This window comes from Balaenoptera ricei, chromosome 10 (assembly GCF_028023285.1).
Source record: "Balaenoptera ricei isolate mBalRic1 chromosome 10, mBalRic1.hap2, whole genome shotgun sequence".
NCBI classification, from domain to species: Eukaryota; Metazoa; Chordata; class Mammalia; order Artiodactyla; family Balaenopteridae; genus Balaenoptera; species Balaenoptera ricei.
Genome location: NC_082648.1, coordinates 20,605,494 through 20,861,637, shown reverse-complemented (window position 1 = coordinate 20,861,637; position 256,144 = coordinate 20,605,494). Strand labels below are relative to the sequence as shown.

Below are 256,144 nucleotides of genomic sequence, written 5' to 3'. Positions count from 1 at the left end.
TGGCCTTCTGACCAAACTTGCTTCACTCTCCCCACTAGAATTAACCATAAGAGGAGCAGGACAGCAGAGCAGTTAAAGCATGGACTCAAGATCTAGACTGCCGAGGTTTCCTCCAAACTCTGCCTCTTGCACTTAACCTCTCTGTGGCAGTGTTTTTGTCTGTAAAATGGTGATAATAACAGGATCAAAGTGAGGACTAAATGAACTGCTATATGTAAAGTACACAGAACACACTGCCTAGCACCATGCAGGCACTCCGAGTGTTAGCTACATAATTGCCAAAAATATATCGGACACCCAAGTAGTTTCTTTCAGCTTCTCCAGGTCTTACCCATCTGTCTTTATTAATTATGTATTGCTGGGAAGCAAATCACTCCGAGATCTAGAGGCCCAGATCAATAAACATGTATTACCTCACAGTTTCTGTGGGTGAGGAATCTGGGACTGTGTAGCTTGGTGGTTCTACTTCCAAAATCACTCCCGTGATTATTGGCAGGCCTCCATCCCTCACCACATGGGTCTCTCAGCACGGCTGCCTCACAACTTGGCTGTTGGCTTCCCCCAGGGTGAGCAATCCAAGAGAAAGTGGGAGAGAAAATGAAGAATTTACACAAACACACACACAGACCAAGAATAGCAAAGTCTTTTTAAACCTAATTTTGGAAGTGATATCCCATCATTTCTGCCATATTCTATTCATTATAATCAAGCCAGTAAATCTAGCCCACACTTAGATTCAGGGATTCTAAGATGCTTAGATTCAAAGGCAGGGCTCACTGGGGAGAGCCTATCGTACTTTTGATTGTGAGTTGAGTTAGAGGGGGTCGCTAAATTATTTTGCCTATACATAGATCGAGAGAGAGTATTCTTTCCCCAGTGAGAACCACCTTCTAACATCTACACTCTTACTAAAGAGACATGAGTTTTGGCAATAAAAACCCATATTTAACATCCAATATACTAATTTGCCAAGGTTGATGGAGGAGCTCGGATAGCAGAGAGGTGGCTTTTTCTGTGCTGAGCTAGATAACGACCCTGGAACACATGCTGGAGAGCAGGGCAGCTGGTCACCCCTGGAAATGCAGCTTCAACTAATTGGCACATAAGTAATATTACGCCAACTACACTGAAGTTTTTAAAAGTAAATTACACACTTTATAACACCTTCCTTGAAGATATTCTGTATGTCCAAGCAAAGTCCTATGTCTATGAATACCTCTTATTTTAGAAAATATGGCTATCAATAAAAGCATAAATAAAGGAAATAAGAACAAGAAAATGGTAGAACTTACATATTTTTCTAACGTACATGAGTCTCAAAATGGAAAATCCAGACTAGTGGAATGTCTGTGTTGAATCCCACTACACAGCAGCTCAAAGCTGAGAAAGTGTTTTGTTGACTTAATAAAGCTCTTTGGCAGCTCAAAAAGCTGTGGTGGCATTTCTGCAGCACACAGTTCTGAGGAGTTGATCTGTTAACTCTCAAATACAACTAAAAAGGCAGGGGGACGCCCAAAGCTGATAAAACGAGAACAGTACAAAAATAATGTTTAAATTTTTAAAGCAAATAAAAGCAAATTATATATACTATGATCTCAAATATATAAAGAGAAAAGGGAAAAAGCCTGAAAAGTAAACCCAAATTGTTAACAATGGAAGTTCTGAGTAGTCAAATTTTACTTTTCTTTAACTTCCAATATTTCGAAAATAAAGCCATGTGCTTGTGTGTGTATGTGTGTGTGCACACGCACATACACACACACAAACATGCATGTTTTAAATAGAGCTTTTCCATATTGGACTTGCAATGTCAATGGGCAGTCGAAATCCATTATAGAAAACTAAGAAATTGAAATTCAGCTATCCTTCAATAATCGATTACATCCAAACCTAGAAACTTCCTTCACAACATTTTATATGCAGCCTGTTCTGTTCCAGAACAGACACTCTAGCAGTTTAATCTCTCTCAGAATCCACAGTGCTGGGCTTCGCTGGTGGCACAGTGGTTAAGAATCCACCGGCCAATGCAGGGGACACGGGTTCGAGCCCTGGTCTGGGAAGATCCCACATGCCGCAGATCAACCAGGCCCGTGCACCACAACTACTGAGCCTGTGCTCTAGAGCCCGCGAGCCACAACTACTGAGCCCGCGTGCCACAACTACTGAAGCCCACGGGCCTCGAGCCCATGCTCCGCAACAAGAGAAGCCACTGCAATGAGAAGCCTGTGCACTGCAATGGAAAGTAGCCCACGCTTACCGCAACTAGAGAAAGCCCGTGCACAGCAACGAAGACCCAATGCAGCCAAAAATAAATAAATAAATTTATTTATTTATTAAAAAAAAAAATCCACAGTGCAACTGAGATCCCTGAGAATCTGTATCTCTTCCAGGTTTGGGAGTGATTTCTAAGTCTCCTGTGGACCCATAATATCTGAAATGCTGTCTATTTTTAAGAATATTTTCCCAAGTGGTAAAAATTAATTAAATATGACCACAAGTATATCATTCCAACTTTATATTTCCTAAACTTGAGGAAAGTGCTATGGCAAGCCACTTCCAGCTTGAAAGCAGATCCTGCCTGTTATACATTAGTCCACAAAGCTGTGAATATTAGGACACCAACTGACCAATCTACATTCCACCCATTGCCTGGAACCACACCGGAGGTTTTGGAAAAAATTGAACTCCTATGATTATCTATGCTGCCCATATGTGGCTATTTAAATTTAAATTAATTAAAATAAGACTTTTAAAAATTCCGTTCCTCAGTCACATGAGCCACATTTCAAGTGCTCCATGGCCACACATGGCTGGTGGAGACTGTATTGAACAGAGCAGAATATAGAACATTTTCGCCATCACAGTAAGTTCCATCTGACAGCGCTGCATTTGATTATTGAAAAGTTACTGTGGATGGATCTAGAGATGAACATAGTAAGTGAAGTAAGCCAAATAGAGAAAGGCAAATATCATATGATAACACTTATACGTGGAATCTAAAAAAAAAAAGATACAAATGAATTTATACACAAAACAGAAATAGATCCACAGACATAAGAAACAAATTTGTGGTTACCAAAGGAGAAGTGGGGGGAGGGACAAATTAGGAGTTTGGGATGAATATATTCACACTATTATACATAAAATAGATAACCAAAAAGAACCTACTGTATAGCACAGGGAATTATACTCAATACTCTGTAATAACCTTTAAGGGAAAAGAAGCTGAAAAAATGTATATATATATATATATATATATATATATATATATATATATAACTGAATCACTTTGCTGTACACCTGAAACTAACACAACATTGTAAATCAACTATACTTCAATAAAAAAAAAAAAATTAGACAAAAAAAAAAAAAGAAAGAAAAGAAAAGTTGCCTGATATCAGAAAATTCTGGTTACTTACTTTGTGACACAGATGTGTACATAATACAAAATTTTTTCTTATCTCCTGGAACTGAGAGTACAAAAATGAATAGAACCTAAGTTAAATCAAGATATTAGAGAAAAAAATGAACAGAACCTTAGGACTGCCTTTCAGGAGATTACCATCTAGACCTGTGATGGTGAATTGCTGTAATCTGTTTCTTCACTCTTCACTGACTTTCCAAATTTCCCATAAACCCTCTCAGTGGGAGTTGTGACACTAGTGACAAACACTAATGATATGGGACATTCGATGTTGCAGACATATTCCTGCCATTTTTGAAAAAAAAATTACTCTCTTACACAGGATTTTGTTCTTACAGAAAGACTTAGTTTAAAGGCCACCTTTTTCATGCAGAGTTCCCTGATTCCACTTCCTTCTGTAACTCCCTTCCTTCCTTGGCAGCAGAGCATGGTGGTTAAAAGTCCTGACTGGAGGAGATTGCCCGGTTTCAAATCCCAGCTATGCTACTTATTAGCTGTGTGACCTTGGGCAAGTTGCTTAACCTCTCTGTGCTTCAGCAGCACCATCAGGAAGACAGCAATAATACTACCAATATGAAGAGGTTTTGTAAACATTCCACAACTTCAAACATATAAAGTGCTTAAAGTGGTACCTGCCACAGAGACAATACTCAGTGAATGTCAGCCAGAATTAAGTTATTCAAATATTTTTTCAACAAGTAAAATATTGTCTGTCTACTGTGAACTGTCCTATACTAAAAGAACTACTAGCTCTATTTTCTAACCTTCCAGAACACTTTGTTTCTTTATTAGGCAGGTTATAAAATCTATCATCTATTAGAGAGGTCTCTGCAGTACCTCTCTCCACTACCTGATAAACTCTTGGAAGGCAATTAGTCTCTTCCATCCTCGTGGTCCTAGTGCAGTACATTCATTAGCTGTTAAATCAAGTGTCACACAATCTCTAACACACTCCTTCTTGAATAATAACAAGGATCTTCAAAGGCCCCAAGTCAGAACAGTCAGCTCTACCCACCACCAGAGCCTCCCATCAAGCCTCTTAGATAGCCTCAACCACCAGAGGGCAGACAACAGAAGCAAGAAAAACTATAATCCTGCAGCCTGTGGACCAAAAACCACAGTTACAGAAAGATAGAGAAGATGAAAAGGCAGAGGGCTATGTACCAGATGAAAGAACAAGAAAAATCCCCAGAAAAACAACTAAATGAAGTGGAGATAGGCAACCTTCCAGAAAAAGAATTCAGAATAATGATAGTGAAGATGATCCAGGACCTCGGAATAAGAATGGAGGCAAAGATTGAGAAGATGCAAGAAATGATTAACAAAGACCTAGAAGAATTAAAGAACAAACAAACAGAGATGACCAATACAATAACTGAAATGAAAACTACACTAGAAGGAATCAATAGCAGAAAAACTGAGGCAGAAGAATGGATAAGTGACCTGGAAGACAGAATGATGGAATTCACTGCTGCGGAACAGACTAAAGAAAAAAGAATGAAAAGAAATGAAGACAGCCTAAGAGACCTCTGGGACAACATTAAACGCAACAACATTCGCATTATAGGGGTCCCAGAAGGAGAAGAGAGAGAGAAAGGACCAGAGAAAATATTTGAAGAGATTATAGTCGAAAACTTCCCTAACATGGGAAAGGAAATAGCCACCCAAGTCCAGGAAGCGCAGAGAGTCCCATACAGGATAAACCCAAGGAGAAACACGCCGAGACACATAGTAATCAAAGTGGCAAAAATTAAAGACAAAGAAAAATTATTGAAAGCAGCAAGGGAAAAACGACAAATAACATACAAGGGAACTCCCATAAGGTTAACAGCTGATTTCTCAGCAGAAACTCTGCAAGCCAGAAGGGAGTGGCATGATATACTTAAAGTGATGAAAGGGAAGAACCTACAACCAAGATTACTCTACCTGGCAAGGATCTCATTTAGATTTGATGGAGAAATCAAAAGCTTTACAGACAAGCAAAAGCTAAGAGAATTCAGCACCACCAAACCAGCTCTACAACAAATGCTAAAGGAACTTCTCTAAGTGGGAAACACAAGAGAAGAAAAGGACCTACAAAAACAAACCCAAAACAATTAAGAAAATGGTCATAGGAACATACATATCGATTATTACCTTAAACATGAATGGATTAAATGCCCCAACCAAAAGACATAGACTGGCTGAATGGATACAAAAACAAGACCCATATATATGCTGTCTACAAGAGACCCACTTTAGACCTAGGGACACATACAGACTGAAAGTGAGGGGATGGAAAAAGATATTCCATGCAAATGGAAACCAAAAGAAAGCTGGAGTAGCTATACTCATATCAGATAAAATAGACTTTAAAATAAAGAATGTTACAAGAGACAAGGAAGGACACTACATAATGATCCAGGGATCAATCCAAGAAGAAGATATAACAATTATAAATATATATGCACCCAACATAGGAGCACCTCAATACATAAGGCAACTGCTAACAGCTATAAAAGAGGAAATCGACAGTAACACAATAATAGTGGGGGACTTTAACACCTCACTTACACCAATGGACAGATCATCCAAAATGAAAATAAATAAGGAAACAGAAGCTTTAAATGACACAATAGATCAGATAGATTTAATTGATATATATCGGACATTCCATCCAAAAACAGCAGATTACACTTTCTTCTCAAGTGCGCACGGAACATTCTCCAAGATAGATCACATCTTGGGTCACAAATCAAGCCTCAGTAAATTTAAGAAAATTGAAATCATATCAAGCATCTTTTCTGACCACAACGCTATGAGATTAGAAATGAATTACAGGGAAAAAAACGTAAAAAGGACAAACACATGGAGGCTAAACAATACGTTACTAAATAACCAAGAGATCACTGAAGAAATCAAAGAGGAAATCAAAAAATACCTAGAGACAAATGACAATGAAAACACGACGACCCAAAACCTATGGGATGCAGCAAAAGCAGTTCTAAGAGGGAAGTTTATAGCTATACAAGCCTACCTAAAGAAACAAGAAAAAGCTCAAGTAAACAATCTAACTTTACACTTAAAGAAACTAGAGAAAGAAGAACAAACAAAACCCAAAGTTAGCAGAAGGAAAGAAATCATAAAGATCAGAGCAGAAATAAATGAAATAGAAACAAAGAAAACAATAGCAAAGATCAATAAAACTAAAAGTTGGTTCTTTGAGAAGATAAACAAAATTGATAAGCCATTAGCCAGACTCATCAAGAAAAAGAGGGAGAGGACTCAAATCAATAAAATCAGAAATGAAAAAGGAGAAGTTACAACAGACACTGCAGAAATACAAAGCATCCTAAGAGACTACTACAAGCAACTTTATGCCAATAAAATGGACAACCTGGAAGAAATGGACAAATTCTTAGAAAGGTATAACCTTCCAAGACTGAACCAGGAAGAAATAGAAAATATGAACAGACCAATCACAAGTAATGAAATTGAAACTGTGATTAAAAATCTTCCAACAAACAAAAGTCCAGGACCAGATGGCTTCACAGGTGAATTCTATCAAACATTTAGAGAAGAGCTAACACCCATCCTTCTCAAACTCTTCCAAAAAATTGCAGAGGAAGGAACACTCCCAAACTCATTCTATGAGGCCACCATCACCCTGATACCAAAACCAGACAAAGACACTACAAAAAAAGAAAATTACAGACCAATATCACTGATGAATATAGATGCAAAAATCCTCAACAAAATACTAGCAAACAGAATCCAACAACACATTAAAAGGATCATACACCACGATCAAGTGGGATTTATCCCAGGGATGCAAGGATTCTTCAATATACGCAAATCAATCAATGTGATACACCATATTAACAAATTGAAGAATAAAAACCATATGATCATCTCAATAGATGCAGAAAAAGCTTTTGACAAAATTCAACACCCATTTCTGATAAAAACTCTCCAGAAAGTGGGCATAGAGGGAACCTACCTCAACATAATAAAGGCCATATATGACAAACCCACAGCAAACATCATTCTCAATGGTGAAAAACTGAAAGCATTTCCTCTAAGATCAGGAACGAGACAAGGATGTCCACTCTCACCACTATTATTCAACATAGTTTTGGAAGTCCTAGCCACGGCAATCAGAGAAGAAAAAGAAATAAAAGGAATACAAATTGGAAAAGAAGAAGTAAAACTGTCACTGTTTGCGGATGACATGATACTATACATAGAGAATCCTAAAACTGCCACCAGAAAACTGCTAGAGCTAATTAATGAATATGGTAAAGTTGCAGGATACAAAATTAATGCACAGAAATCTCTTGCATTCCTATACACTAATGATGAAAAATCTGAAAGAGAAATTATGGAAACACTCCCATTTACCATTGCAACAAAAAGAATAAAATACCTAGGAATAAACCTACCTAGGGAGACAAAAGACCTGTATGCAGAAAACTATAAGACACTGATGAAAGAAATTAAAGATGATACCAACAGATGGAGAGATATACCATGTTCTTGGATTGGAAGAATCAACATTGTGAAAATGAGTATACTACCCAAAGCAATCTACAGATTCAATGCAATCCCTATCAAATTACCAATGGCATTTTTTACAGAGCTAGAACAAATCATCTTAAAATTTGTATGGAGACACAAAAGACCCCGAATAGGCAAAGCAGTCTTGAGGCAAAAAAATGGAGCTGGAGGAATCAGACTCCCTGACTTCAGACTATACTACAAAGCTACAGTAATCAAGACAATATGGTACTGGCACAAAAACAGAAACATAGATCAATGGAACAAGATAGAAAGCCCAGACATTAACCCACGCACCTATGGTCAACTAATCTATGACAAAGGAGGCAAAGATATACAATGGAGAAAAGACAGTCTCTTCAATAAGTGGTGCTGGGAAAACTGGACAGTTACATGTAAAAGAATGAAATTAGAATACTCCCTAACACCATACACAAAAATAAACTCAAAATGGATTAGAGACCTAAATATAAGACTGGACACTATAAAACTCTTAGAGGAAAACATAGGAAGAACACTCTTTGACATAAATCACAGCAAGATCTTTTTTGATCCACCTCCTAGAGTAATGGAAATAAAAACAAAAATAAACAAGTGGGACCTAATGAAACTTCAAAGCTTTTGCACAGCAAAGGAAACCATAAACAAGACGAAAAGACAACCCTCAGAATGGGAGAAAATATTTGCAAATGAATCAACGGACAAAGGATTAATCTCCAAAATATATAAACAGCTCATTCAGCTCAATATCAAAGAAACAAACACCCCAATCCAAAAATGGGCAGAAGACCTAAATAGACATTTCTCCAAAGAAGACATACAGATGGCCACAAAGCACATGAAAAGCTGCTCAACATCACTAATTATTAGAGAAATGCAAATCAAAACTACAATGAGGTATCACCTCACTCCTGTTAGAATGGGCATCATCAGAAAATCTACAAACAACAAATGCTGGAGAGGGTGTGGTGAAAAGGGAACCCTCTTGCACTGTTGGTGGGAATGTAAATTGATACAGCCACTATGGAGAACAATATGGAGGTTCCTTAAAAAACTAAAAATAGAATTACCATATGACCCAGCAATCCCACTACTGGGCATATACCCAGAGAAAACCGTAATTCAAAAAGACACATGCACCCGAATGTTCATTGCAGCACTATTTACAATAGCCAGGTCATGGAAGCAACCTAAATGCCCATCAACAGACGAATGGATAAAGAAGATGTGGTACATATATACAATGGAATATTACTCAGCCATAAAAAGGAACGAAATTGAGTCATTTGTTGAGACGTGGATGGATCTAGAGACTGTCATACAGAGTGAAGTAAGTCAGAAAGAGAAAAACAAATATCGTATATTAATGCATGTATGCGGAACCTAGAAAAATGGTACAGATGAGCCAGTTTGCAGGGCAGAAGTTGAGACACAGATGTAGAGAATGGACATATGGACACCAAGGGGGGAAAACTGCGGTGGGGTGGGGATGGTGGGGTGCTGAATTGGGCGATTGGGATTGACATGTATACACTGATGTGTATAAAACTGATGCCTAATAAGAACCTGCAGTATAAAAAAACAAACAAAACAACTAATACTAAACTTTCATTGGGTTATTTGTATGGAAATATGTTAATATAAATGTTTCAGACATTAAAAAAAAAAAAAAAAAAAAAAAAGGCCCCAAGTCAAAATGGTCTTTCTATTTGAGAAATACGCCAATTTAAACTTTAGTTTAAATAATTATACTTGGGTGGCATAAATCGTGGAAAAAGAATCTTCCTGAAAGAGTTTCAGGAGCTTCAATCTGCCATGAGTCTTCTTTTGGGGGGAGTTATTTCCCCAGCCCATTTGGTCTAATTACGACATGAGTGTATAAAAGGCACCGATAAGTTGGACATGGTAACAGCAGGTCTCTTTACAAAATTGAACTCATAGTCTACCTTTGTTTTTTTTTTCTTTCTCAATTAAAAACAGCAGATTTTAAGCTGTCACAAAAGAGAGAAATATAGGGTTTTGCAATTTGTATAGCTATTTTCATGTACTTTTTTTCTAGTTTTATAATGCTTCTGATATTCATTCATTCATTCCACAAAAAATGTATTGGTTAGATCTATGTGCCAGGCACTGTACTAGCTACTAGTAATACAAGGAATATGGGACAGTCTTCTCCCTCCTGCTGCCTTCAGTTTTGTAGAGGGGACAGGCTTTAAATAAAACAATTACACAGTGATTATTTACATTACAATTGTGAAATTTGCCATAAATGAATGTTGACTGTTCACATAGAACCAGGATTGACTTTCTTGAAGAATTGGCTCATCGGGACATGAAAGGTGAATAATTAAAAAAAAATTTCCCCTGGGCCATCATTGTCTCATTAAATAGAAACATCTACCCCCTTCTCCAAAACACCCTCACCACCGCACCTCTACAGCCATTAGGCTTTGCCAAAAGCCCTAGACCACTTCTATGTCGTCAGGGCTAAGATAGTTAATTACAAGGAGCCCTCATGCCCACCTGTGTCTTCAGAAAGTGTGTGCTTGTCCTGCTATCGAGATTCTTAGATTCTTAAGTACCTGATAAATAGTCCTTCCTCTTGCACAGTGGTTCTTAACAAGGTGATACCCCCAACCCCAGGAAGCGTTTTGGAAGTATGTGCAGACATTTTGTGTTGTCACAAGGATGCGAGAGGGATGCCATTGGCCTTTAGTATGGACCCCAGTGCCCCAGATGCCTGCACAGGAGAGGCAGCTCTATCCCCCCTGGTGTTCAAATGTCCCCCCAGAAAGTCATGTAGGTAGAAAAAGTTTAAAAATATCTGAGTCCAAAATCAATTCCATTTTATACCTAAACTCAAAATACGTTGTGCAGAATTTAATAAACAATTTTCCAGAAATGCAAAAGCCATGTCAATAAAGGGCAAATTTTGCTTTAATTTCAAACATCAGAATTTGGAAACAGTGTTCACTCTTCAGAAAAACACATCAGTTAAAGGCAACATACTTGGAGTTCTGGGTGATCAGTCCACACAGCAAGATCGGTCTGCATTTGAAGCTGTCCAGTTCATACTGATTCCACATATGGGTGTAAGCGTTAGCCTCCACTGTGCCTTTCTGAAGAGTTATGTCTGTGCATTTACATATTGAAACACATTCTTTTATTTTAAATTACTTTCCCTTTGGCTTTCCTTTATAATGTGTATGTGTTTAAATTATATGTGTAGGTAGGTCATCTTATCTATGAATTTCATTTTAGGATAGTAAAGGGAGCTTTGTCAAATATTTGCAATAAACAGGATACGTTGGGATTAAAAATCTTGAGGGCCCCTGTTCTGGCACAGGCTGGCCTTCTGCAGGCTTAGCTGGTTCTCATCTCAACCATTCCAGCACGTTGTCATCTTTAGAAACCCTCACTTGCTTCCAAGCGGGCACCCATTGCTTGTGTGTTTTCATCCTCACAGAGCTGTTGTTTAGTTTAGTCCCTCTGTTTCTGCCTAGGGTACAGCCTCATGGGGTCCGTGGGCATTTTCTAATGATGCCATAATTTTGTGAAGAAAATTTAAAATTTTGAGCTTTCAGTTAGAAAAATATATATGCATATATTTCTCACTAACCCCTAAATTTTCTGTGACCTGAAGCTATCACGAGTTTCAGTGCCCACATTTGAGTATATATTTATAATCACATTAGTCAAGAATTCATCTGAGGTGACAATGTTTTAAGGTTTAACAAAGTTGTCCTAAAGCTCATGCATTCTTTCTATGAGTTCAAAGTTTGATAAACACTAGTCTATTCCGTATTTTATTGTAACCCTGGTCACTGTTAATAAGAGAGGCCCGAATAACAGAGACCAGATAAATCTATGAGGAAAAATAACTATGACTTGATCTTTGTTCATTACATTCCAATCAATATTAACATTAGTTTAAACTATTTTCATTTTCTTTTTCTTCTTTTTTGGTCTATGTCACAATGAATATTTTCATCCTTTCCTTTCCCGGAGTTCAGTCTGTATCTAACTTTGCTATCTTGTTTCTGCATTCCCTCTTTCGCTGACTACAAATACTTCTGTCTCTCCTATAATTTCTGGAATCAGCTTTATTCTCATGTTGACTCCCTCATTAATGAATGAAATAAATTTTTGACACATGTTCATTCTATATTTGTACAGAGTCATGTTACTAGCTTTTGCAGTTTATCCTTTGGAAGTTTGGGAGGTCTTACTGAGATGTCCAAGAGGACTCATCTGCCAGGATCAATTAACCTGCCTTAGAGGTACACCTCATGGGCTGCTTAAGCCCAGTCACGGGTCAATAGAATTTGCCCTCTGCTGACTCTCTCCCTCAGTTCCCTTTTCTTTTAATTCTGTGTATTTGTTTTTATTTCTTTTCTTGGCCAAATCTATTAATCTGTCCACATTCTGTTTAACTTGTGATTTGGGCCATTTGTCTTTTCATTACTAGGTCCAGAAACTAGTGGATAAGAAAGAGTGGTATGCTGGTAAATGTTTAACAACTGGTTCTTTGAAGTGGCACAGGGGCTGATTTTCAGCATCTGCTGACTTCTGTGGTATAAATACTTCCAATATAGCCAATGACGAGCTACCAGTATGGAGTCCCTGGCTGCAAAGCTAGGAAGGGCTCTTGTGAGCCAGCGGAGCTGCCGCAACACACAGCTGGTCCTGGACCACTAGGCGGGTCTTTGTTTTATAATTGAGAGAGCACCCTGTATATTCCTGAGTCCTTAGGAAATAGTGGTTGGACCACATTTTTTCTACAGTATGGTGCAGGAAGTCGTGGGTAATGGACTTTCAGGCGTCACTTCCATGTGACGCACATGGTAGAAATCTCCTCATTGGTGGCAGCAATGATTGCAATAACTGAGGATCTGATTCCATCATCTGCCCCCTTGGTGATCTCTCTGAGAATGATGAGGATCAATCTTCCATTGGGTGAAACATGACAGACAAAGAATATGGTCTATTAGTCATTTTTTGTTCCTGTATTTGTCTATTCGTGAGCACAAGTCAATTCAGAAAATATTTTGTGCCCACTGGGAAGGAGACTAGCTCTTTGAGATATGACCAGAGAGTTTTTGTGTTTCTGTATTGACTTTTGACCTGTGATTGAGAACAGAAGGTATAAATTCTCTGAGGCCTGTGTGTCTGTCACTGAGAACAGAAGGTGAAATATTAATAAATTAGATTGTAAATCATTAATACATTAACTTATAATGTCTCTAAAAAGCAGTATGGACAAACTCCTTGAAAGATTCAATCTGCCAAAACTCACACTAGAAAAAATAACAATATGAACAGGCCTATATCTATTAAAGAAACAGAATAAATAATAAATAACCTTCCAAAATAGAAAGCAACATGCCCAGATGGATTCCTTGGTTAATTCTACCAAACATTTAAGGAAAAAAATTATTCCAACTCTCTACAAGCTCTTTCAGAGGATACAAACAGAGAGAATACTTCCTAACTCATTCTATGAGGCCAGTATTACCCTAATACCAAAACCAGACAAAGACATTACAAGAAAAGAAAATTTCAGGCCAATATCTCTCATGAAATAGATGCAAAAACCCTCAACAAAATGTTAGCAAATCACATCCAAGAAAGTATAAAAAGAATTGTATACCACAGCCAAGTGGTATTTGTTCCAGCTATGCCAGACTGGTGCAACATTTGAAAATCAATTAATGTGATCCATTACATCAACAAACTAAAAAAGAAAAACCACATGATCATATGAATAGATGCAGAAAACGTATTTGACAAAATTCAATACCCATTCATGATAAAAACTCTCAGTAAACTAGGAAGAGAGGTGAACTTTCTCAACTTGATAAAGACTATCCACAAAATATCTCAAGATAACATTGTACTTAATGGTGAGAAATGTGAAGCTGATGAAATAAAATTTGTATTTTAAGGCAGAACAAGAAAAAAATTAAACATAAAATTCTCTCTGTGTGTTTGTTTGAGCCTCTTCCCTCCCTAATGTGCAGTGTGCAACTGCATTACACATTAACCAGAGCTCCTCAAAGTTGAGAGGGACCACTCAACCATAAAGATCAATTTTTCTTTTCTTTCTTCTTACCCTAGCTAAGTAACTTCTTAAAAGAATAGTATTCTTTCCCAGCTCTGTAAGAGGTCATGGTGACTTGCTGCTTGCTTTGTATGTGCTTATCTGGACTATGTATCCTTGGTAAACTATCAGTATGTCATTTTGATGTATGATCCGTTGTCTTAAAAATGTACATGACTAATGCCTTCGACTTCTAACAGGCAGAACAGTTCTCAGAGCTTTGAGAATCTGCTTCCCGGGTTATAATCCTCAGTTTGGCGCAAATAAAAAATCCCTTTTTTTCTTCTTAACTTGATGGTTAATTTAATTTTCGTTGACAAAGATTTCCCACCAAGATCAGATACAAAGCAAGGATCCCCTCTCACCACTCCTTTTCAACATTTGATTGGAAGCCCTTGATAATGCAATGAGTCAAGAAAAGGAAAGAGAAGACATACAGATAGGGAAGGAAGACATAAAACTGTCTTCATTTGCAGATGACATGATCATCTATGTACAAAATCCGAAAGAATCTACCAAAAAAAAAAAAAAAAAATCCTGGAACTAATAAGTGATTCTAGCAAGGTTTCAGGACATAAGGTTAACATAAGAAAGTCAATTGCGTTCCTATATACAAACAATAAACTAATGGAATTTGAAATTTAAAATATAATACTATTTATATTAGCACCCCCCCAAATGAAGTACTTAGGTATAAATCTAACAAGATATATACAAAATCTATATAAGAAAGACATAAAACTCTGATGAATAAAATCAAACTAAATGAATGGGGAGGACTTCCCTGGTGGTGCAGTGGTTAAGAATCCGCCTGCCAATGCAGGGGACATGGGTTCGAGCCCTGGTCTGGGAAGATCCCACATGCCATGGAGCAACTAAGCCCATACGCCACAACTACTGAGCTTGCGCTCTAGAGCCCGTGAGCCACAACTACTGAGCCGACGTGCCACAACTACTGAAGCCTGCGGGCTTAGAGCCCACGCTCTGCAACAAGAGAAGCCACCGCAGTGAGAAGCCCATGCACCACAACAAAGAGTAACCCCCACTCGACACAACTAGAGAAAGCCTGTGTGCAGCAAGGAAGACCCAACGCAGCCAAAATAAATAAATAAATTTAATGAAAATAAAGAATAAAATAAATAAATGGGGAGATATTCTATGTTCATGGATCAAAAGATTCAACACTGTCAAGACATCAGTACTTCCCAACCTGATCTATAGATTCAATGCAATCCTAATCAAAATTGCAGCAAGTTATTTTATGGGTATTGACAATCTGATTATAAAGATTATATGGAGATGCAAAAGACCCAGAATAGCCAACTCAATATTGAAGAAGAATAAAGTTGGAGGACCAACACTACCAGGCTTGAAGACTTACTGTAAAGCTATAAGAGTCTAGAGAGTATGATATTGGTAAAAGAATAGACCAGTGGAGCAGAATAGAGAACCCAGAAATAGACCCCCATAAATATAGTCAGCTGATCTTTGATAAAGGAGCAAAGGCAATACAATGCAGCAGAGATAGTCTCTTCAACAAATGATGCTGGAACAACTGGACATACACATGCAAAAAAAAAAAGAATCTATACACAGATCTTATGCCTCTCACAAAAATTAACTCAAAATGGATCATAGACTTGAATGCAAAACACAAAACTACAAAAGCTCCTAGAAGATAATGTAGGAGAAAACTTAGACGATCATTTTAATTTGGGAATGGGAATGACTTTTTCAATACAATACCAAAGGCACAATCCATGAGAGAAATAACTGATAAGCTGGACTTCATTAAAATTAGAAATTTGTGCTCTGTGAAAGACACTGTCAAGAAAATGAGAAGACAAATGACAGACTGGGAAAAAATACTTGCAAAAGGCATAATTTGATAAAGGACTTATCCAAAATATACAAAGAACCCTTAAAATTCAACAATAAGAAAATCAACAACCCAATTAAAAAATGGTCAAAGACCTTAACAGACACCTCATCTAAAAAGATGCTCCACATTATATGCCATCAGGGAAATGTGAATTAAAATAACAATGAGATATAACTACACACCTATGAGGATGGCCAAAACCCAGAACACAGACAACACCAAATGCTGGTGAGAATGTGGAGCAAGAGGAACTTTCGTTCATTGCTGATGGGAAAGCAAAATGGCACAGCCACTTTGGAAGACAGTTTGGGGGTTTCTTAGAAAACTAAATATAACTCAAACCACATGATCCAGCAATTGCTCTCCTTGGTATTTATCCAAAGGAGTTGAAAACTTATGTCTACACAGAAACGTGCACACGGATGTTTATTAGCCTCTTTATTCATAATTGCCAAAACTTGGAAGAAACCAAGATGTCCTTCAGTAGGTGAATGGATAAATAAACTGTGGTACATCCAGAAGATGGAATATTATTCAGTGCAAAAACAAATGAGCTATCAAATCATGAAAAGAAATCCTAATCCTAAATGCGTATTACTAAGTAAAAGAAGTCAACCTGAAAAGGCTACACATCTATGACATTTGGGAAAAGGCAAGATGATGGAGACAATAAGAAGATCAGAGGTTTGGTGAGGGGAATGGGGAAGGAGGGTGGAGGTGTCAGGGAGAGATGAATAAGCAGAGCACAGATGATTTTTAGGGCAGTGAAAATATTCTGTATGATATGATAATGATGGATATATGTCATTACTCACTCGTCCAAACCAATAGAATGAACAACACCAAGAGTGAACCCTTAGTAAACTACAGACTTATGGATGCTGGGTGATTATTACATGTCAATGTAGGCTTATCATTTGTTAAAAATTAAAAAAAGCACCATTCCAATGAGTGATGTCTATAACGGTGGGGGGTATGTATATGTAGGGGAAGAGGATATGTGGGAAATCTCTGTACTTTCTCAGTTTTATTGTAAACCAAAAACTTCTCTGAAGAAATAAAGTCTTTCAAAAATCTGAGACCTGTTTTTGTTGGTTTATGGAGAATAGCAAGTGCTTGTATATATTTAATATACCCAAACTTCCTTGAAATTAAAGAAAGGGAACTTTTAATGCAGTGCTCTGTGAGTGCCAATGTTTTAGGAAAAAAAAAAAAAAAAGCCCTCACAGAAAGTTCTGCTCAGAAGCATTTTGATATAAGAAGCCAAATTCAAAACATCATGTGAAGCCTTGGACAAATCTAGTTTTATAATTTTGGTTTAAAAATTATAGAGATTGTGACCAAAATAGCACAATAGGAAGACCCTAAGCTCACCTCCTCCCACAGGTAAACCAGAATTACAACTATTTACAGAGCAACTATTGACAAGAAAGACTGGAAGACTAGCAGAAAAGATCTACAACTAAAGATATAAAGAAGGAGGGACTTCCCTGGTGGTCCAGTGGTTAAGCCTCTGCCTTCCAATGAAGGAGGCACGGGTTTGATCTCTGGTCGGGAAACTAAGATCCCACATGCCGTGAGGCAACTAAGCCCATGCACTGCAACTACTGAGCATGTGCACCTCAACTAGAGAACCTGCATGCCACAACTACAGAGCCCACGTGCCACAACGAAGGGCACATGTGCTGCAACTAAAGATCCCTCATGCCACAACGAAGATCCCGCATGCAACAACAAAGACCTGACACAGCCAAAAATAAAAATAAATAAGTAAATAAAATAAATAAATATAAAATAAAATACTTATTTGTGACAAGCAATTCTAAATTACTTACCTTTTCCCTTCTACCAGTTCTTTCTATAAAGGAAGAAGATGGAGAAGTAAGACCAGATTAACTCTCCTGCCTTAAATAACTAAAACACTGGGGAAATATGTATGGAACCATGGTTTTCAGACGTTTAATGATAGAGGGTGCTCTGTGGATCTGCAGTGGGTCCCTCCCCTCTTTGAGTTCTGCTCAGCACAAGTGTTTAATGAGACTACCCAAGGCTGGGGAAGAATCATCTGAAAGAGTAGGCAGGACAAACAGGGAACCTCACACAGAGCCTAGAATTGTCATTCCCACCAGCCAGAGTGGAAAACCTTGTAATATATGGGACATTGGGTATAGTACTCTGAAGAGTATTGCCTCAGTAGTGGGACAAAATCACCCTTCACTAAAGACTTCTCGGGTCCCATCTAACAAAATTTAAAAGCAAGATCTAGAAATATAAAACTGGTTCCAATGGACTTAACTGTGTCCCAGAACAAAGCATAAGAATATTGAAAAATAAAAATGAAAGACTATTTGTCATTCAACAAGATAAAACTCACAATGTCTGGCATCCAAAAAATAGCATGCAAATATGCAAGAAAAGATAATCCATAATGAGGAGAATATCAATTAACTGAAATGCACTCAGAAATGACACAGTAGGAATTGCCTGGCAGTCCAGTGGTTAGGATTCCACGCTTTCACTCATGGGGCCCTAGGTTCGATCCCTGCTCAGGGAACTAAGGTCTTGCAAGCCACATGGCATGGCCAAAAAAACAAAAAAAGACAGAAATGACACAGAGGATAGAATTCATAAGTAAGTATATTTTAAAAGTTATTATAAAATACAGTTATATTATATTTTAAATTGTATTTCATATGTTCATAAAGGTAGGGGAAAACATAACCATGTTAAAATATGGAAGATGTAAAAAAGACCCAAATGAAACCATAAGAAATACAAAATATAATATCTGAGAAGAAATATAGACTAGATTAACAGCAGAGAGACACTATGAAAAAATAAAGATTAGTAAACTTAAAATATAGAAGTTATTGAAAGTAAGACAAAGAGAGGAAAAGATTAGAAAACAAATGAACTATCAATCAGCTGATCAGTGGGACACTTGATCTAATAGAGACCTAATATATATAAAATTAGAGTCTCTGAAGGATTCAAGAGAGAAGGATCAGGGGAAAAAATGAAGAAAAAATTGCTGAAAATGTTCCAAATTTGATGAAAACTACAAACCAATAGATCCAAGCTCAACAAATCCAAACAAAAGAAACAGGAAGAAAACTACACCAAGGCACATCATAATCAAATTGCTTAAAATTAGTGATAAAGAGAAAAATGTTAAAGGCAGCAAGAGAAAAAAATACACTACAAACAGAGGGCCCCAAATAAGAATGACAGCAGATTCTCAATGGAAGTAATGCAAGCCAGAAAACAGTAGGGTAATGTTTGCAAAGTACTAAAACAAAAAAACCAAAAACCTGTCAACCAGTAATCTATACCCAGTGACAATATCTTTCAAAAACAAAGACAAAATAAAGACTTTTTCAAACATGCAGAACCTAAAATAATTCATCATCAGCAGACCTGCCTTATAAGAAATGTTAAAAGAAATTCTTCAGGCAGAAGGAAGGGGATACTTGATGGAAAGTTGGATTTATACAGGCACAAATGCCACCAGAAATAGATTAGTTAATAAATTTTTTCTCACTTTTGAAATTACATTAAAAGCTAATGGGGGGGGGGGCTTCCCTGGTGGCGCAGTGGTTAAGAATCTGCCTGCCAATGCAGGGGACACGGGTTCAAGCTCTGGTCCGGGAAGATCCCACATGCCACGGAGCAACTAAGCCCGTGTGCCACAACTACTGAAGCCCCCACACCTAGAGCCCGTGCTCTGCAACAAGAGAAGCCACCGGGATGAGAAGCCCATGCACTGCAAGAAGAGTAGCCCCCGCCTGCCGCAACTAGAGAAAGCCAGCGCGCAGCAATCAAGAACCAATGCAGCCAAAAATAAAAATAAATTTAAAAAAAAAAGAAAAAAACTAATGGGGGACTTCCCTGGTGGTCAAGAATCCGTCCTGCATTGCAGGGGACGCCAGTTCAATCCCTGTCTGGGGAACTAAGATCCCACATGCTGAGGGGCAACTAAGCCCACGCGCCACAACTAGAGAGAAGCCTACGCACTACAACGAAAAGCCCACGTGCAGCAACTGAGACCCAATGCAACCAATAAATAAAGAAATAAATATTTTTTTTAAAGAGCTAGTGGGATGCAAACTATTATATATAGAATGGATAAACAACAAAGTCCTAGTGTATAGCACAGGGAACTATATTCAATATCTTGTGATAAACCATAGTGGAAAAGAATATAAAAAAGTGTGTATATATGTATAACTGAATCACTTTGCTGTACAGCAGAAATGAACACAACATTGTAAATCAACTATAGTTCAATGAAAAAAAAAGCTAATTGGTTGTTCAACGTCAAAATAACTATATATGCAGAAGAAAAATATATGTTCACAACAGCACAAAAGCCCAGAAACTCAAAGTAGAAGCCTGATTTTTGAAATGGTATAATACAACTTAAAAATAGACAGTGATTAATTAAAGATGTATACTATAAGCCCTAAAATAATCAATAAAAACAAAATAAAACAGAATAGAACAGCAAGAAAAAAAGGTAAAACTAATAAGCAACATAGGATATAAGATGGAATCACGATAAATATTCACTTAACCCCCAAAAAATCAGAAAAATAGGAGACAAAGAACACAGAAAAGATGGGACAAATAGAAAATTAACAGGAAGATGGTAGATTTAAACACAACCATATTCAGAATCGCAATATGTAAATGATCTCATCACTCCAATTAAAGGGCAGAGATTATCAGATGGATAAAAAGGGAGATCCAAATGATGTGCCATAATAACCTGGATATGGAAAACATGAAGACAAAGGAGAATTCATAGATAGAAATAAGGTTTTCATTAAGCTTTATTTAACAAATATTTAGTGAGGGCTAACTATATGTCAGACACTCTTTTAATACAGGAGTCAAGACGTTAAGGGATTGATAAGGTTGAAGAACAGGTTTACTGTGTGGAACTGAGAAAAGTAGAAGGATGGTAAGTTTTGTTTGGAGGATAATATTTTAATCAAAATTTTAGAGGCTCTGGGAGGTGGCAAAGTCTAGTTCAGTTGCGTCAAGCTTCAGTATGTATAATAATGGCTCAGATGGTGTTCCGGCCTTACACCTACTCCCCCTCCCAGGAGTTGGGATTCAGTAGATCTGGGATCGGGTCTGGAGTGAATATCTTTAAACGAAGTCAATGTTATAGCTATGTACACGGGTGGCTTATTTAGAGTATAGATAAAGATTATCCAGATCCTAGGGTGTCAGTCCCATTAGATGACCTAAGATAATGACAAGGTTTTGAATGGAGAGGAAACTTGTGAACCATGCAAGGAAATCTTCAGGCTTTTTGAAATGAATAGTCTAAGCAGGCGTAAATGATATTGTTGAGAAGACATACAAGAGTGGCTTGAACCTAAGTTGATGTACTCTAAGCAAGACCTTCAGAACTGCCAATAAATTGGTTTGCCTAAAGTAGAGGGTATTTGGGGAATTCCCTGGAGGTCCAGTGGTTAGGACTCCACTCTTTGACTGCAGGGGACCCAGGTTAGATCCCTGGTCGGGGAACTAGGATCCCACAAGCCACGCAGCATGGCAAAGATAATAATAAAATAAAGTAGAGAGTATTTGGGCAGTGGTGATTTAGTGAAAGGTGCTTTATGTTGTAGAAAAACATCCCACAGAATATAAAAAACAAAACGAAACAAATTAGAAGAGAGAAATTAAAGGTAATAATGATCGTTAATATTTACTGAGCATTTACTATGTGGTAGGCACTATTCTAATTACGTGTATTAGCACTTTTGATCCTCATGAAAACCATAGAATTTTTAATTCCCATTTTATAGGTAAGAGAGATGACATCAAGACAGGTTAATATGTTCAAATGTCACCCAGATACCAGTTAAGAAGCTAATGTCCAGCTAAGAGATGATGAGGGATTGAACTAAGGCATTCTAATGAGTATGAAGAGCAAAAGACAAATTTGAGAAATAATAAAGAAAAACGTTTGTAGAAATTATAAATGATGAAACTGGCAGAGAGTGAAGGAAAAGGAGGATCTAAAGTTGACTTGGCTATCGTTTGGGTTACTAGTTAAACAGTACTATTATTAAGAAAGATAGGAAATACAAGAGGAACCCACCAAGCATGCAGCATATGGTAGGCAAGTGTGTGTGTGTGTGTGTGTGTGTGTGTGTGTGTGTGTGTGTGTTTACTGAGAAAAGGATTTGGGAGTAAATATATTGAAAAAGTTCATTATACATAAGATAAAAATTTCCTACTGAGTTGGAGATATCTTTGGTTCCAATATGTGGGAATGTACATCCGAAATATGAGTAAAGAGTTCTTGAAGCAGGTGGCACCGGAGTATAGGTGTTATTGAAGCCAAGGAATGTTTTCAACAGTAGTAATAAAATAGAGGCAATAGAGGCAAAGCAATAAAGACATTTAATTATCTCATATAACACAAATTTTGAAGGTAGGTGATTCCACCTTTGGCAAGCTAGCTCAGTGACGTTATGGACAGCCCAGGCACTCTCTCTCTCTCTCTCTCTCTCTACTTTGCCGTCCTCAATATATTGGTTTTGGACCTTGGGCTTGTCATTCATGGTTGCAGGATGGCTATTGGCAGCTCCCTGAAACATGATCTATAAACAGTATTTAAAATAAGAAGGCACCAGCAAGGACTCCTTGCCCGACTTTTTTTTTTCCAATCAGAAGGTGAAATCCCTAGAAGCCCCTCTGATGACTTCCCCTTAAGTCTCACTGGTTAGAACTTGATTCCTTGAGCCTCTCTAGCTCAAGAGTGTGGGAAAATAGGTATATTGCAAAATAAAATGAGATTGTCATTACTCCCTTAGATTATCATTCTCCCCCCAAGACTAGTCATATTCTGTGCCACCACCCTAAAAAAAAATCAGGGTTTTGTTAGGAGAAGAAAGGGAAGAAAAATGCCCTTTTGGGAGATTAGTAGCAGCATCAGCCGAAGAGTAGATGAACTCACCCATGGAGCACATTTAAAATGAATGAGAAAAAATTTGAGGATAGAGGATAAAACCCAGAGGGAGAACAGTATCTAAAAAGAGGTAGAAGAACAGTATCTTTTAAGAGGTAGAAGAGGACAGAAAGGGACTGAGAAGGCATAGACTGAAAGGCAGTCACTGGGCTAACACCATAGTTATTACAGAGATGACGGTTCCCTGTCTTCACAGAGTGTGCCCTACAGAAAGGCAGCTAAGACTCAGACACCGAAATGGCACAAAAGTTGATATGGGTCTATAACTAGGATTTCTCAACTTTGGCCTCATTGACACTTTGGGCCAGATAATTCTTTGTTGTAGAATTTCTCAACTTTGGCCTCATTGACACTTTGGGCCAGATAATTCTTTGTTGCCAAATAATTCTTGGGGGGAGGGTGAAGGTTGTCTTGTGTTTTGTAAAATGTTAGGCAGCATCTCTGGTCTCTACCCACTAGATACCAGTAGCAATTCTCCCCACTTCCCTTATTCCCCATCTCTGCTCTCAGCTGAGAACCACTAGTCTACATAGCAAGGACACACCTCAGGAAAGACTCCAGAGGGACAATAGTTGTTGAAATGGATCTTGAAGATTGGATGTCATTTAGGCAAAGTTGGGGGGGAAAGAAATTTCAAGGAACATTGTGCAGAAACAATGATGGAAGATTTCAAGTGTGCTTGCCTAGTACTCTGGCCTGGCTCATATGAGAGCGTGTGAGTGCAAGTTATATTCTTTAGAGTAGGGAAAAGTCTAATCAGAACCAAGGGTTAGGAAGATTACTTGCCATCTGTGTATTTGGTGAATTGTGGCAAGGAGAGATTAAAGGCAGAAATAACAGTAATCCAAGGGGAAGATATAATAAATGACTAAATCAGGGCAGTGAGAGTGGGAACAGGAAGGGCTCCACTATGAGAGATCTTGTGAAAATAGAACTGGGAAGACTTGGTGATACTTGGCTGTGAAAGGCTCATGTCTTTCCTTCCTACTTTAAGTGCTATTTATGAAGACATGAACTATATTAAAATTTGGAGCCTGGATGACTGGGAGAATGTCGATGGCATCAGCAGAGAGAAGGAAGACAGCAGGACAAGCAGGATTAAGAAGGAAGATTATGTGCTTGGATTTGGACTAATTGGCCTTGAAATAATAGTGATGAACCAGATATGGACCTTTGGAAATAAAGTCTGGAAATCAGAAGAGAGATTAGAACTAGAGGCATAGCTTTGGAGATGATCAGACTAGAAGTGACAATTGAGATACCTAGGAACAGAGTATCAGGGTCACGTAGAAGTGGGATGACTACCTTGCCTACATCTGGAAGGCATGAGAAGAAAGAAGTATGATCATAATTAGGGGGAAAGGACCTGGCAGAGAGACTAGAGAGGGCCCAGAATAGCATAGTATCATGGAAGGGAAGAGTTTCAAGGAAAAAGTAGCCAACTTTGTGAGTCAGGGTGGGAAGTGTCCTGAGAGTTTATAGCAGAAAGATTTACAACATCCTTTCAAGACAAATGGGTATTAACTTATTTTCAAAGAATTCAGAAGAAAGATTCCATAAATCCCCCCTTGGAATTCTTTTCTTGGTTAAGATGTGTTTTTAATATTCTAACATTTCTTTTCTTGCACCTTCAGTCTATATCCTTCACTTATTCCTTACGGAAAATGAATGGCTGTTACTTATTCTAAGGTGATCGGGATTGCAGGATTCATAGGAGATCTGTGTGGAGCACACAGAGTGGGTCTCCAGTGATGGGGACCGTACATGTAGTAACTCGCTTCTCTCTTAAAACATACCTCCAAGGTAGGTGCTCTTTTCCTTATATTAGTGATTTTAAAAAATTAAACTGAGTTTCCAAGAGATTAAATAATTTGTGAAAGGTTGTACATTATAAATTTAGTGAAACTGGGGATACAAATTCAGGTCTGCTTCTAAAGCCAGTGCTTTCCCCTAATTTGTGCCACCCTTTTGTTTGATGATCGTTTATTAAATAGGGTCTTAGTCTTCTCTTAACTTAGAGATTATTATAGGGTTGGGCTTGAGTCTGTTTGCTCCATGAGGGGCATGAATAAAGAATCATATCAAAAGAAAGTACGAAGGAGTTGTAAAACTCTTATCTCTTTTTTTTTTTTTTCCTTGTCCTGGGATAGTTGACCCAAAGATTACTGATTTATTTAGGAACGGTTGAATGTGGGAGTTACAACATCCTCCATGTTCCATAAGAAATCCATGTTGAGCCCTTTCTGTCTTTGGATATCAGTACCTGTGGGCACACAAGATCATCCAACTTGGTACGCACCCCCACTTTTTTTTTTAATTTTTATTTATTTATTTATGGCTGTGTTGGGTCTTCGTTACTGTGTGAGGGCTTTCTCTAGCTGCGGCAAGTGGGGGCCACTCTTCATCGCGGTGTGCGGGCCTCTCACTATCGTGGCTTCTCTTGTTGCGGAGCACAGGCTCCAGACACGCAGGCTCAGTAGTTGTGGCTCACGGGCCCAGTTGCTCTGCGGCATGTGGGATCATCCCAGACCAGGGCTGGAACCCGTGTCCCCTGCATTAGCAGGCAGATTCTCAACCACTGCGCCACCAGCGAAGCCCCGCACCCCCACTTTTGATGGGGGTGGCCAACCCTCTCTGATACAGTGAGTCTAATTTTGCATGGGAATTAGATTCTACTATGTATAGAATCTAATTGTTTTTCTATACTTATTATTCTTCTAGTATAACAAGGCTAAAAGTAAATCCATTGAGTTCAATTTTTCCTGGAAAATTTCTTAAATTTCCCATAAAGTATAGTATAAATGAATTTTGAGTATTGAACTTGGTGTGTGTGTGTGTGTGTGTGTGTGTGTGTGTGTGTATACATATATAATGGTTGCAAGTATTATAGGAAATATAAAAAAGATAAAACCTTGCAGTAACATTCATTCTGGGATATAGAGAAAGAGAAGAATAGAATTTTTTTCTGAGTTTGTAGAGTAGAATTTTAGAGTAGATGTCCCTTTACTCTTTATGACAGAAAGGATCATTGCCTTCTGCTAATTCTCTTAAACCACATCCCAGGAATTGAGAAAATGTGACTTTCCCTTCCTCTAGAGAAGAATTAATAAGATACAGGAGAGAAATTCTGCAGGTACATAGTTGGCATATAATTTTCATAATGAATACAACAATAGATAACAGACTTTTTTTGTTTGTTTTTTTGGCCACGAGGCACGTGAGATCTTAGTTCCCTGACCAGGAATTGAACCTGCGCCCCCTGCAGTGGAAGCATGAAACCTTAACCACTGGACCGCCAGGGAAGTCCCAATAAGAGACTTTTTAAAAAATAAATTTATTAATTTAATTTATTTATTATTTTGGGCTGCATTGGGTCTTCGTTGCTGCACGTGGGCTTTCTCTAGTTGCAGCGAGAGGGCTCCTACTGCGATGGCTTCTCTTGTTTCGGAGCACGGGCTCTAGGCGCACGGGCTTCAGTAGTTGTGACCCACGGGCTCAGTAGTTGTGGTGCGCAGGCTCTAGAGCGCAGGCTCAGTAGTTGTGGTGCACGAGCTTAATTGCTCTGAGGCATGTGGGATCTTTCGGACCAGGGATCGAACCCGTGTCCCCTGCATTGGCAGGTGGATTCTTTTTTTTTTTTTTTTTTTAGTAAAATGAAATTTATTTAAAAAATATCTTAGGAAGCTGCAGAATTGCTAATGAATGCTTCTTGATAAGCTTGCAGTGTTAATTCTATATATGCTCCCTTCTGTGCTTCTGTTTCTGCAAAGACCTTAACTAAATGTAATCCCTCAGCAGCCTGCTCTTTGGCCTCTTGAGCTGACTGGCCATCTGGATGGAGGATGTGATAGAGCTGGACCAAGCTGGTGGCATCATCGACTAAATCTCTCTGAATCTGGTCAATCAGTAAACCATCAATCTTTTTCTTATTTACAAAATACCAAGCCATTCCACCGAAGTGTCTTGTTGAACGTAAAAGGTCATACTTTCCATATTTATCTATATCTTTGTAGGTCTGATGATGAATTTTGATATACTCAGCAGAATCTGGCTCAAACTGGGCAACGCAGAGATTGAGGACATCAACATGCCGGTCCTGGCTGTACATGGTCTGAAGATTTTCTTCCTTGAAAATTACTGGTGTTAAAATTCTACCACCTTCTTTTGGGAAATAAATTTGAATCATCCGGTCCCTTTCTTCCCAAGAGGCTTTGCGTAGTGTGCCACTTGGTTCTCTGACGACAATAAAACGCTCCCGGTGTGGTATGCTATATGATATATCAGTAAACACGTATTTGGCTGTTTCTGTTCCTTCCAAAATCTTATCTTCAGCTAACACGTCATTTATTGGCGCTCGCTCTTCCAGAACTGGTGGCATTTTTAATCGGACTTTAGCCGCCACCTGCCTGCAAGGTGAACAGCGACACAGACGATCTGGCAGGTGGATTCTTAATCACTGCACCACCAGGGAAGTCCTCCAGTAACAGACTTTTCAATGACAGTGATGACAAAATGGAGCTGGGCTGTCTGGGGCTTTGAAATCAATCTCAAAGTTAGTGTCTCTGGGAACTGTTAGAAATTCTGTCTCTTCTTCGAGTTCAGAAAAACACAGACACACAAAAACAAAACAAACAAAAAGCCCACTGCCTATGGATAAAGATGTGGAATACATCAAATTTGAAGAATGCAATTTCCTTTAATATCTTTTTTTTTTTTATAAATTTATTTATTTATTTATGGCTGTGTTGGGTCTTCGTTTCTGTGCAAGGGCTTTCTCCAGTTGTGGCAAGTGGGGGCCACTCTTCATCGCGGTGCACGGGCCTCTCACTATCGCGGCCTCTCTTGTCGTGGAGCACAGGCTCCAGACGCGCAGGCTCAGTAATTGTGGCTCACGGGCCCAGTTGCTCTGCGGCATGTGGGATCTTCCCAGACCAGGGCTCGAACCCGTGTCCCGTGCATTGGCAGGCAGATTCTCAACCACTGCACCACCAGGGAAGCCCCCTTTAATATCTTTTAACTGTGACTTTCTTGAAGTGTAGCGCCACTGACAGCATAACAATCTTGGCTGATGATGACCCTCTTCATTTGGGAAACAGCATTTTTGGTGTCCAGGAGGGAAGTTTGGGGACTGTTTGCATGTTGCAATGAGGGACCTCTGTGGGACACTCCTCTCAACACCAGAGGGAAATGGGAGAACAGACAGAGCCATAGAGAGATTGTTCTCATGTTCTTCTGTAGATGTTAATTCCCACAAGTCCTCTTTCGCTTTACTTCTAGCTTCCCTTCAAGCTCTTTGCCTTTATACCACCTTCCCTCTTCCTTTGTTGCTTACATAGGAAAGTCATTGGATCTAGAAGTCATTGCCAGGCATGGTTCAGAATTTACTCATTAATTCATTCAGGTCTATCACCCCATCAGTCTCTATCCCTTTACCATGGTTTATTTATCCCCATAAAATTTTCTACTTGCCACCTGATTTTTAAAAAATAACACCTTTATTGAGATGTAATTCACTTCGTACAATTGACCTATTTAAAGAGTCTAATTCTATTTTATTGTATTCACAGAGTTGTGCAACCATCACCACAAATGAATTTTAGAACATTTTAATCATCCCCCAAAAAACCCTGTACACATTAGCAGCGACTCTCTACTCCCTCCTCTCCCTAGATTGGCAACAACGATCTATTTTCTGTCCCTATGGATCTTCCTATTCTGGGTATTTCAGATAAATGGAACTATGATTTGTGATCATCTGTGACTGACTTTGTTCACTTTGTGTAATGTTTGCAAGGTTAATTCATTTTATAGCATGTATCAGTAGTTCATTTCTTTTTATTACCAAATAATATTCTTTTGTGTGAACATACCACATTTTATTTATCCATTCATCAGTTGATGGACATTTTGCTACCTAACTCATGTTCATTTTCTGTTTCCCACTCTAAAATATAAGCTCCATGTGTGTCACTTTTTTTTTACCACTCTACTCCTAGAATCTTGCCCAGTGCCTGGCACTTTATAAGAGTTCAGGGAATTCCCTGGTGGTCCAGTGGTTAAGGCTCTGCCCTTTCATCACCCAGGGTTCAGGTTCAATCCCTGGTCTGAGAACTAAGATCTCACAAACCCCGCAGAGCCACCAAAAAAAAAAAGCTCAATAAATTTATCAAATGAAAGGCCCTATCATTCATTCACCTAACCAAATTTAGTTAAGCTTCCACACACACATTTGTGTTGAACACTCCCTCTCCAAGGCAGTCCACTGGCTGTAGGAGATGAATACCACAAAGGATCCACCCTCAAGAATCTCGTAATCTAATGATGTAACATCCGTGCAAATAATTAAAATAAAGGATACGGACGAAGCGCAGTGCATAGACAAGAGCTCAGTTCTGCTTGAGGGACTCAACTATGACTTCATAGCACAGACTCTAGCTGAGGTTTACAAAAACCGGAAGTTGCTGGATTGACAGAGAGTGAGTCAGAGAGTGGTCAACCAGAAGGGCATTTAAGCAAAATCGTGGAGCCTGACCAGACAGCTGGAACAGTAGAAATGCTGGCGCTTTTGTGTAGAAGTGGGGAGAGGACCCAGAGAGCATGAACTGGGCTAGCAGGAAATATTCAAATCAGAAAAAATTTTACATGCTCAGTCAAAGGATTAGAATAATTCCCCCAAGTATATGAGAAATTGACAAAAAATGTTGACTGAGCAGGGGACTGCGGGGCTAGAGGAAGGGGTGTGAGAAACAGAGACTGGCAAACTCTTAAAAACCAGGCACGTGTTCTTTAAATGTATATTCAAGATATACATTTAAAATTTTTCTGTTTTAGATGACCAGGACCCACTGTATAATTTTGAGCAGGGGCGTGCAGGAAAGTTACTTTGGGGAGAGTGGAAAGTGAGGTGGGCAGGCAGCCAGCTAAGGAGGGAATGGCAATCACGATCTGTGATCTGTTTTTTTCCTCTTCTTTGACATCCCCACATCAATGATACACGCACACCCAGGCACTAATTCAGGGGTTACGCGTTTGAAAAGCTGGCATCCTCCACCCCCAGGAGTGAGCGGTGGGTAAGGGTCTGGACTGGGCGCCGGGTCGGAATTTTCGTGCGGAAGAGGCTCTACCCTCTGGGGCCCGTCTGGGGGAAACACAGCCTCAAGACTCTTCCTGCTGATGCAATCTGCAGGAGAGCCAGCGATCGCCGCTGCCAGGGCCAGTCTGCTAGGCGCCCGCCACGTGTGCCCGCCGCCCCTCCAGCCCCTTCCCCAGACTCGCGCCGCCCGGAACGCCCGGGACGCAGCGCCTTTGCCTCCGCTCACCTCGAGCTGCTCTCACGGCCGACCGAACAATGAAGGTAACTGCTTATGATTCTGACTGTATTTTTACAAAAATGTGTGTGTGGATTGAGCCTGCGATTCCTCAGACGCACAGTTGGTAGAAAGGGGTCGGAGGAAGGACCACACGGTTCCTTGCCACGCAAACGTTTGCAATTTTTCCTTTATCAGTCATCGCCGGGCAGGACCTTGCATTCTTCTTCTCTTCAGACTTCTGCTCATCCCCCGCTCACAGGATGTACCGCCCGCCTCAAGCTCTTTCACAGCTGCATTCGTGAACCGAGATAAAAGGCTGCTCGCAGCTCCTTCCCCTGCCTGTTTTGAAGCGCGGAAAGGAAGAGGAAGCTCTTCTCAATTTTCTAAGATGCACAGGAGGTGGGGAATTTCGGAGGAAAGGTCTGGGGGATGTCACTGGCTGTAAACGGGTTTTCTGCTCGGCGTAAGTTATAAAGGAGGGAGGTGCAGAACTAGTTAAGGGCGGCTGCCTCATCGCTATTAAAACAGAAGGCTTGTCTTACTTTGTTTCTTGTGAATAGTCAAGCTTCTAAGAGTTATAAATCAAAGAAGCCTAAGGACATTCTTTTATTCAAGAACACCCTAGCGTCTTTTATTCTTATGCTAATCAAGGATAATTAGCCCAGCTGCCTATTCCTTGGGAAGGTTTCTGTGTAGAAATGAACAGATTTAAAGGTTCTGTTTTCCTGGTCCTACACGCTGGAAAACTGCAATGATATGAAAAACTGAAGCGCAGCTTTTTTAAAGGAAAGTGAAGGATGGGCAAGTAGTCCTGCCTTCTAACATCTTGGAAGTAGGAGATTCCTATATGCAGTCTGAACTTTGAGGAGGAAAAAAAAGCTGAGTTTCAGAGTTTCCAAGGAGGGAGATAAGTACGGTTTTCAACTGGGCTTATCCACAACCCATTCCAGTCTACAATTTCACTTACGAGAAACAATATGTCAATGGTGCCTTTTCACCAAACAAAAATTTCCACCATGATTAAGCAGGAAATGAGTGGAAACGTAGTTCTGTATTAAGGAGAGGTATGCAAATGCGCCGCGGTGAAAAATTCAGCAGCCTTCCTCTTCTAGAGTTAAGAGATTCTATTTCTGGCTTGCTCGTGCCTGTCTACTTTCAGCTGAAAAATACACTTTGATTGAGTATTGAATTAGTGAGTAAAAGGAGAAAATTATGAGAATAAACAGTCTTGCTTTTCCAACTTTCCCCTGTACCATGTGGAACTGTAGTTGATTATCTGTAAGTTCATGGGTGCTTTAACATGAATCCAAAACCCCCTTCCCTTTTACAAGGTACTTTTTATAACACAGGAACTGAAGATATCTTCAAGTAGTCTCATTTCTGTTTTCTGATATTTTACTAAGATTAAGAAAGAAATGCTTATGTATTTTAGGCATGATCTAAGGAGTATTTAAGGTTCCTTTAAGTGTTTTTATTATTTCAAAAAACCTTTCTGCTAATCTTTTACCTAAGTATTGCTCATACTTAGGTCATCATTTAAAAAAAAAAATGTTATTTGCACAAGGCACCATGATAGGCTCTGTCCTCAGCAAATTTTCCAGACATGGTCTTGCCCTGGAGATGTTATTTTAAGATGGACACATACAGAATGGGCAACCGAGTGAGAAAAATAGCATATACATTGAATAGGATGTGTATAAAAATGGTAATTACATACTATAACTTACTGAATTAAGGTGGAGATTTACAAGAGACACATATCTGAAAGGACAGAGATAAGAAGTCATTGGCAGGGATGCGTGGTTAAATGAAGGGAGAGGGCTGTTTGTGTGTGTGCGCAGGGGGCCCAACAGGACGCCTGGCAGGGAGAGGGGATTCACATTCCAGACACAGGATGTGGCCCCTCAGGCCAGGCTCCGAGATGCATAGCTAGGTAAGCAGGCCTAACAAAAGGGCGTTGGTAGAACCTGCAATGGTGAGGAAGAAAAAAAAGAAAAAGGAAGAACAAAAAATGAGAGTTTAATTTTGGCCAACATTTCATTTAGTGAGTCTCCGTAATAAATAACTTCATTTGATTTTAGAACTACAGAGAGAAAGGAAGATGAGTTAAGAAAATTTTCCATTTGTATGCAAGAATTTCTCTTGCCTGTCAGCTCATTGAACCTGAGAAGGTCTGAACATTTGAAATGGGCTTAAAACCTTGTGAAAGAAAGTTGAGAACAGTCCTCTGATTATTACAGAGGTTTATGCTAAGAATTAAAATCAAGTTATGGTTTCCTTCAGTAGTTGTGTATCTCCCAATTATTTTCATAATTTTAGATGTTATCCCTTACATCAGGTCAGGACTTTTAGTTCTGTAGGGGAGGAAAAATAATTTTCCCTCTACCCTTCTAGATTCTTGGCTAAGATATCCCTGTAATAAAACACAGATTAACAGGAAAAAAAACCCCAGAAATTTAATAACATGTATACCTCCTGTATACATGGAAGATACCCAGGAAAACTGAGTCACTGCAATGGCCCAAGCTATCGCCTTAAATATCATCTTCAGCTAAAGACAAAAGAAAGATACTGGAGCAGTGGAGCAAACCAGTTATGGGAGGTTATCAGACAATGCACAGAAAATTGCAGATTTAAGTCGGTATCTTCTCCATTGGTAAGAGTTTCTAGAGATTTAGTTATCCTTCCTTTCTTGGTACAGAGAGGGAGACACCCTTACAAATGGGGATTTCCGTTGTAAATGCAACTTCTACTCTGTTTTCAGATATTCTTTTGTGTCTGCAGCCTTTCAGAGATAATCAGTTCAAAATAATCCTTCTGCCAAAGAGGCATATTTTGGGGGTGATCTATTCTGCTCCCCTTCAGTGCATTATTTCTAATATTAAGAGATAGACCAGGGAAGGGTTGACCTAAAACAAATAGACTGCGGCAAATATTTCTCCAGCAAAGATGGGTTTGTTTGGGATCAGCAGAGAATTGCAATTCGGGGTCCGCGACCAAGGCCAGCCACAAGCAAGTCTCTGCACAGCAAGGAAAGAAGTCTTTATAGAGGGGAGAAGGACATTGGGACGGCTCTAGTAAACAGAGTCCATGGCTTTTCACTGACCGAGTAGTTGCTGGAGTCTTTCTTCTTCTTGTTGGGCTCTGTTATCACTGCGGGCCCGGAGAATTCTCTCTTCTGGGCTCCTGACTCTATTAAATTGAAGTTTCTGTAATTTTTTAAAGAAGTGCACAGCTGGATAGTATAACCTGAGAGGTCTAGGCTTATGAGTAAACTTTTTCTGTGCATAAATGAAGAATTGTTTCTAAACTGTGGGCACCGTGAGTGTTTGGGTTAGTTATATCTTTGGGGGTTTCAGGTTGTTTGCTTCTCTGAATGGCCTCTCCTCAATGGGTGTAGAAAGATGAAAATGAAGAGTTTTCTCTGTCTTATTTTAGGCTTGGCAACTGTAATTCCTCTAACTAACAGATGCCACACTACGGAAACCCAGGGGAATGTTCAGCCTTATAATGCCCGAGGGGATTTAGTTACCATATTAGAGTGAGAATCTGGTACCTTCCATGATAGACATCATTATCCCAGGCATTCTCCACTTCCTATATGGTACATCATTCTTTCTGAGCACAGGAGGATACCGTGGCTGGTCTGCTCACTTTACAGTTGTAAATGTGGGCAACCTTTGTGTTGTAACTTTATCCCCTTAACAGCTGTCCAAATGCTCTAAACATTTAAAGTGACATATGGTAAACATTCCTACTGATGGGCATTACTGAGTCTCTGTAGCCCATTTGATAATACATGTCAGTGGCCATTCAACTAAGGCTACTGAAATTGGAATCCACGTACATCAAACTTGGGTGCAACTCAAATGTTTAAAATGTTTCAAAATGAAGCATTTGGGATGCTCTGATTCCTAAACATAACTTTGTAAATATTTGCACACATTTTTATCATAAGATCTAGTCTATGATTCACAATGTCAATTGTGAATACGAAGCCACAGCAGAATCAGTCTTTTCTATCACACAAGGATTCGTGATGTGCCAGTTGCGCCTGTGCTTCTAATTAGTCTTCTCAAATCTACAAGATGAATAATATTACCCTAGAAATTGAGTCTTACATCCTTAAAATAACTTAGAAACTGGATCACCTTATTAATACAGTATAGCATATAAATATTTTCCTATTGTCATACAGGCCATGCCCCTTTTGTGGGAAAAGCCATTTTGCAAAATATTTCTCTCATGTTCAGTGATTAATGGGAGAAAGAAAATCTTAAAAAAAGAGATAATCATGCTCCAGAAATTTAGGGAAACGGTCAAGAAGAGAAGAAAAAGGAAGACAAGTGAAAAAAAAAAAATAGAGGAAATTACATTACAACAAGCAATAATCAGGAAAAGTCATACTGAAAAACATGTGATTCTTTGTGATTGAAAAATTTGTAAAATTCAGCTAGTTCCATTAATAGTCTTATATTTCATCTAAAATGAACCAATTCATTAGTTTTTTAAAATTTTGATATGTAGATCTGAATATTTGATCAATTGCATGTACAGTCTCTCCCCTAGTCTGAGAAATGTTTTTGCTATTTTGACTGGAGATGGTTAAGAATCCTAGGACATAATTAGAGTTCAAATTCTACCTGACTCCTTATAAATCTAGACAGAAGGGGCACCTGTTGGGATGTTCTAAGCCAAACAAGCTACAAATATCTCTTACGTGACCAGCAAAGACCTCAATGGATTTCCGGCATAAGGCCAAGGGTGGATTTGCACACAATGATCACTCAGCAGTTGTTAACATTCCGTCACTATTAAAGGGCAATTTTGCCTAGTACATTTCATTTCATTTTAGCTGATTCAGATTCAAAGTTATATTGTTTTGATTTTAGTACTAGATATTAGTGCAAGAATCTGAAATCACAGTAAATGTTTCTTTGAACTTTGAAGATAAAAGGTAGAGTTAAAATGGAGCTGTAAGATCACTTGGGGAAGCATAATAATGCATTGCTCAGGGATTCCATGGTTTTCAAGGTTAGTGAATGGTTTGTACTTGCAAGGTTAGTGTTGGTGTTTATAGTAGAAACACATCCAGGTTTTGGGAAGGACTTCTTTGCTTAGCAAAAGTGAGATGCTTTATATTTTTAAATGCTATATAAGTTACGTAACATTGAATTGTAACCTCAAAACATTCATATGAGGAAAGCATGGCGACTATTACTAACTCCTATTTTACAGGGAAGGAAAATGAAGATCAGAAAACTCACTTAAATTGTTTAAGATCACAAACTGCCCAACATTATGAGAAACTAGATATATTTGACTCCTAGTCCAGTGTGCTGTCTCCCTCACTGGTGGTTCTAGCTCTTTTTGGGTCTGATGTCACTTTGCAAATCTTAGAAGAATGGATAATCACCTCAGCAAAATGCACAAATACACATAGGCACAAAATTTTATATCTAAATTATTTATTGTTAAAAACAAGACAATGCAGTCCATATAGCATGAAACACTAGTGGAAAATACTGAAATGAACTAGTTATTTAGAACAGTGGAGTGCTATTGGCTCTTGCACCTGAAATCAGTTGAGATATGTAAATATATAAGCAAGAGAGCCACACTGCCCTTTGAATATTGAAAATACCTGCCTTTAGTCCAAAAAGGCAAGCAATTATTTTCTTTGCCTTTTAGCAACACATGTGATATCAGTTTCTTCTTTTTATCTCATAAAGTACATAGTGTAGTGGAGGGAGAAAAAATTTTCCTCTTTCCTTTTAGGTTCATTTCCTGGCATCTTGCATATTAGGCTGACAAAAGACAGATTAACAAGAGAAAACCAGAGTTTATTAGCTCTTGCAGCTTGCATACATACAGGAGAAACTCAGTGATGAGTAACTCAAGGGGTGGTTAGAACTTGGGTTTATATAGCATCTTAACCAAGAGAAACAAGTTTGTAAAGGCAAACGTTTTAAGTTTCCAAGAGCAGCAAACTGTGGGAAGGTAAATATATGGGGGATACTAGTGGGGGAGTATTTGTACAGGTCCATCTCAGTACTGACTTTCTGTCTTCTTCATGGCTGTAAAACTTCTTCAGGAGAGGAGATTTTTGGCAGTCCTCTTTTCTCAGAGGTTTCCACTTTTAGTCAAAGAAGGGAGGTTCCAGGAAGGCTTCCTCTTGCATCTGTTGGATCTCTCGTGCCTTCAGTTTAAAATAATCCTCATCCCAAAGTGGCATATTTTAGGATGTCATATTTTGATCTTCTACGATAGTCACAGAATAGAACTTGATGCCACAGAAGCTGCACCCTAATTTCTTTGATCTTCATCTCATTTTGAAGTGTATTCATGGCTGCTTTTATTAAACAGGGTTAGTACACAGTTTCTTAGCAGAGTTTAGTAGTTTGGGGTGCCTACCCTTCCCATTTCATTGGTAACTTCCCTACCCAAATAGGTCTACATGGCTATGTTGCTACCAGATGACCACTGCCTCAGCCACAGCTAATTACAGCAAGGGTGGATATTTGGCCCAAGTCCAACCATCCTTCACTTCTTTCTTACTCTCTTATCCCCTACATTCAATCAGATACCATATCCTACGGATTCTGTTTTATCTGTTTCTATATGTTCTCTCTTTCTCATTGCTGGTGTACTGATTTATGCTCTCATTATTTCCTGCTTGCATTATTTCAAAAGTCTCTCAACTGATCTCAAGTTTATTTTTTCTTAATTTTCCTAAAGCATTATTTTGATTATGTCATTCACCCACTCAAAATACCTCTATGACTTCACCATTGTCTACTGAACTTAACTTAGTGCATGAGGTCTTTTTCTAATCTATCCTCTCTTCTTTGTGGATGTGCTCCTCCAATCATTATGGAGGATTTGCTATTCCTCAAAATGAGCTTTTGCATTTCCATATATTCATTTCTAACTCCTTCTTCCTCATACCTCCTCCCCATCTGTGCCCTCCATCATGCCACTCACCATGTGGCTCAGCCCCCAGGCACCTTTTGAGAAAGTGACTTGTTTTACAGTAGAATGAGTATGGGTGGAAGATGGTAAGGTAAGAGTAGGGTTACCTTTTGAAGTCAGGAAATAAGATGTTGATCATATCCTGCAATTTCTGCACTCACATTTCCTCTCTTCCGTGAACCTTGTACCATCACTGGGGCTCGTACAGATATTGGTTGAGGTAAATCAATGACCTCTTTCTAGACTTCCTAGATCCAGATTAATTGATTCTGTTTTATTCTTCTTTGTTTTCAAACAGCAGATACATTCTTTTCCACATCTGGATTTATTTGGAGTCAAAGTTTTAATTGACTCCCAAAAGACAGAGGGTTATAAAACCAGACAATAGTTAGTACTTACATGTTTTAATGCTTATTGCCAAATTCATTTTATACAGCTAGTTTTTCCTGATTGATTTTTTAGGGAGTGTCAGTGGTGAAACTGTACATAGATTGTAAGCATTCATTGCACACATTTCTGGGAAAGTTCATTCAAAAAGATGCTACATAACAATTTGAACTGGACCCATGAAAATCATAAGGATCAAACTCAACAATGCCAGCCCACTAAATCGCTACCATCTTCAGATTTAGGCAGTATGTAAAGAGAAAGGGTCCCTGCCGCATCCCAAGGAACTGACTTAGAATATAGAACAAAGTCATGTGTCTAGGAATGTTAACAAATTCCAATACTGTTTAACATGGGGATTTTTTTGTTGTTGTTTTCAAACAAAGCAGTTTTTAAGCAAACTAATTAATGCATACACAGACAAACAAATCCAACAGAAGAGGCACTTAGAAGCAGTGTTCATTGAATACTGGAATTTTGAAAGAAAAAATCTATTAGGTCATTTGAGGCATTTACTTCTGCTAAAGAAGGATTGTTCTTTTGAGTTTATTTTTCTAGTTTTCAATTCTATTCCACTTAAAAACCTAAAGAACCAAGACTTCTCAAATCTTCTGTGGACAATTTTGCCACTTACTATATTCACTATTTAAAAGTTTCCTGATAATTATTTTCCTTTCCTTTTGGTTCTGTATTCTATTTGCTCTAATTAGTAATGCCAGTAATTCAGTGAATATGTAGATAGAGAATGTCAATAAGTTTTGTGCTCCTTTAATTATTTCATGCATGCCTCTTACATTAACATTGTGTCTGCTGGTCTACCAGCACCTTTCCTCCTCTTGACCAATGTTCTTAGAACATTTATTCACAGTAGTACATCAGTCTACCATTTGATGTTAAAAGACAACTTTTTTTTTTTTTTTTGGCTGCGTTGGGTCTTTGCTGCTGTGAGCGGACTTTCTCTAGCTGTGGTGAGCAGGGGCTACTCTTTGTTGCGGTACGCGGCCTTCTTATTGTAGTGGCTTCTCTTGTTGCGGAGCATGGGCTCCAGGAACGTGGGCTTCAGTAGTTGTGGATCAAGGGCTCTAGAGCACAGGCTCAGTAGTTGTGGCCACAGGGTTAGTTGCTCTGCGGCATGTGGGATCTTCCCAGACCAGGGCTTGAACCCGTGTTCCCTGTATCAGCAGGTGGATTCTTAATCACTGTGCCAGGGAAGCCCGGATCTCATTCTTTTTTACACCTGATGAATATGTGGTTGACTTCCAATCTTTTGTTATTACAAACAATGCTGCAGTCAATACTCTCATTCGTATGTCATTTCACACATGTACACGTAAATACAGGCACTTTTAATTAAACTAAGTATTAACAATGATGTTGAACTATTAAATCTATCTCAGACTATGTAGTTAAGATAATGTGGTTGCAAATGACCCCTCATTCCTAGCATCATAATGTTGTCTTTTGGGGCTTCCCTGGTGGCGCAGTGGTTAAGAATCCGCCTGACAATGCAGGGGACACAGGTTCAAGCTCTGGTCCGGGAAGATCCCTCATGCCGCAGAGCAACTAAGCCCGTGCACCACAACTACTGAGCCCGTGCTCTAGAGCCCGTGAGCCACAACTACTGAACCCACATGCCGCAACTACTGAAGCCCACGCGCCTGGAGCCCTTGCTCGGCAGCAAGAGAAGCCACCGCAATGAGAAGCCCGTGCACTGCAATGAATACCCAATGCAGCCAAAAAAAAAAAGAATGAGGTTTAAAAAAAAAAACAACTAGTGGAGGAAAGAATGAGTAATCTCTCTCTATACAGATTAAAGGAAAATCTCCATGAGCCTTTTCACTGTATACGTTTGCACATTTGCTTTTTGACCATGTGAGTTTATTACATTCAAAATTGAAATTAAAACAAAAAAAATGGAAATCCCTTGTAGTGGAGTTAATTTGACTCTAGATCCATTATCAAGGAAATCTGAAATTCTGGGTAATTCAGCACAATCAGTTAAGACCAAGGATACATTTCTTGACAAAATCTCCAAACTATTATATTTAATTATAACTAAAAATTATCCTTTGCTGTACACCTGAAACTAACAACACTGTAAATCAACTATACTCCAATATAAAATTAAAAATTTTTTTAAATTATCTATTGAGAAAGCAGGTAAACATAATATGTACAACAAACTTTACAGTAACTATTATAATAAGAATATACACAAGAGAAGATGGCCTTCTATGAGCCATGAAGTGGGCCCTCACCATACACCAAATCTGCCTTGGTCTTGAACTTCCCAGCCTCCAGGTCTATAAGAAATAAATTTCTGTTGTTTACAAGCCAAAAAAAAAAGTATACAAACTCTTCTTGAAACTTAACATTTATAATAATGACTAGCAAACAATGATTGACTTGAGTTTCATTTAATTAAACACGTAGCTCTTACTAAGACTACCAGGCTTTATACCAGGTAATAGGCGAATGGAAATAATTCAAGCATTGTTCATACTCTTGAGAAATTGCTCTATTCAGAAAGAGAGATATATAAAAAGTAACAAAATAAAGTATAATGCGGGTTACAATAGAAGTCTGCACAAAGTACATGAAAAAGATTAGTCAGAGAAATCAGGGAGGGCTTGAAATCAGTGGAGGTGATGTTCAAGCAGAAGCATGAGAGAAGGTCAGGTGAACAAGGAAGTAAGAGTGTTTTAGGCACATACATGGTCCACTTTCACCCAACCCCAGATTTCTGGACCTAGATTCAATCACTCATTCCTTTACTGTAAAAGACCATGAGGAAAAGCGTGCCTGGCCTCCCTTCCAGACCACTGGTAAATACAGAGGCCTGAGTACCCAACATCCTTGAGGAATGAACTATTAGAACTCACACCACTGGCAACCTTGCAATCAGTTAAATTCACCAAATCACATTTTGTTCACAATGTCTCCATCCTTCACTCTCTCTTGATGCTCTGGGTTTTCTCTCTTGACTCAACCCTCACTAGAACCTCCCACCCAAATTCGTCCACAGTACCCTTTGCAACTCAGTATTAGCACACCCCCCGCTTCTTTCCTAAGTGTTTCCCCCTCCTTCTGCCCTCAGGTGAGGTCACTTCCCTCTACATGGGAGGTGACTCACAATCTCTACTATCTCCCCTCTCCGAATTAGAGGGGGCTGGTCTCCTTCACCCTCCCATGCTGTCTCCACATCAGACAGCTCCTATAAAACCCCTTGCCACTGCTCATACTAGTAGTCTGTGCCACCCTCTCTCTGCCTCATAGCTGTCATTGAGAGACACGCTGTCCCTCTGCCTCATTCATCACTGAAGATTTTTAGCACTTGGTTCCTGATTCTGTCTTCCATCTCAAGTCCTCTCTTCTTGTATTATTACATGGTGCATGGCTGGCCCATTCCCCTTTCTTGCATCTCATCTCCATTGATACACTACGTTCCTCATAATCCACCCACACCTATGGTCATACCCAGACTTTTGAATGACACTAAATTATACCAAGTCCCATCAGTTATTTTTGGTCCAAGATATAGCTTACATGAGTTTGGTTCTCTCCACTTTATCTACCATGTGCCCAGGTCAAGCTACTGTCTTCTCTTCAGGGGGTATATATGTTTCTATTTTTGCTGACCTCTTGCTTATCCCCACCTCCCACCCCTAATCTGTTCTTCACAAAGCAGAGTGATCACATCTGTCATCTGCTTCAAAAATTCCTCGACCCCTTCCTCTTATGCTTTGAATAAAGCCCAAAGTCCCTCCCGTGCTCTAGAAGCCCCCAAAAATCTGGTCCTTCTTACCTTTGCAGCCTCACCTTGTTACCACTGTTTCCATCTCCCTTCATCCTCCAAACTTTTCCTTCCGGGCCTTTGCACTTGCTGATCCCTCTACCTTAAAGGCCTTCTTCCTACTCCCCATCAAGCTGGCTCCTTTTTTTTTTTTTTTTTAAATATTTATTTATTTATTTAGGCTGCGCTGGGTCTTAGTTGCGGCACGTGGGATCTTCATTGTGGCATGCGAACTCTTAGTTGCGGCATGCATGCACAATCTAATTCCCTGACCAGGGATCGAACCCGGGCATCCTGCACTGGGAGGGCAGAGTCTTACCCACTGGACCACCAGGGAAGTCTCCAGCTGGCTCCTTATCACCCTGCCAGCCTCACACTGAATGTCGCTACCTCAGATGTAACCTCACAACCCCACAGTGATTCCCAGTCCTTTAGAGCACTAATTGCAATTTACAGTTATTAACTGGTGTAATTATCTGTACGGTTTTGGGATTGAAATCTGACTCTCCCACTAGATCATACATTTCTTGAGGGCAAGGAGCATATCCAGTTTTTTGCCACTGTGCAAATGCATGTAATCCAATACCTGGCCTAGCATAAGTGGTTGGTGAGTGTGGTAAGCTGAGTAATGAACCCCCAGTGATGTCCATGGCTCAATCCTCTGAAGCTTTTATGGTAAAGGAGATTTTGCAGGTATGACTAAATTATAGCTCTTGAGATGGGGAGATTATCCTTGATTTTCTGGTTGGGGCCAGTGTAATCACAGGGGTCTACAAGAGGAAGGCAGGAGGGTCACAGGAAGAGAAGGAGATGTGACAATGGAAGCAGAGGTTGGGGGGAAAGAGAGAGGGAGTAAGAGTTGAAGATGCTACGCTGCTTGCTTTGAAGATGGAGAAGGGACCATGAGCCAAGGAATGCAGGTGGCTTCTACAAGCTGGAAAAGGCAAGGAAACAGATTCTCACACTACAGCCTCCCGAAGGAATGTAGCTCTGCTGATACCTTGACTTGGGACTTCTGACCTCCAAAACTGTAAGATAATGCCACAAAATGTATGGTAATTGGTTACAGCAGCAATAGAAAACGAATATAGATTTTGGCACCTAGAAATGGGGTGCTACTGTAACAAATACCTGAAAATGTGGAAGTGGCTTTGAATTGGGCATTGGGCAGAGGATGGAAGAAATTTGAGGCGTACAAAAGGAAAAGCCTACATTGTCTTGAACAGATTGTTAGAAATATGGATGTTAAAAGCACCGCTGATGAGGGCTCTGAAAGTACTGGAGAATATATTTATGGAAACCAGAGGAAAGGGGATCCTTATTATATAGTAGAAGAAAGCTTAGTGAGTTTGTGTATTACAGTTATGTGAAAAGCAGAATTTGTAAGTGATGAACTGAGATATTTAGCTGAGATTTCCAAGCAAAGTATTTTTTTTTTTTTTTTTTTTTTTTAACAGATACACAGTACTTCATATTTATTTATTTATTTATTTTTGGCTGTGTTGGGTCTTAGTTTCTGTGCGAGGGCTTTCTCTAGTTGTGGCAAGCGGGGGCCACTCTTCATCGCGGTGCGCGGGCCTCTCACTATTGCGGCCTCTCTTGTTGCAGGGCACAGGCTCCAGACGCGCAGGCTCAGTAGTTGTGGCTCACGGGCCCAGCTGCTCCGCGGCATGTGGGATCTTCCCAGACCAGGGCTCGAACCCGTGTCCCCTGCATTGGCAGGCAGATTCTCAACCACTGTGCCACCAGGGAAGCCCCCCAAGCAAAGTATTGAAGTAGCAGCCTGGTTTCTTCTTTCGGATTATAGTAAAATGCAAAAGGAAAGAGATAAGTTGAGGGGAGAACTGTTAAGCCCGAAGGAACCAGGTCTTGATGGGTTGGGAAATTCTCAGACTCTTCAGATTATGAAAGATGCTCACATGAGGAGATTCAGCATTAGGAAAGCACGCTCTGGCTGAGGCTGAGTTAGGAGACTGTGGTGACATGCCAGGAAGAGGTGATGGTGCTTGGACTAGTGGGGTGGTGGTGGTGTGGAAAAGACAGAGGAATGAGTTGGTTTTATTGGGACTTTGTTTAGGGTCTTTTGGGCCTATAAATGGAAACACATGTTGCACTCTTATAGAGCTCCCTTTCCTGGCCATCTGAGCTCTCTGGCTGTCTAAACCCTCTCTGGAACGTTTTGTCTTAGTGTCCCTTGGGACCAGATCATCTTTTTCTGCTTGTATGCACTCTGGATTTCTCGATGGACTAAAGGTCCAGTGAGGAGTGGTCTCTAGCTTCCTGCTCTTCCTCCACCACTCCATCAATGAGTCTTCCAGATGCCCTTTAGGCAACTCACTGGATCCACTTGGTCCAAGAAGCAATCACCATCACATCCATTTCACCCTGGGCACAGACCAGAGGGCGGGGCCATCTTGTCCTTCAGTCCTTGGGTAGCAGACAAGTTAATACAGTGTTAACAGGATTAGAGAGAAAAGGAGAGATAATAGTAATATGATGGAGCCACCAAAGGACCCAAAGCCTGTAAGGAAGGTAGAAATCTCTTGATTAAGAGATCCAAAAACTAGAAGAACCAGAGCAGCTGGTGCCAAAAGGTAAACAAAACTGAGATGTGGTGATATAACTAATAGCAAAGAAGGAAAAATATCCACCCCCTTCTTTTCATTTCCCTCAGGATGATGACTTCAGATTACTATAATGCATTTATTGAACAAACATTTGAGGAGTACTTACTGTGTAAGCATCTGGCACTGCTCAAGGTCTTGAGGCTATGAGAATGAAGACTAGGCAGAGTCAACACTCTCATGGCATTCATAGGGAAAGGCCACGTAACATGATGGTTATGAGCAAAATCTGGGACCAGACTGCTGGTGTGTTTTCTTATCTATAAAGTGGTGGTAATAATAGTACCTACCCCACAGGATGCTGTGAGGATTGAATAAAATAACAAATGTCGAGCCCTTCTATCGGTGGTTTGAAATAAGTACTACATAAATATTAACTAAAGTTATTCTAATTTACTCTCATATGCTAACAAATAAAATATTTCAATTAGTGATGCAGTAGCAAGAAAATAAAATGGAGTGATGTTATAGTGAGAGAGCTGAGGGGAAGCCAATACTAATTTATACTGGCTGGTCAGGGAAAGCCTCACAGAGAAGGTGAATTTTGTGCTAAGACCTGAGTACCATGAAAAACCATGGGGTGATCTGGAGGTAGCGTCCCATGCATAGTGAGCAGCAGAGTTAGCTTACTAAACTTCCTGGAGTTTAGTGAGAGAGGAGAAAAGTTTCATGATAGGGCCACATCATGAATATTCCTTTAAGCCATGGTAAGGAGTGTGGATTTTATTCAAAGTGCAGTGGATCATTTGAGCAACAGATGGAACTGCATTTTAAAAAGTCACTGGTGAGTCAAATAGTATATTATGGTTACTTTTTTTTCTTACACAACCTTTTGTTTTTCCTGTAGTTAATTATTGCATTCTTTTCTTCCATTTGCTCACTTTACTATGTATTTATTACAAATTATTCCCAACCCTCAAATAGCCTCTGTAATTTTGCGTAGGTCAAGTGTATCCATTTATCTGTCAGTCCTTTTTTATTTTTCCTGGACTATTTTTATTTCTGCTACCCTTCTTGTTCTTGTTCCAATCTGTCCTGGTTTCTCTCCAGGACAGCTGCACAGCTGTCTTTCTAAGACTTCTCCTTGGCATCCTGTATCCTCTGTGTTAGGCCCCCAGATTTCTGAATCTCATGGCTTCCTCTTTCTTAGTTCACTTCCTCATTTGTGTGGAGCATATCCTTCAGTACTTTCCAATTAAAGAGTATATAAGAGGTAAATATTTTGATTCCTTGCATGCCTGAAAATGCTTTTGTTCTATCACACTAGGTTGATATTTGATTATGAACAGCTTTCTGAGTTAGAAATGATTTTGCATCCAAATTTTAAAGGAATTACTGTATTGTTTTCTAGTTTCCTGTGTCATTAATGAGAAGTCAAAGGGCACTCTTATTTCAGATCCTTTTTACATGCAACCTATTTTTGTTCTTTCCAGAAGCATTCAGGATCTCTTTTTATTGCTTGTGTTTGGAAACTTTACGATGACATGAGTCCTTTCATCCTAGGAAATTTTCTGGTCATATATCTTTTGATAATTTCTTCCCCTCCTCTTTCTTCTTTTCTTTTTCTTAATCTCCTATTTGTTTATTGTTAGACTGCCTTGACTGATCCTCTAATTAAAAAAATTTCTCCCCGAATGTCCAATTTGGGAAGGGGGGAGATTTCATCAATGTTATCTTCCAACCTTTTCCTTGACTTTAAAAATTTTAGTCTTCATATTTCTAAGACCATTAAAAATTCTCTAATTATTTAAATAATAACATCATGTTCTTGTTTCATGGATGAAATATCTTCTCTATATTTCTGAGGAAATTAATTATAATTAACACATTTTCTTCATACTCTCTGTATTGCTCCTCCCCTATACCTCTTATTTGTTTCTGTTTTTTTGGGAGGAGGGGGTTACCTTTCACGTAGGAAGCTTTCTTCAAATATCTGGTGATCTGTGGCAACCCATTTATATTTAAGAATGAGGCAGCAAGAAGCCTCTGGGAAGCTCTGTACACATGCTTGGTGCCTTCTCTGGTCCATTTCACAGTTTTATGACCACAGGGAAGTGACTAGACCATTTCACTGGAGGATTCCCAACTATCCTTAACTCTAGGTCTTTTCTCAGGGCGTTATATAGTTTTCTCAGGAAGAATCATCCAATCTGCATAGGACTTTCTGCCTATGTTTTGTGGACCACTGTAGGGAACTAGTGGTTTCATCATTTACTGTGTGGATTTTCATTATTTTCCCTGGAAAGTGTTTAGATTCCCTCAAGCCTGGATCTCTTGTGGCTCATTTCTCCAGTGAATAAATCTCTCATTTCCTGCTGGAATTAGGAAGAAGTAGTTACCTGGCTGGGCTAGGTGGGTGTGGACCCCCAGTGGTAGGTGTATATGAACCTTATATGGGTAAGACAGGATGTTAAATGGGACCATGATCTCCACTGAGGCTCTAGTAGAGTCAACCCTCCATATCCATGACTCTACTACGTGGTTTTATATAAGGGACTTGAGCATCCTCGGATTTTGGTACCTGAGGGGGCGTCCTGGAACCAATCCCCAGCAGATACTGCAGGGAACACAGAGAGACAAGTACCTATACATTCCAAGCAGACATTTTTGATGTATCCAAAGAACGTCCTAAAGGACAGCAACATTAGTTCTATAAACTTTTAACTCATTACTTATCTCCAATTTATATTTAACAGAAGGCTGGAGATTGAGCAGGCAGGGAAGAAAAGCATTATTTGGAAAAAAAATTGTTGGCCAAGCAAGGTGTGCTTGGTATTTCCCCTCCTTTACCCTGGAGGAGGGAAGGAGGGATACTCCCATCTCTCCTACAGGATCCTCACCAAAAACTATGTGAGGAGATCAGTGGGTCCCTTTGCTGAAAGGGCCTGGAGTAGAGCCTGGAGATTTCTTGAGCGCACTTGATTTGTGTTCCCTGGCATTTGGGGTGCGGGGTATATACCAGTGTCTGACTCCCCCCTGGGTCAGTCAAGGCTGGCTGGTGCTGCCTGTGATGGAAGAGTCAAGAGAGGGGTCTTCAGAGGATGCAGTTTACAATTCCAGAGTTTTGTGGGGCAAAGATGCCATGAGCCATGAGGACTCTTAGGAAAGGAGCCGTATCAGAAGCACCCAGAAAGGATCCTGTCCAAGAAGGCTGCTTTCTGGGGCAAGGAGAGGCCAGCTGTCAGAGGCTGCTTAGGGGGTATAATGCCAGCACCAGAGCTGAAGGGGCCCCATCAGAGGTGAGGCAGGGTGTGTACTACTGCAGTGGGGAACTGCAGGGCAGAGGTCTCCTTTGGTGGGGCGGTAAGAGAAGACAGGTATGTGAAGCATCCGTAGATGCCCTATGATGCTATAAAAAGCCAGCATTTGACCATTTGCCATGGGGCTGGGGGGAGGGCAATGCCAGCATATAATGATCCTAGACAAGTGTGTTCCCGTTTCCTCTTGTTGCTGGTGCACATGACCCTGGGGGATCCAGAAATTGCAGCTGGGGAGTGGAGAGAAGATGGAACAAGGAGAGTGGTAAAAAAATAGGAGGCCACATTCCAGCTGCTGGGTTTGGGGTGAGGGCTGATCAGGGAGAAACAGCCGTCAATGTGACGTGAAAGTTTCATTTCAGTTCATACTGGGTCTTTTAAATACTTGAAAACGAGATTGGACTCACACTTAAAAGTGACTGGGAACACAACAGGATCAGCCTGGTCATCTCCACATGGGGAGCTAGGTTTTAAAAAGTGGGGTTGAGGGTGGTGGTGAGAGAAAAATAAAACTCTTACTGATTGTACTCATCCCAAGTTAATGCCATTCAGTAATGGTTATGCAGATTTTTATCAAAACTCCCTACTTCAGCTTTACCTTTTAAAATCCCTGGTGCCTCTCTTCTGAGTCTTTCTGAGCTTCTGTGAAGGAAATCAGATTTTCTTCAGTGTCTCCTTTGCAATGTGGTTTCAGTTCCTTCTAGGCTACAGAGTTGGTGATTTCTCACTTTCCGCTTTCTGCCTTCCAGAATGGTTGACGTCACTCGGTACTATTGTCTCCTATTCTCTTTCTCTTATGGATTGCACTTTAAAAAATACTATTGTTTCAGTGAGTTTCTGGAAGGATTGTGGAGAAATGGTCTTGTATTCCACCACGTTTAATTGGAATCTCAGACAAATATTTTAAGGATAAATAATAATATTCTCAGTTTTCCCAGTACTGTTACATAGAGCTTGTCTATATAAGTCACCTTGAGTTCTCCTTTTTTTCCCCCATAATTGGATTTTTGGTCATTTTGTCATCACCAAAGAGCTGAAATTTTTTCTTTTCTTTTTCTTTTTTTTTTTTTTTTGGCCACACCACGCAACTTGTGGGATCTCAGTTTCTCGACCAGGGATTGAACCCGGGCCCTGGGAAGTGAGAGCACAGAGTCCTAACCACTGGACAACCAGGGAATTCCATGAAATTTTTTTCAATTTAATTTTTTATTTTTACACAATCCTTAAAGATTGCTTTCCATTTACAGTTATTACAGAATACTGGCTCTATTCCCCATGTTGCACAACACATCCTCCAGCCTGTCTTACACCCAGTAGTTTGTACCTCCCCCTCTCCACCCCTGTATTGTCCGCCCACCCACTGGTAACCATAGTTTGTTCTCTTATCTGTGAGTCTGCTTTTTTAATTTTATATTCACTAGTTTGTTATATTTTTTAGATTCCACATATAAGCGATATCATATAGTATTTATCTTTCTTGAAGAGCTGAAATTTAACTCAAAACAAATAACTATTGTTTTATGCAAAATTTTTAATAAGGGGATGAAGACTGTAACTCAGAGTTGAAATGGGGTTTAAAGGTTGTATGTGTTTTTTAATTATTCTGTCCCACATTTTACAGACAAGTGAAAAATTTATATATATGTATGAATTTTTATAATTTCTCCACAACTTTTTTTTTAGAGGACTTCCAAACCTACTGCATTAGGCAGGGCTCTCCAGAGAAATAGAACCAATAGAACATACATGGAGAGAGAGGTTTAGGCTAAGGAATTGGCTCATGCGATTGTGCGAGCTTGCAAGTTCAAAATCTAGAGGGCAAGTTGGCAGGTTGGTAATTCTGGTAAGAGTTGAAGCTGTAGTCCCAAGTCTGAAATTTGCAGGACAGACCAGGTAGGCTAGAAACTCAAGCAGGGTTTCTGTGTTGCAGTCTTGAGACCAAATTCCTTCTTCTGGAAAACATATTCTTTTTTTTCCTCTTAAGGCCTTCAACTGATTCGTTGTGGCTCACCCACACTACGGAGGGTGATCTGGTTTACTCAAAGTCTGCTGATTTAACTGTTAATCACATCTAAAAACTACCTTCACAGTAACATCTAGACTTATATTGGACCAAACAAATGGGCACCATAGCCTAGCCAAGTTGACACATAAAATTAGCCACCATCACACTTACTGTAGAGATGAAAGGATATGCAAAAAACAACCTGTATGCCCTTTATCTAGATTCATCAGTGGTTAAGCTTTTCATGTGCTTTATCTTTCTCTCAAGTGATGAATCATATGAAAATAAATTCCAGCTGTGATGATACTTCTCACCCAAAATACTTCATGTCCCAGGAATAGGGACATTCTCCAAACAGCACACTTAAGAAAATTAAAATTACTGCAGTGAGATCATTTCCAGCCCATGTGCTGTTTGTTCCAGCTGGCCTCAGAATATCTTTCATAGCTTTGTGCTTATTGGTTTTGTTGTTTACACATTGCATTTGTCTCTTTCCAGCCTAGAACTATCCCTTTTTTGCTGCTGTTCTTTTTCATGACACTGTCTGTTTTGAAGATTTCAGCCAGTTGTCTTGTAGGATGTCCCCACATTCTGGATTTGTCTAGTTTTTTCTTTTGGGTCCAGGTTAAACCCCTCGGTAAGAATACCACTGAGGTGAGATTGTGTCCTCATTGCCTCCCATCAGGAGACACATAATGTTTGCTGGTACCTCTATGAACATGTTAAGTTTGATCACTTGGTGAAGGTGATGGCCAGGACTTCTCTCCTTGTAAAGGGATATTTCCCCCTTTTTATTTTTAAAATTTTTTAATTTTTAAAACTATTATTATTTTTGGCTGCATCACATGGCTTGCAGGATCTTACTTCCCCAAGCAGGGACTGAACCGAGGCCATGGCAGTGAAAGCACCAAGTCCTAACCACTGGACCACCAGGGAATTCCCTCCCCTTTTTTAATTAGTATGTAATCTGTGGCATGATACTTTGAGACTGTGAATATCTCATTCTCCAACCACCTTTCATCTGATGATTTTAGGATCCCTTGACTGATCTAATTATATCATTCTCAGCATTGGTCCGTTGGCATTCTCATGTAAAGAAGAGGTTTCCCTTTCTCTCTCTCCTCTTTCGTAATTTGTTATTTTATTATAAGCTATTAAAAATTATAGTATTTTTCAATAAATTCTCAGTCTAGAAAAGGGAGGAAATGAGAGAGTAAGTTACAAACATACCTGATTGAAAATACCTGGTGCTCTAATCATGCCATCATTTAGACCAAAAAGCTACCTATTCAAAATCAACTTGTATTTTTTTGTTCATTTTGTAATAAAATCTAACAGCGAATTAGTAAAAATTAAACAAATTGATCAAGATCCCCAGTAATTGCAGAGATGGGCATGGACTACACAGACTGCTTTCTACTTTCACATCTGTTAAGTGCTCTGTGTGGTCTGAAGACTTGGGTTCTAGTACCAGCACTGCCTCATTTTATTTTATTTTATTATTTATTTATTTTTTTCTTTTGTCCGTGCCCTGCGGCATGTGGGATCTTAGTTCCCCCACAAGGGATCGAACCCGTGTCCCCTGCATTGGAAGTGCAGAGTCTTAACCATGGACGGCCAGCCAAAAAGCTGTCTCTTTTTAGATGTGACTTTGGTCAAGGCAATCTGCCTTTCTGATATACAGTTTGGTTATCTCCAAAGTGAACATGAGAACTTCACTCGGATACTTCATGGCCTTTGCCCTCAATGACAACCTCTCCACAGTTGATCAGGTCTACTCCTGTGCATAAAAGCATTAATGAAGTAGATCTGAGATTGCTAGTCTTGGAAACATCTACTGGCAAGGCTGGCCCTTGGTGTCTGGGAACTTGAATTTCCAGAGGGTTCCCACAGTTCCCTGATAAGAGTGGCTTACTGTACCTAAACTATTTATACAATGTGCTTTCTGCCATACATCTGTTTCCTTCTGGGAGTCTGAAATTTGTATGTGCTGGTAGAGGGTGCCTACATGGCCAGCCCCCGATAAAAACCTCGGGCACTGAGTCTCTACTGCGCTTCCCTGGTAGATGGCATTTCACACGTGTTGTTGCAATGTGTTGCTGAAGGAACAAAGCGCATCCTTTGTGACTCTGCTGGGAGAGGACCCTTGGAAGCTTGCACCTGGTTTCCTCTGGGCTTTGTCCCACGTGACTTTTCCCTTTGCTCATCTGCCTTTGGTCCTTTTTTCATCCTGTAATAAATCACAGCTGTGAGCACTAAGTCCTGCACATCATCCTAGCAAATCATCACACTTTTTCCAATTTTCTCATCTGCAAAATGGAATTTATAATGATAATAATACCTACCTTGTAGTGCTGTTGTATGAAACATGTGTGGGATTAAGGGCCTGATATAAATGTGTCTGATGGAGGGTGGTTGTTATTATGCAGTATGTTCATTGTTTATATGAGGAACACCTTGTGTTTTGTGTGCATGCTCATGTCTTTTGGTCAAAGTAACACTGACACATCCGCTCACATAAATTAACTCTCAAATCTTTGATGACTCATTTGGTGAGAACAACAGGTTCACACACCAGCTTATAAGGACACCTGCATCTTTCACTAAAATGTGTGTGTGGGGGTGTGTATGGGTGCGTGTTTCATCACTTAACAAATATGAAATAACTTGGGAGTTTTTTTATGGTCTGAATGTGTGCCCCCAGCATTCACGTGTTGAATCCTAACCCCCAAAGATGATAATAGTAGTAGGTGGGTTCTTTGCAAGGGGACTAAGCTCTCATAACTGGGATTAGTACTTTATAAAAGAGGCTCAAGAGAGATCCCTTGTCCCTCTACCACCCGGGACACAACAAAAAGTCTGCATCCCCAAAGAAGGCCCTCACCGGTCATGTTGGTACCACGATCCTGGGCTTCCTGCCTCAAGAACTGTGAGAAATAAATGTTTGTTGTTTATTAGCTGCCCACTATTTATGCACCCCTATGTTCACTGCAGCACTATTTATAATACCAAGATATGAAAGCAATCCAAGTGTCCATCAACGGATGAATGGATAAAGAAATTGCAATACACACACACACACACACACACACACACACTGGAATATTATTCAGCCACAAGAAAGAAAGAAATCTTTCCATTTGCAACAACATGGATGGACCTTGAGGGCATTATTCTATCTGAAATTAAATGGACCTTGAGGGAATTATTCTATCTGAAATTAAGTCAGACAGAGAAAGAAAAATACTGTATAATCTCACTCATATGTGGAATCTAAAAACAAGCAAACAAACAAATAAACAAACAAGCAAAACCAAGTTTATAGATACAGAAACAGATTGGTGGTTGCCAGAGGTGGGGTTGGGGGCTGGGCAAAATGGGTGAAGGGGGTCAAAAGGTACAAAGTTCCAGTTATAAAATAAATAACTCAGTCCTGGGGATGTAATGTGCAGCATGATAACTATAGTTAACAATGCTGTATTGGCTATTTGCAAGTTGCTAAGAGAGCAGATCTTAAAAGTTCTCAGCACAAGAAAAAAAATTTCTGTTAACTATGTATGGTGACAGATGTTAACTAGACTTATTCTGGTGATCATTTCACAATACACACAAATATAGAATCATGTTGTACACTTGAAACTAATATAATGTTATATGTCAACTATATCTCAATTTTAAAAAACATGTAAGTTTTTTTACATGCTCACACTTTTAAAAACATCTTTTTCTATGGCAGAAGGTAGAGTGTATGAGAAATGCAATTCTTTACTGCTGAGCCTATTTTTACACAGTAGATGGCTGCATTATTGTAAAGTCATAATATCTACTTATATCTTGTAAACTAACCATACTCAAATGCACAGAGTAAATTGCTTTTTAAAATCTGTACTCAGCCATAAAAAAGAACGAAACAATGCCATTTGCAGCAACATGGATGCAACTACAGATTATCATACTAAGTGAAGTAAGTCAGAAAGAGAAAGACAAATATCATATATTATCACTTATATGTGAAATCTAAAATATGGCACAAATGAACCTATCTACAGAAACAGACTCACAGACATAGAGAACAGACTTGTGGTTGCCAAGGGGGAGGCGGGAGGGAGAGGGATGGATTGGGAGGTTGGGGTTGGTAGATGCAAACTATTACATTTAGAATGGATAAACAACAGGGTCCTACTGTGTAGCACAGGGAACTATATCCAATATCCTGTGGTAAACCATAAAGAATATAAAAAAAATGTCTATATGTGTATAACTGAGTCACTTTGCTGTACAGCAGTAATTAACACAGCATTGTAAATCAACTCTACTTCAATTAAAAAAAATTTTTTTTAATAAATAAAAGCCATTTGTGGCAAAACTTTTGCACTGTAGAAACTCTATGACAGTGGTCCCCAACCTTTTTGGCACCAGGGACCGGTTTCATGGAAGACAATTTTTCCACAGACCTGGGGTGGGGGGATGGTTTCAGGATGATTCAAGTGCATTACATTTATTGTGCACTTTATTTCTATTATTATTACACTGTAATATATAATGAAATAATTATGCAACTCACCATAATGCAGAATCAGTGGGAGCCCTGAGCTTGTTTTCACTTGCCACTCACTGATAGTGCTTTGATATGAGTCTGCAAGCAGTTGATTTATTATGGTCTCTGTGCGGGCAGACCTCTCTGCTAATGATAATCTGTATTTGCAGCTGCTCCCCAGCGCTAGCGTCACCGCCTCAGCTCCATCTCCGATCATCAGGCATTAGATTCTCACAAGGAGCACGCAACCTAGATCCCTCACATGCGCAGTTCACCGTAGGGTTCACGCTCCTATGAGAATCCAATGCCACCGCTGATCTGACAGGAGGCGGAGTTCAGGCGGTAATGCGAGCGATGGGGAGCGGCTGTAAATACAGATGAAGCTTTGCTCGCTCACCCGCCGCTCACCTCCTGCTGTGCGGCCCGGTTCCTAACAGGCCACGGGCTGGTACCGGTCCGTGGCCTGGTGGTTGGGGTCCCCTGTCCTATGATATATCTGTTTGGTAAATTGAGACTGCCATATATTGGGCTTACTTTAGTGGGGAAAATGTATGCTGTCATCATTAGTGAGAAAGAGCTTCCATACCAATTTTTAAAAGCAGAGAAATAAATTAACCAGGCTTTTTGAAGAAACGAGTTTTAATTCACTTGAGGACTGCACCAAATCCAAACACTGAAGGAACCCTATTGGAAAACTGGTTTTTCTGTATGTTGCTCCAGTAATCTGAGGAAAGGCTAAAAAGCCAGTGGACCTCTTAGTACAACAGTAGAAGTGCTAGCCACATGGGAGTGGTCAGTTTGCCAGGTGGATTTATGGGCATCTAAGGTCAAACCACCCCTTCTCAGCCAGGCAGCAGGGTTGAGAGGAAGCCATGCCACAAAGTCTGTGTGTAGCGAGGTGAAAGTCCTGTGGATCCTTTCATCTCTATAAAATTAGAAATAATTCCACTTTCACAGATGCCAAATTTTCTCAAATATTTCTCAGATGTGAAGATTCAATATGAATCTTCACTGCAATAATTATAACTAACGGAGTGAGAGCTTACTATGTGCCAGCACAGGCTTTATGTGAATTACCTCATTTAGTCCTCATGAATACTCTATTATTAGCATTTCACAAGTGGAAACACTGAGACACAGAAAGGTTAAGCAACTAGACCAAGCTTGCGGAGCCACTGAATCCAGCAATGTCACTCCAGAGTCTGTGTGCTTTACCGCTGTGTTATAGGGTCTCCCTACAAACTCGATAACCTGATATTAGAAAAAAGAAACAACTATAACATATTCTGTTCATGCTTGCAAAATGCTCTAACTTACATATTTCCGTTTTACCTCTGTAGGGAAGGTAGCTGAGGTTCAGAAATTAATGTGAGGTTCAGAGACACAAGGAGATTTGCCCAAGGTTATAGATCTCCTAGATAACAGAGCTAGAGCTTGAAACAAAATCTTGCAATGAACTCGGAACGCATGACTTAGTGAGATTCAGAAAAAGTTCCGAGGGGCATTTCTATTCAGAAATGTGTGGAAGTTAGGGGAGGTAGGCAAAATATCTTGTAAATAGGTAAAGGCAGTTTTAGTAAGTAAGGTTCAATATATCTATGACACAGAGCCTGAACAAATGGCCACTTTAAAATCTATCTTTGATTCTTTTATGCCTAACACAATTGAGTTTACTTAGGTATCTGTTTTCTACTCTTTCTCCTTCTCTCCCTATATGTATGTGTGTGTAAAACAAATCAGCTTATCTGTCCTTTTTTTTTTTATTGTCACAATAAGTTTAGTTAACATCCATTATATCTTTTTTTAATTTAAACAAAAACATGGTGGATTTATACATTCAATCAATCTATTCAGAAAATATTTTTTGAGGTTCACACAGTTGCCTGGCCGTGTACTAAGCACTGGAAATCCAAAAAAGGATGAAGTCCCTGCCCGGACAGTTAAAGACCGTAAAGAAGCGTCATAGGGCTTCCCTGGTGGCGCAGTGATTGAGAATCTGCCTGCCAATGCAGAGGACACGGGTTCGAGCCCTGGTCTGGGAAGATACCACATGCCGCGGAGCAACCGGGCCCGTGAGCCACAATTACTGAGCCTGCACTCCGCAACAAGAGAGGCCGCGATAGTGAGAGGCCCACGCACCGCGATGAAGAGTGGCCCCCGCTTGCCACAACTAGAGAAAGCCCTCGCACAGAAACGAAGACCCAACACAGCCATAAATAAATAAATAAAAGAAGTGTCATAACTGCTCTAGTAAATGTAAGGTTAAACTAGTATCTCCAACCTGCAGAATTCACACCCCTGGGGATACAGGAAGACTTTCCAAAACAGTACACAGGACGGACAAGTGTTAGGAAGCCAATCATCTCCCAGGTTCTTAACCTTTATTTAACTCTTTCCCAAGCTCTGCCGGCAGGAAAACATCCGTGGGGCAAGCATCTTGTCAGTTCTCCTTTCCCATCTCCCTTTTCTCAACAGGCTTCTCCCATGCTACAGGAGAAAAGCTTTTCTTTCATTCACTCCAAATTGCCCAGCAAACCACCAGAGCACAAAGAAATGGACAGTTCAGAGGATGTGTCAATAAAACCTTTTAAAATTAAGTCCTCATAAACCCACTGTCGGGCTTCACTTCTTTGTCTTATTGCTGTTTCTCCTCTGGGGTGGAGAATGGCATTAGAAACAGGAAGTTTTGCCGTGTGTTGTGATAGTCTGAGTTTGGACTATGTTTAAGATCGAGGCAGCAGGAGCAATGACAACTTTTGTTGAAAAGCCTTGCCTCTTCCATCCCCTGACTCTGATTGATGAATCGTCCCGCTTGGCGAGGAACATTGAAGAAGGCAGCCGTTATTCATCCAGGTGACAGACACATGGCACTGTTCTTTCTGTGCCTTATCTTTCCACATTAAAATTAGAGTATCTGAGGTTTACAGAAAGCATGCTGGAAATGACAGCTATACAAGGCGTGCCCTTGGCCTTTTCACCTCGAGAAAGCTTGATGGCCTCTCCTCCTGTTTGTTTGCATTTCTCTTGCATACTTGGAATGATCTCAGAGAGCAGGTGGTGGTAAGTGCCCTGTTTACAGTTCTGATAGGGAATGGCACATCTTACAGCCAAAGGGACATATCTGAGAGAAGTTAGTATTTTATATTTTCTTGAACGTATATTACATTCACAGGAAAGGCATTTTCATTAACTTTTTCCAAAAGTTCACTGTATTCCAAAATACCTAATTTTCCTTTGCTGTGTATCTTTTGCTCATGTCAATCATCAACCACTCCTCATTTTTCCTACTTATCATGTACTTACTAAAATTAGTTTATCTTAATGGGAGTATGTTGTGGATTCTACTGTAAATAGTATACTTAACAAACATGAATAAAACTTAATACATCTACCTTGGTCGTGGCCCAAGGCCTTCTCTTTCTGCTGTTAATTTCCTCAAAGTAGATTAACTTGTACTCTTAAAAGCGGAGCAGCTGCTTTCGGTGGAAAACAAAATGTTCTCTAAAGCAATCCAGGATCTAATACTCTGGATTTTAAAAAACAAGCCTCATTTAGTTAGGATTAATTTCTCCCTCTCAGAAGTTGATATGTGGTTCTATTTCTATAAAATGCAATATTATAAGCATAATTGTTTCCAAACATGAAATGAAATTTCTTATCTTTCTACCTAGAATCTTCAGGTGTCTGCTTCTCTGTCCTTCTGTCACTCCTTTTTAGGGTACGTCAAGATGACCCTAGTGTAGAGACTTGCCATGCTAAGGATTTCTTCTGTGTATGAAGGAAAATGAGAAGTGCCAATGAGGGCGAGAGGAAGGGCAGGAAGGGAGAGAAAGCAAGAGCTTCAGAATTTGCAGAATCCGCCAAGCTCAGGAGTCTGCACTTTGTCTGCGAGCCCAGTGGTTTCAAGGTGGGTGTGTACCCCCAGGATGTGCAACAGAGACCACTGGGGTGTCAGAAGCATTGATTATATTTATGTTTTTTCTAACATGTAGGAAAAAATGAAATTGTACGTATATTTAACTCACATGGGGCACCATCTACTCAGTCCATCAGAGGGTCACACTGTCACTGACTTTGAGCACTGAGTGTCCCGAGGCAGGGCAGGGGAAGGGTCTCCTGTGCAGCCTTGAGCATTCGTCCTCTTTCAGCAGAAGGGGTTGTGACTGTGACAATTTATATGAGCCTGGTTAAGGGGCTTTGTAGATTACATAAGCCAGTGTTAATTGATAATCCTTGAAAAAGGGACAACTAGCTTTAACAGATTTCTGCAAACAGAATAAAACAAACACAAACAAAATTCAAAGCATATATCATCAAAGAGTCTACAAATAATAAATTCTGGAGAGAGTGTGGAGAAAAGGGAACCCTCCTACACTATTGGTGGGAATGTAAATTGGTACAGCCACTATGGAGAACAGTATGGAGCTTCCTTAAAGAACTGAGGATAGAGTTACCATATGATCCAGCAATCTCACTCCTGGGCATATATCCAGAAGAGATGAAAAATCTAATTTGAAAAGATACATGCACCCCAATGTTCATAGCAGCACTATTTACAATAGCTAAGACACAGAAACAACCCAAGTGCCCATCAACAGAAGATGTGGAGATACACACACACACACACACACACACACACAATGGAATATTACTCAGCCATAAAAAAGAATGAAATATTTCCATTTGCATCAACACGGATGGACCTAGAGATTAGTAACTCAGACAAAGAAAAATATTATATGATATCTCTTGTATATGGAATCTAAAAAATAACACAAATCAACTTATTTACAAAACAGAAAAAGACTCACAGACATAGAAATCAAACTTACGGTTACCAAAGGGGAAAAGGGAGGGGGAGGGATAAATTAGGAGTATGGGATTAACAGATACACACCACTATATATAAAATAGATAAACAATAAGGATTTACTGTATGGCACAGGAACTATATTCAATATCTTGTAATAACCTATAATGGAAAAGAATCTGAAGCTGTATACCTGAAACTAAACAGTATTTTAAATCAACTACAGTTAAATTAAAAAAAATAAAGTATTAGTGATATAAAAATAAAGTATTAGTGATATAAAAATAAGGAAATAACAAAAACAAAACAGCTAATATTTTTCCAATTCCATTTATTTGTTTACTTGTTTATTTATTTATTTATGGCTGCATTGGGTCTTCGTTGCTGCATGCAGGCTTTCTCTAGCTGCTGCGAGCGGGGGCTACTCTTCCTTGTGGTGCGCGGGCTTCTCTTCGTTGCAGAGGATGGGCTCTAGGCGCATGGGCTTCAGTAGTTGTGGCTCGTGGGCTCTAGAGCACGGGCTCAGGAGTTGTGGCTCATGGGCTCTAGAGAGCAGACTCAGTAGTTGCGGTGTATGGGCTTAGTTGCTCCGCGGCATGTGGGATCTTCCCGGACCAGGGCTTGAACCTGTGTCCCCTGCATTGGCAGGTGGATTCTTAACCACTGCGCCACAAAGGAAGTCCCTATTTCTCCAGTTCTTATTACAGCTTCTCCATTATCCATATCCCGAGATAGAAATACCAAGGATTTAATCAGAACTGACAAGCAGTGGGGCACAAAATTGTGGTATCATCAAGACTATTTAAAAGGGAATTCTATCTACTGTCATTAATGATTACTTAGCCCTTCTGTATATTTGGCCTGTAGCCAAGGATGGTAGACGAAAACCACCATAATTAGGAAGATATTTTATAATGCTAATTATTTCATGTTTATCTCATGTTTATCTCATCTTTTTTTATTCCTATTTTTGTGTAAGACTTATGTATTAGGTTATTTTCATAAATGACTATATAAATATATGTTAGGCTTGCATGCTGTTTTGGTTAACATTGCTATATAACCAACTAACCCAAAATTCTGTGGCTTAAAACGATGTTTTACTGTCTCTCATGGTCTATAGATTATCTGGGCTCAGCAGAGTAGGTTTTTTCTTTTTTTTAACTTTTTATTTTATATTGGAGTATAGTTGATTAACAGTGTTGTGTGGGACTACCCTGGCGGTCCAGTGGTTAAGATTCCATGCTTCCAATGCAGGGGGCATGGGTTAGATCCCTGGTCAGGGAACTAAGATCCCACATTCCGCATGGCGTGGCCAAAAAACAAACAACAAAAAAACAATGTTGTGATAGTTTCAGGTGTACAGCAAAGTGATTCAGTGATACATATACACGTATCTATTCTTTTTCAAATTCTTTTCCCATTTTGGTTGCTACATAATGGTGAGCAGAGTTCCCTGTGCTATACGGTAGGTCCTTGTTGGTTAGCCATCTTAAATACGTACATGTCAATCCCAAACTCCCTAACTATCCCTCCCCCCCACCCTTCCCCTCTAGTAACTATAAGTTCATTCTCTTAGTATGTGAGTCTCAGCAGAGTACTTTTAACCTAGGATTTGTCATGTGATTTCAATCAGTCATCTGAACGCTCAACAGGGCTGGATGCTCAAGATGACAGCTCACACAGCTGGCAGCTGGTGCTGCATGTTGGCTGGGAGCTCATCTGGGACTGCTGACTAGTGACCCTGTACATGGCCTCTCCCTCATTTGCGCTTCTTACAGCATGGCGGCTGGGTTCCAAGTGAGGGAGTCCCAAGCACCTTCCAAGAGGAAGGATGCAGAAGCTGCCAGGCCATTTAAAGTGTACGCCGAGAATTGGAGCAGCATCGCTTTTACATTTCTGCTCTATTCTATTGGTCAAAACCGTCACAGGGCCCACCCAGATTCAAAAGGGTAGGGGAAAACTCCACCTCATGATGGAGTTGCACAGAAGAGCAGATGCAATGGGAGAAAATGTTGTGGCCAATCTTTGGAAAATACGATCTACCACGCATGCTACGATTTTTAGTGATGGGTTTACAGTTGTAAAATATGGAGCCACTGAAACAAGTCAGGGTTGTAGGTAAGATCACAATCTTGAGGGCACACTGATTTAAATAACAACTATTTGATCTCGGGAAATTTAAGTAATGTGTCTGAGTCTCTGAAAATCAAGAAAGTAGAAGTTATGGTGTGTGTGTCGGGGAGGGACTCTTTGGAGTATTAGGTGAGAAAATGTGTACCCAAAGTGTTACAGAACCAAACTTGGGTCCACTGGCCCGTGCGTTGTAAAGCCAATCTACTGACACCAGGTTGTGGTGAAGGAAAGTGCAGCGTTTATGATAGAGCACCAAGCAAGAAGTCCAGGGCAGCTAGTGCTCAAAACCCCTGAACTCCCCGAAGGGTTTTTCAGCAAAGCATTTTTAAAGGCCACGTGAGGGAGGGGCGTCGCAGGGTGCACAATTCTCTAACTGGTTGACGGTGAGGTAACAGGGCAGTGTCACAAGGGTTCACATTATCAATCCTTAGGCACCAGTAGGTCTGGGGGCTACATACTCATGATCTTCAAGTAGTTTTCTTCCACTTGGTCGTGGTTTTTAGCATCTGTAAAACAACTCAGGAAATGTGCATCAGATACTGTTATCTATGTACTTCGGATAGGAGCTAAAGCAGAAGATATGGGGGAGGGGTCTGTCCTGGGAAGGCCCCATAGGGTCCTGCTTGGTTACAAAAGTGCCCAGGATGTCATAACTGGCTGGACCAGTAGCAGATATCATTATGGTTTTGAACTGGGGAGTGACTAGTTTAGAAAAAGATTTTCAGAGCAAGCACTCTGAGGACAGCACGGAGGATGTAGGAGGGAGGGGAGGAGATGGGAGATCAAGAATGGAGGGGGTGGAGGGACCACCTGGGAGGCTGTGGCCAAAAGAAAGGAGCAGCGATGAAGGAGAGAAGCAGGCGGAGAAGAGAAATGTGCAGGCAGCGTCTCAGTGTGACTTGGGGACTTACTGAACGGGCTAAGAAAGGGAAGGGAAAAATCTAGAGCCACGCTTTTGTGATTGATCTTTTGTAGACTCTAAGTAAATTTTATTAAAGATCTGTTCCCATGAAATCATAAAGTCCTGATGAAAAGTTGTGTGAAAGTCACATGTTTTGTAAATCAATTCATTTTACTGGTAAAAGTTATTATTCAAAGTGGAAAACAGGACACTAAAGGTGTCGTGATTATTAAATTTAAAGTTAGTTAACTGTTATGGGTTGAATTGTGTCCCTTCAAAAAGATATATTGAAGTCCTAAAACCCCAGTAACCTGTGGATGTGATCTTACTTGGAAGTAGGGTCTTTGCAGATGTAATCAAGTTTAAATGAGGTCAAATTGAATTAGGATGGGTCCTTAATTCAATATGACTTATGAGAAGAGAAATAGAGGCACAGGAAAGGAGACACCTGTGATCTCCCATCAGAGGGTGAAGGCTAGAGCTGCAAGCCAAGGAACAACTAAGGTTACCAGAAGCTGGATGAGGCAAGGAAGGATTCTCCCCTACAGGTACCAAAGGAAGCATGGCCCTGCCCACCCCTCTTAAGACAGTAAGTTTCTGTGGTTTTAAGTCACTCAGTTAATGGTACTTTGTTACAACAGCCTGAGGAAACTGACACAATAACTACAGTTGACCCTTAACACAGGGGTTGGGGCAGGGACCTTCCATGCAGTTGAAAATCTGCACATAACTTAGAGTTGGCCCTCTTATCTGAAGTTCTCATCCGAGGATTCAACCAACAGGGGATCAGGTAGTACTGTGGTATTTACTATTGAAAAAAATCCACGTATAAGTGGATCCGTGCAGTTCAGACCTGTGTTGTTTGAGGGGTTAGTTGTATATACACACTGCAAAGAACTGCTAATTTTACTTGGATAAAGGAGGCATGGCATAAAAAAGGCCAACTCAGAACTCTTTCATCAAGATTTCTTTATGGTCATAGAAAGAAATCATTATTGACATGGAAAGGTCAAGTCAACCTTTCCAACGCTGGGGTGTTCTCAGGGCAGGAAGGAGCTGTTTCTCATCCATCTGTGTCCTCCCAATGCCAAGCAGAAGGCATGCAAATAATAGGTGTGCAGTTTGCTTTATGAGCCAAACTGAGCCTCTTTTTTTTTTTTTTTTTTAACAAACTTTACATTAAAAACAAGAAACACTTGAAGTGCTAGATGTAGATTTTTAAGATTTCTCCTCATATGATATAGTTCCGATTATTAATATACCTAATCTAAGGGTTACACATAAGTGAAAAGCAATCATGATTTTTAATTTAAAAAAACAGAAGAATAATAACAGCTGACATTTATTGAGCAATTATGAGATGCTAACTAAGACTGCTGAGTCCCTTATACAATATCTTCATGTTGAATCTCATCATTGCCTTGTCACTTACTCGAATTTAAAATGTGAGACTCAAAAGAGGTTAGTCATTTGCCAAAGATCATAGAGCTGATAAGTGACAGAGCCAGGACACCAACTCTCAGCTATGGCCAAACTTATAACAATGCCCCCAAACGGCACTAAGACCAGAGCCACATATGGCAATTTAAATGTAAATGCAAATGAATGAAAATTAAGCAAAATTAAAAATTTAGTTCCTTAAGCACACTAACCACATTTCAACCGCTCAATAGCCACTTGGCTTGGTGCAGAGACAGAACATTCTCATAATTGCAGGAAGTTCTGCTGGAAAGCATTGATCAAATCCCTTAACAGTCATAATACGTTGAAAGCCCCTATGATGGGTGGTTAAGGGAAGAGATGGAATAGTGGAAGGATGAGAACAGAGGAAAAGGAAGGAGAAAGATTTAGAGAGAGCAGTTCATGGAGAAAGGAGCCTAGATCTACCGGTAGAGTGGCCCCTGAGGACATTTTTAGTCTGTTATATTTGTAAACTTTGGCAGTTAAAATTCCAAAATATGTTAAATACACACTTTTTAAAAATTAGAGTTGCAATTCAACAGATAGTTAAGTCTCAGTTGTGTGCCTGGCATTGGGTGAGGGGGGATTCCTAGGTGAACAAAGTGGACACAATTTCCCATCATCAAAATTAGAGCAACATTAATCAAATAATTAGAATAAAGTATGAGAGTTATTTTGTAGTGGAAAGACTTCTATAGAAATAAATAGCAGAAGGACCCATGTAGCCTAGACAGGGCTTAGAAATGTCTCCCCAAGGAAGTGCTGTTAAATAATCTGAGAAAGGAAGGATGAGAGAGGCAGTGGGCAGTAGCAGGGGGGTGCTGCAGGCAGATGGCCACCTGTGAGAAGGCCTGATGTCAAAAAGAAGGACTGAACTAAGTTACATGGGTGGCTGGAGAGAGTAAGAACAGCAAAAGGTGAGCCAGAGAGCCAGGGACAGGTGGGGGAGCTTGCTAAAATATTCTGTCATAAGGATGATGTAAAGTTTGAAGATTTTTCAGCCAACAAGAGTTATGTTCAGATTTGCATTTTGAGACAATTTCTCTGGTTGACACTCTAAGAATGGCTTAATGGGAAGCAAGGCTGTAGGCAGAGGTTACTTGGAAGCTATTTTGTACTAGGATGGCGGTAATATGGCTGGAGAAATGGTGATTGTCATGATATTTGGAGCTAGAATGTAGACGGTGGTGATCACTTGGTTGTGTCTGAAGGATGACATATTTCTAGCTGGGGAAACTTCATAGAGTAGGGGTCAGTAACCTACAAGCCAAATCCATTCTGTCCTATTTTTGTAAATACAATTTTATGGGAACACAGACATGCCTGCTCTTTTATGTATTGTCTATGGCTGCTTTTGTGATACAGTGACAGATTTGAGTAGTTGCAGTAGAGATCACATGACCCTTGAAACCTGGAATATTTACTATCTGGCCCTTTAAGAAAATGTTTGCCAACTGGGATAAATGATCATTACCTACAAGGGATTAAGATTTACCAGGGAAGGCTTTAAGTAATTTATATCTGTTACATATGTTATGATAATCTATCTCAATCGGCAAACGTGAAGTGTTTGCTATTGTCCCGTTTTACAGATGAGAAAACCAAGGCAGAGATATGACATTCTCATTCACACCCATAGCTTCAGTGATCACCACCAGTGACTTATCAAATGTTTACTTCTAATCCAGACCTCTCATTTGAGCTTCAGACAGGCTCAATATCTCTAGCAGGCTTGTATCTCTAACAGCCAGTCTCAGAGGCACCTCAAAACTCAATAGGCCACAAACCAGACTCCTGCTCACCCCCTCAAACCACATCATCTGGGCTTCCCTGGTAGCGCAGTGGTTAAGAATCGGCCTGCCAATGCAGGAGACACGGGTTCGAGCCCTGGTCTGGGAAGATCCCACATGCCGCGGAGCAACTAATCCTGTGAGCCACAACTACTGAGCCCGTGTGCCACAACTACTGAAGCCCGCACATCTAGAGCCCGTGCTCCCAACAAGAGAAGCCACCACAATGAGAAGCCTGTGTACCACAACGAAGAGTAGCCCCCCGCTCACCACAACCAGAGAAAAGCCCACATGCAGCAACAAAGACCCAATGCAGCCAAAAAAAAAAACAAAACCACCTCATCTTTCAGTGTTCCATTTTTCTTGGTGAATATCACTAACCAGAGGAGCAAGCCAGAATCCAGGGAGCCCTCCTAGGCCCCTCACCCTCCCTTGTTTCTTCTCATATCCAATCTATCTAAAGATTGCTGAAATCTTACTGCTTCTCTCTATCTGCATCACCTACCACCTGCCAAGTCCCGCTTTTTAATAGGATCATCTCACGTGTGGGTTCTGTTAATAGCTTCCTTATAAACCACTCCACCCAGGCCCTCCTCTAATCTCCAAACTGCAGCCAGAGGGCTGTCAACTCCCATCCCCATTCCCTACCAGATCCTAATCTTTTGAACGTTTTTTCTCCTTCTGAGGATTCCTTGGGCCCTTTCATTGTGGTTTTACATTGTTTTATTGTTTTCTGAGTTATTGTACAGCTGATAGAAATGCAAAATAATTCTTGTCAGTAGACATGCAAATCAATTCTGAAGGTCAGGGTTCAACTAACATCTCTCCTCCACTTGGAAGAAGCCAGTTTCATGTCCATTAGCAACTTCCTTTAACAATTCACTAACCCAGTAATGTGTCTGTTCTTTGAACCAGTTTTTACCTGTGCCTGGTAACTTCATTAAATGAGTTAGATAAACTCTACAAGTTCATTTTATATCTATATGACAGCCATACTTTTACCTTTTGGGGAAACTTAACCTTTAACTCTCTCTCTAAGGCACTAGCTGGTTGGCTCTTTGCCTTCCCTCCCAGGATCACCTTTGATGGAGCACCCCTCCACATGTCTCTCCTCCAGCCCTGGCTCTCTCTCTTTAATAAATACCACGTTCCTTCCCTTCTCAAAGATGTCCTTTCTGCCTGGAACTCACTTGCATCCCGGACATTCTTCATCCTTTCTTCCTATAGTAAATTTGTTTATCCTCCAGATCTTTGCTCAAGGATTTCTTGCTGGAAAGCCTTTCCAGAGCTTTCTGAGTCAGTTACATTCCATCATTCCATTATCAGAGGCTCTTAAAGCACAGGTAACACTGGCTACATTTGCAATTTCACATTTGTGGGATTAGTGAACACTTTTTTAACACGAGTAACATTTTTCTATTTGGCTGGAGGCAGTGCATGGTAATAGGATGGAGGTGTGCTCACATTGCATCTCCAGCACTTAGCCCACTGCCTGCACAAATGTTACATACTTAATGAATATTTTAGACAGATTTTTGACTGTAAGCACATTACTGCTCAGGAGAGAGGTGGGCTGAAAAAATATGTATTAAGAAGTCATCAGCATCTAGATGCAGCCATGAAAATGCACATGAAGGAAAACCATTGGGTTGAGCAAAATGAAGGCTACTAGGAACCTTGTGTAGGTGGAATAATTGGACAGAAGTCAAATTATAGTCACTTGAAAGGGAAGGAAATAGAAGCAGTTAATACAGATGGCACTTTCTCAGAGTTTGGCTCTGGAGGGGAGGAAAGGTCAGGGTGGCCCTGTAGTAAATCTTTAATAACACCATTCTTGTATTACACATGCTTTCTTGGCTGAAAAGGGAAGATTTACAGGTCACATTTAAAATGGCAAGAAAATTGGGAGTTGTATAGGATCTACCTTTAAAACAATAATAGGCTTTGAACGAATAGTACAGTGTAGACATTTATTTTTTAAATTTGTATTTATTTATTCATTTATTATTTATTTATTTATTTTTTGGCTGTGTTGGGTCTTCGTTGCTGCGCGCAGGCTTTTCTCTAGTTGCGGCGAGCGGGGGCTACTCCTTGCGATGCACAGGCTTCTCACTGCCGTGGCTTCTCTTGTTGCGAAGCACAGGCAGGCTCTAGGCTCGCGGGCTCTAGAACGCAGGCTCAGTAGTTGTGGTGCACGGGCTTAGTTGCTCTGTGGCATGTGGAATCTTCCCTGACCAGGGATCAAACCCATGTCCGATTCTTAACTACTGCACCACCAGGGACGTCCCAGTGTAGACATTTAAACCAACATTTTGAATGCAAATAAGTTGTCTGTAGCTCTTCAACTAAGGGTTTCTTATTTTTAGGCTTGGGGAAGGAGTCAAAAACTGGCAGCCCTAGAGTATACTTAATCTGTATATCTTCTTTACTTGTTCAATTCAATTTTACATTTCTTTAAAAAGGACTCTGGTTTTCAGTGACATGTGACCTGTCAGGGCTCCACCCCAGCATAAGAGGCTTTTCTATGCCTAGTATGAAGGGGAGAGAGGAAGGGAGAAGTGAATGCAGTTTTCTGAGCAATAAGATTAGAGCTGTATTGTCTTTAGGGCTGTATGAGATCAATTCTAAAAGCAGACTGGATTTAACCGCTTTTACCCAAAATAAACTGCTCTCTCCCCTTCCTAAGATCAAATCAGCACAAGTCACCACTTCCTATTAATTTAAAAGCCCAGAAAGGCTCCTAATTTAGGTTGACATTGCTTCAGGAGCCCACAGCAGACAATAGCCATTACAGTCTTCCTTTTCCCTCTTTCTAAATGTTACCATCACAGGCCTACCTCAAAAAATTGTCAAAGCTGCTTGGTTGGGAACTCGTGGTCTACTTTGCCTGAAAGCGATGAATGGGTTGGGTGGGTAGGTGGGTCTAAGTGGCATCAAGGTCTTTGGACAGAAACATCTCTTCGGGGATGTGAACCTAGTAGCCCCGTAACACCCCAAGTTACAAATCCGACTTGGGTAGGCGGTGGAAAGAAATCTAAAACCCGGATTCACGTTCCTCTCCTTCAGTTTGCGCGTGGAGGTTGGTGGCAGACAAGAACCCAGGCACCACTGCGAGTCCCGGCTGCAAACTCTCTCGGGGCAGGAAGGCGGAGAGAATCAGAAACTGCCTCGTGTGGGTTGGTCGAAGGAAAATCTGCCCTAATGTAAATTAATTTCCCCGAGGTTGCCTTCCCCTGGGCGGAGAGGCGTTTCCAGGCCCACCCAGGCGTTGTTTGGTAAATAAGGATGCTTGCTGAGTGCCTGCAGCCGGAAAGGCGCTCCTGCACTCTCGTGCCCTGGGGGCTGGGACTACGGCTTGGGGTTTCCCGACCGAAGGACCACAGTGCCCAGGCAGTTGAAGGTTTCTCCCCCACGGATGCTGGAGGCGCTGCGCTGTTCCCTGCGCCTGGCCCTGGCCTGGGGCTCCGGGTGTTGGCGGCCGGCTCCGCGCGGTCCGTGCGCTGGAGCCTGGCCGCGCCGCCCGCTTTCGCGTCCAGCCGGGCGCTGCGTGCCGCCGCAGCTCTCCGCAGCCGCGCGCTCCCGGAGCCGCCCCATGGCCAGCCCGGCCCCCGCCGCCGCAGCCCTCGCCCGCCAGGTACGCCGACCCCGGGCGTTCGCGGGCGTAGGGGTGGGGCGGATTGAGCCCCGGGTCCCGGAAGCCCACGGGCCCGGCAGGGCGCGCTGCTGCTGTTTCCCGCACCGTCCTGCTTCGCCTTGCACCACCGTGCTGTCTCCATCCGGGCGTCTCCTCTTACCCCAGCCCTGCCCGAAATCTCGAGTCCCAGCCTGCGAACTCCTCGGAGAAGCCCCCGCCAGACAGGTCTAAAGTCCCGCCGGGGACCCGCTCCGGAGCGCGGCGCGGACAGCCACGGGGAGCGTGAGGGTCGCCATGGAAGCCGCTTTGGTGGAGGAGGGGTTGGTGGGGGGGAAGAGGAATTTCTAGGCTGCCAGAACTGACAGCCGCATCCTGCGTGCCTTCGCCACCCCAAAATATTTTGACCGCAGCCTTCTGCCTCCTTGGATTCCCTTTCTTCCTCTCCCGTTCTTCCTTTCCCCTAGTGATGTACCAGATTAGGCTTTTTTTTTTTTTTTTAAGGCCTTCACCGTTTCCAGTTCGACCTGTTTCCATTGTGTCCTTAAGTATGTTTAAAATTTACCCCCTAATTCCATGCGGTTTTGTCTTTCACGTGTGGGGTTTAGTGTCCTTGCGCCTGCATCGGAGGACCCTACCCGTAGAGAAAATGGTTCACTCTGGTCCCCATCCTTTTTCTAGGCTTGCTATTGTGCGCCCGTGATCGACAAGACCACGAGGCTGAGCGCGCCCAGGAGGTGTTTTCTATAAATGGCTTAAAGCCCTAGTCTAGACTATTTTCTCGGATAAAAGGGGGAGACAATTACCTTCTTGTTCTTTGCTGGTGAACCCTGGCTCTGTAGGGCGAACCTGGAATTTAACCAGTCTGCCCGAAGCCGGCGGTGGAGGACAAAAACAGCCGCGACCTCCGGCAGGGCAGAAAGAGAAGGGGAGCCCTCGCAGGACGCTCTCCTTTGGGGCCCGTGCCTGGGTGTTTGATCCTCCTTTTCCTGTTTGCTTGGGGACCGGACCGGAGCGGAGCAAAGGGTGTGATGGTGAGTGATGTTGCTTACCCCAGACCCCAGTTACCCACCTAGTTTTACTTAATGGATTTAATTCTTCGTTTAAGGACTGCAGTAATGGATGCTCCGCGGAATGTCCCGGAGAAGCAGGATCAAAAGAGGTGGTGGAGACTTTTAAGGTAAGTTATTTGCCAGAGGCTAAGAGAAACAGCAATTCAGTTGAATACAGCCATTTCTTGTTGAGATTGGGGCGGTTTTCACTGTATGGGTTTATACAGTAATTTAGATAAGCTGCCATGCATTTTAAATTCCACTCTTCCAGGGAAAAAGTGGAGAGCAGTGCAGTACAGATGTGTCTAAAATTACCTGGCAGTTAATTGCTTATTTTATTTCATGAATTATAAACGTTTTCTTGGAAAGTAACCAGTTCATGAATTTCACCTAGAGGTTTATATGATTATATAATACTTTTAACCCTTCACCCTATTTGTGGAAAAAGGTAAACTCATGTATTTCGTCTTTAAGCAGCAGCTAACATTTTACAGTAAAAGGGAAAAAATGGTTGTATTTCCTTCTTTTCTCTCTGAATTATGGAATTTATATATTAAATAATCTCATACATCACAGAGGAATAGTGAGGAGCAAAAGAGAAAGAATCTTGTAAAGTACTTTAAAAATCATAAAATCATAAATGTAAGGTGTATTATCATTTTCTCTATAATTCATTATCTCCACCTACTCCTGACCCCCCAGACCATGGAGATTTTTGCTTTTCTTTTTTTGCCTCCTTCTGGTCTTCTGCTGCCTGTTTCAGTCACTGTCAATTGTCATCCATAGCACAGAGCGTCCTAATGATCTCACATCCTGGCAGGGTTCAGAGAGGGAGTGAACCTTGACTCATCAATTTCACACATACCCTGCTCTCACTGTGTGCCAGGGACTGTGCGAGGCATTGGAAATCCAAAGATAAATTTAATATAAGATCTCTGCTCTCAGGACTTTTTAAAAACCAAAATATAATAGGACATAGTAATAAGTTTGTGAATTTGTTCCTTGTCCTTTAATGTCCTCTATAACCCAACAGTCAATCTACTCTGCTAGTCTATGAAGACTAAGCTCCTAATACATTTGAGGGACTTAGATGTTGAGATGTGGGTCCTTGAAAGAATGAGATAAAAAGGAATTCTACTTCATAATCTCTGAGGGTCATCTTATATAGTAAATTCCTCAAAGGTTATAGGTAAATTAAAAATTTCCCCAAAGACCTTTATACTTTTATACATAGAAGAATTGTTTGCAAAGTAAAGAGTTAATTCATCATGTAAGTAATCTTCTCTTTGTTAATTTAGATTTCTATACTTTAGGTTTTAGTTAAGAGGGGTGTATTGGTAGTCTATACTCATGTATTTGCATATCAAAACGTGTGTGGTAATGGTGGTTGTATTCACAGTGCAAATGTGATGAGGCAAATGAAAAATGAAATTGATACTTTGGGGAGAAAAATGGTGGCTTTTACAGGACCGTGTTGGCTTTGGACATATTCTATCTCCTTTTGGATCAACTCCATTTATAACTTTTAAATTGCCTTTTGGGTCTCTCATGGGTAGTTTTCACATTGCATCTCTTCCCCCATTTTGATACAGTCATTTTAACGTGAGGAAACCGTTTTCCAAGAGTCCAGTAATGAGATGCCTTATTACTGGGAAATCCTACAGAATCTTTCTGTGGACTCCAGGGTTTCCTTTGTTTCAAGGAGGTCAGCTGTCTGTTTCTTCCCATCCCCCCTGCTTCCACAGAATGTGCCACTCCAAAAGCCCTAATTTACTCCTATTCGTACCTCCTTATTAGATTTTTAGAAAGTGTCTCTAAATGATAATGAACGTAGCACCCATGGCTTTCCAAATAGAGCAAGACAAACGCACTTGTTTTAGAACAAAGTTATGCAACATCTGATACAGTTGTAATGCAGAGATAGCCTTTGAAAGTTTAAGTGCCAATTCAGAGAAGTACTGATGCCATGTTGGATGTTGTCTGAATGCCGGCTAATACAGCCCTCAGGTGCTCTCAATCCAGTTGCACTCGCCTGCTGTGGCTTCCCCATCTCAGACCAAATGGTTCCCCAACCACACATTGTGAGTCAAGAAATTGTTGTTTTTAGTATGCCCTGTTTTTGTCAATATTTCTTGCCATTTCACAATCCAGTCTTTGTGGCCTTCCAAATTCTTCCACAAGCATATGGTATCCTGACTTTGAAGGCATCAGAGACCATTGGAGGATCGGAAAGAGACAGATTAATGATGCAGGAGAAAGTATCATTTTACAAGTACTGTTATTTTTATCCATCTTTAGAAAGGGAATATAGAAAAAGAAAATGGTTTTTAAAGAACACTGATGAAAATTGTTTATGAAATTTGTTTCTTTTACACCAGTACTCTTTCCCCTTGGAACTGCACTTCATATCTACTAAAGCCAGTCACACACCTTCAATGCATATTGTTTGTTTACTTTTGAATTTCATTCAACTGTATCACCTAATTGTTTAGATTTAGTATTCTTAGGTCATTTCTTTTTGCACTCAGGTTAAAAGCTGTTAATTTTAGTTTCCAGAATTGCAGGAATTTTTGTCAAATGAAGGAAAATGGGAGGGGTTTTTTTTTCATTTTTTTAATACTTTTTTAAAAAAATTATTTATTTATTTATTTATTTAGGCTGCGGTGGGTCTTCACTGCTGCACACGGGCTTTCTCTAGTTGCGGCGAGCGGAAGCTACTCTTCGTTGCAGTGCGCGGGCTTCTCATTGCGGTGGCTTCTCTTTTTGTGAAGCATGGGCTCTAGGCACGTGGGCTTCAGTAGTTGTGGATCGCGGGCTCTAGAGCGCAGACTCAGTAGTTGTGGCTCATGGGCTTAGTTGCTCCATGGCATGTGGGATCTTCCCAAACCAGGGCCGAACCCATGTCCCCTGCATTGACAGGCGGATTCTTAACCACTGCACCACCAGGGAAGTCCCGAAAATTGGAGTTCTTAATGAAATTCTGAAGCCACCTAATAGTGCGTTACTTTGAAAAGCTGCATGTAGGGGCAATCCTCATGTGGAAATCAGAAAATTAGAGGGTCGCAAGTCACATCATTAAGAAATTACATGTCTTACAAGAGGATGTTGTAGTTTACTGAAATGGAACTAATACCTAGTAATATAATCACTTATATTCGATTTCTAGAAACTTAACTAGTATTAACAAGTTATTATTACAATAGCACTAAGTTGAGCATAAAAACATAAAAAAGGCTTTGCCATTAACTAACCTGATCTCAGGGCAAGAGGGTCCTACCCACTATGGGTGGTCTTAGAGGTATTTTAAAGAGAGGATTCAGAAAAGTAAAAAATATATACTAGGCCTTGATCATTCTTCAAGTTGGCTGTCTAAGGGTTTGGAATAACAACAACAACAAAAAGGTCTTTTATGAATTATAGTAGTAGAAGTTTTTGTTTTCGGTTTTGTTTTTACAGCAGTCTGTTATGTTGAGATATCCAAACCGTGAAGATAAATCCAGGTTTAGTGAAGTTTAGAACAGGATTAATCGGACATATTTGCTATGATACTGTGCTAAATGAGAGGCCAAAATGATAAAGACAAATGACTCCCATTCCCAATTGTTTCAATCAATCTGAAGGATTTTATAGGGGAAACCAAGCATTTTGGAGAGTGAGCTGTCTATCTGGAGGGGTTGCATGAGCAATAGGTAAGGCAAGTGTTAGGCAGTTGGAAAGCTGAGGATACCCCAGACTGCTGGGCTGGGTGAGGGTGCTAGTTTCCACATTTATTGCTGGAGGAAGAAAGGAGGGAGTTTGGATAAACTGGAGGCACCTCATGTTCTGCTTTCCAAGTGGAAGAAATAATGGAGAAAAAGAGGTGAGGGTGGGAAGACATCTGTAGCCAAGTTTTAGTCCTTCTGTCTCTTCCCATGTTAGACAAGAATACGTAAGTGTTCAGGCACTAGGCTAATGTGTACCGCAAATACAGCCCCAGACACGTTCCTTGTTAACAGAACTCTGATTTTGTTTGCAGTTCTCCAACCGGCCCTGGATGATAAACCTGCTTTCCCAGCCTCCCTTGCAGCTAGAGAGATCACTATGACACATTTCTAACCAATAAGGCATAAGGGAATATCTGGGAAATTTTTGCTTTTGCGATCAAAGGGAACAGATTTGTCTGGTATTGTCCTTTTCCTCCCCTTTCTTTGGACTTTGATTAGATCATTAACACTGAAGCTACAGCTATAGCTGTAGCAGCCTTCTTTTGACCCAGAGGAGACGGCCAAGAAAATCACAGAGCCTTGACATTAAGGGGTGCTGGCAGGCCTGGCTCCTCCAGACTTGTTATGAGAAAACCAGCTCCTGTTTGGTTTTTATTTACTTGCAGCTGAATGCATTGATTGGTAAATGATAAAAGGTTTATGCATAACATTAGTGAGAGGTAGAATTGTAAAAGGAAGTTAGTGCCTTGCTTGGGATCCTTGATTTTGGGGTTAAAATATTTGGACTTGTGTCTGTAGCCATTTAGCTGTTCATGGACTTTTGAAGGTCATGATTACACATGTGATACTTGAAAGTACAAGTGTCTTAATTCAGTGATCGATATGGGAAGCAGGGTTGGGAGAATGTTGTGAGAATGATAAGCTCAAAACTAATGAACATGCAAAGAAAACAGGAAAAATACACAATGAATGTGCTAGCAGAGGTCATCTCTGGGAAGTGGATATGTAGTTGCCAGGTAAAAGATGGAGATTTTTACTTTTCATTTTTCTTTCCTTCTTTCAGTAGAATTTTTTGAATAAATTAAGGATTAAGAAGTCAAGAAGTAGAAAGTAATATGAATATCAGAAATAGGGACCCAATTTTGAAGGAAATATTATGTGTTCCATTTTAGACATATTCAGTTTGAGATTACCAAGTTCATATGATTGCAAGAGAGTAAGTGGCTTTTGTAAGTATTCACAGGTCTGTGAGATTTGGATCTCTGTCACTGGTTCTCAGCCTTTCTTGTGCATTGGCATCTCCTGGAGAGCTTGAAACCAAAACTGATGTGGAGCCCCACTTCTGAGTTTCTTTTCACTGATCTTAGGTAGGGCATGGGCATTGATATTTTTCTTAAAAAAAAAAAAAAAAAATCCTCCCAGGTAAATCAACTCAGCAGCCAATGTTGGGAACCATTGCTGTTCAAGTTGATGAAATCTTCAGGGGAGATGGTGTGGTGTGGTTCTCAGCCCTGACTGCACAGTTGGAATCCACTTGGGTAAACTTAAACAAACAAGCACCCCCCTGCTCCATCCTTCTGGGATTCTGGAATGGGGTCCAGTTTAATGTTTTTTAAAACCTCTATGGTTGAATCCAATGTTTGGCCAGGGTCGAGAATCACAGATGCCAAGGGGGGAGGTGTAGAGGCTCAAGGAAAAAGCTCAACATTACCCAGATTCTCTTATTTTTCCACCATTTAAACTCTCCTCCTTCCTCCAACTTTGCTCTTCCATACTTAATAAAAACAGCAAGAAATTAAAGCATGTTAGCCTGGCTCTAGTATTATCCTTCAAATTACCTGGAATGGAGAGATAAACTGGGTTTACCTTAACTGCCAGCAGTGTCTATGGTTAAAGGTCCCGGGGAAAGAAAGAAGATGGTGTACAATCTTGGTTACACAGAGCCAGAGCTCATGGAGAATTGGAATGTCGGTCAGTATACAATGGAGTAACTGGTTCTCTCAGCCCCTCCCTTTCCTGCATCCCCACCATACTGGCTCTTTGCTGTTTCCTGTACATGCCAAGTGTGTTCCCACCTCAGGGCCTTTGCACTTGCTCCCTCTGCCTGAAAGACTTTGCCCTAGATATCTAAATGACCTACCCTCTTCATTCAAGTTTCTGCTCAAATGTCACCTCATCAGGGAGGCCTTCCCTAACCCTTCTATCTAAAATAATCCTTCTCTTTCCCACTCTGTCCTTTCAAGCTGCTTTCATTTTCTTCATAGCACTAATTACCTCCTGACATCTATTTATCCATTTATTTCTTTATACTGTTTTTCCCCCTCGCTAAGAGAAGAGGACTCACCTGAGTTTCTTTGTGACTATAGCAATACAGGTACATAGTAGCTCAAAAATTGTTAGGTTAAAAAAAAAAAATTTTTTTTTAGGTTAATATGTTACTGAATTGATCAACTGGATCTGTGCCGGGGTCCTAGCCTGGGCCAAGACCCCAGTTTCCCCCAGGGAGGTTCTTTTTCCAATCAGATTGTGCAGCCAATAACAAAACCAACGCTGAGACTGGAACAGCACAAGCTTTATTCGGTGGTTAAAGAATGGAGAAGTGGGAACTTAGTTCATTAATCAAGTTCTCAACCCAAGTTGGGCGGGTTGTATAGGAGGGTCAAGGTAAAAGGGAGGGAATTGGAAAGAGTGGGAGGAATATTCATGAGTTATATGAGAACAGGGACGTGATTTGAACCCAGAACTGATGCAGCTCTCCTTTTCAGTCCTTGTACGTGCTTTTCCGGTTGTTGTCATGGCAATCGTCAACTGTCATGGTGCTGGTGAGGGTGGCATCTAGCTAACGTATTACAATGAGCGTATAATGAGGCCCAAGGTCTAGTGGAAGTCACATCTTCCTCCATCTTGGGCCTACTTGGTTCTAACCAGTTCTTGTTTTTTCTTTTAGCTTCGTCCTGAAATGAGTTTCTATTGGTTTCTATTCAAGGGAGGGGAAGGGGTATGATACTGGGGCGACAACCGTGGTAACAGAATGAATGAATAACACTTGTTCACAGAGGCTACCACCTGTCTTTGGCCCGCAGCAAGTGTGCCTGAGAAGGAAGGCTGAGCCCTTGCATCTTGGTATCTGCTGTGCTTATTTAGTGCAGTGCCTGAGCCACTGTGCTGGTGCAGTGTTCACTGAGTGAATAAAAAGGCAAAATACTAAGAATAATAAAGCAGGTGAGGAAGGAAGAAGAGTGAGGGAAGGAAAAAATAAAAAGAATCACCCTACAGTTTGATATGAGGCAAAGCCATAGTCTTGTTTTTAAAATATTCTATGCAGATTGTTGTTGGAATAAAGTTGTATATATTCCATTGCCTATTGGTTTCATGGCAGGTAGGGTTACTGGAAAGCCTAGAAATCCTGAAAGGTAGATGGATCCTGTGTAGTTTGCTTCTTGTTGATTAGCTAATGATAGAATTGTTTGGTTTTTTTTTTTTCACATCTTTATTGGAGTATAAATGCTTTACAATCTTGTGTTAGTTTCTGCCGTACAACAAAGTGAATCAGCTATTTGTCTACATATATCCCCATATCCCCTCCCTTTTTCATCTCCCTCCCACCCTCCCTATCCCACCCCTCTAGGTCGTCACAAAGCATCGAGTTGATCTCCTTGTGCTGTGCAGCTGCTTCCCACTAGCTATCTATTTTACATTTGGTAGTGTATATATGTCAGTGCTACTCTCTCACTTCATTCCAGCTTCCCCTTCCCCACCCCCTGTGCCCTCAAGTCCATTCTCTATGTCTGCGTCTTTATTCCTGCCCTGCCACTAGGTTCATCAGTACCGCTTTTTTAAATTCCATATATATGCGTTAGCATACGATATTTGTTTTTCTCTTTCTGACTTCACTCTCTGACAGATTCTAGGTCCATCCACCTCACTACAAATAACTCAATTTCGTTTCTTTTTATGGCTGAGTAATATTCCATTGTATATATGTGCCACATCTTCTTTATCCATTCATCTGTTGATGGACACTTAGGTTGCTTCCATGTCCTGGCTATTGTAAATAGAGCTGCAATGAACATTGTGGTACATGACTTTTTTTGAATTATGGTTTTCTCAGGGTATATGCCCAGTAGTGGGATTGCTGGGTCGTATGGTAGTTCTATTTTTAGTTTTTTAAGGAACCTCCATACTGTTCTCCATAGTGGTGGTATCAATTTACATTCCCACCAACAGTGCAAGAGGGTTCCCTTTCCTCCACACCCTCTCCAGCATTTATTGTTTGTAGATTTTTTGATGATGGCCATTCTGACTGGTGTGAGGTGATAACTCATTGTAGTTTTGATTTGCATTTTTTTGGTTTTGATTTGCGTCATTGTGGTTTTGATTTGCATTTCTCTAATGATTAGTGATGTTGAGCATCATTTCATGTATTTGTTGGCCATCTGTGTGTCTTCTTTGGTAATGATAGAATTGTTTAGCTAATGTTAGAAATAGCAGGTGGAGGAATTCCCTGGTGGTCCAGTGGTTAGGACTCCGCACTTTCATTCCCGGGGCCCGGGTTTGAACCCTGGTTGGGGAAACAAGATCCCACAAGCTGTGGGGTATGGCCAAAAAAAAAAAAAAAGAAAGAAATAGCAGATGGGAGGTTGAACTTTATCTTACTTTTGAAGAACCATGCAAATTATTGGTTTTGTCATTGGAAAAAAAAAAAAAAAAGCTAAGGTCTGCTGCCTTTGCAATATTTCAGATGTATCCAGAATTCAGGGATAAAAAACTCACCCCTTCTACTCACACTCTTTCTGCTACATTTTCACCTACTTTCTTTTTTTTTTTTTTTTTAATTTTATTTATTTATTTATGACTATGTTGGGTTTTCATTTCTGTGCAAGGGCTTTCTGTAGTTGCGGCAAGTGGGGGCCACTCTTCATCGTGGTGCGCGGGCCTCTCACTATCACGGCCTCTCTTGTTGTGGAGCACAGGCTCCAGACACGCAGGCTCAGTAGTTGTGGCTCACGGGCCTAGTCGCTCCGCGGCATGTGGGATCTTCCCAGACCAGGGCTCGAACCCATGTCCCCTGCCTTGGCAGGCAGATTCTCAACCACTGCACCAAGGGAAGCCCCTCACCTACTTTCATCTTTCTGCTTTTGTTTTGTATCTTAACTACTCTCCCGTTATTAAGAAACTTTTATTAATAGTGTTAATAGGTGAAATTTTGCATTAAGTTTGTCTTACTGTATTGATATAGTTCCAGATTTTTCTTAGCCCAGGATCCCCCCAGCCACTTTTTCAAAACAGCTAACTAAAGCAAAAGCACAAGTACTTCCTTGTGCAAGAATACTGTGAAACCATTCATGTAATAAAAGTTTATATTAGAATTTCACTCACTTTAAATCCCGGCCATCTTCTGTGAATGAGTCTGTCATGCATTACGGAGTGCAACCAAAGTTATTTTCAGCGTTTAAGAAAACTACTGCTGTGTGTGCTGGGTACTGTGCTAGGGCTGGAGATTTAACTGCAAACGCTCTAGCCAGAGTTCTTATCTAAACAGTCTAGAAGGATTGGCAAGCTTTTTGAATGGGCCAGATAATAAATATTTTTGGCTTGAGGGTCATCAGGTTTCTGTCACAGCTGATGGACCATGCCATCAGGTGAAATTTGCCCAACATCCTACCTAGTCTAGAGGATAAGGGGGGAGAAATGGAATTCAAAGATCAAAACAATTTAGCTGGAATAAATTTATTTTCTTGAACTTAGTAAAGGGTTTTAGGTTAACTTACTTACTTGGATTACATACTGAGAGAAGGAATTTTTTCCCCTAAATTTTGCATTTTACTGGCATATTCCAAAGTAGCGTTACTAGACTGGCCTGAAAATTACAGTAATATGTTGTCCTTAATGCCTTATTATACTTCATTGTAATGTGAGCTTTCTGGTTGTTTTGAAATAAATAACATTTTTATGTTATGTGGCAGCCTGAATGGGAGGGGAGTTTGGAGGAGAACGGATACATGCATATGTATGGCTGAGTCCCTCTACTGTGCACCTGAAACTATCACAACATTGTTAATCGGCTACACTCCAAGATAAAATTAAAAGTTAAACAAAAAATAAATAACATTTTTAGCCTAAATGTTTTTCTAAAAATAACTGAGTATCATTCATAATATATCAAATGACTAAAGCAGCTATAAAGCAGTGAATTAATCAGAAGTAATTAGATTATTTGAAAAAATAATGATCAGAGCTGGTGATACGAAGTGAAATTCTGTATTTGATTTTGGGGGGAAATGACTATTTTTGTGTATAGAAAGAAGTGGAGTCTGATCTTCCTTAGAACCTATGAACAGCTTGAACTTGTCCTTGGTTAATTTTGTTTTTAAGTGGTCTCACAGCTCCTTCCCCTGTGGTTTTGGTCAGCATTCTACCGCTATTGTAAAGTTACTGATGCTATTGTCTGTGATCCGGATGCTTACGTGTTGGCCATTTGTAATAGGCAAGCCGGCTGTGGAGAGCTGGTGAAATGGGGCTGTGTGAAGTTGTTTCCTATTACTCTTATTTATCTTTCTTTGAATAAGGGGTCCTTTGTTCACTGTTTCCTCAATACAGAATAGAGGATTTATATCTTAGTGTTCAATCTCTACTTCTGTTTTCAACGAGGAAAACATTTGCTTCACTTTGCTTGCTGCCTCTCCCCTACGATGCACCCAGAGGGTTTTGGAAGCCTTCTGCCAAGAATTCTTTGGGGGAGCTGGAGTATAACCGTCCCAAGAGCTTCAGTTCTTAATGACATGCTTTTTAGTTTAACAAGTCATTGTGAGTGTTGCTGTTTTCATTCTGAGACCCCTCTTTCTTCTTTCTAGATTGATCCACATGGGTCCTATGGTGGGAGTGAAGAAGAGATATGTTCTTCTTTTAGCGTCATTTAACTCCATCTACTCTTTTGTCCCTGTTTCTAAATGTCACTGAATTTTGATTCTGATATTTGTTTGGCAGTATACATTGCAGAGATTTTTATTTATTTATTTATTTTTTTGCTGTGCCCTGCGGCTTCTGGATCTTAGCTCCCTGACCTAACCACTGGACCGCCAGGGAATTCCCTACATTGCAGAGATTTTAAACAACAGTCCAAATTCTGAATGCAGGCATGATTTGCTTCTCTCACACAGTGTTGTTAAGTTTCTGCGTTAGTTGCCAACATTTACAAGTCAAATGATTTCACTTTCTAAGGGCCAGTGACTTAAATTGTATCTGTCTTTTTACCCTCTGTCTCATCTAGCAGGTGGATGTTCAGTTACTTTTCTTTAATGGTGCTGATTTTCTTCCCCAGGCTAAAGATCTAATAATCACACCAACCACCGTTTTAAAGGAAAAACCAGACCCCAATACTCTGGTTTTTGGAACGGTTTTTACGGATCACATGTTAACAGTGGAGTGGTCCTCGGAGTTTGGATGGGAGAAACCACACATCAAGCCTCTTCAAAACCTGTCGTTGCATCCAGGTTCGTCGGCTTTCCACTATGCAGTGGAAGTAAGTACTTGGGAATTAATGATGGCGACATACTTGGTCTTCACTGGGGTTACTAAGTAGCTCCCCCGCTCAAATAGCTTTAGGGCAGCAGGGCTTTACCATATTAACTAGAGGCAATCATAAATGGCCTGTAAACAGTTGTATTGAGGGTAAGTCTTAAGAACTAAATTTTCAGATAATCTTGAATTTTTTTAAATCTCAATTAAAAAATCATGTAGGTGGTAAGCACGCTGTAGGGTATACAGAAATAAAAATATAATGTGCATATAATGTGCACCTGAACTTGTAACATTGGCTTATAATATTATTTAAAAACTTATTTAGAGCAAACAGGAAGGACAGTTGGCAAGAAAATTAGCAATCAAAAAGCCTGTACTGTTAATATTTCACTAAATCACCTCTCTTAGATCTTCTAATGATTGAGAAGGGGTCATTGAGTACAATATTATATTTAGATTTTAATGCTAGCTGCATGGCTTTATGACAGCAATAACTTGTAGTTATGCATGTTAAGGGACCTGTAATTAAATGTCATCCTTCAGGCACGAGTGGGATAATTATAAGCATAAAATATTAAATAGTTAGAGGGTGCTTCTCTGGTCCTTTTCAGGATACACACTTAGCCAAATACACAATACACTCCCCATTCCCTTGACCCCCAATATATTTTACTCTTTTTTAATGTGTTGAATATCTTTCCTAGAATATTGGGGTATAGAAATGAAGCAATGGCCTACTTACTAGGGGACTAAAAGGTGGTAATAGTAAATATTCAGAATGATAATGATAAAATAACTACATTTGTTTATTGAAATCCTGAAATATGCCCTGTACTAGGTATCTTATACGGGTCATCTCATTTAATTGTTTTAAGTGAAAAAGCATATGGTTAATTATTCAGGTTCTGGAGTCAAACTTCCTGGGCTCAAAGCCTGTCTGTGGTCATATTATTTTAATCCAAAAGTGAACAAACATATAATCTCCTTGGACATCTTTCTCCTCCACTCATCAGCCCTATTGATTTTAGAATCCTATTGATTTTATTTTTAGAGCTACAATTACCTGTGGTTTTGTTGATTTCAAAAGTATTTCTTGATAAATATGTGAAGATTTCAAAGAGTGAAGGAGAGACATGTGAAGTGTGAGTAGGGAACCTGGATGAAAGAAAATGCAATTTTATAACAGTTACTTCGTTTTTCAGGTTGAGATAAATATTTAGTGAGATAAAACGTAATTTGAAAAAAAGGACAATATGTACTATTTAATGAATACTTATAAATGAGTGCCCACGTAGGTACCACCCAAGTAAGGAAATAGACCTAGACCCTTTGAGCGCCCCAGAAGCCTTCTCGTGTCCCTTCCTCATCATAAACCCCGTATCTTCTGGCACTCGTTATTCTTACTTTTGTGGTAACTTTTCTTTGCTTTTCTTTTTGGATTGTATGTATCTCTAACACTACGGTTTTGCTTCTTTCTGAACTTTGCATAAGTGGAATTATAGTGTGTGTGTGTGTGTGTGTGTGTGTGTGCACGCACGTGTGCGTGCGCCCGTGAGCCTATTTGAACTCAGTGTTATGTGAGCTCTAAGCATCCAGGACCAACCCTAATATCTGTGGGTCCTGGGACAAGTGTACAAGCAGAGGCACCCCAAAGTCCACCCTCTGTCTCTTTCTATCCTGGCTCCATCCTGTACCACAGGGGGCCTCGCACACACACGTAGATGCCCACACCACCTGCAAACAGATGACCCTTGGCCATCCCTTGGACTTAGATGTGGATGTCCTAGTAGTCCTGTCTGTTCTTAAGAGGATGAAACCAAGGAGGCCCACTGAGGCCCTGAAAATAGGGTCAGGGCCATTTGGGTAGGGAATTCTAGGGAACTGAGTACTTGGAGTCTGTCTAGAAAAAGGATTCAGCCAACTGCTTGCTCCAAGGGGGTCACAGCTGGAGAAAGACAGGGGTGAGAGGCCCTCTAAAGTGTGAGGCTCAGGGCAGAGGCCCAGGTTATCTGGGTCAAAGAGTGATAGGTACCACATCATATGCTCCTTGTAGCAATAGTATTCCATTATGTGAATATATTCAGTCTGTTGTTGACATGCACTTGTGTGGTTTCTTTCTGTGAACATTCTTGTACATAGTATGCTGCTGTGCTTGTATACATGTTTCTTTAAGTCAGCAGTTCTCAAAGTGTGGTCCACAGACCCCTGGGCTCCCCTTTCAAGAGATCGCCAAGGTTAAAACTCTTCACAATAATACCAAGGTATTATTTTTCTTGTGTTGACATTTGTACTAGGTAACACTCTGCCACCCAACCTCTGTTAGTCATTATATTGTTTACTGGCATGCATTACAGTATAAAAAGAATGTCAGTTTTACCTAGGAATGTTCTTGATGAAGCATAATAGCAGTTAATTTTATTAAATCTTGAGTAAACATTTTAATATTCTGTGTGAGAAAACAGCAATTTCGCATAAAGCTCTAATATCATACTGAAGTGCTAAGGTTGTCTCAAGGGAAATGAATTGTATGATTGTTTTTGCGTTGTGAGCTGAACTGGTTGCTTTTTCCATCTAGCACCATCTTTATTTGAAAGAACAAAGAAAAGTTACTCAAACTCAGGTGCGTGGCAGATTTTTTTTTTTTTTTTAATAGAGCTTTTTTTCTCTTTTTATTTATTTATTTATTTATTGGCTGTGTTGGGTCTTCGCTGCTGCACTTGGGCTTTTTTGTCTATTTTGCAGTGAGCGGGGGCTACTTTTCATTGCGGTGCCCGGGCTTCTCATTGCGGTGGCTTCTCTTGTTGCAGAACACTGGCTCTAGGCGTGCGGGCTTCAGTAGTTGTGGCACGTGGGCTTCAGTAGTTATGGCTCGCGGGCTCTAGAGTGCAGGCTCAATAGTTGTGGCACACGGGCTTAGTTGCTCCGCTGCATGTGGGATCTTCCCGGAGCAGGGATCGAACCCGTGTCCCCTGCATTGGCAGGCGGATTCTTAACCACTGCACCACCAGGGAAGCCGGCAGATGTTTTTTTTGAAAATGAACGAAATGAGTCTGTCACTTCAAGCAAAACAGTGGACTCTGTTGCCTGTGATAAAATTCTAGCTCTCAAGTGAAAAATTGGAATTTTGGAAAACTTGCTTCCACCACTGTGAGCTTGACCCTTTCTGCTATAAAAGAGGTTTTATTTTTTATGATATTGGTGGTGATATTAAAAGGAGTTACCCTTTGGAAGATCTGTGTAACTCAGGGAACCCAACATTTTTCCAAATGAGTGTTACATGATATTACAAATTTATGTATGAGTAAAGATTTATTCAAAGTGTGGGGCTTCCCTGTCGGTCCAGTGGTTAAGACTCCGTGCTTCCACTGCAGGGGCTGTAGGTTCGATTCGATTCCTGGTCGGAGAACTGAGATCCGCATGCCTCACAGCGCGGCCAAAAAATTAAAAGATTCAAAAAACAAAAACAAAACTGAAGCACATTTTAAAATGAAAAAAAAAAGTAAAGATTTATTCAAAGTGCAAGATAGATTATGATGACTTTTTGATGTGTTAATTTGCTTATTCTGAACCACAGTCCCCAGAATAACATTTTTCATCTCCTGCCGGGGATGGACTGCAAGGACATTCTCTTGTGAGCGCTGGAGGACATAGGAAGGCAGTGGCAGTTTTGTTGCGTACACACGCCTTCTTCTAGTTATTGAGTCACACACTAATTTAGGTGCTGTTTGAAGGGATTCTGCAGATGGGGTTAAAGTCCCTAATTGGTTGCTTTGAAGTTGATCAAAAGGGAGATTATTCTGGGTGAGCCTGACCTCAGGACTTCCATGCAGCAGCTAGGCCTACACATGCACTCACTCTCTTCCGCTCTCCCTCCTTCCTGACTCACTTGCAGATGGGCTGCAGCCCACACCTCCTGGGTCCAACCTGCTTGTGATCTTCTCCTTCTCACAGCCTGTCCTACAGATTTTGGACTTTGCTTAGCCAGCCTCCACAAATGCGTTGGGCAATTTCTTCTAATAAATCTGTAAATGTTATACGTATTTCTTTTCTTTTTTCTTTTTTTTAAAAAAAATTTATTTACTTATTTTTGGCTGTGTTGGGTCTTTGTTGCTGCGTGTGGGCTTTCTCTAGTTGTGGCGAGCGGGGGCTACTCTTTGTTGCGATGCGCAGGCTTCTCATTGCGGAGCATGGGCTCTGGGCGCACAGGCTTCAGTAGTTGTGACACACGGGCTCAGTAGTTGTGGCTCGTGGGCTCTAGAGCGCAGGCTCAGTAGTTGTGGTGCATGGGCTTAGTTGCTCCGCGGCATGTGGGATCTTCCCAGACCAGGGATCGAACCCGTGTCACCTGCATTGACAGGCGGATTCTTAACCCTTGCGCCACCAGGGAAGTCTCTACTGGTTCTCTTTCTTCTCAGTTGAACTCTGACTGACCATTGAATTTTAAGAAATTAACAGAGTATGAAAACCTCATTGATGGGGTTTCAGATTCCACAGTGTAACTAACCTTTAAGGGACCGCTACTTGTCAAGTTTTGGAGGAGTATCAGAGAAGAATATCCACAATTATCTGAAAAGGTTATCAAAAATACTTCCTTTCTCAACCACATATCTATATGAGACTGGGTTTTCTTTGTGTACTTCAACCAAAACAACATTGCAAGGGATTGAATGCAAAAGCAGATATGAGAATCCAGTTGTCTTTTGTTAAGCCAAATATTAAAGATTTGCAATAATTTAAAACAATGCCACACTTAACATTAATTCTCTTGGAAAATATAGATAATTTTAATGAAAATATTTTAACATGTCATAGTTTGTTGTTAATAAATAAATTTAAAATTTCTCACTACTGATAATGGTAAATATTGATAGAATTACCTTATAAATAAAAGCTCTTTGGGACCTTTATAATTTTTAAGAGTGTAAAGGCATCCTGACACCAAAAAATTTGAGAAATGCTGCTTAAGGGTCTAGGAATATGCTGCTGGTATTGGATATTAACTTCATTTTTACAAAAAAAGGGAAACTATTTTCCATAGTGATTTTACCCGTTTTTATACCCACCAGCCATGAATTAGCAGCCATGTTCAACCATGACTTATGAACCTTGCCAACTCTTAGTATAACCTGATTTTAAATTTTTAGCCAGTTTAATGCAATGGCGTATTATTGTGATGTTTATTTCAATGGATATCTCTTTATTTGAAGTCCCTGCTTGTTTCCATCTTTTGCTCATTATTGTGTTCCCTTTCTTTTTGATCTGTAGAAGTACTTTATATATTTTAGATATGGGTCCTTTGTCAGTTATATGTGTTTTAAGTATCTTTTTCAACACTCTTTTTATTCTCTCCAGAATTTTTTGATGACAAGAAATACATTTAAATTTTAAAAAGTTGAATTTATCAATCTTTGCTTTATGTTTGGTCCTTTTGTGTCTTGCTTAAAGACTCTTTTTCTATTCCTAGATTATGAAGACATCTTCCTATATTATTGATTTTGTCCTTCACGTTAGGGCTTTAATTTCAGAAGTTGATTTTTGTATGAAGTAGGGGTCCAATTTTTTTTTTCCCCTACAGGTACCCAATTGTCCCAGCACCATTAAAAAGACTGTTCTTTTCCTCCTGATACATTATGTCACATCTTAACATATACGCATGGGTCTGCTTCTCGATCTCCATTTGCATTCCATTGTCTTGTCTATCTGGATCTCTATTCTGTTTCATCATTTTGCTTGTCTATCTGGACAAATGCCACACTGTCTTTATCTCCAAATCATTATAATGGGTCTGGATGTCTGCTAGGACAAATCCTTCTATTTCTTCAAGAGTGCCTTGGATATTTCTTGGTCATTTGCTTTTCCATATTACTTTTAGATTCAGTTTATCATGTCAGTCAACTTTTGTCATTCAGTTTGTTACAAGAAAAATAAATGCCCTGACATGATTTTCATTTGGATTGCATTAAATATATAAATCAATTTGGAGAGAGTCTTTATAATATTGAATCTTTCAATCTATGAGTGGCGGATTGCTTTCTACATTTAGTTATGCCTTTAATGACTTGGTAAAGTTTTATAGTTTCCTTATGGGTCTTTCACTTATGTTAGATTTTCCCCACTTAAGTATTCCTTTTAATTCTACCATAAATAGTGTTTTTATTTTCTAACTGCTGCTGTTACATGGGAATATAATTTTGTATCTGGTTACCTTGCCTAAACAGATAATTTCAAAAGATTATATCAGTTTTTGTGGATTTTCTACGTTTTAATCTTGTCTGTGTTGCTTGATCTATGACAGTTTTATTTTTTCTTCTCCTAACTTTATGCTTTTTATTTTATTATTATTATATTGGTAGTACAATATTAAATTAAAGTAGTTGCAGCAGGCAATGTGTGATGTTCTCAATCTGAAAGGATAGCTTTAAATTTTACCATTTTAATAGATAAACAACAAGGGCCTACTATATAGCACAGGGAACTATATTCAATATCTTGTAATAATCTATAATGGAAAAGAATCTGAGAAAGAATATATAATGTGTGTGTGTGTATATATATATATATATATATATGTGTATATATATATATATATATATATATATATATATATAACTGAATCACTTTGCTGTACACTTGAAACTAACACAACATTGTAAATCAACTGTAGTTCAATTAAAAAAAATTTTACCATTTTGAGTATAACATTTGCTACAAGTTTATTTCTCACATAAGGAAGATTCCTTTTTTTTCTTAGTTATCCAGGAAACTTTTTTAAAAATCATAAACGAATGTTCAATTTTATCAGATTCATTTATTACAATGAGATGATCATATAGTTTTTTCCACATAAACTCTTAATATAATGAATCTCATTACTGTATTTTCTAATGTTAAACGCAACTTCTATTACTGGGATAAATCCAGCTTAGTTAGGCTGTGTTATCCTTTGTGTATTTTGCATCTGTATTTTTCAAGTGAGATTATCATACAATCTTTGCATAAATTTGAACCTATATCATATGTGTATAATTTTTAAACCGGGAAGTAAATTGAACTCTACGAAGTTACCTTCTTTATCTCCAGTAAAGCTTCTTGCCTGAAAGTCTATTTTGTTTTATATTTAGCAATATAGCCTCACCAGCTTTATTTTAAAAACTATTTGTATGATATATTGCTCTCTGTGCTTTTTTGTGTTTCAGATGTTATCAGCTGAGTTAATCTGACAACCATATCTTTTAACTAAAGCTTTAGTCCTATTACATTTAAAAAATTACCCATGTATTTGCACTTCAACAAAACATCTCATTTTTTGCTTTTGAATTGTGCTCCAGGATTTATATTTCTTTTCTCATGTAAGCTTTAAGGCTGTAAGCATCTAAAGGCCCTCCTTTTCATTCTCATTCAGTTTAACATATTTTCTAATTTCCATCATTTTTCTTCTTTGACTCACACTTAATATTAAGTAATGGGTTTCTTCTTCTGCAAAATGTGGATATCTTGGGGTTATATTTTTGGTTTTGATACTAGCTTATCTTAAGGTCAGAAAACATGTGAAAAGAACATGCCTTCTATAGGTGATGTGTGCAGGGCTCTGTGTGTCCATTAGGTTAGTTTGTTGTTCTTGTTCAAATTGTCCATATCTTTACCATGTTTTAGCCTATTTGTTCTATCAATTCCTTAGAGAACCTGTGGTAAAAATTTCCCTTTTTTTCTTTAAACTTTAATTTTTTTGGAGTGTAGTTGATTTACAGTGTTGTGTTAGTTTCAGATGTACAACAAAGTGATTCAGTTACACATATACATACATTCATCCTGTTTTAGATGCTTTTCTTATATAGGTTATCACAGAAAAAAAAAATTCCCTTTAAAATGATTGATTTTCCTCTTTTCTCTGTATTTGTCAATATGCACTAAATTCAAAGTCTTTTCACGTCCCTGCCCATGTTTGTCTGCGGCGGCTCCCTGAGAAGGTGGCATGGCCTTAACATAGTATAGTCTTGAGCTGCTTGGTTTCTGTGATTTGGGAGACTGAACCAGCTCTGGTCACATCTAGATTATCCACTCTCCAGAGTTCATACGAGCCAGATAAGATGAAAAGATACATGGGTGTTTGGGGGTGGATTGGGGGCAGGGTCCTGCGGGGCCTTTGATTCCATTTCTGTTTTCTAGGCAGTTAGTCAGTCCATGTTGTGTGGAGATGTTTTCTTCCAGGCCCCACTGATGTGTTATTTAACCATCTGGCTCCTGTTAAGCAAAGGATAGCTCTGAATTCCCACCAGATCTTGGTAATAAAGGGACTTCTCATTATCCCAGTGACTATAACAAATCTGTCTGGCTTTTCTAGATTGAGGGTCTGTGTCAGTAGCTTTACATGGTAAAGGAGATGAAGGCCCATAGAAAAGTCAGTCTTTTGAACACAGGGATTGTTTTCATTTAGTTACCTTGTAACATTTATTTCTCTTTTATCTTCAGTTATTTGAAGGATTGAAGGCATTTCGGGGAGTAGATAATAAAATTCGTCTGTTTCGACCAAACCTCAACATGGATAGAATGTACCGGTCTGCTATGAGGGCAACTTTGCCGGTATGTATATTTAGGAGTTTTTCTCTTGTTGTAATGGGTCACTGAATTCCACCAAACAAACCATTTCTGAATACTTAGATCAGTATTTGGTATAAACCATATGAGCACTGAATTTCTTTCTGATCTGTTTTTTAATCAGTGAGTTAAAAATACAAGGAAATAACCATTTGGCAACTCCACAGTCTGTTTCTTTATGAGTGTCTGTGGGCATTTAATGTGTATGTGGGAGATAATGGGATAAGGAAGAAAAATATACCTCAAACTGAAATAATAAAATTTAAAGACCATATGAAATTATGATATGAAAATACGGTGTACTGCACAGATATATGTGGGATGTTTTGCCTAACTACTTAAGACACTAGCACGTATGCAGTGATTTAAGTAGTTGTTTTGATATTTTACCCCAAGTTTTATTTTTAAAAAAGGATATATAAAACGGTTTCTCATGGCCACTGGGTCCTGGCTATGACATTGTTTTTTATGGAGCAGAATTCATTCTAAGGTGGGTTGGATTTAGACCCTAAGGTTCATGTCTAGGTAGGAGGTGACTTAGATTACTTTCATTCCCTGAGACTTGACCAGACTGTCTTTCTGAACTGAAAGAAGTCTTTTCCCCCTTTGACATATTTTGTTTGTCCCTAACCTTCAGCTGTGCATTGAAGAAGCCCAGGTGATAACTCCTTTTTAGCCAGGCTCTTCCTTCTCCTTCCTTTTATAACACATGCTTCACCGACCTTCTTCATAGGCCATAATATAGTAGCAGAAGGGAAATTCAGGTAATTTCTTTGGACTCCGTCCTAGTTCCACTCTTTACCCATTACAGACAAATCATTGGGAAATCCTTTAAAATGAGGACAGAAGGAAAGGGAAGTAACATTTATTGGACATCAGCTGCCACAAACTGTGTTATGTGGTTTTACATTCCTTGCCATTTTAATCATAACAGTAAGCTGTCGTCAAGAAGATGTGTATTGTAAATTTTAGCAGCACCTGTGTACAGAGAAGAAAACTCAAGCCCACAGAGGTTCAATGACTTGCCTAAGATGACACAGAATAATGGGACAGGGCAAGAGCTTCCCTAGGGATGTAAGTTTTTAAATCCCTAGTGAAGTTCTTTCCACTAAATCTTACATCTAGACAGCAGTATCAGAGACCCTGTGCTTGATACAGGGAGATGGTGTGTCCTATATGATTGGCAATCCCGATTTCTATAACATTACCACACTGTGATTACTGTTGTAAGTTAGTATTTAAATAGCCAAATCCTGATGTCATGAGCTCTATTCATGTGTGTTTCTGACTCATTTCTACCTTGGATAACCCATAGCATCTCTGAAAGTATGTTTCTTTGCCCTGCCAAATGAATAGAAACTACTTATTTTACAAACTGTCACCCATCTAGTATATAAAAACCTTTTTCACCTTAGAAGTAAACTACTCTTTGCTTTTGCCCATTTTCCTGTTGGATCACCTGTCTCTTTCTTACTGATTTTCAGGTTATCTTAACATTTTCCTGTTACGATCCTTTGTTGGTTATGTTACAAATAACTTCACCCAGTGTGTCACTTATGTCGTTTGAAGAACAGAAGTTCTTAAGTTTTAAATAGTCAAATTTTGTCCATTTTTTTCCTTTATGATTTATGCTTTGTATCTTTTATTTAAGAATTCTACTTTAAGGTGACAGAGATATTTTGTATTTTTTTTATAAAAGTCTTAATGTTTTCTTACATTTAAGTGTATAATCCAACTACAGTTGGCATTTGGGGTATGGTAAGAGGTAGGGAACCACTTTTTTATCTTCCTCATGTGGAGAATCTCTCATTCCATCATAATTTGGGGGGGGGGAAGTCACAGGAAAAAAAATTCTTGTTTGGGTTTATTATTATTACTTTAAAATATTTATTTATTTATTTACTTTTTATTTTTTAATTAAAAAAAATTTTTTTTGGCTGCACTGCGCGGCCTTGTGGGATCTTAGTTCCCCGACCAGCATTGAACACGGGCCACTGCAGTGAAAACACTGAGTCCTAACCACTGGACCACCAGGGAATTCCCTATTACTACTTTTTTAATAGTCAAAGCTTTCATGAGGATCATTTCTTACTGCTACAGTGGAAGAACATTGCATTATTCATTATGTTTTTCATTCCTTCAGGCATTTGACAAGGAAGAGCTTTTAGAGTGTATTCAGCAGCTTGTGAAATTGGATCAAGAATGGGTCCCCTACTCAACATCTGCAAGTCTGTATATTCGTCCTACATTCATTGGAACTGAGGTGCAGACTGACTTCCTGTTTTGGGGTACTTTGGTGGGGGAGTTATCATTGTTTATGCTTGAAACTTCTAGAATGTAGTTTGAAATAGCCCCCCCCAGTAGCATCATTAATGCTCCTTTCCCTTGATTATTAAGACTGTAAACATTTTCTTTAAAGGGCCAGATAGTCAGTATTTTAAGCTTTTGTGAGCCATATGGTTTCTGTCACTAATCAGCTCTGCCACTGTGGTACAGACACAGCCACAGACACCAACGTAAATAAGTAAAGAAATGAGTGAGGCTGTTTGCCTTCTCCTAATCAAGACTAACCATGATCTCCTCAGCTTAGCGGTGTAATGCCAGGTAAGTGCTCCTCCAAGGTAAGAGTGGTAATGGTTTTGAAATTTGGAGGAGAGAGAGCTGCTACTTTTTTATCTTCATTTTCCTCATGTCTTGGGATTACTTGGTGAGGAGAGGGAGTGGAGGGCCCTCTTCCCCTATAGAAAATGTTGGAAATAAAGTTCACAGTGGATATTAGGGGAGGCACTTGAGAGCTAGGGGAACAGGTTTAAACAGCATGGCTGTGAGATCTCCCAGTAGGTCACAGTCTATTGGTTGGTGCCCTTGCAAAGGAAGGACATGCCTGGAGTGGCCAAGGCCATCTGTGCGGGTGAATATGTGATATAAAATATAAAGACCCTGTCCCTATCTCCTTCCTCTACGGGGTAGGGGTGGCCTTATGGAGAATGGGTGATATGAGAGATAACTGATGGGGGAAGTTGAATGTGGGTGGGGGGGTGAGGGGGTGTGTGGCATATGGAGATCTTCAAGGATAGGGACAAGGAGACAGCTTTTGCTATAGTCTAACCATTCTTCTCTCTACGAGGTAATTGTATGGTTACCAGATTTTCCACTAGGTCATATGAATGCAAGCAGTAAGGCCAGAGGATAAGTACCTAAGTGGTCCTTTGGTATCCTTTTGATGCCTTTTGAAATACTATGAAGAGCCTGCATAATGAATTTCATGAATTGCAGTCTCCCTAATAAGCTTTAAAGAATTGGGACAATTTAAAAAGTCATCTTCTCCTTAAGTTTCTGACATTTTAATATTACTGAGTTTTTAAATATTATTATTTAACTTTAGACTAGGAAGAAGTAATTTTTTAATTTGTTGAAACGTTTCTAATCTCAAAGCACTACCTTCTAGGTATCCTGAGGTGCTTTCCCACTCTGAGATCTGATTCTTCTATTCCTAGTTTGTTGAGAGTTTTTATCATGCCTGGAGGTTGGATTTTGTTGAATGCTTTTTCTAAATGTCTTGACATGATTATGTGGTTTTGTCCTTTATTATAATGTATTATATTAACTCATTTTTAGATGTTAAAACAACCTTGTATTCATCAGCTAAATCATACTTGCTCATGGTGAATAATTCACATTATATCTTGCTGTATTCACTTTGCAAATATTTTGCTACGAATTTTTTTTCTTTTTTAAATATTTTATTTATTTATTTATTTATTTATGGCTGTGTTGGGTCTTCGTTTCTGTGTGAGGGCTTTCTCCAGTTGCGGCAAGTGGGGGCCATTCTTCATCGCGGTGCACGGGCCTCTCACTATCGCGGCCTCTCTTGTTGCGGAGCACAGGCTCCAGACGCGCAGGCTCAGTAATTGTGGCTCATGGGCCCAGTTGCTCCGCGGCATGTGGGATCTTCCCAGACCAGGGCTCGAACCCGTGTCCCCTGCATTGGCAGGCAGATTCTCAACCACTGCGCCACCAGGGAAGCCCTGCTACGAATTTTTGAGTCAACGCTCATGAAAGGTATTGGTCTGTAGTTTTCTAACATACCTAGTTCTGTGATTTAGTCAATTCTTCAGAGTCCTGGAATTCTATAATCTAGAGTTAGACAAGCTTTTAAATCTGATTTTATAGTCTGGCTGGTTGTCCCAATAATCCTATCTATTGGTAGTCCTCAAATTTTTGCATATAGATCACCCAGGTGTTATTTAAAATACACATATTTATCCCAATCCCCAGAAATTCTGGTCGAGTAGGTCTGGATGGTGATTCTGAGGCCTGTTCAAATTTAAGAACCTCAGTGATAAAAATCCTGCCAAGCAGTCCTCTCCCACTGCACTCTATCAACTTACATGTTTGATCATGCTTTGGACCTAAGAATCAAGAATTTTTAAAAATCTGCTTTCCAAGAATTGAAAGCAATAACTGATACCATTTGATGAGTCAACATTATTTATATTTGGTTGGTATGTTTATATCAACTAGAATCTTCTAATTCATGGTATAGGCAGAAAAAACAGTAACCTGTAATTCAGAAATGAGCACGATACAAATAGCATTCAGTGAAGTATATGGATTTTAAACATTTGTGCACCACATGAATGTTTATACAGTCCAGTCTGGTAATTATCACTTGTTGCCTTTTCATGGTGGCTACATTTGATATGTGAGCTACTGGCTGGAGGATTGGAGCCAGTGGGTTCTAGGTCACTGGGATTCTTTCATCAGGGATGACTAACTTTTGCTTGCCTTTTTATGTTACTCGGTTTTCTGATGGCTCTGTCATGTCTCTGCCTTCATAGAAGAATTGCAGGCTCACCTCTGTATCAGTTATCTGATGCTTTGGTCTTGTGTGCTGCTAGCTAACACCTACTTTTTAAAAAATTAATTAATTAATTAATTTTGGGCTGCATTGGGTCTTTGTTGCTGCGCGCAGGCTTTTTCTAGTTCAGGCGAGTGGGGACTACTCTTTGTTGCAGTGAGCGCCTTCTCACTGCAGCGGCTTCTCTCGTTGCGGAACATGAGCTCTAGGCGCACGGGCTTCAGTAGTTGTGGTGCGCGGGCTCAGTAGTTGTGGGTCGCGGTCTCTAGAGCACATACTCGGTAGTTGTGACGCACAGGCTTAGTTGCTCCGCAGCATGTGAGATCTTCCCAGACCAGGGCTCGAACCTGTGTCCCCTGAATTGGCAGGCAGATTCTTAACCACTGCGCCACCAGGGAAGTCCAACATCCACGTTTTTCTTTCATGGTATTTTCATCATTATCTTAACTGATTAAGTGGGTCTTTTATCCAAGAGGTATTTTGATTTCTTTGAACGAATATATGTTGGGGAAATTTTTTAAGTGATGTGACCACCTACTTGCTCACATGTGCCCGGTCTCTAGTCCCTGGCATGGCACTCACTTGTGTATAGAGAATATTCAGTATTCTTCAATAGACATATTTGTACTGGGCTCCAGCTTCGTCCCAAATAATCTAAATCCATGGAGCCAGGATCAGACACTGCATTTAAACAAACTCTCCAGAGATTTTTAAACTACTTACAAGAGAATCACCATCCCAAGTCTTGTGAAAGAATTAACACGTCTAGCAGTCTTTAATGCTTTATTTACTCCAGGGATTGCAAACTTGCACCAAGGTGGAAATATTTTTATCTTTGAGAGCTGCCCTTCAGCCTATGGGCAGGGTGCTGTTTTCACTTTCATGAGCTGTGATATGACAGTCTGATGTTAATTACTGCTTCTCACACTCAGATTTTGTAGCTGCCATATAATTTGAGAGCAGCTCTGACACCAACTTACGAATTTCATTACCTTTGCAAAGGTGCTCTGCCTCTCTACATGTTTTATAATCAACAGATTCTTCATTATTTTTATTATTTTACATAGGTAATACCTATGTACCAATGTTTTTTGTTTGTTTGTTTGTTTGTTTTTAATTTATTTATTTTTGGCTGTGTTGGGTCCTCGCCTCTGTGCGAAGGCTTTCTCCAGTTGCGGCGAGCGGGGACCACTCTCATCGCGGTGTGCGGGCCTCTCTCCATCGTGGCCTCTCCCGTTGCGGAGCACAGGCTCCAGACGCGCAGGCTCAGTAGCTATGGCTCACGGGCCCAGTCGCTCCGCGGCATGTGGGATCCTCCCAGACCAGGGCTCGAACCCGTGTCCCCTGCACCGGCAGGCAGACCCTCAACCACTGCGCCACCAGGGAAGCCCTATACCAATGTTTTTGTGTAGTTCTTCATGTCTTCCAGCCTTCTCTGATAATAATTGGATCCATTACTAAAATCCTTTTAGATTTAGGATTGTAATAAACAGAAGAGTATTTACTGGAACATGTATTAATAGCTAATTAATTAGCTAATTAAATAGCCAGTGAATAGAGATTGCCAATAAAAAGATACCAGGTAGAAATTTGAAAAAAAAAAAAATGTCTATAAAGTTTACATTATTAAGCAAAATACTAAACAGGATTACATAAACCTCTTGTAAAACATTTAAATTAGAGGATAAAATCATTCGTGATCCCAAACAATTTCTCATATTAAAAAAGAATTTCAGCATCATTTTAATGAATATCTTCTGAAATATTTATTTACAGGGAGTTAAAAACTTAAAGAGGAACTAAAAGCTGTAGTGTTTCAAACTGCTGCTGATTGTTAATTGGAAATTAGATAAAATCTGAAATTATAATGTTTAAATAAAAAACATTTACATAAACAGTTTCTAAATTTTCACTTTACCAGCTAAGAAGCTAAACTTATGTGCTTATCAGGTTCAGTACTGAATACCTGAGAAAGCTCCATCTAAAGAAGCTGGCTTGGGCTTCCCTGGTGGCGCAGTGGTTGAGAATCTGCCTGCCAATGCAAGGGACACGGGTTCGAGCCCTGGTCTGGGAAGATCCCACATGCCACGGAGCAACTGGGCCCGTGAGCCACAACTACTGAGCCTGCGCGTCTGGAGCCTGTGCTCCGCAACAAGAGAGGCCGCGATGGTGAGAGGCCCGCGCACCGCGATGAGGAGTGGTCCCCACTTGCCGCAACTAGAGAAAGCCCTCGCACAGAAACGAAGACTCAACACAGTCATAAATAAATAAATAAATAAATAAAAAAGAACGTGAATTTCTTTAAAAAAAAAAAATTAAAAAAAAAAAAATAAATAAAGAAGCTGGCTTGTGCTGGTTTTAACATCTGTTTTATCCAACTTCACCCTGTTTGGTAACTCTGGGAAGGTATAGCTACACGTGTGCAGATGGGCTTTTATTTCCTCAACAATCCTGATGAGTGTACACAGGTGCTTTGACCATGGTCCACAGCAAAATATGCACAACCACAAACCGAGATTCCCTCTGATTGTTGCTCCAAGCCTCCCACTTTTCCAGTTTATCTCAGCATCACCTCACCTCTCTCCACTGGGGAGGTGGTGCTAAATAATATCAGGGCTGAGAATAAGTGTCGTAAGGAGGGTCGAGTCTGATGGTAGGGACAACCCTCTGGGCTGCAGGGGTCAGCCTGCCCAGCCCCTCTGACCAGGTGCCACGCTGTCTACCACACACATATCTGCAAGCTACCAGCGGATTTGACTTTTTCAGCTGCACTCCAAGACAAGACTGGCCTTGGATCTAACACATCCTTCTACTTTGGAGTGCCCCAAATATATTTCTGGAGTTGAGCTCAACTAGAGAAGCTGTCTGCTTCAGGTTAATACCACCTCCAGTGCACAGAATACAATTTGGACAATGCAGAATAACATGTAAAATCATTTCACATAAAGTTTCCCCATCCACAACTTCATTGTAAAACTTTCAGTATGATGTTTTCATGAGAGCTCGAATTTTATTTTATTTTATTTATTTATTTATTTATTTATTTATTTTTGGCTGTGTTGGGTCTTTGTTTCTGTACAAGGGCCTTCTCCAGCTGTGGCAAGCGGGGGCCACTCTTCATCGCGGTGCACGGGCCTCTCACTATCGCGGCCTCTCTCGCTGCGGAGCGCAGGCTCCAGACGCGCAGGCTCAGTAGTTGTGGCTCACGGGCCCAGTCGCTCCACGGCATGTGGGATCTTCCCAGACCAGGGCTCGAACCCGTGTCCCCCGCATTGGCAGGCAGACTCTCAACCACTGCGCCACCAGAGAAGCCCAAGAGAGCTCGAATATTAAAATCCTGCTGCCAAATGGTCCACTCTGATTTTTGGTTCACTCCACAGGGAGCTTAAGGCCATGTAAATATCATAGACATGTCTTTCTTTTCCTTTTATCACCTTGTAAAATCTTTATATTACATATGTAATTTTACCTATAATCATAACAATTTCCATGTAAAGAATTCTCTATTCACAACCTTTGTTTATTTATGCTTATACACCTTTTCATCTTTTCCCTTTATGATTAGGCTCTATAAATGAAAGAATCTGAACAGATTTGAAAACTAGTTATTACAGCAGCAATTTGTAACCGTTAACTTGGGTTTTGTCCACACTTTTAATGTATTCTTTTGCAGTCCTATTTGAGAGTTTATGTGTATCTCGTTACACTATTTATAAACAGTTAAAAATCTTACTTGCATAACTATTAACATGTTTTATATTAACAGCCCCCTTTTTAGTATCTTCAAACCTCGATTATCTGTTTTTAGAGATACAGCTTGTCTCTATTGATTTTAGTCTTTGATGATCAGCTTGCTATTATCAGGCCACTCTTAACAATGGACATCCTCTTGAGGCTCTTCTTGCCCACTTCAACATTATTACGGGGGAAAATTGTTTTTATTCTCTTTGTTTTTATTTTTTTGGAGTGTTGGTGCACATGGTTAATAATGATACCCCTCGGGGCTTCCCTGGTGGCACAGTGGTTAAGAATCCACCTGCCAATGCAGGGCACACGGGTTCGATCCCTGGTCTAGGAAGATCCCACATGTCTCGGAGCCACTAAGCCCATGCGCCACAACCACTGAGCCTGTGCTCTAGAGCCCATGAGCCACGACTACTGAAGCCCGCACGCCTAGAGCCCGTGCTCTGCAACAAGAGAAGCCACTGCAATGAGAAGCCCGCTCACCGCAATGAAGAGTAGCCCCCCGCACGCAGCAACAAAGACCCAATGCAGCCAAAAATAAATAAATAAAATAAATAAATTTATTATAAAATAAAATAATGATACCCCTCAGTTCATGGCACTTACCATCATGGGGCAGAAGGGGGGCCCTCTCTTTGTTTTTTAATTCCCTTTTATCTTCCCTACTCTCATCTCCTCTTCCGCCATTGGAAATCATTCTTATGTATTGAATGAATATTCTTTTGGTTTATATGGGTTTTAAATATCTCTTATTACCTTGGATGCCTGTAATTTTAATTTATATAAATGATTTTGTCTTACACATCTCATGGTGTCTCTACGTTTTCCCTCTGTGCTGTGTTTCTCATTTCTATCCACGTTACTATGTGTAGATCCAGTCCATCCCTTCTAACTGCTGCAGAGTTCCCCACGCTGGGCACTAACCACACTTTGTCCTAGTTCCTTTACTGGGATTCCATTTCCCTGTTTCCTTATATGATACTGCAATGAGCAGTTTGAAAATATGCAACCTAGGGAATTGCTGAAAGAGTTACTATTTCCCTGAAAGATGCCGTAGGCCAATCCCAAGAAAGTCCTGCTGCCTTTCAGGGAGGTCCTGGTTCTCTCTGATGAAACACAGTGGTCCAGTCTGTCATCACCCCCATCACCTGCATTGTGAAGTTCTCCTAAGTGCCAGGCACTATGCTTGGTGCTATCCCTGCACTGACTGACAGCAGCCCTGTGAGTAGGTGCCGCTGGCATCACTTTAGAGATGAGGAAACTGAGGCCCACAGAGGTGAAGTCAGAACCCCTGTGTTCTTGCCTCTGTACTGTAGCATCTCTTATGCGCTGGTTACTGTGCTGTTCTAGGGATGCTACCTCCCTGCCTTCATGGAACTCAGTGTCTCATGGAGCTTGTGGGAGTGCCAGGCCCATGGAATGAATGTGTTGATAGATGTAGGTCAGTGTGGTGAAGAAATGGGGCCTGGTTGAATAAGAGTGCTTGTTGTGGTAACTCGGACGGGAGCTAGTAAGTCCTCTCCCGTCTTGTTTCTGTTTTTGTTTTTGTTTTTTATGGTAATTTAGTTCAACAAGGATGTCAATACAATTCATTGGGGGCAAGTATAATCTTTTTTTTTTTAATTTTATTTATTTATTTTTGGCTGCGTTGGGTCTTCCTTGCTGCGTGGGTGCTTTCTCTAGTTGCGGAAAGTGGGGGCTGCTCTTCGTTGCGTGGGCTTTGCATTGCGCTTCTCTTGTTGTGGAGCAGGGGCTCTAGGCACACGGGCTTCCGTAGTTGTGGCTTGCGGGCTCTAGAGTGCAGGCTCAGTAGTTGTGGCGCATGGGTTTTGTTGCTCCACGGCATGTGGCATCTTCCCGGACCAGGGCTCGAACCTGTGTCCCCTGCACTGGCAGGCGGATTCTTAACCACTGCGCCACCAGGGAAGTCCAGAGAGGGGATGTCTTAGTCGGCTTGGGCTGCCATGACAGAATACAAAGATTAGGTGTCTTAAACACCAGAATTTATTTCCTCACAGTTCTGGAGGCTGGAAGTCCAATATCAAAGTGCCAACAGGGTGGATTTCTGGTGAAGCCTTGCTTCGTGGCTTGTATATGTCCACTTTGTCACTGCGCCCCACAGGGTGTTTCCTCTGTGTGGGGGGAGGAAGGGGGGTGCAGGAGGGAGCAGGGGGCACTTACTCTGGGGTCTCCAGGCTGACAGGATTAGGGGCCCATCCTTTTGACCTCATTTAACCTCAGTTACCTCCTTAAAAGCCTTATCTCCAAATGCATTCACAATGGGGGTCAGGGCTTCAATGTATACATTTTGAGTAGGAAATTGAGGAATCTGAAGGATTCTGTATGGTTTGAGCATGGGTTGCCTAGAGTATGAGGGCTGTGGTGAAGGCTGAGGGTAGAAGGAAGGTCTGGTTTGAACTCTCTTCACATTAGGAAATCCTGGGAATTTCACTGGTTTTTGTTTTTTTTGTTTTATCAAACTCATATCGAAAAAGAGCTCTGGACTAAGAGTAGAAGACGTAGAGCTTAATAACTGAAACTTTGGGTGAATCATTTGAGCCTCAGTTTCTTCAACTTAAAAATAGGAATTATAACCCTTAACTTCCTGGATTGTTGGATTTTCTGAGATAATGGCTATGGAATGTCTTGGAAACCAAAAAGTACTGTGTAATTATTGAGGATCGTTGATTATTTTTTTAATCTTAAACCAAACCAACTAGTTTTTCCTACAAACACATTCACACTCAAGGCCCCACATGGACCTGTTAGTCTGATGTTCTTTATCATTTTCCCCTCTTAACTAATCTTCTTTCTTAAGAACTGGTAGAATTTTTTTTTCTTTTAATTAGGCTATTCTTTGGATCAAAAAAAAAAAAAAAAAAAAGTGATTTGGATGCCCCAGAAAGTTCTGTTCTCTTTGAAAAATGTTCCCCTGTTATTTCTAATTATCTTTTTTCTTCTGTCTCTTACTTGCCTTGCCTGGCAGAATTGTTCTCAAGCCTCCTCATGGCTGCTGTGCTTCTCTGCCTTATAGGCCAAAACACAAACTAGTAAATAGTACCTTTCACAAACTAGTAAATAGTACCTTTCTCAGCTCGCTGAGTGGCCGCTGCTGTCAGACCACCTCTGGAATCCTGCCTTTCTATAAAGTCACTTTCTGACTGACACAGACAGAAGTGGTAATTTCCACTATGAAATGTATCTTTATTTTGCATCACACCCAATTGTCCTGTTATTCTGTGAAAAATATACACATATTTAATACCCTTATGTATACATACATATATTTATTTGTCATTTGTGAGGTATAACTTATAAAGTAAAAAGTATTTTTTTGAACACATCAGAATTTCAACTTCATGTGGTCCCTTGAGACATTATAAACTTTGCATCTGAGATTTTATATACCTCATTTTCCCTGGGGTTTCTTTTTGTTTGTTTGTTTTTAAATAAATATCTTTTTTTTTTTTTTTGGCTGTGTTGGGTCTTTGTTGCTGTGCGTGGGCTTTCTCTAGTTGTGGTGAGCAGGGGCTATTCTTCCTTGCGGTGCGCAGGCTTCTCATTGAGGTGGCTTCTCTTGTTGTGGAGCATGGGCCCTAGTTGCAGGGGCTTCAGTAGTTGCAGCACACGGGCTCAGTAGTTATGGCTTGCGGGCTTAGTTGGTCCACGGCATGTGGGATCTTCCTGGACCAGGGATTGAACCCGTGTCCCTTGTGTTGGCAGGCGGATTCTTAAGCACTGTGCCACCAGGGAAGTCCTCCCTGGGGATTCTTAAAAGCCCCTTTTAATTCCTTATTTATTGAAATAATCCAAGAAACTAGTAGAGAAGAATTTTTAAAAATCAATCAAAATAAGACATTGAAACTAGTCTACATAACTGAACAGCTGTTATTATCTGTATTTTTATTTATGTGGCTTTTGTTTTATTTCATCAGAAGCCTGACCTTGTCATCATAGAATTTTGTTCATTGCCATTTGATTAATTTTTTTAAATATATTTATTTATTTATTTATTTTTGGCTGTGTTGGGTCTTTGTTGCTGCACGCGGGCTTTCTCTAGTTGCGGCGAACGGGGGCTACTCTTCGCTGTGGTGCGCAGGCTTCTGGTTGTGGTGGCTTCTCTTGTTGCGGAGCTTGGGCTCTAGGCCCGCGGGCTTTAGTAATTGTGGCTTGCGAGCTCTAGAGCACAGGCTCAGTAGTTGTGGCGCATGGGCTTAGTTGCTCCGTGGCATGTGGGATCTTCCCGGACCTGGGCTCAAACCCGTGTCCCCTGCATTGGCAGGCGGATTCTTAACCACTGCGTCACCAGGGAAGTCCTGTTTGATTAATATTTTACTATCATAAACTACTCTTAATTGTAGGAGTAGTGCAGAATTTAAATTGCTTTCCATGAAAGAAGGGAGAATTAAGAAAAAGGAACAAATAATGGTTCCTTGAGGGCAGAAGCAGACCTAATCACCAAGTTCCCTTCCGGACTTATTCTCGCTCATGAAGCAGTGTGACCATTTGCAGTAGTCACAGTTCTTTTCATGAAAAGACATTTGACATAAATAATCATTTAAGGATGAAGGTGACTGAGCTATGATCAACACCAGTACTTGAAGTGCTTGTAAAACATGAGTTGACCTTGCTTAAATTTCAGAAAATAAAATGTTAGTACACATGAACACATTTTTTTCTCAGCATTGAAAAACTCTAGTCTATTATTTACCTGCTTGCTAAGAGTAAAAGTATTGTTTAAAGGTTTATCAAGATACTCTTTTCTAGAAATAGATTTAATGCATGTTATTCTGTTTTCCATCTGTGCTCTCTCTACTACCACCTAGTGGAATAAATGCAAGTTTACCTGTCAATTAAATCAGGGGAAGGAAATGAATAAGATGAAATTTATCTCTGAAAAATATTTCCATGATAATGAGTTACTGTTACTTTTTTTAAAATATTTATTTATTTATTTATTTGGCTGTGCTGGGTCTTAGTTGTGGCCTGTGGCATCTTTGTTGCGGCATGCAGGATCTAGTTCCCTGACCAGGGATCGAACCCGGGTCTCCTGCATTGGGAGCGTGGAGTGTTAACCACTGGACCACCAGGGAAGTCCCTGTTACTTTTTTTAATAGTGTGTAGGTTGCAAAAAATACGTGAGTGAGAAAAGTCCAGGCATTCGTGTGGTATCTAATAAAATGCTTATCAGCTTGTCCAGAAATAAGCTATTTTATTTAGAACATTAGAAGCTAGGTAAATTACTGAGATGTGTCCTGCATATTGTATTTCTAAACTATGTTGAGAAACTTAATTCCTCCTTACAGTGGTCAATAAAAAAAATTTTTTTAAATATTAAGCTTCAAAGCATCCCTGATATGAAGTGTACTTACTTAACTGATAGGTAAATAAAAGTGCAGAGATAAGATAGTCAATTTTTATCAAAGTTGGGAAGAAAGGCAGATGTGTGTGTTATTCTGAGGATTTCTTTTCCAAATAACGAAACCAAAAAAGGCAAATGGAGTTTAAGGCTCCTCATTCTTCCCATGTAGGGGTGTCCTCTTTAACCCCCATTAAAGAACAGACACAAATGAGCAAAAAACCAAAACCTGTGGTCGCTTGCTGACTCATTTCTTTAACTCAGTTATCCGTCACCTATAATCCGTTTGCTCTGGGGCCAGCCAAGCCCTGCGTGGTCCTCACATTCACATGAGTGTGAATGGACTCAGCTTCCCATTTCCTACGCCTTTCCGATGGCATCAGTGTGCACATATACAATCACATTTTATTCTGCTCACGGATATTTTACCTACCTGATTCTTGATGATCTGGGCACAAGTAGTGGGTGAGGGGCCTTGAGCTAATAGGTAGTGGAGGAGGAGATTTAATTGAAATTCAGAAAAAAGTATATCCCTAGGTCCACCTTCAGTCAGTTTCATCGAATATTACAAAAGCCACGAAATCAGGGGCACTGAGTCTCCTCTCATTATTTCCACGCCAGACTACTACCCCATCCAGGCAGACCAGGTTCCTTTTGAAGACTAGACACAAGTATTTTATATCCCAATACTTAATGTAATAGCCCTGACTTGTTTTCTTACTTGTGTGGTCTTGAATTGCACAGGATAGCCCAGCGGCCTTTTTTGCCTTTATAATACATAGCCCTCAAAACTTTTCAGTCTCTCAGTTTTCCTCCTTAAAAAACAACTGGCAGTAATTACTTATAACTGCTTCTGTGCTGGAGGAATTTGTATGATTTCGCATCATTGGCTTGTGATTTTCCAGTATTGGTGGGAAAGGCCATTTTCTATCTTTGTCATTCCTGACACGAATTCCTGAGTCCGTCATCCTCTGGTCTTTTTTGGGGGGATTTATCTTGTCTGGTGTCTTTGCTTCTACTGCAGCTACACTCTTGCTGTCTGCTGTCTCTCACAGTCAGCTGTGCTAATGGCACACTCCCCCAAGCCCACTGCCTGCTGGAGGCACTGGCGTGAAGCAGTCAGCAGTCAGAAGCAGAAGAGCAAGTTAGAGAAGCAAATATTAGGTTTCACCCCCAAAGACTGAAATCATGTCTAGGTTCTTCCCTTTTTCAGTTCCCAATCAATGCAACACTGAAAGGTGTTATATGGCTAGTTGTTAAAAATATAATCCTCTGAAAAAGCCTACCATTTAAAAAGTTGATAAATTTGCTTTTCCTTTAAAATCTTAACTCAGAAAGCAAAACGCAAAATGGAACCGAAGTACCCCCATTCTCAGTGTTTTCTTCTTGAAAGAGAAGATCATCGGGTTTTGTGTGACTCAACTTTAGAAGTAACAGCTGTCCGTAGTCCCTTCTGGGAGATTGTTACAGATCTGTTCTAGGCTTTGAGACTGGTGTCTGCATTTTAAGTTAACAGTTGTGTGTACTTTTGCTTTATTGCAGCCTTCTCTGGGAGTCAAGAAGCCTACTAAAGCCCTGCTGTTTGTAATCTTGAGCCCAGTGGGACCTTATTTTTCAAGTGGAAGCTTTAATCCAGTGTCCCTGTGGGCCAATCCGAAGTACGTAAGAGCCTGGAAAGGTGGGACCGGGGACTGCAAGATGGGAGGGTAAGTCAGTCTGTGTTTCTGTCTAAAGGAAAGAGTCCCTCATGCCCATTTAGTTATTGCCATTTCACTTCGATACAAGTACATATATTAGTATTTACATTGTAATGCTCATTTTTATTCTGTGTTTAGTTTTCAGTGTTTTGAATGTGCTAGTTGTTTAAAGGATGACTTCTGTGGCCCCCTCGTAAGGGAGAAACATTGACTGTTATATATAGGCAAGAGCTAAAGTAACTAAACCAGGAATAAAAGCAGTGCTTTGCATGAACTACCCCTGGATGCTGGTCCCTGGCCTCAGGCTGAAAGTTGGCATTCAAGAGCATCTGGTGCTGGGGCCCAAGCTCCCAGTTGGCTCTAAGGAGTCCTGTCTAGGGAAGATGCCTGCTTCACTGAAGTGCTGTCTTCATTGCCACAGATTGTAGACATACCTGCTGCCAACTGGCTGAGGGATAGCCCTGCTTTGGCTTGGTCAGGCCAGTCACATAGGCCATATGTAGCTGGCTGGAAATAAAAGAGCATTTGCAAGTGTTAGACAAATTCAGGGGTGGACTTGGCCGTGAATCGGGCATGCCCTGATGGGTGAACAAGAATTGCTGGATTAACCAGCACGGCTCTTCCTTTGTGTATATCACACACCCAGGGCAGCAGCAGGCCCGCAAGGTGACTCAGTGACCGTCTCCTGGGCCCTGTTACAAAATGTAGATTCGTGGAGCCCTGGCAGAATTGAAGGATGTGCCGCTGGGATGCCAGAGAGGCACTGACAGCTGGCTTTGACCCCTCCATAGACTTTATTTCCTTCTTTTCTACCAAAAAAATAAGCATGTTGACAAAATTCTGTGTCCTGTCATCCCTGTTGGTATTCCCTCCTAACTGCATTCCCTCAAGGGGTTAGAGAAACCCTGTTGGAGCCCATTAAACTAGAGAAGTCACTTTTTTCCTTCTGCGCTAGAGCACTGCTTCCTGACTCTGTCCTAGGCTAGCCAGGTCCAAAACTACTGTTGTTTGCTCTCTTGATGTCTTTTTTACTTGTTCAGACTTCTTCACAGAGTGTATGCATATGCACCACTGCATACCATCTGTATTACTCTATGAAAACTTCTCTTAGAGTGCAGTAAAGCAACAGTCTTGATGAAGAGATAATAACTTAAAAGTTTCTCTTCTTTAAACCTTGCTCTGTAGCTCCCCCTACCTGCTTAGGGAAAAGTTAACATGGGAACACTGAGAAATTGGAGGGAAATCTTTAGTTTGGTGTCTAGGCAGATTGTTATTTGTTATAAAGAAGATATAATGCAGTCTCACAATATATGATCACTATAGGGCAATTAAAAATTAATACATTCTGGGACTTCCTTGGCAGTCCAGTGGTTGAGACTCCGTGCTTCCAGTGCTGGGGGCGTGGGTTCAATCCTTGGTCGGGGAACTGGGATCCCACATAACATGAAGCTCGGCCAAAAAAACAAATAAACAAACAAACTTTCTGTACAACACAAGGAGTGAGCCCCAGTGTTACTATGTACACCTAGTGTATCAATATTGGCTCATCAATTATAACAAGTATACAGCACTAGTGCAAGATGTTAATAGCGGGGAAACTGAAGTTGGGGAGTAAGGGTATATAGGAGCTCTATTTTTTGCTCAGTTTTTCTGTAAACCTGAAACTGCTCTAACAAATAAAGTCAATTATAAAATAAATTAATAGTTAAGCTCAGTTGGACCAGGGTCTGTGGAAGTTGACTTGAAATCTCTTAGAGGAGAGAGTACTAGATCTCATAAGTAAAAGGAAAAATGGCAAGAGGGCAGGCAGGAACCAAAGAATGGACTTGTCCCACACACGCCTGTTGTTTCCAAGAAGTTCCAAAGCTCTCTACACCTGTCCTTCCCACCTGCAGGAGTCCAAGGGAAACAAAGGATTTTGCATTTACCATCATCCGGTTTAGTTGACAAAGACTTTTGTCAGGAACCTTAGATTTGTGTATTATTGCTCTTTTCTAAACATAATTAATTTAATAGTTACCTTCTAAGCTTTTTTTTTTAAATCAATTAGTATTTATTAAATAGCTATTGATTTTCATAAGCTCAAGAACTTTCTGCTTTCTATCTCTGAATCGGAGGAAGGGAGAAGAGAGTATATATATATATATATATATATATATATATATATATATATATATATATATATATACATATATATATTTAATTCTAAGATTATTTCACTGTTTTGAAGCCATCAGAGATAATATTATCCTTTTATTTCTAAGTGTACGTTAGTGAGAAAAGTAACAGTGGCACACGGTTGAAGGAGAGTTCTAGCACAGTGGTTCTCACCTGTGGGTGCAAATTGAAGTCACCTGGAGGAGCTTTGCCACTGAGTGATGTCTGGGTCCCCCTGTTAGAGATTCTGGTTTAGTTGGTCTGGCAGATAGCCTGAGCATCAGGGTTATTTTTATTGTGCAGCTAATCTTGAGAAGCACTGAGCTAGAAGTCAGTCTTTCATCAGAGGAACATCTTGATTCCCAGGCAATTTCTTAGTTAATTTGGACTGATTCAGGCCTCTCCCTCTCTCCATCTTAGTTTTCCTTCTTTTTTCCTTATATTCTCATTCTGCATTTGAGTGCAAGCTTTGAAGTCAGAAGGACCTGGCTCAAAAACCTAACTCCCTTGGGCATGTTACTTGTCTAAGCCTCAGTTTCCTCATTTATAAAGTCAGGGTAATAATGCCCACTTTACCTGTGAGGATGAAGCAAGATAATATAAAGTGCGTAGGACCCTGGATGGCATATAGGGAGCTCTCAGCAAGTGTGGTGTTAGAACCTAGCAGTTACCAGAGTGGACTTGGGAATCAGATATCTGAGAGTCATACACATACATAGTCATGCACGTCACACATCTGCGTAATCTTGTACAATTAAGTCCTCTCTTCCTTCAGGTCCTCAAAAGTATAATAAAGTCTAGGGTTGTGTTGAGACAATTCATTGAAATAATGGGGTTAAGTACTTAGTACCCTGCCTGGTAGGTGGTACCCTCTCAACAGACAGTAGTTTCTATTGTAAGGCTCTCTTTCTTGTTTCATCTCCAGGACTCTCTATCTTAGGAGAAATCAGTTGGATTTCGCACAGTAGAATTTACTCTTTGGGAAGGATGTATTTAATATTTCCATCTCCCAGATTCTATTTAAAATTATATTAAAATTTTTTCCATGTAGACAGTTTTCCCACTTTTTCATTTTTCTCTTTCCTCCAAGAACATGTGTTTCTCTTCTGAATATTGGCAGCACATAGGAGGAAACCCAAATATATTACCAAGGTATCAATTACCCTGTGGCCATTAATAATACAGTTTGCACCTGAGAGAGAATTTTTTTTTTTTTTGGTTGCCTGGGTCTTCATTGCTGCGCGCGGGCTTTCTCTAGTTGCGGCGAGCGGGGGCTACTCCTCATTGCGGTGCGTGGGCTTCTCATTGCGGTGGCTTCTCTTATTGCAGAGCACGGGCTCTAGGTGCACGGGCTCTAGGTGCACGGACTTCAGTAGTTGCAGCAGGCGGGCCCAGTAGTTGCAGCAGGCGGGCCCAGTAGTTGCAGCACGCGGGCCCCAGAGCGCGCGGGCTTCAGTAGTTGTGGCTCAGGCTCAGTAGTTGTGGTGCACGGGTTTAGTTGCCCCATAACATGTGGGATCTTCCCAGACCAGGGATCAAATCTGTGTCCCCTGCACTGGCAGACGGATTCTTAACCACTGCGCCATCAGCGAAGTCCTGAGAGAGAATTTTGATACACACTTGTGTTTGGGGAAAAACACCACCTATAAGTAAATACTCCGTTTCCTTTCAATGCACTGAAGAAGTTGGGGTCTTTAATTCTTTTTCCTGCCCAAGTAGCTTTATGATGCTGGGAAGCCATGGTTTTGATTCAGCCATACTCTCAGAAGTGTATGTTTGTTTTTAGAAGTTTCTTTGAAAGGCTAGATATTCACACTGAAAATTCTCCATGTGCTTTTGAACAAACCAAAGGGCATTATACTTAGGAGAGAGAAATTGTTTCTTTATTTTCAGATGTTTGTCTCAACAATTTTATTTTATGAACTAGAGAAAAGTCAATTAAAATAGTCATTAAAAAACAACCTTAATTCCATTAGGATATAACAGGCTTATATAGCCTGTTTCTTAACTTTTATTATTTTATTTTTGCCAAACAATCTATGCAGTATATCAAGCAAGTATTTTTACTTGCCAAATGAATTCAGTGTTGCAAAATATGAACTGACTTGCTTTAGTTCATTTATAACCCAATAGTAGAAGTAAAAGAGCTGCATCTGGGCCTGCTGGCTCCAAACCCATGCTCTCTCTACCAGACTCCCCCTGCAGCCTGGTTTATACTCATTAAAAAGTACTCATGGGCTTCCCTGGTGGCGCAGTGGTTGGGAGTCTGCCTGCCGATGCAGGGGACACGGGTTCGAGCCCTGGTCTGGGAGGATCCCACATGCCGCGGAGCAGCTGGCCCCGTGGGCCACAATTACTGAGCCTGCTCATCTGGAGCCTATGCTCCGCAACAGGAGAGGCCGCGATGGTGAGAGGCCCGCGCACCGCGATGAAGAGTGGCTCCCGCTCGCCGCAGCTGGAGAAAGCCCTCGCACAGAAACGAAGACTCAACACAGTCATAAATAAATAAAATAAATAAATAAAAGAACATGAATTTCTTTTAAAAAAAAAAAAAAAGTACTCATGATTTAACTCAGTTATGGCCTATTTGCCATTAAAAATGAAAGCCTCCTGCTTATCAAAATTGTGTCATCTCCAGATTGACCGATAATTTACATTTTATTACCTGTGTTTTGAAGTATACATATTGAGGGTCTTTTAAAGGAATCTTAACACCTTGGATTGAGTAAACCCCTTCATGCCCCAGATTGCAATAGCCCTATAGTATGATGCCTATTTCCCATAGCTTTCTAGAATAGTTTAGTTATTAGTCAATAGTCTTTGAGTTACAAGTCAGAAAACCAGCTCAAACCATCTTAAGCAGAGAAGGGATTGATTGGCTCATGTAAGTAGGACGGTAGCTGTGGACTAATAGGAGCTCAAATCATTGTTGCCAGGTTTCTTCTGCCCTTGCCTGTGTCCTGCCCATGCTGCTTCCTCCCCAATCTCTCTTCCCTCCCTTTCCCTCTGCTTCCATCCTACCTCCGTCTCTTGTCATAGCTTCTGGCTATGTGTTAACCTAGGGCTCTCCTACTTCAGATGCCTTCTCCTTTGAAGGCTGGTGATTATGGACACAGTAGACCCAGGCTTACGTCATAGCACACAAGCTGCCACTACTCTCAAAGGGAGAAAATACCTCTTTCAGGTTTCATACATTAAAATGAATGAGTGAATGAACTCAAAGAAGAACTTATGAGCAGCTTAGTTACTTGCCCACCCTTTTGTTCAGTTGTGGCAGGACAAGATGCTATGATTGTCAACCCAAGCAGAATGACTTGGCTCTGTGGGAAGAGCCAAAGAGAATATAGTGGGAAGAGTACGTGTGCAGATGAGAATGGCACGTAGCCACTATGATATATGGCTTTTGTGCTTACCTTACACTTTGACTTAGACAATACTATAGTTTTTAATCTTGCCCAGATGTAAAAGAGATCATTAAAAGGCCTAGGTGGGTATTTTGTAGAAGGTAACATTAATGCTTTCTTTGTAGCAGTTATTGTTATAGGTTTGATTATTTCTGTGTACTTCTGGGGGCTTCATAGTCCGAGGTGGGTCTAGGGTTTATTTCCTAGGCCTGATTGTCATATGGCAGTGCTTCTCAAACTTGTTTGCTAATATCCTCTGAAAGCCAAGGAAAGTGAATTATATAACCAGGGGCATAGAAAGGCAAGCAAGCATCACATTTATTTGAGGACTCTCATGTTTTATCTAAAACATTGATTCATATTTTGTATTATACACCATAATTTTCCCATTTAAGTTTAATAAAAGATAAATTTAAAATATTACTTCCTTTTCTCCTAAAGCAACATAAAATTGGAGAACTCATTAATGCGGACAGTGAGAGAGCTAGGCATCGTTATGAATGAATCTACCCATGCCAAATGAAATTTATTTTTTTTAACATCTTTATTGGAGTATAATTGCTTTACAATGGTGTGTTAGTTTCTGCTTTATAACAAAGTGAATCAGTTATACATATACGTATGTCCCCCATATCTCTTCCCTCTTGCATCTCCCTCCCACCCTCCAAATGAAATTTTAAGGTATAAAGCATGTTAATATTTCTGTTTAGTTTAGAATTCAGTTCTCCTTCCAAATGATAGACCATTTGTGAAAATATATTTTCTTAAAAAATGTCAATTCCAAGATATTTAAATTTCTTATCTCTGTAGTTTGAGTTTATTCTCCACGGGCCATGTGTGTGTGTGTGTTAAATGTCAATTGTATCTTACACTCTGATTCACAGAGGAAAGTGTTCCCCTGACAGGTTTACTTAAACTTCTCCTAGGAGTCAGGTAACAATTGAATGAATGAATGAATAAACTACTAAACTACATTGTCATTCCAGGAAGATATGTCATGTTCCTTTGATTTTGAGTAATCCAAGGTGTGAATAGTGCTGGTTGAGAAAAACAGGCTTTTGGAATACTTTTGGTTAAAATCAGGATTTTTAACATCTTGTCTCACCTTTTAGGGAATTTAGACATTGGACATTAGGCGTTTCTTGGTTATCTGAAAGGTCTCAGAGCACAGGGTTGGTGTTCTGCTAATTAATAGCTGTAACTTGATAGTAGTTACTTTTCTAAGCCTCAGTTTCTCATCTGAACCATGGAAATAATGATCGTGGCTAACTCACAGTGTTGGTGTGGGGTTTAAATGAAATAATTCATGTAAAATTGATTGGTATGTGAAAAAAATACTCAATAAGTTTTAACTGTTGTTAACTTGTCTATTTCCCTGTGTTCTAACTTTTCAAGTTAGAATTCCATGATTTTTCTTTGCTCTCTCTTTCTCAAATGAGTGCAATTAGACCATTTAGGTTCTCTAATGGGTTTCCTTTAATATTGTGCAGTTAACTAGAGAGTATATATTATTAAAAACATAGTACATTGACTACATCCACATGTGAATTAAAGACTTACTGGGAGGTAGGGGCTGAAGTATCATCATAATCAGTATGTTTCCTCTTTCTTAAAAGGAATTATGGCTCATCTCTCTTTGCCCAATGTGAAGCAATGGATAACGCGTGCCAGCAGGTTCTGTGGCTCTATGGAGAGGATAATCAGATAACTGAAGTTGGAACAATGAATCTTTTTCTTTACTGGATAAATGAAGATGGAGGTAATCCACTCAGATTTCAGCTCTTGGCTCTTTTTCAGTCATTTTCAGTGGGACTGGAAAGAAAAGAACTAGAACCTTAAAACAAGAGAATAAGTAGCACGCTTGCAAAATCTAAGAAATTCTGTGCTTTTGCTGTCGAAGTAAACATGAGTTTAAGTTTATAGCATTTATAAAGATTTTGAATTTTGTTTTTGATTTTTGGCTTTAGATGTACTTACTACGGAGACGTCAACTGAAGGAATTTATTTATTTACTTGTTTGTTTCTTTATTTATTGCTGCATTGGGTCTTCGTTGCTGCGCTCGGGCTTTCTCTAGTTGTGGCGAGCGGGAGCTACTCTTCGTTGTGGTGCGCAGGCCTCTCATTGCAGTGGCTTCTCCTGCTGCAGAGCACAGGCTCTAGGCACGCGGGCCTCAGCAGTTGTGGCATGAGGGGTCAGTAGCTGTGGCTCGCGGGCTCTAGAGCACAGGCTCAGTAGTTGTGGCACACGAGCTTAGTTGCTCCGCGGCATATGGGATCTTCCCAGACCAGGGCTCGAACCCGTGTCCCCTGCATTGGCAGGTGGATTCTTAACCACTGCGCCACCAGGGAAGTCCCAACTGAAGGAATTTAAATCTCCACAGTTTGAAGATATGCTGCCTTATTCCCTTTACCATCTTATCATTTTTCCTATCTGAAATCCCTTGCATTTGGAGATGGTTCTCAGATCAATTCAGTGGTTATTTACCATATACTATGTATAAAATGCTGTAGTAATAAACACAGTCTACTGTTTCTACTGATACGAAATTGAGTGTACTCTCTTGTCGTAATTCATTTAACAGTCATTGCTCTTTCTGCATACTTTGACAATACATTAGAAGCCTTCCAGATTTACTCTGGAGCTCAATTTGAATGAAGAACACTATTTTTAAGGATAGATCGATCTATTTGGGTATTGTATTTAGATTCTGGTTCATTCGAGACTATTAATATATGTCTACTATAAAAATCAGTACATCTTTGTTACCTTTAATATCCTGAATGCTCACTTTATCCCTCTTTGTGATTATTTTTTTTAATTAGTTGGCAGAGACCACAGCAGTTCGGTGATGTTTTGGCAAAGTCTATGGTATTAGATTAAATGGTATTTTTCCCAATAATGGAGGGAAAAATACATATATTTGCATTTATTTTCATTAGAATTTTAATAATCAAAAAATTTAAGAACATTTTTAGGCCTGTTTACATTCTTAGGCTGTTCATTTCACAGTACTGAGTGTTGCGACTAGAAATGTAAAATGATAAGTTTCTAAATACTTGTGAAGTCTCGGGATTGGTTTTAATTAAAGTTTTAAATGAAATTTTAATTTTAAAGCAGCTATAGTAGCCTCTATTGCTCTTTTGTTATTTGGCTACAAAGAGAGGAAAATGGTGATTCAAATGTGGCTGACTTCAGAGCTAATTTGAGCATTACTTGCAGAGAGTTATAAGATGAGCCTTATATTTCAGTCAGAGTTAGAATAAACAGAAGGTGTAGTGAGTACACCATGTCCTGGGGTTGACCATTGGTAATCCTTAGCATATGAAAAGCCAGGTATAGATCATGCTCATTCTTCCACACCTGCTGTTTGTACTTGACACTCTTGAAAAACAAAATATGTACTGGAATATTTGTGATTTCTAAATTTGAGTTATTTCCTATGACCTGTATCAAAAGCCGTGCTTGAAAGTTGACAGCCAGTGTTGGACAGGCAGTATTACTTAGGAGATAATAAATTGATTGAACTCATTCTTTCCACTTGCCCACTGGCATCCCCACCCCCCAGAAAACCCACACAACCCCAGACAAAACCAGTTACATCATACAGAAGTGGCACCATCCTTATTTATGGATGGGAGACGTCAGGATTTAAGCACAGTCTGAATCAGAGCTACATGATTTCACCAGAAACACCAGAAACTGTCCTGGTGAAAAATGACCCCTTATGCAAACAGTAATCATGAACCACTTCCACCATGGCTTTTAAAAGTCAGAAGACGAATGAATTTGTCTCTGGCTCTTATAAAATATACAAGACCTTAAGAGTTACTCTTCAGGTTATGGTTGCCTGAGATAACTTTAGTTTTAATGTGACGATCCTCCTTCAATTTGAGGCTGTTCACTTGCCAGATCAGATAAAATTTGAAGGAAGGAGAAAGGAAATGGAATAAATGTTTGAACAGTACTCTGAGAGAAGTAAGTAGAATGTCAGGAATAACCTTTGGGCTTAAAAAAAAAAAAAGACATTGAAGCAACTCCCCGTAACTTTGATGTATACCGCGTGGCTTTAGGAAAATACAAAGAATAGTATTGAGTTGAAAATCAGAAAAATATTGATTTTCTTCCCCCCTTCCCCAAATTTACCAAAAGCGGAGCTCTTCCCATGAGCACCCACTCTCACTGCTCCTTTGGGACAAAGTGGCTGCCACAGGGCTGTGCACTGTTTTGTGGCACTTGGCCTGAAACTCATGTGGTTTTTTGTTTTGTTTGTTTTTGTTTTTGTTTTTGAAGCAGAGAGAGATTTATTGCAAGGCCATGCAAGGAGAGAGGTGGCTCATGCCCTGAAAAGCCTCGAGCTCTTATTTTTGTTTTTAAGTTGAAGTATAGCTGATTTACAATGTTGTGTTAGTTTCAGGTGTACCACACAGTGATTCAGTTATATATACATATATATGTGTGTGTGTATATATATATGTTCTTTTTCAGATTCTTTCCCCTTATAGGTTATTACAGAATACTGAGTATAGTTCCTCGTGCTGTACAGTAGTAGGTCCTTGTTGGTTATCTATTCATGTGGGTTCTGATTCCAGTAACAGCAGCCCTGGTTGTAAGGTTGCACGGCCCCGAATTCTCCTTTTTTATTCCGTTGATGAGTAATTTAACACACACACTTGCTAGTCACTGTTGAGAAAACAGTTTTATCTTGTACCAGACACTGGAGCTACCTTGAGAGTAAGACTCAGTTGTTGTGGTTGAGTTCACAGTTGGTTTGGGAGGCATTTACGCCGCCTCTGCTTGGCGTACTCTTCCCGCATGACTGCTCGCTCCCCTCCTTCAAGGCTTTGCCGCATACCCCACTCTCAGTAAGGCTTTCCCTGGATACCTTAATACAAATCTTAAACTCTCTCCCCCAGCACTCCCTATCGCCTTCCCCCTTTTTTGCCTCCATCATCTGACATACAATTTAATATAATTGTTAGAAAGTAAGCAAGGAGTTACGTCGGTTTGGTTCACTGCTGTATCCCTGGTGCTTAGAATAGCCAACGGCACTGATACTGTTAGACACTCAGTATATATTGTTGAACGAATGAAGAATTGTGCTGATGGTGTTTGGGGTATTCCTGGTTCCCATTAGTGCTTGAATTTGGGAAGTCACAGATGAATCCCGCTGTTATTGCTTCTAAATCCTTCATCTCCCCAAAATGATTTCTCTGTCAAGAACAAGCTTCATTTGTAGGCTCTCTTTTCCTCCTGTTGAGCAATCTGGAGCCCGTTTTGGCTCTTGTAAGCATGTTTGTGGTTGCAGGAGGAAAATGAATATTTCTCACCCAAATGTTGTCATGTCATCATCTCTGTCTGGCAACCAGAGAAGCAGATGTTCTGTTCCTTGACCTCAGGCTAGTGGTTACAGTTTTGGGTGTTAAATATATTTCACAAAACTGCATTTGCACATGAGGGGCCGCTGTTTTCATTTAACTTTATGCCGTCTTAGAGCTCAGCAAGTATTAGGAAAGGTCCCATTTGGGAACAGTAGAAGTGTTTGTCTATATGTGTGCAGTGTGTATGCATACGTGTACACACATATAGATCTATACATTTATATATCCAGCTAGCTTGCTATTGCAAAACACATGTTTATTTTGAGACAGACACTTCTAAACAAGACAAAAAGTAGCCCTAAGAACATTGCCAAGAACAAATTTTCTTCGAGAAGTGATTTTCGGCAGATGATTTTTAGAAATAAAATTCAAAGAAATCATACTGCTGTATCCTAGCAAAAAGGATTATTCATTTATTTTCTTATTCAAAAACATTTATTACATACCACTCAGGGCCAGGCACATTGCTGAGTTTTGGGAACACAGGAATGAACATAAGAGTTTCGGTCTTCCAGAGAGCCGGGTTGTTGAGGATGTCTGATGTGGCCACAGTGGAGCGGGTGAGCTCAGACCACAGTTTACGAAAGAAAGGGCGGTGGCCACAGTGTTGGGAGACTTAGGCTCTGGTCCTGACTGTCCCCCAGTGTCACCAACCTTGGCAAGTCACTTATGTTTTTAGGGCCTCAGTTTCTGCATCTATAAAATAAGGATTGCACCAGGTGATTTCTAAAGTCTTTTTTGCCTGCATCAAATGGCTTTAGAGCTCAAAGACTGATTTCTACACTGCTTTAGCTACCCGGTGGTCCTTTCCAGCATCCCTTGTGAATTCCTCTGCAGACATGTGACGGGCAACCCATCATCCGTTACAAGGCTCAACATGTATATAAAGTGATGGTGGAAGGTTTGAATTTCTCACTGGATTCAGCTTCCTGGGTGCCAGAGGTGAGGAGGAGGGCGGATGTTGAGTACCAGAGGCATCCTTCTGTAAGGAGGCTTTGTGGCCGGCAGACCACACTGACTTCTGCAGACTGGTCATAATGCCAGCCCTCGCCACGGTTGGGAGTGTCTGCGGTCATTCTCAGAGTAGACCAGTGTCTGGGCCTTGGGTCTGTGAGTCACCCGTGAAGTGTTATTTTGGGTTTTTTGGATTTCTTTTTTTCCTTCTTTTTTTTTTTTTTTAACTTATTTATTTTATTTATTTATTTTTGGCTGCATTGGGTCTTCGTTGCTGTGTGCAGGCTTTCTCTAGTTGCGGCAAGCGGGGGCTACTCTTTGTTGCGGTGCGCAGCTTTCTCATTGCCGTGGCTTCTCTTATTGCAGAGCACGGGCTCTAGGCTTGCGGGCTCAGTAGTTGTGACTTGCAGGCTCTAGAGCGCAGGCTCAGTCGTTGTGGCGCACGGGCTTAGTTGCTCTGCGGCATGTGGGATCTTCCCGGACCAGGGCTCGAACCCGTGTCCCCTACATTGGCAGGCGGATTCTTAACCACTGCACCACCAAGGAAGCGCCTTCTTTCTTTATTATTTCTTTGTTAGCCATATACATGCCTGAGCCCATTACGTCTGAACCTCAGAGGGTGAAGTCAACATCTCCATATTTGATGTGGATAGTTCACCAGGCTTGAAAATCACTCTGGGTAGACTTGTTGAAGGCCAGTGTGGGAGCAGTGATGGCCTGAGTGGGCACGCACACCTCTTAGGGCTGGATTTCTCCACAGTATTCATAGAAGGTTCGGTAATGCCCAGTGTTTCTGAGTAAGGGTCTATCTACATTATCCTAATTACTAACCAGCTTTAATCCACTAAGGTAAATTTTGACTTTGGAATGTTCCTCTTAAGAGTATTTTATAACTCTTACTGTTTGTTAGTGGGAAGCCATCTCATTTTTCACAGGTGAAGGGTAAATTGAAGATGGTAGGATGACTGATTTCCTTTCTTGTTCCTTTTTTTTTTTTTAAACATGAGGATCCACCTGAAGTATGAGTTGATTTGGAAAATTTGACAATGCAGAACGGTGACCTCCTTTTCATGTTTATTACCAGCAAAATTGCAAGAAACTTTTTTTTTTTTAATGGCTGTTGATAAAAGGCATGGCTAATAAAGTTTGAAACTATTCCAATTTCTAATTGACAGAGGAAGAACTGGCAACTCCTCCGCTAGATGGCATCATTCTTCCAGGAGTGACGAGGCAGAGCATCCTGGACCTGGCACACAATTGGGTGGGTGCCTTTGACATGAACCACTTTTATAAGCATGGAACAAAAAGTAATCAAAATAAGTCCAGCTTAGTGTTGAAATAATATCCTGTAGTTCCAACCAGTGCTGTCTAATCTTTAAATCTTAACTTGAGTGAAAAGAACTCTTCTAGAAGGACTGTCTTGGCGAGACTATCAAGTAAGTATTGTTTGTAGGGAGGGCAGGCAGAAACTAGTTTAGCAGGTCATCCTAGTGAAGAAGTATTCTAGTATTAGTCTCAAGCTTTATACCAGGTGTCTCCTACCGACTCATCTGGCTTATCCTACGAGCGCTTCCTTTTCGCCAGCCTTTAACTTTTCAAGTTGGAGTGTGTTGTTTCCAAATGGCAGTGGTACGTAGTCCTTCCCTTCCTCTATTTATTCCTGTGTAACCATGCTAGAAGTTAAAGAATTTTACTGACATATAAATGCTTACTAACATGACATTATTAGTTTTGCTGCCTTCTTTCTCCCTCCTTCCTGCCCCCTGTCCTCCCAATTTCACATACATGCTTATTTTAAAATCTAAACATTCAAGCAAATGTAAAGTTGTTTTCGGTAGCCTTTCTGATTCAAGTGACACAGCCATGTGTGTTAAACCATTTGGTATTGGAAATGACTTAGCATATTCAAGATGAATGTTGAATGAGTTGATTAATCTGGCAAAGGTTCCTGGATGGGACTTTTGACCCATGTATTGAAATGGTCTCCAAGGGACAAAAAAAGGCTTTGAGCAGACTGTGGTCAAACAGTGCTAATAGGACAAATGTTTAGAAACACACACATCTACGAGAGTACAGTTTCTCTGGAAAAGGCTTTGGAAATAGAGAAAATGTGCTATAAATAATTCTACAAAACCCTGAAGTAGACAAGACCCAACTGCCACATGCTGGCTGGCACATTGGGCATGACATTTACAAACTGTTGGTATAATTTCAAACAGCTTGCCCTGTCCTAATTGTGTTTTCAATTGGAAAGATGTATTTTCCAAGCTCAGTAATTTTTGTTTTATTAAAGAGAAAAATCAACCAAGTACAGAAGGTTTGATGAGAAGTTCCAAGTGGAAATTCCCCCACGCTAATGATTTGCTAGCATGAAAAATAGGTTATTATGAAGGAAGTTTCTTCCTGACTCCTTAGCTATAATTTATTTTTAAAACTGTGAGACATAAATGCCAAGAGGCATGCGGGGGGTTACCACTATTTGCCAGATAGGGGAAATTGTCCAAAAATAAGTGAGGGTAAGCAGAGTAAAAAGAATTCTGTTTATGTACAAGAGATTTTTTTTCTTTTCTTTTCTTTTCCACAACGCAGAACTCAGCTTGTTCTCACCTGGCTGATTTTCTGGAATTTATTTATTTATTTATTTACCTTTGTACAACTTAATTGCAATTGCAGACTGAGATAGGTTGAAACTTACAAAAAGCCATATTTCTGTTGCAGGCATATTTCCCTACCCTTCCAAATATACTTACAGCATGATGCATTCTTCTTCTAATGTTTTGAACCTTGCCAAGGTCTGTGATTTCCATTTTTATCTGTTGTGGATTTGTAGATTTTAAAAAATACTCTCATCTTATTAAAAAAAATGTATTCATTCTTTGTTGCCCTTAATTCAAATAGCCTCCTGACAAGCTTTGAACTTTAACCACTAACACAGGAGAATGAGAGTTAAACAGATTGAGTATTAAACAGATAGTTTAAACATAGCTTAAAAGCATCAGATTTTTTTTTCCCACTTCCTATCCTTGAGCAAATAAATAGTTCAGCTTTCTATGATGAAACTCAACCTAATACAGCATCAGAGAGAAGGAAGAGGATTGCTGCTATAAAGTTGACTGAATTTTCTTTAGGAAGAAAAAATATACAATGTAATTTCTCAAATAAAGTCCAAATACACTATCTATGTTTTAAAGTAATGAAATGTTTCAGATATTTAAATTCAGTCTCTGTTTCTACTCCATGAAAGAAACAGTAGAAAGAGGACCAAATTTGGAGCCAGTCATTATCAGACCTGAGTTCAAATCCAGTTTCTGCCATTTACTAGCTGTCCGGCCTTCGGGGTGTCACTCAGCCTCCTTGAACTTTAATTTCCTCATCTGTAAAATGGGGATGATAATACCCACCTTAAAAATTAGAGAACGTGGCGTGTGGTGGATGCTCGGTAAATGGTAGCTATAATTATTAATATTGGATAATATATTTTCTCTTATGATAAATAGGGTTTAGAATACATATTAAGTAGCACTTGGGGTGCATCAGCTTGTGAGACTTAGGCCATGATAACAAATAAAAGGCAGAAAAGCAGGCATGTATTAAAACATACCATGTACTCTATCATGCTGATCTTATATTTTATATTCTGCTCATCTCATTTAAAGATGCTGTGACCTTGGAGTAGGTTGCTTAGCACCTCAGTGTGTTTCTCAATAAGATGGTGTCGATCTCTCCAGCTTTCCCTCTAAGGACAATTATGACATTATCTGAGTTCAGTCAGAATGTAAAGTAGAATGGTCCATACCACAGGGCATTTTTTGTATGCCTTTTCCTTAAAAATAGATTTATTTTTATTTCTATTCCAAACAGGGAGAATTTAAGGTGTCAGAGAGGTACCTCACCATGGACGACCTGACCACAGCCGTGGAGGAGAACCGCGTGAGGGAGATGTTTGGTTCTGGTACCGCCTGTGTTGTTTGCCCAGTTTCGAATATACTGTACAAGGGTGAGGTAAGACACTGTTTCTTCACTTCCTATCATTTTCAAACATTTGCCTATAATTTATTTCTTTAAATATGTGGACAAAGTGCTAGTTGGACCCAGGATGCAAAGGATTTTTTAAATAACTTGGTGTTCTGTTAACTGTGGCAGTTTGTCCCGATGAACTTGTGTTAGCAAATGACTTACTCATCTTTCCAGTGGTTCGTTATCATACCTGCCTTACATCAGTTTAGGGATTGGAGATGTACCAATAGACTTACACTCATTTCTTTCTATCATCTCACTAAGGAAGGTTTTACAAGTAGGTGAAATTTCAGTCTCTGGTTTCCAAAAGTACTTCTAAACTACTGGAGTAGGAATAGCAAATTATTAAAGAAAACTCATTTGAATGATCAACTCCTACATTTTTCATCTTCATCATCATCATCATCATCATCATTAATTAGACCACTTCATAAAAAATTTTCATTTGGCAAACCTGATGCATTTACTAAAATCTTTCAGAAGGAATTCAAGCATTTAGTTTGAAGAAATTTCCTCCTAGTAAATTAATCTTGTTTATATGTGCTGTACATCCATTTTCTTGTTAGTTTTTTTACTTTCCTCTTTACAACAGAGCTCCAATACTTATGGTTAACATCATCATCTAACTTCATAATTCAGAGGCATGTGGGCATTATTTTTATAATGTGAATTGGCTTAAATTGCTCATAATAAATACAAATTCTGTTGGTTTTTTTGGTTTTTGTTTGTTTGTTTTGTTTTTGTTTTTGGCTGCATTGGGTCTTCATTGCTGCACGTGGGCTTTCTCTTGTTGCGGCGAGTGGGTTCTCATTGCAGTGGCTTCTCTTGTTGCAGAGCTCAGGCTCTAGGCCCATGGGCTTCAGTAGTTGTGGCACGCGGGCTCAGTAGTTGTGGCTCATGGGCTCTAGAGCACAGGCTCAGTAGTTGTGGCGTATGGGCTTAGTTGCTCCGAGGCATGTGGGATCTTCCCGGACCAGGGCTTGAACCCGTGTCCCCTGCATTGGCAGGCAGATTCTCAACCACTGCGCCACCAGGGAAGTCCCTTCTATTGGTTTTTTTTGGGGGGGTTTTTTTGACATTTTTATTGGAGTATAATTGCTTTACAGTGGTGTGTTAGTTTCTGCTTTAGAACAAAGTGAATCAGCTATACATATACATATATCCCCATATCTCTTCCCTCTTGTGTCTCCCTGCCTCCCACCCTCCCTATCCCACCCTTCTAGCTGGTCACAAAGCACCGAGCTGATCTCCCTGTGCTAGGCGACTGCTTCCCACTAGCTATCTATTTTACATTTGGTAGTGTATATATGTCCGTATATACACTACCACTCTCTCACTTTGTCCCAGCTTACGCTTCCCCCCTCCCCGTGTCCTCAGGTCCATTCTCTAGTAGGTCTGCGTCTTTATTCCCGTCTTGCCCCTAGGTTCTTCATGACCTTTTTTTTTTTTTTTTTTTTAGATTCCATATATATGTGTTAGCATACAGTATTTGTTTTTCTCTTTCTGACTTACTTCACTCTGTAGAACAGACTCTAGGTCCATCCACCTAACTACAAATAACTCAATTTCGTTTCTTTTTATGGCTGAGTAATATTCCATTGTATATATGTGCCACATCTTCTTTATCCATTCATCTGTCAGTGGACACTTAGGTTGCATCCATGTCCTGGCTATTGTAAATAGTGTCTCGGTGAATATTGGGGTGCATGTGTCTTTTTGAATTATGGTTTTCTCAGGGTATATGCCCAGTAGTGGGATTGCTGTATCATAACGTAGCTCTATTCTTAGTTTTTTAAGGAACCTCCATACTGTTCTCCATAGTGGCGGTATCAGTTTACATTCCCACAAACAGTGCAAGAGGGTTCCCTTTTCTCCGCATCCTCTCCAGCATTTATTGTTTGTAGATTTTTTGATGATGGCCATTCTGACCGGTGTGAGGTGATATCTCATTGTAGTTTTGATTTGCTTTTCTCTAGTGATTAGTGATGTTGCGCATCCTTTCATGTGTTTGTTGGCCATCTTTATATCTTCTTTGGAGAAATGTCTATTTAGGTCTTCTGCCCATTTTTGGATTGGGTTGTTTGTCTTTTTGATGTGGAGCTGCATGAGCTACTTGTATATTTTGGAGATTAATCCTTTGTCAATTGCTTCGTTTGCAAATATTTTCTCCCATTCTGAGGTTCTCTTTTCATCTTGTTTATGGTTTCCTTTGCTGTGCAAAAGCTTTTAAGTTTCATTAGGTCCCATTTGTTTATTTTTGTTTTTATTTCCATTTCTCTAGGAGGTGGGTCAAAAAGGATCTTGCTGTGATTTATGTCATAGAGTGTTCTGCCTATGTTTTCCTCTAAGAGTTTGATAGTGTCTGGCCTTACATTTATTTCTTTAATCCATTTTGAGTTTATTTTTGTGTATGGTGTCAGGGAGTGTTCTAATTTCATTCTTTTACATGTAGCTGTCCAGTTATCCCAGCACCACTTATTGAAGAGGCTGTCTTTTCTCTATTGTATATTCTTGCCTCCTTTATCAAAGATAAGGTGACCATATGTGTATAGGTTTATCTCTATTCTATTGGCTTTTAAATTCAACATTATAATTATTTTTTCCTCAGCTGGGTGGATTGATTTTTTCTTTTTCCTGCTAATTTTAATGGTGGTTGCTTCATTGCTTGAGATTTTCAAACTTGGCTCCTGACATAATTCCATCTACAGATTGATTTTTCAAGGGAGATGAATTATTCTATTATATGTGAATGCTTACACTGATTATAAAGCTACTGTTTCACATTTTACTATGGTAATATCTAGGTAATATATTATCAGTCCACTTTTTAAATGAACTAAAATTGTCATTAGGTCAGATTTTTAAAGTCCAATTATTACTTCTCCTCTAGAAGTAAGTTAATCAAGTTTAACACGTTTTTATGGTTTTGTTTTAGGGGGCCATTCAGAGCCAAAAGGTACATCGAATTATCCTATTATCCTAAAGGGCATAATAAGAAAAGTAAGAGTACGGACTCTCTACTAAAATCCAACTATCAAAAGCCTGCAAGCCAGCGAGGCATGAATGGGCATGACTCAAAGTATAAATTAGGGCACATAAAATCTGTGTGCCCTGAATTTAACCATGCTGTCCAACTTTGTGGAATTTGTGGCCCCTGGAAGGTTGGCTTAGAACAGACAGATTTGGCAGCCCCTTTTGTGAAGACATGGACTTGCTTCAATTTATGTCCCTGAAATGACTTGCTTTAATTTGCCGCACACTATCTTTTGAGGTCTCATTCCCTGCCAAGAGGGTTAGATGTGGAGGCTAATCATTCATCCTCGTAGATTCTCAGGATGCTGGAAGAGGTAGGGTTCTTTAAGTTTAGCCCCTATTCTAGGTACCCCTGCTTCTCATTGGTTCCTCAAATCAGCCTGAAGGCTGACATATAAACCAGTTGTGCCCTGACATCAGTTGGTAGGAAACGAACAACCTATCACTGGCTAGTTCATTTTTATTCAAATTCAGAATAGAAATGAGTCTTTGGCATAAGGAGCTAGCATCCATGAGGTTACCATAGTGCCATTCCTTATTTCAGTAAAATTGCTGAGTTTCTTACTTGTTGTTACTGTGTACATGAATATCCTCAAATGATTTCGTGTCTGGTTTTCTTTCATAGACTATACACATCCCAACTATGGAGAATGGGCCTAAGCTTGCAAGCCGCATCTTGGACAAATTGACTGATATTCAGGTAAGGGCTTCTATTTTTAAAATGCTGTCTTTTTTTCATTCAAAGACTAGAACCAAATCATACTTCAGTGGAGAGAAGAGAGTAATTGCTACCATCTGAGGTCAACAAATTAAATTTAAGGAAGATGTTCCCAATAGTATGTGTGGGCATGAGCAAAGCAGAAATGAGAAAAAAGATACACAGTTTAAAAAAAACAAAAAAAAACGGAAGGAAAGAAGGGGGTAAAATATATATATATATATAGTCAGGGACTCAATTACTTAACATTTTTAAAAAGTATATAAATTTTGATAACACTTAAAAATCTCATGAAAAGTGTAACAGACTTCTTATAAAAGAAAAGACTTTAAAGTAGAAGAAAGCACAGAAAAAAACTAATATTACCTGTGATTACATCACAGATAAAATCAGTTAACTTTTGATATCTCAACTTTCAGTATTTTGTAAGCACTCATGTATTTTTTTTTTTTTTTTTAATTTTTTATAGCTACTTTTATTTTTATTTATTTATTTATTTTTGGCTGTGCTGGGTCTTCGGTTCGTGCGAGGGCTTTCTCTAGTTGCGGCAAGTGGGGGCCACTCTTCATCGCGGTGCGGGGACCGCTCTTCATCGCGGTGCGCGGGCCTTTCACTATCGCGGCCCCTCCCGTTGCGGGGCACAGGCTCCAGACGCGCAGGCTCAGTAGTTGTGGCTCACGGGCCCAGTTGCTCCGTGGCATGTGGGATCTTCCCAGACCAGGGCTCGAACCCGTGTCCCCTGCACTAGCAGGCAGATCCTCAACCACTGCGCCACCAGGGAAGCCCAACACTCATGTATTTTTAGATAGATATTTTTCTGACAGTGGGATCATACATAATTTTGTTAACCTGCTTTTTTTCAATTAATAAATCATTTGCTTTTTCATATCAGTAAATTTTAAAATTCTACGTATAAAGTTTAATTAAATTCCACTATGTTGATATACCATAATTTTTAAAGAAATCTTATTATTGAACATTTAAGTTGTTGGAAATTCTTTCACTATTATAAACAGTGCATCCTTGATTTTTTCCTTAGGATAAATTCCTGGGATTGTAATTATCAGGTCAAAGAGTGCGCACACCTATTTTTTAATACTGCTAACTTTGTTTTGCCTATTTTTTCTGAGCAACAATCTACGGTAATGTCATCAGGCAGTTAAGCGTCTTTCTAGGTAGACATATCATATACCAGGTAAACCTGGGTCACCTATAAAAGATATTGTTCTAAAGTTTGCTGAGCCCAGATGCCATTGTTGCCAGTCAGTGAAAATACCCACGGGAGCTGAGATTCATATTGAAATGTGAAATAAAGTTTGATAGATTGGGTGACATCAAATGGTATGGGGTCTTAAAAAGTAAGCAAAAATGTAAAGTTGGTTGGGAAAGCAGTAGGTCCCTACAGAGGACTTTGGATGAAAATGCTGTTTTTTGAAGACTTAGCAACTTTTATGCAAAATGTATAGCATTAAAAGAAAATTATTGTGCTTTTAGAACCAATGAGTTGTCTTATACTCTTCAATAGAAGTGTTCTATAGGAATTTTCTGTAAGCTAAATAAAGGAGTATCTTAACATTGAAGACTTAAAATTTATTCAGAGTTGGTTTCTACATAGAAACAATCCAAAGTAATTCGAAGAAATTTAATAAAAATTTCTGCATGGATGGTTCATGTATTTTTATTTTTAGAGTTGTCTGGGTAAATCTGATGAAAGTAGATAAGTTATTAGTGTTTTGCTCAATAAAAAACATAAACAGAACAAAAAATTATATAATTGGCTAGATTGTGAAAGCCTTTATCCAAAACAGAAGTTGAAAGATTTTTTAAGAGGGGAAGAAGTGTGGCTATAGTGATAAGGAAAGATTACTTTGGAGAATTTTCTTGAACATATTGTACAGAAAAGCATGTTTCAGTCTATAGTCTATAGTTTTTGTTAATACACAAAACAGGAGATTTCAGGATTACTTCTTAGAAATTATATGAAATAAGAAAATTTAAACTTACTGGATTTGGTTGTAATGTATTAAAAGAAAAGGAAAAGTAGTCAAAGAGGCTGAGGGAAAAATTAAACTCTATTAAATAGGAATTAGAAGAAAAAGCTAAGTAGAGGTGTTGAGCTGATATAATCATGAAGCTTTGGAAGGCAAAAGCAGAAATGTGTGTCATCCCCATTGAGATGGTGACAACATATATGCCCCAGAACCCTAAAGTATGAGTAAAGGAAGCCCAAAGACAATTTTGTGGCGAGATGCAAAGTCATTACAAGAGGTCTCAGAAAGAGCATTTTTAAAAGTAAGATTACAGAAGCCAGGAATGTAGGTGACGGAAGTGAATGTTTTTGATTCATTCATTCAACAGATACATAGTATTGAGCACAAACTGTGTGCCAGAGGCAGTTCCAGGTGCTGGTGGTAGAGTAGTGGAAAAAGTGACCGAAAAACTGGAGAGGTCAAAGCACACTGATATAGATGAAAGACAAATTTATTCAATTTAAATGTGAGACCATATCAAAAGGTTTAAAAATAAAAGTTATATATGAAGCAGAAAATGAGAAGAAATAGACCATTTTTCTCTTACCTGTGTATATGCTCTATATAACTTGGTGCTTGTAGCCAAGAAGTTAATAGTCTAGGCAGTAAAGTATAAATGGTAGTAACACTAAAAACTAATGATACGTTCAGAGCTCCATACTGAACAAAGAAACAAGGGGATACATGAGATAATACAAGGATTCTGAATTAAACTACAAACCAGAAGCACCAAATCTGCTCCAAATTGTTAAGTAACAAAGGACCATCCATTTGGAATCTAAGACCACCTCTTTCTTCTTCAATTATTTTGTGCCTGTGGGCATGGAACCTACAGTTTCGAAATTACTCTTACAAGCTGGCAAATTGGTGCTGTCAGCCAAGCTACTAAATTGTCTGTTTCTCTCCAAGAAAAATAATTGAAGTATAATTATTGAGGAAAAAGCGTAGAATTGCATCATGTTTTACATTTGATCTCTTTGACATTGCATGGAAACGTGATGTTTCCTCCAAAGTGCTCTGGTGAATTGAAGAAGACAGCAACAACAACCAAAAAACCTCAAGGTTCCTACAATGTGACCTAGGGGGAAAATACCTTCTTAACCACAGATCAGATTTTTATTTAACTTGTGTACTTCTGTATACAAGTAAGAATCTCTGAGGTTGAGTGTTCATCCCATTTGGCTAATTATCCACATAGTTCCCTGGGTCTTAGGTTGCCCTACAAATTCCTCTTAGAACGGGGACATTTCAGATGACAGGATTTTTTTGTTTTTGTTTTTGTTTTAAATAAGTTTGATGGTTTATTTTTGGTTGTTTTGGGTCTTCGTTGCTGCGCATGAGCTTTCTCTAGTTGCAGCGAGTGGGGGGCTACTCTTCGTTGTGGTGCACAGGCTTCTCATTGCGGTGGCTTCTCATGGAGCACGGGCTCTAGGCGCGGGGGTTTCAGTAGTTGTGGCACGTGGGCTCAGTAGTTGTGGCGCGCGGGCTCTAGAGCGCAGGCTCAGTAGTTGTGGCACACGGGCCTAGTTGCTCCACGGCATGTGGGATCTTCCCGGACCAGGGCTCGAACCTGTGTCCCCTGCATTGGCAGGCAGATTCTTAACCACTGCGCCACCAGGGAAGACTTGTTTTTCTTTTTATTTCTTCTTTTTTTTTTAACGCAACAAAGAAAAACACTTCTGTGTTCATACTTAACCAAACTTGAACTTGGAGAACATCGCCACGTTGCCCATGTTTCCTCTCTCTCCCATTGCTCTTTGCTATTCCAGTTACCATCATATTCACCTTTGCCGCTGCCATTTGGGGTCTTCTCTGTCGTCCAATATGCTCTGCTCTCTGCTGCTTCCTTTCTGCCTTTCTGTATCTTCTACAGTTTTCCCACTTGATAAGGTGTTGGTTATCCTTCGAGTCACATCTCCTTTAGGAATCTTTTCAGTCTCTTGAACAGCGTCCCTTTCCCCCAGTACAAACACATATTCACCCACTTAAATGCTACTTCATCCTCCAGCTTCCACGGCCCCTGGGATGATCACATGTGACCTTTTTTTTTTTTTTAATGGGATGACATTTATTCCTTTTCCAAATGTTACAGTAAAACCAGGTGGAAGAGAATGGTTTTAGCAGTTAGAGAAAAAACAATTACAAATCTGGGGTTTGGCCATTAAGTTATTTACAACAATGTGAGGGGGAAAAAAAAAAGACAACAAGAAGTTGTTTCACATTACATACCTCCCCTCGACCTCAAAGCTTAATACTTGCTTACCAAGTCAAAAAAGAGACACAGTTGATTCACAAGCTGGAGGTTTGAACTTGAGTAAGACATTTATTAAAAACCTAGACGGGCAGTGTCCTTCCCAGCCCAGGGGCCACTAGGCACAGCACGAGACTAAAAACTCAACAGGGGAAGGCTGGACACTCAGGGTTTGGGAGTGTAGCCACCCCTACATGGGGCTCAGGGATTTGGGGAGTAAACAACACCTACTTGGAAAAGAATTGGGGAAGAAAACCAGCAATTGCCTTTTGCACAGGTGGGGACAGGGAAGGAGGTAGGGACGGGGCGGGAGCATTTCACATCACTAACCTAACTTGGGAAACTGCAAGGGACCATCTTCAACCGGCCTTAGGGGGAAGACCAGATGGATGATGGGAGAATCCACAGGAGGGAGAAGAGGACAGGGAACGTGGCGAGGGGGCAACAGCCCCTTCCTTTCTGGGCACCGGAAGGCAGCCAGGGCACCAGGTCCAGGCAGTGACCACAAGGACAGTGCAGTTTTCTGCAGCTTAGAGATCACCCACGTGCCCTCACCCAGCTACCCATTCTGCCCACCCGCTGGTGTAGGGCCCCCAGCGGTGGCTGGCTGTACGCCCGGGCCCTGCCTCTTCTGTGTCTCCTCCCTTGGAGGCAGCACCAGCCTCTCCCCTGTGGCCTGGGGCTCCTGGCTCTCGGGTGGCAGGTGGCGGCAGCCTTCCCTCCCTGGGCAGTGCCTTCCCCTCCGCAGGCACCGACCCCCCTGCTCCTGCCCTTCCTCTGTGGGTGACTAGGCAGACGGATCCCCTGCCCCCTCCCTCCGATTTCTCTTGAAGGCCAGGCCGCTCAATTTGAAAGGCTTCTTGAAAGAGAATTTCTTCTTCTTGGGGGTCTCCTTGGGCGGGACCTCCCGCTTGGCCTCAGCGCCCTGGCTAGGGGGTGCCGGCTCGATGGCATCGCCAGTGGCCCCCTCTGCCTCCTCTGTTCCGTTCACGGGGGGCGACTCCCCTTCACCTTTGGGGGATGAGTCTGCATGGCTTTTCGCGTGGCCGTCCTCCTGTCCGCTGACCTGAGCGGGGGAAGCGCCGGCTGCCTCCTTGGCGGTCACGTCGCCGCGAGGAGCCTAGGAGCTCTGGCTGCCTGTGAGCTGCCCCGGGCTCGCGCCGCAGTGGATCGTATCGATCGGTCGCGGGGGCCTGGCCGGCGAGGGATGGCGCCTGAGGGGGAGGGTTGGCGGGGGAGACCGAGCTGCAGCCCCGCTCCGCGCCAGGATGCCCCACGTATGACCTTTAAATTATGTTCTAATTAGTCACACACTTATCGTTGTTCTGTGGTTGTCTGAGGGTGGGCATTGTTTTATTCTCTTTTGGTAAACCTAGTATTAGGTACAGGGCCTGGGCCATAGTACATACTCACTAATGTTTCTTAAATAAAGGAATGAATGGGTGATTGACACACCAAGCAAGTACTAAAGAGTAAAAATGTGTTGCCTTTTGCATATTAACACATTCTGAGAAGAGATGGGAGGAAGGTCTTGAATAATGTCAAATTAGTTTTCAAAAAAACCTTCAGAGAATCTGATTTAGGTCTTTTCAAAGTGAGATACGCATCCAGACTGCTGTCAAGATCAGATAAAAGCTGGAACCCGGGTCTTAAATATCAGGGTAGCATGTTAGACTAACTAGCAGTGCTGCTATTACCATTTCTGAAAGTGGGAGGAGTGATTGCCAAGACCCAGAGGTGGACATCTTCAGTAGTTTAAAATAAGTGAAGCCGAATGGGGTAGAAGCAGGAGCTGTGTTGATTGCACGTCACCAGATAGAATTTCAAAAATCTGTTTTCCCACCAGTGGCTACAACTTTGTAAGAATAAATGACCATTAGTTGTTACTGTATTTTTCTTGTTTTCAGTGGAACAGCTTGATGACTTTCGTTCTGGAAGTTAAAGAGCCCCACCCCTTTTGTGTGCAGACTTGGTAAACATTCCAGATTGCCTTGATGGCTCAGTCCCTTGACCAGCTTCCCAGCCCCTCCTTGTTCCCTAATCCACACTTCTACCCTTGTTATGGGATCACAGAGCTTTGCATGGCCATCAAGGCGATTTAGAACCAGGATGGCAAAGTGCTACCTGGTGAGCAGCGCTGGTTATATTTTTATTGGCCTTGTGGAGAGTAAGTACCTGATGGGAAGATTCACCTTTTATGTTGCTAAGAATTTTCTGCTGAATGTAAAAAGTATTTTAGCAAAGGCCTTGTAAAATTTGCCGTACATGCATTGAATGCAAGTAATAAGCTTGTCATTAGTCATGTTTTAGTTCAGTGTTCTAATTGGAATTGATGAAAAGATAAAAATTCTGCGTATCACACTGAGCCTTCCACATGGGCTCAAAGGACCATCCATCCTACAGGCTCGATTTGATTTGCTGCGTTGCAAACATTAAAGGTGTGGGACTGCCACTATGGTTGTGTTAACGAAACTGCCAGTGGTATAAGGACAGCCTGGCTCATGCAGATGAGTGCTTTCTTGCCCCTGCTTCTCTGGACACCTCTTGAGGAAAAATTTCTATCCCTGCTAAAATCTGTCATCTCTACTCTGAGTTATTTTGCCTTGGAAAATTAAATGACATTATCCATCATTGAAATGAAAGGTGATTGTTAGCCACCTATGTCTAGATATTATGAATTACCTGTATTATCACATTTCTTGGATACATCTCAGAATGCTATGATTTTACATAAAAGCATAAATTATAGGATGAGAGAGATAAACCTTAACACATATTCTGCAGGTTCATAGAATTACACAGCCTATGACTGTCGTATTGAAAATTGATCTTGACTGTTTTTAAAACTAAAACAACTAATTGAAAGCAAATTCACTTTTAACTGGTGAGATTCAAGATGAAATTATAGTAGTCATGAATCATAAGTTTTGTAACAAGATCTGCTAAAATGTCAATATGCTGACACCCAATTATTATTAATGACTAAAGTGTCTGATGTATTAATAGGAATCCGCATAAGAAAAATAAAACATATATATTTTGCTCTTACCCCCAAGTTGTGTTGCCACCATCTTATAAATCAGGCAGAATTTGGGAATGTTTTATCCAGCGTTCATCATTAATCAACAGAGTCAACAGTGGGGGGCCACTGTCTTTAGGCAACCCTTTCTGATGTGGATTAAGCAAGTCACTTATAGTCATTGGGCTTCCTTCATTCTCCTTTTCATGTAAACCAGAAGGTTGTAGGTGGACCCATTCCTGGCTTCCAGTTTTTTTACCAATTTGATAGATTCTGTTCTCCGAGGTCTTTTTTTATTATTATTATTAATTAATTAATTAATTTGGTTGTGCTGGATCTTTAGTTGTTTTTATTATTTTTAAAAATTATTATTATTATTTTAATAATAATTATAATTAATTATTTTAATAACAATTATTAATAATGTTCAATTTCCAATTCAATTTTCAATTTCTTATTGAAAGTTCTTAATTATTTTATTAATTATTTAAATATTTAAAATATTTAATAATAAAAATTATTAATTATTTTAATAATTATTTTAATAATAATTTATTGTTATTAATTAATTAATTAATTTGGTTGTGCTGGATCTTTAGTTGCGGCAGGCAGCTCCTTAGTTGCAGCTCTTGGGCTCCTTAGCTGTGGCATATGAAATGTTAGTCGCGACATACACGTGGGATCTAGTTCCCTGACCAGGGATCGAACCCAGGCCCCCTGCATTGGGTGCACGGAGTCTTAACCACTGCACCACCAGGGAAGTCCCCTCTGAGGTCTTCAAAGTTCTTTAAGAGGCACCCAGCACAAGGACATTGTGATGTAGAAGGAATAGCATTGCACAGAGGCAGAACTGGGCTGTGATTAAGAGCTTCCTAGAAGAGAACAGACTTGTGGTTGCCAAGGTGGGCAGTGGGGTGGGGGAGGGATGGATTGGGAGTTTGGGGTTAGCAAATGCAAACTATTATATATAGAATGGATAAGCAACAAGGTCCTACTGTATAGCACAGGGAACTATATTCAATATCCTGTGATATACTGCTATATTTTAAATGGGTAATCAACAAGGACCTACTGTATAGCACAGGGAACTCTGCTCAATGTTATGGGGCAGCCTGGATGGGAGGAGAGTTTGGGGGAGAATGGATACATGCATATGTGGCCGAGTCCCTTTGCTGGGCACCTGAAACTATCACAACATTGTTAATCGGCTAAACTCCAATATAAAATAAAAAGTTAAAAAAAAAAATCCCGTGATAAACCATAATGGAAAAGAAATATGAAAAAGAATATATATATGTATAATTGAATCATTTTGCTGTACCGCAGAAATTAACACAATATTGTAAATCAACTATACTTCAATAAAAATTTTTTTTAAAGAGTTTCCTTGAGCCTCAGTGTCCTTAAATGAGAAGCTGGGCTTAAAAGTTCATTGCTCTTCACACTTGATTTTTAAGCCATAGAAATTTTCTGCAAATGAAACCTTTCCTGGAATCCCACTATATAAAACCAGTAGAAGTGGAATTGCTCTGAAGTGAAATCCAGAGCCCCACTTATGTGGCTCATCCCCTGCGTGCTAGATGGTCATTAATGTTCTTTCCAGTTCAGGAATTCTGATGTTTGTGTTCATTTCAACTCAAGTTATATTAGTACTAACGAGGCAATTCATGTGGAAAGGGGACATGATCTGAGAAGCTAAATACAGAATGGCAATGAAAAGGCATATGTAAGGGACCTATACCGGCTATAAACCTGAGCTCCACAATAATTATAAAATTTGTGATTCTTTCCAGGTATTTGTTTACACATAGTCTTATTTTCAATGTGAATATGCTTTTAATGTTCAAAACAGAAGTGAACCTTTTGTACAACGTTGGTTATGTCATGAAGTTTATTTATAAGCTATTCCTGCGCTGTGAGCTTTTACACTGAAACATGTTTTCTTGCTTTTGTTGTAGTACGGAAGAGAAGAGAGTGACTGGACAATCACAGTATCCTGAATGGAAAAGAACAGGCTATCATTTGTGTGCTCTTGGGACAGACTGTTGCATTTGAATTATGAGAAATTTCTTTGGCTATCTGTTTTTAGTTGTGCATAATGTAGTTTGTATTATCCGTGTTACCAGGGCGATTGTTTCCTCATGCCAGAGAAGATGAATTGCAATCATCCAGTGGTAGTTTATAAACTTGCTCCTAGAAGCTTACCTTACCTTCTCTAGAAAGATGAGAATGGAAGCCATCTAAGCGCAGAATTTTCCTCCATAACCTGAGTGCTTCCCTTGGTACTTCAATCAGATAAAAAAGTGTTTATTCTTTAGCATAAGTTACGTTCTGCTCCTCAACCAAGCGAGTGTTTTTTGTGTTTGAAAGCTGATCTGAGTAACTTTCATAGGTACCATTTCCTGCGACACATCTTCATCCTCAGAAGGTTTTTTTTTTTTTTTTTAAATCAAGACTTTGAGAAACTGGATTTCCTCCCCTCATATTTCTTTCCAGGTCCCCTAAGTCCATCTTAGGGAAAATCTCTCCCTCCTTCCTGATGTCACGGTCTGCGCCAGGCTCTCCTGGTGCATCAGCAAGGCCCACCCCTGCCCTTTCCATATTGTGTTGTAATCAGCGGTCAGGCTTCACTACAAGACTGAGGGTCTTGTGCCTTATAGATCTTTGTATCCCCCTCCTGGCACATAACAAGGAATGAATGAACGAACATGTACCTTCTATAGAAGTGTACCTTCTTTGTTTCTATATTGTGAAATCTCTTTATTAGAATTTGTGATTGATTCTGACTTTGTATTTACCTCATATTGTCTTTATTTTCCATGGACTGCTAAGTCATTAGAGATGCTCAGAGTCATAGTTTGTTGGAGGAATGATTTCTTATTTGAAGACTGTCTTGGAATTAAAGTAATAGCTCTAGAGAGATCGTGATACCATATCAACGAAATGGAAATGATATATGTTACGTGTTAAACACATAAATGTTATGTTAAATACAGAATAAATCATATTTAGTTTTTTGATAGAAAGCAAAGAGGTATATACTCTGGTTTTTATACTCTGGTTTTATAGGTGCTCATTTCTGTTGGATGGGGATTGGATAAGCACATGGTTAGGGTACAGGGAGAGTGATTATAGATGATATTTTCCTTGTTTAGGAGCCATGAGTTAAATTGTATCCTGGTTTATTTAGGGGAAAGTCAAATCTTGATAGAAAACATTTACCCTTGGAAGGTCAACTCTCAGACATTATATTTTGGTTTCCTTTAGTCCTAATAACTTTCATCTTGCTGATCATATTTCATCCTCTTTTCAGAGCAAGGAAAAAAATTCTAAAAGTTTTGACGTGCTGGAAAATTTTCCTTAAGGCATTTAGCAACACATAGCAAATGGGGCTTTGATTCTTTTCCAAGACTTTTGGCCATAGAGTCTTTTTAGATAGGAACGGTAAAATGAAAATGAGGGAAGTATAAGATGAAAAGGAATGGTAAAAATATCTTTTAGGGGGCTTTTAATTGGCGATCTGAAGTCTTGGGAGAGTCTGTTCTTTTTAGGTAGGGCTGAAGTGCTTTAACTATCCTCTGCACAACTTTGTTCACCAAGTAGCATTCTAAGAGTATACATTTGCCTTGGCTAAATCCTGGGACCTCATTTTCAATATTGTAGTCTAGAAATGACTTAAGGTAATTCTAACCTGTCAAGTAGCCCATAATAGCCAGACTCAACATTCCTATGAGAAATGGAAATCATCTATTTGCCACAAATACATTTTATACTTTGCATCTCTGAATTTAGTATGGCGAGACATGTGCGTTGTAAGAGTTGGAGAGCAATATGTCTTGACATTATGTCTGTGTGATTTATTTCATCAAACCTTAAGAGCATTTTAAGCCCTTTCTACCAGACTCTGAAGATGAAGGATGTACATTTAAGGAAACAAGGTCTCCTAAAACAGAGAACACAATCTGCCATTCTCGTTTAAGTAATAAGACAGGAAATTGACTTTGACACTAACTTGTTAAATAGATTTAAAGGGAACAACTGCACATCTTTTTTCCTTGTGCACTATTTGTTTAATTGCAGTGGATTAATACAGCAAGAGTGGCACATTATAACTAGGCAATTATCCATTCTTCAAGACTTAGTTATCGTAACACTAATTGATCATTTAAGGCATAAGATAGGCTAGCATTAGGAACATGTGAGACTAATCTGCTCAAAAAGATCAACAAATTAATATTGTTGCTGATATTTGCATAATTGGCTGCAATTAGTTAATGTTTAATTGGGTCGATCAAATGGGATTCAGCAATTCACATGTGCATGAATATAAACAGAACTGGTGGCACTTAAAATGACAATGATTAACTTATTTTGCGTGTTCTCTTCCTTCCACTTTTTTTTCAGTTTTTACATTTCAGACCAAGTTCATCAGCCTTTTTCAAAACACATCAGTAGAAACCAAGATTTTAAAATGAAGCTTTCAGGCATTAGACAAAACCTGAGCATTTCCTAAAGCTATTCGCTATTAGGAATTTTCTTTGTTACAGTCATTTATCAAGGATTCAACTCATGATACGCCAAAAGAAGAGTCCATTTCAGGGATGTGTATCGTGCTCCCCAGAACCTGCAGGACTGAATAAACTAGTAATACCTGATAAAACCTTTACTTTCAAAAGGACAGAGGAAAAGTAAAAGGGAAAGAGGAATAAATGACTGAGAAAACTTGTTAGGGAATCACTTTTTTTTCTACCTGGTAAACACCGTTTATTCTTTTCTCAAAAGATTGTCACGAGATTAAAAAAAAAAAGATCAGAGGTAGCAAGAAAGCGCAATGTCACATCGATTATGTAACTTGGCAATGTCAGCCCTCCTGAAGATCTGGGAAGCCTACATTATACACCCTGGGTGAAAACTCTTCATCATATCTAGCTTTCTTGAAATCAGAGTACTCTGGGGCACTTAAAGGCAATTAATGAGTATATCTTGGTCAAAAGAATTGTAGGAACTTCTTATTAAAGCTTCGGTTTCAGCTCTGCTTTAGGGAGTTTGTGCTATAAAATTAGCTGCCAACATAAGCTTATTTATTTTCCCCATTCCCACTTAGTGCTCAATCACTGTATTTTTCCTTTTAAAGTTCCTTTTTAAAATTATATGTTCACTTTACCCTTATGATTGGGAAAAATCTATTTTAAGCAGGGAACGACAACATTCATTCGCTTTCAATGAGTGATATTTTCTAAAATATTTAGAGCAATAAACATTCATGAGCTGCACTAAAGCTTAGACAGGGGTTAGAGAAACATTGTAAGAGGGATCTTTGATTTCATGTCCTGATTCTAAATAGGATCAAAGAATTATTCCTTTAATGTGGATTTAGGATATGCAAAAACTTGTTATGAATAGTAATCCTGGTACATAATTTTAGTAGATGTTTATAACACCTATCACTTTGTTTTGCCACAAGTAGAATTTGTTCAGCTGTCTGTTTTCCAGATATCTCCTCACAAGAGGAGGCAGAGAGTACCACTCTTGCAATAAGCATTACTTATTAATTGACAAAGATCACAGAGATTATAATTAATTGGATCAGTTAACTTGATAAATGTTGATCGAGTACCCACAAATATGTGTCTAACACAACTCACAGTAGGGATTAGAAAGTTAGTTTTAGAAAATAAGTAGTATACAGACATTACCCTCATGGAGTTTATACTCTCCTACTTGAAGTTTTAGATATAAAAGTAATATTTAATACAGTTAGATGATAAGGAGACAAAGGTCAGAGCACATCTGTTATCGATGTGCTATCACGAAATCACAATAAACATTTTCATCTCATTTTTAAAAGAAATAATGTCCTTTTTTCCATTCCTTTCTTTCCTCTCGTGGGAAACTACTCAGTAGATTAGTATTTAAGGGTTCTTGGTGTGAATTACCTCCCGGTTTACTGTTTACTGCCAACCTGGTACATTTGTTAACTGCATTCCTTTGGAGCGATGTTAAGTTGTCATGGTACGTCTAACAAAAGAACACCTCAAATTACAGCATCCTTGCTGATCTTAAACTCAAAGTCAGGTATTATTGAAATAAACAAAATGTTCCTAGAGTGACTTTTTCTGGAAAATGTCAATTATGAATCAAACTGTTGAGACTGTTGACTTGAAAATGATGGATTACAGCTACTCAGAAAATAGCAGGTGGAAGACTAACTTTAATACTAAACAGGTTTTCACAGTTTGAGGTTTTAAAAGAAAGGCCATTTAAAGTATTGCAAAGAGATTCTTTTTTATCATTGCCAGAAAGTTCTTTTAAAAGTACAAAGGTAGAAGAAAGTGATTTATTTTCCATCTTCAGTATACATACCATAGTAAAAAATTTCTCAGATATTAATTTGAGGAAGTGATAAAGAAACATATCAATAGAATAGAAACATATCAAGTGTTTGGAGGTAAATAATTCCCTGGGATCAGATATATGTAAACATATTTGCTTTAGTGAATGATAAAGGCATGAAATTCAGTCTAAGCAAATGAGGTGGTCTTTAAAATCTGCTGGATACAAGTATTGAAGTTTTAAGTAATCTTTGTATACTTTCTGTCTGAAAGTATGTTTTGCATACCACATACCGATTAATAAGGTCTAAAACATGAGTTACATAATGTTCTACCTATGGAACCCACTGTTGGGATGGTAAAAATTGTGAGCTGTGATACGGGAATGAATTGAAATGTATTATCATTGACATGTATTTTCTCTACATGTCCACTGTCACAATGGCTAGGTTCCTTGTTACCCATCATTGAATGGAGACAATTGTAACTACAGAAGATGTCAGAGGAAGAACAAATGGTAGTAGAGAAAGAAAGGCAAAAAGTCGAACTTGCTTCTGTGCTGTCCAAGAGAACTCTTTCCTCATTCTGCCAGCCATCGGGATCTTCGGCTTTCAACATAGGTGCCAAGTACAAATAGTGCCAATTAGAAAGTGACTAAATATAGTGGCCAGCTTATCAGATAACCTTGAGATAATGATCTAACGGTCATGTTACATGGGAACTACTTTAGATTACTACCAATATGGTTAAGACTTTATAATTGCATAGTCTATAAGATCTATTATGTCATTTCTTCAACCATTTTATTTTAAGATCTGTGAAGCTTCTTGAGACTGAATAAAAGAATAAGTGGCAAGGAGTAGATTGTGACTTCTTTTTCCCCTTGGGAATACTATTTGCCACCATCCCCCTTTCCTTGGTGAAGGTTAACTGATTTGGAAATTAGTTGAATTATTATCATTTTGTTTTTAACTAAAATGTACAACACACTGCTATTTCCTCAAGTTAATTTCACAATGGTCATTAAAGTCATTCTCAAGGTCGAGAAAGGAATACAAATAACCTGCCTCAATTTCTACTTCACTGATAAGTGTTTGAAGAGTGTTGGTATTCAAGAATATGGCAGTAAGTAGATTTTGAATGAAATTTTAAAGATAAGCTGGCTAATATGTATGCACCTATAAATTCTGCAGATGGTCCCCTGTTGACGTAAAAGAATGCATGATCCCATAGTTAGCCAATAAATGGAGCCTAACCCCCTATGCTGAAGAATCTGTGCTTACTTGATATGGTGGCTGAGAGAAAAGTAGTGTGAGGAGGTAGTTTTTAAATCAGTTTATAGTTAGAAATGGGAGAATACCAGCTTAACTATGGAATTTTTAGAATGTGTTCTCTTGCATCTAAGTCTGATTGTAATGAAAAAGCCCCAGCCATTGCTTGTCTCAAATTTCTCTGGTTGTGTCGTGATTCTTGAGATTATCTTTAAGAATAATCAAGTAGAAAGAAATAAACATTTTATAAATAAGCCTTGGCTCTCATGAGCAATTGTTTAAAGATTATGTTAAAAGGATTTAAGCTCACTGAAAGCGTAATAATGGAAATGTGGAAAATATGGTGGGTAAAGGAAACTACCTCATTCTTCGAAGGCTTTGTAGAAGCACAATTAAGCATTCTAAAATGGCTTTGTTACATATGAACCATCTGGTGTGAAAGAACTGTATTTGTAATGTCTAAAGGACCTGGAATCATTGTATTTTGCTGGCAATAGACATATTCTTTATTGTTCGCAGGTTCCTCATCAAATTATACACTGATTCTGTCATCAATAAAACAATTTCAAGGATTCCTGTTTGTGTAGTCTCTTGAAATCAGCATTGTTGAATGCATAAAATAATAATGCTTAATTACCGTTTGTTGTTCCAAGGTTTTTGGTCATGGGATGTAAATGTAGTGTGGTGTTTTTAAACCAAAATGACTTTGAGAGAGAGAAGGAATTAAGCACACCAGAAAGACCTGAAACCATACCCCTGGCTAGAGTCTAAATATGTCTCATATTTTCAAACATGTGGATAAGAAATTCAATGGGCATTTAAGAGTTGTCCTTTCCCCTGGTATGGATCCGTCTTTAGGAAAATTTAACTTTGTCTTTTGCATTTTGAGCAGAATAAGGGGAATGGATTACTTCTTCCCATTCACTGTCATGAATCTCACTGATGATACAACACACACCCATATGTGGCTTTAGAATAAAGTGAAAGGCATTCGATTTAAACTTAGTGAACATCAATGATGTGTCCTTTTCATCAAACAGCGATGTGTATAAATTGCTCTCATAAGCACGTATCTTTGAGAGAATAAAGCCAGATGCAGTATCTCCGATGGTCACATATTTCATTCATTTTCTTGTGATTTGTCCCAACAATTGCAAGTGCAGCAAAACCTAAGGCTTCTCAAGGAGTTACTGTAAACTGAACTTAAAAGTGTCAAAGTGCTCAGTGACCCTCTTCTCCCAACCCTGTCAACCTGTGAAAATATTGGCCTTTATCAAGATCTTTATCAAGAAGTTACGTGCAGAGTTTGGAAGGTCCAGGTGAAGGTTATTAGTCAAGTTCTCTGACAGTGTCAATCCTCAAATCCCACAAGAGCGACAAAGATAGACCTGTCATTCCTGAGGGTGATGACATACATTCACTGGAGCTTATATGATTTATCAGATGAGACAGCAGTCTCCTTCAGGGTAGAAAGTGTCTCTTCTACATGGGTTTACTAACAGAAGCCCAAAAAAAACAAAAAACAAAAACGGGGAAGGGGGCAATTTTCAGCCTTTGTAATTATTTTTCTGTTACATTGATTCGATTTGATCTTAAGCATATTTTTTGAATCAAGAATTGATTCCACATACATGGCCTTTCATAGGTGCTTGACACCATCATATCTTTAGATGAAATGTTCTATGGTAGCCTGACACTATTTAAAATTGTGATGACTTGTAGAGTCACACTCCTGTAACCAACAAACCCACAGCCAACATGTAGACTCTTCTTCTGTGTGTGTAGAATCATCACTGGGCTTGTTCTCCAGCTATGTCTTTAGGCAGCAAGGATAGTTTTGATTGAAACCCATGGTTCATTCTCTCCAAAGGTCGTCATCAGGAAGTCAATAGGATTTTTGAAAAATTACAACCCTAAAGAGGTGGGTAGAGTGTAACACAAGAGCTTCACTTATGAAAACATTTTAGAGTTGCAAGATTCAGGCTGATTGTATCCTAAATGCAATATACCTATTTTTAAACTGAACTGATTGAATTAAAAGAGATTAAATTGCATTTGTTTTCAAGATAGTTACGATAATCTAGTAAACATTTCTCATCGATATCCATGATAATGATACGCAGAGGTGGTGCATGCTTTAATCTCTGGCATCCTCCAAGCCACAGCTGGATGTAACAAAACCTCTTGCTGTGCAGGTTGCCTAACAAGTAATGGTTAAGAGCCACCAACTGATCCTTTGATCTTCAACTAGCTACTTAAATTGGTGAAAAAATGGAGATCCTTGTAGTACCAACCTCATGCGTTACAAAGATTAATGAGTTAATATTGTAAGGTGCTTACAACAGTTCATGTGTAAAGCTGATGAGATTTGATTAAAAATAAGAGAATGAACACAAAGACAGAGGGGCTAATAGATACTTCACCATATGCTGGTGAAGAAGCTGAGATCAGCCCCTCCCTCTCGGCCTGGTGGGGGTGGTGAAACGTCCTAGATCCAGGGTGCAAATACTTGCCACAGGACAAGTGGCATCATCTAGCTCCCCTTACTGCATAAGGTGAGTTAGAAACGTGTAATCTGCTCAAGCCTGGAGATAAAAGCCATTAAGCAGTGGCTGGTAAAATTATTGAGAAGTAATCAGGTGTTTTCAGTTTTTAGAAATACAAATTGTTTCATGTTCCACATGAATATAACCATGATGGCTAATTTCATATGCCCATTTGACTAGGCTACGGCGTCCAGTTGTTTGGTGAAACACTAGCCTAGATGTTGCTGTGCAAACGATATTTTTTTAATGCGATTAACACTTTTTTTTTTTTTTTTTTTTGGCCGTGTCGTGTGGTATGTGGGATCTTAGTTCCCCAACCAGGGATTGAACCCACACCCCCTGCATTGGAAGTGCCGAATCTTAACCACTGGACCGCCAGGGAAGTCCGTGATTAACGTTTAAATCAGTGGAATTTGAGTAAAGCAGATTATTCTCCCTGATGTGGGTGGGCCACATCCAATCATTTGAAGGCCTTAAGTCATGTTATATATTATACATAAATATTATATAGGTTCTATATACATTGGTTCTGTTTCTCTATAGAACCCTGACTAGTACAACAGTAAACAACATTCTTAACACTCTTACTTATGGTTCCCTCTTCTTTTTTTTTTTTTTTTTAAATTTTAGCTGTTACATTCTGTGCAAATGGATTGCAATTTGAAGTCCACAGTTCCTATGGTAAGAATTTTGGTAGGAACTTTATAAATTTATTTATTTATTTATTTATGGCTGTGTTGGGTCTTCGTTTCTGTGCGAGGGCTTTCTCTAGTTGTGGCGAGCGGGGGCCACTCTTCATAGCGGTGCGCGGGCCTCTCACTATCGCGGCCTCTGTTGTTGCGGAGCACAGGCTCCAGACGCGCAGGCTCAGTAGTTGTGGCTCACGGGCCTAGTTGCTCCGCAGCATGTGGGATCTTCCCAGCCAGGTCTTGAACCCGTGCCCCCTGCATTGGCAGGCAGATTCTCAACCACTGCGCCACCAGGGAAGCCCATGGTTCCCTCTTCTAAGGAAGAAAATCATGTGCTATATTATTTCCTTTTGACTCTGTTGTCTTACCTAAGGCATGCCTAGCTTTCAGAAAATTGTTCATCGCATAATGCACCGGTGATAGTTTGTTCAGAATTCCAGGACTAGCTACGTTATACAACCCAAACTGACTAAATAAAGGCAGACCTCACCAGTGAAATTTCAGGCATCAGTGAGGAAAATATTTTTTAGTGTTGGGTCATGAAATACCCGATAAAATACTGTTAGTTTCGTGTTTCTTGCCTGAATCAATGTCCTTAGAATGCAGTGTGGCCGAAAGTAGATGGTAAGAACTCCCTTTTTGGTATAATTAAGGGATGGGGTTATTTTGTCAGGTGAGCAGTCATCTTGGTGGCAGAAATCAGTTTCACAGACCCACTAGGCTACAAGGGTCATCATGGAGTCATCTGGACCCTGCTGACCTCACACAGCACGGCCACCAGGTCCAACCCCGTACTTACTGATGCTCTCACTACCACACTCAATTTAGGAATCATCTTTGTAGTTGTCTGGACTTTTATTTACCTACCTTCCCCATATATTAAAGTTATATTTTGCAAGACAGTCTTTGTAAACTCCTAAGAGAACCAATCAGTCTGCTTCTCCAGTGATATTTGACAAGGCAATTTAAAGGCAATAAGAAGCCAAATGAGGTTAAGTGATGGGGACAGAGAACATCCAAAATAGCTCCTCATCAGTTTGGTTTTTGTCACATGGGAAAGTGATTTCATATTTCCTATGAGAAGAAATGGTATTTTTCTTGGGCTGGCTTTTGTCATAAGCACGAGGTTAATGTTTGCATTTTCTGCAAGAGTATTCCTCCACCCCAGTTTAACGCAAACTCTCTCTCTCTTTTTTTTGTTTTTTGGCTGTGCTGCACAGCATGCAGGATCTTAGTTCCCCAACCAGTGATCGAACCTGTGCTTCCAGCGGTGGAAGCTTGGAGTCTTAACCACTGGACTGTCAGGGAAGTCCCTGTAAACTCTCTTTAATGTCAATAATTCTGACACACTTCAACAGTTATTCTCCTGACGAATCACTGATTTGAACGGCTAGTATTCAGCTGAGCATATGAAGGCCACAGATGGTTCCGCTCTCATCCTTCCCCTCTCATCTAGATGACTATGAGAACTTATAATTTTTTATGTCAACGGTTGCCTCTCCCACTTGACCAATAACTCTTCAAAGGATTACATCTTTCTCATTCTCCTATCTTCTTAGAGCAAAATTCTTTAATCCTATTATATAATCAATCATATTATATAATTGTAAACAGTGGCAAATAACAATGACAATCATATAAGCAGAAACAAAACCTCACATGAAAAAGAAAACTTGGCACCAAAACTCAAGATGTGAAATAAGAGAAGAAAAAGAAACTCCATCAACATACTCACGTGTGGTGCTAGAAAATGTGCTATGGTGCACAGCAGCTGACATGTGTTATCTTACAGATGCAGCCTACATTGACAAGTATGTATTAACTATGATTATGTAGTATGTATTAAACACCCTGTGGAGTGCTCAGCATCTAGGAGGTACACAATATTTGTCAGCTCCACACTTTTCCTTGAAGCACCACTTAGCTCCAAGTATTGAAGACATCTCATCTGCAGACTTAATCTCACCTCATTCATGAGTTAATTGGAAACAGGTCTGATAGTACATTAACAGCAGAAATTCAGAAGCATAAAATTAGCTTTGCTGTCCTAATCCTAGCATCTGGTGTCTCTTGGATGAGCCCCTGGATCCCACTGCACTTTCTCCCTAACCCTCAACCTCCATGTCCATCCATCCTGATTGACTGGATGTCTGTGCTGTTACAGGTCTTTATAGGAATCACCCTGCTCACAGCCTCAGCCCATCTGACCGGGGCCCAGCCACTGCCTCAAGCCTGGACATCGTCTCTTCCTACCTAGACATAGACTAATCCAGTTTCCATCTAGATTGACTCCTTTGGAACAAAATCACTGCCTATTGCTCGATTATGATTATTGCTGAACCCCATCAACCAGACTGTAACCATTTATTATTGGAAATGACCTTGATTAGACCTGAGTTTGCCAAAACCCATGGACATGGTAATTCAGGCTGAGCCCTATCTCCCCCATCAGGTGGCATCTTGCCTGGCACTGTTTTTGTCTGCCAGCTTGCTCTTGATCTCAACTCGCAAGAGCTCCTTCCTGGCCCAAAGAGACATAAGCATTTAGCTTTGAAAATCATCTTAGCTTCCTGTTGCTTGGGCTTAATTTATTGTTTTTAGAGAGTGTCTTTTAAAATCTAAAACAACTACTGGATGAGTTTCGAAGTTATCTAAGACCTCACTACCCAAAGCATCATTACTAGACGAACAACGTGGGCCTCTCCTAGGCACTTGTTAGAAGTGCAGAGTCTCAGGCCCCTCCCTAGCTCTACTGAATCAGAATCTGCATTTTAACAAGGTAATTCATTTGCACATTCACATTTGAAAATGCTAATCTAAATACTTCTCAGCAAACATCAAATGGAGGTACTACTGAGAAACTATTGCGAGGTTAGAAAAAGATTTATTTGTTTATTTTTTTAAATATTTTCTGTTGGTTTTATATAGATATTCTTTATTTTGTTTAGGTTATATCTCTTTCTTCCCTCTATTATTATTATTATTATTATTATTATTATTATTATTATTATTATTATTGTTATATTTTTGGGCCGCACCTCGAGGTTTGTGGTATCTTATTTCTCCGACCAGGGATTGAACCCAGGCCTTCAGCAGTAAAAGTGCAGAGTCCTAACCATTGGACCACCAGAGAGTTCCCAGAAAAACATTCATCTGAAAGACAGAATCAATTTTATCAACAAAGGCATTTGTTCTGAAGTCGAAGTCATTTTACATCACTGTAATCAAGGTAGTCTTGAGTTTGCTCAAAACCCAACATGTGCAGGTTTGATTATGAAATGCACTTCCTGAATTGCTAATTACTTCTGAGTTTTCTCCTGGCACTTCCTTTCTGTCTCAGCCTCATGTGAGTAAATTATCATAGTGGTCTCCGTGAAAATTACCACACAGGAAACAACAGGAGACTCTTAATTACTGAATTCCCACACAGCATTTATTCTTTATGTTAGAGCCATTGGAGAGCCTCTGGGCATATATACACAATTAAAAAGATAAACAAGATTCCCAGCCAAGTTGCAGCTGTTCTTAACTTTCTTGGAACACTAACCTGGATAACTGCTTCCTTTTATATCAGAGTAAGTTCCCTGCCAGTGAGTTTGTTGTCTAATAACCTGAGGGACCGGAGTATGCTTGCGAGGCACTGCAGGTGCAGTGCTGGGCCCAAGGGATCCCAGTGGCTTTTCCTTCCCCAGCTCTGAGTGTAGTAGGTTTCTTAGAACCTGAAATTAGGGTGCTGAGAGGCAAGTCAGTTAGGTTTAGCTCCTACCAGAAGAATGTTTCTTGCTCTCCTGTGGACCAGATGTGACTCTTACATTGGCTGCACCGCACCTAAACCAGCACAGACAGAAGAAACAGCTGGCCCTTTTAGAAGATCATTCTTATGTTTAACGTGTTAGGAATTTTTTTTTTTCTAAAGTCTAAAATCCTTTTTGCTGCCAAATGAAGACATTTTCATACATATTCCATCTACAGACAGACATCTACACACTGGAGAAAATGATAGAATATTAGTGTTCAGTGTTCAATAATGCTTCTCTAGGTAAAACTCCTATTCTCCTCTTTGTGCCTCATTTTTTCTCTTTAACTTTTGTGTCTTTTTTAAAACCCTCTCAAAGCTCTCTTCTCTCAGCCTTCAGACTCCACACCTGGACGATGAGCTTTAGTAAGCTTCTGGGCAGTGGAGAGGACACCGTCCTTACAGGCAGCATTCCTTCTATACTTCCTGATATGATGCTCTTTTTCCTACATTGCTTTACACCCCCCTGGAGAATCAACTGTAGTTCTTTCTTCAGTGGTTTTTTCTTTTCAGCCATGGTGGTTGTCCCTTTTGCCCCTCTTCATCCTCGTTTAAGATTCTTTCTCCAGTTTGCCAGTAAATAACAGGTCTACTTCTAACTTCCAGATAGTCCTTGTGTTGCTAAAATGAAATTTGGTGTCACCAGTGATTAAACCAAGAGGAAACTCCAAGCAGTTGTAGTGTAATGCTGAGCAACAGACTGAAGTCAGGAGTTCTGGATGTGAGGCTCTCACCCCCTATCTCCTCCACCAGCTCCGCCAACTGGCCCCGTGACCTTGAACAGATTTAGTGCTCTAAAAAGAAGGACTTGGACTTCCCTGGTGGCGCAGTGGTTGAGAATCTGCCTGCCAAAACAGGGGACACGGGTTCGAGCCCTGGTCTGGGAAGATCCCACATGCCGCGGAGCAACTAGGCCCGTGAGCCACAACTACTGAGCCTGCACGTCTGGAGCCTGTGCTCCGCAACAAGAGAGGCCGCGATAGTGAGAGGCCCGTGCACCGCGATGAAGAGTGGCCCCCGCTTGCCACAACTAGAGAAAGCCCTCGCACAGAAACGAAGACCCAACACAGCCAAAAATAAATAAATAAATAAATAAATAAATAAATATTTTAAAAAAATAAAATAAAATAAAAATAATAATAAAAAGAAGGACTTGCATTAGTTGACTCCTTAAGTCTCTTCTTGCTCTAAGCTTCCTCAAGTCTGAGAAATCTGTCATTAGTGGACTCAGTCTTTTCCACGATCCTTTCCATCCCTCCACTCTCCTTTAATTTTTCTATTTTTAAGAGCTCATTTGCTTGAAAATTACTCTTAAGAGAGAATCTGAAGGTAATCATCTACTTTTAATAAAGGAAGTATTAAGGAATATATACAAAAATCCAAAACATTATAAAGATGGATACTTTTATCATTATGCACCCACCTCACAACTTTAATAAATAAAGTATTACCATTAAAGTTTAATCCACTCACTATTTTAATTTAATCCTCTCATCTATTGCCATTCCTTCTCTATACCTAGGAGGTAACCTCTCGTCAAGATAGTCTTTTTTTTTTTTTTTTCCTAATTAACAAACAGTCCCCTTCTATTGGACAATTAGGACTTGCCCATTTTTAAAAATTAATTAATTAATTTATTTATTTTTATTTTTGGCTGTGTTAGGTCTTCGTTTCTGTGGGAGGGCTTTCTCTAGTTGCGGCGAGCGGGGGCCACTCTTCATCGCAGTGCGCGGGCCTCTCACTGTCACGGCCTCTCTTGTTGAGGAGCACAAGCTCCAGACGCGCAGGCTCAGTAATTGTGACTCACGGGCCCAGTTGCTCCGCGGCATGTGGGATCTTCCCAGACCAGGGCTCGAACCCGTGTCCCCTGCATTGGCAGGCAGACTCTCAACCACTGCGCCACCACGGAAGCCCCCAAGATAGTCTTTTAGTCTTTAATGTAAATTCAAGTCATAGTGTTATCTCTGCAAGGGCTATTGTATGTTAGCCTAAGCTCTAGTAATAAAATAAATAAGTTATAAATACATTTATCAGGATTTTTGGCAGATGGAAAACACGCGAGGAGCAGAGTGTCCATCCCAGTGGAAAGAGCTGGCTCTGAGAATCATAATATACCTATATTTTGTCCTACGTGTGGACTTTCCCTGTTGCCGGTGTTTTATTTACATATGTAGGGCTCTTGCAACAGTACTAATTCTAACTTTTCTTTCCCATTTTGTAATTGCTTACCGTCCTTGTTCATTAGCTTTCTCTTTGGAAACTGAATATGGAAGAATATGGGAACAGTAGTGGTATCTACAGGAGAGAGACAAAGAATGACTACTTTAAGATTTATTAGTTCAACAATAAACTTGTTTAATTTAGAACACATATCAGTAATTATGTCAGTCCTAGCTGACAATCACCTGTAACAACACTTGGAGTTACTAGGATTTTGCTCTGCCCACAATGTTGCCAACATCATCTTTGCTTTTTCCTTACCAACCATCTTCCAGCCATACTGACCACCTTCCGGGTTCTCAAAAACATGCAGACCCATCTCTCTCCCAGGCCTTTCACACGTGCTCTTCCCTCTGCTTGGAGTGCTCTTCTGCTCTTCACAGGGCTAGTTATTTCTCCTCCTCCACCTCCTCAGATGGCCACCTTGTCTACAGTGGCTCCTCCCTCCCCTTATCTCATCTCAGCCCTCTCTTAGTTTTCCTCTAAGCATGTATCACAATTGCAATTTTACTGTCTCCTCCTTTAAAACATAAGCACTGTGTGGGCAGACACCTGTCTTCTTTACCAATTGCTTACCATAGTCTTTAGCAATAGGAGGGATTTAATTGTATCTTTTAAAAGAAAAAACGTAAGAGAGAGAGAGAAAGAAAGGAAGGAAGGAAGGGAGGAAGGAAGGAAGGAAGGGAGAAAGAAAGAAAGGAAAGAAAGAAGGAAGAAAAAGAAAGAAAGAAAGAAAGAAAGAAAGAAAGGAAGAAAGAAAGAAAGAAAAAGAAAGAAAGAAAGAAAGGAAGGAAGAAAGGAAGGAAGGAAGGAAGGAAGAAAGAAAGAAAGAAAAAGAAAGAAAGAAAGAAAGAAAGCAAAAGATAGGAGGGAAGGAAGAAGGAAGGAAAAGAAAGAGACAGAGTGAGTACTCACTTTCTTTATGTATAAATCTTGTGTCTTTTTTTTAAATTAGTAATTCATGGAAATATCCCTTGACTGTGGTTCAAGTCTTTGCCACATGAATCTTATTATATGGTAAATTGGGCATTTCATTTCTTCATTAAATTACTGGTTTGAAAGAGAATCTTGACATTTTCAAGTCCTTTAAATAGACTTAAAGCACCAGCACTAGCAGTCAAACATCTCTGGGAGGCTATTGTAGATTTTTTTTAAAAACTTTTAACTTTGAGATAATTACAGATTCACATGCAGTTGTAAGAAATAATTCACAGGAACCCTGTGTATCCTTCACTCAGGTGCCCCCAGTGGTAACATCTTGCATTACTATAGTACAACATCACAACCAGGAAAACGATTGTTTTTAACAAAGTGACAGTTTTTTTTTTTTCAATTCCAATTCTTTATTCATTCTCCATCTCTTTCACAAAAGGGCTTGAGGTAGTATATATAAAGGACAAATATAATACCATTGTTCTACAAGTAATTACAAAGGAGGAAAACAAGGTTAAAAGCAGATAAGAAAATAAGGTTAACTCTTGGGGCTAATTCAAAGTTTATAACCTAGTTCTCTGCAGAGTCAACAGATTCTAATTAATTCCCAACTGGAAACATGCCAACTCTTCAATGGAAGACAAAGCCTTTCTTAGTTCCTAAAACAATAAAACGTTCTCATAAGGGACAACTAAGTATGCTTATAAGAGACACAGTTTTTAATAACTTTCCTTGAATTACAGTGAATGTGACAACAAGTGGGGAACCACAGAGCTAACTCTTTAGCTAAATATCTGCCTCCTGCAAGACAATAGATCTTATCATAGACCTTCAGGGTCACTCACATAGCATCAAAACACTAGACGCTAAATTATCAAACTGCACAGTATTATTAAACTCCTATGAGTCAGTCACAGGGAACAGGCAGATCTACTCACAAATATTCTGGTTTTCCTCCTTCTGGATCCCTGTTAAGATTGCAATTTCCAGCCCCCTTGAAGTTAAGCTTAGCCTGTGACTTGCTTCAGGCAATGAAATATGAGTGGAATTGACATGTGTCACTTCCAAGTGGAAGCATTTAATTGGTGGTGTCAACGGCACCCCTCTTTTCCCTACTTCAGTGATGGCCGCGGGATCATGAGTTAGCAAGAAACCTCCATTATCCTGGGCCCCAAGAGAGTAAATGAAGCAGAGACCTCTGCCGACCCATGTTGGACTCATTGCATGAACAAGAAATAAACCTGGATGGAGGCTGAGATTTGATAGTTGTTCAGTACCATAGGTTAACTTGATAGCCCATCTTGGTTGTTATAGGAAAAAAAAAATCCCTTAAAATATAGTTACTTGACTATTCTATCTAGTCAGGTTCCTTTTCTTGAGGCTATCTATGCCCATTTCCTCCCATTGATGAGTGTGGAAAAGACTGGTTGCAGTATTAAATGGATCTTGCTGCCAGTTTAGCAGTAAGTATGATTTGGTCCTCATTTGCTCTGAAAATAATCTGTCCATGACACTCTACATGAAGATGACTCTAGCAACATACTGAAACTTTGGAAACATCTCACGACTAGTCCCATAAGAACTAGTTAACTCGTTAAAGGAGTTAAAACCCAAACCTAGAGGGTCAAGTGACCAAGTGAGATGGGAGGAAGTTGGCTGTTTGCTTTTGATACATCTGACGTCTCCCATTGCTGTGACTGCTTCCTGCACTTCATCCTTACAGGCACTGCTCACTCTTTGGTGATAAAAGGAAAGGGGAAAAGGTGCTCACACAAAGCATTTTTAATTATCTGTTAATTGGATGAAATGGCAATTAAAGTGCCTAAGGGCTATATGCATATTCACAGATTGTCTTCAAAGGGTACAATTACCAAAGCCAATGAAAAAGATTATGAGTTAATATTGGATTGTGATTTGGGGCAGAGGAGGGTGAGGTATGTTCAGATATCTTCCTCCAAATAGCTCCTAAGATTAATTCGTCTCTCTGGTTTTATATGATAATGTGTAGAGGTACAGTTTGTCTGGGAGCATAGCATGTTTGTCAAAGGAACAATTTCCACAGTGGGTAGTCACGGGCCATTTTCCTGATTGCTCTAGGTGTACAATACTCTAGAGGTACAGGATGGATTTCTTACTCAATATAAAAGTTTAGATAATATTTTCCATGATTTCCATGTCTAATATTATTTCCATCAGAAATAAGTATTTCTGCTTGTGGTAAAGATTAAATATAATATTCCCTTCGTGAATTTCCATGGGAACATAAAAACAATATTTTTGAGAGTAGTAGCAACATTTTCTTTCAGAGCTGCCAAAAAGAGTATGGAAAAGACATTTTGGGATACCATGCTGAACTCCTCTCTCTGCCTTGAAGAATATTTTGACAGTTAAGATTTAATGTCCAAGTGACAACGCAGTAAACATAAGTTCAAATTCCACAGGGCCCAGGAATGGATGGGAATTACAGGCACTTTACTCTGTCTGCCCGCGTTCTGCTCAGCCTCTGAGGTCCGTGCAGGGGAAGATGTGGAGGGGAAAAAAGCCACACACATCCCCAGGGCACCCTCTAAGTGCCTGAGTTTTTGTCACTATATTCCTGCCACTTCAGATAATGTAAGGCAGCTGGTGAAATATAAATGCTCAGTGACCACAGTTTGGAGATTTCCAAAGATAAAAGTTTTTTCAGTTACTTTGTGGTCAGGTCCATCTGAAAGAACCATTGACTTTTTTAAAACTATTTTTTAAATTAATAGATTATTATTTTTTAAATGTTAATTGAAATATAGTTGATTTACAATGTTGTGTTAGTTTCACGTGTACTGAAAAGTGATTCAGTTTTGTGTGTGTGTGTGTGTATATATATACATATATACATATATACACACATATATATATTCTTTTTTAGATTCTTTTCCATCATAGCATATTACAAGATATTAAGTATAGTTCCCTGTGCTATACAGTAGGTCTTTGTTGGCTATCTATTTTATGTATAGTAGTGTGTATATTTTAATCCCAAACTCCTAATTTATCCCCCCCTCCCTTTCCCCTGTGGTAACCATAAGTTTGTTTTCTATGTCTGTGGGTCTATTTCTGTTTTGTAAATTCATAGATTATTTTTTAGAGCTAGTTTAGGTTTACAGAAAAATTGAGCACGGGTACAGAGTTCTCATTCTCTTCCTTCCCCCATTCCCTTATTATTAACGTATTGCAATAGTGTGGTACATTTGTTACAATTGATGAACCAATACTGATATGTTATTATTTTTTAAAATTTATTTTATTTTTATTTATTTTTGGCAGTGTTGGGTCTTCGTTGCTGCACACGGGCTTCTCATCGTGGTGTCTTCTTTTGCTGTGGAGCACGGGCTCTAGGCACTTGGGCTTCAGTAGTTGTGGCTTGTGGGCTCTAGAGCGCAGGCTCAGTAGTTGTGGCACAGGGGCTTAGTTGCTCCACGGCATGTGGGATCTTCCTGGACCAGGGCTGGAACCCGTGTCCCCTGCATTGGTAGGCAGACTCTTAACCACTGCACCACCAGGGAAGCCCTGATACGTTATTATTTATTAAAACCCATACTTCACGTAGGGTTCACTTTTGTGTTGTACAGTTTTATGGGTTTTGACAAATGCGTAATGTCTTATATCTACCATTATAGTATCAGATTGAATAATTTCACCTAAAAATCCCCTGTAAGAGACATTGACTTTTATAAGTATTTAAGAAGTGTGTTCCCAGCCTCCTGGCCCTCTGGACACAGTCTAGCTACACAGGGCTGAGTACTGTAACTGAGAGGTGCTCTGTAGTAATGAGAGATGTGTGGCCTGGTGGTAAAGTGAATTGGCCCTGCTCTGCCACTGCCACGTCATTTAGCCTCTCTCATCTGTAAAATGGGGCTAAGTATATAGTACTTTGTACGTGAGTATTAGATGAGATTATACATGTAAAGAACTTAGAACAGTGCCAGGCAGATAGCAGGTACTCCATACATTTTAGCTGAAATGATTATTCAAAAATGAACGTAGATGTAGAACTAAACACATACACACATATACACACACATGAGTACAAGTTAAATTAGGAAAATCCAAATAAGTTCAGTGGGTTGTATCAATGTCAACATCCTGGTTGGGATAGAATCCTACAGTATTGTAAAATATTAGTTATCACTGGGGAGATTGGGCAAAGTGCAGCTCTATTATTTCTTACATGTAGCATGTGAATCTACAATGGTCTCAATAACAATTTCAATTTAAAGTAATTCAGGCGACGGGGTGGGGTGCAGTGCTGTAGGGGTTACCAGTTAGAGACGGAGAAATGGCAACGGGGGATCATTGATCACACCCCACCTGGGAACCAAAATCAGCTGTCAGGACCTTTGGGAAAAGCTGGGGAAATTTGGATACGGAATGAGAATTGTGTTCTTATTTTTGTTAGAATTGACCTGGGTATTGTGGTTATAGAAGGAAAAAAAAATGAATTTAGTGCTTCAACTCTTCATGGCCTGAACCTGCAAGGCTGTGACAAGCTGATTATTAGAAAGCTTCCCTACATAACTCTTTTTTTAAAAAAATATATTTATTTATTTATTTATTTGGCTGCACCGGGTCTTAGTTGCAGCACACAGGATCTTCAGTTGCAGCATGTGGGATCTAGATCCCTGACCAGGAATATAACCCGGGCTCCCTGTATTGGGAACGCAGAGTCTTAGCCACTGGATCCACCAGGAAAGTCCCCCAACGTAACTCTTTACTTTAGAGTTATAATCACCACCACGCTCTCAATGTCTGCTCAAAATTTCTAGAAGAGAAACTCAGTAAGCCACAGCAGGCCATTATTTTGCCCAAGACCTAAGCCTTTAGATATTGCAAACAAAAAGTCTTTCTATAAGAGGGTCACCAGCTCTACGGGACATATTCTCAATAAGGGATTATTAATCATACATTATGTGCAAGCTTCCTCCCAAAATGAACTACCCAGATATAAAACAGAACAACAGGCTCTACTGAGGATTCAGCCTCCTTGAGTTTAAATGCCGCAGATGTATTCCCAGCAAGACAAATGAATGAGTAATTATTACTCAGCACAGTGATAGACTGTATGCTTTAGACAGTGTCATTTTGACTTTAGCCAAGGCGTTTAATGTCCCTGTTTGTAAAACACTTTGTTCCCATAAACAGCTAGATCTTGGGAATTTCCTTATTGTCTAAATTTCAAGTTCTTGCAGCTGAGGAGTGCATTTCCAGGCATGAAAGTTTAGGGAATGCCTTTTCACCTACTGAAGATATTCACATTGCTTAGAAGTTTTAGATAAAGAACTGCTCTATCTCAGCTTCAAAGAATTGTAATAACATGTGCATTTTTTTCCTCTCTAAAGATCTTTTGTCGACCAGGCTCCTCTCTTTCTGGTCTTTTCTGATAGAAAGTTACCAGCATGAACATGCTTGTGGTATTCCTGGAACTGTTATATTAAACTAAATTTTTAAAGGTATTTTGAATTCAAATATGAAAATAAGCTCCCGTGGGTTATTCTTCCTGAGTGTAGATATATATATATATATATATATATATATATTTTTTAACATCTTCATTGGAGTATAATTGCTTTACAATGGTGTGTTAGTTTCTGCTTTATAACAAAGTGAATCAGCTATACATATACATACATCCCCACATCTCCTCCGTCTTGCGTCTCCCTCCCACCCCCCCATCCCACCCCTCTAGGTGGTCACAAAGCACCGAGCTGATCTCCCTGTGCTATGCGGCTGCTTCCCACTAGCTGCCTATTTTACATTTGGTAGTGTATATATGTCCATGCCACTCTCTCAAAAAATATGGAACGCTTCACGAATTTGTGTGTCATCCTTGCACAGGGGGCCATGCTAATCTTCTCTGTATCGTTCCAATTTTAGTAAATGTGCTGCTGAAGCGAGCACTAAATATATATTTCCATTCCTATTTTTTAATTATAAAAATGTGGGGTTTTAAAAATATTTATTTATTTATTTGGCTGTGCCGGGTCCTAGTTGCAGCACGTGGGATCTTCGTTGCAGTGTGCAGGAGCTTTTAGTTGCTCCATGTGGGATCTAGTTGTCTGCCCAGGGGTCGAACCCGGGTCCCCTGCATTGGGAGTGCAGAGTCTTAGCCACTGGACCAGCAGGGAAGTCCCTATACAATGTGTTTTTTTTTTTTTTAATTAATTAATTAATTTATTTATTTATTTTTGGCTGTGTTGGGTCTTTGTTGCTGCCTTCCAGCTTTCTCTAGTTGTGGCGAGCGGGGGCTACTCTTCCTTGTGGTGCATGGGCTTCTCATTGTGGTGGCTTCTCTTTGTTGCAGAGCACGGGCTTCAGTAGTTGTGGCACGCGGGCTCAGTAGTTGTGGCTTGTGGGCTCTAGAGCGCAGGCTCAGTAGTTGTGGTGCACCGGCTTAGTTGCTCCGCGGCATGTGGGATCTTCCCGGACCAGGGCGCCAGCTCGAACCCGTGTGCCCTGCATTGGCAGGCGGATTCTTAACCACTGCGCCACCAGGGAAGTCCCCTACAATGTGTTTTTAAATGTACGCTTCACGGATCAGACATTTAGGACAGGTACCGTCCACATTCCACCCACACTCGTAGCTCGTCAACACTCAGGGAGTTATTTTTTATAGATTAAATAGAACAGTTAAATCACATAAGAGTAACCTGGGCTACCAAATTTAGTTTTTCTCTTGGTTAGTATTGTTTCTTTCAGCAGCTTTACCCATATATTACAAGTTACTTCTCATTTGTTTGCAATGAAAATATTGTCTCAGGCATTGAGGTTTTTTGCTTTTTTGGTTTTTTTAAATTCTGAAAATGGAGAAGTGTTTGTTCAGGTGATGGTTTAGACATCACAATTTCCCCTTTTGCAAAAAAAGGGGGTGGTGGGAGTTGTTAATAATTAACAAGTAATCTCTAGTTCCTCTTCAGATTCCATATCCTTTGAGTCAACTCATTAGTAGCTCAGAAGAATACCCAGAAAGCTATGGAATCTAATATCTGTTTTAAAAAGATAATTTTCTATCTTCCCAACTACTCTTCTCAACTTGAAATGTCCTAGTTGGTTTAGCTTTCCCCAGATTTAAATTTTTCCTGGCACAAAGTTAAAGCTATTTTGGTAAATTTTAACTTACTTTGTCTTGAAACCCTTTGAAGTTTAAGTGATAAATAAAATTATCATTTTTCCTCTGAGTCAACAAACATGAGACATTATTCTGAGAGATGGAAAGGTGAAGTTTACAACTATACTAAGTCAAAGTTTTTGATAAACTGTCTAATGGTGGTACCAGCATTAGGTATACAAAGAACAATATGGCTCTTTAAGGTAAATCTATCTTTGGAATAAGTAGAATAAAAGTAGTTTTCTCTTAGATCCTTTCATCTAGGGCATTAATTTGAGTGCCTTACACACACAAACACACGCACACACACCCCTGCTGTACTTAGAAACTAAGTACCTGGATTAAATTGTATCTCTAGATAGATATTGATAGATAGGAAGATAGATATAACCTAGCAGAATGTCATTTATAGTTATAAAAATATAGACCATGCTAACTATACCTTTATATAAATAAATAAATGGACCAGTTTGTCTCTCTAAAGCCTTTTATGGCTTTATTTGGACTGCTTGTTTCCTTTAGCCTTTAGTTGTTATAGCTATATGGCAGTTAGCCATACTTGAGTACATATTATTGGGTAGGGTTTTTTTTTCCCATTAAGTGTCATTTTTACTAGATTCATTTATTTATGTATTTATTTATTTATTATTATTATCTTTTAAAAACTACATGCATTTTAATTTTTTAAAATTAATTAATTAATTTATTTATTTATGGCTGTGTTGGGTCTTTGTTTCTGTGCGAGGGCTTTCTCCAGTTGCAGCAAGCGGGAGCCACTCTTCATCGCGGTGCGCGGGCCTCTCACTGTCGTGGCCTCTCGTTGCGGAGCACAAGCTCCAGACGCGCAGGCTCAGTGATTGTGGCTCACAGTCCCAGTTGCTCCGCGGCATGTGGGATCTTCCCAGACCAGGGCTCGAACCCGTGTCCCCTGCATTGGCAGGCAGATTCTCAACCACTGCACCACCAGAGAAGCCCCTATTTATTTATTTTTTAAATTTATTTTTGGCTGCGTTGTGCGTGGGCTTCTCATTGCGGTGGCTTCTCTTGTTGTGGAGCACGGGCTCTAGGTGTGCGGGCTTCAGTACTTGTGGCACAGGGGCTTAGCTGCTCCGCGGCATGTGGGATCTTCCCGGACCAGGGCTCGAACCCGTGTCCTCTGCGTTGGCAGGCGGATACTAGATTCATTTAGTTTGGTTTTGAAGGTAAGCTCCTAAAAGCTTGCACTTGAAGCAGTGTACTAAGCCATGCTTAGTACAACTGGAGTTGTCTCACAGCTCAATATTTTGGGCTTTTTAAAGGTAAAGGAGTAATATTGTTCTCTTCAAAGAGCAAAATCTGTCCTCATACAAAATCTGTCCTTTGGTAGAGAAAGATCCGTTCTTTAATGTGGGGAAGATGAATACTTTTATGGAGTACAGTTTCTGTATCTTCCTCCGTAAGAGTTTAAACTAATGTTTTATTCTGCAGCCTTTCCAGGCAACCCCTCTTCTTTTCACTTTTATTTTGTCCTTATTTTGGCTTTCTTAAAATAATCTCATTTTCATGGCTTGCATAACTTGAGCATACATTTCCTGATAAAATGCACTTTCCAACCCTTACTCCTTTCACTTAACACTTAAAACGTGTCCTGTCTCCAGTGATTGGAGGTCCTCACTGACTTAAGCTACCAGGATCACCCCCAGATTATTCTTCATATCAGACTTTGCATAGGTTTGGTTTTGTTGACGTGGACACAATTACTTTTTTATTTTCCAAAAGACATGCAGACCTCTTCTTCATGTCTTAAATTAGCTTTGAGGTCTGATTTGTTTCTACCCAACACAAAGGGATATTGCTCATGCTGGATATCTTCACATCTCCCAATCAGTGACTTTCCTGAAAGTTCTTTTTCTTTTTAATAATAATTTTATTTTAATGACTTTATTTTAATAGTGATTTGTGGTTGTGAGGATTCTATGCATCTTCCCTGCCCATACTATTTTCTTCACTTGCTTTTTTGACTCGAATACCAGGTGTTGAACAAGACCAAAGATTATAAATTTATAATCTCTGTGACCTTAATTAATGACCTTAATTTTGTCTTCATTTTTTAATGAGTAATTGGATCATGAGTGAGTTTTAGAAATATTCAACTAAAAACCAGGAGCATTGATTAATTTCTGGAGGCCAATAAATAGGACCCATTTGATTATTTTTATTAAGAAAAGATTAGAGATTCCTCTTTGGTTACAAAGAAGAATAAATTTTGTTCACTGCTGTGGAATAGCCATTGCCCCAATTGATGGAGAAATAAATGGGAATTCATTCAAAATTGAAATACCGTATTATAGAAATGATTTTACTTACAAGATTCAATATTTGATTATTTTTGAACTAAATTTTGATGACATTACATATACCAAATTGCATAAGCTTACTATGCCTGTAAAAAAATAAGGAAAAAAAGCAAATTCGAAAAGAATATAATTATACCTCTAAAGTGATCTGATAATGCTTAACCTTTGGGATGGAAACAAGGACAACTTGACCAAAGAAAATGTCATTACCAATCTCCTTGAAGCAAGCAGTGATTAAATGCAAAGAAGCAGTATTTCTTTTCTTTTTTATTTATTTAATTTATTTATTTTTGGCTGCATTGGATCTTTGTTGCTGCACGCGGGCTTTCTCTCGTTGCAGCAGGTGGGGACTACTCTTCATTGTGGTGCGCAGGCTTCTCATTGCGGTGGCTTCTCTTGTTTCGGAGCGCGGGCTCTAGGTGTGCAGGCTTCAGTAGTTGTGGCTCGCGGGCTCTAGAGCGGAGGCTCAGTACTTGTGGCTCACGGGCTTAGTTGCTCCATGGCATGTGGGATCTTCCCGGACCAGGGCTCGAACCCGTGTCCCCTGCATTGGCAGGCGGATTCCCAACCACTGCGCCACCAGGGAAGCCCAGGGAGCAGTATTTCTTGAGTTGATTGAAGAGTGCTGTAATTTTCCTTGTCCTAAGAAGTTAAACATTTAAAAATTAACATATACTCTCTGTTGTTCACAAGTAAGAATTTTATCTTCTGAATCCTCCTCTCACTAGCTGATTTTTCGATAGGTGTGCTCTCTTTTATTGTTTCGTTATGCAGCCTTTGAGTCATTTTAAAGTTATTAAATATTTTAAATTAGATGCAGCAATTTGAAACATCTCATATGACATTATAATTTTTTTGAGCAGTGTTTGTATCTAGGCTCCATGTGCACATGTCTCTAGAAGTGCCTTCTAGTTTTCAAATATTTAGCGGAAAAGTTTAGAAAGAAACATATCTTGGAAGTTTTTCACATGGGCACTTTCTACATTCAGGTTCATAAGTACAGTGGGCCCTCCGTATCCACAGGTTCTGCATCGCCTCAAATGGAAGATCGACTACTAGCCATTTTATAGAGGGGACTTGAGTATCCGCGGATTCTGGTATCCAGGGAGGTTCTGGAACCAATCCCCTGTGGATACCACAGGATGACTGTGTATTTGAAGCTATTTTTTAATACTGCTATGTTTTGTTTTATCTATTTGTTGTGTCTATACTCTAAAATATCTATAGGGAACTTATTTCCCACGAGGATTTAATTGCCAACTAACTACCTATGTAGAAATTTAACATGGCTCTGTGAGTTCCTGGATGTATTTCTAAAGTGTACATAGTACTATGTATCAGCAAGCACAGCAATCCTCTTCCAAAAGGAATGGGATGTCAGTGTAATTACACAGGTATCCCCTGCTTTTCAGAAGTTTGCTTTAAGCCATGCTGCTTTTAAGGAAGACCCTCATTAGTCCCTGTTTTTGCTAATGGACAGAAATCCAAAGAGATTTCCACTTTCAGAAAAAAAGTGAAGATAGCAATCAGCATTTGTTTTGCAGGGAGTTGTTATAGAAGCATCACAGGTCTAGTAGCTTGAGTGGCCCCGCCAAGCTCCTTCCCAGGGAAATACATGCAGCATCTCAGGATCAAGCCACCATAGCTTTGAACTGTGTCTGTGAGCATTTGTGCTTTATCTCAGTATATTTTGTTCATGCATTAGCAAGATGTGTTCTACAGTAATTGCTTCTTCACTTTACACCATTTCAACTTAGGAAAGTTTTCATAGGAAGGATCTACTTTCGGATGGCGGGTAAACCTACATCTCCATTTTATTTTAGGATATGGATAACGCTACACACACACACACGCACACACACACACACACACAAAAATCAGGATCTGGACTTTAATAAACCTTATAGAATAATAATGTCTGTTTCATTGCCAAACATGACTGCTTTGGTGTGTATTTGTGTAATGATGGGGCAGGATGGGTAGGGCATACAGGAGTGAGTTAAGTTAGTACCAATTATACATGGTCAAGGAACCATGGACTCACATATTTCAAGTGACCCAAGACACTGTTGCTATAACATTTTCTCAAAATGGTCTTCCCTTTGCCTGAGAAGAGTAAAATAATATAGTGTAAGTTAGCTGAGGAAATTACCATGTGTCCACGAGCCCTGAGAGAAATCAGGTCATCTTCATAGAAATCAGGTAGTAAGCCCTTGTGAAACTTAATATGTATGGTATTTCTCGCTTCCTGTTGTATTCTTGCCAGACTTTTGTGGCATTCATATTTACGGTAGTCAATGTGCAAACATTTGGCTCTGGCAAATTCTGGACTCTTGATAGGCTGTGGAGAGCCAGCAGGAAGGAACAGGGAGGGTGAGTGAGCAGAGTCAGAAGACATTAAAATGTGGGAAACAGGTATGGGTACACTGGATTGTCTGTCAGCAACTCAGCTTCACTCATGTCCCCTTAAACATTCTCCTCCTGCAGGGAAGAACTCCAGAAATACTGTTCTCAGAATCCCTCTCCAATATGTTTCTGGATTAGATTCTGCTAAATGGTAGACATTTCCACGAGGTTTGGTGGGTGCACAAAGGGAGAGCCGTTTTTCTCCAGTGGCAGCTGGGATCATCCATGGTGGCTTCCTCTGTCTTCTGGGGTCCTCCTGGGATTACCCACTGTGGTGCCACAGGTGGCTGAAGATCTCCAGTGGAAGTTTTCCTGTGATTCCTGTTCTTCCTGATTAAATAACTTGGCCAAGGTCAAACAGCTAAGCAAAAAAAGCATGAATTCAAGCTCACGAACTGAACTCCAGAGCCTATGCTTTTAGCCACTCTCTGTAGTAACTGCTACAGAGTGGAGATAGGGTGCTATTCTGCTGTCTTTGAGTGCTCTTGTATTTTCTTTTCATTTTTGACAAATCCTCAAGCCAACCTTTGACCATCCCTTAACTGTATAACTTTAACATTTTCCATTGCTTCCATTATTCTGTTAAGGCAAAATAGAGCAACAGTCTGTCCTTTTTGCCAGCCACATCAACCTAAAGCAAGGCTCTATTTTGTTAAAAGCCTGGGGAGGTACCTTATTTGTAGAATTTATTTAACAGCCTTAGCTGAGAGAGATTGTACTGGGGTAGCTTTATTAGCACTTCCCAGATCCCACTGTTCACTCCAGTCTCTAGGAGGACATTTCAGTAATAAGCATCCCCACGTCTCACATCAGACCTACTGAATCAGAATCTGAGGCTGGGACCCAGACATCTGCATCTTTAACAAGCATCCCCAGGTGATTATCATGCATTCCGATAGGTACTGATCCCCAACCTGTGGTCTGAAGATACTAACGTTTCAACAGAGGAGAGGGTTATTGGAGGAAGTTCTACATACCCTGCTTCAAACAAAGCAATTCCATTTTTAGCTTGTTTATACATTGGAGTGCCACTGGATTGTATTTGCTGAAAGAGTTCCACTACTTTTTTTTTTTTTTTAAACGTAGATTTTATTTATTTATTTTTGGCTCCGTTGGGTCTTCGTTGCTGGCTTCGTTGCGCAGGCTTTCTCTAGTTGCGGCGAGCAGGGGCTACTCTTCGTTGCAGTGCGCGGGCTTCTCACTGTGGTGGCTTCTCTTGTTGCGGAGCACGGGCTCTAGGCACGCAGGTTTCAGTAGTTGTGGCACGCAGGCTCAGTAGTTGTGACCTGCAGGCTCTAGAGCACAGGCTCAGTAGTTGTGGCGTATGGGCTTTGTTGCTCCGAGGCATGTGGGATCTTCCCAGACCAGAGCTCGAACCCGTGTCCCCTACATTGGCAGGCGGATTCTTAACCACTGCGCCACCAGGGAAGTCGTGAGTCAAGTGTACTTAAAAGCTAAGATCACTATGCTAAAGTAACGGTTTCTGTCATTTAATGAAACTATTAGGTTTTTCCCCTGTGTTTAATGACTAGAGACCATAGATTCTATGTTGTGAGTCGAAGGAATTAGGGAAGGAGAGTGAACAGTACCAAGTAAAATTCCTGATGATGGCTAGAGATGGATTTCAAAGCACGCACCAATCACATCACACTCACATACAAAGCACAGAAAATTTCAGAATTTTTGCCTGATGAGAATTATATGAACTTGAAATAAAATATATATTATCTTAAAATTTTAATACGTATTTACATCACTTTCATATATAGTTATGAAATATGTCTCTGAGAAAACTGCAGACACCCTGAAGTGTTTTAATTTCTCAACTGATGCAACTATTGCCACCCCTCCCTTGTCTGAGCACCAAACCCTGTACCTTTTACCCATTATCTGTGAAACATCATGCAAAGCACTTTATGTGCATCATCTCAAACCATCCTCAATATAATGACAGGATGTAGCTATCATATATTATTCCATTGTACAGATAGGAAAGCTAAGGCCTAGAGGTGTTAGGAAACTTTCCCAAGGCGGTACTGCTAGGGAACAGAGGAAACTGGATATACATCCTAGGATTTTAATTCTAGCAACCAAGTGCCTACCATGATGCTATTTTGCCCAGTTCTCCAGTGAAACAAATGTTAAATGTCAGCTGGCCAATCATTAGCCAAATCTCTTTTCTCCTCTGCCTTTTCCTACTTCCTCCTTTTAAGGTTCAGGAGGTAGCATGCTTTGGTGGGATAAGCACTGTCTCTGTCGCTTTGGCAGATACATGAACTTGGCAGATGTATCAACTATTTCAACCCTATGAGCTTCAATTCTTCTGAAAAATGGGCACATCAACCCTACAGGGTTGCTGTGAAGATGAAACAAAATAATATGTATGGATGTGCTCTACCCAGGGCCCAGTCAATGGGCGTTCAATAAATGCTAGCTTTTCTTCTTGCCTACTTTTCTCTTTTTTTCTTTGTTATTAGCTCCACAAAAGCAAACAAATGGACACAAAAACCCTAAGCTGCTTTTTGTTCTATGTTCTTGGAGTCCCCATAATTGGAGGTGTTCAAAGAAAACAATGAATGACTCCTTGATGGAATGTTGTGGCTGGAATTGAGGCCATCTGGGTTACTGGCTTCACCAACACTTAATTCACCTTAACTCTACATTTCTATGATTCCGTGACAAATTACTGATCAGAATGTGTCATTTCATTTTTAAAGGATTTAGTTACAGGTAACTTTACCCTCCACACCCCTTTTTTTTGGTTACCTCTTATTGTGTCAAAAACGGGTGTGAAGCAGAATGACCTCCGCTCAGTCACACAAATGGTGCAGTCAAGTGAATGGCAGTGCATTCATTTAATAGCCTGGTATACAAATTGATGATAATAAAGTAGAACAGAAATACATGCTTTTATATCTATTCCGGTTTGGCGACTGCCCAGATTGTGATCAATAAGTCATTCAAAGGAAGTCTATGTTGCCAGAAAGTCACTTCAGATTCTTTAACAAATTTCTCTATTATCGGACATCTAAATTTTGTATTAGGGTCAACTCTGGCTTCTGTATCCTAGAATTTTGGTAAAAGTTTATTCTTGCTCACATGATGCATAATGTTCCCGGTCAGGAGAGTCTTCCGCATGGTTGTTCCAGGGAAGGACCCAGGCTTCTTCCTCTAGTAGCTTTATCATCATCTAGGCCTTTGGGTTTCTTCACTGGGTTCTTTGTATCTCACCGACATTAGGCCAAGAGAGCATGAAGGATCACTCAGGAGGTAGTTAGGGACAAGACTTTGAGGCTGTTTGTATGACTTCCTTTTTTTAAATTTAATTTTTATTTTATATTGGAGTGTAGTTGATTTACGATATTGTGTTGGTTTCAGGTGTGCAGCAAAGTGATTCAGTTATACATATACATGTATCCATCCTTTTTCAGAGTCCTTCCCCATGTAGGTTATTACAGAATATTGAGTGGTATCACTTCTGCTCACGTTCCGTCACCCAGAAACACAGTCCTATAATCATCTCTACCAGCAGAAGAGGCTGGGAAATGTAATCCAGCTGTGTGTCCGGGAAACAGATCTTGCTGAATATCCAGCAGCTTCTACCATAGGTTATTTCCAATTTATGGCTATCATAAACAACTCTGAGATGAACACCAGTTTATTTCAATCTTTGGTCACATTCTTAAACTTTTCCTTAGGATGCATTATGTACAGTGGAAATTTAGCCAAAGACTAACTTTAAAACACATTTTAGCATTTTGATATAGTCAACTGGCCTTCTGAAAAGTTGGATTAGTTTGCTGCACATTAGGATTACCCAGGGAGCTTTTAAAAAATCCTAATGCCCAGGTTACACTGTGGACCAGTCAAATCAGAATGTCTGGGGGTGAAGCCAGACATCAGCGTTGTAAAAAATCTCCAAGTGATCCAATGTGCAACAGAATTTGGAAACTACTGCCTTAGGGATTCCAGACCAGAACATTGAAGGACAATGTTAGTGTCTGTTAGTGACAGCACAGTGGTCCAGAACTACCCATAACAGGGCTATCACATGTCAGAGCAATAGACTTCTAGCCTGTGTAAGTCTGTTATTTGCCATCTCAGTTACAGCCACTGAACCTATATACTAATAAAGGTGGGTTACTGTCATTAAAACTGACTGACTTTATTTCACAGAGAAAAAAATGTCTTCTCCACCAGCATTATATAATGGTAATCATTTTTCCATACTTTTGTTAACAAGTATGCTCTTTCAGAATCCTAGTCAATTAGAAATGAGCATTAGTTTCTTCAGCTGTAAAATGATATCTATCCCTTAGGGTTGGTGTCATTATCAAGTTAGATGGTTGGGAACATGATTTATAAATTTTAATCTCTGTATACATTCTAGTTATTTTGAGAATGATGTTCTGGTAGACCTTGAATGGCTACCTTCATTTTCAAGTCCTTTCAAAAATGCAGTGCCTTTCTTTTATTACCAAATTTGAGAAATTACTTTAAAAGACTGCTATTTTCCAAAATGTCCATTCTCCCCATCCTGAAGTGAGAAACATCAAACACATCCCGGAGTGAATGAGGCCAGAGTAAACTATTTTCTAGATATTTCCTCTCCCCCAGAGATCTTAAAGTGGTGGTCACGGGTTATAAGTCAACAAGGACTTAAACAAAGTTGTCAGCCAAAAGATGCCTTCTTGGGACTTCCCTGGCGGCCCAGTGGTTAAGACTTTGGCTTCCAGTGCCGGGGGTGCGGGTTTGATCCCTGGTCAGGGAGCTAAGATCCCACATGCCTTGCAGCCAAAAAAGCAAAACAAAACAAAAGCAATATTATGACAAATTCAATAAAGATTTTAAAAATGGTCCACACCAAAAAAAAAAAAAATCTTAACAAAAATAGGAATTAAAAAAAAAAAAAGATGCCTTCTTTTTTCAACTGCCACCAGTGTCTCTGGTCACATAGGGAATGGGTATGGATGGAGCGAGTCTGTGGAACATGACTCTAGCTCCCGCCCTTTGCCTCCTCGTCTAGATTGGTCATGAAATGCCAGCAGCGTGCTGAGCCTCCGGCAGCTCATGATCTGTATTGCTGTTATAAATACAATAGAACTGGGTGTTGAGCGCTGTCAAAGGTGTCCATCACTAACCTATCAATGGCATTACTATAGAAAAGAAAGTAACTACTCATAAATGGCATTTCGGTGTTGTAAGGTTGGTGGGAAAGTTATCTGTATGTTCTAAAAGAGGCATTCAAAGCAGAGTCTCTCCACAGAACAGAAATTAACATTAGAAAATAATGACATTTATTGAATGTGTCAGTAACTGTAGATGTTTGTATGCCTCTGTGTGCACACACGTGCGTTGGTGACGAGGCCGAACGGTAGGATGAGGTGAGGGACAAAGGTTGGGTGTTGGAAGATAAGAAGAAATAAGGACTGACCCTTCCCACAAGGAATTTTAAACTTAGTTGGACGTTTTCATAAGAGATGGCCATTTTAAGAATACTTTGCCTAATATGCATTAGTGAGAGAAAATTAACCAATTGTACCCTGAGTCCACAAGAACTAAAATGATAAAAATAAAAAATGTTGCGAACACTAGAATGCAGCTTTCCTCTACCCTGCCTCCAATATAAATGATAATAAACCACTGCCAACATGTTGATGCCACCAGAAGTCAAGGGCTTGAATTTTGGATATTTGCTCAAGGTTTTTAATTAATGCTCTAACTCACAGACCCTGCACAATAATGGCTGCCCAAGGACGTCTGGGTCTTAATCCGTGGAATCTGTGAATATGTTACTTTGCATGGAAAAAGAGAATTTGCAGATCTCATTAATGTACTTGAGATGGGGAGACTATTCTGGTTAGATTGGGGGTTTGGGGGGGAGAACCCAAGCTAATCACATGAGTCCTTAAAAGCAGAGAACCTTTCCCAGCTGAGGTCAGAATCAAAGGGAGATGTGACCATGTAAGATTACTTGGAGGCATGCAGTATGGCTGGTTTTGAAGATGAAGCAAGGCAACCATGAGTGAATGTGAGTAGCTGCTAAAAGCTGTGTACACTACAAGCTAGAAGATGCCAGGATTCTCCCCTCGGAAGGAACGCTGTCCTGCTGACACCTTGATTTTAGCCCCGTGAGACCTGTTGCCGCCTTCTAACCTCCAGAACTCAAAGATAATAAATCTGGGTTGTTTTGAGTCAATGAGTTTGTGATAATTTGTTATAGCAGTAATAGAAAAAAAAAAATCCTGTCTTTAAAAGTCCTCCCCATAGGAAAGTGGTGGGGGGGTGGTGGTGGGATGAACTGGGAGATTGGGATTGACATGTATACACTAATATGTATAAAATAGATAACTAATAAGAACCTGCTGTACAAAAAAATTTTTTAAAAAAGTCCTCCCCCTAGAATGATTTCCCCCTTTATTTATCCTACAGCTGTTTTGTTCTTGAACAATAGATGGTGCTAAGCATGCATGTTTCTAGTGTCGTCAGCCAGATCCTCCAGTTTGAAATAATTAGGACCATATGACAACAGTTGAAACAGTTAGGCATGAAAATCTACAAATCACATAGCTGGGGATTCAGAAAACCTTCCTCAGAGTAGTGATGAACGCCAGGATGTTGGAGATTGGGTTACTATAATTCAAAAGTAACTACTTATTAAAAACTCAAAGAACAATAAAACATATTTTCTGTTTGCTATATCGAATTGCTTACATCCCTTCCAAATATTAAAACTTGAACTTCAATCCTCCTTCAAAAACACTGAAACACTGAACACCCTGAGGCCACACAGTATATGAAAGTGAATTGGAGATGAGAAACTACAGGGAAAAAATGTCTGCCAAAGGAGTTATGCCGCTGTTGTTGGCTTTTTCACATGTGGTGTGATACAACACTTAAGAAAAGCAGTGGAAGGTAGCATTCATGTTTTTCTTGCAAACTATTCACTGTGTTTTCTTATTAGTGCTGACTTTGAACAAATGCAACATTATTTATATTTAGTTCCTAATGGGCAAGATTATATCGGTTTGACTAATTTTTAATAGTCTAAAGTATCTGTATATGTAGATTTTTTATATTATTACAATTTGTAAAAGCATGATCTGTGCTATGATAATATTTTCGACCACAGCTCTGTATTCAATTCTCTTCAGTCTAATATAAAAAGACGGGTGGTTGGCATCTTGGATTTGATGACTAGCGTTGTATAATGTATCATTTCGGGACCAAGTAAACCCTCTTATAATAAGTGGGAAAGAGGGTGCATTCTGAGGTCTTTGGGGAGCCAGCGTATGGAAAGATTTAGGAGCACTCAATGATCTCAATATCAGTACGATCACTGCTTCCATCCTTTTCCTTTTCTAAACAGTAAATTAAAGATACTCATTTTCTGAATAAAAGCAAACACAACCCTGAAGGATGAATATTTTTCAACTGAGAGTGCAGGCAGGCAATACATATCCACTTAGAAAAACCACAAACTCTTGGGAACTGAACGATGAATCCTCTGAAATTCTGAGGCCATCGACTAGACACATAGATAATGACAGAAATGTCAAGGGGACAGCATATAATATCAAGGAGACATCTCATTTCTCTTTAGGTAAATAACTCCTTAATCTCCTCTAAGCACAATTCAAGATTTTATCTATTTGAAAGCCTCCTCCATCACTCAAGGGCCAATCCCTGGAAGACTCTGTTCCTACATAGGTAAGAATCAGGAGCCAAGAGACAGTACTTATGCACACTGACTACCCCACACCACTGTGTATTCTGAGTACAATTATATTCAACTTGCACTCTTGAATTAGTGAAATTAAAGAAACGTTTAAAGGGACTGAATCAGGAGAAATACAGGTCATCAAGGGCCACACAAATGAAGAAAGATATTCTTTAAAAATTAAAGTCAGGACTTCCCTGGTGGCGCAGTGGTTAAGAATCCGCCTGCCAATTCAGGGGACATAGGTTCAATCCCTGGTCTGGGAAGATCCCACATGCTGCGGAGCAACTAAGCCCATGTGCCACAACTACTGAGCCCATGCACCGCAACTACTGAAGCCCACGCGCCTAGAGCCTGTGCTCTGCAACAAGAGAAGCCACCGCAATGAGAAGCCCGCGCACCGCAACCGAGAGTAGCCCCCGCTCGCCATGACCAGAGAAAGCCCACGTGCAACAACGAAGACCCAACACAGCCAAAAAAAAACTTAATATCAATTTCTAAAGTCTGTTTAAGTAAGGAAGAAGCCAGAGCTATGATTTTCAATTGAGGAACCAAGGAACTGGCAAAAGTTTTAACTTTTAGCAGTGTCACAAAACGTGAGAGCATTTTCTTTTTTTTTTAATCATATGGTTTTTATTCTTCAATTTGTTAATATGGTGTATCACATTGATTGATTTGCATATACTGAAGAATCCTTGCGTCCCTGGGTTAAATCCCACTTGATCATGGTGTATGATCCTTTTAATGTGTCGTTGGATTCTGTTTGCTAGTATTTTGTTGAGGATTTTTGCATCTATATTCATCAGTGATATTGGTCTGTAAATTTCTTTTTTTGTAGTATCTTTGTCTGGTTTTGGTATCAGGGTGGTGGTGGCCTCATAGAATGAGTTTGGGAGTGTTCCTTCCTCTGCAATTTTTTGGAAGAGTTTGAGAAGGGTGGGTGTTAGCTCTTCTCTAAATGTTTGATAGAATTCACCTATGAAGCCATCTGGTCCTGGACTTTTGTTTGTTGGAAGATTTTTAATTACAGTTTCAATTTCATTACTTGTGATTGGTCTGTTCATGTTTTCTATTTCTTCCTGGTTCAGTTTTGGAAGGTTATACCTTTCTAAGAATTTGTCTATCTCTTCCAGGTTGTCCAATTTATTGGCATAGAGTTGCTTGTAGTAGTCTCTTAGGATGCTTTGTATTTCTGCAGTGTCTGTTGTAACTTCTCGTTTTTCACTTCTAATTTTATTGATTTGAGTCCTGAGAGCATTTTCTTATAAATCTAATGTCATGGGCAAAATGCTCTCACAACCTAATTATTAGGAATTTATAAAATTATTTGCAGTGTATTTATATACTTTATAGGAATGGGTTGAGAAATTGTGTATGGCAAGAGGGAGAGGTGGCAGACGATGGGTGGGAGTAGAGGAAACAGAGGGCTGGTGGCAGAGAGAGGTGACAAAAAAATCAGTCTTGTTTAAAACTGACTTAAATGACCACCAGAGGGACTCCAAAGTTCACTCATTGGTATTGTACTCCAAGTAAGAAACGTTTTAGAAGATTTAGATTTAGGAATATGCTAAATAGTTAAAATATGGATAAATAGTTAAAATATGGATAAAATACAGCAATAGGTGTTAGCCATTAATTCAGAGGAAGAAACTCAGATGCTTAAAATTGAGAGTTTTCAAAGACCACCAGTGGGGATAGAAAAGACTGTAATAATTGATATGAGAGATCTGTTAAATTTAGTCTGGATTTAAAATGCTGTTTTATTTCCCCAAATTTCCAGTCTCTGTTCTGCCAGAAGGTATTGCTGTAATATAGCTGGGCTTGGAGGACAAAGTAATGTGGAATGAAATGTGGTCAGACTGGATAAAAATGTAAACCATATAAGTATATAGAATTCAGGCACAAAGCTATCCATTATACGGGGAAAAGAGGGCTTTACTGTAGTATGTGTCCTGCTATAAATAGTTCAGCAAAATGTAAACATGAAATATTTCCCCAGTGATATTTGCAGCCATATAAACAGTAACCCTACTTTTCTTTTCATTAACTCTCATTTCTTAATAAAGGGACTTCTGTAGGGTGAAATTTGGGAAAAAATAGAAATGATCTGTAACTTTTTTTTATAACAGGCTATAGCATACATGGAACAAAAACTGGAATTTAAAACCAGCAGACTTTTTTTTTTTTTTTTTTAACAAACACAGCTTTGCTTTAATGTATGAAGTCCCATATGTTATAGAAACAAGCACAGTGGTGCACAAAGGAAGAAAAACTAACAAAGCATTGAAGAAACTGGAATACAATCTTCTTTTTTTTTTAAAGTTAGGATTTCTTCCAATATTGGTAAACAAAACTCAAACTGAATACTTCTTTTAAAAATCTCACACGATCAGTCAAAGTTTTAAAACTGATTGTTAAAATGAATGTCTTTTTAACTGAGTTAAAATGTATTTTCACTCAGACTTAATCCAGAATGTATTAATTTTACTCTCAAAATTCAGACCAAGGCAACTCATTTTTTTTATGAAGAAGTCCATACCATGCAAGGCAAAATAGATCAAGCATTTAAAATATGGGACTACAGCTTACCCCAAGTTAGCTCAGCACAGGTGAACAAACCAAAAATAAACTAAGGCACATAGATAATCCAGCCTCCTTTAAAATACTAGGTCTCAACCTTCCTCTTCTCCAGTTTTTTTTTTAAACCAAATTGGTGAAAATGGATCACTGGAGTTTGGGAATGCCCTTTCCACCCTGTTTTGCCCAGCTTACACTTCACTCGTATTGAAAATTTGGCCCAGGTGTGATTTTGTGCAGAAAGTTTTCTCTGAACCGAGGGCTAGGCAAGCACCCCTCGTTGGTATTACAGAGCACCGTGTACTGATTTCCACCATTGCACATACTGTGTTAAAAGCAGGGCCAACCCTTACTTGTCTAATGCTTAGCACCTTATCCGCAAGTTGGATAAGTATCTGTAGGACTGAACTGAACTGAAACTAATTAAGACTAGATAATCCAAAAAAAGCTCTTTGGCAATCAGTTGTGTGTTGCCTTCAATCCTCAGTTGTAATTACCTCTGTAGAGCTTTGTGGAAAATTGAGAATCCTGCTTCTTTTTTTTTAAAAAAAAAGCAAGACAAACCCTGCAAGGATAGGCCTGATTTAGGAGGTCTGCACCCAGATGTGTCTGAATGTTGTGCTGTGAACCACATAGCTGCAGAAGAGGGCAGCAGGGTTGTGTCTAGTGTTTAGGATCTCCTTACTGATTTCTTCTTTAAGGGAGACTAAAAAGGGGCAAAGTATCAGGACTAATAACTAGATTTCAAAGTTCTGAGAGTTCCACAGAAGAAGAACTCTGGAAGAGTGTAAAATACATTCTTGAGAATTTTTTTTTTTTTATCTTACATATATGAATGACAGGAGATCCAGGGAAGTACTCATATTGTGAACTCATTAAGAATGTTAAGCAAAAACTCCATAAAACTGCCATAACATTTTTCAGTTGTAGAGGTAAAAGAAGTAATTATGAGACTTCAATGAAATAATTTTTCAAATCAAAGTCAGAGATGTAATTTATTATGTTAAATGTTTTACTTTCTCCATCTTTTTGTTTGTCTAAGGTATATTATTTTTTCCCTCTGTCATGACTATATTTGACCACCCTTGGTTGTTTTTTTTTTAGTTGAAATGTAATTGACATACAATGTTATATTAGTTTCAGGTGTACAACATAGTGACTCAATATACGTATATATTGTGCAATAATCAGCACAATAAGTGGAGCACTGTTGTTTTTATCATCATCTCTGATGTGTATGGAAAGGTTCTTGATTAATCCAGAGAAAGTTCTAGTCCAATTACTAAGTCATGAAACATTTTAAAAGGAAATATTTTTGTTTCTATTTCGTAAGTAACCCTTTTCTATTTTATATGAACAAGTTAAAATCTACTATATATTCTCATGGCAGCTTTCATTGATCCAAAGAGAAACTCAACAGTACATTTGATTCTGTTTGGGAAGGAATAAATTGCCTATTTTAAGGTCATTTCCTAACTATTTCTAGGCCCCCAAGTAGTGGAGAACCAATAACCTGAACAATAAGCAAGCAGTATTTCCCTCAATGTGGAGATTGGATCCTTAAACCAAGGTAACAGCCAATGGAGCAGTGTTTCCACGTAAAAGAGATATTAATCAATGACTAAGTCTATGTGATACAAAGTGAGATGGAGCTTTACACCTTATATCCTTATATTCAAGAGAGAACTGTATTCAGTAATTAAGGTTGTGACGTCATCTGGTGCAATTCTGTACACTAATAAGATTAAGGGAAAACCAGGCAAATCTACAGCTAACTTTATGTCAAGAAGGCATGGACTATTCATTTAAAGAATATCTATTGAATGCTTACTATATGCCAGGCACTGTTCCAGGCTCTCGGAACTCATGAGTAAACCAAACAGACAAAGATCCCTGCTTCTGTGGGGCTCACATTCTAACAGTGGAGTCAGGGGATAGAAGCCATGTGGCAAGAGCTGGAGAGCAGGAGGGAGGGAAGGAGGAAATAAGGTCAAAGGGGTTTGGTGGGAGCAGATCATGTGGGCCTCCCAGGCCATCGTGAGGACTTTGATTTAATTCTGAGCAAGATGAGAGCCCCTGGAGGGCTTTGAGCAGAGGAGTGATACAATCTGGGTTCCTTTTGAAAATGATCCTTCTGGCTGCTGCACTGGGCATAGCCTGTAGCAGCAGGCAGGGCTGTTAAGATGCTATTAGTAATCCAGGTAAGAGAGGATGATGGCTTGGACCAGGGCGGTATTTGTGGAGACAGTAAGAAGGGTTTGGAATCTGGATATATGTTGAAGGTAGAGCTAATAGGATTTCCTGCTAAATTAGATAAGGGGTGTGTGTGTGTGTGTGTGTGTGTGAGATAGAGAGTGTGTGTGTGTGTGTGTGTGTGTGTGTGAGAGAGAGAGAGAGAGAGAGAGGGAGAGAGAGAAAGAGAGAGGGCGGGAGGGAGGGAGGGAGGGAGGGAGGGAGAGAGAAGAATAATGATAAGGTTTTCATCCTGATCATCTGGGATATGGGGAATATGGAAAATAGGAAGGAAAAAGTTGGCAACAAGTATAAACAACTCTTTCAAGCAGTATTCATAAAGAGAGAAGCAAAGAAATGGCACACCAATCACCGGAGGCATGGAGTCAGGAGAACAGTATTTTAGGTGGGAGAAATAGCATGTTAATAGGCTGATGGGGATGACGCACTAGAGATGGAAAATTTAATGATGCAGGAGGGAGGGGCAGGCTTCTGCAGTGATGTCTTTAGTAGGTTAGAGGGTCTGGGATCCAGGGTCTAAGTGGAAGGTCAGGCTTGAATAGGAGAGCAGACAATTCACCTATGGTAACCAGCAGGAAGGTAGCCTATGTAACTGAGGCAGGACCGGAACACAAATGAAGGTCTGTTGGACTCAGAGTTCAAGCTCTGTGCACTATGCTACACGAAGGGAAGAAAAAATGAAGCTAATCATGGCATTAAACCACCCACTCAGATGATCTATGTACCCTTTATAATCAGGGAAACCCAGAGATGCATCATGATGGGATGGAAAGCATGGGCATCTTAAGGCCTCATTTGATCCTCCACTGGGTGTGTGACTCATCATTTGTAAGGTGAGAATAACATTACCTGCAGTGCCCTTTTTCCAGGGTTGTTGTGAAGATCAAATGGAACCATATATATGGAAGTGCTCCAAGTTATAAAGAACTATACAGAACACGGTCTAATAATCAAGAGTATTAACCGCCTCAGGTCCTTTGTACTTCTTGTTCCCTCTGCCTGGAATAATTTTACGCTTGTTCTTTGCACATCTCTCTTCATTTTATCATTCTTGTCTCAGCTCAGAGAGGTCCTCTTTGACCGCACAAAAGTGGCCCCCATGCCCCATACTGACTCGGTCATTCTGTATCCCCTTGCTATATTTTAATATCTTCTTAGCACTTATACATATTTGGAATCATCTTATATAATTATTTGTTAGTTTACACATTGATTGTCTTCCGTACTGAAATAGACTCCTTATAGAAGGGCAATCTTTTCCACTAGTTTTCCCCAGAGCCTAGAACAGTGCCTTGCACATGGTGGGTCCTCAATAAATATCTATTGAATATTATTATTATCTTAATTATCCTAGAGATAATTTGCCAAAATAAAATACCAATTTAAAGGAAATACTGAAAAGCTGTTACCTTTTTAAGTTTCATTATTTAACGGCACAGCAACAATAAATGACTCCGATTTAGTGGAAGCTTCCAAAATAGTTTCCTAACAATTCTCCTCTTCTGTGATTTCCCTCCAGGAGAAAAATCTTATTTGATGTGCTTAACAACTGTATTAATTAATCACCGTGACAAACTTCAGAGAATTGTAACAAATTGCAGGTCTTAGGAAACGTTCAATCAGTATTAAGCCAAGAAAGGAGACCTGTCTCTAGTTTTAATGGAGTTAGAATCTCCCTTCTTAGAGCATGTTAATGCCCTTTTATTGTTTTGCTTGACTATAGTAAAGAAAATTTATGGTGCCAAAGAATGTTTATGAAGGAAGGTGTACTCAGAGTCTGGGCCCAAGACACAGTGGACTGTTCTCTCTTCTGAAAGGGCTTGCAGAGGTAGCCTTTGGACCTCCTTGGTACCAGGAGTTCCTGTGATTGTGCATGACCTCCACCATTCATGTGAACTGTGCTCTCCAGAATGGGGGAAGTATATGCTGTGGTCATTTGGCTTTTGCTTCCAAAGACCTGGTTATTTTCCAGTTGGGTAAGTACTCTCCACACACCAGGACTGGTCACAGAAAAATTAACAGGCAGCATTTGCTAACAGGATAGACAAGAGTGAATTGACCCAGTATATTGAATAATAGATGACTGTCCAGTGATAAAGTCAATTTACAGAAGGACTGTGGACTAGACTTTATTCCCCAATATCTCTTTACTTCCTGTGTTAATTGATGTTGTGTGACTTGTGTTATTTTTTGTAGCAGAAAAAAAATCTCTTACTCCAAATACTATAGCTATCTTGCATGCCTTTATTTCTTCTTCTCTCCTTCCTGCCATCCCTCCCTCCCTCTCTCTTTCTCTCCCTTTTTTCCTTCCTTTTTCCCTACTTCCCCCCCCCTTCTAGTCTTTTTCACATGCTCTCTGTAAAATGAGGGTCTTTCAAGGAGCCTATAGTCCATCCTTCTTAGAATTTGCCTCCAAAAAGGAGAATAAATCTAAAGTAACAGAAAGTTCATCTAGCCTACATTTCTGTTAGAAAGAGATTTCCATCATCGGTTTGCTTCTCTGTGTGAACATTCAGAGCCCTGTGTGCACCTGCAGAGGTAAGAACCATGAGTTATGCTGCCGAGTTGACTCTGACCAAGACGATGGCCCATCAAGCAGCCATGTGAGCAAAAATAGATCATTTTCTTTTTCTTCCCTGCACTGGGGCATCAGAGTCTAAAAAGGTAGAACTTTTTATTGAATTCTCTTAATTTACCGAGAAGATATTTCCAAGGAAAGCCATGTGGATTTGAAGCAATGAAAATCAGGTTCATTTTCTCCTGGAACTATAAAATACAACTGCCTCATCATCCATCATCCATATTTCTAGCCCTTTGTGCATCTTATATGAGCCTGATCTCTCTGATTCTAACTGTTGACCCTCCTTCCTCACTAGACCATGAGTTCTTAAAGAGTAATGTGTCCTGGTTACTTTGAAACTCCCCAGGCATGCATAGGTGTATCACACGATAGGTGGTAAGTGTTTGAGCAATGAATGAATCAATGAATGAGTTACATTAGAATACACTTCTTATTGAAGTCTGTGTCAAATCCTATACTTTTTAAAAAAATTAATTAATTAATTAACTTTGACTGTGTTGGGTCTTCGTTGCTGCACGCGGACTTTCTCTAGTTCCGGCGAGCGGGGGCTACTCTTCATTGCAGTGCGCGGGCTTCTCATTGCAGCGGCTTCTCTTGTTGAAGAGCATGGGCTCTAGGCGTGTGGGCTTCAGTAGTGGTGGCTTGCGAGCCCTAGAGGGCAGGCTCAGTAGTTGTGGGCTTAGTTGCTCCGTGGCATGTGGGATTTTCCTGGACCAGGGCTCGAACCCATGTCTCCTGTATTGGCAGGCTGATTCTTAACCATTGCACCACCAGTGAAGTCCCCTATACTTTTTAAAAGATCACGTAATCTGTCACTACACCCCAGAACTATGTACCCTTACTGTTCCCTCAGTGGCTTGAGCTGGAAAACTCTGTACTGCCTTTTAGCAGAGGGTGGTATGTGAATTGTACAAGCTATAGATCAATTCACATCAAGTAGGCTTGCAAGAAATGTTAACACATAACTACCAACAAGGCAGTGAAACATTCCAGAAACAAAATTATAAGTACATTTACATGGAACATTACCATTTTCAAACTGCTCTCAGTGAAAAAAAAAGTGTTTATGTTCAGGTGTATGTCAATATGAATGACATATTCTTGCATAAACACCAAGATTCTAATGAATTCTCCTTCATTTCAAAGAAGGAAAAGTAAAGTCAGAGTAATTTGTATAATTCTTCCTGAACCAGTTGATGCCAAGGACACATGGTTTCTGGCGATGGAGTCAAATTACTAGAACACAGGAGAGGTGTGATTCAGTAGAGTTTATCGTGTCACTAATTTTATTCCATCCCCCAGGTTTGAGAAGGGTCATTATTTGGACACTGTATGAAATCAGCACATGCTGGAAGCAACTGCTGGATGAATGACAGTAGTGTGGCTGTGCTTTTTTTTTTTTTTTTGGTCATCAAATAGCTGTGTTTGGGTCCAGTCTCTGTATTTTAAAGAGGATAAGACAAAAGCAATCTATCCCTAATTTACAAGTTCACAGAACACACACAATATGTTCATAACCAGACCATTAATTTGTTGCCTGATCTCGACAACAGGGCCTCAATTTGATTTCACCACTAAGTCTTCCACATTCAGAGGATGCAGGGGTGCACGCATCACTGACCATAAAAGGAATTAAAGTAACAATGTTAAATTTTAAAAGAGAAGCTATTGTAAACTGTGACTTCCTCATTGCTTTTGATAGAGGGTTTTGTTTGTCACTTCTCTCCAAACAAAACAAAATTCAAGCCGGTGAGGATGAGGATGGAAGTCTTGTACAAACAGTACAGTTTTTCTTGAACTTCAGTAGAGCAAAATCAACCTACATGCCTTGCCAAAGTCAGTACTTAAATCTCTCTCGTAAAACTTAAAGAAGACCCTAATTTATACAATGCAGATTACAAGATTAAGTGAAGGATGATGAATCAGATAATCCCGGCACAGGGCATCCTGAGGAATAGTTTAATGGATATAAATTGAAATTCTATCACAAACGAAGAGTTAAAAACCAGCCACTAATTTTCTTTCATTCACCTCCTTTCTTCAGTTTCACCTTGAAATAGCATCAACAATGTTTTACCCATCTTTCCCCAAGACAAATGATCAATAAGGGACAGAGTGTCCAAATACATATATATGTAATTGGGATGCAATGAGTATTTTTTATGTTTAGGAAGAGCCTTAATTGTGATGGTAGTTTTTAAATTAAGCAATGGTTCCTGAAATCCTCTAGGGATGAGCAGCAGTATGCCATGTGTATATAGCTTTTTGGTCAGATTTTCAGGGAAGTTAATTTTATGATAGTGTGGCTCATATAGCCACGGTTGCCCACGTTACTGAATCAGCCTTGCATTTTCTTTTGCCTGAGAAATAGGGCACAGTCTCCTTGTAACATGGTTCTCTTTCAGCCTCATAGTGAGTAAAGTAATGAAGTGAACCAAACACTTAAACATCCCTAAGCCCCACCTGCTGAAATGCAGTTTGGTAGACTTGGCAATGACAATTCAGTTATGACTAACTCCTGATAGGTCATATGAGTGGTGAATATTGATAATTAAGATTAGAATTATTCTATTTTTTCCACTCTAGATCCTTAATCAGAGAGAAGAATAGATTGCAGTTTAGAGCATGGTCCAAAGTAGCTACCATAAGAGAGAAACTTTTTGACATCTTTTAAAATTTAGTAGATGAGAATGCTGCTTTCCAGTCTATCATATATCTGTTGGCAGTTTAATGTCCTTAAGCATACAATTGCATCTCTTCAGTTTATTGTAAAGCGCTGGGCAAATGTAGCTCAAGTCCATTCTTCCAACCAGCTGGCTGCCCTTAAGCCCAAAAGCAGAGCCTGAGACAAGGACTTGGGTACAGGTAGTTTATTTGGAAGGTGAGAGAGGTGGGAGAGTGAGCAAGGAAGGAAGGAAGCTAGTAAAGGATGCATCACTGAGCTGCTTCCTTTTGCAGGCACTGGGGCTCAACCCTCTGCAGAACCATGTATATTGCACCTTAGGACTGTTCCTCTGAAGGACAAGGGCTGGGATACTTACCCCTCATTAGCTGTGGATTCTGCCCAAGGACATTAGCTCTCCTGCACTTCTGGGTCTGCCCTTCTGGCAGCTTGATAAAGCACTGGTGCTTTGGGGAAAGGGCTTGAGACAGAAAAATTAAAGATGGGGTGGGCACTCAGGCTGGGATGTTGTGAACTTGCATGAGAGCTGTCCTTCACTAGAGCAGATGAAATCCGAGGTGATTGAAAGGATACAGTGTGGAATGCCAGAAGCATGTACTTCATTCTCAAATGCAACACTTTTGAGCCATAGCTGGATACATTTTATTTTACATATTTTTCTCAATGTATATTCTGGTAAAATTGATGCTCCAGAGAGCATGTTCATCCTGTGGTGTTGAGTGGTCCTGGTATACCCATTTAGAAGCCCAGAAATAAATGCTAATTTGGAAATCATAGTGGAAGATACACAAATAGCCAGAGTTGTCTAGCATGGTGGGGACGGGTAGCACTCAATGGTCCCAAGAGAAGAGAAGGTAGCTTCAAACTTGTTTTTCATCTGTTCCCTTAGCTTCTCTGGATTATATTAATTTCTCTGTTTCAGCTCCTACTGTAGAACGGAGTCTTAGATTCTCTCTATGTAGTTACCACTGAGAACTGCTAGGTGCATGAGACATGACTGAGGATCACTCAGCTCATAGTAGAGCAGAAACTTGGCCTCGGTTCTCTAATTCCAAGCCCAATGCATTTTCTGTTAACCACGGCAACCCCAGAGAAACAAAAATTGGCTGAAAGTTGGAAACAATATGTCCAGAAGATAGTCTATTTGATCAAATAGTATGTTATACACATTACAATCCACTCACATTCTGGGGAGCTATGTCAAGAATAAAGAACCCAGGAAATGAGTCTGAAGAAGAAAGTTTGGGTCGGATTTCTATCACTTAAGGGCAGAGGAAAAGCATTTTTGAGTACTTGCTTTAAGGAAGGCTTGAACCTAAGCCTTTTATATACAGTTGATTCTTATTATTTGCTGTCCTTACATTTTATAGCCACCATGAACACTGAATTAGGGAATACCACCCCTAGGTTGAAATATAGGGTTAGGTTCCTATGAGCCTCTGGTCACCACATTTTTGTCAACTGACAAATACATAATAACATTGTTGTATGTGTGTTTCTGTTTAAAGACATCTTATGTAATGTATAGTGTTGAGTCATTAACATGAAACTCACAATTCTATACTCACAGCACTGTAACTCAAGCCTGTACAAAGCTTATATAACACACAGATTTTCTCCGTAAGGTTCATCAGAGCTTTCTTGTGCTTAGGAAACACTAGACAGCACTTCAGCACTATGCTTGGGGGGGCATTATCAACAGTGAAATTACCAACAAAAAACACAAAAATGCAAAAAAATAGCTTTAAAAACATGGAAAAGACACTTGTTCACAGTCTGAGAGCTGAAACAAGAAGACAGAGTTTGCCTTGTGGGACCTCAGCTGGGAACACATGTGTCACGTGACTTAATTTTTTTGTTGCTCTGTGCTTGTCTGTAAAGGATCACAAAAGCACCGCAAATTCTGACTTTGGAGTTACAAATAAATTTTAGCAAGTAGTGAATTTACAAATAATGAGGCTCGATTGTACACATGTCATTTAATCTTCACTAAAAACTCTGGGCAATATATTGCATTTCCCCCAATTTATAGGAGAAGAAAGTGAGACAACTGGCCAAAGACTTAAATTTAATGTGTGGACAACAAGAATGGTATATATATTGTTGTGGTTTTTTTTTTTCAGTTCAACTGTAAATAATTCAGTATGTGTCTTAAAGGAAATGTCTTTTAAAAACATAAACACATTATCACAACTGAAGTAATTGGCAGTTCCTTAATATAAAAGATCACAATTTCTCCAATTGTTTCATAAATCATATTTTACAGCTGGTTTGTTTGAGCCAGGATCCAATGGGGTGCATGTGTTCCATTTGGATAAGGTGTCTCTTAATTCTCTTTTAACCCTGTAAGTTCTACCTCTTTCCTTTTTATCCTCCCTTGGAATTTATTCATTGAAAAGCCATCATTTAATTTTTTCTGTGTTTCCATTTTTTCTCTAACAGCCACAAAGTTCATGAAAGTCTTGAGGCTCAACTTTAGTCATTATGGAAGATCTTGGTAGCATAGTTAACATACATACCTGTTTTCTACTTTGCTGCTAATTCTTATCTTTCCATTGTACTCCTATTGTCCCTTCATTAAGTTTCTTTCAATTCACTTATATTTTTTCCTCCTATTGTATTGCATGTATTATTGTAAAACATCTCAATTTTTTTTGCATGTGCAAGGATATTCCTATAGATATAAAATATTAAAACAAACCTAAGTCAGCTTGGCTTTAAAGCCTAAGCTTTTCTATTCTGCTTTGTTGTCTACCTCTCGGCTTTATTTTCCTTCCAATCTCATCTGGTAAACAAGTATCCTAATAATATTTACTCTCCTCTCAGAACTGTATTTGGGAGAAAGGTGATGATATATGGGCCTGACACACATAATCAAATAGTGAATGCTTGCTGTATGAGTGACTAAATGCATGATTAAATAGGAATGCTTCCTAAACCATAAATATGCTATATAAATGTTGCTTAAAATTATAAATGACTGATGAAACAGTTTGAATAAAGAAAAAAGAATTCTCTCTCAGGCTAAGAATTTATTGCCCCATTGTAAAGCTAACTTTATTAATGAAGTGGATTATTTAAGGCTTTGGGTTCTTCCCTTCCTCCTTCTATCTCTCTGGCCATTTCCCTGCCCAACAGGAGATGATGAACAGAGAAAGGTGAAAGGTCAACTTGTCTTGCCTTTTTTTGGAGGATCTGGAAGAAAGTCTTGTCAAGGAAAAGGTAAAAATGTATTGAGATTGTTTGTTGTTACTCTCTTTGAATTTCAACTATTTATCTTTGTTTCTGTCCTTCAGACTAAAATGTAAACTCCATGAGGGCAGGAGTTTTTGTTATTTTGTTTACTGCTTTATTCCTTTACCTAAAATACAGCTTAATTAATAAGTGCTCAATAAATATTTGCTGAATGAATTCCTATATATCACTGGCATGTTGGCTAGACTTAGATTTGATTCATGAATGCTGTCTAAGCTTCAGCTGCTATAACAAAGTACCATAGACTGGATGGCTAAAACAACAAACATTCATTTCTCACAGTTCTGGAGGCTGGGAAGTCCAAGATGAAGGTCCCAGGAGATCTGGTGTTTAGTGAGGACATCTTCCTGGTTTGCAGATAGCTCCCTTCTCATTGTATCCTCAGATGGCAGAGAGCAGAGAGAGGAGCAAGCTCTCTGTCTCTTCTTATAAGGGCACTAATCCCATTCGTGAGGGCTCCACCCTCATGACCTAATTACCCCACAAAGAACCAATCTTCTAATACCATCCCACTGAGGGTTAGGATTTCAATATATGAATAAGGGAAGGATACAAACTTTCAGTTCATAACAAATGCAATGGAAATGCTAGTCACAGTGCTAGCCAAGTTCACCTTACCTTCTAAAAGACACTGTCAAACCTATGGTTTCCTCTACTAAGAAATATGCTTTGAGCTTTTCCTTAAGCAGGACTGGTCATATTCTGTACCTTAGATCTCCTCCATCTTCCATTTAGACAGATCAAAGATAGGCACCTGAACCAAAATTAGCCAAATTCATAGTATTGGCAATGACACATCAAATGATGGTCTGGCACAAAAACCTTTGCCTAAAGAAGATTGATGGTGGGCAAACCATGAAGGACCAAGAGAAAACTAAAGCTATGAGTAAACCAAAGTTATGTGTATTTAGAAGCCATCCAAAATAGGAGCCATGAGACAGAAGAGAAAAGGCATTTGTTTGAGGGTGACAATATTGGTTGGTAATGGCAAGAAAGGTGGAAGCAAAGACAGAGAAGGGTTGAGTGACTTCTGGCAAGGCTTCTATAGACTTCTGTGCCTTAGAAGGAATCTTAGGTCAGGTTCCCAGGAAACAGACTGAGATGGAGATTTGTGTGCAGGAGTTTTAGTGGGGAAAGTTCTCTGGAAAGTCAGCTATGAGGGAGAAAGAAAAGCAGTACTGGGCAGAGGGAGAGACAAGTCAGATGCAGTGGCAACAGAACCTCATCTGATCCAATGGGAGCTCTGGAGCTAGAATGACACATCAAAGTTGGGCCCAAGAGAGCAAGAGGCAGAGCCTTTACACCCTCACAGAGACGAGTCCTTGTATGAGGGTTGCATGAGGATGAGTAACTTTGAGCTAGGTGGCTCCTTTTCACCAATGGCGATTCCTGGAGAGGGACCCAATTACCAGCCACCAGCAACCAACACTCCCTGAGTGGGGATGAGAACCTCAGTCTGATGGGGGCGTTGAGCAGTGAGCCCTGGTATCTACAACACAAAGTGACAAAAATAACTCAATTTCTAGAGCTATCTTAAATACATTTTGTTTTTAAAGTATGCTTTCATCTCCATGAAGCCCAGATGTATGGCTGTTCTTGGATCCCCCCAAAGATACAGTTTTTGTGTGTATATATACTTAATACATTATATGTACATATAATATGTTTTGTGTGTATAATTATATATATATATATATCATATTTTATTTATCTCACCATATAATAACCTCTCCACCCATTTCTTGAGCTAGCCTGAGTCTCTTACCAAACAAAAAGGGAGAATCCATTCCATTGATCACTAAGGAGAAGAGCACAAACCTCAAAGGGCTATGCCAGAATATGCCAGAAGAACACAATTAATCAACTTTAATATTAATAGACCCACTAATGTTAAATCAATATCGAACCTTCCCATTTATGAATGAATTCACTGAAATCTTTCAATCCTGTACCTAATGGATATTGATTCTTTCTTTATGAGAATTTGAGTGGAATATCCATGGTGTGGCATTTGAGTGGAATATCCATGGTTTGGCAAGGTTTGGATTAATTTCTATGAGTAAAGGAGAAAATTCTAAGAAAGTTACCTAGTCCCTGAAGATACACAGACTAAAGCGACAAAATAATTTTAGGAGACATCTGTCTGCGTGGCCTGGTGACATAAGGATGGACTTTGAATCGAAGAAGGCCCAGATGTGACTTCTGGCTCTGCCACTGTGTTACCTTGGGCAAGTCCCTCAACCCCTCTGAATATCCATTCTTTGTTTCTAAAATCGAGACTGCAACACATTAGTTAAAGAGTTGTTGTGAGAACTAATGAAATCATACACACACAGACACACGTCACCAGTGGTAGTGCTTGCCACGTAGTAGCAAGTATATACTATCCATCCCTTTATGTTTATTATAGCCAGTCCTTACTGACTGAGTAGTCTTGTTAGCAGTTGAATGTAATTAATGCTCATGGAGTGGATTCTCCCTTATTCCGCAACCAGATTCCAGGGGCCCTTGATCTGCTTTGGGAATATATATTTAGGACTGGACTAGAATCCTTCCTTTAACCATAGCCTTCCTGTAAAGCACACCTGGTCCAGGAATTTCCTTGCCAGGAGCATCTCTTCCAAGTGGATCAGACTGAGGGCCTCTGCCAATGTTGAGCTCTAGAAGGATGTGGTTAGATTAGCATCACTTCTGGCTTTTTTTTTTTTTTTTTTCTTGGCTGCGTTGGGTCTTCATTGCTGCACGCAGGCTTTTTCTATGGTTGTGGCTAGCGGGGGCCACTCCTCCTTGCGGTGCGTAGGCTTCTCACTGCGGTGGCTTCTCCTGTTGGGAGCACAGGCTCTAGGTGTGCAGGCTTCAGTAGTTGTGGCACACGGGCTCAGTAGTTGTGGCTTGCAGGCTCTAGAGCGCAGGCTCAGTAGTTGTGGCGCACGGGCTTAGTTGCTCTGCAGCACGTTGGATCCTCCCGGGCCAGGGCTCGAACCCGTGTCTCCTGCATGGGCAGGGGGATTCTTAACCACTGTGCCACCCGTGAAGTCCCCACTTCTGCCTTATTGTAGGTATTCAACACGTATTGGGTTTCCTTTCCCACCTTTGGTCCAGGTACATCTCTTGAACTCTTCAGAATCCCAGAAAGATTCCTTGAGATTTTACTGAACTCACAGGGAATTCCTCAAAGCAGTATACCAATGACTAATGGAACACATGGTCAGCTTCTAGTTTCCCTGTTGGGCCCTTCAGGTGCTAAATTATTACAGTCCCATCGTCAGAGTTGGATCCCAAGGAGTGGGAACTTCTGTCACAAGTTCAGCTCCAGGGAATAATATTTCTGGTTTTAGGTCAGCCCTGTAACAAAAACTGTAAAACCCCCCTGTAGAATGTGGTGGTAAGTGCGGGCACCCTGGGGGGCCATGCCTACTGCCTGCATTCAAGTCTGTAGTCTCCAAGCACAAAAAAATAATCCTGAATTCGATGTGTTCTTATAATCTAGGGAAGGCCTTTACAAAATGTTGGAACAAATAGTGTCCCAAATTGGTTCCGTAATTAAGGTATGCAGAGCTCGGCTTCAAAGATCCCTGACGTCTGTTTTAAGGGATGCTGTTAGCGAGCAGATAATTGTACATAGTAGCTATAGAGCCATTAGAGGAGCTTAATCTATACAGAAAGCTTTGGATATTAGGAGCTTCTGGGACATCGCTTCTACAGTAATGCCTCATCTGCAGATATTACCCCAAATGTGCACTTTTCTCCATTATATTTTATTTTTTAAAGTCAGAGACTCTGCATTTGGGTACAGTTTTGTAACAGGATGAATAGGTACCCCAAAGGTACTTTGATTGCTATGAAAGGTAAAAACATAATGAGAAAACTAAGAAAGATTTCAAGGATACAGTTCGTATGACCTGTTAAACGTGTGGGGGGTGGAGAAGCAGCCCCAGGATGGCCCCAGAGAGGAAACCTATTTGCGTTAGTCAGCCGTGCACCAGGCACCGTTTGAGGCACACTCTATCTTATCCTTAAGAAGTCAGGCGAGTAGGAGATGTGAAATTCAAAATGAATCCAGGAGTTTTTTGTTTCATTTTGTTTTGTTTTACTAAAAACCTCTGAACTGTACATTTTATTTACCTATTTTCTTTTTTATCATTTTTATTGGAGTATGGTTGACTTACAATGTTGTGTTAGTTTCTGCTGTACAGCAAAGTGACTCAGTTATACATATACGTATGTCCACTCTTTTTTAGATTCTTTTCCCATATAGGCCATTACAGAGTTTTGAGTAGAGTTCCCTGTGCTCTACAGTAGGTCTTTATTAGTTATCTATTTTATATAGAGTAATGTGTATATGTCAATCCCAATCTCCCAGTTTATCCCTCCCCCTCTTACCCCCTGGTAAATCCAGGAGTTTTTTGTTTTTCCTAAGGGTTTTAGTGGAGAACAGATGAAAACCTGGGAATGTGGCTAAGAGAAAAATACTGAGGACAAGTATTCCTTCTGGACAGGCAACTTCCAGCCTGTACCAACCCCAAACCTTTCTCCTTGATTTGCAATAAATATGCTTTTATAAGTAATAATTATTGAACAGCTGAAGGGTGAAACCAAATCATCTCAAACAGTGACAGAGTTAATGAGAAGAAGAATCCAAAATCCTTGCTCAGTTACTTTAAATAGTATAGGGATTATTATTGTTGTTATGATTATTATTTTTAGTGTCTACTCATGTTCAATTCATCCCACCTACCTCCACCACACACATATACTTTTAACTTTTTTTTTTTTTAATTGGGCTTTTTAAATTTTTATTTATTTATTTATCCATTTATTCATGGCTGTGTTGGGTCTTCGTTTCTGTGCGAGGGCTTTCTCTAGTTGCAGCAAGTGGGGGCCACTCTTCATCGCGGTGCGCGGGCCTCTCACTATCGCGGCCTCTCTTGTTGTGGAGCACAGGCTCCAGACGCGCAGGCTCAGTAATTGTGGCTCACGAGCCTAGTTGCTCCGCGGCATGTGGGATCTTCCCAGACCAGGGCTCGAACCCATGTCCCCTGCATTGGCAGGCAGATTCTCAACCACTGTGCCACCAGGGAAGCCCCACTTTTAACTTTTATAGTGAATATCTTGCATAACCGGCCACATACAAAGGCTTGGTTAAAAAACCTCCTCCCAGCCTGTTGCAATATTTATAAAGCCTTGGCTTTTCACACACTGCGAGAAGGGCTTAGTAAAACAAAGGGCATCATAATTTATTGTTTTAAGATTATTGATTCAATAAATTAACAATAATTTCCATGAAGGGTAGGAAACCTGGTGCCATAAAAGTTTATTTATTCCTACTTTAACTAGCATTGATTAGAGTATTCAAATTGTCCCAGTGCTCTATAATCACTCTTTATAGGTGAAATGCCCTCCGCTGTGCAGGAGACAGTAAAATAAACATTCTACCAGAAGCGACAAAGGCTCCTTTAAAAACCAGAAACGCTAGATTTTTTTTTTTTTCAAGAGGGAAGAAATAGTTCAGATAGAGCTTTTAATACATGCTGTGTGCACGCTGGGCTCTGCTCCCTGATATATTGCAAGGACATAGTTTTAAGAGGCTATTGCCATGGTTAGCAAACAGGTAGGATCTAAATGGTGATATTTATATCCCATACCTCAAACAAAGAGATCTTTTTGTTGTTGTTGCTTGGGTTTAAACTATCATTGTATGAGGCCTTTAAGAACAAGGTGGATTTTTTTTTCATGCAAGTATTGTTTCAGTGCTTTTGTTCCTCAAGTGGTGACTAAACCTTCAAGGTGACTTTGTGAGGGCATTGTAAAATTGTAAATAACTTGAACAAACAGGTACTGCTTTTTCTTTTGTAACCACAGGGCAGATTAATTTGAAGTAACTATCTGAAAAGACAGAACAATGGTCAAGCTAGCTCATTAGGCATCCCAGACCTGCACTTGGGTTTCTCCTGTCCTCAGGATCAATTCTCCTTTCTAGAGCACCAATATGATAGGGTCATGCTTCCCTTTTATATCTTCACCCGTCCCATTTCCCTCCTCTCTTGACATCTGGAAAACGGATTGCATTTGTCAGCTTTCGTGCTGTATTTTCCAATGTGATTTCTTATCTTTTCCACCAGCAAGAAATCTCCGAGCTGAAATATGATTTAGAAACAGGCATTTGCAGTAATTAATAAAAGGAAATGAAATAAAATACAATAAACCTCTTAGTCACCAAAAGGCTTATGATTTACATAGGCTTTAAATGATCGTTGGTGTTAGATTGTTTCTCAGAATGCAACTCAGGAATTTTAAGTTGTCAGATTAACTGCTGCATTTACTGGTCTGTTTGATTAGGTGAGCATAGTTTATATTCCCTCTTGGAGACCTAAATAGCAACCATTTCCTACCAAAACAGCACTGAGAACAAAGGCCTCATTCACAGCGCAGTGGGCATTGCTCTATAGGCCTTTGTATGTCAAACAACATGGTTTCTAAGCACCTCGAAAGGAAAAGGTGCAGCTAATTTTTTCAATGTACACGTAATAGGCAGAAAAAGAATCACGTTGCATACCAAAGAATATATTCTATGAGAAGTGCACGGAGTGTTTGTTTGTACTGCTGGCCTTTCCAAGGCTGGAAGAAAAAATTACTGTGGTCATTTCTGAAGGACAGCAGACAACAGAAAACACTATTGGGAGGGATGATCTGGTCTCATCATTTCAACTACTCACAAACACTCTCGAGATTGATTAAGATTCTTTTAGTCCAGAGTCATCTTTTTAAGAACCTTCCGTGGGCTAGGCTCTGTACTGGGTGTTGCGGGCATAAAAGCCAATCAGCTTCCTTTCTCCCCTGCTCCTTAGCCCTACGACTCACATTCCAGAGGTTGGACAGTATCGTGACACCAATTATTTCAATGACAAAGACGGAGTACAGAGGAGGGATGTCTTCTTCAAGAAGATGACCCCTAAGCTAGATTCTAAAGACAGGGGCTAAGGCAGCAACTCCAGATAGAGGTGATTGCACCAGCAAAGCGTGGGAAATATCCATACAGGAATCTACAAGAGGTTACTGATGCTGAATCATAAGTGGAGTTTAGGACTGAAAGAAGATGAAGAGGAAGGAGAAAGCGGGATCCACAGAGCACTTCCTATGCCAGGCTAAGTAGTTTGAACTTGATCCTGTAGGAGCCTCTGAGCCTCTGAAGGGTTTTGAAGGGTAAGGAGGCAGATAAAGCTGGCCAGTCTGCACGATTCCAACTCCAAAGTGATTAATTGGTTAGTTGTGCATTTGGGGTCCCAAAGTGAATCTCGTTACACTGGTAATATATATTTTCTTGACCTGCCTTTCCTCGCTTCATTGTCTACACTGTTTGAATTCACAGATAGCCACTCAACATTTCCCTTTTCTCACAAAGTTAATGTATCTTTCGTTGAGGAACGTTATTTGTCACCCATGAAGACACACACCAATCATTTTATTGAAGGACTTTCAAAAGGATAAACATGCGATACCACCAGTTCCTTAGTGTCTGAGGAATGGTAGTCTTGAGGAGTTTAAAGGAAACTCAGAAGCGTCCCCCAGGGCCGTGGGCGTAATGCAAAATTGCACAATTAAATTTTTCAAAAACAAGATAAACACAGTCTGGCTTTCCCCATCTCTGCTGCCATATTCTGGTAGTTATTTTCTCTTTACAATGCATTAAGATGAAGGGGATATTTGGGTGAAGCAAATGCTCTTACAGTTACATACACTGGAAAAACACATGTTCTGTACATATCTGTCATGTCATTCAGATGTAAAGTATTTAACTTTTGATCCCAAACTGATCACTTCAGCTAGTCTAGTGTCTTGGCAAGACAGCTGTGTGCACTTGTGAAGACAGCCAGGTTTTAACCTCTCGAGTTGAATGATCACTCTGCAATAGGAGAGCTACTCTCAGGGTGAAATGGGCAATCACCCATTTTAATTGAGGCTGGACTTGATTTACTTCTACCTGTAGTTTTTGCCACTTCTATGAGGATAAGAATCGTCCTGGGTGCCTCTTAGGTGTGCAGGTTACTAGACATGCCCTCTGTGAACTTCGCTTCAGTAGGTCTGGTTTGGGGTCCAAGGATCTGTGTTTGTCAAGCTCACCAGGTGTTCCTGATCTTCAGGGAACTTTGGGAAACAGTGCACAAATGATCGAGTACAATTGAGTAAGACAGCATTCTTCAACTCATCATATATGTAGCATTAAGCTTTAAGAGATGCTATAATGTAGCATCAAAATAATGAGGAAAGAGTTGGGGTTACACATTCTATAATTTTATAGGTTATTTTAGTAGAAGGAATGAAAGCAATATAAAAAGCCACTGTGCCAAATTGTTTATTGGGTCTCCAGGTTACTAAAGTACTGCCAATTCGTTTGAAGTAAAAAAAAATTGTGGGTCAGACGATATTTTCTTTTCATTACTAAGTGAAATAAATTTGTTATTGGTGCTTCAGTTAAGAAAAATAAATCCTTTGTTTCTTCCAAATCCAATGTATTACATGCTTATGTGACAATGAAGGTGATCTTTTGGGTCTGTGGCACCTGCTCTGTCATCATCCTCATCTATGCCATCCCACCATAGAAACCATTACAAATAAAACTTACCTAAGGCAAAAAACTGCTTGCCAGCAATGGTGTTTTTTCAAACTAGTTTTAAAGCAGCTGGATACTTTTTCCAAAACCTCAGTATATAGACAAATAGGAACAGCTATATTTTCATCGGGGGCTAGAGGAGTTGGGTAGGGAAGCGTGTCTGCAGGGTCTTCCCAACTCTAAATCAGCACCTTCCTAATTCACCAGCCTCCCTGTGGTTGGAGAGGAGAGTTCAAGTCATGAGGATGACAAAGAGTTGATGTTAAATGGAAAATGGTGTTTTGGTAACTCCTGAAGCACCTCCACAGACAGGGCAGAGCAGAGTTTGAAAATCTCTGCTCGAGTTTTCCCTCAAGGGTGATAGCCCTGTTCACTCAATCCAAACAGCACCTACCACATGCCAGAGACTAACGAAAGGTTTATCGTAGGGCATTTTCATCGCATGCTATCAGAGAAATTTTCAGAGTTGACATCCTTTCACAAGGAACGATTACAATTTTAATAAAGCACATAGGATCTGCAGCAGCAAAGAGAAGAGAGAGTGTTTCTACTCAATTGATAACGCATGCATGCACTTTTAGAATAAGGTCCCACCGGTAACGGTGATATCCTAACTTTGTGTGTGGGAGAAGCCTCTGGGGTGCAGGGAGATGGGCTGGAATTAGAAGGCATGGTTGTTTCTGTTTAACTTGCTTTGCACAGAGCTGTCTGAAGGTGGGCACTCAAAAGAAGCTGCCCGTCTTAGCAACCAGAGATGCGGTTGTGATCTGTCATCATATTATTAAATTATTCCTCTCATATTAAGTGACCACAATTTCAACACAGGCTTCTCTTGATAGATGTACAATTCCTATAGACTATTAGAACTATATTTGGGGCGTACTGTGATTTCATTTGCTGTGCCACTCATAGTGGAAAAAATATGCCACACTTTTTTAAGCAAACAGGCTTCTTTTCACAGTGGACAGAGAATACTGTTAAACAGAGGAAGCACAGTATCCCTTTTCATAGCAAGAGATCAAATGTCTGCAGAAGAGTTTAATTTATACTTCGCCATGTGCCAGAGCCCAGTCTGAGACATAGCAAGACTTCAGTACTTTCAATCAGGTCATAGTTTCCACCCTGGATGACTTCATCCCTTTTAAAATAGAATAAATGGAATTCCACATTATACTATGGGTAGGGATTCTAGGAAATTAAAAGACGTATAGTGCTCAGCACACTAAGTAATTGTGACGTTGAGCTGGGAAAATAACACTTAGGCAGCAAGTTCTTCTTGGGTGTTATTTGTGAAAGAGATTTTGCTCAGTTTTCCAGGAGAGTGGAAGACAAGTGTTGCCGTGTAGGCCAGAAAGTAAAATCTATGCCATGCTTGCTCGAAGTTTTCCCTTTTCAAAATATATGTAAGCATTAAGTTAGATCAGAGGTGTGACTTGATTTCATTGTCCACCAGCCCCGCTGTCTGACGCTTTCTGGATTTAGTTCTCTGGTTTTCGTGTGTTGGCCATGAGGATTTTACAGAATGAAGTTCAGCCGCCTGCAGCTTGGGGTGGATGCAGTTAGAGAGATAGGGAGAAATCTTGTTCAGCCAAAAGAAGTTCTGAAGTTAAAAATATGATAGCATACTCTGTGAATGCCCTCAAACGCAATTATCCCACATGAGCTGAATTGTTATAAAAACGAGAGGTTTTTGGTTGGTCTGTAGAGAAATTGCCTAGAAGAGAAAGCTGTAACGGTCAAAAGTTAGAGGGAGGTCGATTCTTCTTTGGAGGACCTTTTCTTCACAATGTACTTTCGGGCTGACTTTTGACCTTATTTTGTACAGTTTTGTAAGTGAAGGAATTTGATGTGTTTCCTGAACAAATGAATATACACACTAGACCCGCCTGCAATGGGTGTATTACACATAAGGCTTCTTTCTGTTGATGGGTAATGAAAAGACAGTATTTTCATTCTGTTGTGCTCTCTTTACAATCACGTTTGTGGCATTAAATGGTTGTGGTGTTGAGATTTGCACACCTTTTAAGAAGAGCCCAGTGAGCAAGGCCTTCCCTTTGGGAAGATTACCGCTGGAAAAATGGGGGTTCAGAGAGAGAGTGAGTACAAATCCACTGCAGGTGAGCCAGCACACTTTAATCACATAATATATTTATAATACATCCCTAGGAATTCATGTTTGCTTTGAATCTGCCTACCAGATAGGCCACAAGGAGATAGAAATGACTTACCGTGGTTTCTAGTGCCCAGCGCTGAGTATATGCTCTGCTTCTGTTCACACATAATCCGCAAGCAAAGGAGGAGGTGGCAGCTGCTCAAAAGAGCTCTTGGGAGGGAGATGTACAGGTGGGAGTTTTAAAATCTTGACACGCTGATAAGATTTCAGCATGGCTTCAAAGCTTATTCCAAAAAATGACCCACGCCAATATTTCTTTGAAAATTCTAATCTGTTGCTAAAACAGAGCAAACCAAGTTCTCCTTTGTGAACTTGAGTAAACACGTTCCGCACCACCATCAAAGACTGTGGCAAGAAGAGGGAAGGACCTGCCTTTGTGATTCAAGAGTCCTCCATGAGTATTCTGTGCATATTTGTGGGTACAGTCATATCTTTCAAAGAACAACCCAAACCAAATACTTCTGGTAATCTCCAGGCTTTTAATGTGTAACAAAGCAGGGTAATGAGTTCAGGCGTGTTATTTGGAGCCTTTCTGTTATTTGGAGCAGATCAATGGCCACACTTGCTCTTCTGGGGCACCTGCTTACGGAAGGAGCTGAGAATATTGGAGAAAGTAGCGTTATACAAGGAGATGGGGAAACTGAAGCAATGAAAAGTTCTTGACCTGGTCAAAGTCAATATGACTGGTCAATAGAGGAGCAGAAAGCAGAGAACTTGCATGGTCCAGCTCTCTGCTTTGACGTCATGTACAGAATATGATGCCTTCGAGTTGGTGGAAAGGGTGATCAGGGTGAGTCTTGAGGCCACAGAGTCTAATGTGTTCCACAGCAGAGAACACTCTGTCCATTTACCCAGATTACAGTAAGTCTTACTCTTTGTGAAAGTTTAAAACAGGAAAAATGAGCCCTAGTCTGGGCTCTATGTTAGCAGCTTCTATGGTATCTTAAAAATGGGTAGCAAATTGAAAACGGCTTGGTGATGGAAACAGTGTTAGGGTTCCCCAGAGAAACAGAAGCAATAGAAGTGTGTGTGTGTGTGTGTGTGTGTGTGTGTGTGTGTAGATAGGGAGAGAGAGAGAGAGATTTATTTTAAGAAACTGGTTCATGTGATTGTGAAGGCTGGCAAGTCCAAAATCTGCAGTGTGGGCCAGCTTACTGGAGACCCAGGGAAGAGCTGATGTTGTAGTATGAGTCCGGCAGCAGTCTGCTGTCGGAATTCCCCCTTCTTTGGGGGAGGTTGGTCTTTTTCTTTTAAGGCCTTTAACTTATTGGATGAGGCCATCCCCAATATGGAGGGGAATCTGCTTTACTCAAAAATCTATGGATTTAAATGTTACTCTCATCTTAAAAAAACCTTCATAGAAACATCCAGACTAATGTTTGATCACATATATGGGTACCATGGCCCAGCCAAGCTGACACATAAAATTAACCATTATAGACACAAGGCAGGGTAATTATTGAGATGGGAGACTCCCCAGGAGTCCCCAGGAGTACTAGATGCTAGAGACCAGACAGCAGCTACAGCCCGCTATCTGATCACACAAGACATGGGAAATATATTCCCTGATGGAAACAGGTACTTTTCCTTTTTATTGATTATGGTGGGACATTTCCTGAAAGTCATTTAAAGTAAATTTCATACCCAAAGAAAGTAATATCATGGGAAGATGGAATGCTGGAAAGTTATCAGCAGAGAATGATTACACACTCTCATATAGCATGCAAACACGTGTATAAAGCGTTGGACCAAATTTGAAGTAAGTAAGCCATATCCAAATGAAAATAGGGAAGTGAGAAAATGAAATTCAAATAAGTATTCAAACATATAAACATCCATTAACAAATATATAATTGAGCTCCTACTGTAATGTGACACATTATCAAGTCCTGGTTAATCACTCCTTTTGATAAGGTTGGTAAAGTTTTAAACACTTTTTTAACGGTATAGGTGATGAACTTTGGAGATCATTATTTCAACAAACCCCACAAGTAGATAAGTGATAGTATTACTGAATATATGTTATCTCTATATCACGTTTAAATCAAAAGGTGCATATGCCACAGCCACTGTCTTTTTGGGTGTGGGTATGTATGCTTACACAGATATGTACTTTTCTCTTTCTCTCTTACATGTGCACATCTATGTATGTATGTATCTATCTATCTACCTACCTACCTATCTATCTACCTCTCTATCTATCTACAAATGCATGAGGATATGAACTTGATTTCTATTGTGATAATACTAATCAATGTTTTTTGAGTACCTACTATGTGCCAGGCCCTGTGCTAATCTCTAGGAATATAATAAGGAACATAATGATCATGATTTACCTTTTGTACATATTGGAGCTTATATTCTGGTGAAGGAGAAAGATACAAAAAGTAGACAAGAATAAGTAAAATAGTTGCAATTAGCATTTAAGTGTTATGAAATTAAGGGAAAGGGGCTTAAGATAGAAAATAAGGAGACCTACTTTATTTTTTAATTAATTAATTAATTATTTAAATTGAAGTATAGTTGATTTACAATGTTTCAGGCGTACAGCAAAGTGATTCAGTTATACATACATATATATTCTTTTTCAGATTATTTTCCATTATAGGTTATTATAAGATATTGAATATAGTTCCCTGTGCTATACAATAGGACCTCGTTTATCTATTGCATATATAGTAGCATATATCTGTTAATCCCAAATTCCCAATTTATCCCTCCCCCCCACCTTTCCCCTTTGGTAACCATAAGTTTGTTTTCTATGTCTGTGAGTCTATTTCTGTTTTGTAAATAAGTTCATCTGTATCATTTTCTATGATTCCACATATAAGTGATATCATAAAGAAGATGTACAAATGTAAAATAGATAGCTAGTGGGAAGCAGCCGCATAGCACAGGGAGATCAGCTCGGTACTTTGCGACCACCTAGAGGGGTGGGACAGGGAGGGTGGAAGGGAGAGAGATGCAAGAGGGAAGAGGTATGGGGACATATGTATATGTATAACTGGTTCACTTTGTTATAAAGCAGAAACTAACACACCATTGTAAAGCAATTATACTCCAATAAAGATGTTAAAAAAAAAAAGATGTGGTATATATATGTGTATACACACACACACACACACACAAACACACACACAATGGAATATTACTTGGCCATAAAAAAGAACGGAATAATGTCATTTGCAGCAACATGGATAGACCTAGAGATTATCATACTAAGTAAAGTAAGTCAGACAGAGAGAGGCCTACTTTAAATAGCAAGTCAAGGGGAATTCCCTGGCGGTCCAGTGGTTAGGACACCAAGCTTCCACTGCAGGGGCACAGGTTCGATCCCTGGTTGGGGAACTAAGATCCTGCATGCCACAGGGCATGGCCAAAAAAAAAATTTTTTTTTTTTTAAAAGAATTCTCAGACATTAAAAAAAAATAGCAGGTCATGAAGGAAATCTCTGAGAAGGTGATATTTAGCTTGAAGCCTGGAGGATGAGAGCATTCCAGGCAGAGAAAACAGTAATTTGAAGCATTTTCAGAAAGGAGGACTTGAGACATTAAAAAAAAAATCCCAGAGATACTAGAGTGGTGGGCACATACTGAGGAAGAACAGGGGCAGTGTGAGTTGAGACTGGGGAGGTGAACAGGACCTCACAGGCCATGATAAGGACTTTGGACTTCATTCTGAGAGCTATGGGAAGACACCAAAGCAGTGGAGTGACATCAGACAAAATTTATATTTTAATAAGCTGATTATTGCTGCTGTATTGAGCATGGCAGGATGAGGGGTAAGAATGGAAGAGATGAGATCAATCAAGCCTAAAATAGCCCATGCAGTGAGATGACAGTGAATTAGTCTGTGGTGGGGGCAGAAGAGATGTAGAAAAACAAACTGATTATGATGTACTTTGGAGATAGATTTGGCAAGACTTACTGTTGTATGGATGTGGGGCGTGAGGAAAAGGAAAAATCAAGGATGACACCTGTACTTCTCACTTGAGAAACTGAGTGGTTGGTGGTGACATTTACTGAGAAGGGGAAGACTGGATCTTCTGATGGGGAACCAGTTTTGAGGAGGAAATCAAGAATTCCATTTTGGATATGCTGAGTTTGAAGTGTTTGTCAGGTATCCTATTTAAATAAGCGATGTGGTGTGTGAGTATGCAGCTCAGAAGTGAGGTAAGTTCTGGAGTCATCAAAATTAAAATGGTATTTAAACCCATGGGAATGATGAGATTTCCAAGTGGATTATTTAAAGAAGATAAGAGGCTTCCTATTTGAGCCTTGAATTCTATTTAGAGATTAGTTATAGGAGAAGGATCCAGCAAAAGAGAATGCCAGAAAAGTAAAAGGAAAATCAAAACAGTGTGTTTTTTCAAAAGCCAAGAAAAGACATAATTTCAAGACAGAAGCAGTATTTACCTGTAACAAATACTGCTGCAAAACTGCATGCATTGTGAATAGGAAAGAGTCCGTTGAATTGGGAATCATGGAGGTCACTGGTGATGTTGACAAGTGATTATGCCCTCCCTTTGAAAGTGCTTGGAGTTGGGAATTCCCTGGAGGTCCAGTGGTTAGGACTCTGCTCTTCCACTGCAGGGGGCACAGGTTCGATCCCTGGTAGGGGAACTAAGATCCCACAAGCCACACGGTGCAGCCCCCCAAAAAAGTGCTTGGAGTAGAAATTGGATTGTAGGGACTTCCGTGGTGGCGCAGTGGTTAAGAATCCGCCTGCCAATGTAGGGGACACGGGTTCGAGCCCTGGTCCAGGAAGATCCCACATGCCGAGGAGCAACTAAGCCCGTGTGCCACAACTACTGAGCGTGTGCTCTAGAGCCCACAAGCCACAACTACTGAGCCCGCATGCTGCAACTACTGAAGCCCGCTCACCTAGAGCCCATGCTCCGCGACAAGAGAAGCCACCATAATAAGCCCATATACCGCAACAAAGAGTTCCCCTGCTCGCTGCAACTAGAGAAAGCCCCGCGCAGCAACGAAGACCCAGTGCAGCCAAAAATAAATTAATTTTTTAAAAAAGAAATTAGATTGTAGATAATTGAAATATAAATGGGAGATGAGGAATTTATGTACATAGATCTTTCTTTTGAGAGATTCATATTCAGTTATGCAGGAGACCAGAAAAATGTGGTAATTGCAGGAGAAAGGTGTGATTTTATTAATGGTAGATACCAAACATGTACATTTTCTGAGAGCACTGACTTATGATTTGTAAGAAAGTACAGCTGAAGGAACCAAGAAGTAACACTTGAGATGGAAGAAGAGAAAGAATCAAGAGCACACATGGATAAATCGAATGGCAGTTTGTAATATGACTCACATGGAAAAACCCTGTAATAAACATTCTAATATACTTTTCCCTTTCTAACTGAAAGCCATTCTAAACAGATTGTTCAAGGTTTAATAGAATAACTCAACCCATGAAATGACTTGATGTCATTGTAGTGTAACCTTTCAGGGAAAGAGACCTTTATTGAGAAAGTAATTCAACTATAGCATTTCTTAAAAAGAAAATGTAAATGTATCTTTAATTCCCTGATTCTTCCCTTCTGAGTCTGGAATGCCCAGTTGATCTACCTCAAGAGGCAGAGATGGCAGAAAAATCTCTCCCCACCCTCTGTAAAAACCAGCCCACTGGAGCTTGTAGCACTCAGGACCACAGGCTCTCATGATTTCATATGCTGATTTTAAAATAACCCTATATTAGCCAAAATTTTCATCTCCAAACTCAGTGCTCAATCAATGGGACTTTCTTCATTTGTTTAAAACTGAAGGCAAAAGACTTACTCTCAGTCAATTCAGGGCTTCCTCCACTTGCCTTAGGATTGTTTTTTGTTTTTGATTTTTTTATTGAAGTATAGTTGATTTACAATATTGTGTAAGTTTCTGGTATACGGCAAAGTGATTCAGTTTCATATATATATTCTTTTTCAGATTCTTTTCCATTATAGATTATTACAAATATTGAATATAGTTCCCTGTGCTAAGAGTAGAACCTAGTTGTTTATTTCATATGTAGTAGTGTATACCTGTTAATCCTAAACTCCTAATTTATCCCTCCCCCCTCTTTTCCTCTTTGGTAACCATAGGTTTGTTTTCTATGTCTATGAGTCTGTTTCTGTTTTGTAAATAAGTTCATTTGTATCATTTTTTTAGATTCCACATATAAGTGATATCATATGATATTTGTCTTTGTCTGACTTAGTTCACTTAGTATGATAATCTCTAGGTCCATCCATGTTTCTACAAATGGCATTATTTCATTCTTTCTATGGCTGAGTAACATTCCATAGGGTATATATGTACCACATCTTTATCCATTCATCTGTCAATGGACATTTAGGTTGCTTCCATGTCTTAACTATTGTAAGTAGTGCTGCTATGAACATTGGGGTGCATGTATCTTTTCGAATTTAAGTTTTCTCCAAATATATGCCCAGGGGTAGGATTGCCGGATCATACGGTAGCTTTATTTTTAGTTTTTTAAGGAACCTCCATACTGTTTTCCATAGTGGCTGCACCAATTTACATTCCCACCAACAGTGTAGGAGCATTCCCTTTTCTCCACACCCTGTCCTGCATTTATTATTTTTTTATTTTTACTTTTAAGATTTGGAGGGATTATGTGGTGCCAGGATGCGGGGTTGGAAGTGGATCTGTGCCCCACTCCTTTGCAATGTACCCATGTTGTCGCCTGCTGGGATGCCCTCATTGTTATCTGGTCTTTGGTCATTAGTCCACACAGATTATTGCTATAAACTCCTTGTCCCTTCAAACCCTGGGCTTTTTGTGCAATGTCTGAGTTCTCTTGGATATCGGGAAACATTCCACTGGTATCACACAACTGTGGGTTGCAGCAAACTCCATGAGGCTGCCTCACTGCCAAATGCCTGAACACCTCTATAGGCCTTTCTGCTCTGGAGTTTTGGACTACAAGAAAAGAAAGCAGATTTCTCCCTGTTCTCACATTCCTCAAAAACTATCTGGAAATTTCTACCCACTTCCTAAGAGTTGGCGTGTGGTTAGGGAGGTGGAGACCCCAGGAGGCCCGTTTCTCTAGCACTCTACATCATAAACCCTGTACTTTAAACTGCTCTCCTTCCTGAGTCAAAAAAATATTTATTTAGTTTGAATACAGGGTAGCTTGATTCTTTCTCTTCTTGCAAATCTGTGGTTTATGGCCTGATCTAAACTTGTACCGTTTTTAAAAACAAATTTATTGAGATATAACTCTGAGACCATGCAACTCATCCATTTTCAGTGTACAATTCAATATCTTTTAGTGTATTTGTAGAGTTATATAACCACCAGCACAGTTTCTAACCTAAACTTTTGAAACTTTCCACAGCCAATGATTTGATTCTTTTTTTTTTTTTTTAACTTTTCTTGAGGCATTGGAAAGTTTCCTGAATGAAGAAAATAAGCAGGAAAAGAAAATGCACATGGATTAACATATCAAAATATTAATCTGCCACAATGTGTGAGTCTCTGTGGTCTATAGCCGGCCCTTCAATACAATGAACTTCCTGTCTAACATGGATGTAGAATGCTGTATAAAGCACGGTTTGGCTTGTTTGCAAAAGATCTCCATCTTTCTCTACTTTTGCTCATCCCATCTTTAAGTTTACAGATGTTTCTTTTACATGAGTCATCAAAATTTGGAGAAGTGAAGCTGCACAGTGAATATACCATTAGGTAATTTATTCCATCTCCTATTTCTATAAACTTAGCCCCAGTTTCATCTCATATGGAATTTGCTCTGAATTCAAATTTTAACTGCATTTTCTTGTCCATCCAGGTGTTGCCACGGTATTAGAAGAGCAGTTGGGCCTGGGGCAAGTTTCACCTCTGTGATAAGGATTTGTGTGCGTACCTCTGGTTCAAAGCATGGTAAGATTTCAGGAGCCCACAAGCCATGAACTCACCACATGTGTTGAAAGATATGCCTGAAAATGCAACGTAGTGTTTTCAGCTAAGCAATCTCATGCTATGGCTCAATCATGCAAAGCCATAGCAGGAAGTCATGACCCTACCTGTACAATTTGTTAAATTCATAGATACAGGCAAATCTGAGTATGAATCTAAATTACCTAGATTTCTAGATGATATAAAACTGAAGAACCACAATTTTGTCACAAAACCTTGCTTACCTGCTCTCGCATCAATATGTGGCTAAAAAAAGGAAAGGAAAAAACTTTCTTTTTATGGAACTCTGGCATTTATATTTCTTATTTTCCTTGAGAAAGGGAAATGGAGATAGAAGTGAAAAGAAATATTGGAAAACCTGCCAGACAAGCGATTAGCATTTTTTTGGATCCTAAGGAAACAGTCGTGTGTTTTTTTGTTTGCTTTTGTTTTTGTTTTGCTTTTGTCAAATATGAAGGCCAGCACTGCAGGTAAAATATTTTACTCTTTGTTTCGCCAGTATTTATTCCTTATGGCTGTTGTGCCTCTGTCGTATCTCAGGATAGAAATTTCCTTATGGGCAACATGATTAGAAATGCAATGAGGTGACGGACTGACTTACACATATTGTGAAATGATTACCACAATAGGTTTATTTAGCATCCATCATTTCATATGGATACAATAAAAAGGAAAGAAGAAAAAAAATGATATGCAATGAGGGCTATTAAATATATTTGAATACAGGCAGCAAAATTGCCATGCAATGCATCTCAAGAGACAGTCCGAAAGTATTATGTGCGCACACAAATGAATCCTGCCCACACACAGTCCCTTCAGCTGGTCTCATTTTGTCCTTCCTTTCATGACTAATTCCTTCAGTGTCAGTTTAGCCTCCTGATGTTGCCATATATTTGACTCCTAAACGTCCACCAACGTCAGGAAGCAAGCCCGGATGGGAAAGGTGAAGGGGTGAGAGCAGAGAATAGACCAAAAGGAACGAAATGAGAAACAAAGGAAAAGCTGAGGTTTGCAAAACATCTTTTCTGTGGTCGTTTTGGAAACTGGCCTCCGACACACGTCATGACTCTGTCACAGCGGCTCTGAAACTGAGGGTTCAACTTTCACCCATGAAAAGAATCGCCAGCGTACCTGCGGTTATTTGAAGATTATACGTGATATTTGGCGACCTTCTAATATGGACAGCCACGATTCCATTTTTTTAATAAGCCCCATGCAGTGGAAAAACCCAGATTTTAAGTTGAAAAGTTCTCAAGGGCAATAATCTAATAGTAACAATAGCTAACAGCTACTGAGTGCTCACTGTGCTTTGTGCCAGAACGTCACGACCTCCTGACTCTAATGTGATCTCATTTAACCCTTACAGTGATCATTGAAGGAATGCTCTGTCATCCCCCCCATCTCACAGCTAAGACACTAAGGCTCAGAGTCCAGAGTGCTAACCATTACACGAGAATAGATACATGTGTATGTATAACTGAATCACTTTGCTGTACATCTGAAACAAACACAACATTGTGAATCAACTATAGTCCAATATAAAATAAAAACTTTTTTAAAAAGGGAATTCCCTGGCCATCCGGTCATTAGGACTCCGTGCTCTCACTGCCAAGGGCCCGGGTTCAGTCCCTGGTGGGGGAACTAAGATCCCACAAGCAGGGCAGCGCAGCCAAAAAAAAAAAGCATACGAAGTATACATAAGTATATATGCTGTATCAGAGAAGATAGTTTAATATCTTTGCATTTTCCAACTAACTACATACACTAGATATAATGGACATTTTTGATGCTAGGTAACCTCAAAAGTAAAACAATCAATCATCTAATTAATAAGAAGATTTTTAAAAAATTAAAACAAACAAACAAAAAGAAACTAAGGCTCCCAGAGGCAAAGTAATTTGCCTGAGGACACACAGTCACTTAGAGGCTCTAGTGCCTATACTCCTTACAACTGCGCCCTCACTACTCCCTCTTCATAGCCCACTGCTTCTGATTCTGAAGAATTTTTTTTTTTTTAAGAGTATTTGTCTCAGTTAAAAGCTTTGCAGAACAAGCAGTGTAAACTCCTGGAATAAAATGTTTTTAAAAGTTCCCAATTAATTTTCCATTTATCAGACCCTTGAGTACCACATGGAAACCCAAGAAAACGACCAACTCGAGTGTCCCAAGGAAGAGCCAACGGAGACGTTGTCTCACCTCCACCCGCCAGCCCCTCTGAGCACAGCATGCTCCCAGCAGAGCCTGTGGGCAGCCCCGGACAACGTCTTTGAAAGGGAAGCACTTTTCCCGCCCTATACTTAACACTCCTGTGACCTTCTGTGTGTACTGCAACATAGCTTCATTCTTTATTTAAAAATTTCTCTCTTTTTTTTTTTTTTGTCTTATAAAATTTCTCTTTTTTTCCCCCCAAAAAGTCCCAGATTTTGGTGGCTTTTGCATAGCTGAACAACTGAATATGTGCCTCCAAAGATATCGTTAAAAGGTGGGGAACTGGGGTTGGAGTGGGCACACACGCACACGCATCCTTGGCCTTATGAAAGTAATTTCTTATGAGTGTCAAATGGTTAAATGGTTGCTGGCCGAGAGAAACAGAAATGAGGAAGTATCCAGGACAGATAAAACTGAACTGATTACAATGGAAGCACAGACACACACACCCCCCCACACCCACACACACACACACACATTCATTTATTGAAAAATGTTCAGGCCACCTCCATGCTGTATTTTTTCCTTTTTATTAAAGTATGATATACATGCAAAAAAGTGCATAAGGTTTGAATGTACAGCTTGACAAATTTTCACAAAGTGTACACACCAATATAACCAGTACCGAGTTTAAGAAAGAAAACACTATCAGAGCCCCAGAAACCTCCATTTTCCCCTCCCAGTCACTGCCTACCCTAAAGGTAATCACTCTCTTGACTTCTAACCCACATGTTAGCTCAGTCCATTTCTTAACTCTACATTAATGGGATCATACAATACGTACTTTTTGTGTGCCTGTCTTCTTTGTATGTAGCAATAGTTTATTCATTCTCATTTTATGTTATTTTATTCTGTAAACACACCTCAACTTATCTCAATTCTGTTGTTGGTAGAGCCTTGGATAGTTTCCATTTTGAGGCTATTATGAATAGGGCTGCTATGAATGTTCTTGTACATGTCTCTTGGTAAACATATGTTTCTACTTCTTCTGAGATAACCATAAATGTTAAAAACAGGTTCCTTACCTGTTTTATACTCTTCTGAGTGATATTTATCCCATGCATTTCTGACTCTATTATTAAAACAATTCAGTTGTCTTTTCTTTTTAATCTTGCCTCCTTCTTTGCTTTCCCTCTTCCTGAACTTCCTTTCTTCCTAAAACAAAACTGACCTCAGACACTGGGAAAATCAAAAATACATAGCTCCAAGCTCATCATCTGAGGATGTAATAATGAGTGTGTTGTTTTAAATTACTTTCCATCATGGTCCATGCTGCCTTCAAAGGTCAGGCCTTCATCCCTTGTGTGTTCCGTGGGAGTACATGGCACATGTGACCAAAAGTAGAGGAGTTTCCAACAAAATTCAAAAATACTTCTGGTCTTCTCACAGAAGTCTTTTTTTTTTTTTTTTTTTTTTTTAAGGTAAAAGAATCTACATTTGAGTCTCTGAATCTAGCTCATTTTAATATGAGCCATTTTTGTATGCAAAGGACTGCTGACACTAGCAAGTTTTATAGTACTGATTACTATGGAAACATTTATCTATAAATATAAAATCCTTTAAAGCTTAGTCTTTTATCTTTATAGAAAAAGGCCTGTTTATGTCACTTCTAAGATTCCAGCTTTAATGTAGACATGAGCTATTCTAATGCCAAACAAGATAACCTCGGTGTTGGAGCCATGCACGCTTTGAAAAGTGGAATTTGTGCTAAAACTATCATTTTTTGATAAAATATTAATAATGAAATAAAAATATTTAAAGAAGCTCACTTAAGCCTATAGCTCTGGTTTGTTGAATTCTTTTTGTTGAATTTAATATTGTGAATATGTCTCACTTTTTTTTCTCTTCTAATTCATGTTCTTTTCCATTCTTTGTGTAAGTGTATGTGTGTGTGTGTGTCTGTGTGTGTGTGTTAGTTGCAATGACTGCCAAAGTGGAAGTAATTCATTCATTAACCTTTTCCTTTGGCATATTTATGGATTTTTCTTTTTCAAAGTTCCTGTAAAACTAGATATGATGATGCAATGTCTTTGTATTATTATCACTTCCTTTCTTGTTTCTCTTTTACTAAAACATATCACTTTAAATAACTAGAGGTTTACAAGAGGAAATTATTGCAAAATGAGAGGGGAGAGATTGCCATATGGCCCAAGGGAGAGCACTTTATATTTTCTTGCTTCCTCATGGGATAGGTAAGTGAATTGAGATGGAAGTGGGAAAACTTGGGGCAGTAGGAAAGCACCTGAACAAGATAATTATTGTCCTCATTTTTTTTATATAAATTGGAAAATCCAGGAGTTGTGGGTCTAGCCCTAAACGAGCAGCTCTCTCTACTTCAGAACAACCATCTAAATTTAACATAATTATTTCTCAAATGTATTCATGCCTCAAATCTGTCTCTAATCCAACAATTTTGAGTTATGCCCAAATAATTACAGTTTGAGTAGTTAAAACCCTCTGAGACACTTCTACGTTTCCGTTCACTAGCAGAAACCCCCCATTCTTAAAAAGTTATAATACAAAAATATATGTCAGTATAATTGTCAAGCTTCCAACCAGTGTTTTATCAGTGCAGTTTTACAGAACCCTAGAAGTAAAGAGAAGAGGAGGAGAGAGTTGCCGAGGTGCAGGAGAAAGGCACGCTCTGCAATTTCGTGGGTCTACCAGATGTCACTGAAGAGTTAAAGTGTTAAACGACGAAATCCAGAGGAGCTGCTTCTCATCATGGCTGTGAGGATGGGAATGAGATGCCAAAAAAGTGTGGCGGTCACAACTGACCCAATTAACTTTTTAATTGCCACATTCCTACTTATTTATCTTGGTGGTACATAAATGGAGGTTCAAAAAATATCTTTGAGACACCATCCATTTTAGACGACGGTTTAGATGTTGTGAGGACCGACTTCGGTTGCTAGATAAATCTTCAGTCTGAGGGAAGTAAGAGTCCATTGACAGGATATATGGGAATTATTATGGCAACATAGAATTGTAAAATCACAGGGTTGGAAGAGGGCCAGAGACTTATCTCTTCTGACCACCCAGGTCTTAGCCATAATTTTTTAGAAGCAAAGAGAAAGAACATATTTCATAGATATTAAACAATAAGGGTCACAGAGTCAAATCTCTTTTCAGTATTCTCCTTTGATCTGCTATTTTCTCGTTCCTTTGAGCACCAGGAAAAAGGATTCAACTATGGAATATTTGTCCAACGCTGAAGATAGCAGCCACACTTATGGGCTATGCGTTGTTATTAAGTGGCATAGACAGGGCTGACTCTGAGAAGATTGTGATATAAGGAATGATCGCCGGCACATTCCTACCTTCACTATATCTCTCTGTCCTTTCTCTCCACACTTCTCACCAACCCCCTTTTCCGTACTCCACACCAAGATGTGCCTTGCTCCCTGGCTTAATCCAGGCTTGAATTCTTCACTTATAATAACAGAAATAATAATTTTATACACTTCACAGTGTTGAAATTACAAGATAAAATAATGTCTTTAGTTCCATATCCAGCACATATTAAGGTCTCAGTAAGCAATGGCTTTTATTATTTCTGCCAACTGCTGAAGATGTAACCCATCCAAGGGTATTGAGAATGTAAGATAGTACTTGAAGATGGGAAAAGCAATTAATGGATGGGATTGACATTTGCAAGCAGAGTGTTGCCTGTTCAACACCTATTTATTGGGCATCTACTGTGTATCAAACCCTCTGCTTCAGGGCTGGGAATAGGAGATTTAAAAACACTCATTCTTAACTTGATGGAGCAAATGGTCTAACGAAGGAAACCAAAACCAACTATGAGCATTAGCCACACAAGTATTTGTATAACACCAGTTGTAGTTAGAGCAATGAAGGAAAAATAAAGGGAGATATGAGCATGTATAGCATGGGGATCAAATTTCAGAAGTGAATCGGGTAAGCTTGTCTGAAAAGTGTCACTTGAGTTGAGTTAGGCAAGGAAGAGTGGTAGGGTGGGAGATGACTCTTCCTGACAGCAGAAGTGGGTGTGCCTCCTGGGACTGGCCTTGGGTAATGCGGAAGGAATTGTAAAGAGAAGAAATTGGCCTGTGACCATCTTCCTTCCTCCTCTACCCAGCCCCCAACCTCTCTTGGTTCAAATGCCACCATCTCAAGTTTCACAGTCCAGCTACTTCTCAGGTTGAATTGCAGAAGACTGGGGCCCCTCTTTTCCTCCTCACAAAGTAGACCACTGCTCCCCTTTTCTTCCCTTGCTTAAGAGGCACTGAATAAAACTCAGCTTGCTGTCTCTTAGTATGTGCCACCCTGGTGCATCGACTGGGCCTCCAAGGCCCAGATTTGACCTGAACACACCTTTCAGTCTCAAACCATATGAAACTGCAAGGTTTGCTAAACCTGATATGAACCTGATCTTATTGTTATTTTTTTAACTGAACTGTCAACTGAATTTAAACCATTTCAAAGTAAGCCTAAAGAACTTGTTTGAGCCAGACCTAAGCTCACATGTTTTTTAAAAAACTAATAAACCAGAACTAAATCAGAATATTGAACCTAAACAATCATTTCATTTAGTTTGAGCACCCATCCTGAAGAAAGAATATTTATTATGGGGCAATTGAAAGATATTTATGTTTAGTTTAGTTGCAATCAGAATCGTGCTTCGAGATGTTTGGGAAATTTCAGAATTAGTTTTCATTTTTCTGAAGAAATTTTTGACAAGAAATATGTATTTTTTGTTGTCAATCTGGGAATTCTACATTTCCCCCTGCAATTTTCAAGGAACTCTCATCACTATAGGAAGCCCCAAATAGAGATTTATGTGAAAGTTAAATAAAAATTAAAGGTTTGATTCCTTCTTGGTGCTCCTTCTGGCTTTCCATAATAACTGTGTTTTGTTTTAGAGCTGGTAAAGGAAAAAGGGATTTGGGAATGTTTTATTTCTAGTCAAAAGATTCTTTTATGTGAGGAGACATGGGAAAACCAGATGAGATATGGCAGTGTAGTGATATGCAAAAAATTTTGACCGAAAATGTAAAGTCCATTTGAAAAAGCAGTGACTAAGCTTGACAGCCCTTCTGGGTCTAGACACTACAGTGAGTAGAATCTTCTCCCTTTGGTGCCAATAAGAGCTAGCTATATGGGGTCAGCAATTTCCATTTAATGCTTCATCACTTTGTGAGGCGTTTCATAACTTGACTTTGGGTTTTAGACACTGAGCCCTGGGTAAAAGCACACAATTTCCCCTTCATTTAAGCTCCAGTTGAACTGAACCACTGGCTTAATGATAACCTCTCAATTAGCATTGCTAACAAAGAAAATTTCAAGTTGATTTACTTTGCATTTCTAATGATCTGAACTAGTTTTTGACTTTTGAACTAAGTGGAGTTCTGTGTAGGATCTTGCACAGATCAAAATGGATTCAACTGCAAGCAAAAAAACCAGTTAGCAAACACAGCCCTTACAACCACTCCCCCGCCCCACCCTGCCTCCCTGCCCCTGGAAAGTCTCTTATTTTGGACGGAAAAATAACATTTCTTAGTCCCTTAAGTTCCAAAATTTTTTAATATTTTACCATTATCAATGGTATCATAGTAATGCTGGGACATGAGTTTTTAGTATGCCAATTTTTCAGATCAGGAAACTGAATTTTCTTTGGGTGCAGTAACTCCATTTCACGTGGCCAGTAGGGGGCAGAGCCAAGATTTGGCTTGTTTTTCGGATTCTGCAGTTTATTTTTCATGGTGCCATGTGCACCAACAACACTAGTACAAAACAAATAGCACAGAAAGCCTTTTATCAAAAGCTTAACGCCCTCCCAGTTGGGTCCTCCATCTGTAGAATGGGGTGTCCCCACAGCACGTTGTGTCGAGTTAGTTGTGAGTGCGTGTAAGACGAGGCTTAGATTTCCTCTATCATTATCTTCTGGGATAGAAAGAACTACACTGGAAAGGACTCATTCAGGAAAAGTGTCCTTCCTTCTTAAACTCCTCACTCCAGTTTGAACTCTTGAACCTGTGGCAGTGACACAAGAGCCAGATACTTGGACGGGAATGTCAGTGTCCTGGCGTAGGAAGCTCTGAGGCTTCTCTCCCTTTGTTCCCAGGCATCTCTGAAATATGCCATCTGCTTATTGTCAGACCTGATGAATCATCATGTTCTGGTTCTCTTTGTCTCCATCTCTTAAATGAGGGCCATACCTCCTAGGTCTTCTTGTACCTAAGTGCTGTGGTAAGTTTTAATTAGCCAATATCTATGAAGTCTTTGAACATCTTAGGAGTAACAAAGTGCTAAATGAATCTAACATTTTATTAAAAAGTAGTATTTCTCTAGGGAGTAGTTAAATGAAAAACTTTAATACAATAATCTCATGGCAATTTTTGCTCACCTACATTAATGAATCAAACTTTTGTATAGATTAATATCAACTTTGAAAACACAGAACTAAAAGAAATTTAATATTTGCATTTCTGCTTTTGTTGTTTATGTTTGTAAACCCACAGTTATAGTGATGGGAATGTAAAGTTCCCAACCTTAGTGATGTTTGGGTTAAATCTTTCTTCAGAGACTGTAAAGTTACCATCTATTTGAGATCAATAAATTGGGAAGACAGCTTGTGCTTCTGCTGGTTTACAAGTGGAGACATTGCAATTAGACCATCTAGAAGGATTGTTTTGCCTACATTAATATGAAGTGATGATCATTTCTCTCTTTAGGTAATTTAGATGTAGCTCTTGGACAATAGTTCTGAGGCAACCAAGAGAAAGGGGTCACCCCACCACCACTCACACATACACACATACACAGTAATCCAACTGGAATACTAAGGAGGCACGGGTTTGTTAACTCAGTAAAAGGTAAATAATGTAATATAAGTAATAGCATTGTCTTTCATTTGGGGTTGCCAAATACTTTTCCAATATCACATCCCCACTAGGAACTAGCCAGTCAAGAAAGTACAAAGAATTTAGTTTTTAAGGGTCAAATATAATCCTGAATTCTAATTTACACACCCTGTCACCTCCCATTCAACTCATTTCTAAAGTTCAGAGATACAAGGTAATGAGATAGGAAAATTAAAAAGATAGTGCCTTACGCATATCACATACTCAATAAAAGTTTGTTGAGCTAAATTAAATTGAATTAAACAATGACCTAACTAATCCAGATTAAGACATTCCATCCCTTAGCAGTTTCGTTTTTGTTGTTGTTGATTTTGGACTCACTTCAGAGAAAAAGAACAAAGTATTCTTTTGGGAACTTATTTTTTAAAGTCCATTTTGGTTTATTTTAAATCAAATGTGAAGCCTTAGAAGAATTTGAAATTATGCTTCTATTGCCTTCAGCTCAACAAATGACAAATCACCTGATGAGAAATTTATCTAAACCACCAAAAAAATCCCCTGTCTTTATCATACTTCCTCTTTCCACATCTTTCCCCTTCACTGCAACATGTCATTTCTAGTCTTTATGGAAAAGACTTCTTTCTTTTGAAATAGGTTTAGTAGTTTGGGCTCTTCTTTCAGTAGGAGAAACATAAAGAATTGCATCATTTCTAAGGCAATTATCTTAAAGAGGTGAAAATGTAGTGGCCGACATCACCGAAATCGGCACTGGTGTAGAGTAAGAAATGAAGACTTGGGCCTCAGTTTCCTGATCTGCAAAATGAAGGAGTGAGAATAAAATCTGTTCAAGCCTTAGCATTCAATGCGGTTAACTCAAGATTGTGAAACCCAAAAGGCTGAAGTTCAAAGGCCTCCCTGGGGAAAATTTTTCAGAGGAAATGCCACTTGGTATCCATGGCCACCACACTTCTAGGAGGGAATTTGTTGGGGATATTGTTTCTCATTGGAAAGAAGACTGTGGGACTTGAGAAATTTCAAAGAGATCTTTGGTCATATCTGCACACATAGTTTTTTTTATTTTGGTTTTTTTGTTTTGTTTTGTTTTAAGTGCAGAGTGGGGTTTTTTGTTAGTATGGTTTTTTGGTAGTGCCATTGGTCCACTATGTAGTAGCTAATCTACGGTTTGGCTGAAATGTTCACTTTTCAACTGATTCGATGACATCGTGTGGACATAACCTTACACCTGGCTAATTAAGATCTGTTTTATACAAACAACTGAACTTTTTAGTTTATCCTTCTCACTTTATTATGTAAGAATCTTAGACTGTAGGAGTTGGAGTATACCTTAGAGATTTAGTCTGTTCCCATCATTTTCTAATTGAGGAAACTGTCAAGAAGGAGAAATAGGGCTTCCCTGGTGGCGTAGTGGTTGAGAATCTGCCTGTCGATGCAGGGGACACGGGTTCGAGCCCTGGTCTGGGAAGATCCCACATGCCACGGAGCAACTAGGCCCGTGAGCCACAATTACTGAGCCTGCGCGTCTGGAGCCTGTGCTCCGCAACAAGAGAGGCCGCGATAGTGAGAGGCCTGCGCACCGCGATGAAGAGTGGCCCCCGCTTGCCGCAACTAGAGAAAGCCCTCGCACAGAAACGAAGACCCAACACAGCCATAAATAAATAAATAAATAAATTTATAAAAAAAAAAAAAAAGAAGGAGAAATAGAAGTTAGATTTTCTTTCATCCAGTTTTATATTGATTTTGTAGGTGACTCTGGCAACATGTCTTAGGTTTATGTGACTATAATAGGGAATTCTTTTATATCCACAAAGCTGTCAGATTTTTTTTTAAAGTCCATAATTTAGAAAAATTAAATTCTTCGTAGTGGGGTGTTTTAGTTGAAACCTCCTAATATTTAATTTTGATAATTAACTCTGTCTATCTATCTATCTGTAGCACTTTGAAGATGAAATGGGATCACATTTTTAAGATGTCTACTAGTAGGCACAAACACACGTAAATTCCCTCTTTCCTGCGGCCCACCCATGCCCTACCATGTGCAAATGAGTGTGTTCCTTCCCTACCTTCAGTTGAAACCACAAAAGAGATCTAGTTCTTAGCATCTTCATAAAGACAGCAGCAAATGTTTAGAAAAATGCTTCAATGATAACAGGCAGAGAAATGCATTTGTAAATTGATCGCATTTCTCAGATATCTTGGGGCTTCATTTTGCCCTTTTTTGTATGTGCAGTGATTGTGAATTGCACAAAACTTAGCATATGTTTTTTGATTCAAAGTGTGAAATGATTAATTGAGGAATCTCATATTGTTGGGGATAGACGTGTAAAACAATTTTATTTTGCCAAACCGTGCCTCTCACTGTACTATAGCAATTCCCCTTTTCTCATCCCTGATAGCATCTTGGGCATATGTATGACTTACCAATCAGTTACAGTTGTTAAAAATTTGTCCAGGCTTATTTAAAATTTCAATCTCATATTCAATTCAGAGCTCTTTCCCTCTTCATTGCAGCCTAGATTTCTGTAGTAAGGAGTTTGGAGTAGAGAGGAAGGCATGGCGTGGCATGGGATAGCCTCTCCTTCTTCAAAGTTTAGTTCCTTTGATTTGTCTACAGTAAAAAGGAAAACAGAAGGGGAAGAAGTAACTTCAGCACAATGCTCTCTCCACGAGGTTGACTGTCCATACCCTCCTTTCATCTTCAGTCATTTTTTTATATTGACTGTGGGAGGAGAAGTTGTAGTGGTTATTGGCTGTAAGAGGGCCAGTTCTGTGCCTCCTAATACACCTGACCCCAGTTGTCAGAACTTAATAGCATCTATCTATGGGCTGAAGTGTAATTTTACAGTCTGAGCTTTGAACCTTAGCTGCAGTTGTGGATAACAAAAAAGTCCTTCCCACACAACATCCTATTAGAGCAGCAAAGTAATTCTTGAAACAAATTTGTATTTATATATGTACCCTGTGTGTGTCTATGTGTGTTTGCAGTGGATTATCTGTAGGAAAAAGGATATAACTGAAAATTCTTGACGAGACTTTGTCATATTGCATAAGAAGGGAAGTATAAGAGCTGGACATTCATCAGGTTTCTTGAGCAGAGTATTTCCTATAGTTCTTAACCTTTGATGTTCAATCTCTCTGTCTCTGTCTGTCTGTCTGTTGTTTGTCTGTCTCTCTCTCTCTCACATACACACCCCCAAAATTGTTCCTTCCCTAGTTTTTCCCTTCTCAGAAAATAATGCTACTATGCGTTGTGAATGACCACAGCCACTGGTTTTCAAAGATGCAGCAGTAACATCAAGTTCATTGAACTTAAAGAGAATTCTGGGACCGTATTTGATAACCGTCCACTCTTCTCCCAATTTTGGCTACTTAAACTAGGTTGTTTTACCATAATGGATAAGAGAGGCCTAATATACAGTAATATCTTCACCTCTTATCTTTGAATAGATATTCACATTTTATATTTTAAAAATAGGGTAGACAGATTCTGAAAATCAGAATAGCCACTTTTAGTTACTGATGTGGCAGGCATCAAACCCACAGCAATACTAAAGTATCTTGGGCAACAAAATATTACAAGTAGGCTCAAGGAAAACATTGATTTCAGAAAATTTATGCTGTTTTATTTTGGTAGAGCAAAACATTCAGAGAGAGGTGTGTTTAAGAGATAATTTGAACCTAGAACTCAAACTAATGTATCCTCCTCTCTACCATATTGAATTCAATTCAAATCAGCAAATATTTATTAAAGTTCACTATGTGCAAAGCTCTATTATTTTAATCTCTGGGAAAAAAATAAGTTTCTAAGTTTTAAAGGTAATTTTACAAACTGTTTTTTTTTGATTATCTGAAAGAAATATATTTTTGTTACCACTCAGCTACAGAAAAATGATGATTTGAATGACAAATCTGTAAACTTATTCCTCTTAGCAATATTTTTCAAAGTCTCTAAGCCATACTGTATTTTATTTCTACCCAGCTGAGAAAAAGTTTAGTGACTCAATTAGCAACTGTACTAACAGACTTCATTTCATGAAGTTTCAGCTATCTTAACTTCGTCAGAGTGCGGCTTCTTAAGATTGGTCTTTTGAGTGAAAGCAACAAATGTTTATTGAAACTTCTTAAAATTGGACTCCTAGATTATGTCAATACTTCAAAAGTAAAGTTGAAGGTGATAAAAAATGTTTGGACTGTCCAAATTTACAAATAACTCATCTCCAAAACCTGGTCAAGGGTCTCTCTTAGGGACACAGAGGAAAATGCAGCGGACCAGTCTCGCTGAATCTTCCAGCCACTTTATATCTCTGATCTCTGCATAATCTCTAGGGATGTGGAAGCAGTTTGTCTTTAGTGTCTATCCACTACCATTTTTGTCATGTTTTTTCTGGGCATTTTCCTTTAAGTGTGTCTTACAATTGTGCTCCATTCTGGCTGCCAAAAGCAGGTGGGATAGTGCAGGCTCAATATTTAGTCCGGTGTTGACTTTCTTTTCCTTTTGTTCTGCCTCCCTTCCCATACCCCTCTATAAACACATCAAATTACCATTATTTCTGGGTGATGAGTCTAATTAGTTGAAGAGAGGGAATTGTTTTGATTACCCTGAAGTGTGAATGACCCACTAGTTGGCCTCGTGTCTTGCACTCCCAGGAGCACTTATGTTTACAAGTCAAATTTTTAAACCTAAAATAGGGAGGCTCCATGGTGGGTTCTCAGGCAATAGAACAAGAAAAGCTTTAAATCAAACTCCAAGAGAAGAGCTGTATTTCACTGTCGTTTTCCCCCTTGCCATTTTTACCTTCATGAAATGTTTCTTCCTATCTTAAATGTTTTCCTAGACACCAGAAAACACACACATAAAGCATGCATCTATTCAAATTCTTAAATCTTTACAGAAGGTCATAAATTTGTCTGGTGTCAAGAACTGTGAAGAATCTGAGAGTTTACTTTACTTGCAAGCTAACAAATTGGCTTGTCATAGTTCCATGGATGCCGGTAGAAGACACAAGACTCTTGGGTCAGAGACAAAAGACAGTTTAATACTCACGGCAACAAAAGAAGCCCAGATCATCAGCATTTTTGCATCAGTTCCCTGAGCCCCAATTCTCACAAATTGATGCAAAGAGGGCCAGGTCACACCTCCAGGTCAGTGGGTTGTGTTACAGGAGAGGAGCCTGATGTACATAGGGAACTTGGATCTTTCACAATGGGCAGTAAATATTTACGCACTTTGTTCTGGAGGGAGACATTATCTTTATTATATTGAACTCATGACTCCACCAAACAAATTTCTCATGATATTGCTATACCAAAAGCCCTATGTCAAGTGCCAAGTCCATCATTCCTGGTACCTTCTATTTAAACTTTGAGGACCCCTTGATTCTACAGCCAAAGACATGTTGCTTTCTAGCTGGGGCTGCAAGGTTTGCTATCTCTGGGTGATTCAGGCTTGACTGAATCCATTTCTCCGAAGATCCATCTTACTCTGGGGAAACTGCCGGCTGTTACTAAAAAAGCATCTTATAATCTTGCCTAGGTTCATCCTAAGGGCTAGGGAAGTTTTCCAGGAAAACAACACTGACCACAAGAAGTTATGTACATTTCTTTGGGTCCGTTTATCACTCCTTAGTGGGTCATCTTCAACAATTGTAAAGCCAATCAGGACAAAAAGAACCCAATTCTCCTGGGAGTCTTTCTTGGGGGAAATCTCCCTTCAAAAGGCCAAAGGTCACTTTTATCAACAAGGACTGATCACAAAAAAACTTTGAGACATTTACTGTCATCTCCAAGTAGATTGAAGGTTGGCGTGATGACAGAGTGTGAGCCATTTGATGGGCCAACTGTTGCCAGTCTTCCTTAATAAGGATTACGCACCCTTCCTCCTATCCAGAGCATACTAGGCCAAGTTCTACCTGTATGGTCAAAACTTTCTCTCCTTTAATGTGCAGTGTAGGTGTTATGTCTCTGCAACTCTTGTCTGAAAGGGGGCACACCAGGATGAATCTTGTTATTTGTTACAATGTGGGGGACCTGAGGCTGCCCACCAGATGGGAAAGGAAGTCCTCCCCCGACTCCACCACTGCCATCCCCACCCCTGACCTGGAGGAGAGTTAGAAACAGCCAGAGCAGTGTCTGGGCAGCTGTCTTTGAACTTTTTCCTGTGTTCAGTCTTCAACCACTTTCCAAATACCTCCTCCTTAACAGAGAGAAGGAATACTTACTGCCCAGTACACCATACAATTTGGCCAGCATATTCACTACTGATTGTATGGACTCCATCAAGTCCCTTTAATTGGCCTATGAGACCACCACCCTTCCTTCTTCACGTTGCCATGACCAGTCGGCTTCCCATCCTCATCTCTAAAACTGCCAAACACTGAGAAGGGTCTGGGATTTCACTCCACTTGCAAGCAAAAATGTTAACCTGCCACAGTATCATAGATGCAGGTAGAAGACACAAGACTCCTAGATCAGAGACTAAGAACAATTTGTTACTCACAGCAATAGAAGCAGTCAGAGTATCAGCATTTTTGTGCCGGTTCCTCTAGCGTCAGTCTGCCCAGGTTGATGTAAAGAGGACTGGATGACACCTGTATACACAGTGGGTTATGTTACATGAGAGGAATTCTGAGCTTAGGGAACCAAAATCTTTTATAATAGTCAGTATGCATACCTGCCCTTTGTTCCGGAGGGAGACACTATTTCCATCTTCTTTTTTAATTTTTTTTCAAATAGATTTATTTATTTATTTTATTTTTGGCTGCGTTGGGTCTTCGTTGCTGCCCACGGGCTTTCTCTAGTTGTGGTGAGCGGGGGCTGCTCTTCGTTGCGATGCGCGGGCTTCTCATTGCGGTGGCTTCTCTTGTTGCAGAGCATGGGCTTTAGGCGCGCGGGCTTCAATAGCTGTGGTGCGTGGGCTCAGTAGTTGTGGCTCACGTGCTCTAGAGCGCAGGCTCAGTAGTTGTGGCACACGGGCTTAGTTGCTCCGTGGCATGTGGGATCTTCCCGGACCAGGGCTCGAACCCGTGTCCCCTGCATTGGCAGGCGGATTCTTAACCACTGCGCCACCAGGGGAGCCCTATTTCCATCTTCTAAAGCTGTTAAGCAAATCTAATCTTTGCTCCGAAGTGAGAAACTGTCTCTGTATTCAAAGCCTGTCTGTGATACAAGCTTCCTTGAAAAGATAGTCTGGAACAAAGGTCAGTCAATGCTTCTCTTTCAAAATGTGCAGAAATACAATAGACCCATAGAGAATAGAGAATTGTTTCACCACACTTGGAAGGAAGGGGAAATAGTGCAGCTACAAGTAGCCTTTGTTTTATGATTATAAGGACCCAATTGAAAACAATAGCACAGGAAAACAAGTTTGGAAATATGAACAACTGAGTTTTTGTTTCTTTTTTGATAGTTGGAAAGTATATTTCAGTGAACAATATATTTAGCAGTTTATCAAATGTTATACTAAGCTTACAGGTTTATAAAAGATATGCACTGAGGTTTCTTCTGAAAGTTCTCACATGACATATTGTCATGAACTGTTACTCTCCTAATGGGAGAGACAAGGTCTTTTAGTGAATGGGCCTAGACTCATCCCATTCAGTGTATTCCTTAGGTTGCAAAGAGCCATGGAACTTCACAACAAAAGTGAAATTGGTAGATGTTCGGCATTGGAAGGATTGAATTGGGTCTGTAGGGCAGTGGTGGCAATCTGGCTGCTTTATTTCCTCTTAGGAAACATGATAGGTTACAATTTTGTCAATTATACCTTAATAAAGCTGAAAAAGGTAAAAAAGAAGAAACATGATGGGATTTTGACTTACTTATAAAACAGAAAACATCTTTTTCTCACCCTGAGAACTCAAACATATACATGTTTCCATTCAGAAGGGTCTTCCCAACAGCTGGAACAGTTGTGCAAGATTCAGATAATGACTAAGTGTAAAGCAATTGTTTGTTTGCTGTATAGGTAGATTTTGTGTCTACTCTAGTTACATAGATTATAAGGAATTTTCCATTGCCGGCGTACATTGAGTTAGTCTTACAGTCCTAACTGGCTCTGGGTCTTTCAAATTCTGACACTCCTAGTTACTGTGTAGACTTGGGCAAGTTATGCAAGCCCTGGGCCCTCTTCTTTTTTTCTCTGTTAAAAAAACAAAAAACCAAAAAACGATAGAAAACTCACTTATGAGGTTTCCTGGCATAAAATTAAATACCGTAAAAAAAACCTTGTACAGTGCATAGTACATAATAAGTTCTCAGTAAAAGTCTGCTCCCACCTTTCCCATGTGATCTGACTCCATATGGAGAAAAGGTCATCATTCTTCATTTCCATGTTACTCATTGCTTCGTAGATTCCTCATCGATCCAGGAACAGAAATTAATCCTCCCTGAAGGACCTTGCCTCCTTCTACCAGAGAACAAACTTCTCTGCTCACTGACTTCATATTCTGTTGTTTGTCACGGTCCCCAGATCACATCCATGTGGAATAATGAAGGCTCACTCCGCAGACACCAGACGAGTCCTGGGATTGATTCCATGTGAGAGCTCATAACAGAGGGGAGTGTGTTAAAAAGCTAAAGAACAGATTTAAAAAAGCCTAAAATCCTTAGAATCTCAGCTTCAGATCCTGGCAGGATTGAATTAGCTTTTTTTCCTCTGGAGTAGTTAAACTTAGTTTCATGTGTTTTGTCTGAGTACTGCGTGTGGGAGTGGGAATCTATATCATTCAGATGGAAGCTTTCATCTGTTTCAAGCCTGTATGTATATTAAAACAGCCATGAAATTTTATATGTGCTCAAAGCCTAAAAATATCAGCACAGACCTTAAGAGAATCAGACAGAGGGCTGAAGAAAGATTTAATATTCAGTGCTTCTCCTTTCTATTTCTTTTTGCATCATTTTAATAAAAAGGTGGGTTGACAGGAGCTCTAAAAATGTACTTTGAAAACTGAGCAATTGTCCACTTTAATGCATATTTTAAGATTACAATTACAAACACATTAAAATAAAACAAAACCACAACCTTTTCCTCAATAGCAAGGACTTAAGACCCAATTTGTCCAAATGAGAGACTTCAATCTCTTTTTTATTTTCTTTTTTGACTGCTCCAGTCATGCTGTCAACATAATCTTGAGTTCCTTGAAAAACCTTCAGGGAACAAGGGGAGGAAGTAAAGATGTCTCAGAGGGATAAATGGCATCTGTGGATGGGAGCCTATCCTGAAAATAGGTGTTTGGGGGTCTTACATTGAGGTCACCTTCCTACTTTCCAGGGTTCTGTATCATTGGTACTTTAAGTGATTTATCAAATTTAAGGTGCCTCTTTTTTTTTTTTTTTTTTTTTGCTTAAAAGCAATGTAAGTGTCTGTCAATCTTCCAAAGCAATAAAGATTGTTTTATTAAATAGAGCTGAATGAATGATTTCACCAAAACAGGATTCCATTACACCGGAGAGCCACTATTTTTTTCCCATCCAAGACATCCTGAAGCCGTCTGTAGATGAGTCTTTGGCTCCCAGGACAATGCCTCAATCACAAAGGACCTGTAGATATGTCACTGAACTCATCCATCCCTTTGCTCCATGATCTTGAGAAAAACTTGCCTTTGCTGCACTCAACACCATGACCTCCACATCTTCCCCTTCTATCCACTCCTCCACATGAAAGTAAGAGCTAGAGCATATGAGGACCTATTTTTGGTAAATGTCATGGTTTTTCACATCACTGAGTAAGCATGAAAATTTCTCTCTAAATATTTGAATCACTTCATTTATAGTCAAGGACACTTTCTCAAAATGAACATTTTAAAGCCAACCAATTTGACTATACATCTGGGTTTGAACCCAAGAAAGGCAGGAACACTATAGTTGATCAATTTGTATTACTATTCTTATCTGGTGGTCTCACTTTGAGGAAACCACAAAGATGTCATTTTGGGAAGTCACAGCTTTAGGGGTGGGGCTGAGTTGGAGGTGTTGGATTTTCTGGTGGTCAATGATTGTATAACGCACAGCATAAAATTGTGAAAAAAGATTTTTAGTGAATTTTTCTTCTTAACACATTGGCTTTTTTCAGAGCAGTAATTTTGAATTATGACAATTTGGAAGGAATGAATGCAGTGTGACATCCAGCAAAGAACAAACTACTAAATTTAGGTATTAGAATAAACTCAGACCTAGGCCCATCTATGCCATTTTTTAGTTTTGTTGTGTTGGGCAAGTTGCATACCAATATGGTGTCAATTCCTTCTCCATCAAATAAAGAATTGGCTTAGATCAGAGCTCTCAAAATTTGTGCTTTAGACTTGTGAAATTGTCTGCAGAAGTAAAATTATAAAATAAATTAAAATAAATTGGGAAATGCTGCATATTATACTCTCCAAATTTACATTAGCATGGTAAAGGCTGTGGAAGGTTCTGCAGTTAAAGACCCCAGCTGTACTTTAGTACAGTATTTTCAAAAATTTTTTTCTAGTGACACATCTTAATGTCTTTTGGGGGTAGAGTATAACAAATATCTTTAGGAAACTCTAGATTCAATAATTTCTGACACTCTTTCCAGCTAGCACTCAATTATACCAGTTATTCTGCTTTTGTTATTTTTTTTTAAACATCTTTATTGGAGTATAATTGCTTTACAATGTTGTGTTAGTTTCTGCTGTATAACAAAGTGAATCAGCTATACATATACATATATCCCCATATCCCCTCCCTCTTGCATCTCCCTCTCACCCTCCCTATCCCACGCCTCTAGGTGGTCACAACTGCTTTTGTTATTTTTTATATTTTGCCAATAGGACAGGTTTTTTTTGTTCATTTTTGGTAATTTCTCAGATAAAGAATAACAGGAGATGAAATAATTTAGTCGCCTAAGGATTCATTAGAATGAGTCATTGGTCCCTCTGTCTCATCTAAGGTACTTTCCAGTATTAAAGTTTATGATTCTAAGATTCTAAGTTGAGACCAGGGACAATTCTTCCTATAAGAAAAATTAACTGTAGTTTTTACCTTCCAGAAAGACTTTTGTTACTTCATGCACTATTAACGTACACAAATGTTTATTTTTCCCCCAAAATTATCATCTCAACATAAGAATAGATTTACCTACAAGCAACAGAGACATTTGGTAGCTTCATGGCTAGTACTTTTAATGCTTCTGAAAAAGCATATTTTTCATTACATAGTATTTTTAATCTAATTAAATTTTAAGCTATATGTTGGCACAAATTTACACAGGCATTAAACTCTCTGGTTACTCTTCAGGACATTATATCGAAGTGTATGTGTTGTTGATTTTACTCATTTGAATACTTCTTTGTCTAAATAATCTACATCTTTTGTTCAGAGAAAAGAGCAGGAAAGAGTGCATGCCTGAATCTTTAAATAGATGTTCAAGTTCATTTATAAAGAAGATAATCTTTGTTTTGAAAGATTGCATCCTCATCGCCTACAGTTTATCTCTTTCATCAAAGTGGTTCAAGATGTATTGATATTTTGGTAAAAAAAAAAACAACCACTTCCAACAGTTCCAGAATCACAAAATAAGTACCATGTGTTTTATTTACCATAAAAAAATTGTTGAAATATTTTCTAATTAACTCCCTCTCTAATTGGTCACCCTTCCTCTAGTTCTAAGTGGAGGATGGTAAAATACTCCCAATACCCACAAGGTGGCATGGCCTTCTTGTGTAATTCAGTTTCATTTGGTTTATTTCTACTTTAGCTGCTCTCTATTGTAGACTCTACTCTTTTATTAATGTTTTGAATTCCACTTTATGGTTTTATTTTTCCTCACTTGCAGCCTATGTACAGGGCTTGAATTTCTAGACTGAGACATATTTTTCACAAACAGAGGCATTCGAGTAAAACTCTTCAGTCTTTTCTAATTGTTTCAGACCACTTTGGAGCCGAATTTAAATTCTTTGACTTTGTATAATGCTTAATGCCTATCATAATGCCTAATAAATACTAGGCACTCAATAAATATTTGCTGTGGAGTTTCATGACTTGCCTTATGGGAAAAAGTATTCAAATACTCAATATCATCAGAATAATTTCTGGATACTTTTAAACATGTTTACTTGCTGGTGAAAAAGATCTGCCTCTATTGCCCAGGAAGTACTGTTATTTTATGATATTACAAAAATATGTTATGGATTAGGGTGAAATTTCCATCCTATCTCAATTGTAAGCAAGGCCTGGTTAATTCAGTTTATCCATGTACTTTTTTCCTTGGTAAACATTTGTGGATGCTCTGTCTATACCCAACACTGTGCTAACTGCTAAAGAACATGCAAGAATGGATAGGAAACAGATAAGTGGGTAGATGTGTAATCGCAATAGTGTAACAGTCATACAGTCATTCATTCATTCATTCAACAAATATTTATTGAGCTTTTACTGTGTGCCAGGTGTTGTGGATGGTGAATAGTGAATAAAATAGTCAGAAAATTTACATGAGAGTGGGGAAGACAAACAATGAACTAACTAAATGAGTGAAATACATAGTACAATTGAAAATAATAGGTGCTAAAGAGAAAAAATAAATCAGAGAAAGGGCCAGGATTGGGAGGAATGAGAGTAGTTAGCCTTTTAATTTGAGTAGTCAGAGAAGGCCTCTCTAAGAAGGCAGACTTTGCAAAAGAGTTAAAGAAGGTACAGAAGTGAGCTGTGTATTGATCTCGGGGAAGAACATCTCGGCAGCAGGGACGGGAAGTACAAAGGCTCCAACTTGGGAGTGGGTCACTGCTGGAAGGTGTGCAACCTCAGAGTCTTGTGTGAAATGAGATGGGAGCAAAGGGGAGTGAGGGGCCCCTCCGGGGAGGCTAACAAGGACTTTGCAGAAGAAGGGAAATTTCCCCAGGACCAAAGGAAGAGAACGGCACTCCTGGTAGAAAGAACAGCAGGAGCAAAGCCATAGAGGCATAAAAGCTAATGATGTGTTTGCCTGGGAAGCAAAAAAATGAGACAGTAAATGGGACCAACATGCAATAATAGTCTTGTATGTACAACTCCATGTTATATCTACTTGGGAGAAAAACACGATGATTTTACCAGACTCATTTTGAGAAAAAAAAATAGCTCAGAATTTTAACTGAGGCAAAACATAAAAAAAAAATTAACCAACAGTATATGTGCAGGGTCATCTTAACTGATAATTTGTATCTGTTTTCCATTACAGAGAAATCTGTGTTCCTTGTCATTGGGATTAGGAAACTTTGAGTTCAAAATGCCTAAGAGGACCGACAGGAAAACTGAGTACCCTGTATTTTCTAGATGCCAGTTCTGCTTTTGAGATAAGGCACCCAGTATGCAGTGTCTACCTTGGAATGCACTAAATTTTAGATATCAGAGATCTGGACAGTGGATAGGGTAAGCCTCTTTTATGAGAGGTTTCACCAGAGGGAGAGCTCACTGGATTCTTTCTGATGGCTTTTTCTAGGTTTTGAACCTTTAGTAGGGCTCAGATAAGGGGTTGGAAAACTATCCCTTGATTGTTTTGGAGAAACAGAATCTGACACGTTCAACTATAACAACTGCAGTTCTAAATGAATGTATACTTCTGCCACTGCCGTATGTTTTCTTTGCTTTTTTTCTTTTTTTTAAGACAAAATGGTGGGTTTAAATCTCAGTCTACAACTTCAGGTGTGCAAGCTGCCATTTATTTTTCTAAAATTCAACTTAATTTCTCCTTTCAGACATCACTCCACTAGCATGGCAGAAAACTTAACTTTGGTACTTTTTTTTTTTTTTTTTCCTTCCCCGCTGCCCCAACTTTGGTACTTTCAAAAAAATTTTTAGCGAAGTTCAGTTGATTTACAATGTTGTGTTAATTTCTGCTGTACAGCAAAGTGATTCAGTTATACATATGTATACATTCTTTTTTTAATGTTCTTTTCCATTATGGTTTATCACAGGATATTGAAGAGAGTTCCCTGTGCTCTACAGTAGGACCTTGTTGTTAATCCAACTTTGGGACTTTGATGGGCCCCTTCCCTCCTGAAGTTTTGGCAAGTGTTTGTGAAGGTCGTGGTGAAGTCTAAGGCCCTATGTGGGGTGGAATCCGCTCCACACAGACAGCTACGGGGAAACTGTCAACCATCTGTCCATGTGGCACCTTCAGGCCTGTGGCTGCCCTGCTGATTCCATGACACCACTGGGGGCAGGAACTTGCTGCCGCTTTCTTGGCATGCTAGGGCCATGAGAATCCTTGCCGGGCCACCCTTTGTCCCATATGCCTGAATGCTAATTCCCTGCCCAGGTTCATGTTATCTCTCCCTGGCTCTGCCCTACACATTCTCAGCCTCTATCCCCTCAGGGCTAACTTGTCCCTTCTGTCTCTCCTCCCCATGATCCCTAAGAAACTGTTTCAAAGTCTAGAAAGGAAATCTTTCTGCCCCTGTGTTTTCTTCACTAGGTGGCCTAATATCCTGAATCATCCATATTCTCCCAAGAGTTGGGCTCTTGGAAACCAAATACAGGAAGACCAGAGGATGCTTTCTGCCCCCTCCTGTAACCCTTCTAAGCCAGGGCCCTGAGACTGATTCTCTGCTCTAACCACTGGAGGGAAAGAGAGAAATACCAGAGGAGGAAAAAAGTTGCTATTTCACAAATATTCACATGATTTCATACACCTAAAGGCTGTGTTCAGACTCAAAGTATTTATTCATATGTGTCTGTGTTCTTTGTGGGAAGGCAAGGTTACAGATCTCCGTCGGGCAATCTTAGGCAACACCTTTAACCTTATAGCACTAGTTTCCTAATATGTAAACAGTGGACACTAAGCCTGCAATTCCTGACTGGAAGACGGTTGTGAGGCTTAAATGAGGCAATTGTATGAATGTGGTTAATCATTATGCATGTATATATACATACATAAAGTACCAATAGCACTCTTCTGTTTTTAGTTCAAAATTCTGTTTTGAATTTCAAGAGAACTATGTTTTCAAAAGTAGTAAAACTAGGGATGAAACAGAATTATTAGACTTACAAGATAAAGTGTCAGTTTGTATTCTCTTTCCTAGGAAGAGTAGAAAATCTCATGATTGTTATAGATCCTCCTCTTTGCCCAAACCTTTGCCCAAATCTCTTCCGTTCTGCCCATTTCCTTCTTAACACCAGTGGCAGTGTCATGAGGGCATTATTTTGTCCACATCTCTGAGAATGTTGTAGCATCCTCAGGGCTGAAGGATGGGATGGTGTGTGGAGGTTTCTGAGCCAACTTTGATTGAGTAGAGGATTAGGGGCCAGGGGCTTGCACCTGCCTTGGAACTCAGCACAGCAGAGTACAAACCAGCTTCCACGTTACTGTTCCTCACATGATAGGACCCTGGAAAGTGGGGTCCAGGATGTCTGAACAGATGTCCACACAGAGGGGCAGCAGGAGTCAGGCAACAGTAGAGGGCCTGGATTCCCCGGCAGGCCAGCTGTTGCTCTCCTTACTGGCCCTTCCCTGTCTATGCTTCATTTGCCTCTCAACAGATACACACATACACGCACATGCAGACCGAGTCCTGTGACCTGCAATAACAGGTGAGCATTTTCACAGACTATTAACCCCCATGTGTATGAAATTATAGCACTTATGGTACATTTCAATCCTAGTCTTATTTCTTTTTCTTCTGATGCTACTTAATTATTTCTCCCTTCTATCATTTCTCTAAGCAAGATAGACGTCAGATGTAGTTGTGGGGTTTTTTACATAGAAAAATAATAACCCTCATTTATTGATTGAGTACTTACTGTTTGCCCAGCCTTGTGCCGAGCTCTTTACAGTCATTATGTCATTTGATCCTTACAAAAGCCTCTGAGGTAAGAATTATTGTTTCCTTATTTTGCTTATGGATGAGGAAGCCGGAGCTTAGCGAAATGTGTCTTTCTCTGAGGTCACGCAGTCAGTGGCAAGATGACCACTCTGACCCCAAGTGCTCTGACTCTGGAGCTTATGCTCTTAAACACAACAGTATATGGATAAGGAAACTGAGGCACAGAGAGATTCTGGGAACTCATTCACAGTTCTCAAATGAAGATCTGATCACACAAAGTAACTTCTCCTGACCTTCAATCCAGGACCCCACCCCATTGTCTTTGGTCAAGTCTAAACGCACACTGAACAGGGAAGAACCGCTCCACTCGTGAACACACTTTGTACAATCTCACTCCAGCAGATCACACAGCCCTGCTTCCTCCGTGATGAATGACAACGCTCTGCAAGCTTCCCCTGATAAAGTAAGTGCCGCTACTCCTCTTCTGCTTACTTTCCTGCAGGGTGTCTCCATGGAACCTAAAACTCAAACATTTTGGAGGGACCTCTTTTAAAAATACACAGTTAGGGATTCAACATCAGAAATATTTATTTATTCCAAATGGGAAATGAAATCAAATCAAATAATAAGTGTCAGGAAACTAAGTACCACAGATATCCTAAAATTCATAGAAATCATACATTTGTCTCAGTGAACTGCCTGATAATCTCCACAATACTTTCCTCTACTTCTCCCTACGTAATTCAGACTGCCTTTTCTTATAACAACCAATAAACAAGTCAGTCCTTTCTTTAGGATGGTTGACTGATTTTTTTAAATTAATTGTTGAGATGCACAAAACATCAGTGACTTGACAAACAGACATCCTCGCTTTGGGTAGTGTTGCTACAGGTTTGGGCTGTCCAAACCCAGGAATTCTGACAAATTCTATTTCGTGAAATTCATATCAAAATAGACAAATTGTGCAGTGCATTTGTAGGTGTATACACACCATTATCAAGTACAGTCTTGACTGGAGAGAACTTCTATTATGACTAAGCAACAAGGAGAACTCAATTTCCTACTTACAAATTTGCATGTTATAGAATTATTCACTTCAGATACCATTTCACTTCAGATACCATACATTTCAAACCTTGGCTGTTCTTTCCTTTCCACATACAGCTGGTGCTGAGTGCTGTGGGACACTTTCATACCAAATAGAACCTCTGACCCGGTATCTCTATGGCACGACACCAGGAGAGTCAGCACAGTGGAAGAGAGGAAGCCTGGAACCCAGCACTACACTGGGATGAATGGCAGGAACCCAGCTACACACGAATGTGCCTGCGAACCACATAGATAGATCCCACTGAACCAAAAAACGTGCATCCTCAGACCCACCTGAGCCAGATCCAGGAAATACCCATGACCACATCAACACCATCTGAATGGAGGAAAGTAGGACCAAAAATTGGAGTGAAAGAGCTACCTTAACCAAAATGTCTTTGGTTAATATCTTATTTTTTCAGACCTTGCAAAGACCTGTGGCCTTGGGAACACATTTCTAGAGCCTCTCCCAGAGCCTTGGATGTACGTTGCATAAATGAAGGGCCCTGAAACTTACACTTTATGAACATGTTGGATAAAGGAATGCTTTCCATCCATTATAATATACTTCCTTTTAATTGTCAATGTCTCAAACTCCTTTGTCACTAAGGCTTTGACAGCTCAAGATTTATTTGCACTTAGTCAACTATTAGCTAAGGTATCTGTTGCATACCTTAAGGTTATGAACATAGATTGCTTCGTGAGAATTAAAGAATCACAAGGCCTTTAAGAGTCTTAATTTATTTCTCTGGCCCTAGGTTTTAAAGAAAGCAGAGAGTGAGTTAGAACCTGGCAAGCAGACAACCACAGTTACAATTATAATGCAATTTAATTATGACATAAAAATGCAATGAGTCACAGTGGGACACCAACCTAACTTATTAAAAAGTGGAAAAAATTGTTAACCAGTTGTTTTGTTTTCCCACACAAACAACTGGTTTAATGTTCACATTGGATAAATCCGTAAGTTTTCACATCTGTAAATGAACATAATCCTACCCCCTACTAGACTGTAAGCTTAATGGAATAGAAATCATGTTTATTTAGCTTACTCTTATATCCTCAGTTCCCAGAGTATTAGCAAACATGTGGTAGCTAGCATAGAAATATTTGGCAAATGAATGAAATGAAAGGATATCAATTATTCAGCTTCTGCTATGGCACATCCTAATATAAATTTCCTATTACTGTTGTAATCAATTGCCACAAACTCAGTGGCTTAAAACAACACAAATTTATTATCTCACAATTCTGGAGGTCAGGTTTGAAAAGAGTCTTTTGGGGGCAAAATCAAGGTGTCAGCAGGGCTGCATTCCTTCTGGAGACCCCAGGGGAGAGTTGACTGCCTTTTCCAGCTTCTCAGGGCCTCTTGCTTTCCTTGGCTCACGACCCCTTCCTCCACCTTCAAAGCACATCACTCCAAGCTTTGATTCTCTTGTCCCATCTCCTTTTTCTGAGTCTGATTCTATTGTCTCCCTCTCATCAGCATCCTTGAGATTTCATTAGGCCCAGATAATCCAGGACAATCTCCCCATCTAAAGATCACCAACTTAATCCCATCTGCAAATTTCCTTTTGCCATGTAAGTTAAAATGTTCACAGGTTTGGGGGCTTAGGATGTAAATATCTCTGGGGGCCATTATTCTGTCTACCACATCAGTAAGAAAATCACTCCCACAATATTTGTTTTTAGGAACAATTATTGGAACCAACAGAGTTTAGACCTTCTGACTTCTGAGCTAGTGTTTCTTCATTGAAACACTTCTTTTACTAAAGTAGAAAAAAATTTTTTTAAAGTATTCTAGTGTCTAGAAAGATTTGCTGGACACAAGGATGACAAAAAGGTATATATTCATACCAAGAAGTAGTACAGATGTTGGGAAAATTGGCTCTGTGGCTCTCTTTATTTTAGCAATTTATAATCCAGATGAGTGGATATATCATAGGTATGATTCTCACCACCACTACCCTATCAGTTCTTTCCTTATTGCTTATTCAATTCTGGGAGACACTCAAAATGCTCTGTTAGTAAGGATTTATTTCCTTTTCTCCATTGCCTCTCCTCTTCTCTATAGGAGTTACACAGAAACTAACTTCGCTCAAGTGTCAAGATTAAGATATTTGTTTAATCATGCTTCTCAGAGAGCCGATAATTTAAAAAGGTATATGATAATCACTGAAAACATTTTCAGAAGAATATGGGTTGCAGACTGCCTCAATGTGAACTAATAAGCAGTAGAATTCCTGACACTTTCTAGGTGCTCAATAAATATTTTTAAACTAATTACACATTTATAGTTAATGAGGGTAGAATGAGAATAATTTCAGTTTCATAGAGCAGATAATTTCTTATAGATACCCTGGCTGGGATATAACAGTGGGTCTGAAGGCACAAATTCCACACTTAAATGATGAAAAGATAAAAACGAGAAGGGAGGGCTTCCCTGGTGGCGCAGTGGTTAAGAATCTGCCTGCCAATGCAGGGGACACGGGTTCGAGCCCTGGTCTGGGAAGATCCCACATGCCGCGGAGCAACTAAGCCCGTGAGCCACAACTACTGAGCCTGCGTGTCTGGAGCCTGTGCTCCGCAACAAGAGAGGCCGCGACAGAGAGAGGCCCGCGCACCGCGATGAAGAGTGGCCCCCGCTCGCCGCAACTGGAGAGAGCCCTCGCACAGAAACGAAGACCCAACACAGCCAAAAATAAATATAAATTAATTAATTAATTAAAGAAAAGTTTTAAAAAAAATACTTTAAAAACAAAAAAACGAGAAGGGAGTGGTCCCAGGATCTTGTGACAATCTATTGTGGACAATAGGCACTTAAAAAAACTCTTTTGAAACTTGGTGTCTTCCATTGCACATTAAAACATCACAGTATTATTTCTCCGGTCTGACTCAACAAAGTGCCCCCACTGAGTCATCTGGCCACTTCCTGGGTTTTCCCCCTCGAAGCCTTCACACCCAGGGTCTGCCCGTACCCCACCCTGCTGGGCAATGATCTCAACAGGGTTCATTAACTACAGCCTTGATAGACCCTACTTATGTCATGGTCCCTGTGGAGACCAGGATCCCATCCCTGGAGACTGACACAGAGGAGGGTTTAAACAACGGCAATTAGTTGGGAATTGTCTTCTACGTGTCATCTGTGAGAACCATCTGACCTCACAAGCCAGACTCTCTGTGGTGGAAAGGGTGGTATGTGCCTTACAGGAAATGCAAAAATGACTTCAGGGCACTACATACATGATTAGCCAGAGGGTAAAGTGTAGCACTGAAATCTTGCTTCAGATTTTTAGTGTAGAAAGACAATTAGGGGAAGGGAGAGAACAAAGGTCACTTGATGAAGGGTGGGATCGATGATACGGTCTAAGGCGAAAGAGCTCCTGTGGCTTCACTCACTCACTTATTCACTCACTCACTCACTCACTCAGCAGGTATTCATGAAACCCTTGTTATGGGGCAAAGCCACTGTTCTGGACCTTTCTCCTCCTTACCCCTATTTTCTCCTGCTGCCAGCTCTCTTTTTTGTTGTTCCCAATTTGAATGTTTTTCATACTTGGAGCTGTATAAACTTCTCTTCATCACCAGATTCTTTGATCTAGGAAAAATAGCAGCCCTTTGAATAGCAGAATAGGAATCTTTGTTCCATAATTTTACTTTTTTCTAGAGAACTTTGAACATAACCATGTCAGGAAAATTTGAAGTTAAAGGGTTCCCATGGTTTGACCACACCCTGACCTCTTTGGGATCCTCTTAGTTCCTTTTCATAGGGTTTTTTATTTTTTACACAATTTGGTCACACTCTTTTGAGGCTAATTATATACTGGCCTTGCAATCTTCACAAGATTTGCACATGACAAGTTCTGATTTGCTTGTTAGTCAGTGAAGGCAATCTTCAAAATGAAGCTTCATAAATAACCAAAAGGAAGATTTTATACTCAACAGTAAAGCTAATTTATACTTACAAGGATTTTTCCATGATGCATTATACAGTGTTAGGCATAATATTTTAATCTCCTACACTTTAACACACATTTCAGCCATCCTGACTTTGATTGACCTATGACATCTGGATGCTCCATAACGTTTTGTGAGACATACTGCACTACATCATATTATGGGCTGTAATGTATTATAATGCAATCTCTTAAGACTCTCCCTCTCTGTCTTCCACACACTTGCACACACACACACACACACACACACATGTGCACAGACAAACTTAGATGCTTATGTTCAACGGTCCCCAAACTTCAGCGATATTTCTCCCTCTTCTGTTATCCATTATTTATTCTGGTAGTGGAACAAAAGCAACTCTGTTTATTTCTGAGAAACTCTAAAGATGTGTTTGTATAGATAGCAGCACATGCCAACAACCTAATTATAGATGAATCTTCCCAGGGTTCTCTCAGCATAAAGTACCATGAATGATCTGACCAGTAAATAACGTATCAGGAGAAAACGCGTTGTGATAAACAAGGTGCATACAGACCTAGGTTCTAGAAATAGTTTAACTACTAATTAGTATTGTGACTTTCTGGAGATCATCTAACCCTTCTGAACCTCTTAAACAGACTATTACCTATCCTACCCACTTCCTGGGTTATGAGGACAAAATAGAGTAATGCACAGGAAAGCAGCCTGAACAACTTAATCCTCTACGCAGATGACATATAAAGTCCATTTTATCTAAGTTTGTGGAGTTGCTTTAGAATGAAAACTGTTTCTTCTGTGCTTAAGTTTATCAGGTGGGAAACCATTTTAAAAATGGGGATCGATTAACTTTTAAGACAATCAATCACACTTCTTAAAAGAAGCTATATGAACCCCTACAAAATCCTTTTGTTTACGTTCCAAGATTCATATTGAGGCTCCTTGTGTAACACTCAAAACTCTTCACCTCTACACCTAATCAGACTTGGACATTTTACAAAATACTGACAACTTGCCATGGCTGTAAGTATAACTATCCTTCAAAAATTCAGGTGGACAGAGACTTCTCTTTTAATCTGATTTCCTACTCACACAGCCAATTAAGAGACGAAAAGGACAGACCCGTTTTAAAATTTGTTATTTCCAGACCCTGGCCGTGTGTCGGCACTGTGTTTTGACTGCGCTGACAGGAGTATATTTATAGGGAAGAATTCTACCTCAATTCTTTTGTTCAGCTCATTACAATTGATTTGTTACTGGTATAAACTCAGTGTTATTATAATAATTAGTGCAGATGTTAATGTAACAAAATAGTGTTTTCCAGCTAAAGTAACATCCAGACACGAGCCTGGTGTTCCTCCACTGGTAAGTGAAGTCCTTTCAATATCTTGATACCGAGAAGGTTCTTAATGCTCCACCTTCGGCTGAAGTTCCTTTACTTTTATTCTTTCTTTGGGTTCCTGATGGAATCTTTGCAGGTCACAATGATGCCTAGTTTGTATCATTCAATGCCAATGAGGGGACAAACACTCCTGCAGAAGTCAAAGGCAGGATTTGAAGAGTGCAGGTGTTCGGAAGATTGTACCGTGCAATGTTTGACTGTGGGATTCATTACGGCTTATGGGACAATAGCAGTGCCTGAAGGACTCAGATGACAGGAACACATTTGCAGCTTGCTGCCGAGCCATACAGATGCGGAAGGAATGTTTACATTCATCTGAAAGAGACATGTTCAAGACCACCTGAGCCACGTCTGTGGCTCTTGTCCCTGGTTTGTTAGAGCCACAGGCTTACACACCTGCCAAGAAGTGTGAACACACCTTAGGTCTTTATAAAACACATCTGTGTGCAACTTCTGATAGCTTTTACAAAACGCGCAATTACTGTTCCGAGTAAGTTCCCTTCAGCTGCTTTCTAGTCAAGGGAAGTAGGTGTAAAAATTTCTCAGTGGACCGGAATTCCCGATGCCACTTGGATTCTGGGCTTCGGGTCTTTTTCTATCATCTGTGCATGTATTCCAGGCATGTTCCAGCTAAGAAGGTTCGGGTTCAAAGGACATGTGGTCTAGAAAAATCACAGGTTCATGTTAAAAATTCACATTGATAATAATTTGGGGCGTGGTGATTTGAAGTAAGCAATGATAAATCGTTCAGTTGTGGTGAGCAAAATGTGGCAATATGCTTTGATATTCCTATTTAGCAATATCAATTGCCTTGTTATGTATGAAAGTCATGAATAAGGAGATTTTTTTTTTTTTGGCAATTCGAATGATATGTTAAATTGCAAATTCATTAACACTGGGCTTTTGAATTGGAAGAAAATTGTGCTGAAGTAGTCACCACAGTCTTTAGGGTGAAGAGAACGACAAGGCTTAACCCAAGCTCTTTCTCCCCTTCCCTGAGGCCTAAGACCCTGTAACCCCAGCATCATTGCCCTGGCAGTCTCCTGCCAGGCTGCCCACCTGAGCTGGGGGCCATTAGGGGCTTCATAGCTCAGAAGCGTTGGAGTTGCAAGTCCAATTCTTCACACGCAGCCATATCAGAAACATTCATCATCTTCAGAAAAGTTGAGCAAGAATGATAGTGACTATTTTTTAATAACTTATTTTGGTCTGTGGTTAATTAATTCTCTACCAGCTTCAGTTAGCAGTGGAGTCTGCTGGAATCCTTCCTTCTGTTGCATGAGCCCTTTTTTCTCCTTCACCCTCCAGGTCTGACTCTGCCTTTTCTCAGAAGTTCTCTTGTAGGTCCTCTTTTTCTGCAGGAGCTGCTCCATGGTGGCACCAGTGATATTTGCACTCAGGCTGGAGGGTGTGAAGTTTTTTCTGAAGGTTATGACCTTCCCTTTTCTCCTCTTCTCCTCCTTCTAGGAAGTCAGAGCTTGCAGCATCTCAGGGCAGTTTTCACAAATCACACTACTAAGAAAGAATAGTGATAAAGAATAGTGAAGAGATGATAAAGAATAGTGAAAGTACCAACTAGACATAGTAAATGATCACAAATATAAAAAGTGCAAAGGGAATCCAGCTCAGGAAATACCTCCCTTAGAGATGCTATTCTTTTCTCTTTCTCTTTCTTCTTCCTTCCCTCCTACATTCCCTCCTTTCTTCCTTCTTTCTTTTCTTCCTTCTAAAAGGTCTATTAAGTTACTTCTATGTGCTGGTGTGTCAGCACACAATACATTTAAATGAGGTGATTTCCATAGAGTTTAATAAAAAGGACATAAACAAAGGTGTGGGCTGGGATAAGGACACTAACAAGATGTAGTGTAAAATTCTGGGTCTTAGTCACAGGGGGAACCATCACTACCCCTAGGCCTGAAGGGGCGACGGTCAGAAAAGGTTACTAGAACCCAGGAAGGAGAGCTGTATGGAGAAGGCCTCCTGAGGGGCACCATGGCCTTTAAGAGAGGGACACAGACAGTTCACAGCAGGCTGACTCATTTTTAGACCTTATTCTCTTCTTGTCTTCCAGTCTCCAGCAGGGACCACCCATAGGCCCACACAGCTGGCAGCCAATACAACTCCGGCTCCCAAGGCACAAAGCTGGGAGGGGGTGAAGAGTGGCATCGGGGGACAAACAGAGGACACACAGCCCAACTGGAAGTGGAGTACACCTGGAGATATGAACGCGACAAAGGGGAAGCCCTGCTACTCAGGAAACTGGCATCCCTGGTGGGGGCAATAGAAAACATGAGGGAGGATCACAATGTGGGCACAGAGAAGAGGGGGAGATTTAAACCAGATTGAGAGCTGCAGTGGCAGGGGAAGCGGGGTCAAGGTTGGGGAGCATGGACATCAAAGGCTTCTGGGAGGAAGTGCGGCCTCAGCTGAGTCCTTAACGGGCTGTAGGTAGAGATGGGCGAGGGAGCGTTAGGGCAGATGGAGCAGGGTGTATGAGGCCGAGAAGTGAGAGAATGATTATCCAAAGCAAACACTGGACCATATAATGGAAAGGACAGGTGGCTGGAGATGAAGCTGGAAAAGAGGACAAGGGCCATGTTCTGGGCAGATACGCTTGGAGCTTGAGCTTTATTTGAGACACAATAGATACCCACTGTGATATCTTCAGGAGGCAAGAGACACAGCCGAAGGTCACTTAGGAATTACACTGTGGGCAGTGAAGCAGTATATGTGCTGTCCGAAGTGAGGTAAGATTAGGGCCTGGAGATGACTCGGGCTTCTAACGGTAAAACAGGGCATTGGATGCAAAAAGGGGGACATACAGGACTCTTCTGTCTGAAGGCCTAAGTCTAGCTCTGCCCATTCTGGCTTCTTTCTGAGTCCACAAAATGTACATATTCCCTCCCCAGTCTAAGCTGCTCCTCTTCCTGATTCTTGCCAAGCAGGAGTGCGCCTTCCCATCAGCAGAATCTTCTGAACTATTTTCCTTCCTTCCTTCGTGACTCTTTCTCCGTGAAGAGGTCCAATGCCCTCCTCTTGGCTCCCAAGGACTCAGTCAACCCCTATCAGTTAACATGTATTTTATTACAGTGAAATGACCCTTTGATGGCTCTATTTCACCCACTGAAAAGTGAGGCTCTTGGAGACTGGGACCTCACCCTCCCCACTTTGGTATCTGCAGTCCCTGGCTCACAGTAGGTTTGAGTGTGTATTTACCAGATTAAGTTGAACTGAACTTCTGACCTACCTCCTTCTTATCTAAGTGCCCAGTGTTCGCAAGAACGGGGCCGGGAGAGAGAAGGTGCAGCCTCTTGACTGGCCAGATTCACTGAATCTACACCGAGGTTCAAAAGGGTGACAGATGGTATAACCAGATCACCATCACATCTGAATTTCCACCCAGCTATCTGGATTCTCTAAAATTCCCTTTCCTCCAGAGTTCTTTTTGGTCCTTATAAAGACCAAAGAGCAGCATCAAGAGAAATGGTATTTTGGAGAAATTTGTAAACTGTGAGGAGACATATAGCGATAATTTCCTGTATTTCTAGCTATCTGTAATTAATAGTTAATTTCTTACATCCCTAGCTATAGTTAGTTTACATATGAAAACAGGAAACACTTAAAAAATATACCTATGAGATCAGGCAAAGTCTCCAGTAAAGCCTGAAGGGTAGGGATACAAATCTGTCATATAAGCTCTTCTCTTCTATCCTGCGAAATCCTTCAGAAGAGACAAAAGAATCCAAATAGCAGGGCCTGCCAATCCTAATGGACAAAGTAGTAGAAGGATATATCACAAGGAGACAATTGCTAGGAGAGTAAAGGAAAATTATAACAATGTACTGAGTATGTATTTTGGGAGCTGGACAGCTTATCCACACTACCTTTAATGTTCAGGATAATCCTGTAGGGTAGATTTTCTATCCCCATTTTATAGATAGGTTCACTGAAGTTCAAAGCAGTTCTTTCAATCAGCAGACATTTACAGCATCCCTACTAGGTACCAGGCACTGTGCTAATTCAGCACCTTTTCCAAAGCCGCTCAGCAGAGCGGGATTCTGAACTCTCATATGTCTTGAGTCAAAAGATTAATCTTTTCTCTACACTGTTTCCCTTTTCCAACCCACTTGGTTTAGCTTTGTAGCAACATTTCCTTGAATTTATAGTATTAGCATAAGGTAACTTTTTGGAACATTGTGTTGCTGCGATATTTTCAGACTTACAAGGTTCAGATAGCATCTCACCTGAACCTTCCAGCATTTTAACATAAAGCCAGCTGAAGCTGCATACAATCGAGTCCAGTCTTGAGTGCAGTTCTCTATGTGGGCAGAATGCATATGTGACAGATTTCAGTGGGAGAGATCTAATTCTCAACAGTTTTAGTTATATTGTTACTTGGACTTTAATACGTCTTGAGTTTTCATAGATTGATTGCAAAATGCATGTTAATTATTTCTGTGACAAATATAGGCACAATGGATGCCTGAATAAACTTTGCTTTCCTTCATACTGTACTAACCCCAACTCTCCCATTCATGACTCCCAGTGGCCTGATTCATGGCAATTAATAAGAAAAACATATCCCCTTCTCACACCTCCCACATGTTTCTGCTTGAATGGGACTCCCATGAGTGGTGGCCACCATCTTGGACACTGCTCCATGCTATTTTCAAATATGGTCAGGAAAGTGTAGGGAAAGGTCACAGTGTCCATCACTGTATGCTTAGTCACATATGTGGCCAGGACAGGTGCAAGCCACACTAGAAAAAACATTTTAATTTGTTTTATTGTTTTACTGTAGTATAGTTGACTTACAATGTTGTGTTAATTTCTGCTGTACAGTAAAGTGACTCAGTTATACATATATAGATACCTTCTTTTGTTATATTCTTTTCCATTATGGTTTATCATAGGATATTGAATATAGATCCCTGTGCTATACAGTAGGACCTTGTTGTTTATCCACTCTGTATACAATAGCTTACATCTGCTAACACCAAACTCCCACTCCTTCCCTCCCCCAACCCCCTCCCCCTTGGCAACCACAAGTCTGTAGAAAGAACATTTTAAAGCACACTCCCAGAGAGTGAAACATTGGGTTTGATGGCATCAAAGATAGATGTTCTCCTTTCTGTGGGTCTCCATCCTCCCCCATCCCTTTCTCTCCACCAAAGATAGCTCTCTGTGAGCAAAGCGATGTCTTTTCTGAAGCCATAGTTGGAGAACTGGATTAAAATTATTTTGCGTTTGTTTAAAAAGTGATGGGAAATGAAGAACTGATTATTAGGAAAATTAAAAAGTTAGCAGATTTGTCTTCAGTAACTCAGCTCCCTTAAGAGGTCCCTGTGTACCTTGTTTCCAATGTCTTTTTACCCTAGAATTAATCTCCTGGACCAGTGCCTTGGGAACTCCTTATCTTGTCTCACTGTTTTTCTTCTTTTTCCATCCCTTTCCAACATGGTCTTTTACCTGACTCCAAAAGTTACTTATTTTCAAACTTATACCTTTAGGTTTCTACATTCCCCCCCACCCCACCAAAAATCTAGTTATAAAAATAAAACTTAAAAAAATAAAAGCTAACTTTTTTGCTTTGTTATTGAGTATTTTTGAGTGCTTACAATGTGGTAGACAGCCTGCCAAGCAATTTACATGTACCATCTCAGTTAGTCCTCATAACAACTCCTACACTGTAACAAAATTCAGCCATTCATTCATTCAATCAATTAGTTATTCAAACAATATGCCCTGAGTGTCTACTATATGTGAGGTAGTGTTCTAGTGTTTAACAAGACATGGGTCTGATTGAGATTAAAGTCTAGACAAGGACACAGATAACAAACAAGGAGACAAATAAGATCATTTCAGATAGTAATAAGTGGCATAAGGGAAATAAAATAGGATTGTGCAATAAAGATGGACATTAAATAGAGTGGTGAGAGAAGACTTCTTTGAGGTAATGATTTTTAAGTTCAGACTTAAATGATAGAAAAGTTAGACATATAAATATCTGAGAGAAGAACATTCTAGAAAAAGGAAACAGTGCTAATAAAGGCTTGGAAATATAAATAATCTAAGAGAAAAAGGTAGAACACTAATGTGGCTGGACCACAGTGAACAAAGGCGAGAGTATTAGATTAGGGGGTGAGAGCATAGCTGGGTGCCAGCACCTATAAAGCCGTGTAGGCAATGGGAAGGGGTTTGGCTTATATTCTGAGAGTCAGAATAAAAAAGTGGCATGGTCTGATTTATCATTTTAAAAGATCACCATAGAGAATGGATCGCGGGGGTCCAAGATTGTAAACAGACATGTTGAATTGTCCCGAAGAAAGATGGTAGTGGCTCAGATGCTAGTGGTAGAAGTGAAAGTGATTCAGTCTTCAGGACAGATAAAAGAGAAGTTTTGAGAGTAGAACTATTAGGTAGTAGGGTGAATGTGGGTGGGGGTGATGGGAAGAGAAATGAAAGATGATTCATGGTTTTTAGCTTAGCAGTTAGGTTGTGTCATGATTGAGATGAGGATGAGTAGGGGGAAGAGTGGGGTTTTCTGGTGTGTGTTTCTTTCTTAATGAGGATTGAGTTGAGGGAAATCCAGAGTTTTGCTTGGCATGCCTTTTAGACATCCAATAAAGATGCCAAGTTGGCTACGAGTCTAATACTCAGGAGAGTAGCCAGGGTTGGACATATAAACTTGGGAGTTATTAGCATTTTAATTTACAGGTGGTATTTAAAGTCTTGGGACTGAATGAGATATTCTTAGACACAGAAAAAGAAGAAAAGAGAATTCAGGCCTGAGTTGTCACTCCAAGATTTAAAGGTTAGGTAGAGAGAAAAGATCCAGCAGAGGAAATTAAAAGGGAATGGCCAGGAAGACAGGTAGGGTATTAGGAGGGAGTGGAGTCACAGGAAGCCAAGAGGAGAAACTGTTTCAAGGAGGAAAACGTGATTTCTTGTGTCTGTTGATGCTGAAGTGTTGAATAAGATAATAGCAGAGAATGACCACAGAACGACATGGGAGCCGAAGAGACTAAAGTTTGATTAGAGAGAAATAGGAGGTGAAGAAGTGGAAATAGTCAGAAAATCAAGGCTTAAAGGATGGAGTAACTTGTTCAGGGTTTGAACTTAATTCAACTTTAGAACCCGAGAGGCCTGACTTCAAAGCTAGACTCGGAACTTACCTCTGTGTCAGGGAAAAGGATAAAAGTGATACCTAGTCACCCCCATCCACTCTTTTCTGAGTAACCAATGCTCAGTGACCTCAGGAAGCCAGTGATGTGTGGATGTTTATTGATCCAGAGAAGGGCTGTGACACTCTGACCAGATGGGCAGTGTTGGGGGAAAGACAGTGCCAGGAAAGGTAGCGGGAGGGGAAATACTTTGAGAGAACATATTAAATTCACAGTTTAATTATTTACATATGCATAGTTACATTTCATAAAGCATTATATCATTTGATTTCTACAGAAACCCAGTAAGTTAGAAATTGTTCTAACGTGTCAAGAAGACATATATCTGCATGGCAATTCCTGAGGAAGGAAGGGCAAGGATTACAGTTAACAAGCAAATCACTGGAGAGATTAAGTAATTTTTTTTGTTTTCCGTTAGCATAGCTATTCGACCTCTGTCTTCATATGAATACTTGAAAATCCTGGATTACATCTATACCATGCATTCATCTATTCATCCATCCATCCATTTATTCATTTATTCATCAGAAGTACACGTGGCTTTAGGCTTATCGCATGGGCTTCATTATCAAATCATGGGACTTATCCTTAAGAAACTTACGTTTGTTGGGATGAAAAAGTCACGAAAGGACATAAGGGCAACATTTGTTATGATATACATACACAAGTGTATTATGCCTAACAGTGCCAGAGCCAATACATATTAGAATTTGGTGGTTGGAAGAAGTGTTATAGGGCTAAAAGTAGAAATCAGTGAATCTGCTCTGGATGAGATAAAATGGCTTCGTAGACGTATTGCCATGCTGGCTTGGCGGAGTCTGAAGGAGAAAAGTAGAAAAAAAAGAACAGGGAGGGCTGCAAGATATTTAGGACAGATTCTTCAGGCAGAAGAAGTGCTATGAGTAAGGACACACAGGGGTGAAACAATACTGGTATTCTTGTGAAATGGCAATTAGCTTAGCATGTCTGAGCACAGTTTGGAGACAGAGGGTAAGTAAAGTAAGAAATGAAATTAGCTAGGTATTAGTAATAAATAATGATTATATACAAGAATTATTTCTTTGAAGTTTCAGACAATGCTCTATATACTATTATTACCCATTTTGCAGATGTGGAAAATTGAAGCACTGAGATTTTAAGTCATTTGCCCTAGATCACAAAGCTGGTAAGTGGCCGAATAGAGATTTGAATCCAGGCAAATTGGCTCTGGGTCCTATCCCTCCAATGCCACATTGAAGGCTTTTTATGCAATTCTAAAAAGTTTGGGCTTTAATCTCTAGGAAACAGAGATCTGGTGAAATTTTATATGCCATCACTTCCATAGGATCTCATGCTCCTTAGATAGGATTCAGCCATTCCCTGAATAGAATTCAAGGGATGTATGAATTTGGATGGGAAAAAATTTACATCTTTATTTACACAAATGTCTAACTGTACTGTAGCATTTCCTTAAATTATGAATTTAGGTAACAAACCTCAATAGTACCTGTGGCTGATATATTTTCACATGACACATCAAATTTGTTGCAGGTATCTCGAAATATCATTTACACTCACTGCTATTCAAAATTACAATAGTCATTAGACCTGCTGCTAGATCTTATTATTTAATGCATTAAGGAAGACACACATTTATTAATTTATTATGTCACAAATTTGCTTTTTAAATGTGGATAACTGTCTCTCAATATCATTGGTTTCTTTTGCAATCTTCTGCATTTAAAATCATTATTAGGAGAACGGATCCATTGGCTTCTCCAAACTGCCAAAGAAATCAAGGTACACATAAAAAAAAAAAAAGTTTAAAGAACCCTGATCCAGTCAAAATTTGCATGTAATATAGGAATCCCCTTGGTTCCATTATTTAGAGGCAATTGGGTAGAATTTGTTTACTATTTCCAGTAATTGGGGAGTTCACTATCCAACAAATGAATACTTTTTATTTCTTTAAAGCCCAAAAGTTTTTGAAAACTCTTTTATGTATTGGAAGTAATAACTGGATAGTTAAACTTTCTCCCCCCCCCCACCACCCCCGACCCCTTTTTAGAACTGCCCTTCCCTCTTGAGCTATGTTCCTTTTAAAAAATGTTAACTATTTCTGTCTGGTTTCTTTGAGATCTATTTTCCTGAAGGCCAGGGTGTGTTTCTGACTCTTTCCAAAATTCCCACCCCTCACTCTTACAAATCTCCAAGATATCAGGGTGATGGTCTCACAAGTTTCGTGGCACTGACACATCACCATCTACTCCTTCCCTGAAATTCATAATGAGATTGAGTTATAGGTCTCCTTGTTGCTTCCTCAACCATCTGAGACATGTAACTACTAGGAAAGCAAGGCAAGAATTGATCCGATACATGTTTTTAGCAGAATAAAACTTTCATGGCTGTCTAGATAAAGCCCCAGCCCTACCCCATCGCTCCTGGATTCTGTTGCTTTGTCAGTGGTATTGGCTGCCTTCAGAAAACACCATGCATCTCCAGTTTCTGGCCATTTAGTGTGAAGTTTACTTCCATGACGATATCAGTTCTTTTTCTCTCTCCTTTATCATCAATGGCCAAATGATCTCCACCATATTTCTACACCTTGCTTCATGAATTTTCATACAGGTGCATGCCTTCCTGAAAAGTTAGATCTATTTCTTTTGAAAAAGTATGTCTTTCCACTGCCATCTTACAGTTGGTAATTGTCTCCTTCCCATCAAGTCACAGTGATTTCTGTTTTCCTTGGCTGCCACTGTAAATTTGCAGAAAGGAAAGAATTTGCAGTTCCTGGGGACTATCTATGCTGCGTTGGGTGTAACCACAGAGTTAGAAAGGACTGCTACAGACACCACTCAGGAAACTTGGCAACAGAAATCCACTTCCCATCCCCTTACCACAGCTGTGAATGCCATTGTCAAGCAATTTATAGTGAACTTTAAAAAAGTGTTTAAAGACAGAAAACTGTAGTGGGAGTTGGTAGAGTCAGTGCTTTTTTTTTTACACTTCTCATTTGTTCTTTGGTGTTTGAGATATAAGTTCACTCAAAAAAAAAATGTTAGGAGACTTTCCTGGTGGCACAGTGGTTAAGAATCTGCCTGGCAATGCAGGGGACACGGGTTCGAGCCCTGGTCTGGGAAGATCCCACATGCCGCGGAGCAACTAAGCCCATGCGCCACAACTACTGAGCCTGCACTCTAGAGCCCACGAGCCACAACTACTGAGCTCCCGTGCCACAACTACTGAAGCCTGTGCACCTAGCTCCCCTGCTCCGCAACAAGAGAAGCCACCGCAATGAGAAGCACGTGCATGTCAATGAAGAGTAGCCCAGAATGTTACATTACAGAAACTCATCAATACTACTTCTTTCTCTCCCCTAAATGTTTTGTTTCCATTTTCAAGTCTGGGATCAAATCTTTTAGGAAAAATAATAAGATAAATAAAGGGTGAAAATGCAAAGTACCCAATTCTGGAGTCCCTGACCCTAAGTATATGTACATTTTTCATAGTATTAATAGTATTTCATAGTATTTTTGAAGCTATATTTCCACAGAACAAATCAATTCACAGCATAATACATTTTCTTTTTGTAGAGACTGGGATAAAACCAGTATAATTTTTAGAAGTTAGGAGCCCAAAGTAGTAACAGATCCTAAGGCTGAGAATACCTACATGGCTGGGTTGTTTGAGCATGGAAGGTAAGTAAAGATGGTGCAACTGTAACGACTAGATACAATTTTGTGATCACCTATTTGAAAGCCAGTAGAAAGTAGAAGCCCAGAGACATAACTTTAAATGATTATCACATATCCAAGGAATAAAGACACTGGAACACTTAAAAAGCATTTACATTCTTTTTTTTTTTACATCTTTATTGGAGTATAATTGCTTTACAATGGTGTGTTAGTTTCTGCTGTATAACAAAGTGAATCAGCTATACGTATACATATATCCCCATATCCCCTCCCTCTTGCATCTCCCTCCCACCCTCCCTATCCCACCCCTCTAGGTGGTCACAAAGCACCGAGCTGATGAGTTTTACCAAACTTTTACTTTCATGTAACCTTCACCACAACCAAGGTATAGAACAGTATCAGGTCAAGTATTTGTTTTACTTTAACCCACATATTTATTACTTACAGCACTCTTCATTCCTTGTGTAGATAAGTTTCCATGTGGTGTTATTTTCCTTCCACTTAAAGAACTACCTTAAAACATTTCTTGTAAATCCCTGCCCTGATATTCTCATGAGGAAGACAGACAATAAATAAAATATACAGGATGTTGGAAGAAAAAAAACATTTCTGGTAAGGCAAGTCTATTAATGACAGATCCTTTCAGGTTTTGCTTTTTTAAAAACATTTTTATTTTGCCTTCATTTTTTTAAAGAATAATTTCACTGGATGTAGAATGCTAGGAGGGAAGACTTTTGGTTGCTGTTTTCTTTTCAGCACTTTAAAAATGTTGTTTCATTGTTTTCTGGCTTACAAAGTTCTGCCAAGAAATCCATGGTCAATCTTATCTTTATTCCTTTTTCAGACTCCTTTTATGTTAGAGGACAGAAATAGTGTGTCTTTTTAGCTGCATCTAAATTTTTCTCTTTATTCCTGGATTTCAGCTATTTGATTATGATGTACCTTGGTGAGATTTCTTGTGCATTTGTAATGTCTGGGGCTCTTTATACTTCCCAAATATGTGATTTTATAGTTTTCACTGAACTTGACAAAATATGGGCCATTATTTATCCACATATTTTTCTGCTCCTTCCCCTTAACACACACACTTCTTCTGAAATTCCATTGCACATGTGTTGGGCCACTTGCTCTCATCCTATAGGTCACAGAGACTCTGTTCATTTTTTTTTTTTTCAGCCTTTTTTCTTTTCATGTTACATTTTGAAATGTTTCTGTTGGTATGTCTTCTGGCTCATCCACTTCTTATTCTGTTGTACCTAATTTGCAGTTAAATTTTTGCTGGCAACTTTTTAATTTCAGATACCATATTTTTCACCTCTGTATGTTTTATTTCATTCTTTTGATATCATCCATTTCTATGTTTCTTTTAAATTCTGTAACATATTTAGAATAGGTTTTTAAACATCTTTATTAATTTCATCATGTTGGCCAGTTCTAGGAATGTTTTTATTGACTAATTTTTCTTCTGGTTATGGGTCACATTTTCCTGTTTCTTCATAGAGTTAAAAGTTTGGTGGGGAGTACTAGATATTTTGATTTTACATTGTTGAGCTTCTAGATTTTGTTTCTTCCTTAAAAGGGTGTTGGACTTTCTTCTATCAAGCAGTTAAAGTTTCTTGTTCAGGATTTAATCTTTCTCTGATTTTAGAGTTGCCTATTCTCTAGAGCTAGAATATTCTTACTACTAAGGCATGAGCTTTCTGAGATTTCCAAAAGTCCTAGACTTCAACCCTCTTTGAGCTCTGAGAATTGTTTAGTTTTTTAAATTCTCCTAGCCTCATGGAGTTTCACCCTAAACAACCATAGCATATTTTCATCAAGAGACTCAAGGAGACTCCCTCCCACCCTCCCCCAAAGATTTCTCCAACTATTTCTCTGCCTACCTTCTTTTACTCTCTGAGTCTATGATTCACAAATACTGGTTACCTTGGCCTCCTCAAATTTATGTCCGTATTCTCAGCTCAGCAAGTCTACTGTGCTCTGTTTGGATTTGCTCTTCCTGCATCATTGTCCAGAAAGTATCTCTGGGCAGAAAGCCAAGGCAATCACTGGACTCATCTCATTTCTTTCCCTGCTCCCAAGAATCACAGTCCTGACTTGCCTGCTGTACAACATCTGAAAACTGTTGTTGCATAGATTTGTCCATAGTTGCTCATGATGAGAAAGTAGATCTGGTCCCATGACTAGCAGAAGAAGTCTCAGTCCATGACTTTTTTTTTTTTTTTTTTTTTTTTTTAAATGACCCAATTGACAATTGAAGCTCCTTGTTTTCTGTTTCTGTTTTTTTTTTTTTTTTTTTAATTTTTATTTATTTATTTTTGGCTGTGTTGGGTCTTCATTTCTGTGCGAGGGCTTTCTCTAGTTGTGGCAAGTGGGGGCCACTCTTCATCGTGGTGCACGGGCCTCTCATTATCGCGGCCTCTCTTGTTGTGGAGCACAGGCTCCAGACGCGCAGGCTCAGTAATTGTGGCTCACGGGCCTAGTTGCTCCGCGGCATGTGGGATCTTCCCAAACCAGGGCTCGAACCCGTGTCCCCTGCATTGGCAGGCAGATTCTCAACCACTGCGCCACCAGGGAAGCCCCATGACTTTTTTGAAGAAGCTACTTTCACACAATTTTTTGAACATGATACAATATAAAATCATCAAAATTACAGATTATCGTCATTACTTAAACATTGCCAACAGGAGGAAACAGATATCTACTCCCCATCTTGGACATGCATCCATCACATACTCCTTATTGCTGAAGAGTAGGATGCCAATGGCTTGAAAAATGGGATGGAGATCAGAGACAGAGTGAACAATGGAGTAAGATTTAAGGAGCATCTGGCTGATAAAACAAATTTAACCAAAACTTTTTTATTTGCCAGTTTTGCTCAGTTAAGAAAGTTCATCAGACTTCTCAGAACTTCTGGTGCCAGTGTCCTTGTCCCCGTGGTGAGCCACAGCCACCCCCTGCCTCTGCAGGAGACCCTCCAACACTAGCAGCTGTGTGGCTGACAGGGTCTTGGTGCTCCGGCCGGGTGTCAGGCCAGAGCCTCTTAGGTGGGAGAGCCGAGTTCAGGACATTGGACCACCAGAGACCTCCCGGCCCAACATAATATCAGTCGGCGAGAGCTCTCCCAGGGATCTCCGTCTCAACGCTAAGACCCCGTTCCACTCAACAACAAGAAAGCTACAGTGCTGGACACCCTATGCCAAACAACTAGCAAGACAGGAACATAACCCCACCCATTAGCAGAAAGGCTGCCTAAAATCATAATAAGGCCACAGACACCCCAAAGCACACCACCGGACGCAGTTCTGCCCACCAGAAATACAAGATCCAGCCTCATCCATCAGAACACAGGCACCAGTCCCCTCCACCAGGAAACCTAGACAACCCACTGAACCAACCTTACCCACTGGGGGAAGACACCAAAAACAATGGAAACTAAGAACCTGCAGCCTGCGAAAAGGAGACCCCAAACACAGTAAGTTAAGCAAAATGAGAAGACAGAGAAATACACAGCAGATGAAGGAGCAAGGTAAAAACCCACCAGACCAAACAAATGAAGAGGAAATAGGCAGTCTGTCTGAAAAAGAACTCAGAGTAATGATAGTAAAGATGATCCAAAATCTTGGAAATAGAATGGAGAAAATAAAAGAAATGTTTCACAAGGACCTAGAAGAACTAAAGAGCAAACAAACAATGATGAAGAACACAATAAATCAAATTAAAAATTCTCTAGAAGGAATCAATAGCAGAATAACTGAGGCAGAAGAATGGATAAGTGACCTGGAAGATAAAATAGTGGAAATAACTACTGCAGAGCAGAATGAAGAAAAAAGAGTGAAAAGAATTGAGGACAGTCTCAGAGAACTCTGGGACAATATTAAATGCACCAACATTCAAATTATACGGGTCCCAGAATAAGAAGAGAAAAAGACTGAGAAAAGAAGAAAAGAAGAGAAAAAGAAAGGGACTGAGAAAATATTTGAAGAGATTATAGTTGAAAACTTCCCTAATATGGGAAAGGAACTAGTCAATCAAGTCCAGGAAGTGCAGAGAGTCCCATACAGGATAAATCCAAGGAGAAGCATCCAAGGTATATTTTAATCAAACTATCAAAAATTAAATAAAGAAAAAATATTAAAGGCAGCAAGGGAAAAGCAACAATTAACATACAAGGGAATCCCCATAAGGTTAACAGCTAATCTTTCAGGAGAAACTCTACAAGCCAGAAGGGAGTGGCAGTACATATTTAAAGTGATGAAAGGGAAAAACCTACAACCAAGATTACTCTACCCAGCAAGGATCTCATTTAGATTCAATGGAGAAATTAAAAGCTTTACAGACAAGCAAATTTAAGAGAATTCAGCACCACCAAACCAGCATTAAAACAAATGCTAGGGCTTCCCTGGTGGCGCAGTGGTTGAGAATCTGCCTGCCAATGCAGGGGACACGGGTTCGAGCCCTGGTCTGGGAAGATCCCGTGTGCCGCGGAGCAGCTGGGCCCGTGAGCCACAATTGCTGAGCCTGCGCGTCTGGAGTCTGTGCTCCACAGCGAGAGAGGCCACGATGGTGGGAGGCCCACGCACCACGATGGGAAGTGGCTCCCGCTTGCCGCAGCTGGAGAAGGCCCTCGCACAGGAACGAGGACCCAGCACAGTCATAAATAAATAAAAATTAAAAAACATTAAAAATGCTAAAGGAACTTCTCTAGGCAGGAGACACGAGAGAAGGAAAAGACCTACAGTAACAAACCCAAAACAATTAAGAAAATAGTAATAGGAACATACATATTGATAATTGCCTTAAATGTAAATGGATTAAATGCTCCAACCAAAAGACATAGACTGGCTGAATGGATACAAAAATAAGACCCATATATATGCTATCTACAAGAAACCCACTTCAGACCTAGGGACACATACAGACTGAAAGTGAGGGTACGGAAAAAGATATTCCATGCAAATGGAAATCAAAAGAAAGCTGGAGTAGCAATTCTCATATCAGGCAAAATAGATTTTAAATAAAGACTATTACAAGAGACAAAGAAGGACACTACATAATGACCAATGGATCAATCCAAGAAGAAGAGAAAACAACTATAAATATTTATGCACACAATATAGGAGCACCTCAATACATAATGCAAATGCTAACAGCCATAAAAGGGGAAATTGACAGTAACACAGTAATAGTAGGGGACTTTAACACCCCACTTTCACCAATGGACAGATCATCCAAAATGAAAATAAATAAGGAAACACAAAGTTTAAATGATACATTAAACAAGATGGACTTAATTGATATTTATAGGACATTCCATTCAAAAACAGCAGAATACACTTTCTTCTCAAGTGCTCATGGAACATTCTCCAGGATAGATCATATCTTGGGTCATAAATCAAGCCTTGGTAAATTTAAGAAAATCGAAATCATATCAAGTATCTTTTCCGACAACAACCCTATGAGACTAGATATCAATTACGGGAAAAAATTTGTAAAAAATACAAACACACGGAGGTTAAACAATACACTACTAAATAACCAAGACATCATTGCAGAAATCAAAGTGGAAATCATAAAATACTTAGAAATAAATGACAATGAAAACACACGACAACCCAAAATCTATGGGATGCAACAAAAGCAGTTCTAAGAGGGAAGTTTATAGCAATACAATCCTACCTCAAGAAACAAGAAACAGCTCAAATAAACAACCTAACCTTACACCTAAATCAATTAGAGAAAGAAGAACAAAAAAACCCCCAGAGTTAGCAGAAGGAAAGAAATCATAAAGATCAGATCAGAAATAAATGAAAAAGAAATGAAGGAAACACTAGCAAAGATCAATAAAACTAAAAGCTGGTTCTTTGAGAAGATAAACAAAATTGATAAACCATTAGCCAGACTCATCAAGAAAAAAAGGGAGAAGACTCAAATCAAGAGAATCAGAAATGAAAAAGGAGAAGTAACAACTGACAGTGCAGAAATACAAAGGATCATGAGAGATTACTACAAGCAACTATATGCTAATAAAATGGACAACCTGGAAGAAATGGACAAATTCTTAGAAAAGCACAACTTCTGACACTGAACCAGGAAGAAACATATAAACAGACCAATCACAAGCACTGAAATTGAAACTGTGATTAAAAATCTTCCAACAAACAAAAGCCCAGGACCAGATGGCTACACAGGCGAATTCTATCCAACATTTAGAGAAGAACTAACACCTATCCTTCTCAAATTCTTCCAAAATATAACAGAGGGAGGAACACTCCCAAACCCATTCTACGAGGCCACCATCACCCTGATACCAAAACTTGACAAAGATGTTGCAAAGAAAGAAAACTACAGGCCAATATCACTAATGAACATAGATGCAAAAATCCTCAACAAAATACTAGCAAACAGAATCCAACAGCACATTAAAAGGATCATACACCATGATCAAGTGGAGTTTCTCCCAGGAATGCAAGGATTCTTCAGTATACACAAATCAATCAATGTGACACACCATATTAACAAATTGAAGAATAAAAACAATATGATCATCTCAGTAGATGCAGAAAAAGCTTTCGACAAAATTCAACACCCATTTTATGATAAAAAACCCTCCAGAAATAGGCATAGAGGGAACTTACCTCAACATAATAAAGGCCATATATGACAAACCCACAGCCAACATCGTTCTCAATGGTGAAAAACTGAAACCACTTCCTCTAAGATCAGGAACAAGACAAGGTTGTCCACTCTCACCACTATTATTTAAACATAGTTTTGGAAGTTTTAGCCACAACAATCAGAGAGGAAAAAGAAATAAAAGGAATCCAAAGCAGAAAAGAAGAAGTAAAGCTGTCAGTGTTTGCAGATGACGTGCTACTATACATAGAGAATCCTAAAGATGCTACCAGAAAACTAATAGAGCTAATCAATTAATTTGGTAAAGTAGCACGATACAAAGTTAATGTACAGAAATCTCTTGCGTTCCTATACACTAATGATGAAAAATCCGAAAGAGAAATTAAGGAAACACTCTCATTTTCCACTGTAACAAAAAGAATAAAATACCTAGGAATAAACCTACCTAAGGAGACAAAAGACCTGTATGCAGAAAACTATAAGATACTGATGAAAGAAATTAAAGATGATACAAACAGATGGAGAGATATACCATGTTCTTGGATTGGAAGAATCAACATTGTGAAAATGACTATACTACCCAAAGCAATCTACAGATTCAATGCAATCCCTATCAAACTACCAGTGTCATTTTTCACAGAACTAGAACAAAAAATTTCACAATTTGTATGGAAACACAAAAGACCCTGAATAGCCAAAGCAATCTTGAGAAAGAAAAACGGAGCTGGAGGAATCAGACTCCCTGACTTCAGACTATATTACAAAGCTACAGTAATCAAGACAGTTTGGTACTGGCACAAAAACAGAAATATAGTTCAATGGAACAGGATAGAAACCCCAGAGATAAACCCACGCACATATGGTCACCTTAGTTTTGATAAAGGAGACAAGAATATACAATGGAGAAAAGACAGCCTCTTCAATAAGTGGTGCTGGGAAAACTGGACAGCTACATGTAAAAGAATGAAATTAGGACACTCCCTAACACCATACACAAAAATAAACTCAAAATGGATTAAAGACCTAAATGTAAGGCCAGACACTATTAAAACTCTTAGAGGAAAACATAGGCAGAACACTCTATGACATAAATCACAGCAAGATCCTTTTTGACCCACCTCCTTGAGAAATGGAAATAAAAACAAAAATAAACAAATGGGACCTAATGAAACTTAAAAGCTTTTGCACAGCAAAGGAAACCATAAGCAAGACGAAAAGACAGCCCTCAGAATGGGAGAAAATATTTGCAAATGAAGCAACTGACAAAGGATTAATCTCCTAAATTTACAAGCAGCCCATGCAGCTCAATATCAAAAAAACAAACAAGCCAATCCAAAAATGGTCAGAAGACCTAAATAGACATTTCTCCAAAGAAGATACACAGATTGCCAACAAACACATGAAAGGATGCTCAACATCACTAATCATTAGAGAAACGCAAATCAAAACTACAATGAGGTATCACCTCACACCAGTCAGAATGGCCATCATCAAAAAATCTACAAGCAATAAATGCTGGGGAGGAAGTGGAGAGAAGGGAACCCTGTTGCACTGCTGGTGGGAATGTAAATTGATACCGCCACTATGGAGAACAGTATGGAGGTTCCTTAAAAAACTAAAAATAGAACTGCCATACGACCCAGCAATCCCACTACTGGGCATATACCCTGAGAAAACCATAATTCAAAAAGAGTCATGTACCACAATGTTCATTGCAGCCCTATTTACAATAGCCAGGATATGGAAGCAACCTAAGTGTCCATCGACAGGTGAATGGATAAAGAAGATGTGGCACATATATACAATGGAATATTACTCAGCCATAAAAAAAATGAAATTGAGTTATTTGTAGTGAGGTGGATGGACCTAGAAACTGTCATACAGAGTAAAGTAAGTCAGAAAGAGAAAAACAAATACTGTATGCTAACACATATATATGGAATATTTTTTTTTAAATGGTTCTGAAGAACCTAGGGGCAGGACAAGAATAAAGATGCTGACGTACAGAATGGACTTGAGGACACAGGGAGGGGGAAGGGTAAGCTGGGACGAAGTGAGAGAGTGGCATGGACATATATACACTACCAAACGTAAAATAGCTAGTGGGAAGCGGCCGCCTAGCACAGGGTGATCAGCTCTGTGCTTTGTGACCACCTAGAGGGGTGGGATAAGGAGGGTGGGAGGGAGACACAAGAGGGAGGAGATATGGGGATGTATGTATACGTATAGCTGATTCACTTTGTTATACAGCAGAAACTAACACACCATTGTAAAGCAATTATACTCCAATAAAGATGTTTAAAAAAAAGAAAGTTCATCAATCTCTCTAAGTTTTTTAAAAATTGAAATATAATTCACATACCATAAAATTCACCTTTTTAAAGTGTACAATTCAGTGGTTTTTATTATATTCACAAACTATCATCACTGTCTGATTAGAGAAGATTTCATCACTTCAAAAGGAAACCTCATACCCATTAGAAGACATTGCCCATTTCCCCTTCTCTTCCAGCTCCTGAAAACTACTGATTTACTTTCTATCTCTATGGATTTTCCTATTCTGGACTTTTCAGGTAAATGGAATCATACAATATGTGGCATTTTGTGTCTGGATTCTTTCATTTAGCACAGTATTTTTTTTCCAGTTAGTTTTTTTTTTTTTTAGCACAATATTTTCAAGATTCGTCCATGTTGTTGCACGTATCAGTACTTCATTCCTCTTTATGGCTGAAAAATATTCCGTTATATGGATATACATTTTGTTATTCCACTCAAAAACTGATGGACATTTGGATTGTTTCCATTTTTTGTTTATTATGCATAATGTTGCTATACACCTTCATGTACAAGTTTTTGTATGGGCATATATTTTCCTTTCTCTTAGGAGTGAAATCTCTTAGCCTCAGTCATATGGTAATTCTTTGTTTAACCTTTTAAGGAACTGCCAAACTGTTTTCCAAAATGGCTATGGCATTTTACATTCCCACCAGCAATGTATGAGAGTTCCAATTTCTGTAAATCATTTCCAACATTGTTTTACTGGTTATAAGCCACCCTAGTGTGTGTGAGGTGTTATCTCCTTGAAGTTTTGATTTACATTTCACTAATGCCTAATGATGTTGAACATCTTTTCATTGGTCATTTGTATATCTTACTTGGAGAAATGTTCATTTAAATCTATTGCCTGTTTTTTAATTGTTTTTCTTTGTTTCTTGAATTGTCAGAGTACTTTATGTGTTCTGTATACTAATTACTTATCAGATATAGGATTTGTAAATATTTTCTCCCCTTCTTTGGGTTGTCTTTTCACTTTCTTCGTGGTGTCCTTTGAAGCACAAAAGTTTTAAATTTTGATGAAGTCCAATTTATCAATCTTTTCTTTGTTGCTGGTGTATTGTGTCATATTTAAGAAACCGTTGCCTAATCCAAGGTAAGAAAGATTTATGTCTATGTTTTCTTCTAAGAATTTTATACTTTTAGCTGTTACATTTTGGTCTTTGATTCATTTTGAGTTACTTTTTTATATGGTGTGAGGTATTCTCAAGCATTTTAAATGTTCTTCTACATCGTTATAAGTATTTTGAACGGTCCACATCTTAAATACTCTGATTTATCTCATAAAGTTATGAAGATTATATCACTCTGCTTTCAGTTAATACATAGATCTGTGTAATAATCACTTTTATTCTCCTCTCTCTTTAAAAACTATAGAGAACAGACAACTCTGTATTTTTTAAGTTTTCTCTTTCTGGCATTTTTCTTTTTTGGATACATACTAAGTAATAGATCTGGACATGATATGTTTCTCAGTCTCAATTACAGAAAATCCTCAATTAAATTTTAAATAGCTCTCTTAATACTCTATTGGAAGACAGATGTGATAATATTTTTAGAACCTAGCTCTAGAAGACTGCTACACATTTTTTTTTTTTTCTGGATATAAACCTTATTTATATACCTGTAAGAGTCAAATAATTGAAGTGGAAACCCCAAACCTCTTTTAATCAGGTTAAGGATAAACAGGGTCATTAACATCAGCTTTAAACATAACTTGGAGGTTTTTAAAAATGAATTATTTTAAATTTGTTGTTTTACCATAGCTACATCTAAATGGCTTTGTGGAAATATCCTTTATTTCTCCAAATGCTTTTTCTGAAGCACATTTTAAATGACTTCAGTATACTCCATCAAGTGGACATAGCATCCTATACTTATTTTCTTTTTGTTTTAAAATTTTATGCTTTAAATGGATTCTAACTTGATTTATCTTATCCCGATGAGTACACCTAATATGTGGCTTAGCTCTAGCCCAGTTTATTGGCTAGAGCTGTAATAATGTATTTTCTCTCTCTCTGGTGGTCAATTGTAATGTTCTTTGTAATAAGTAACTATTATATACCCAAAGCATAGTTGGTTGTATTAAAAGAACCATTTATAAAAGTTGTTATTTCTGTAAATGTGAGTTTCTATACCGTTTCATTTAATCATTAGTATTTTTACTTTCCAAAATAAGTGAGCAAAATGGAAAAAGTCTATAAAAGCGGGGCTTTTAGCCTAAAAGAACAAAAATTATGCATGTACTTGGCAAAGGGACATAGAGACATTGTTATCTGGATGAGGCAGCGACTAGTGAATGTAAAATAGTGATTTTTTAAAAATTTCACTAACATGCCATTCATTGTTCTCCCATACTTTCTGGCAGGTTCTCCTGTGACTTTGACCTTCACACTGGTCTTCGGTCCACAATGCAAGTCACAGGTGCTGGGACCGATTGCCCTGTAAAACTTCTAGTAGAAAGAAAGCAATGTAAGTGTCTAATACATGGAAAGCAAAGAGTAAAGAAATACTTAAGCCCTCAACTTAAAATGTGCAGGACATTTGCTTATTTGCTTTGTCAATATTAGAGAATTTCATATTACAGGATATTAGCTGAGGTTGAGAGGCCCTAAGAGACCCAAGTAAGATATTAAAATCAGTTAACATTTAAGAATCATTAAGAGTCTTTTTCTTTATTTTTCAAGGCATATGCTAATCATCAGTTGGAATCAAGTATTTCCTCTCATGGAGTACTATTCCATAGTTAAGTAAAAGATAGGATTTCTTTTGAAGTATATGATCACTGCTTATTATAGGGGAACTGACAAGGAAGCACATTCATTATTTTTTTTACCGTATAGAAACTTGATTTAAGGGTTCATAAGGATAACATTTATTTTAAGCTATTGTATTGAACATAATATTTCCCTAGGACTGTATTTTCATTTACTCTTGGCATAGTATCATTTATTTTATTTAATCATTCAACTCTTTTATTTAACTGAAATTCTCTCATTCACTCAGTAAATTTGCTCAGAGAGCATTAATTGAGTAGTAACCAGCACCAGGCACTGAGGCCCATGTTCCTGTCTGAGAGACCCTTGGGTTGTTTTGGGGCTTAAATAATTCGATAGGCATATAATCAGCTACTGTGTTCAAACCATAGAATTGTGTGGATCTTCTAAGGCAGGAACTATACTGCATTTATCTATGTATCTCCAGTTATACTGTAGACACTCAGTTACATTTTTGTCAAATTAAATTGAGTAGCAGCCTTGAGCGTTAGACTTGGAGATGTAGTGTCTAAGAGGCTCATAGAGGTGCCCCAGAGATGGCCAAAAGGTAGCGTGACAAGGCAGATTCCTGGGAGTTCCCTACTTATATTTCAGCTAGAGTAGACTCCCTTTTATCTATTGGGTTTACTGTGTAAGATTTCGTTTTTTAAAAATGTATCTACTGCTAAAAAATATTAGAGTCATTGATAATTCAATTGTCTCAATTACAAATGTGGTAAATCTATTTTTCAGGAATCTACATCGGTTATAAGTTATGTAACTCTTTCTAAACAGATGTAGTTCAGATCATGTCCCCTGCTTGCCC

General features: G+C 39.7%; 2 protein-coding genes, 1 non-coding gene and 1 pseudogene across 7 annotated transcripts; 1 reads left to right on the top strand and 3 right to left on the bottom strand.

The window, feature by feature from the left end:
• Positions 1–26,571: 26,571 nt before the first annotated feature.
• On the bottom strand, positions 26,572–28,291 carry LOC132372845 (small ribosomal subunit protein mS22-like). The gene is made up of 2 exons (XM_059934951.1): positions 28,263–28,291; positions 26,572–27,336 (listed from the first exon to the last, which is right to left on the bottom strand). Exons 1-2 carry the CDS (start codon positions 28,289–28,291, stop codon positions 26,607–26,609), a joined length of 759 nt encoding a protein of 252 aa, XP_059790934.1. The 3' UTR covers positions 26,572–26,606.
• A 1,508-nt stretch (positions 28,292–29,799) lies between these two features.
• BCAT1 (branched chain amino acid transaminase 1) lies at positions 29,800–136,227 on the top strand. Of its 5 annotated transcripts, XM_059935463.1 has the most exons (14): positions 29,800–30,284; positions 30,436–30,639; positions 69,387–69,578; positions 69,653–69,724; positions 80,622–80,822; positions 83,397–83,441; positions 89,291–89,401; positions 91,560–91,679; positions 104,923–105,086; positions 112,255–112,397; positions 118,147–118,232; positions 120,833–120,973; positions 124,647–124,721; positions 133,998–136,227. In XM_059935463.1, the coding sequence occupies exons 3-14, from the start codon at positions 69,576–69,578 to the stop codon at positions 134,037–134,039; spliced, it is 1,203 nt and encodes a 400-aa protein (XP_059791446.1). In that variant the 5' UTR covers positions 29,800–30,284; positions 30,436–30,639; positions 69,387–69,575; the 3' UTR covers positions 134,040–136,227. The 5 variants fall into 5 exon arrangements, with proteins under 5 accessions (XP_059791446.1, XP_059791445.1, XP_059791444.1 ...); XM_059935462.1 differs by lacking the exons at positions 30,436–30,639; positions 69,387–69,578 and having other exon boundaries at positions 29,800–29,996; positions 30,117–30,284; XM_059935461.1 differs by lacking the exons at positions 29,800–30,284; positions 30,436–30,639; positions 69,387–69,578 and adding an exon at positions 68,472–68,547.
• Positions 128,551–130,420, bottom strand: LOC132372782 (MARCKS-related protein-like; annotated as a pseudogene).
• A 19,425-nt stretch (positions 136,228–155,652) lies between the features above and the next one.
• Positions 155,653–155,760, bottom strand: LOC132373886 (U6 spliceosomal RNA). The gene has a single exon (XR_009505542.1). It is a non-coding gene; the product is annotated as a U6 spliceosomal RNA (small nuclear RNA).
• Between the last annotated feature and the right edge of the window lie 100,384 nt (positions 155,761–256,144).

Coding starts and splice junctions, on each gene's coding strand:
- LOC132372845 (XM_059934951.1), bottom strand. CDS start 28,291: ATGACTTCTAGATCCAATGACTTTCCTAT. Junction 27,337..28,262: donor AGATCCAATGACTTTCCTAT/GTAAGCAACAAA, acceptor TTCACCTTGCAG/GCAGGTGGCGGCTAAAGTCC.
- BCAT1 (XM_059935461.1), top strand. CDS start 68,506: ATGGCCAGCCCGGCCCCCGCCGCCGCAGCCCTCGCCCGCCAG. Junction 69,725..80,621: donor AGGTGGTGGAGACTTTTAAG/GTAAGTTATTTG, acceptor TTTCTTCCCCAG/GCTAAAGATCTAATAATCAC. Junction 91,680..104,922: donor CTACATTCATTGGAACTGAG/GTGCAGACTGAC, acceptor GCTTTATTGCAG/CCTTCTCTGGGAGTCAAGAA.